Here is a 288,358-nt window from a genome sequence, read left to right on the forward strand (position 1 = left end):
CAGATGAGAATCAGAATATGCATTAATCCATGAGATTTGAACAACGTACTGAAAAGACCTCATCATCCAATGTGTACAGTCAAAGAAGTTGCAACTCTGATGCCAAATGCCACTGTTTTTTCTGTCTTAGATGCAAAGAGTTCATTTTGGCAAATTTTGCTTGACAAGAAATCCTTGTTGCAAACTACATTCGATACTCCTTTTGGTAGGTACAGATTTTTGAGAATGCCATTTGGGATAAATTCTGCCAGTGAAGTCTTTCAATGTGCAATGGAGTAAATTTATTTCTGGGAATCCTTGTGCTATTATAGTAGATGATATTCGGGTAGGAGGTAATGGTGAAGCTGAGCATGACAGAAACCTTGAGAAAGTTCTGGAAAGAGCTCGTCAAGTGAATCTTAAGTTGAATCCTAAGAAGTGAAAGTTCAGGTTGCAAGAGGTCACTTATGTTGGTCATTTATTTACCAGTTCAGGCTTACAACCAGACCCTTACAAGCAAACAGACATTCTTCAGATGCCAGCTCCAGACAATATTCAAGCCCTTCAACACTTTCTTGGCATGATTAACTACCTAGGCAAGTTCATTCCAGATTTAAGCCAACTAGCAACACTGCTTATAGAGCTGACACATAAAGATGTATCTTGGTCATGGTTGGAACAGCACCAAAGAGCATTTGATGTCCTGAAACACAGAATTGAGAGTCCACCAACTATCAGATACTATGTTGTTCACAAACCAGTTACTCTTTCCTGTGATGCTTCGAAATTTGGTCTTGGTGCAGTCATTCTTCAAGAGGGTCAATCTGTTGTCTATGCGTCCAGATCGCTAACCCAAACTAAAATGCAGTATGCTCAGACAGAGAAAAAAACTTTTGGCAATTGTGTTTGCATGTTTAAAGTTTCATGATTATATTTATGGTAGACCTATCCAGATCGAAACAGACCACCAGCCTCTAGTCACTATTCTGAGAAAACCTATGTATTCAGCTCCAGCCAGATTGCAACATATGATGTTGAGATTGCAGAAGTACAGTTTCAATCTTGTTTATACAAAATGCAAACTTCTTTAGCTTGCTGATACATTATTCAGATCACCCAGAAAGGGTTTATATCACCAAATCGAAAAGACCGCTAATTGAACAGCATTTCACATCAAGGTTGAATTGCCATTCATCGAGGTGTTTATTGCAAGACTGTGGTACAGTGAAGATTGGAAAATTTGCCTTTCCTCACTGTAGTGTGATCTCGGAGTTAGTATATAGAATTAGTGGGAGGGTGCAGCCCCCACAAAAGAACGCCTTTGATAAATAACATTTTCGATGTAAATACTGTTTGATTACCAGTCTTTTCAATTTCGTGATATAGACCCCCCAGAAATACCACTGAAGAGAATGAGAAACTTGATTTTGAAGTCATGGAAGTGAGTACTTTTTCTTCCACATGTCTCGATGAGCTTAGAAAACATATAGCTTCATATCCTGTTTTACAGAAGCTCAACCACTTTACCAATTGAGGAAGGCCATCAAAGCAATCTAGTTTACCTCAAGAAGTGTAACCTTATTTTCCTTATAAAGATGAGATTTTGTCAGACAGTGGTATTGTTATGAAAGGTCCAAAAGTAATTGTTCCAAAGTCCTTGCAACAAGAGTATATCGCTATCTTGCATTGTGGCCACCCAGGAACTGATTCTACTAAAAGGAGGGTGAGAGGACTAATGTTTTGGCCTTCTATGTCACAAGACATTGAGAGAGTAGTTTCATCTTGTTCTCTGTGTAATAGTACAAAGCCATATCAACAGAAGGAACCACTGCAGCTAAACCAGATTCCTGAACTACTTTGGTCAACAATAGCCACTGACGTTTTTGAGTGGAATGGTCAACATTACTTGGTGTTAGTAGACTCTTACTCAAAGTGGTTCAAGATTGACCTACTTCCTAACCTAGCATCCAGTACTGTCATTACTAAGATGAAGTGTCATTTTGCAGTTCATGGTCATCCACACAAAGTTATTTCTGGCAACGGTACACAGTTTACTAGCTAGCAATTCAAAAGATTGGCTGAAGAGTGGGACTCTCCTCATGTTACAAGTAGTCCTGAATATCCTCAGTCAAATGGGTTGGCAGAACGTGCAGTTCAAAGTGCAAAACAGTTACTATAGAAGTCATAATGAAATAATAGTGATGTTTTCCTGAATCTCTTGAATCTCAGAAATGTTCCTTGTGATAGACATCTTGATTCACCTGCCTAGAGACTTCTCTCGAGACAAACCAGAACTACATTACCAATCAGCAGTAGATTTTTGGTTCCAAGTGCTAAGAATAACAGATCTGTGAAAGCCCATCTGTTAAAGAAACACCGACCCCAGAAGTCTTATTATGATAAGTCCATCAAACCACTCAATCCATTACGTGCAGGAGATACAGTGAGAATGCAAACATCCAAAGGTTATGATCGGATTGGACTCTTAAAGATTATTTGCCCAGAGCTGAGATCATACATTGTGGAATCACAAGGAGTAGAGCTTAGGCAGAATCAGAAACATGTGATGCTGGTGCCAGAGCCTATACTACAGCACCTAGCCTGTGAGAAAGACTCTATCTCAGAGTGACTTGTCCAGCGTTCCATTTCCTGAGGACATTCCAGTAAATATCCCTGTTCCTGAGATGAATCCCAAAGTTCCTGATACGAGCTGTTCACCGAAGACTGCCCCTGTTGCTAAATCCAATTCTGAATACTATGTTACTAGATCAGGTCGTATTTCCAGACAGTGTTACAGATACATGGCAACTAGGACATGAACATTGTCTTTGTTTATAATGTCTATATTATTGCATGTTTTATTCTAATGTAATTTCACTGAAGAGAATTCATTTAAGAGGGAGAATGTATATCAGTGTGAATGTGCAGTTTTAAGAAGCTTTCTAGAGGCTTACAAAAGTGTATAAATACTGAGCACGTGCGAGACTGATTGCCATTTTGTAGTAAGCTGTTGAGACGTAAGCATGTATGTCTGTGTAGTCTGTCAGTTAATCAGTTTGTTTATATTTTGTAAAACTGCTATCCATCTTGATGTGTTTCTATGTAATAAAGCATATAAACCAACTACTCTGCCTGTTCATCATCTTTACCAGAGAAGGACGAGCAACAATTAGGGACTGTGAGGCAAGCATGATGACACAAGCAAGGCTTGGCAACTTCTGCATACAGCTATGAATAATAGGGACAAGGAGCACAGATACCTGCTGAGATTATTGGATGGCTACTTGACAGCCACTATGAAGTCTGCACACTACGGCTGCCGACATATTCAAGTCCACTGCTCCTCTGTTACCGCTGTGGGTATGTCCCAGAAGGCAAGTCATGTAGTGCTACTTCCTCATCTCCAGCTTCCCTCATGGATCTAGCCTCTGTAGCATTTCTCCACGTGACACAACCTAGCAGTCACAATCCCACAGTTCCATGTCTTCTTTGCCAGTGGGTGCTGTCTCCATAAAGAGGATGCTCCATGGCCAAAGCTGCCCATAATGAGAATCATTCCCACTTGTGGCTCCAACATACCTGTCACATCTACGCCATGTTATACTTTGCTATCTGCTGCAGTTGTGTCCCTGATACCAACACTGTGCAGGCACCGAAGGCATCTGATCATCAGGAAGTTCCACGCCCTTATTGCACAGTGTACGCTGCTCTCCCTGGTCACAAAACCTTGTAACTTTACACCCATGTAGCCATTCCTGATCCATGATATTGTGCCCACCCTAGCTGTGCAAATGACGACAATCATGCCCTGCATACCCATCTGTCTTAAATTAATTAGACAGTATCTGGTACACAGTGTGGTGAGTTGATACACTTTACAGCATAGCCTTGGTACACTACTGCATGCATCAGCTTTAATCTTTCTTGTGTCTATTCTGGCCCATAGCTGTGAACCATACACCATCTCTTTCCAAGTGCCATACTGCACCTTCCTCAGGCTCATGCGGAGTTCCCCTACAGCCAGTTCCTCAATTGACTCCTCACCCAGCACTTTCACCACTGTTGGTTCCAGTCTGTCAAGCCCTCCAGTGGCTAACCCATGGTCTAAATGCTTGCATAGCACCACATTGTGCAGTACTGCACACACAACTACCTTACTGCAGTTCTCTGGAATATACTTCAGTTTACCATGAGAAGAATCTAGACAACTGAAGTGGAGGTACAGACTTTGAATGCATGTGTGATGGTGCTGCAGGTTTGTGACAGTGCAGAGTTGTATGACATCTCAGCCATATTCTGTGGGTTGAGCATTGGTATCTCCAAGAGAGTATTTGTGACATTACATGGACATGGCCAAGTTCTAAGATACCATCCCACATTCTGGGAATATTGATAAGCTAATAAAACCAAATCAATATGAAGCTAGCTTACTGACAAAATCCCATCAATTCGTGTTGGAGGCATGCTGTCATTGAAAAGAGTAGTTACTAGTGGTATCCTGCAGGGATAGGTCCTACAACCACTTCTCTTTGATATTTACTTCTCTGATGTTAGGAGTGACAAAAAGAACCTGTAGCTGTCCAAATCATCAGATAACTATAAACTCGGAGTTGTCATAAACCCAGAAACTCCATCAGACTTTCAGATTCTCCAAGAGAGCCTAATGTGCACCATTGGGTGGTGCCTTTATCAAGACCCTACACTCAATGCCAAGAAATACAGTATTGTGTCCTTTGGCAAATCTGTGTACCCTAAACCTACTATATAAGTGACACTCTTAGAAAATTGCCTCTGTCTTTAGGGACTTGGGCACACTGATTGACAATGCACTATCCTTTGATCACCATGTATACACTGTTGCTCAGAAATACTTTTATCAATCCAGACTGATCATCTGAGGTATATTTTGTGGATCTAAAGAAGCTATCTTCCCTTACCACTCCTTATTAGGCCTAAACAGAGTGTAATGCCCCCCTTTGGTGTGCAATTCTCTAAATATAAGTATATGATCCCAGCTGAGAGGCTGCAATGTTTCCTCACTTAGGCAATAAAGGGCATGCCTTCCTTGGGCTAACCAGACCAGCTTAAATCTCTCTCTCTCTCTCTTTCTCTCTCTCTCCCTGTATTGAGTGGGGACCCATGTCTACCCTGCAGAGCCTCAAGGGATACAGTTCTATGTGTCCTGCTGAACATCCACAAAACAAACAACACCCTAAAAAGCTGCACACTTCCCTTGGATATAAACAAAGTAGCTCCTTGACCATCTTTAAGTGTAACCTGGACAAATGGATGGGTAATTGTAACTCCACTCTGGGTTTAGCTCCTCTGGGTTACAAATGGTCCACCAGATCAATAGTCTAGTATTAACCTATGTACATATGAACCTATAAAATGTAAGAGTGGTTGTGCAGCCTTGTAGTGGAGTTCAGTGTGCATGCCAATTAGATTTCCCTGTAGGAAATCACCCCACACAAATCTTTGCTATAGGTCATATATGTACCAGATGTGCAAATCACAGAAACTGCCTGGATGGTGTACAGACATATTGCACTTAACACCCTATGCATTGTACACCACCTGATAACTGATGGAGTATAAACCCTTCCGGTTGATATACTGGTATCCATGTGCACCAGATAGGGCCTTGATGGTGATGTGGGTGTAGTCCAATATAGTCCTAGAACCTCATGGAAATGGCTTATTTCATAATACTCTTCATACCTCTCAACCTCTTAGAGCAAGAAATCTGGACAAAACCATAAAAATGGGAGGGGAGGGGATGGAGGACAAAAAATAGGCACAATTTTTAAATATTGCTGTTACAAGCTTAGAAAGTAGATAGAATAACAGGTTTTACATTAGCATGAACTTTCTAAAGTGATATCAAGTCTGAAACTCAAATGTCTGTCATTATTTTCTTACTTAAATCATCAATAATTTGCCAATGATTTGCTAGAAAACCACAATTTTATGAAAAATGTACCAAAAATATGAGGCAACAATCTGGACATTCTTCGAAAATCTTTACAGTTGAGAGGTATGAGCATAGTGGTGTTTCACTCCTCTGCAGTCTGTAGGAAAAACATATGCTCCCCCATATGCTACAACATGGCATCAAGGATCTGGTGTCACACTCATCAGGCAGATGTCTGTGAACTGTCCAGAATGTGTCTCCTGATGGCTCCTGGAAGATCCCTTATCAAGGATGGTCAATGTTACACATACCTTAGTTGAGAGAGAGAGGTATTCCATGCAATATATGCAATTTCATGTGATGGCACGTATCTGCTTGCTCCTATATGGTGTCTCTGTCCATGCAATACCTTTTGATTATATTTTTGGAAGGAGATAATGGTAGGTAATGGCAGGTCAGAAGTGGTTGGATCCACCCGTGATGCAGAGGATTATGACGCGCACCATATTAAATACTGGCTACAAGGATAGCTCCTAACAAATGCTGTTGTGCTAATACAGATGCTACTCCTACTATCTTGTTGCAGTCAGTTTTTGTGTTTAACAGGAAATGACAGTGTACAAACTTGGTGCCCAATTTAATTCATCACCATGGTTTTATGTTTCTGAATCATTCCACCTCATTTGCATTCACAGTTATTCTCATTTCCATAGTGTTACTTGTTTGCATATCATTATACTTATTTTCACATGGTGCTCATTTGCATATTAATATAATGTTATTTGCATATGATCCTGATCATGCTATTTTCCTTGATATCATGATACCGCTATGTAAGTCTGCAAATCGGCCCCACCCAGTGCACTGCCATTCATGAAGCTATTTCTCATAAAGTAATACACTAATTGTTACTGAGTTCTGACATATATGTAGACTGACACATTGAATTCACTGGACCTGGATTTAAATTACATCATTAGGTTTAACATAGTCAATTCAGAGGTTATTAAAGTTAGTTATTTGCCATAGAAGGCCATTCTAAAGTGAGCATCTATATTCTTCTTTAGCATCCAATTTACCCATTACACAGATTCATTCCTGCATATTCTACTGTAGTGTAGTCTCTGTCCTCTGCTTTGTTACAACTGACAAATGAATATGGCAAGCCGTTGAACAAAAGCAGGCATTATGAAGCAAATACAAATAATGGCAGTGACTCCACTATGTGATTAGTGCTTGTCCTGAACTGGCTTAAGAAATCACTTTTAAAGAAGAACAAATTATCACTAAGTCCAGTCCATTGTAAGTTTTAAAACACTAATAGCCTTAAATCTCAGTAGTCAATTCTCTGGGGTTAATATATAAAAAAGTACATTCAAAAAGTGCTACTGTGTCTTTCGGCTTTTCCCGGTTAGGGGTCGCCAGATCGGAACTCCGGTCTGCTAATGATTGGCAGTTGCTTTTTACGTACCGGCTTGCCAGGCCTGATGCACAGATGCACAACCTTCAACGAAGGTACGCCCATTCACGCATGTCTCCACACAGAAGACGCTCTAGCTGAGAATCGAACCGGACAGCGTCTTACTGTGAGGCAACAAAGCTACCGCAAAAAGTGCTATAAACAGTTTTAATTTGAGCTCTTTCACATTACCCATTATCTGTCATTTTGTCTTATTATTATACAAATTATACTATTAAATAAAACATGTTTGCTTTCAAACTATCCAAGATGAATAATGAAAAAGTTTTGGGGGAGTACAGAGTGATTCTGATTATCATGTATGAGATTTCAGTCCAGAAAAACACAAGTCCAGCCATACATACACACACACACACACACACACACACACACACACACACACGCACACACACACACACACACACACACACATACATATGCACAAATATGACAAAGAGACCAATCAATTTAACTTTACATATGTTGTGTGGGTATTCTGTATTGGTTCTTTTCCAATGTTTTTGTTAACCATTTAACACCCACTGGGCACATATGCCTGCTTTCAAGCACAACTTACGGGCATTCTTGTGAGGTTGCTTTATTTGTCCAAAGCTACACTGCATTCAGGAAGGGGTTGTAAGAATCATATTCAGGTTAACTGGATATAGTTTGTCTGCAGAATATCCTTTAAGCTATTTAACCCACTGAGGTATACTGTCATTATTTTAATACTCCCAGGGGCTATAAATAAAAGTGAGATATATCCTTTGTACTCATTTCATGCTGTGATAACATGGTACACACTTCCATATAGGTACACAGCACATTGACCTGTGATAGCAAGATGGCAGCTGTCATATCACACTGATGCACTGAAAGCTTATGTCAGACAAGTAAATATGACAAGCAAGCATTATGTGTAGTGTGTGTAGAAGTATGACCGTGATCTAGGAGGAAATGAGCGGTACTAAGGGGATCCCAGTTATATGACATGACTCTGTCAAGGCTACTGTTTGTAGTCACAGAACCAGCAAATCCATGTCATGGCAGCTTTCCCACCATTAATTATTGCATCAAGGCTAAGACTTTGTCATCACTGATATTTCAATGGCATGTTCGACACAGAATGCAACTATACCCCAAACTGTGTGCGATGGTAACAGGTCAGCAGTAAAGGTTTGAAATTTTTGTTATGCATGTTTACTTCAGCTGTCTTGCACATCCAGTTTCCATTTCTTATGCAATCCTGCTTAAAGCTATGCTAAGCCTTAATTTGGAGGAGCAGTGCTAATCAACAGTTTGTAGATGGAGTCCTCTATCATACATTGAAAGACAGCAGACACATGACTAATGACATCTTCAACAGATGTCCTCCAGTATCACACAGAGTGTGACTCCCTAACACATAACCGTTAGTGTCATCAGAGAATGATCCTAATGACAAAGGTGACAAATAACAGATGTTGCGGTACATTGCTGTGGACCATTGGTCTATCGTCACAGATTATTGCTAGCTAGATGAAAGTACATTTACAGTTCCAGCATACCCCAATAGTTTGTTTGTTTGTTTGTTTGTGTCTTTCGGCTTTTCCCGGTTAGGGGTTGCCACAGCGGAACTCCGGTCCGCTAATGATTGGCAGTAGAGTTTTACATGCTGGCTTGCCGGGCCTAACGCACAACCTTCAACAAAGGAACGCCCGTTCACGCATGTCGCCACACAGAAGACACTCTAATTGAGAATCGAACGGGCAACATCTAACTGTGAGGCGACAACGCTACCGCAGCACCACCACCACAATATCCTAAGTAAATGTCTCTTGTGGTCGAACAAGAAAAGACATAGATGGAATGTTTCTTAATTTTGATACAGTTGCATTGCTTGCTAGAGGCAGTACAGAAGCAGTGAATACAGATATGTGTAAAACAAAATTAGTCATTGTTCCAATCAATACTGCCAGTAACTACATGGGCAGGCCATTATGTGCTAAATACAGCAAAGTCTTTTAGTAGTTTAGGAGCATCAGGATAATCAGTACTGGTACATATGCTTCCAATGTGGCATATGCATACACCTGGACAGTACCACTGAATGTTGCTGCATCTTCTAGTTTGTTGTCAGACACACTCAAGGAATGATGCAGTCGGATGACAACACGATCATGAATACCGCTGGCACAGCTATCGGTTCTGGTGATTTTTAGCATCACTAGTGCTATTGGTAATACCAGAATAATATTCATGGCATTGTGGCTTGAGGCATCGTCATCATCATCATATTTTTTTAAATCATCCTAGATACCCATATCCATTTATTTATTTGTGTGTTTTTTATTTTGTTTGGAAACCAGAAGGGAAGGTTGGTCCATGTATTCTTTTCAGGCACTCCCAAGGTAGTTAAATAACCATAGAAAATGATATCCAAATCAAAACATAACCAATCGGGAGCCAGGACATGTGCAAAACACTTCAGTTAATTTATAAGTTGTGCGTTCGTCCAAATCGTTAGACTTCATCAGAACAATTAAATAGAATGCATAACTGCAATCCTTTAAATAAATAAGAAACATTAGCACCAATCAAAATCAATTTCCCACAACTCTTAAAATGCCTGAAACCTGATAGGTTCAGCAATTAAATAAAATAAATAAATAAATAAATAAAAATAGATTAAAAAAAAATTAAAAAAAAATGTGACCTTTGACATAATGATTCTTTGAAAAAACTGAGAAGATAGTTAAATACATAGAATTATAATACATTCATGTTTCATAGAACATTAGTTCATTTCACAGTTCAGACCAAATGATACACTGATAGTTCAGTACTAAACAAGTGTGAAGCATTAAGAGAATTAAAACTGAATTTGTTATATATTATTGACAAAAAAATATTAGTTCACTACATTGTAACAGACTACTGCAACCATACCTCTCAGCATTTATAGTACTGGCCTTCATAAATCAAAGCACAGGGTTAAAAAGTGGGCCACTTTCTTATTCTTCAGAATAGAAGGTCTTCAGTTACTAGACCCCATACAGTCAGTGAAAAGGCTTAATTCCATTATTTAGTGATGTACATATAAACAGATATAACTTTATGAATTTTCTTCTTTTTCTTTCATCTGCTCCCATTAGGGGTCGCTACAGCAGATCATCTGTTTCCATTTCTTCCTGTCCTCTGCATCTTTCTCTGTCACACCAACCACCCACATGTCCTCTCTCACCACATCCATAAACCTTACCTTAGGTCTTCCTCTTTTCCACGTACCTGGCAGCTCCATCCTTAGCATCCTTCTCCCAATATAACCAGCATCCCTCCTTAGCAAATGTCCAAACCAATGCAATCTCGCCACTCTGGCTTTGTCTCCAAGCCGTCCAACCTGAGCTGACCTTCTAATACACTAATTTCTAATCCTGACCATCCTCATCACACCCAATGCAAACCTTAACATTTTTAACTCTGCATCTCCAGCTCTGACTCCTGTCTTTTCATAAGTGCCACCGTCTCCAACCCATATAACATAGCTGGTCTCACTACCATCTTCTAGACCTTCCTTTTCACTCTTACTGGTACCGGTCTGTCGCAAATCATTCCTGACACTCTTCTACACCCACTCCACCCTGCCTGCACTCTCTTCTTCACCTCTCTTCCACTCACCATTACTTTGAACTGTTGATCCCAAGCATTTAAACTCGTCCACCTTTGCCAACGCTACTCCCTGCATCCTTACAATTCCTCTGTCCTCCCCCCTTATTCACACACACATATTCTATCTTAGTTCTGCTGACCTTCATTCTTCTCCTCTGTAGAGCATATCTCCACCTCTCCAGGGTCTCCTCAACCTGTTCCCTTCTCTCACTACAAATCACAATATCATCCGCAAACATCATTGTCCACGGGGACTCATGTCTGATCTCGTCTGTCAACCTGTCCATCAGGATTGCAAATAGGAAAGGGCTCAGAGCTGATCCTTGATGTAAACTTTATGAATAATAAAACTAAATCAAGTAGGGGCACAGTTAAAGCTGAGGACAGCAATCAGGACAGAGTCTTAAATCATAACAGTTGATAGGTATAAATTGTGCATACAATTTAATTTCCAGAAGGCAAGAAAGGTGAATTTGCAGGTATGAGATGTAGTACCTGCAGCTATTTTTTTGAGCAAGATAGAGATGTTCTGCACAGAACAGAGCTATTAACTAACACACAGAATGAAGAGTTATATAAGGTGGATTTGCTGCTGGTATTTTTGTAAGGTATATGTGTAAAATGTCCTACTTAGGGGGATAGTTAAGGGGCTTGTTCAGGCTCAAACCCTGTACCTTATCTAAAGGTAGCAAAAACCTTAATGCTGTGCACCAAATTCCAAACAACAATTAGCTTTTTTTTTTGGTAAATCACTGGAGATTGCAGTCAATGTCAGTCATTAGAATTTTTATACTTTTTGTGTTTCACATTTATGTTCTGTTACCCTATTCTGATAACTTTTTAAAGTGAATTAGACTATTCTGCTTTTATTTGCAGAATATATCTGATTTTGCCTCATATTCATGCCCTGATCTTGAGCATATCATCTAACCAGTCAGTGCTTTGGGGCAACTGGAAATTTAGGCTACATTCTTCAATGGGCCATGGACTGCAAGCCTAGTAACTAGTACTTATGAACAGTTATGGTTTACTCCAGTTATGTTGTTAAGGAAGTAAACTGATTGTTGTAAACAGAAGCATCATTACATGAGCCATGTTCTTTGGCTGTGATCCTTGGTATCCAGGGCCGGTATTAGCATTTTTGGGGCCCCCAGCAAATGTCAAGTTGGAAGACACCCCCAGAGACTTCCAAACTAAGTAACACCCTTTCACTACCACCTACTCTAAGCAACATTTTAGTTCATGCTGCAAACGTTTAGTAGTAGGATATACAGACTTACCTGTAGCTACAATGCTGTTACAGTACATCAGGCCTATGTATCACGCTGTGTTGGCCCATCTACCAAAGGGACATTCACTATTACAAGCATTTAGTTGCAACAATTAATCATTACAACTCTGTGTACAGGGCTGGACTTAGATGAAATGGTGCCCTAGGCACTGCCTACTATTTCAGCCCCCCCAACACAAAGATACACACACACACACACACACACACACACACACACGCACACGCACACACACACGCACACACACGCACACACACACAGACGCACAGACACACACACACACACACACACACATACACACACAAACATCCTCCAGTGCTTTCCCTACCATGCACATTACTTCCTTTTCTCACATTTTGACTTACTCTTCAGCTTTTTCAAGAAGCTATAACTTTCTATAAGCTCTGATGAGAATTTTTAAGTTTTTTTTCTTTTTCCACAGCCTTTTCATCCAATGATGGCTTGAACAGAAATTATGATTAAGAAAAGAAATTCATTTTGTTGTTCAGCCTTTGTTTGTCTTGTATCCTTTCAACATACCTTCCCTGATCAAGACAGTACAGTAATAATCATTAAGGAAATAGCTCAATTAAGCCAGTGCCCCCTGAAGCCATAAGTGTTACAGATTTAGAGCATTTCCCAACCTTTTAATCAAATGGTGGACTAAACAAGGTGGGGAGGTGGTCACTGATAGTGTCAGCCAGCTAGCACTGTTGATTTTAGAGGGGGGGGGTGTGCACAAATCTAGCTTAAGATTGATTGTTTGCTAATATGTTTATCAGTTCTGGTTGGGAAGGTGAACAGTTGGGTGAAACCAAAGAGGTTAATTGATAGGGATGGTGGGTTGAAGTTAATAATGGAGTAGTCTATGCTAAAGTCACTTAGTATGATGGTTTCATTTTGTATATTGTGTGAGGTCAAGTCTAGGATTTCTAAAAAGGACTGGAGCATTACCACCATGAGGAATATAACTGACTATGATGCATATGCTCTTGTGTTCGCTGAGGTCTGATCTTCATCATCCATTAGACAGTCATTGTTGCATATTATTGTGATACAGTCTTCTCTACAAGATCAAATTGTAAATTATTTCTCCATTTAGTTAAAAATTGCTACTTTGCCAGTTAGTGCAGAGAACTAAAACTTCAGCTTGTTAATAAACTACTTGCTGTGGAAAGAGTGCAGGGTTTAAATCTGCTCATTTATCTATTGTGTGACATTGAGCAACCAAGCAGTACCTTGAGGCAATTGGGACTACGGGCCTGGAGTCTCTTAGACTGCATGCCTAGTATCTATGAACCTGTTGTTATTGGTTGTTAACCATCCTCTAATGTATAGCTGATCAAGTTCAGGAAATGTTATGGCAATAACACCAGCACACCATTTTTAATGCAACACAGGAAATTTATTCTTCAAAGGTAGCGGGCACTGCATTTTTAATTGAAGTACTGAAATGCAAAGTTGTTTGCCAGCAGCAGCTTCTACATTAGTAATAGTTATCTTTAATATAGAATTATTCAGATGACTTTTACTTCTGCTGATATTGTGCATATTGACTTAGCATGTGTTATCAGGTGGTTAATATCTTCTGATACTGCCATAAATACTCTTCGATTTGAACTACTACACCTGGCTGGATCTTATGGTATGATGCTTGTTATTTTATACAGTTAGATGTAATTCATCCAAGGCTACAAACTAAAGTGCATGTAATTTATTTCTTCTTCATAATAATAAGGGACGTACACCATCAGCAAAGTGCTGGTGGTGGATAAAAGAATAGTTTACTGTTGTTTATGCTAAGTCTGTTTTCAACATGCAGCCGATTTGCTTTGTTTAGCAAATGGTCATCAGTATTTCTGACATAAAATTTGAAATGAAAGCTTTATATTAAATTCACATCTCTGAATTATTGCAAAATTAAAGAAGAAAACAGTATGCACACTGACAGATTTTAACAGTGTTTGTGATAATTGGGGGCAGAGAGTCAAGTAATGGGACATTGGAATGGCTGTGGGGGGGGTCTGGTCCATTACTCTCCCTAAGACCCGATTTAACCATTATCCATCTCTGGGTGATTGGTAATTATTTTGCTGGCTTTGAACACTTAGCCTTCAGCACAACTTTAATCTTCCATGAAATAAAATTAAAGTGATTTTTTTTTACTTACTGTTAATTTTTGTGGTACTTACGTATTATCACAACCATGTTCTAAGCCACTCAATAATACATAAGCATGGATTTTTTTTGCTGTATATTTTCCTGAGAGAGGAATACGACACCACACTACAGAATAACCCACTTTAACTTGTTCTTTCATTTTTCTAACAAACTTTCTCAAGTACTTACAGGCTGTTTCACAGAGTTAAAAAAAAAAGCCAGAATCGTACATTAAAAATAAAGACCACAGCTACACTCATTTTTGAGGATTCACTTACATAAACAGTAAAAGGATCTGGAATTTTTTAGAAGAAGAAAATAAAAAATGTATCACTTTGCGATCATGTAAAATAGTTAATCACGGTACTGTTATTTTCACAAGTACAACATGCAAAAGATAATGGATGCTCTGACCTTTTTTGCTATCTCAGCAACTGCAAAATTACATAATGTTTTGCGTTATCTTAATCAGACTGCTTACACTATAACAGATTAATTGTGGATGACATATTATTGTTTTAATGTCTCAGTACAGCACAATTTAGGATGCAGAATGTTTAACTCATTAATGTTTCGGCACACCGCTGTAGAAGAATAACTAACGGTACTTACGTATTGTTGGTTTGGAACCTGGTTGCGATAACACGTACGTACCATTTTTACTGATGCCAGTCTTACTGTAATGTTTTACAGCAATATAATTTCTAATCCAGTCACAGAACACATCTAGAATTATTTTACTACTTCTTCTGTTAGTGATAAATGGGTATTACCAAAACACTCTAATTCTTCTACCAGTTTTTCAACCTTCTTTGGCACATGTTCTCTGGTCAACATATCTGCAATGTTTAATTCAGGTTTAATAACAGAGCTGTTGTTTGAGTATTTTAAAGTCAACAATCCCATTACCCCTATGCTATATGGGCTCCCCAAGATACACAAAGATCATTATAGACCACCTATGAGACCTATTGTGTCCAGCAGGGGCTGGCTTACAGAACCGTTGTCTATTTTTGTGGAGAAAAATCTACGTACTGTTTTGAATAATTGTGAAACTGTTTTAAAGGATACAAAAGATTTCCTTGCTCAGCTGTCTAACCAACTTAATAATATTAATGGTACGTGTTTCTTTGTTACACTAGACATTGCTTTACTCTTTACCGTGCTACCCAATGAATGGGGAATAGAGAGTGTTAGGTCTCTATTACACACAATGTATCTAATGACAAGGGCAGACTGATTTGCAGTCTTTTGGAAATCATTCTGGAGAACAATGGGTTCATTTTCAATGAAGTACATTACCTGCAGAAGGTTGGCGTGGCTATGGGCACAGCTTGTGCGAGCAGTTACACCAACCTGGCTCTGGTAGGATGGGAGACACAACACGTACTTACAAATGACAGATACAGCTCCTCAACTGGTTGGTATGTATGGTTTGTGGACGATGCTTTTTTTTACTTTGGAAAGGGACGGAGCATTTATTGTTGGAGTTTATTCAGTACATTAATAGTACGAATGATTTTCTAAAGTTTACTCATAAATATTCAGCTACCAAGATAGACTTTTTAGATGTGCAGATCAACAGGGATATGCTAGACACTGTCACTAAGAGTGTTTACAGGAAAAGTGTTAGAAAAAACAGTATCCTGCACAACAACAGTATGCATCTGAACCATACAAAATCGAATGTCCTTAAGGGGCAAGTTTATCGCACTATGTGTCTTCACAATAAAGAAACTGACTTGAACATTGCCCTAGCTTCATTGAAAGAAGAGTTCGTGAGTAGGGGTTACAAGTGTGACACCATAGACACACAGATTTCTGAAGCCTGGAAGGAGAGGATGGGTAGGTGTAGACCATTCTTTAGCACTGACTCTAGGACAGAGGTTGGTCTGACTTCTAATCTGATGGATGATGGCGGATCCACAAATAATACTGTTGGCACTAAGCTGAGAATGCCTTTGACATTTGCCAGCAATATTAATATGGTATGTGATGTCATTAAGACAAATTGGGACATTTTATTAACAGTACCCGAGTTACGAGATGTTATCAATAATAAACCAGATTTTATGTTTAGAAATAATAGATCTTTGAAGAAACAACTATGTTATAGACCCCTGAAACATAACACTCATTTGCAGTCAGAAAGAGTGGGCACGTTCACATGTAGAAGATGTACAGCTTGTGCGTATATCTATTCAGGAGGTAATTTTGCACACCCACAGCTAGGTTTTGTTATTAATATTGATTTTTATCCTGACTGCCATACCAAGAATCTGGTGTATTTTAGTTTTTGTAAGACATGCTACGCATATTATATTGGCAAAATGAACAGACCCTTCAAAGATAGGATTTTAGAGCATCTTCGTGACATCAGGAACTCTAAAGAGTCTAATGCCCTAGCTATGCATGTGATGAAGGAAGGCTGTGAACATAGGTTTAAGTTTTTTGTTGTAGAAACTTTACATGTCAGTGTTAGAGGGGGAGACCTCTACAATAGAACTGAATCTGCTGAGCAGAAGTGGATACTAAAACTACAAGCTGACAGGTATCCTGGTTTAAACAGCAGTTTTGCTTAAACCATTTTTAAGAGCTAGACCATTGAAGCATTAGTAGGTTTTAAATAAGTTGAATCAGATGTTTTGTAGTCAAACACTTTTTATTAAGGTTTTTTATTAGGATGTTTGAGTTTTTAACCAAATATGTAATCATGCTTTTTTATGAATGAGATGGTTATATTTATTCTCGTCTATCAGTCCAAGCATATCAGTAACTACAAATTTTATATATATATATATATATATATATATATATATATGTTGTTTTGTACATTTGTATTAATTAATGCCAATTATTACATCACTCTCAAACTTGATTTGTATTGGATGTCACAGGTTTAAATGTTGAGTAACTGTTGGCATGCTTTATTATGGTCTGATGAAGCGGAGCTTTGGTCCGTGAAAGCGCTTACCCTGTGTATTATTTGTACCCGTTAAATATTTTGAACTAAGACGTGCTTGGAACCTTTGCTGTTTCTTTGACATTTATTACGTTTTCACAGTTGGTTCCTGTGTGGAAAGTGAGGTTTGTTTGCAGCAATGTTTAATTCTTTGTCTGATCTATATTTTACATTCAGAATATACTTTTGATAATTAAGAAACATTCTCTATGATTGCTCAGGTATCTAATACAAAGACATTGTGAATACACTATGCAAGGATTTGTGTTCTGTTTCCAACTGAGTTTCTTTACCATAGATATATTCATGAAATTCCTTGCATTCACTGGTATTGCCAACAGTCCTGTTTAAGTGAATATACCTATTTGTGTATTTCTAAATGCTTTTAACCCACAAATAACTGGTCTGCACTCTTGTAAAATCACAGCTCCTACTCTGTTCTAATTGGCACCTATTTGCAACACAACTCTGTTCTAATTGGCACCTATTTGCAACATAACTGGCTTATTTGTATCACAGTATTTAACAATGGAGGTCTGGTAACTAGGGTATTATTTAAACTTTTATCATAGCTTAATCCAAGGCTGCATCTTGCTCCAACAGGTTTCTTACAGGCATAGTTATCTCAGACATATTATGAACAAAATTTGCAAGATACTGCATCATTCCCTGAAGACTGTAATGCTTTTGTTTTTCTTCCTTCTGGTATTAGCATTTGGGCAACTGTTCTGATTTTTAATGTACAGACATCAGTCACTATGGTGTTAAAATATGATTTCTACATTTAATTGTTGACGCATTTGTCTACATTTGGTCTTATATAACATGATAGTATGCTGTCTTTTAATCGATTTACCATCTATAACAGTCTCAGGTCTAATGTGAAATAACCAGCAGCAAAATCCCAAGTCTCAGAAAGCCAATAAAATAATATGTAAAACACAGAAAGGAAAAATTAACTTCAACTGTTTTTTGCAGAGGGGCACACCCCCCTGCACCTTCTGATGTGGTGATGAAGCTTCCCAAACCCCAAAACTATATATATCAACTCAATGGTGACATCATGTTGAAAAAAGAACTCTCCTAAAAGGAGTGAAACACTTCCAGTACACACTTAGAAATCACACCAGCAGTGAGTTCCTATGGAAAACAATGATCAGAGTTATGTTCCTTGGCATCTTGTCATTCAGGCACTTAACACTCTGGGAATTTTTCCTTGGCCACTGGTACAAATACCACCAGTCTCTAATTGTGCTTTTCTTGAGTATGAACCCACACTAATACATCATCATTTATGTTTAAACATCTTCCACACCATTAATTACTAGTACATCAACTATTTAAAATACCTCTAGTGCTGGTAAAATACCAAGAAAGTGTAAGGAATCCATGCCTTCCTAATGACATTAAATGTACACAAACTAGAGTTCCATCTGTCAGAATGCTAAGATAATATCTACTACTAAAAAGAACTTAACACTTGATACTACTGTGACTGCTTCTTCAGCTGTAAGAAGTGAATAATGTTCTTGAATAATCATTTTATTCAGATTGTTGTGGATTAATACAAATGTGAATATTGTCTCTCTCTTCAAGACAAATCAGAGCAATTTCTTTAAATTGTCACAGTATATGTAACAAAATCAAACAAATTAATATGTCCATTGGTTACTTCCAATCTGACATATTCACAGATATAGCTGGCTTGGTCAATGTCTGATCTATCAAAGTAATTTCAATTGAGACTAGCTGATTGAAAGAAATTTTATGAAAAGAAGGTACAGTTGCTTTAAAGTGTTTTTTTTTTGGGGGGGGGTTTCAAAGCCTTCACATATCTGCAGTCAGGGTGAGGTCCTCTCTGTAACAAACTCTGAGATAATCATACCTCAGAGCTAAAATAGTCCTTTTTACAGAAAAGCTCCCTTCAGTTTGGTTAGCTCAGCTGAATGGACTTGGAATGATCAATCATTGTTCGATTAATCATATCACCATGTGCAATGATAGAAACCTGTCTGAAGCCTCGCATTTCTGATTCTAATTCTCCACAGTTAAACTGATTTAAAAATATCTTATTATACAAGGGTGTTAGAAGCATTGCATTCTTGGTTAGAATAAACATGTAACACTACATGATACAAAACAGCATTCTGTAGAAAAAGTAACACTGGCAGATAATACTTTGGCAATATCAAACATTTGAAATATGCTCGCATGTATATACAGATGTGCATTGCTCCAAACATCGTCAAGGAATAATTCCAGTTATGACTACAGTAACAGCGGTGGTGGTGCTGCAGTGGTGCTGTGGTAGCGTTGTCGCCTCACAGTTAGACGTTGCCCGTTCGATTCTCAGTTAGAGCATCTTCTGTGTATCGACATGCGTGAATGGGCGTTCCTTCGTTGAAGGTTGTGCGTTAGGCCAGGCAAGCCAGCATGTTGAAATCTACTGCCAATCATTAGCGGACCGGAGTTCCGCTGTGGCGACCCCTAACCGGGAAAAGCCAAAAGAAACAAACAAACTACATCTAAATAAATGTGAAATGGTAGTAATGGGAAATGTAAACATATATTATAGAAACAAGGAAAATCCCTTTATTCACTTCCAACTTTACCTTCATGTTTTTATCTGTGTAATGAGAAACATTGGTAGAACCACACCTTCCACCTGCAAGCAAAGTATTTTCAACTGGATATTCAGTACTGTTCCCAGTAAAATCATAACTGCGGGACCCTTGCTACCATAATATGTGGATACTTGTCCACATCCATTGTCTATAAATAAGTAGTAAAATATATTAAAATAAAGTACAAAAACTTAACAGAGAAACTTCTTAACAGCTCATCTTAAGCAGTGTCTACACTTAGTCTCCTTAGATGAGGACTTTGACTTTTTTATTAGTACCTTTCTCACTTTTTTAATTTCTCCAAATATTTTGGGTTTCTAATACCATGATAGGAATGCACCCATTCCTGAGTCAGGGTATGATTAAAGTTAATGAAATTAGTATTGTTACAGACTTCGGTGTTTGTAAAAAGTGTTTTCTTAGCATCTACAATTTACCCAGAATGGCTTCCTTCTGCAATTTATACGGAAGTACATGTATTGGTAGAATATTTAAGTACATTTGAAAATTATTTTTTGTTAGTCCTGTCAGTCATAATCCTATTGAAACCGTCTGGCTATGTTTCTTCCACATTGCTGTAGTTTCTTCTTGCATATCTTGATATTTCATAACTTTGTGTCTGTCGGTACATAAGGCATTATAATGACTGGGTGTAGCTATTTCAACGATTAAAGCTCATTCACTCTCTTTGCAAATGCTACTTTTGTCTTTTTCCCCCTTGGATCACAATGTCTTATTTTCTTGGTATTTGGCAATTTCCGTGTAATCCAAACTTCAACGTTCCTGATAAAGCTTTGTGGTTCATGTTTCCAGTGCTTCTCAGCTACTTCTATATTGTATGTTTGCACAATCCTCAGTGCAACGGTCTTGCCATATTATTGCCCCTGTCAGTATACAGACCCTCAGCCATGACTGCATTGTAACCACCAATAAAATGTGTCTGTTTCCAGTTCTGTTTTACAGACCCTTCATTTGTCTGTTTCTCCCATTTTTAATAGACTTTTTAAACCATCAGGGATGTAGACCAGTATCTTGGGCTGCCATTATTGGCCTGTCATCTTTTGGCTTAAATTTACCTCTGCTTAACCATTCCTGCATCAAATTTTGCTCAACATGAAGTTGTTCTAGGAGTTTTCTATAGCAGCCACTATATTTGGGAATTTTCTAAAATTCTTTCCTTTTCTTCTGGTGCTTTTCTTTATATTATTTTTTTTTTTGGGGGGGGGCTGTTTCAACTGCTGTCTGATTCTCTTCTGCTTCTGGTTTGAATTCCATTCCCACTCCTTTTTGAAGTGCTTCTGTTAAACTAAGCAAAGATGTCATCTTCGACTTCTTCTCTTCATGCTTTTAAACGTTCATTATGTTTGGATCTGATTAGGTCAGCAAATGTGTATGCAGTCCCACAATTGTATACCTGTATCTGTAGTCAGCGTCACACCAAGGAATATATAATCTCGGTGTACAGTGTTTATATATATATCATTTGATAAGCATGAAGTATTTTTCTCGTTTTCTTGTTCAACTGATTCACTGCAGTTTGGGGGGCAGTCACTGACACATAAGTTAGAAAAGGAAGTGTAAATTGATTTATAGCTCCTAGATGTTGTTTGTACTGAAATGAACTAAGCTGGCTTTTCAGCTTCCCAAAAAACAGAAGTTGCCTGTTTTTTTTTTATTTTTTATTTATTTTTTTTTTTGCTTATTTATAATATTTGCTGCACTTTTTTATTGCCTGCTGCCTACTTTTATACTGTATTTATATACTGTGTACTATACTACACTGTTGTACTGTGATTTTCTGCCTTACTGTGCCTATTAAATAAAATTGTATTGCTGTTTTCACTGTTTACAAAGCTCCTTTTGTTATTTTCACTGTTTGTTTAGTATCTGTTGGTATTTTTTGCTGTTGCAAAGCAATCTGTTCTGCTTGTTCTGGTTTTCCCACCAAGCAGTGTTAAAATAACTGACTTGTTAGCTGTTTAAAATTATAGTCCCCTCGCTGATTTTCTGCTGTTTTAAATGTTTTTTAGTATCTCAGTGCTATTTTTCTGCTGTGTTAAACATTCTAGTGGTTCCCGCCAAAACTAGGGTAGCGAGTAGCTGTAGTATAGTCCAGCTACAGGTTTGCTGCATCTGGGTCTGTTTGTAGTGGCTGTTTGTTCTGAGCATGTTTTTCAGGCCATCTTGGATTGGAAGGGGCCTTTCTGCCCTTTAGTGAGAGGATTTTGCTGATTAGAACCTCTCTGGTGAAGGATGGTTGGTCTAGGACTCGAAGTAAGCATCCTCACTGGTCCTTTTGAAACTTTTTAAAGTTTTTTTCAAGTTTTTAGCTTTGATATTTAAGCCCTGCATTTGAGCAGGTTTCTGTTTATTTGCAATTGCCTCGTGTATATTGACAACCTCACACTGCCCAGCAATTGTGCATTATAGCCAGACAGATTAATGCAACAGTTTTTCTCTTAGATACAGCCGTAGCACATTAGTGTAACCCTTGTCCTTAATACTTTCCCGGTCGAAGAAATACTGCTAGTGAGCTGAAACCTATTAAACTACCAACAAAAGAAGCCCAGGCAGAAATATCCATCCAATGAGCTCCTCCTTGATCAATCCTTAAAAGCCCCCTTAGTGATAACAGTCTTCAACCTAGCATTATGGACAGTTCGACCACCCTTGTTTCTTCTGCCAACCATATTGATTTGGGTCTTTTGAGGCAGTGAAACAATTGCCTCATGTATATCGACAACCGTTTACTAACAACTCACTCTAGTACAGAGTGTGAGAGATGTATCTACACCAAGAATCTTGAATTCATACTCTCTCGCATTCAAAACAGTAACACGGCAGAAGTTGTCAACCCACCCACCACTACACATGCACACAGTACTACTACTACTAATACACATAGTAAGCATCTAACACAAAAATCATCATACGCAGAGGTTCTCTCAAAAAACCCACCAAGACACCAGAAACCTCCAAAATACAAGAGTACTACAACTAACATATTTCCCACAGCACCCAAGACACCTAGCAACTCCAGTGTCTCACCTACCAAGCCCATGAGGTGTACCACTCAAAAAACAAATTTTCTAGTCATTGGAGACTAAGTACTGACACACATGGATGTCCCACTCACCAGGCTGGACAGGAGAAAGTCACAGTCAGCTGCCTGTCTGGTGACACGATTCGTCAGATCATGCATGCACTCAAGTCTCTCAGCAACAACTACCATTATGACTATGTCATAGTTCATGTTGGAGTGAATGACCTGAGACATATCTCACTTGACTATATGAAGAGAGACAAGGTTGAGCTCTCTGAGTATGTGTCCCAGGCAGGTATGGCTCTAGCCTTGAGTAGCATACTACCCTCACCTAGAATGAAGCCACAGTATAAACAAAAAAATTATTGATTTCAATGATTGGCTTAGTTTTTAGTGTCACTCAAAGGCGATCCAGTTCCTATCAGCCTGGGAAGCCATGGTCGACAAACCTTGCTGCTTTGCCAGAGACAGCTTGCACCTGGCACCTCTAGGCTTTCAGCTGCTGGCAATGGCTCTTGCTTTCCCCATAGTGCCTTTTTAGGCAAGGACTTGAAAATAAACTTACCAACGTCAAATTTGCCAGTCATAACAAAATAAGGGTCATGCTGCTAAACACTAGGAGCTTAAACCAAAAATTACACACTCTGCAAGAACTTCTGTCAGTGGAAGATATAGATGTCTGTTTAATCACAGAAACCTGGTTCAAGGCCTCAGAGACTATCCTGGCCTTGCAAGGCTACAATGCGTTCCACACCTTCAGACTGCAAAATGAGCGTGTGAGAACCAAAGGAGGCAGTGTTTCTATCTATATTAGAGATAAATTTACCTCCCGTCTAGTTAGACTGGACAACTCCATGGAGTTACTCCAAGTTCAGATAATGGTGGGTAAGAACCCCATTCATGTCATAGACAGTTATAGATCCCTCCATGAGTCATAACATGCATGAAGCCTACATGACCAAATTGGAGACAATCCAGATATTACCAAACACTCTGGTTATGGGGATTTCAATTATCCCACCAGCAACTGCTAAACCTGTGCTAGCCCTAACTCACTAGCACAAAAGTTCCTTGACTTTGTTAACTCAAATGCCCTGGAACAAATTGTTCATACCCCGACAACTGGAAAAAACTTACTAGAGCTGGTTCTTACTAACATGTCAAACAGATGCACTACCGCAACTGTCAGACCCTCTTAGTTAAATCTGACCACAAATCAGTCATCTTTGAGCTGAGACTAACACCAGAACACACAATGGGTGACTAAAAAACTTCACCAAGGCAAACTATACCCTCCTAGGTGAAGGTATACATACATTCTGAGCCCCACCCCTAGCTAGAACTGGTAACTACATCAAAGCTTACACTACAGCCCTGTACAATCACTTACATAAGTGTATAGACTCAGCTGTACCAGAAAGAATCAAAGCCAGAGCCCCAAGTAAAAGCAAGCCACCATGGTGGACATCCAGCATCAACAAACTTTACAATAAACACAAAATGTTGCTTTCCAAGAAAACAAAGATGAGACCCCAACAATGGAAAAGCACCCACCTCAGCCTCAACAGGCAAATAAGACAATTTGTCAAATCCTCTAAGGGTTTCTCTGAGAAAAACTTAGCAAGCACAGCCAGTGATAACCATATGCCTTTTACAGCTATGTATGTAGCCTAAAAGGTATGGCCCAAGTATGTGCAGAACTAGTGACCAATGGTATCACACACACTGACCCCACAGAGATAGCAAGCTTGCTAGCAGATGGGTTTGGTGAAAATTTCACTTCCTTATCCCCACCAAACCTATCACAAACCTTCCCCCAAACTCTCTTCCACCCCACACATCTGAAAAACAGGTCATTAATGCCTAGTCCAAGGCAAAAAACGCAGCCTCTATGGGAACAGATGGCATCCCAGGCTGTCTTCTAAACATGTTAAAACATGAACTAGCATCACTATTAGGCACTTTTTTCAATCATAGTCTAACTACAGGATTTCTTCCTGTAGAATGGAGAACAGCAACAGTTATTCCCCTCCACATAGGTAGCCTAGCAACAGACCTAGGGAATTACAGGCCCATAAGCCTGACCAGCCTCGTCTGTAAGGCCATGGAATGTATCATTATTGACCTCATAAATAAAGACATAGGTGACCTCTAAACTCTGGATCCTACCCAATTCGGCTTCATCAAGGGCCGATCCTGCCTGTTAAATCTGGTGGATTTTTTTGAAAATGTGACCAGGGCCATTGACGAGGGCAAATCTGTGCACACAGCATAATTCGACCTGGCAAAGGCTTTCACCACAATCCCACAATCAGGCATTACCAATAAACTTAGCAAACTGAATGTAAACCCCTTTATTGTAAGATGGGTTGCCAACTAGCTTACAAACCAGACACACACACTTTCAAAGTGGGTGGCTCCATATTAGCAGCAGGCCTGATACCAGCAGGGTGCCACAGGAGTAAGTACTGGGCACCCTATTGTTTGGCATATACTTCTCACAAGTTCAGGTCATAACTAAGGGGTTGTGGCTGACCAAGGTTGCAGATGACTGCAAACTGGATGCAGTTATTGAATCCCCAAATGATGTCAGTGTACTCCAGGAGGGTCTTACACAGACCAATGACTGGTGTCTTTGTCATGATCTCAAACTGAATGCAAAGAAATGCATCATCAATCCATTCAGCACAAACAATGTCCCTTCACACTATCAAATCAACAACAATACCCTAAGTACCCGCAAAGTGGTAAGTGACTCGGGATCACAAGTTGAATGTGACCTTAACTTCAACCACAATGTGTCTACTATAATAAGGAAGGCTTTCTATGTAGCACATTTGATTAGTAAAGGCAAGAGCAAAAGAGGTTATAACCCCGCTATACTCGGCACTAATCCGGCCCATAATTGAGTATAATGCCTCATTTGGCATGTACAGCACAAAGCACCCGCAGAAATTGGAGAGAACTCAAGAGGTTTCTAACTAGGAAGATCAAGGCACTCCAGCACGTACCATACACAGGTTGACTGAAGTCCCTGTCACTATACTCTGTATCGTATACATTTCTTAAGGGAGACTTATGGCTGGCTTACAGAGCAATCTCAGACACTAACCTAATGAACTTGCTGTATATCCATAAATCAAACTGGACTAGGGCTACCCATTCCAGGGACCTAAATATGGCCTGTGACTTAAATAGGACTATCTGGAGGGACAGATGTATCTCTTAGCGACTGCTGCATCTTTGGAATAGGCTATATTTTCATCTGAAGCAGAACACTTCTATGACACTGTTCAAGATGAACCTTGACGAGTGGATGTGGCACCATAAATTCTTGCCAGAAGCAGTGCCCACAATCCTCCTGGATATGGGCAGCCATTACTAAATACAATCTTGGGTATTAACTAACATATCTATGGTATTACGTTGGGATGAAATGGCTAGGCTTGAAATGACCTCCAGGTCGATAGCCTAGTAATCTCTTAAGATCCTATGATCCTATGTCAAGGCAATTTTCAATATTAGGATGAGTCTTCTGAAGTATTCTTTACTAAACTTTGTTCTCATTTGTTCATGTTTTTTTTTTTTTATTTCTGACCCTTAATCTATTACCAAATGTATATACATATATATATATATATATATATATATATATATATATATATACACTCCCTCCTGTTCAAGGTCTTTTATATTGCATTCCTGTCCCAGGTTGATATTTTCTTAGTGCTGTAGATTTCCTGTTATAAATGTTGCTTTTTATATGATCTAAAAAGTTTTAACCATTCGTAGCTGTGCTTTTCGATCCTCATCTGATGAACGATGCAATTATACAGGTTTAAATCATCCCAAAAAGTAGATATATCTTTGAACAAGGTTGATTTATTGAAGGAAAGCTATAACAATAGCTTAGTCTATTAAATAAAAAACGTAATGGGTTAAAAGACAAACAAAACAGCAGTGGTGACAAAGAATTACCTTGGAATATTTTCCTTTGACTTTTTATCCCTGGGATAATAATTTGCCCTTTGTCATGACTCATCTGCAAAGTAGTTTGCCACTTCTTCATAGTCACTGCAATGTAACTGATCACTTCTGGTTGTATCTTATACATCTGTAAGCATTCCATTATAGAATAATGTGGGATGCTGTTGAGTGCTCTTTTAAAATCTGTCAATACTATACTTAGATGATTTCCCAGTTTACAGCTCTCTAATATGGTTTTACTTATGATAGATGATCCCTTATTCCATATGACTTTATCGTATTACCTCTTTGTTCTAGTAGTGCCATAACTGATTTTTTTCCAAATAGCTATAAACTCTGCATAAGTTCAAGTATATAGTTTATATATTATCAGAAGGCAAGTTATTGATTTATAGTTCTTAAGAAGGTTTGCAGGTTCACTCTTAAGAAGAAGTAATTTTTTTCCTGGCATTAACCAGGCTGTTGTCTGTTTGAGTTGTGCATGTTATTAAGTTTTACTCAGGGCTAAATCTTTGTGTAAAGATGTTAATACTTTTTGACAGAAAAACTTTTCAATAACCTATGGACCCAGGTACTGCATCTGGACCCAGGGTTTTCCAGTTAGGAGTTTTTCCTAATTTTGTCTCATTTTCTAGCTGTTACTTCATCCCATTTCATATCCTCTACTTAAAGCTTCTTAACATTTATTTATTTATTTAATGACATTTGTTCACCAGAAAGTCCACTGGGTCAGTAACCCATTTTCAGTGGAGGCCCAGGAAGAAAAGCTCCACAATTAACAGTAAGATATAGACAGATGACAACAGTTTTTAAATATCAAAATAAGTTACAAGATTATAAAAAAATAAAACATATATAGGCAATATAGAAACGTATCAGCTTGTATCAGAACTTCTATAAACATTGATAACAGTTGGTATAGTACAATACTTTTGAGTTGTTACTTTTGGCATTAGACTGATGCTGTCTGGGTAAAAGCTATTTTGAGATTGTGACAATTGGGGAGAGATGGGCGAAGGCTGCCAGTCTAGTCAAATAGAATTTGATATATAATTCTGGCATTAGTAAATAAATGTAAAATACAAGCATGTTTCTTGAGTGTAAAAGAATATTGTGAAATGTGGAACTGCAAAATATGTGACAACATTGCACTCTACTGGCCCAGTGAAGCATGTTGTGACCCTTTCATGTTAGAATTCGGCTCCAGTGCATCTGGATGAAGGTTTCATGCCCATTGTTTTAAGGCTAAAGTTTATGACCAGAATTTAGCTGTGGAATGTGCTTTATTGCTCTGGTTTCTGTTAGAATATATATATATGTGAAATGCCTTGTATTATTGTAAGTTTTTGAGCAGGTGTTAGATTGCTAAATAATGCAGTTTGTGACCTGAGAACTCAGACCAGGTGTTAAAATGATGCAATATGAATACTGGGAAAACCTAAGTATCAAAAATGATGTAATTGGGGAGGGCCTTAGAGACATATTTGTTAGTAATGTTTAAATACTATTTCTCACAAGAGACTGGGGAGCATTTTGATCTTACTACTGCATTATTTTAAGTTTCCGTGTGACCTCTGAACTCTTAGATATCTCTGTGGTGTAGTAGTTTAGTCTTGTGTTTTAATTATTTATTATTAAATATTTTTAAAACCTTCTACCTGTGGCTGGTTTATGTAGAGATAAATTATGCTTTAGCGTGCATTATATTTATAGAGTTTACTGTCTAAGCCCTTCCAATAAGCCTAGACTGAATAGTCACATTACCATTGGATAATAATATTGCACAGTTATAATCAGACACCATTTTAAGGGCCTTTTAGTAGCTGATATTATTAGCTGGGTGGTGGCAGGGATTACTACTGTATGGTCTGGGTAAAGGGGCACAGCTGGAGAATCTGTGTCAGCCTTTCCCAGGAGTGTCTGTGAAGTTGTATAAAAACTTATCTCAAACTGTGTGTGTGTTGTGTCAGCTACTTGGCAGGGACAAGAAGCACTGGTTGGACAGAGAGGGTACTGGAGGTTTTAGCTTGCCCAGCTAGGCTGAGACCTGGACCCTATAGCTGTGCTAGTGGGGAGTCTTATTGGGGACCTGGTGAGCAAAGGAGCAACCAGCCCCAGACTGACTGTGATCTCTGTGTGCACTTAAGGGAAATTGTACTTTACTGTGTGTATTAGTTATCCTTTTCTCTTCGGGGAGATGACCTCCCTGGTGTTAGTGGTGAGGATTGAGGCTCCTTGATTGCTGGGCCAGGGCACGGTCATCACAGAGAATATGGAACTGGGTTAGTAGTAAGTAGTGCTGATTTTACGGTGGTTTGTTTGATTTACACTGGCATGTGAGGTTGTCAAGGAAGTAGGCTTTTAATGCTACTTTGTATGTCTTTGTGCAGTCTATCAGGGTAATGTGGGAGGGTAAATTGTTCCATTTTTTTAGCAATGCTATGTGAGAACAAGCATTGTCCAGCTATTTTATTGGGCTTGGTTACACTTAGTAGTAATTTATTGGAGGATCTAAGAGTGAGTGAAGGAATATAAGTTTGTATTATTGATGAGAGAGCTGGGCAGTTATTTGGTCTATAAATTAGTTTATGGGCTACCATTAGTTGGGTATAGTAAAGATAGTTTGGGAAATCCAGCCATTTCAGTTCAGTGATTGCTTGGCAGTGGTGTTAGCTGTTAGGCTTTCCTGAGGCAAATTTAGCTATTTTATAGTAACAGGACTGAAGTTTGTTGCTGAGGGAAGAGTGAAAGCTAGTAAAGGTAGGACTACCATAAAGTAAGGCAGGGATGAGTAAGGTACTTTCCAGTTTTGTTTTCATGTTTTTGTCCATGTAAAGTTTATGACGATAAAGTCTGCCAAGTTTAAAATGAGGGATGTGGGTACTGGTTGAATAAAAAATTAGTGCATTGCTGGGAGATTGGAATGTTTGTCTGGGATGAGTGGGGCATTGTCAATTTGTTTGGCATTATTTCTTTTCTGGGAGTATGGGTTTGGGTTTGTTGGGGAGTCTATCCATTCAGCATATTTGTTATGTTCAACAGGTTTTCATAAATTATATAAAACCACTGAAGATAGAAAATAACATTGATACAACAAATAATGGCAATGGTACCCCTCAACAAATTTTATTGAAACACTTTAAGGGTCTTCATAAATGTTTCTCCAAAATGTACAGTACTTGTTTTTTCTTTCTGGTGACATTTCTGTTGTTTTTGCTATCTTTCCCCAATTCTCTGAAAAACCTTTTTTGGGTCATCAATGAATTGATTATTTTTTTTACTTTTCTTTTCTATCTGCTTACCTTCTAAGGTTTTCTGTGCTCATACTTTTAGTCTATAATTGAAAATGGTGTACTATAATTTCTGTTCTCTTTTCTTACTGTGTTGCTAATATCACATCTATCTTTCTAAGATTTTTTGATCAATTGTTCCCTTTCCTTTAATATTCTGACACTGCTACTTCTTGTCTTAATTACTTTATAGTTTTGGTACTTACGTATTATCTCAACCAGATTTTCACGCTAACACTATTCGCTTGTGTTTTCCTAAAAAAACGGAATTAATGGTATTAAAACTAAATAACGTCTTTTCTATAATATTTTTAATTTATAGTACTATTTAAACTTGAAAATACTGAGAAAATAACATTTTAAAATAGCTTGACCCTTTTTTATCGCTATTTACACATGTCAGTAATGCGTCTCTATATGTGTTCCATTTCTTGTGCTATACAAAAGTTATCAAAGCTCTAGTCAACAGATTATTGAAAAGGCATATAGTTATTAACCATCTAAGTAGATTGCTGTAGTCATAGTTTTGTTAAAAAAGCGACTGTGGAATTTACCTAAGACAGATAAGGAGGCAATTCAGTTATTTCAACAGTATGGAATTATACACAGTTTTAAGGAATGCAGTTCAGGACATGAAATTAAATTATACTATGGAAAACAAAATTTTGGAAATGCAACTCTGCTAAATGCTACCAGCATATAGGAGTTCGGGAAGGTAACTTTTTTGAAGGAAGTAGAATTTCTTTTATAACTGCTGTTCGTTTTATATACTGTTGGTGTAAGCAGTTAACTAGCATTAATTTCTGTCGTGAAGAATTGGATATGGCTGACAAAACAGTTATCGACTGGAGTAATTATTTAAGGGATGTATGTACCATGGAGTTGGAAAAACAAGGGAAGAAAAAAATCGGAGGGCCAGGGCATATAGTGGAAATCGACTAAAGTTTATTTACTCGGCAGAAAAATAACAGCGGTCGTATCCTACCTCAACAGTGGATTTTCAGAGGGATCTGTAGGGAAACAAAAGAAATGTTTGTAGTAAAAGTGCCTGATAGAAGTGCCTCTACATTGTTTGACCAAATACAAAAAAGCATCAAAGAAGGCAGCATTATATACTCAGACTCCTGGAAAGCATACCAAACAAAACAACTAGACAAAGCTGGCTTCAGCCATGACAAAATTAATCACAGCTACAATTTTGTTGACCCGGACACTGGACTGCATACACAACATATAGAAAGAATGTGGGGCTCAGTAAAGTGGAGAAACAAGAAACAGCGAGGAACTGCAAGTCACCATCTATATTCTTATCTTGTTGAATATATGTGGCGTGAAACACAACTATCACATTCAAAAGACTGCTTTGAAGAACTATTAAAAGCCATCGCTAACAACTTTCCTCCACAAAAAAACAGAAAATCCATACCAACAAGTACCACAGCAATTAACCAACCAACTACCTCTAAGCTCTCAACAGTAAAAAGCAAAACAACACCCAGTGAACAATCCACATCTTCAGAACTATCTACACTGACAACCAATATAACAGCAACTGAAGAATCCACAATTAACAATATTAAACAGTAGAGCCCTAACAGCTATGAAAATTAATGACATTCGAATATACATTACAACGAAGAAAGAAGCAAAGCGGTACTCTGAATTTACCTATATTACATTGCATATGTATCATTCAATAAATACAGTTTAACCGTTAAATACTTTTCATCAATCACTTACCTTGTCTCCATTTTCTTCTTTTTTTAATGAAAGAATTTAAGTAATCCAAGAATTGAATAAACGAAAATACAGCTGAAAAATAAATCTCCACGTGTAACACATCCAACGATAAATCCCAAACCAAAAGCTCCTTCAATTGCCTCAACGATAGCGCCAAAAGGCCTTTTCAACCAAATGAAGTTCCAATGATAGCTCCCAAAGTCCTTCGATGACTCCAAATTAAAAATTACCATCGATTGCCCCAACGATAAATCCAAAAGTCCTTTTCAACCAAAGTTCCAAAGATAGCTCCCAAAGTCCAAAAACACCACTGATTGCCCCAATGATATATCCAAAACTTCTTTCCAAACAAACGAAGTTCCAACGATAGTTTCCAAACTACTTCGATAGCTCCTAAATGAACACCACCTTCCAATACCTCCAAAATGAAAAGCACCTTTAACGATCCCCAAGTCCTTCAAGAACTCTGTCGATAACTCCCATATGAACACCTTCCAACGATAGCTCTCAAATCTCCAAAATCCTTCGATAACTCCCATACGACCAGTACCTTCCAACAACAGCTCTCAAATGAAAAGCACCTTTGAAAGATCGCGTATAAATACATGTACCAACGTAATGCTCAACGTCTTTTCAGCACACTACGCACCTATCCAAAAATTGTACCCATAAAACATTAAAACATCCCTCACCAATATCCCAGCATACTTTTAAACAGGCCACCCTTACCTAATACACTATATTTTCTAAAATTCAAACAAATGGCGGAATGTACACTACATCGCAAAATCTGGTTGCGATAATACGTAAGTACCATAGTTGTTTTTCCTATTTGATGCGCCCATGCTGACATTTTACTTGTTCCCTTCATTTCCTATGATACTCTACATTTTTGTGGTAACATTTATCTGTTACGAGCTTAGCTGTACAGTAATACATCTTACTTATTTCTGTTATAGCACATGCATTTCTCTTAAAAGTCCTGATTACTGTGCTTTACTCTTTTAGCATTTTGGGTTGCATTTACTTTTTATTATCTATCTCTTTCATCTCTTGCAATATGTCTGCTCATCTCTATTAAATCAAAGAAGTTTTCTCTTAGATGATTTTCTTCTGGACTGAGAGCATCTTCTTTGCTCTCTGTTTCTGGCTCTTTTCCTTGTTGTATACTTCTAATTGGACTTTCATGTGAGTCTTTGACAGAAGGTTCCAGAACATCATCCTGTGACATATCTTCTTCAGATGTACCTTGCTACATCTGCTGCTTATTCAGCTGGGAACTCATTGGCCCATCATGTTGCAATATTATCTAGGAGCCTCTACACCAAATCCTTCATGAAACAAATGGTTTGTCACATCCACTTCTACAGTATTTGTTTAAATTCTGTCTTGCTAGACTTCTGTTTTAAATTTACATTCCACCTTTGTGATCTTATTTTTTGTAACAGAAATTTACCATATACTTGTGTCTTTGCCTGTATTTCCCTTCAAATATCTTTGGAGCTGCATTTTTGTATAGATTAGATGGGGTTTCTTTGCTGCATAAATATTACACCATATTAAATCATTTTTTTTCTTTCCTATGTCTGTGTTTCTTTTTTATACTTTTCAATAACCTCTGTTTTTCTTTATCTTTTCTTCCTTCTCCAGGTGGCCCAGTGTTTTTTATCTAAATATTTTTTTCTGGTCCTTTGCATTAAGGATCGTAAATTATCTGTTGTTTTATCATTTCTTCTTGAGAAAATATTTTCTTTCCTCTAATTTCTCTCTCACTCTTGCTAGAAATCCTCTGTCTGGAAGCTCTAGATTTTTCCATAGTACTCGCAATGCATAATTTCTTCCTTATTCTTAACAGTCTACTTTATTGTCTCTCTGCCTGTTGCTTGGCCTATAATTTTTTGGGTGTTTTTGTAGACTGCTCCCCCCCCCCAAATCTGGCCTAGCCCTGTGATGGAAATACTTCTGTGTTCTTATTTCCAGTCCTGGTACCAGTGCATACACCAGGAGTGGGCACTTTTTTATCCTGTGACCTGTGCACTCAGTCTTCTTTTTATTTTTTGACCTTCCTTTCTCCATGATATATAAAATGCAGTCTATCATTGTCATCTTTTGTAAAAACAGGGCCCACCTTGTAAAGGTACTCACCAAGACTTGAGAAGGAATTTGATACCAGCGAAGCTACTCTTCTTTTCTTGCTGATTCTGTCTCTCTTTGGCCTCCTTTCTCACCATTATAAACATTCTATTGTCCCTTAAAAAACTACAGGATCAAGACTATATTCCAACCCTGTAAGTGAAGAAAAATCATGATAATGATAAAAGAAAGAAGTAAGGCTTGCAAACAACATAATATAAGAAAATCAAGTAAATTGACTAGTACAAAGAATCAAAAATAAATACAAATACAAATCTCACTACTGAACAGTAAATAATACTACTTTTGAAGTCTTCAGTCCAACAACATATCTGCAGACTGATATTGGGAAAGGATAAACAAACCTGTTTCAACAGAAAATACTTCATCTAGAAGCAGTTATGCCATCTTAAAAGACCAAGCTGTAGAAGAATGTTTCACATCAGATTTTAAAAAGGAAATACTTAAATGCAATACTCTTATTCAAAACCAACGTAATATAACAAGCTTTAGCAAACTCGGTAACATGACTCTCTTTCTCCATTTGATTTCCATATGCATTTGCCATCAACACGGTAAGTATGTACAGTAACAACCTAAATAGATACAGTTCTATTGCCTCACATGCCATAGAATTCAAGTTCCTGATACTAAGTGCCAATTTCTCTGCTCACACAATAACTATATTTATAAATCACAGCATCAAATAAAAGTATGTAACTAACAACTGCTAAGACATAATTGCTCTTCCTTTACAAAGTTGTAGAAAATCAACTGGCATCAGAAATGTAAGGTCTATGGTAATCCTATGGTCCTTATTAAAGTACTAGAAACATAACTTCTCAACTTCTTAGCATAAGAAATCTGGACAAAGCCAAAAATAATGGGGTATAAAGGCTCAGAAATAGGGACAGATATTAAATATTGCTCTTATAAACTGAGAAATTTGCTAAAATAAAATGTTCTGTGTTAGCATGCATTTTCTGTAGCATCTGAAGTCTGAAACTCAAATGCCTGCCATTATTGTCAATGATATGCAGGAAAACCACAGATTTTATGAAGAACAAACCACTTATATGGGGCAAAAAACTGAACATTCTGCAAACATCTGCACAATTGAGAGGTATGACTAAGGATAATCCATAGTCAAGGGCTGACATAGTTGGGGTTTAGACAATCACATAGTTAGATTTAACGGCCATCATTTTAGTCTTAGAAATCTGGCACATTGAACTTAAATTAATACAGGGCAGCTGGTGCCCAGATTCTTAATTTTAATCAAGTATTTCACATGTTTTGGCCATTTCTACTTCAGATGATTAACTCTTACATCTTAGAATTAAGGAACCATCCATTGTTTAGACCACCAGCTGTCTTAAAAGCAAAACATTAACTGTCTGGTTGAATCATTGTCTCTTGTCTAAGTCCTTCATTTCTACTTGTTTACCATAAGGATCAGTATCGGGTAAAGTACTGTTTAAGTATATGTACACAACAGTGTGTGTCAATCTTCTCTAATAGGGAATGCACATGACTCTTAACAATTCTGTATAGGTGATATCCTAAAAATCTCAACTTCAAATTTCACCACAGTCTCAACCTGCAACCATACAGGGTGCATTACTGAAGTTTATTGGTAAACAACTAAAAAAACTGCAAGTATTTTTATTCAGATGAATAATTATGACACCTCTCTATCATTCTTAGAATGAATGAATATCTCTTTAACCTGAAAAAGCAAATAAGAGCACTAGTGAAATCCTCCAAACTAACTTCGAGTCCAAACTGCCCACATCTACTAAAGACAGTCATAAGGCCTTCATATATGACTGCAATCTTAAAGGAAGTACTCAGATCTGCTCAGAACTGGTGGTCAAGGACACCGCATACACAAACGCTGAAAATATAGCCAACCTGCTGGCAGACAGGTACAGTGAAAACTTCACCCTTCTGTCCCCCCCATCAGTAAATCAGGACATCCCCAGCACCTGCCCCCCTCCCCTTATCTCTAGGGAGCAATTCATCACTGCCCTCTCAAAAGCAAAAATTACAGCCTCCATGGGACCCAATAACATCCCAGGCTGCATCCTACATGAACTCAGGCAGGAACTTGCAGCACCATTAAGCACCCTATTCAACCAAAGCCTGAGTATCGGCTTCATCCCAGCCAAGTGGAGGACAGCCACAGTCATCCCTTTGCACAAAGGTAGAGTGTCCACCAATCCAGGAAATTACAGACCCATCAGCCTAACTAGCCTGGTCTGCAAGGCCATAGAGTGGATTATCATGGACCTCAATAAGAAGGACATTTACAACTTCCAAACACTTGATCCCACACAGTTTGGTTTCATCAATGGGAGGTCATGCCTGTTAAAGTTGGTTGACTTCTTTGAGACAGTCACCAAAGCCAGGGATGAGGGGAAGGCAGTGCACACTGCCTACCTTGACCTGGCCAAAGCCTTTGATATTATTCCTCACTCGGGTATAATAGATAAACTCTCTCAACTAGTCATCAATTTATATGTTACCAGATGGGTGGCAAACCTGGCTCACTGACAGAACCCATCTAGTCAAAATAAGGGAAGCCACCTCAAGCAGTAGACCCATAATGAGCAGTGTACCCCAGGGATTGGTCTTGGGGCATCTGTTGTTTGGGATATACTTTTCTGAGGTGCACTCCAAAACCACTGGGCTATGGCTGTCCAAGTTTGCAGATAACTGCAAGCCGGGTGCTGTCGTCAATTTCCCTAGTGATGTGGACATCCTCCAAGAGGGTTTCACCCAAACAAATGATTGGTGCCAGAAACATGGCCTCAAACTGAATGCCAAAAAATGCATCATCATCCCCTTTGGGGAGAGTGATGCCCCCACAAAGTATCACATTAATAACAAGGTCCTAAGCACAAATCAGTTGTGAGGGACTTGGGTACCCAGGTTGCCAGCAAACTGACTTTTGACCACCATATTACCTCCATTGTATGGAAAGCTTTCTACATGGCCCACCTCGTTAGTAAGGGTATCTCATCCAGGGACAAGGAGGTGATAACAACCCTGTATTCTTCCCTTATAAGACCCATTATTGAGTACAATGCCCCTTTCAGCATGTACCTCACAAAGCACATGCAGCAGCTGGAGAGACCACAGAGGTTCCTCACCAGGACCAGGGCCTCAAACATCTACCCTACACAGATAGGTTAAAGGCCCTGTCCCTCTACTCAGTCTCATACAGAGTCCTCAGAGGTGACCTCTGTCTGGCATACAAAGCAATCTCAGACCCCACCTTGATGGGACTGCTGCATATCTGCAAGTCAAGCTCCACTCAAGTAACCCACATGTGCAACCTCAGCCTGGTTTGTGACATCAATAGGACTTGTTGGCGGGACAGATTTGTGTCCCAGAGACTCCCCCTTCTGTAGAATAGACTCCCTCTCCACATCAAGCAGAGTACCTCATTAACCCTTTTTAAGAGCAACCTAGATAACTGGATGGGGAACAGAAAATACACCCCTGGGATTCCACCTATGTCCCTGCGGGACAGGGGCATCGGGTGCTGACTTGTCGGAACATGGACTAAATTCTTGGCTAGGCTTGTAAGAGCTTCAGGGCCAATAGCCTAGTAACTTCATATGATCCTGTGATCCTGTGATCCAAAGACTGGCCAGATCTTTCTGGGTATCCACCTTATCTGTAAAATAAATATTTATTTATTTATTTGCTAATAAGGCAGGTGGGCTGATCCAAGCACACTTCTCATCTGCAGGATACATCACAGGCACAGAAATTACAATGTTGCAAGAAAATGTTCATTATACAATTATACAATCAAAAGTAATCTTAACAGGCACATAACTGACAAGATTACAAGCAAATATTCATTTTACAGTCAATCAATCAAAATCAGTCCTAAAAATATTCTAGTTTTTGCAGATGTAAATGTTTGACATTTGGAGAACAAACTGTAGGACACTACAAAAATCCTTCAGAATACATAAATAATTATGCAGACATTTAGTTTACAGCTACTTTCACTACTGATCACTATCTCCTTATCTGCAGCAGAACACTGTTTAAAGTATATTTATTGCAATCCTAATACAGGGGAACATGGCCAACCATTTTCTTTGTAGCAATGAGATTTCCAAGCAATTATTAACTGCTCATTAAGCTTCATTCTTAATAGGGAACATATCTACAGACCCTTTACTTGTGGCAATTTGTTTTTAGTGTAGCAGAAATTATTGTACTAATCGTCGTTTCACCCACAACCAGGCCAAAGACAATCCTTTTCTTATTTGAGGAAAATTGCATAGTAGGATTTCAAGACATAATGTAGTATAGTTATTTAATGAATATTTAACTAATTAACCTTGTATGGCATAAGCCAGAGATTATACCATGGCTTTTACTGGGATATAAATTTACAGATTTTAGTGATTGTGGCTTACAACATGGTGGTGCTGTGAGGTGAATTCAAGGTGACAACAGGTATTGTCAACAGTATAGCATTACTATAACAATGGTTATCAGAAAAACAGAACTTGGAAGACCAAAGGTATTCTGATATCTGAGTTTAGAACTAAACTGACAACATTAAAGTGACAGATACCTTGCCCATGGAGCAGCATGGCATCATAATGTAGTGATTAGCATTGCTGCGTCACAAACTTAGCTCACTAGTCTCTCGTTCTCACTCAGATGCCTTCACTTTGTCCATGTGGGTTTTCACTTGATGCTTTCATTTGTCTCACACCCCAAAGACAGGGTATTTGAAGAGCCTCTAAATTGTCCATTCAGGTGCATGTAGTGTGTGTGTGCGCACGCACATGTGTCTGTGTGTGTGTGTGTGTGTGTGTGTGTGTGTGTGTGTGTGTGTGTGTGTGTGTGTGTACATACACACATATGTCTAAGTGTCCTGTGAATGGGTTAAGATCCTATCTAGTATTAGTTTCTCTGCCTTATTTCCACTGAATAACAGGATAAGCTCCATTTTATCCATGACCCTGACTGACAACACAAAAGATTAAGGCTATGAACGGTTAACGAGTTTTTTTCTGCGTAGTCTAGTGCTTGATTCCCCCATCCTCCACTTAAACATGGTGTAACTCTGAGCATGTCACTTAACCAGACTGTGGTCTGGGGTGAATTGGAAATTCTAATGGGCTCCTCAGTGCTCTCCTAGATGGCATGCCTAGTAACTACCTATGAAGCTTTGAAAATGAGTATTTGAAAATGAATGCATGACTGAATGAAGTATTGCTTATATGTAAACTTAGGTTTACCTAAACATAACCTAAGTAACTTAGGTCTAGTTAAGTTGTAAGTGACTGTAACAGAAATGCTAAATTTGCAGTAGATCGTAGATTTAGAGAACATTATTCTGTTGTACTTAATGACTTCTGCAAGCTTAGAGTAGGTAGCAGTTAGGAGTACATTCACATCTCATATTCCCACAGACCCCTATCTGTCCTTACCCAGACACTAACAATTGTATACCCCCATCAAGTCAGCTCAGGTCACTCAGCCACAAAAGAGTAGATATTCTTCACAATAAACCATGTCTGAAGATGGTATAGTCTGTAACATATTCATAATTTGTGGAATGATCTTCTTTAAACCATCAGTGAAAACCTCAACTTTGGAGAGTTCAGACTTCCTTAAAATTTGCGATATAGATATGAAATTATTAAAAATGTTTTACTAACTCTGCAAATGCTGATATATTAATAGTGACTAGCACAATGAATGATTCCTTACCTGTGCCAGATACTGTATTCAAGAAAGAAAACAGTGGGAGCTAAGTGAAAAAAAGTAATAGATTCTGATTCAGTTTTGATATTACATTCAACTACACTGTATATAGTATAGTCTATGTCAGTTTAGGCACAAGACCAAATATTACAAAACCATAAATGATATTACTACCATGCCAGTGGCTTAGAGGGATAAAGCCCTTACAATGGCCCAGGTGACATGAGCTTGATCCATGGCTCAGGTGCCTGATGAGAAGGTAGGGAGGATGGGAGTGCCTACCTGGAGGGGAGGGAGCAAGACAGACTGTCCATCGTTCAGGTGCCTGATGAGGCGGTAGGGAGGATGGGAGTGCTTGCCTGGAGGGGAGGGAGCATGACAGACTGTCCATTGTTCAGGTGCCTGATGAGGCAGTAGGGAGGATGGGAGTGCTTGCCTGGAGGGGAGGGAGCATGACAGACTGTCCATCGTTCAGGTGCCTGATGAGGCGGTAGGGAGGGTGGGAGTGCTTTCCTGGAGGGGAGGGAGCATGACAGACTGTCCATCGTTCAGGTGCCTGATGAGGTGATAGGGAGGATGGGAGTGCTTGCCTGGAGGGGAGGGAGCACGACAGACTGTCCATCGTTCAGGTGCCTGATGAGGCGGTAGGGAGGATGGGAGTGCTTGCCTGGAGGGGAGGGAGCATGAATGACTGTCCTTCATTAAGCTCTTGCAGGAGTACATTGCTCAGAATGTCCACTCTAAGGTCCCAGGGTGGAGCATATGCTTGAGCAACTCTTCATTGCCTGCCCAGCCAGACATACCCACATCATCATGCTGTGAGACAGTGGTGTTATGGCAAAAGAACAATCTGTGAACTGCTTGGCATGACACAAGCTGCTTTTGATGGTAGCACTGAAGGTGACACTACTGGGGCAAGCCTTCAGTGTCCATCCCAGACCTGGTCTGAGGGGGAGGTAAGTCAGACTGCCTGTTTGTAGAATGTTCCCACCTCCCTCGCAACAAGCATATCAAAGAAAGAGAGGCCTTTGGAACCAAAAAAAATGTCTTGATATGTATTGTAATGTCCATGTTTTCCATTTTTGCATTGTGCCTTTCTGTCTGTGCAACCAGGGTTATACACATCAAACATTCTGCATAACAAAACAAAAATAAATGAAAGAAACAAAAAGAAAATTGACACTAGAATATATAGGAAAAGAAATTAAAAGGCTAATTTAGAGGAAGAAGCAAACTGAGGTATACAGTTGTATATATTTCTTCAATCAGAAAGTCTTAATGCTGACTTTTTTTATTGACAAGGACAAAAATTTCATTCAAACCTAATTTGCAAAGGATCTTCAGTTTTTAGGCATGACAGATGAACTTGTCTTTTTGGGCGTTTTGGGTTGGGTATCATTCCATAACTCAGCTTTTCACAGTTCATTTTTTTAAGCACTGTGAGGAAGTGTTGGCAGTAAATATCATGGCTGACCCACATTCTGAATTCTGATATTATTACTATTGATCTGGTCACTCAGCAGTATGAAAAAGGTTGTGCTTTCGGTTGCTGGCTCCATGCATGGCTTGCTATCAATCACGCTCAAGCTACCCCAGACAGATTTCCAGACCAACTTTGTTCCTTGGTTCCCTACCTGTGAGGACCTTCTCTGGATCGTATGGTACTCGGACTACTGTCCTACCTCCCTGCAAGAACCATATAGTAAATAGTGTATCTTGCTATCAATCACGCTCAAGCTACCCCAGACAGATTTCCAGACCAACTTTGTTCCTTGGTTCCCTACCTGTAAGGACCTTCTCTGGATCGTATGGTACTTGGACTACTGTCCTACCTCCCTGCAAATACCATATAGTAAATAGTGTATGTATGTATCTACTTGTATAACCATTGTCCCTCTGGTTGATGTTAGCGTGTGACCCTGCGTGAGCTAGCCAGCAACCCAGCACTGACCCAATCCTCCCTTGGCCACTTTGACTTTTCCCTTTCTTCCTCACCTAATGGTGCTTTTATCTATCTGTAGTTAGCCATTTGGCCAGTAGATGGCAGCACCACCCCATTAACTAACTTTCACCTCTATCTGATAAGTTCTTTACTTAAAACAACAGAAACAAAAGTAAAAACAAACAAAGCTACATTTCACTAGTAACTTCATCTTTTATCTTGAGTATCCTATATTGTACTTCCACCCTTGACTCACCTCCCTGTCTCTTACCCTAATGTCCACTCACCTTAGGTTTCTTACCTGTGTCTCTCTCTCTCCTATCCTTACTGATTGTTTTCCATAGTCTCATCCTAGTCCTCATCTCCTGGCTCTTCCCGCTCCGTTCGCCCTACGGGCTCACTCCGCTCCCCTACCCTGCCCCCCAATTCCCACCCACTCCCACTATCTCTACATTTATACCTCCACTAACCCCTCCCACTCCAATTACACCCTTCCCCGCCCACCCCTCACTTCCTGTCTCCACCTCTAACCCACCCATCAATTACCTAACCAAACCACTCCCACACAAACTATACTCCATTCATACTAATAACTCCCCTCCACACCAACATAAAACCAACAACTATGTTAAACAAACCTTCCCCACCTATTATCCATCTACTACTACTACTAAGCCTGTCCTATCTTTCCTACATCACCAAACCCTTCCACTAAACTCACTCCCCTCACTATCACATAACTAGCCCATTCCCAGAGCAATACATACACTCTTCCACCCTCATAAGCCCTCACTTATACCCATGCAACCCCTCCCTACTCTTCCACTTCAAACTTATATCCACCTACAAAAATATTAACCCTGGTGCTTCCTGCACTACTCTAGATAAACACACAACCCTAAAACTGTATACCAAACACTCCAACTACCTTTATCTTTGTCTTCACCAGGTCATAACCACCCTATTGTCAGGTGACATACACCCTAATCCAGGTCCATCTCCCTCAAATTCCTCAACAAACACTCCCCCAAATTCCTCAACGAACACACCTTCATCCACAAAAACCATTACCTTCTCAGCATTAAATGCCCAAAGTATATGTAACAAAATCCCAAACCTCCATGCCTGGCTTCTCCACAATAACCCAGACATACTATCAATATCTGAAACATGGCTAAGACCCTCTATAAAAGACTCAGAAATAACCCCCACTAGCTATAATATCATCAGGAAAGATAGAACCCACAAAAAAGGAGGAGGTGTAGCTCTTCTCTATGGCTCTTCCTTCTCAGTTACTTCTTATACTAAACCAGTTCCCCAATTTGCCAATGCCAAACTACTTCTAACACTACTCCATCTTAACAAGCATAAAACAATATGCTTAGCCTCCCTCTACATCCCTCCTGGTGATAACATAGCTATTCTTGAGGACATCCTCTCTTGGCTCTCCACCAACATTACTAATGAAATTATCATTCTAGGCGACGTTAACATTAACTAGTCCTCTGTCTAATGCCCAACGAATCCTCAAAATATAAACCTTTATAACTTTCACCAATTAATTGAGTCAATAACCAGACCTTCTAAAGACCATTCCTGTGGAAGCACCCTGGACTGGATTCTGGTATCACACCCTCACCTATTCTCAAGTAGCGGTACACTCCCTGACCCTCTCAGTGACCACTTTCCTACCTTTGCTCACCGTCACTCTCCCTCTCTACAGCTATCTCATACCACCATCTCTGTGCGCTCCTTAAAGAACTTCAACCAAAACACCTTCTCTGAATTATTGAAACAATTCAATTGGAGTCCCCTACATACACTACCCCTAGATGAAGCTGTCACCTATTTGAATATATCATTTCTAAACCTCCTCGACTCCTTAGCTCCCCTTAGAACAAAAAGAATTAGGAGCAAAACTTTCCAATGGTTAAAAAAAGACACCTTAGCTACCATGCGCCTTCGCAATAAAGCCTTGAAAAGCTACTGTAAAGACAAAACCCCAGCCTCCCTAAACGAATACAAAACACTCCGCAACAGAGTCAAAAAATGTATCAATTCTGACCGCAGATCCTACTATATTACCCTCCAAAATAATCATAAGACTAACCCAAAAAAGTTCTGGAATAGTATCTCCTCCCTCTTCAACCCTGGCAAAAAGGAAAACCCACAACCAGATGAAAATATTAGTGATACCTTCAAATTCAACAGCTTCTTTATTGATTCCATATCTAAATTAACATCTTCATTTTCCAATAACTCTACTCCTCCAGCTACAACTCCTACTTCCACTTCCAATCTAGACTGCTCGTCCTCTGACCACCCTCTCTTCTCCCCCAAACCCATACCCATATGTACTATAAAAAAATTGCTTCTTAAATTAAAACCTTGCTCTAACGCTCCCGACAACATCTCTTCCTTCTTCCTAAAGATAGCTACTGAAGCCATTGCCTACCCAATTTGCATACTTTTTTAAATCGGTCCATCCAAGAAAGTTATGTACCCCAAATCTGGAAAAAAGCTTACATCATTCCCCTCCACAAAGGAGGCAACAACAATGCCATTTCCAATTTCAGACCAATTGCCATCTTATCCCCCATCTCTAAACTACTAGAAAAATGCATACACATACAACTGCTACCTTACCTCACCAATAATCACCTATTAACCACAACACAACATGGATTTCGACCCAGTCATAGCGCTACTACTGCTCTTCTCTCCTTCCTTGAAACTGTAAATAAAGCTAGAGACTCTAACTATATTGTCTCTACTCTGCTCCTAGACCTTTCTAAGGCCTTCGACACCATCTCCCACTCCCTGTTACTCAACAAACTCTCTAACCTACATCTTTCCCCCTCTTGCATCAATTGGTTTTCTAGTTACCTCTCCAATCGGCAGCAATCTGTTAAATGGAAGAAATCCACCTCCTCTTACCTCAACACTGTCACTGATGTACCTCAAGGCTCCATATTAGGTCCATTATTATTCAATATCTTCATTAATGACTTCCACCATAATATCCCAAATGCTAAAATAGTCCAATACGCTGATGACTCATTATCTGCGCTGCAAACTCCATTCCCTCCCTCAAAAAAATAACTCAGGATGCCTTCACAACCACTGAAAAATGGATGCATGATAATCATCTTGCTCTCAATCCATCTAAAACCAAACTGGTACTATTCACCCCATCAAAAAGCATAACTATTGACAAAAACTCTTTCCTCATAACCAGTCAAAATAATACATCCCTAGAAATTGTCTCCAATGCCAAACTGCTAGGAGCTCTCATTGATAATCAGCTCACATTTGATTCCCACATACAAACAAACATTAAAAAAAAACACATCAGAAACTTGGTATGTTCTACCGGCACATACGCTTCCTCTCCCCATCTACCAGATTCCTCCTATCTACCACATACCTCATCCCCTCTCTACTATATGGTGCCCCACTACTAACCAACCTTTAATCCTCTACCAAAACAAAACTTTCTTCCTGCTACAACAAAATCGCTAAATTCGCCTCTGGCCATAGATCCTCCTCCCACCACTGTACTGCCCTCCATAAACTTAATTGGCTAGAGCTCCCAAACTATCTTACCTACACTCAACTAACTCAAGCTCATAAGCTCATCTTTAAGCCCTCACTCTGCCCCTCTCTCTCCTCAGCCTTCACCATGCACCATCCTAATAGACCCCTTAGAACCAACACTCAGAACCTACTTGAACTCCATAAACCTACCCGTCCAGCAGGTAAACTCTTACTTTCCTTTGCCCTGGCCCGCCTCTGGAACTCCCTCCCATCACATATCCGTACTACCAGCAGCCTTCCTATCTTTAAATCTCTCCTCCATTCACACCTATCTTCTCAATGGGAATGCTCCTGTACCCACCCTACATAATTCCTCCAGCTACTACACACTCCTTAATCTATAATCCCTTCCCTTCCATAGGAACACTCCTACTATAGTTAACCACTTATGTAAATACTATCTGTGCACACCTACTAACTAGAATCTTAACTAATACTTTCTCTCTTTACATTTATTAGTGAATATAGAAATTAAAAATTGTAAACTTATTTGTTATTCTTGTATTTGCTGTTCTGTTGCTTTTCCTGTTTTTCTTAATACTATCTTGTGCTTATATGTACTACTATGATACTTATCAAACAGTAGATGTTATGTTCTACCTATTATAATTTACTTTATTCTTATTTGTATTTTTGATATTTTTGATATTGTATCTTTGGAGATTTTCTCCCCAGGACTCCATTGAAAATGGGCTCATTCGGTCCAATGGATTATCCTGGCAAACAAACTTCAAATAAAATAATAAAAATAAAATAAATAAAAAAAGAAAAATAAACAAAAGTTCTTTTCATGTCATAATTTCAAACGTCGTAGGTCTGTTAATTACTACTAAATATGTTTGATGTGATGCTGAAAAGCAGAAAAATAAAACCACAAAAACCTGTAGTAACATGAAGCCAGCTGTTAACAACACATTGTTTCATTCAAAAAGCTACCCTAGCAGCTTGATAGCTTCCATTTAATTTATTCTGTATGTTATACATCTAGAAATAAAAACAAGATAGTGCAAAATGCAGCAGTGGCAACGGAAGCAGAAGTCACAAAAAGATTAGTGCATAATTATGAAATGAGCCATGTAATTTGTTTTTTCACACAGTTTATGAAGGTTAGTAGGAAGGTTGTCATAACTGTAACAAAATATTGGTTACGTCTTACAAATAAGGTGATACACACTAGTGGAGAGGTAACATTCCTCTTAAATTAGACATATTTTACAATTAAAATTATGGGAGTCTTATACTTGCACAGATTGAGTTTGAGTGCTCTAAACGAACCCCAGAATTTTATCGCATCTGTTTTTTACCATGCACCTCTTTTGATGACCCACAGTTTCAACTGATGTATTGTACTTTTAATTTTTTTGGGAAATTTTAATAGTTACATTATCAGCCCACTTCTAGATCCCGGATACTGTAATATGCATATTGTTAGTGCCACTTAATAGCAGCACACTAAAAACATATAATCTCTGATGGTCAGGAACTGTACCGAAACAATAAAAGTTAGTCATTTACCTTTTTATGACGCTATTATTTTTGCAACCCTTGCAGCACACACGTGCGCATGCACACACACATACAGACACATGCGCACACACACACACCCACACACACACACACACACACACACACACACCCACACACACACACACACACACACACACACACACACACACACACACACACATACACACACACATTTCTCTCTTTTTATCTGTGTTTTTATTACTTGTTAAATAAATGCATGATTTTTTTCTAAGAAACAGAGATCCTTTAACATGATACAAAAACAGTTTCACAGCTTTTAGCTTTAAGCAAGAATAACAGCAACTGCTTTCTTTTACAGAGGTGACTGTCCATCTCCTCTTCAGTGATGTATAAACTCAGCTGACTTCAATAAGTCCATTCATGGCTTGATGCCAACCACCTGTTGAAGTTCTCACTATGACGTACTGGGGCATCTGGCCAATTGTCAGGGCTAGTTTTTGATCTTGTAAAAGTCTGCCCTTTGAAGAAAGGTACAAGTCAAAGGTTAATGGAATTCATACTATATTGCTGTTACGTGCACTTTGAAATAAGCATATCCTTTCAGCTGTTTCTGAAACAGTAGATGAACCCAGAAGTTTCTGTATTCTGGGAGGTGATCTAGGAGGAACAAAGATCGAAACAAAATGAAATTAACTCCGGCTAAAAAGAAGAAAGAGACGGCGAAGGAGAAGGAAAGCATTACTAGGTGAAAGTCTTAAATATTATTTTGAAAAGCTCCGCAACTATCTGAGAAGAAAGCCAAGTTCTCAGTTAATACCATGCCAGATTAAAAGTTGCTGCCCCACTTAAAAACAATACAAAGGAAAGAATTTCCTACAGTGGTATGGTGGTGAGGGAGTAAGTGCAGGCGAAAAGCAGGGCAATAAAAGTGCTAGTAGGGCTGTCAGGTAGAGTATACGAAGGAGGAAAGACAACAGTGAAAACAGGAAAAATACAATGGACTGACTTTGGAAGATAAATTATAGAAGAAAATGGGATGCACAGAACTGATGCAGGGAATATTCCTGCTATTGCAGCTTGCACTACATAGGGGCACCTTGGTCCTGTGACCACATACATATATACAAGAACTGGCTGAATCACATAATGAAAAAGGCTGTCTTTGCCATATTAGTTTTCACATACAATGTGTGTTCACTTTATTGGATGGTTATAGTTAGTACTGTGCTGTTTGTTTTATTTTTGTATGCAATAGATAGTGTTCTTGCAAAATTTTAATAAACACTGCTTTCAAAGAGAAAATAGATTGATTAACGGCTCTGTACATCAGTTATTTTATACTAATACTTTTATTGCCATAGCCAGGTATTAATAAAGAAATCCATTTTACTTCAGAAGGTTAAGACTGCAAGCTGCTATCATGTTTTTTTCTATAGTACTGGGTTCAAATCGATTAGCCTCCACTTGCATAGTCTGTGTCTTTGAACAGGTTATTTAAATAGGCAATACTCCAGGGTACCCTCCGAGAATGGGCATTTCTGCATACAGGATTTCAACAGTTAAATGAACAAACAAAATATAAATCTTTCCATGTCAATCATGATTTAAATCAAGAAAAAACTGCATTTTTTTGGATGCTATAAAAAAATAAAAGAAAAATATAATTCATCTTGCATTGCAAAGAGCCATGAGCTGCACATGTGTATCATTTTACTCCTTCCCTGCACTTTGAACTGATTTCCTGTATAATGCACTCTGCAAGTTGCACTGAGGTAAGACTATACAGCTTGATTTATGCTACACAGAGAGTCTTTAAAAACGTTTTCAAAATTCTAGGAACCTCCTGTTTCCTTAGGATGAGAGTATATATTTTCTGTTGCTAGAGTTTGGGTAGATAATTAGGAACAGCTTGCTGTTTGTCTCTCCCCAAGATGACCTCAAGCTGCCTGCATTCTTTCTATTGTCTGTCACCAATTTATTGAAGCAAGAGACACAGGACAGAACACCAGTCACTATTACATGGTCTGGCTGGGAGATTTTTCTTTTGCATCCCATCCCATAATCCTTTCCCAAGTAAAAACCTGCCCTCATGTCCACTTGAATGCATGCATTTCACTGCATATGTTGATCAAAATGAGATCAACTTTACTGCTAAAACCCTAATAATAATTTTCCCAAAGTATTCCTATGAGACATTTCAACTTCAATGCGGCCTCCTGTATCCACACCCACAAAAACTGAGCAGTCCATAAGACACTAATTTCCTTCCTTCCTTGGAGTAGATGGCCTTATGGTACCATGGCTACCAACTGAACTTAGATCAATAGTTGCAGAAGTGGACACTCTAAACTAAACTCAACAAGCAATTTGGATTCTTTGCTGCTGCAATGTCGGTACTATACATGTTGATTCAGTATACATTCTAGAAAAGGAAAAAGCTGTACTCTTTTCCATTTCTTAAGTAAAATCTAGTATTATCCTACTAAAATATTTACCAACTTACGAAAGGGAAGTTAGACTGCAAGCAAAACAATTTTGTTATTAGCTTCATTCCAGACATATTAAAGAACTGAACAGGAGAACAAAGCAGAATAAATCCTCAGCTCTTTCTATATTTTTCAGAGACTGGCCAAATTTTTTAATTTAACCTACAAATCAATATACCATTTGAATGAATTTACAAAGGGATGATTATTATTTAAACAAAAGACTAAAATTATATCTCTTTCTGTCCATATGTCTGCCTGTTTTACACACACACACACACACACACACACACACACACACACACACACACACACACACACACACACACACACACACACAAACACACACACACACATATATATATATGTTTATATTTAAAGAGTGAGAGGAACAATTTAAATCTGATGAAGCCCAACAGATTTTGCACTGCCAGCCCTTCTGCTGCATATGAATTCTTTTCCTTAATCTGTCTCATTATCTTAAATCCAGAAAAACACGCCTGTCACATCTATTTTTTTTTTTTTTGCATCAGTGCTCCCCTTCTTCCACAAAGGATAAAACTGACACTGTAATTTCCTGAATGTATGAACACAAAGGATCTAACTTTCTACTAGTTTCCCTAATGAGGAAGCCATTACTGATACCTTTCGCACATTCCTAACAAATTTCTTAAATAGAGTAAAGCAAAAGTGAGAACACTGTGGAAGCCCTGCTTTCCTCTGCGGTTCCTGAATCATGACAAAATGTTTTTGTTTAAAAGCTTCCAAGACACTGCAGTTCTTCCTCTGGGGCTCCCTGTCCTTGTCATGTTATCGGCAGTGTTGAGTCAGGTGTACAAAATGTACACCATAGACGACTGAACAATATGCATTAATAAGTCAAACATTTCCAGTGTACAAATTACTAGTCATTTTGCTGACACACCTTCCTTTCCATTTCTCAGTTAAGCTAAGAAGAATCCCTGCAATCCTTATTATCTAGACTTAAATGCCTTTCTGAGTATGAATCTATGAACCTAAGTTCCTTTAGTCAACAATATATTGAATTGTGTCTCCAGGAAGTACCAATTCAATTTAAATAAACTCTTTCCCTTAAAAGGCAGTAATTCTGAGGCACTGCAAATTCTTTCATGAGCTTGGATCTTTGATCCAGAGGGAAAGATCTCTGACTGTGGCCCAAATTATAGTGGTTCGATTTAGTGGCCTTGACACTGGAGGAGTCATGCAGGGGGAATTAAAGTGGTATGGCCTGCCCACCTTTCCTGGCAGAGAAGAGGGGTTTACACATACTTGGTGATATACAGAGTGGTGTGATCTCCCTGGTAGAAACTGGAGAGGCCACTGCTCATGCTCTGGGGAAAGGGTAAGGCTGCTTGAAGAAAGCTCCCCTTGCAGAAGTTAGGGGATGTATTTCATGAACAGCCCATTGGAAGCCCCTTCTGAATGCCTTACAAGGTACATGCATAATAATGACAGAAGGAAAACTGAAAAATCACTCAATCCACCCCAAGTGGTTGTCTGGAACACATTCCTCTTGGTTCGCTCTTGCCTAGTGATTGTAATGAATGAGCTGGTAGACCAAGAGACCATCTGAAAGTTGGGGGGGGGGGGCAAAAAGTCTCAAAAAATAATTTGGGTGCAGTTATGTCCTTCACAGAAATGTTGAATTGATTTTCCTTATATTTTAAAACATATCACATTAAAAATATTCCAGAATGCAATTAATTTTATAAAGTTAACATTTCAACCAACTGAAAAAACAATGCTTTGAGTAAATTGTATAAAATATCTAAATCCCTTCTACCTTCAGTAATAAAATCCTCAGTGTGTGCAGTTATCGTAAGCATGTTGTCCTGCTCCTTCTCTGCTGTGCTTCGTGTTTATTTTAATATTGAATCTTAACAAGGCTGTATACTATTTTCCTTGAAACAGAACAGGTTTCAGCCACTCCAGTTTTTCAGTGAGCTATCTGTGCAGACAAGTGCTCCTTGATGGATTCAGGAATAGCTTTGAGGTGCTTCTGTTTATGAAAGTTTGCAAAGGACACAGTGAGATGTCAGAAATGCTTTATGATGCATTAAAGGTAACATCTATACCTTTGATTTCCCTCATAAGGTATATAGCTATATTTACTTATTAGATGTGGCAAACAAAAGCATATCTAAAGAAACATCAGAATTCCACTCTGGTAACATGCTAGGGCCTACGCTATATAAAAAACAATAATCCAGCCTGCTAGCAATTCCATCAGTTCTCAGATTAATTATAACATTGTGTATTTTTAATCAAGCACGGGCTGATTATTTTGTTAAATAGCTTCAGTTATTAGCTTATTACTAACATGTAGTTCTGTATACTTTCCAGTGCATATTGGCTTCCCACATCAAAGTATATCTTGTGTTCCTCTGACACATTTAACGTAGGGATAAAGTAGAAGGTAAAAAGCTAGGAAGTCAGCAGACTGGGAGGTAAGAGTCAAAATGCTAAGGCAAACAGTAGTCACTTAGAGAAGAAAGGAGTGATTATTTTTATCACATAGTGTGAGTGGCACACTCACATTTGGTATCAAAGCCTGTAGGTTCTATTCCCACACGAGGAAGAAGGTTCGCTGATATTGCAGTGTGGCATAAGGAGAGAGGGGTCCTGCATTCTTGAGTCTGTTGTCCTTTGGATGAAAGATTAAACTAAGGTACCATCTGCTTGTATTAATGATAGTTCAAGTGGTCTAAAAGGTCTCACAGCACCTCTCAAAAGAAGTAGAAGTTCCCAGATGTCCTGACCATATTTCCCCAAGAAGTATAAATGTCACCTCAGATCTGTACTGTGTACACATGCTGTCTCAGCTGGGTAAAATTCACAGTTTGCTCTGTTTCTAAGAAAGTGACTACATGAGTTTCAGTGTCAGTGCTGTGCTATCACATGCTGCAGTCATTGATGTTTGGGGGTATTTATAACACCTTTTTGATGTTAGCACCATATTATATCTGAAGTCAAAGAGTAAGCGTCCAAGTCAGATCCATGTCATAGAGGAGTAAAGCCTTGGCTCTAACTCAAATGGCTGGGGAGGATGACAGTGAGTTGCAGGTGACAGCTCACCCATCCTAGGGAGAAGAAGGCAACTCTGGCTCAGCATGTGGGGTCACCTAGCATGAGAACTTAGGGTTCACCTAGTGGCATTCTAAGATGGCTGAGATCATGCTACCATAGTGTATTTATACTAAAGAGCTAAGGGGAAAATAGCATTCAAGGGCACACACACACACACACACACACACACACACACACACACACACACACACACACACACACACACACACACACACACACACACTGCAGGCTCAGAGGAAACATTGGGAGTCCTCTTTGAGGAATAGGGTAGACCACCCTACCAGAACCAACAAGCTGCAACTCTCACTGTGGAACAGAATGCTGATGGGGGTCCTGGGCATAAATGAATGGTTCATCGGGCTCTTATCCAGATCCTGTGTTCCCAGAATGAACGGACCAATTAGGTGAAGGTAGAGGAACCAGAATGTAAAGTACTGGAGGGAGCTGAATGGACCAATTAGGTGACGGTAGAGGAACCAGAATGCAAAGTACTGGAGGGAGCTGAACGGACCAATTTGGTGAAGGTAGAGGAACCAGAATGTAAAGTACTGGAGGGAGCTGAATGGACCAATTAGGTGAAGGTAGAGGAACCAGAATGTAAAGTACTGGAGGGAGCTGAATGGACCAATTAGGTGAAAGTAGAGGAACCAGAATGTAAAGTACTGGAGGGAGCAAAAGAAGAAAAAGTAAACGTCCAGGCAAGCAATTAAAGTTAGTGACTGCAATCTTATTATTGGGATAAAATAATTATCACTATAAAAGGATACAGCTTTGCAAAGAGCTTCAACAAACTAAGCTTGCTGCTGTCATGAAACTGGGATTAGGTTAACAATTTACAAAATTAAACATAACCTCTGGAGTTTAGAATGTCTTAGTATCACAGTAACAGTCATATATGTGATTCTATACCAAATAAATATTAACAGCAGAAGGCAAATTCATAAGTAAAAAGGCATCCTTTTACAAACCACATCTGGCATAGGCTGAACCTGATTATTACAATGTGTGCACATAAACAAACCACATCTGGCATAGGCTGTACATGATTATTACAATGTGTACACATAAACAAACCACATCTGGCATAGGCTGTACATGATTATTACACTGTGTACACATAAACAAATCACTTCTGGCATAGAGTGCACCTGACTATTGCACTGCATATACATAAGCAAGGTAATCATTATGCACCTGTGTGATATAATAAATTAATATCTTCAGTAAAAATCTTTCATTATAGTGACGTGCACATGAGAAAGAGTTTATATATACAATGGGCTTGTCAAAACAATTTTTTTCTAACAGGTCATTGTGTAACAGTAATATACACTGTTTAAACACAAAAAATGTCAAATTAATCATTCTCCAGCAAAACTTACTGATGGAGGTTATGCCCAGTCATGGATAAATCTGGTTTCACTGACAGTAGAGTGGTGATAATAAAACAATGCTTCACCAATGTGAATTAGAAGCCAACAGCTCTTAACCAGCCATAAAAGATGTGATTACAGATTTATTTTCTCACTCAGAAATAAAGCTCAGTGATCCAACAGCATGTAGTTGCAATCAACGCTAACAGGCCATTTTTAGGGCTGGCAAAATGGGATGCAAAAGGCATTGCTAAAAGTATGATATCACCATGGGCATACTCAGATGTATAACAGCTCCATGGGCAATGGCATGTCCAAAGTTTATTTAAAGGGCAAGCTACACCTCATTGATAAAGAAAACTATAATCACACAGTATTTCTGTTCATTAATTCATTTTCAAGCAGGAATTTTAAAATCAGGTACTGGACTCTCAATAAATAAACCAGGACTCAAATCATTAAAAAAAAAAAAAATTTAAAACTTTACCTTCTACATAACAAATCTATACTTGGAAAAAATGTTTCCAGTGTACTGAACACTGTCAGTCATTGTAAAGACCCACACACATTCAGATAATAGTCATCAATTCTGCCTCCCTTGCTCTAGTCAAGTATTTTTTTAGTTCCAAATCAGCAGGTGAAATGGCCAACAAAAGTGCCACGAACACATACATAAATATATGGAACTAGCCATACCCAACAGAACCAAGATGCTCTCCTCCAATAAAAGGAAGCCAATCTGGTGGTGCCCTGCCATTAACAAACTACAACAGAAGGAAGGAACTGTTGCAGAAAAAGGTGAAGTCCCAAGACTGGAAAAATTCTGTTATTAGCCTCAACCAGAAGTTGAGATCCCTTATCAAAACCTCTAAAGCCACCTATGAAGGCAGAATTGTGGCAGACACTAAAAACAACCACAAAACCTTCTACAGCTATATCAAGAATCTAAACAGCAATACTCAGATTTGCTCTGAGTTACTGCACAATGGTACCTCCTATAATGAGCCAACAGATATTGCCAACATACCGGCCGACAGATTCAGTGGCAACTTTACCCCTCTTTCTCCCCCTAAAGGACTAATCATAATACTGGAAGAATGCCAGGCACCCAGCATTAGTGCAGCACAGGTTAAAGCTGCATTGTCCAAGGCCAAGAATACAGCTTCCATGGGACTGACAATATCCCTGGCTGTGTTCTACATGAACTACAAAGTGAACTGGCACCACACCTGTGTGCCCTGTTCAATCACAGCTTCCCCTCAGCATTTGTCCCTACAGAATGGTGCATTGCTACAGTCATCCCTCTCCATAAAGGGGGAGCAACTACAGACCCTGGGAATTATCGCCTCATTAGCCTGATGAGTCTGATATGTAAGGCTTTGGAGCGCATCATCTTGAACCTAATTAACAAGGATATAGGGAATCTCCAAACTCTAGATCCCAAGCAATTTGGTTTTGTGAAAGGTAGATCATGCCTGCTCAACCTGGTTGAATTCTTTGAGTCAGTCACAAGAGCTATGGATGAGGGCAAGGCAGTTCATAGGTTCATATGTTCATAGGTTCATACTAGGCTATCTGCCCTAGGGCATTTATAAGCCTAGCCAGAGTGTGTTTGGCTTTCGCCACCCCTTGGAATGAGTATACTGTGTCCATTTTAAGGTTTAGTTTACTGTACCTCTGTCTAGCAGTGACACAGAAGTGACCCTCGGGGTAAACCTACGATCTCCCATCCACTCGTCAAGATTTCTCTTGAAGAGAGTCAGTGAGGGGCTCTGCCTAACATGGACTGGGATTTTATTCCAGAGTGAAGGGAGCCTCTGGGTTATGAATCTGTCCCTCCAGCATGTCCTATTTATTTCTGTGCTGAGGTTCAAATCTCTCGCTCTTGTAGCTCTGGTGGATTTGGATTTTCTGAGGTAGAGCATGTCCATTAATTCCGGGTTGGACATGGCCTTGTACGTCAGGCATAGATCACCTCTGAGTAGGCGGTATGCTACTGAGTAGAGCTGGAGTTTCTTTAGCCGGGCAGCATATGGCATATGTTTGAGTCCCTTGATCCTCTTGGTGAGGTACTTTTGGGGTCTTTCCAATTGCTGCAGGTGTCGGGTAAGGTACATCACAAATGGGGCATTGTACTCAATTATGGGCCTGATGAGGGAAGAGTAAAGGGGCACAATGACCTCTCCCAATCTAGATGTGAATCCCTTCATGATAAGGTGGGCAATATAGAAGGTCTTTCTAACCACTTTGGCAATGTGAGTGTCAAACGAGAGTTTGCTGTCAACCTGGGTCCCTAGGTCCCTAATTACTTCTTCTGTACTTAATGGATTACCACCTATGTGGTAATTTGTGGGCACTTTGTTTTTCCCAAAGGGTATGACTATATGCTTTTTGGCGTTTAGTTTAAGGCCATGGCTCTGGCACCAGTTTTCTGTTTCTATGAGACCCTTTTGAAGGATGCTTGTGTCCGCTGGAGAATCAATTATGGCACCCAGTTTGCAGTCATCTGCGAACTTGGTCAGCCACAATCCTCCCATGTTAGCCTGTACCTCAGAAAAATAAATACCGAACAAGAGAGGTCCCAGGACCAAGCCCTGTGGGACGCCACTTGTGACTGGTTTAGAGTCTGACATGGCTCCAGCAATTCTGACCTTGTGGGTTCTGTCCTTGAGCCAGTTTGCAACCCATCTTATGACATAGGGGTTTATATTTAAGCTGGAGAGCTTGTATATGATGCCCGAGTGGGGTATCGTGTCGAAGGCTTTTGCAAGATCAAGGTAGGCTGTGTGAACTACCTTACCCTCATCAATGGCCTTGGTGACTGTTTCAAAGAAGTCAACCAGGTTCAAGAGGCAGGATCTGCCCTTAACAAAGCCGAATTGGGTAGGATCCAATGTCTGTAGGTCCCCAATGTCTTTGTTTATGAGTTCCATAATGATTCTCTCCATAGCTTTGCAGACCAGGCTCATCAAGCTTATGGGGCGGTAGTTTCCAGGGTCCATAGAGGCACCTCCTTTGTGGAGTGGGACCACTGTTGCTGTACGCCATTCTTTGGGTACATATCCTGTAGTAAGGCTGAGATTAAACAGCAGCCTTATGTGTGGGTTTAGCTCTTCTTGGAGTTCATGTAGCACGCAACCCAGGACACCGTCCGGTCCCATTGATGCTGTGTTTTTAGCTTTGGAAAGGGCGGCTCTCATCTGGGCATCTGAGATGTCAGGGAGGCAGCACTCTGCTAGAATAGATATTTGTCCTTTTGGGGGGGGGGGGGAATTTGCACTGAACCTGTCTGCTAGTATGTTGGCAATGTCTGTGGGTTCAGTGTATTTTTTGCCATTTTGGACTAACTCTGAGCATATCTGGGAGTTTCCACTCAGGTTTCTAACACAACTAAAGAAAGCCTTGTGATGATCTTTAGTGTCTTGTGCAATCTCTCAAAGTTGGCCTTGGATGATTTTATGAGTGTTCATAGTTTTTTGCTAGTACTGATCAGAGATGCCTTCACTTTTAGGGATTTTGCTCTATCATGTAGTAGCTTCCTCCTTCTGTTGTATAGCTTATTAATGGATGCCTGCCTTTGGGGGAATGGGTCTTGGTTTTATTTGGGATAGCATGATCCATGCATTCCTGTAGGTGTCCATAGAATGCATTTATAAAGGATTCAGCAGAGTGGGCTGTGGTTTCCACTGGCCTGGGGGCCTTGAAGGATTCCACTTCGGTCTTAAGAAGTGTGAAGTCAGCTTTTGAGACGTTCTTCACTGTGGTCTTCTGTGCTGGGGGTGGGGGCTGGATGTGGATTTCCAGGAAGATTAATTTATGGTCCAATCTTACCAATGAGGGGTATATTTCTGGTATGGAACATTGTGTCCCTATGTTTGTGATGATCAGGTCTAATATGTTTTCCCCTCTTGTGGGAGAGGTGACTAGTTGTTCCATAGCATTTGAGTTTATGAATTCTAGGAACCTTTGGGCTAGGGTGTTGGGGCTTGAGTAATGCTCCCAGTCTATGTTTGGGTAGTTGAAGTCCCCCAATATGATGGTGTTTGGAGAGACCTTCATATTCTCCAGTGTCTTTAGGAAGGCCGAGTGGGGTTCCTGAGTTTGAGAGGGTGGTCTGTAGCATGCTACAAACTGGAGGGCAGTTTTGCCCACTGTTAGTTGCACATGGATGGTCTCCGATGCTTCGTGCATTGCCACTAACTTGGAGGTGTGGGTATCCTTGATGAATATGGATACTCCCCCTCCTTTTGTGGTTCAGTCCAAGTTCTAGGGCCAAAAAGCATGATATGAGGTATAACCTGGTAGTGCTGGGGTGTTCTCGGGAGCCTTGAACCAGGTTTCTGTCACTGCACAGACATTGATGTTCTCCATATTGAGGAGGGATTCGAGAGCATGCATCTTGAGGTTTAGACTTCTGGCGTTGAGCAGCATTACCCTTAATTTCTTTCTACTTGTGTTTTTTAGGGAGGTGGGTTTGTCTTTTGAGCCTTCCCTAAAAAAGGCACTATGGGGGTGGCAAGAGCCTTTGCCAATATCCAAAAGCCCAGGGGTGACAAGTGCAAGCTGTCCCTTGTGAAGCAGCGTGGCTTGTCGAGCATGTCATCCCAAGCAGACAGACATTGGATCCCCTTAGAATGACACCAATACTTAAGCCAATTGTTAAAATTGATCATTTTGTCTTTGTACTGTGGCATCATTCTTGGTGAGGGTAAGATGCTGCTTAAGGTCAGGGTCATACCGGCCTGGACTACATAATCAGAGAGCTCCTCTATGTCTCTTTTCATGTAGTCCAGGGAGGTACGTTCAAGTCATTCACACCAGCATGGACAATGACTGAGTCATATTTGTACCTGCTTTGGAGTGACCTGAGTGCTTGTGTTATGTGGCGGATTCTAGCACCCAACAGGCAGCTTACTGTGACCTTTTCCTTGTTCAGCCTGGTGAGCGGGACGTCAGTGTGTCTGACTATGGAGTCACCTATTATAAGTGTATCAGGTATGTTGTTTAACCTTAAGGGCTGTGACTGTTTGGCACACTGACTTTGTGAACTATGTGTTGCATGTGTTTTGTTTTGAGATAGTGGTTGCTTAGATGTCTGCTTTGGAGGTCTCTGTTGCTTTGGCAGATTTTTATTAAGAGCCTCCGAGTATGTTTTTGTGTGTTTATGTGTTTGGTTTGCAGTTGTGGTAGGTCTATGTGAGACTGGAATTGTGGTGTGTGTGGTTACCTTCTCCTCCTGACTGGTTATGCCAGTACTGAGTCGAGAGAGCTCAGCCTCCAGTTTGGCTAGATGGTTGCATCTCTCACATATATTTGTATTTGTTGGGAGGAGGAGAGGGTTGTCTGTGTACATGAGGCAGTTGTAACATTGCTTCAAGATTCCCAGATTCACCAGCTGAACTGGAGAGGAAGCCAGCAACTGTCCCTTCGACATGCCAGAATAGTATAAGGAACTGCTATGTAACTGAATCAGAAAGGACCTATAGGGGATAGGGTACTCAAGGGGATTTTAGGAGGATGTAGTGCTTTTTTAGTTAAAAAGTGCTTACCTTATAGAAAAATGCCTATAAGAGCAAGTGTGGGGTTTTTAGACTGAGAATAGAAAGCTTAGCTTGAGAGTTAGAGCAGTTCCAAGGGAAAAAATGAAGAGCAGACTTTGTGGAGCCGGGAATAGTTTAAACCTGATTAAGCTGTGCTGCCCGATGCTGCGATATGCACAAATTCGCGCAAAAGTGCGCTAAAGCGGGCTTTATAACAGGGGGTTAGAAAGAGCTAGGAAATGGCCCAAAACGGCCAATAAGCTACAAGTTACTGGGCTGGAACCACTCCTTTAGGGACAGATAGGCTGCTCAGAGCTCCCCACTCCCACTGGTGAACAAAGAAGGTTCCTCCTATCCAAACAAGGATATGGGCAACACAGGAACTATGACACAGCCCAGAGATCAGCAATACCTGAAGACTGGACTATTCTAGTTCAGTAAAGGCGGGAAACAAGGATATATATATATATATATTTTTTTTTTCTTACAAAATAGCAGAAAATAGATACAGTAACAACAGTTCCATATACTCCTGATGCTTTGTTTGAAGAACTGTTGGCTATATTAAGCAACTTCAATATAACAAGACTTAAGCAAGCCAGCTATAATAAACCCTTTGTTTGGATTACAATTATCTGCTTTGCCTGTGCTGCCATTTTTTTTTTAATTACATGATTTAAGTATCACAAATGAAAACCACAAAGGTGAAACAAATTCTAAGCACATATACTCCACGACAAAAATTTACTAAAAGAAACACACACATTAATCCTGTAAGAAAAAAAGGGTGTATGATTTGTATTATGGCTTCTAAATTCAAGCTATATGGACTTCACAGAGCTGCTGTCATAATCTAAGTGATTGTTACTGAATGCATAGCAGAATTAGAAATGGCTAAGAGGATTTATACAGACTCTTAGGTTTTAATTTGTCAGCTGGAAGATGGTATTCTGACTTTATTCAAAGTGCAACAAAGCCAGCAGTACCCATAAAAGAAATTAATGCAGCATATCAAATTACATTACAAGAAGTCAGGACATGTAATATAATGCACTTCTCTGCACAAAAGAACTCACACCGCTCTTTCTCCGATACCAATCACCACTGCTTCCACGTACTGTGTACACGCCTCAGTGAACACAAAACTGTCTTTGCTTGATATTTTGAAAACCAAGTCTTTTTATTGGAACTTTAAATGCGATTATTTAAACATACATTTTTCGTCGGGACTCCTGTCCCAACTTCATCAGAAGTACAACCGCCCCTAAGTTACGCTCATCTAATATATCTTCTTGACCCAATTAATAGGTTAATTAGTTAATCACAATTTAAAAAAAACTAGTGCCTTAAAGTGACATCGTACTGAGTGAATTAATAAAAATGAGACTACATGCTGTTGTGTTATATTATGTTCTTCGTTGTGTTGTCATTTTTATTTTTTATTTTTTATTTTTACTCATATACTAAGTCTCGTCATTGACCTGTCTTTTTCTTCATGTTTGAGATTAAAATGTAAATAATTGTGAATATGTATAACAATGAATGTAATTATTTAAAAATTAATGTAATTATTTAAAAATGTATGTGATTGTTTAACCACTGACTCTATTTAATGTTCTACATATTATGAATATTATTTATTTTTGATTAAATTTGATGAATTTACTAACAATATTATTCATATTAGAACTATTTATTATTAATTAATAAATAAATGAATGAATGAATATATATAAATCTATACGAATGAATCTAAATGTTGTATACATATTGTGTTGAGTTATGTTTTTATTATTATAATATTATGTCCTTTCTTCCAAGCTAACCGAGTAGATACCATATGTTAAATTACAAAATGTGTGTTTACTTACTAATTAATAACTTCTGGATACATATCTCATGACGTTAAAACTAATTTAATTAAAATATTAAAAAGATTAAAAATATACCAATGTGTACATATATATGAATATATAAGTATGCATATTTGTTTGTTCAATGTAGTTTAAAACAAATATTGAATACATTAATAAAATTTTAATTTTAAATATGAAATATAAAATTTAAAAATTAGATTTTATCTATCCAGATTTTTCAATCTCAAAATACATTTCAGTGAACACACTTCGTTAATACCTGGGGCCCTGCATGCATTAGTTCTTAATTGCCATAATAGCTCCCTTCTTTCTAAAAGGAGACTGTCATTCCCACCTCTATTATCTGACACTATTTGATCTATAACCCTAAAATTGAATTTGTGGTTTGGGACTTGCTACTTTCACACTGTGGGTTCTATCTGTGAGCCAGTTTGCAACCCACCTAGTGATATGGGGTTGATGCCTAGTTTGGTGAGTCTATAAATAATTCCTGAGTGTGGAATGGTATGAAAGGCTTGGCCAGATCAAGGTCGCCTGCTTTAAGACTTCAGTCTTTGGTTCCATGCAGACACAGTTCTGTCTGCTGCAATCAGTTCTACTTCTCAGTAAAGAAAACCCTTAATTTCAGTTCCAAGGGACACTCAACTCCATTCGTTGCCATAAATGCATTATGCAGTAATACATACCAGCTACAAGAAATGATCTAACAAGTGCATTATATTACATGTCCTGACTTCTTGTAATGTCATTTGATATGCTGCGTTACTTTCTTTTATGGGTACTGCTGGCTTTGTTGCACTTTGAATAAAGTCAGAATACCATCTTCCAGCTGACAAATTAAAACCTAAAAGTCTGTATAAATCCTCTTAGCCATTTCTAATTCTGCTATGCATTCAGTAACAATCACTTAGATTATGACAACAACTCTGTGAAGTCCATATAGCTTGAATTTAGAAGCCATAATACAAATCATACACCCTTTTTTCTTACAGGATTAATGTGTGTGTTTCTTTTAGTACATTTTTGTGGTGGAGTATATGTGCTTAGAATCTGTTTCACCTTTGTGGTTTTCATTTGTGATACTTAAATCATGTAATTAAAAAAAAAATGGCAGCACAGGCAAGGCAGAGAATTGTAATCCAAACAAAGGGTTTATTATAGCTGGCTTGCTTAAGTCTTGTTATATTGAAGTTGCTTAATATAGCCAACAGTTCATCAAACAAAGCATCAGGAGTATATGGAACACAGGTTATTTCTGCAATAGTGTGATGGATATGCAATGCAATAAACCACTGTGTGAAGAATATCACTTTACCATGTTGTTTTAGTCACCATATTTTCAAGCCTATGTTCCATTTTTAAGGAAACCTATTGTTTATTTTCAAGGTACTGCTGTTTGATTTATTTTTCCACTTGCACAGAATCAAACACACAACTATTTATTATTTATTAGTGCTGTTCATAGTCATCATAAAATAATATACAGTTTTATCTTGTATAACAGTCAAAGATATCAAAATGGAGTAAGTAAGAAATTAATATACATAAAAGTAAACAGTTGTAAACTTCTAGCATAAATCATGACTACATTTAATGAATAATAAAACAATAATCCCATCTGCTTGAATCATCTCCAGTAATCTGCTTTGAATTGTGACAAGCTACTTAATTGTTCACACACAAATTTTGCTAAATGTCCTCCACTCCAGCTGTCTGTCCATTTTTATTAAATATTTGTGTTTTAACTTTAAAGCACACCTGGTTAATTGAGCTAGCAATGTGAGTAAAAGTAATGCCTCCAGACTGTGAAAAGCTGACATCATATTATTATCCCTTCCACCACCCCTAAGATCAGGAAAATGGCAAAGTCTATTGTCTGAATCATCAGCAATTGACTCTTTCTCCACTCCCAAACAAGTAAATTCAAAAAAATCAATAAATAATGGAGGTACAGTAGAGATTTGATTATCCGAATATTGATTATCCGAAACGTCAATTATTCGAACGCAGCCTTCCAAAGTTTTCAGGTAAGAAAAATCATAAAGTCTGAATATGTAAACTTTATACATATTCACATGTGCGTGTTTTTTGAGCTTGTACTACAATAATATACTGTACTGTTTTGTAATTACAGTAAATTTGTTTTATTTTTCTTGTTTAATGTTCATCAAAATTTTTCAAAGTTTTTTTTTTATCTGGTTCTGTTATATTTGATTATCCAAACAGCTTGATTAACCAAACTACCCTAGGTCCCAGAAATGACTGTGAATGGCTGCTTGAGTTACCAGTGAAAGCATTCAGAAAATTTAGATGTTTTAAATGCTAACTACAGTGAAACTGAGACATTAAGAATCCCAATGAGACTCTATACCAGAGGTGGAATGGCAGGGCCAAAATCTGGACTGCCCTGTGGGAATTAGGCCAAGTGGTGTCCCCAACCAATTCATCCAATCAAAACTACCCTTAAGAATAGAACAGTGGTCATTAACCTTACAGCCCTATCAGCTTCAGGTACAGTGCAAAAAAAGAAACAAAAAATGCTGATCACATATCAAGACACTGTGGCTACAAAGAATAAATAGTAAAACATGAGACATCGGCGGAGAGCTATGTAAATTACAGCGGAATATGCAGTCATGGCAATAAAACAATAAAAGTGACAGAGCCTGAAACAGAAAGGAACATAACAGTATAATACACAAAATAATATTATTGATAATATGAGGCATAAAACATATAAAGATGGCACTGATGCTGAAGGCATACCAAGATCTGACAAGTCTAAAAATAAGTTTTTGCAAATGGCAAATATGAATTTATTATTCGCTAACTGGGTTTGTAAGTTGGTTCAAAGAACCCTCTTCAGGCATAACCCGACTCTAAAGATAGTACACTAATAACATGTAGCAGTTTAAAATAAATGAAGCCAAACAAGTGGTAAAAACATTAATAAGGAACAGCTTATAAAATGACAACTTGTAACAAAGTAAAATGAGTGAAATTATATGAAAGGCAGAAACATGTGCAGTAGTGATATCTTATAAAAATGTATTTTAAAGAAAAAGGTAAACATGGATATGGTCAGGAAAAATTAATGCAGTGTGTAAAAAATGTTCCCTGCAATGCCTCTTCACATATTCAGTATAGACCCAAAGCATCAACCACATTTGTGAAATATGGCTTTACAAGAAAAAGTAGATGTTTACCTGCAGTTTATTTCAAAGAGTTAAGAGCTCAAGCTGTGAATGTGCTTCATCCTGCAGTTTTCTGTCTGAATTCCTCAATTTCCACTCACAAACTGTCTGAAAAGTGAGAAAGTTGCTTAAACAGACATACAGGGCTTATCCATTTAACAAATAAATATGTATAAAAAAAACACATGAGTAGACACGTTTCTGAGAAGTGTGGAAAAGCATGAAATTGTTTTTGAAGAATAAACAATAATTTTGCTATCTCTAAACTATTTCAATATTTTACTAACATCAAAGTAGAGACTTGACAACATTTAGAACAAATATCATCTACATCAGGTGCAAGTTGTTGCTAAGGAAAGTCTCTGGTAAAAGTTCTTATGAAGATACAGAACTGGACCAAGGATGAGGACACTTTAGAGTGCAAAGTGGCTAAAGGACAGTGAAGGGGGGGACTGGACTAATTAGAGAATGCATTAAAATGTATAGCGAGGAAGGAGACTTGGGTGTCTGAGAAGATGGCTGCAGTAGAAAGATCATTGCCTGTGTTAATGAGTAAGTGGTAACTACCATGGAACAGGACAGTAAATGTGTTATACCTGGACTAAAGCCAACCTGTGAGTTTTTGATTATATATCTATGCTATGTAAAACAGAGGACTGATTTGCAAACAAATGACTTGAGAATTTTAGCTAAGAATTGTAGGTTAATAATCAATCTAAAGTGTTCTGGAAAAGTTGGTTTAATGGCCTTAGAAAGGAGGATGATTCTTGCAAGTTATAATTATCAGGGACAGCTGTGTAATACAAAGATCAGTTAATTATAAGGATGATAATCCTTGCAATAAACCAGGAGTTTTTTCCTTAAAAAAATTGGGATGTAAGCAATCCTTATCATGGTGAGAAGAGAGCAATCTTTTAGTCAAACATTTCTGGACTGTGGAGAAAGAGACCATCCTAAATTTGAATTTCATTAGGACCCCTAAGAAAAGAGATCATGTTAAGAAGAGAATTGATGCCAAAGGAGAAGAAATAAGTTACATGCATATGGATATAAAGAAAGAATGTTTATGTGCTTCTGCACCCTCAATAAATGATAACATGGGAGTTAAGACTAACAAGATGGTTGAATGAAGAATGTTTGATGTGACCTAAAAGTCACTTCAACTCATACCAATAGGATCTTGGTCTGGCAAAGTAGTGCTGCTGTCTGTTTTTGAAGTATGCTGATTTAACACACCCAACTACTTAATGTTTTCCCTGATAATAAACTCCTTTTCAAACACAGCATGGATTTCAGCTGTATTACAGTACTATGTTTCCTTCCTAACTTCATCATCTGTATCAACCAAAGCAGAAATGAAAACAACCTTATGTCTGCAATAGATGTAGACCTGTCTAAAGCCTTTTTCAGTATATTCCACCAATTTCTGCTAACTAGGCTCAATTCATTAGGACTAGGCCCACCAGCTCTCTCCTGGTTTAATATCTATCTCACTGGCAGATAACAGTCTATGAAACGGCAAACAGACATCTCCTCCTTTTTAACTGTAGCAGTGAGTGTCCCCTGAGAATCCATTCTGGGCCCAGTAATTTTCAACATATTTACAAACAACCTCCACACTGCAAAACATGTTACCATCATCCAGTGTGCAGATAACTCAACCATAGTCTGCTCTACCAGGAATCTGGAAAAAACTGCAAGAGATAATCAAAGAACCACTATCTATTGAAAGCTGGCACAAGGACAGACTTGCTGTTAACCCCCCCCCCCAAATGTAAACTAGTCTTATTTACCCCTAAGCAGTTCTCTCACCAGAAGACTCTTTTCAACATAACCTCTTCTAGCTGTAGTAAAATTAAACTAGTAACACAAATAAAACTTGTAGGGATCATAATTGATGAAAAATTTAAATTTGACTATCGTTTAAAACAAGCAGCAAAACCTAAATAAACAAATAAATAAATAAAATAAAAACTTGGTGCCCTCTGTAGGATAAAACCTTACCTTACATATAACACTAGGAAAACAATTGTGCCACAACATATCTTCACTCTACCTTTACTCAAACCGTACTACAATAAAATAGCAAAATTACAAAATACAGAACTCACCACTGCTTAGCTCTAAAACAGCTTTAGTGGACTGAACTACAACATTCCTTGACCTTCTCTCAATTGGCCCCAATACACAACCTAATCGAGAAATCAGAAAAATGTCCATGCATCAGCAACATAATTCACCACTACCCTCCCAAAAGAACCATTTGTTCCACAGACAAACACCTATTACTGGTTACAAAATCTAATAACTGTGCAGGTGACTTCCTCTACTCCTCATACGTATCCAAAATCTGGTCGTCCATCCTACTTACCCTAAAACAAACCCATAACTTCATAACATTTAAACAGCATTTTAATTATCATGTGGTGCAAACATGGTCATGTTCAAGCAATTCACCATGGTAATACCTCATCTCTTGCATACCCACTAAACTGCATCCCCCAAATACCATAAATATCCAACCAAACGTAATAATTCTTATTGCTGTTCTTTAATCTGCCCCTTTTTAGATACCTGTTCTTTTCCTATGAATCCTCTTTGGCACAGAAACAGGACCTGAATGGTTGGGGCAGGAGGGGGGTGTCATGCATCTGGCCACCTGGTTGGTGTGCAGAGATTTAACTGTCAATGTGATCAGCTTATTAGAGTGAAGTGCTTTTTTGTGAGGGTGAGGCACTGGTTCATAGTGCCAGCCTAGAGCACTGATTGAACCAGCTATGCTTCTGTTTATGAATATTGTATACAAGCCTAAACTTAGAAACCAATGTTAATAATGGACCCTGTACTGTAATTGCTCTAATTATTAGCTGCTGATTTTTCACACACATCTCATTCCTTCTCTCTAGTTGCTAATATATTAAGGCCTGTAGCAAAGTCTGGAACATGTATAATGGAAATAACATATTTATGTAATGCAATAACTATACATCACTGTTCTTAATGTTCAAGATATTTTATTTCTTTTCTGTTTTGGTTTAATAGTTAGGACTACCTATTCATTGGTATAATGGGTACTTTCTGTCTTTTAACCATTAACTGACTGTTATTTGCATTGTTTTATTACACATATACTCCTCTTAATGTAACCATTTATAAACAATGTATGTTTTTTGTGTGAAGGATTTCTCCCCAGGCCTCTGCTGAAAGGGGCCTTGTATCCCGTTGGACTATCCCAGTAAACCAATGCTAATAAATAAATGTGAAAATACATACATACCTACACACATAAATAAATAAGTAAATATCAAATGCAAGCTGTTCAGAAGCTGGTGTTCCAAAAAATACATCAACTTCTGATCAACTGAAACAATAACAAAAAAAAAAAAAAGCCACCTGTACCCCCCCCCCCCAGACACACACACATACACATCACTAACCTCCTGATCATATAACTGTGTAGATACGGGAAAACATCCATACCTCACTGTTCAAAAACTGCACTGTCACAAGCTGGAAACATTTCTATCCATAAAAAAACATTTGGTATCTACAGTCCATAGAGCCCCCTCTCTCTTCTACATTCCTCAAAATGTAAAATGTAACACAAAAAAACAATCTAAACTCCATAACAACCCAGCACACACCAACTTTCCACAGCTACACATAGGGGAATATACTCGCACAAGTAACCAGTTTCCATATGCTGTTACTTGATTAAGCTCTCAACAATGTGGGGAGCATATCTACACATATTTAGGCAAATAAATATATATTTATCAAACAGTTTGAAATCTAGTAGATCAACATGACTGGAAAACAGAAACGTGTGTGTGTGTGAGTGTGTGTGTATGTGTGTGTGTGTGTGTGTGTGTGTGTGTGTGTGTGTGTGTGTGTGTGTGTGTGTGTATGTATGTGTGTGTGTCTGTGTCTTTCCATATGTATATATAAGACATCACCACAAGAAACATCTAGTACTCCAAAACTCTTTATATAGTTTATTGTACAAACCCCAGGACAGCAGCCAAACTGGTTTCAGCAGTTATGCCTTCTCCAGTGGATGAACATATTCTCACTGACATGATCTTCCACAATAGTTCCTGTCACATGACTAATACATTAAACTGACCCACTTTACTGCTAACCTTAAAGCAAACATCATCATCATCATCATCAACCCCCATTTTCCCAATTTCTAGATGGGATCAGGGTATTGCATCAACTGTCACCATCACTCTCAATTCAATGCCGCTCTCCTACTTTCTTCACCAGTCATGCCTGACTGTTGCAGGTCTTGTCTCACATATAGTCCACCCATCTCTTTGTTGGACACACTCATTTCCTCTTGCCTTCCTCCTGTCTGTCCCAAATACCTTCTTCACCAGACTGTATCCAACATGCCTGCACATGTGCCTGAACTGTTATCATTTTTTTCTTTGACCTTGTCTACAATTGGAGCTACTTGCGCTTCTGCTCTGATGTTCTCCTTTTTTTGTCTGTCCCACAGTGTGCATCCTACACCCATCTCAGACACTTCATCGCCATTGCCTTTAGCTTCCTCAACTGCCCTGCCTTCACTGCCTAGGTTTCTGGGGTCTATATTATATGCTCGAAGGTTTAAAACTGATGCTCATATGATCGACACCATATAAGTGAACTTTTAAAACATCAAACATATAATAAGCAAAAACAAAAAAAAAAACTACCTAAATGCTCTGAGCAGGGGGGAAAGCCCCCCTGCACTCCCACATCCCTCACTACTTAAATATACCAATTCCAAGATCACACTACAGTGAAGTAAAGGGAAACATTTCCTATGGCGATCTCCCTTGAAACTTGTGAGATTTCAAAAGTTCGCTCATATGATGTCGACCATATGAGACTCGAACTTTTGAAAGTTTATGCTTCTGATATAGACCTGGTTTCTGTACCATATAGTAGTACTGGTTGCACCACTGTTTTGTACACCTTACTTTTCAGCTTCTTTTGCATATTCTTCTGTCATACACTACCCCTGACACTCTGTACCATTTAATTGCGATCCCTCTGATTTTAACTTTGATTTGTTCAGACTTCCCTTCTCCTCCACCACCCCACCCAGATACTTGAAGCTGTTAACTATTTTCCTTTCTATCTTAATTTTCAACTTCTTCTGATTTACCCCATTTGCTGCCATTGCAACTGCCTTATCTGTACTCAGTTTCATCCGTTGTGCATTCAGGTTTGCATTCCATTCCCCTATCATTTGCTGAAGTTCTTGTTAAGAGTCTGCCTCTAATACCACATCATCTGCATACAGCAGTTTTGTTCATCTCTCCCCTCCAACCTGGTTGCTTATGTAGTCCATCACCAGTATGAACAGCAGTGGGCTCAGAGCTGAACTCTAATGCATACCCACTCCCACTGGGGAATGCCTCTGTGAGACTGAATGCTGTTTGTGCTTATGTCACTGGGTCCTTATACATAGCCTAGACTAATTATACAAGTGTTTCTGGGACTTTGAGCCATCACAGGACTGTCCAAATCAGCTTAATTGGGATCTTTTCATATGTTTTCTTCAAGTCTACAACTGCCCAGTTGGACTCTGTCTTCATCTCTAGCATCTTCTCAGCTATCTGTCTCACTGCAAACATTGCAAAACACGAAGATGCCAAACAGGAGCAAAAGGATGAGTCAAGCCACAGTAAAAAATGCACCTATTCAGGCCAAATTCAATAAAACCAGTTCTGGACTTTATTGAAGAAAATAAAACAAATGATAAGCGCTTTCGTCCTGACCACTTCAGAACTTCATCAGATCATCACTGCAAACATTGGGGTTGATTGTGCTGCATCCTGATCTGAATCTGAACTGCTCATCTCCCATCTTACTTTCTACCACTCTGCACATTTGTTTATCAATCACCCTGTCTACAGTTTTCATGCAGTGTGAAAGGAGTTTGCTGCCCATGTACTGCCCGCATTTGAGAATGCCCACTTTCTTCTTAACTTTAAAGCAAACAATAAAGATAAAATTTACAATTTACAATAAATAACATGACTTTCAGTCAAAATTTGCCACTTCCATATGTACATATACCCCTAAAACATGAATAGCTTTAATACAGTAATGATTTGTAACCCGTATTCACTTTCATATCTCAGGAATTCGTTATAAAATATTTTATGTTCAGTATCTGTCTGATTTTTACAATGCATAAATGTTTAATATAAGAGCTTCAGTAATACAAACCTTATAAATCAACAATGCCATCTTGTGGTACAAAGGTATATATGCATTAAGGAAAAATGATAGGTTCTATAACCATTACAAGAAATGCATTAATCAAATATAATCACCCAATTTTAATCTATATTGCTCCAAAATTAATTTAATAAAATTACAATTTATTCAGGCAGAAGCACTAAATCCACCTACAACTGTTTCTGAAACTTTTATGCTAGTTATTCATTAAGTACCCTTCAACTATGTTGTCCATCTCATGTTTCTCTCCATAAAATATCAAAACCAGTAAACTCTCCTACTTATAACTAATATCAGTCAAATGACAACTGCTTTGCTGTTCCCCTAGTATCAAAGTCATTAAAGTCATTCCATTATAAAAATGCTTGACAGCTGCACTCGGTTATGTAAATTTTCAGTTTTAACTAATTTGCCTTTCATATTTTAGATCAGGTCACACACTGGACTGAAGAGATAGCAATATTGATTTATTACTGGAACAATAAAGAGTATCCATGGCAAATCAGGTCTATATTAGAACATCGAAGTTTCACAACTTCGACTGTTCTAATATTGATCCCTATTCAGTGAACACTGACAACATCGAACATGCAGAACAGCAAATTTTTTCCCAGGGAAAAAATTTGCTGTTCCCGAAACACATACACACAACACAAGCACACCAAACAAATAGCAATCCACACACATACACCTAAAATCTTACATCTAACCCTACACTAAACTGTACATACACCACTAACTATCCACTTACCTTAACCCAAACCCTAACCCTAAGGTCCGTCACTATCGCACACTCACCTCACCTGCGCCCTAACCCTAACTCACCTAACCTGCTCTAACCCTCATGTCCACACAATCGCACACTTACCTGACCCGCACCCTAACCCTAACTCACCTAACCCACCCTAACCCTCACGACCACACAATCGCACACTTACCTGAACCCGATCCGTAACTTTCCACCACAGTGCTGAAAATAGCGAAGCGACAGAACAGGACAACCAAATTCTTTCCCTAGGAAAAAATTCAGTTTTCTGCAGCTTTGCTATTTTCAGCGTTCGCTGAATAGGGGTCGATATTAGAACATTCGAAGTTGTGAAACTTTGATGTTCTAATATAGGCCCGGCAAATCCTATTACTTTTATGTAATCCCCAGTGCTTCATGTATTTCTGAATTTTAAAATTGCACTGAAAGTTAAAAAGATAAATTATTAATATTAGTTAGTTAGTTAGTTAGTTATTTACATGGCTTATTTTCATAGTTTTTCAGACAACTAAAACTTCACCTATCAAATGAATAAGTATGCTCCTGTATTTCTCAAAGATAAATGACAATGTTATCTTCAACTTGCCACATAATCAATCTATTTCTCTTCATTCACAATCCTATGCCCCACAACCAGTCTTCAACAATACCTGAATAGTTTTACTAGCATCTCCCAGCCATATAAATAGCTCTGTGGCACTGTTCAACCCCATACTTCTAATATAAACATTACAATAGCCATGTATATAATTATTTATGAAGCTGCTTTGTACCCCACCTCTTAAATATGACATTTCCGCCCTACCTAGTTCCTTCCCTCTCCTCCATTTCTTTGAATTTCTAAACACTAATCACATGATCACCTCTCTATTTGCTAAACCCACTAATACACCTCACTTCAAATGTTCACTGTTGCCATCTACTAAAACCTAAATATCCTTCATGCTGTAATAGATGCCTTTATTTCATATGAATGTAATCTAATTAGCAGATGCATCTGTCATTGTTAATGTGCATTACTTAATGTCTGTTTGTGTATATTAATGAATGTTTGTTTAAAAATGTCTGTAATATGTTCTCTCGTGGCTTCCACTGAAAAGGGTTTTTTGATGAAACCCAGTTGGACATAGCTGGTAAACAAAAAGCAAAATAAAAAAATAATAAATAAATAGTATTTTTATATGATTTTGTCCTATATCTCCCACAGAACATTGTTTGGTATGCTAAATTCAGATGACCATTTGAGTGATCTGAACTGTATGAAAGAATTTTGTCTGAAGAAGTTCTGTAAATATAGATTGAAAGCCCTTAAAAAGTTCTGAGAATATATAATGTTTACCAGTGTACAACAGACCTGTTTTATGGCTGGAAAAGCAATCGGATTTTTGTTATTTTGTTAATTTTATCTATTAAATTTACTAGAGGGATTGTGTATTTGTTAATTGTCTGTGTTTCTCACATAGAGGCCAGATTTAGTATTTGGGCAATACAGAGGTAAGTTAACACATCTCTCCCCTCAGCGATGAACAGTCAGGTATGGCTACTGCTGCTTCAATGGTGATGAACTAATTAATAATCTGCAAGTACTGATACCCATCATTGATTTTACTTAATGTGCTCTGATTGGTGTATTATATTAACCTCAAGCTGCTTATTGATCAGGCTAAGTTTCAGGAAATAGCCTATAAGAATAATTCATAAGCCTAATTTGTCTGCAGCAAGTTACTGATCATTGGTTGATTCTTACTTTTATGCTTCTGACTCAAACTTAGAACAGTAATTGAAAGAAAGTGTTCAATAAAAGTCTAGCTTTTTCACCTAATGAGTTCCACCATTCTCTACTGTACTGGATTTTGCAGAACATTTCACATTTAACAGGGAACAGATGATGTGTTCTACTGTTCCAATAGGATTGTCAGTGGCTGTTGATTCTGCTTTCTCACTGGCAAAGTTTTGTATTGCAAATCTAACCAATGAGAAATCGACATCAGAAGCCATTAGCTAGACTTTGTTCTATTATGGCACCATCTTACTTCTTGTTATAATTACTGGTACACAGCCATTACTTAGACTTTGTTATATTATGGCACCATCTTACTTATTGTTATAATTACTGGTACACAGCCATTAGTTAGACTTTGTTATATTATGACACCATCTTACTTCTTGCTATAATTACTGGTCGACAACCATTAGTTAGACTTTGTTATACTATGGCACCATCTTACTTCTTGTTATAACTACTGGTCGACAGCCATTAGTTAGACTTTGTTATACTATGGCACCATCTTACTTCTTGTTATAACTACTGGTCGACAGCCATTAGTTAGACTTTGTTATATTATGGCACCACCTTACTTCTTGCTATAATTACTGGTCGACAGCCATTAGTTAGACTTTGTTATACTATGGCACCATCTTACTTCTTGTTATAACTACTGGTCGACAGCCATTAGTTAGACTTTGTTATACTATGGCACCATCTTACTTCTTGTTATAACTACTGGTCGACAGCCATTAGTTAGACTTTGTTATATTATGACACCATCGTACTTCTTGCTATAATTACTGGTCGACAGCCATTAGTTAAACTTTGTTATATTATGACACCATCTTACTTCTTGCTATAATTACTGGTCGACAGCCATTAGTTAGACTTTGTTATACTATGGCACCATCTTACTTCTTGTTATAACTACTGGTCGCCAGCCATTAGTTAGACTTTGTTATACTATGGCACCATCTTACTTCTTGTTATAACTACTGGTCGACAGCCATTAGTTAGACTTTGTTATATTATTGCACCACCTTACTTCTTGTTATAATTAATGGTCCACAGCCATTGGTTAGACTTTGTTATATTATGGCACCATCTTATTTCTTGTTATAATTACTGGTCCACAGTTCTTTAACTGAAGTACTTGGCATATGGTTTTGCTGTGTTGCACGGGAATGCAGTAGGGGATCTCTCTTTGCCAGTGATGCAATCATTAGTCTTCACGTGCAATGGTTGGGGTGCACTGAGGTAAGAGGCTACTTCAAGGTAAACAACAGCAAAACATATTTGTGTTAGTTTGGCAAATTATGCAAAGACTGATTTTTAACTTTGCAGTAGTTGCTAGTCTGACACAGAATTGTTACAATTATAGCAAAGTTATGGGCAGAATGAAATTTGCCTACTCTGTTTATAAGGCAGACATGCAAGATTAATATAGCCCAAGAAAAAGTTTAAATTTTGCAATTCCTTAATTACTTCAAAGAAAGTAATTACTTGTGTATCTTCATTGAAAAATGTTTACACTTCAAGGTGACTTCTTCCCACAAGTAGCTTTTATTCTGCTGAAATAACACACCTCTACTTTAATACTCCAGAGATGCAAGTCCCCAGTTTCAAGGTACCATTGTCAGAAGCCCTGGCTATTATGAGAAAAATGGGTTTTCTTCTTTAAGATATTTGTTAAAAAAATTCTTAACAATTTTTAAGGTTAATGTGTAACAGACCCTTTCAATGTAAAACAGTGTCACGGAACACAGAATTTTTAAGACTCAAAAGTCAAAATGAAAAATACTCATCAATGCTCCAGATAAAATTACAGCTAGTGGCTACCTCTGTGACTCCCTTAGCAGCCACTCTCCCACATAAATCATCAGAGATAAGGCCACCATTAACCAAGAACAAATGTATAAGCATGTCTGTAATATTTCAGGCTTGTTAGACACTTTTACTGCTACCTTAAACTCCTAAACTGCAAAACATTACACTCCCTCCCCCTGGATGCCGCTGCTTCACTTTTTAATTCTACTCACCTCAATACCCATGCCTCACCCCATGTAAAAGGAATCAAAACTCTACATGTCCACTATTTAAAGAAACGAAATAACTAATAAGTCAAAGGGACAAAGCACGGAGAACCTGGCAAAAAAAAAAAACAAAACTAGCCCCAATTGACAAACTTATAGACACCTCAAGAGCACTGCTAACTACATACTTAAGCTTGATTACAAAACTACTTCACAAATCTCCAAAATAACATTTAAAAAAACCCACAGCTATTCTGGTACACAGTTAATGGCTTCCTATATTCTGGCCAGTCCATACAAACTAGTCCTACCACTTCACCATATATCCAATCTATAGCCTCTCAGCTTAACACTCACTTCATCAAACAGTTGCCTCTCTTCTTAAGCACTCAAACTCTGCAAATTCTACTTCTATTAATATATACCCCAATACTATCCCTACTTTCAAAACCTGTCCCCACCTGTAACATCAGGAAAAATTATCCAAGTTAATATCTGCCACCATAGCTCCAGGCAATCTGCAATCTGAATACATAATATTTTCCACTGATGCCCTAGTTTACTGTATATTCATCTTCATAAATCCCAATCCCTCCACACCACATGCTCAAGACACCTCAACCTCATTACCACAATTAACAGAACATGCTGGAGGGACAGATTCATAACCCAAAAACTGCCCATGCTATGGAACAGACTTCCCATACATGTCAAGCAGAGCACCTTGCTGACCCTCTTCAAGAGAAATCTTAATGAGTGGATGGGAAACAGAAAATTCACCCTGGGGATAACACCAGTGGCTCTACTCGACAGAAACACTGGGAACTAAGGTCGGGTGGCACTATGCCAGGGTAATCCTATGGCTAAGTTTGTAAAGGCCCCAGGGCCCTAGTACACACCTATGAACCTATAAGCCTATCAATAAATGAAAATGATGTACCTGAACAATGGAAATAAGCCTTCCTTTGCACAAAGGAAGAATCTCCAATGAACTTAATAACTTTAACACCATTGCAATCCTCTCACCACTATCCAAAGTAGTGGAGAAGTGCATTCAAGCTCGGCTCCTCAGATGCATCACTGATAATCACCTTCTTTCACCCTCTCAATATGGATTTTGCCCTCACCACAGTACTACCAGAGGCAGATCATCGTCAAACAGGGCCTAGGCAGGATAATGGACTAGTACCCCCCCACACACAACCATGTCAGTATCCCATTACTTGACTGTCTCTCCCCAATTACCATAAAGCACTGTTCAAACCTGTCAGTACATATACAATTTTCTTTTTTTACTTTTACAATGATCCCAGTGATATGGGTTTAATTTAAAACTGTTATTCAAAATGTTACAGCAAAAACACTGACAGCTATTTGCTAAACAAAACAGTCCAATATTGAAAACAGACTTCAAATGAGCAAAATTAAACTTCTCTTCCTTTGAAACTCATACTTATTGAAAAGACCCTTGGGGGGGGGGGGGCTTATAGTCAAATAGCATACAGTGAAGCACTAATTAGCATATTTAAGAAGGGTGCAGGAATTCAAAAGACAAACTTGTAAAGCATTTGCTATGAAGGCTGAAGGAATAAAACCCTGCACTACACAGGTCTCCCATAGCCTTACTCATCTGCACTAACTACAAGGTATAGGCTTACTCATCTGCACTAACTACAAGGTAGACTGTTGTAGCACAATATAGTGTATTTCTCACCTGTGTGCCTACAAAAAACAAGGTTAATTTTGAGTCTTAAAAAACCCATGTTGCCAATTGTTCCACACTGAAAGAGTCTGTCACACATTCAGTGTTAGGAATTTTGCTTAACTGATATCCATGGTAAATAACACTGAATCATATAAATTAATCAAAAGAACTTAAGTGCTCCACATTTCTCCAGTTTGTTAGAATTATGAATGGTAGTGTTCCACGTTTTGAAGAAGGAAGGTTGAAAGCTACAGACAGTGCTTGGCTAGCAAACATTAGAAAATAAAGAACTTGTATTTTCTAAACAGGAATAAGTGAATAATTTACCTGAAAAGGTGTTTTCTTGGAAAATGAAGATATTTCAAGTGCTTGTGTTTTCTGAAGGATCATCATCCATTTAGATGAAAACACACATGCACACACAATGCTGACCACCATTCTCGCTCAAATGGTGTGAGCTTCCAAATGTACCTTGAAAGGGTCATGCTAGCACAGTTAAATGTATGATCCCTGACCCCCTGTTCTCGTCCAAATGTATGATCTCCCAACTCAAACTTTGAAAAAGAGTGCTTCTCACTTTAGAAGCTATGTGGGTAATCTCACAACCCAAAATCTGAAACAGAGTGCCTATCATTCAGAAGCTATATGGGTAATCTCCCCACACAAACGTTGAAACAGAGTGCTCCTCACAAAAGAAGCTATATGGGAAATCTGAGATTCAAATGGTTAATCAGGAGGCATGGCTCACTCAAATGTATGATCTCCTGACCCAAACATTGACAAAGACTGTGCTTCTCACTCGAAAAGCTATGTGCATAACACAAAAAGTTTGTGGGTAAACAGGATGAAGTGCTGTGAGAAGGTAATTTGGAGGGAGTATTTTTATTTATTTATATATTTTTTTAATTTTTAAGTTTTGGCTGGTTTGGGCCCCCCAAATAGTATCAGGCCCTTGGCAGCTATATTGGTTGCCTTATGCTGGATCTGGCCCTATCTGCTACAACTCTTATAAAATTCATCACCTTCATAAATCAAAACAGAAATGGGGGTAGGCTTGTCTCTGCCGTTTTCTTAGACCTTTCAAAAGCATTCAGTGCTGTCCCCCATTCTATCCTCCTGCAAATATTCACCAGTCTTGTACCTGGTCCAGTTCTGCACTTTTGGTTCGAAAGCTACATCTCTAAGAGATCACAAGCTGTAAAATGGCTAAACATCTACTCTACCTTCTACAGCTGAAAAACATGTAACCCTTGTCCAATATGCTGACAACTCCAAACCACATTAATCTTTAGTGATAATAATTTTCATGTGTTAGAGCAAAAAACACAAGAATAACTTTCTTCTATTGAATCATGACCAGCCAAATTCTTGACTCCTTCTAAATCCCCAAAAATCTGAACTAATCTTCTTCAGTCCCAATCAGTATAACCCAGAGAAAACTACATATCCCAACTTGTCATATTATACAACCTTGTCTACAGTCTGTCTCACTGCCCTAGTCTGTCTAACATCCTCCAATCATACTTCCCCAGTAGAGCTCTTCATCAACTGATAAATTATTTGTCTCAACAACCAAAGCTAATAATCATGCCAGAAGCCCCTTTACTCCTCATATGTTGCTACATTACGGAATTCATTGCAATTAGAAATTAAACAATTTAACAGAAGCAGCATCTCTAAAGATCAGCTTAGACAACATGACAAAATAAAGGGTTATGTCCCTGCTCCAGCCCTGACTAATTTGACTACCTCCTTCTTTCCCCTTCTTCACCTCCTATTCTATTTTGTTATAGCTTCCGCACTGATGCATTCTTCCTTCCACACCATCTGCATCACTCACCTAACTGCAACCTACGTGCACAAATAGGACTATACATTTTACTTCTAAAGTGAGTAACTACCAACACAACAAAGTCTCTTTGTACTCAGGATAGAACAGCTCTCTCAATATTGCTTTGCATCTAACTAACATATTAATGCCTCTATATTAAGACTGTATACATATCATAAGATTCTATGTTGGATATTTGTACTTGCTCTTTTGTGACTATTTAAGTTTTTTTTCCCCTTGTGCTATGAATGTTATATAAGGCTCACTGTTATTTATATTTATATCATATGTTTGTTGGAGCTTTTCTCCCCAGGCCCCTGCTGAAAAGGATTACATTTCAATTACCCAGCTGTACCATCTCAGCAAACAAATACTAATAAATAAATAAATAAATAAATAAATAAATAAATAAATATTCCTCCTAATGAAGTATATTTGAGAGGTATGCTGAGGTTATTTTTTTTTTCATTTGATTGTAATGGAAATTTTGAAGCCAAGCCAGGCATTTAGCAGGATGGGTCAATAACTGGGAAACCATCCTGCACACGTGCAGTACCACACAATTAGTGAGTTAAGTGTCAGTGAGTAGTAGCAGTGCCTTCACATGGACTTCCGGGACACATTAAATCATTAGCTGACACAACAAGGTAAATAAAATATTGTGTAATAAAAAACAAACCATAGGCATTAGTGTACATATTTTTAAATCTAAGATCTTTTGTCTCCCTCATGTATCTTATAAAAAGAGAGAACAGTAATAAAAAGTGTATGTCCAGTATTATGTATGATCAGTGGCACCATGGTCAGTACTGCCTCACAACAGTTGTTTTTAATTTTACTTTTCTGTAGGAACACCTTCTTTGTGAAGTCTCCATGCCCCACTGCATCCAAGTGGGGTTTTTTTTCCAGGTGCGCCAGTTTCCTACTATGTCCCAATGATGTGCTGTATGTTTCTTGGCAATCCTTTAAATTGCTTGTAAATGTTTGTGCATTGTTTGAATGCATGTGTGTGTACCCAGTTAATACAGTATCTAAACATTGAGGACTGATATGTACTTTAAAGAATGCATTTGGTTGAAGCATCATCCCAGGAATTCATGAAGGGGCCTAGTGCAAGCCATATAGTTCATGCTAAAAAGGCCTTGCTCCTACAATATGATATTTTGCGATTCAGAGACATATTAGCAGAAAGACCTCATTATCAGCTAATTTACATGTCTCTGAATGGCAGTTACTACCACAACATGCAGATCATTGATGATCTGCACATCATGATAGTTAACTGCTACTCATGCAGGCACTGGCATTCCCCTGTCAGTTTCACACACACACATCAGTACACATTCAGACACACACACACACACACACACACACACACACACACACACACACACACACACAAAACAGTCACCATACCTGTCCCTGACTTGTTTTCTCACCTCCATCTAGTGTTTCCCCCACCCCTGATCCCTATAATAGATTACATGCCATTATAGCATGAGTGCAGTCTGCCTGGTGGCTAGTGTTTCCCCCCGCCCCTTGATCTTCACAATGGTTTAAGTGCTGTTACAGTACAATTGTAGTTTCCCTAGTGGCCAATGTTTCCCCACACCACCCCCATCCACATACTACTGTAAGTGCTGTTATGGCATAATTGTACTTTCCCTGGTTCGTAGTGGTTCTTCCCATATCTGATCCCTGTAGCAGTGTTGGTGCCATTATGACACTGGAGTTTAGACCAATCCCTTATGGCTAGTGGCTCCTCCCACCCACAATTCCCATATTGATATCGGTGCCATTATTGCACTGGAATTTAGACTAATCTCTGGTACCAATGGGTTCCCCTCACCCCTTCCTCAATGCCTGTATCATTTTGTTTTTGATAGATGAACACAGCCTTTTGGTCATGTTCACTACCACAATGCGGTGGGGTTGGCTGTGTTGATCCACACAGTTGAGTGATTACTTGAGTCACTCAGTGTGTAGATGCCTTCCTGGAGATGTTTCCAAGGGACAGAGCACATGGCTAATAAGCATATGCCTTTCCCCTGGACTGCTCAGCATTCAGCATGGCCACGGAGCCAGCCCTATGGGGTGCTGCACATCTTCATGCTAGAGCACTATGCAGCACAATGTTAGGGCCATTGCTGAACACAAAGAGGCTACAGTAACATGTACATGCAGGTGTACACATTGTGGTACCTTTATGAATGCTCTCCCCCACTTCCCTCATACCCTCAGGAACACTGTAAAAATAGGGGTTCCCAAATTTTGGCTGTTTATCACACATTGCTGTGGTCTGTTTTTCACATTGGCCCCTTAACACTAACAGACCTGTTAAGTAGCCAGTCACACAGTGGTTTGTTTGCTTTAACTGAGTGAATTGCACTCATAAATCTGTTATGGACTCAAGTGATTTATTTACGCTACAGAAAAAGTCTGCCTTTAAAAGTGGCACACCTACTATACTCATCACCTGCTGCATGCTGTTGTATATAGCAGAAGAATTCAGGCCCAACTTGTCAAAGCAAAGTAAAAGTAAATAAAATACAGCTCCAAGCATAACGCCTACCATCTCTTTTACTGCTCATATAATTTGCAGATATAGCACTTATATGTTGCATGATCTGATGGTAAAAAGTTTGACTCACTAAGGAATCTTGTTTGTTTATCCTATAGAACAGAGAGAGTCACAAATTCACATCTCATATACAAGCTAAAAACTTACTAGTACAGCAATGATGTCCCATACTCTTTAACAGTATAAATACTGTGTTTTTATTTTCTGTGCTTTTGGTATCTGCACCACCTTTCTTGACTCATGTTCTTCCACCGTATACTCTATCTTACCTCTGCAGGGCAGGGCCACTAACTGGTTATGACTAGGTAGCCTTTGTTTAAAAGTATCATGAATCAAAGACAGGAATGGCTGGAGAGCTGCATTCAGTAGTTTGCAGGTAGGCTGAGGGAAAAGTGATAGCTTAAACATAAACATCTGCCCGCTTCCAAAGGCAGTATTTGTCACCTGACAGGAACTAACCTGTCCCATTCCCCAAATCTCATAACCCAATAAGAAGAGCATCACAAAATGCTTAACCCTTTCTCACCCTGGCCTACTTTATCATAAGTGAAATATGTTTTCCTGTCTAGTTCACCAGTAATGTAGACATATACCTACCTTCTATGCTAATATGTTAGCACAGCACAAAATGTTTAACTCAAGCTTTTAAATTGTGTCCACTTGCTTGATATTAAGATAGGAATCATCACTTTCAAATCTTTCAATATGAAATGTAAGCATTTGATCTGCTTACATTTTTGATCTAACTTACAAGCAAATGTAAATATGCCAAAATCAGCTCATGGCTGCTTGGGTGAAAAGACATTATTAAGCATGTGATTGAATTTACATTAATGTAGTGGATGTCTATAGCAGCCTGCCATAACAGATAGCAAATGGGAAGTGACTGTTGAGAGGCTGAAGTAATTTAGGATATGTATTGGGATACAGGAGGAAGGAAACCTACAGTGTAGTCACAGGGCCTGTAGGGAAACGGTCATTTTCTGCAAGATTATTTTCTTTTCACTTGTAGTCATATTTTGCTTTTGAATATTTGGTTTGTTTGATTGTTAACTGGATAGGCAAGCAATTTGTTTAATGGGCTACAGTAATGGTATATACTAGTATCCTTAAAATGTTATTAGAGGTGCAAACAACCTGTATTTATCAATTTATATTGCACAGACTCTTAAGGCTATCAGTTGTGTATAAGCCTTATTCTGTAGTTCTTGGGTTTGACATTTGCACACTATGGAGCTTTCCTGGGGACCATCAACAGGCTTCTGGATATCCCTGAGGGAAAAAAAACAAATTGTTTTTGGTATTCGTTGATTTGATCAGTGCCACAGACTAACTTTATGTAAGGAAGTTCTACAATTATTTGTATTTCCTTTAATTTTGCTGACTTAAAATTTCAGGCTCTGGTCATTTGTCACTTCTGCCTCAATTATCCCTACCCAACCAGTACAGATAGCTTCAGTGCTTTGTACACACACACACACACACACACACACACACACACACACACACACACACACACACACACACACACACACACACACACACACACACACAAACACACACACACACACACACACTGGGGATATGTGTTATGTAATTCTAAGGGTTTCATCATTCTACAAAAACTATGATTTAAAAGCTGCAGCAAAGCTTTGCCAATAAACTTCTGAAAACTTTATATCCTTCCAGCGAGTAACTCCTATTTCTGTCTTTAAGGACATAATTTAATAAGAGAAAGTCTGTTTCATTTGCAATACCCAGTAACCTGAATCACACTCCTAGAACATTGTGTTGTTCTCAGTTCATTCATCAAAGCAGTCCCTGACCTAGCAAGTGTACTCAGAATTCAGAACCACAAGAATTTAACGTGGAAAAACAGTCTTTGCTTCTTGTTAAATGAAATGATGAAATGTGCAGAACATAAATAAAGCAAGGCAAGCAATACAAAGAATCTGCATTTCCTCATGAATGCATATGTTCAGGGCATGTTTAAGAGCAGATGGTATTGTTCAAACACCAGCCATGAAAATATCCCCTATGGACAGCAGAACAGTCTTCACAGATTTTCTGCCTACTTCCCTAGTATTTACCCAAAAATGTACCCATTAAAGACAGCATACCACAAAGGGTAGTTATTTGATGACAGGTTGCACATAATTACAGATTGTATCTCAACAGTAGAAGCAACTTTCTCATGCAAGTATAAGTAGCAATAATGTCGCTCCCAACACAAAATAAGATTCATGACTTTCAGTATTGAAGAAGAAGCTTTGTGCTGGTTAGGTAACTTCATCAGTTTTATAAAGTTAACAGTTTGAGGGTATTGAAAGTCAAAATCAGCTCTACACCATGGAGTTTATATAGCGAGTGTTCTCTTTGCCTTGCTGCTATAACATGCTAAGATCTTTAAGGTTTACAATCACCCTTGCTGCTATAACATGCTAAGATCTTTAAGGTTTACAATCACCATTGTGAACTGCATTTGATCGAGAGTGACACTGTGGAAATGCAGTTTTCCAATGGGCAGTTTTGCAAACCCAAATACATCAACTACACCACACCACACTGAATGGGTAGTCTAGTTAGAGTATTTGAGTTCGGAATTTTGAATGAAGATAGCGGTTCAGTGAGGAACAGGGAATTAACCCATTTCCTCACTCTAGTGTGATCTTGGATTTGGTGTATATAATTTGTCGGGGGTGTGGGGGGCACAGCCCCCACAAGGGGGCACAAGTGGGCTTCCCCCCTGAAAAATAGTAAAATACATGTACCGTTGACTATGGAATGTCACGGTACGGTAAGCTCCATAGCATGGGAGACTGACTTCACCTCCTGCTATGTCAAATACATTGAACTACGGATGTCGATGTATTCAGTTTTGACCTGGCTGCAATTTCGCTGTTCCAAATTCAGGATTTCGGGTCAGCCATGTGACCAGTCGACCTATGCAGTTTCAAGGTTTCAATAGTAAACTAATCTTTAATGCTGTCTGTCAGCATAACCATGTGTTTAAGATAAAAACCAGTAAACAAGTTACATTCAGCAGAGCTGGATTTAATTTCAGCAGTCATAGCTACAAGAAAGAGTACTTGTTGCCTGTTATTTTTATCCATTAAATGAGCATCTATTTTGCTAGCAGATAAGACCACTTAACTTTGCTCATTTTCCTACTAACTGAATATGCTGAACATCCAACTTGGTCAACATTTTTCCATTTTATTTACTTTATTAGCGAGAATGGGTTTATATCTGACCCAAGACTTCTTGAGCTCTAGTACTATTTTGACATTACTACTTCTTCAGGAATACCTTTCCACCCACCACTCTTTGAATGATGTTTCCTTATATCTCTCCAGTGATATCAGTGATGTAACAAATTATTTATCCGTTTGGTATATATCTTTTATTGGAAGGGTGATGCCTTGTTGAACCCTACATGAGATACTAAAGCTTCCTGCCAGATCCTTCTTGTGCCTTCGTTCATGCAAACTCTACAAGCTAAGCTCTCTTAATGGCTGTTTATATGGTTTATAATGTAAACAAGGTACCACTTTTATTGCCTTCATTTTTGCCTTTTCCAGGGTCCTTATTGAGATGACATCATTAGATCTGCATTCAATACAGTAGAACTATTACCAACTACCTGTATAATTGGATAATACATTTAAATTTTATTTTACTAATTTTTCTTCTTGTAGAACACGTCCTTGGTTTCTTTATATCTTGTCAACAGCTGCTTTGTCAATACCCATATAACTGCAGCAATGCGATCACTTTCTTATCTTGTCACTATCCTAGGATATTGAAGCCCGTTTTGTGATAGGTGCTATTATGGGTTCTCTGAGGTTGTACAACCCACGGAAAGGGAAGGAGTGAGTGATTTTTCTTAATTCTCCATTTTTCTTGAGTTTGTGTGACCTCAAAGGTAATACATTTGAGAATGGGATGTGGTGAACAATGTCACCCATATTTTATTTCTTTAAGTTTCTTATGATGTTTAGTGACAGAAATGTATGCACTAGCTTTTTTGTGTTTTGGATGTTTTATTTATGCTATACTTCTCAAGTTTATCATTATGTTCTCGGGCTTTGTTTAGCTGTGTCGTCTTACACAGCTTGCTACATTTAGGTATATTGTCGCAAGTATATGAACTCCCTTTCCACACTTATTGCCACTATTTTGCTTATAAATATTTACTGGCTTCTTGGATTTTTGCTTGGATTTTGCATTATTTTACCTTTTTTTACAACTTAAAATACCATGGTTTAATGCTTAAAAGGTCTTTATTTCATATATAGAAAAAGTTGTTTCTTTTCTTATATATTTCCTCAAGGCAGGGTTTTCTAGTCACAGCATATAAAACTAGAAGCACAACCAAATGAGTATTATGTTTTTATCTACAACGACTGTAAACTAAAAAAAAATTTTGAATCCATGTGGTTGATGCAGAGTTTGAAATACTTACTATTCAAAATACAGACTTGAACCTTGTATCCACTTAGGCATGCCTAAATGTCTGTTTGTTTATTCATTTAGTTACATAATCAGAAAATGCACAGAGCTAACATTAGTTTGTGCTGTTTTTAGCGCAGGCATAACATCATGTGATGAGACCTGGGGCTAGCATATGCCTACATTTTTCATAAACATCAACTGTGCTGCACTATACTAGGTATGTACACGTCACAGGCCTCAGTATGTGCCCAGCATGGGTGCTGCTGGAAATGGAAATTGCTTTTCTCAAACATCTGTAACCATTCGGTCCCATTAGGGTAGCAGACACAGAAAAAATGATTTAGCTTCTCATTATGGACTAGCAATGCATAATTATGTACTTGAATTTGTACTCTTACCTCTCCTGTAGTTATATACTTCTTTGCCAAAGAATCAGGAACAAAGCCAAAATGAATGGAGATCAAATTCCCCAAATCAGACAGAGAAATCCATGAAGTACTGATCTGTTATCCCATCCTGCTGCCTCAACAGTCTACAGGACAAAGTAAAATATTAGGAATAAGGACAACTGTTCAGGATGCCAGGTTCTGGCTGCACCTAACAGCAAAACCTAGCAAAAATAACAATAAAAATAAATAAAGTCCTCTTTTAAGAGGAAAATTCAGTCCGGTTAAGTGTTTAAGCAGATCTTTATTCAACAATGGACAACTGTTCTTGTCTGATTCCAGACTGAAAACTGAGCAGCTAAAATAGTACCATTCTAGTGGGAGGTACCTGGTCTGCCTAAGTAAGGGGTTGTACCTGGTGTCTCCATGTTACCCTGGAGTTAAAAAAATTTATATTCTTTTACATTTTATCAGTGTTAGGTATCTGTCATCAACAGTACATAAAAGGAACCACCACCTTACCACAACTTACAGGAGCAAATACTTGAAAAAAATGAATTCATTAAACAGGACAATTAGGTACAGAATTCAGTCAGAAAATAAACATTCAGAAATGATTTCATACTTTGGCTTCCTCGGGTCCATCTCAAAAGTATATTGCAATATTTTATTTGCATAGTTTTAGAATTTGCTATGCCCCTTTTCACAGAGTTCATGTTGCTGAAAGTGTGCAGAGAACAAAAAATCTCATGTTGCTGAAAGAATGTGGATAATCCTAATATAACAATAATCTACAACCAGAAAGACACACAAGTGCAAACATATCTTGGTGGTTCTTTTAGAGAGAGTGAGGTGAAGTCATCATTCTCTTCAGATTTTTTTGTCTTTGGTAGAAATGGCCACTATGTACACTTGAGATTTTTTGCAAACTTCTTTAATTTTGAAATAAGTAATTTTTATGGGGACTATAAGAAAAATCATTTTGAAACACAGCACTGAAATGTAAGGAACAACGGGGCATACAGATCTTGGTGGCTCTTTCCTGAAAGTGGGGTTTGGGTATGATAATTATCACCTTTATTTGAGGTGGAAATGGCCATTTTGTAAACCTAAGAGATTTTGCCGACTTCCTTACATTTGAAAAGATCAGGTTTTATAGTGAGAATGGGGTAGGGGGTTCATACCAAAAAAAGATATATATATATATATATATATATATATATATATATATATATATATATGGTTTCACTTCATATTATGGAAATGCTGAAATATCAAAATTCAGCATTTCGACAGTATAAAGCTGAAACTATCACAACACCAACACTTCACAATCACAAAACCAAAACATCGAACATACACAATACAGCACACAACATGCAAACCATAACACCCACACCACAAAACAATTAAATACAACTAAACACCACACAGACAGACACCTACACTACACAAATGCAGGGGGGCAAGCCCCTCTGCACCCCCACACCCCCCTACTTATATATACTAACTCTGAGATCGCACAAACAGTAAAGAAAACAATAATCACACACAGCCAACACACACAATCACACCTCCACCTGCCTACCTTAACCCACTCGTACAAGTTAGAAAAACACTCATGCACACTCACTCACCCCAGCCAAACACTTCCGCAGCATATCGTACATGCATAAGTGCGAATTTGACATAGTCCTATTCGCGCTTATGCACCTTCGTTATTTTGGAGTTTCGACTTCATGGACACGAATTTCTGAAATTCGATGTTTCAGCAATTCATGTTTATGGAGTGAAACCGTATATATATATATATATATATATATATATATATATATATATACATATATATATATATATATATATATATATATATATATATATATATATACATATATATATATATATATATATATATATATATATATATACACACACATATATATATATATATATATATATATATATATATATACACATATAGGTTCAAAGGTTCATAGGTAGGTACTAGGCTATCGGCCCAAGGGCCTAAGTAAGCCTAGCCAACAAGGTTCCCTGGCTTACACCACCCAAGAAAGTTAATTTCATTTAAAGTTTTACATATATATATATATATATATATATATATATATATATATCTGGGTCTACTTCATTTGCCCTAACTTCCAATTGCCCGACACCCATTTGGCCGAGACCAAATGACCGAAATGTCATTTGACCGAAAATAGGTCAATAGGGTTGGTGTAGGGGGCACAGCCCTCCACAATGGGGGGTGTGGGGGTCGAAGCCCCCCACTTAATTTCATATTATATTGTTTAGTTTTGCTTTAATATTGCTTAGTAAAACAAAAGTAAGTGGGGAGCTTGGCCACCCACACCCCCCATTGTGGGGGGCTGTGCCCCCGACACCCCCCCTAACTATATATTCTACCTCCAGGGTCGAACTACAGTGGGGAAGGGGGCATATCCAATTTTCTTGCCAATAATACTTGTCGGTCAAATGACATTTCGGTCAAATGGGGTCGGGCAAATGGATGTCAGGCAATTGGAAGTTAGGGCAAATGAAGTAGAGCCATATATATATATATATATATATATATATATATATATATATATATATATATATATGTGTGTATATATGTGTATATATATATATATATATATATATATATATATATATATATATATATATATATATATATATATATATATATATATATATATATATATGTAACATTTTAAAACATTATTTATAATGTTTTAAAACAGAAAACAAATTATTCAAATAATTCAGCATTCTATATGGAACACAAGTTAAATCAGACATACAATAATCCATGGAAATGTTGCAGATAAAGTCCATCAACAGATAAACATGCATGGAAAGTATTGCAAAAACAGTCCATGAACCAGAATTGTTACCAAAGTCCACAGAAATATGAGATATGTGGTTTTAAACAATTAGTTTATCTGTAAATATCATCATCCTTGCAAAGTTCTGGTGGAGCTTTCTCCAGACCAAAATGCTTTTAACTGAACAGCTGGAGCTCATTCCCAGTGCCTTGTGTGCACTGAGTTTTATTTTAGCTCCATTTTCTCAAACACAGAATTTTATGTTGCCTTCTACTGGGCCCATCTCTACGATGTCCATACTGTGGAACTTGAAGCCATTATGTAGGCAGGATTAACATCCTGCAGCAACAGCAGTTTTGGCCAGTGATGGTCATCAGAGGCAGCATGAGGTACAGTCAGCAGATGTCCAAGGCAGTCATAGGTGCAATATGTGGCAGGGCTGTGAAGATGGTGAAATAAGAGCATAGAAGCAATACTAGACAGGTAATCACTGGAACTACAACAGAGCCGTAGCTATGCATTGTGGTACCTTGACTGTGGGCCACAAAAAGGGAGAGTGCTCTCTGAGATGAGAACCAAAAAAGGTGGAGGGGCTTCTTTATAAACTGTAGCAAACCAGTTGCACAAATGGTCCAAGTGGCTTAATACAGTCTGAATATCAGACACATTGACCTCAAATGCAATATTGGCATTCATTTATGAATCCCGGTAATGCACTACCACATGACTGATATCTGCCAATCACATCCCCTGCCCCCTTCACACCATCTCATCTACACCTCTAACCTTTAACTAAACACATTTAAACTATCTTTACATGCCTACTTTGTTAGGTGTACCACTCAGTGTAAAAAGTGTATATGCAAACCACAGCAAAACAAGTACATCTACAGCTACAAAAAGGCTCACAGTGGTAATCACAGTGTCACAGAACGCTACCAACCAAAATGGTGACAACAAGCTAAACTCTGTAAATTGAAATCCTCTTTGCAGACTATGTAGACAAATGAAGCTTCCTACTATGAATGACTATGAATTGCTTAATTCTGCTGTTATATGATGATGTCACAACAAGCAGCATGTGACTGGCAGCTGTATTTGGTCTCAGATTCCCAAGGAGTGTACTGGAGGTAGACTCATGAATGCACGATGCAGAACTGAGTGTATATTTACATGAGTTGCTGGCATTTGGTGTTTGGCATTCTGAGAGGTTGGATGGCTGGTAGCAATTACAGAAGCAGGGCTCCGTTATGGTGTGTGAAGGACATGAAGATATTCCTTTATCTCTTTCATATGTATTTTAGGCAGTGGAGTCTAGATCCATATTATGTATCCTTCAAAAAATGAACTCTTGGAATAACCTAGGCCTCATGCTAAACAACACAACAGATATTCAGTGGTCTGGCATGCAAAGCCAGGACTGCTGTGATAACCTGAATTGATGCTGTCCTGAAAAGCTTCAAGAGTGGGAAGTTGAAGTATGGAGAGAGTATCCAGAGAGGTACCATAAGTGGAATTTTTTTTTTTTTTGCTTCAAGGTAAATGCACAGCCTCAAAGGAGGTGCTAATAGTGTGTGCACTTTTATCTATCTCAATATGGCAAAGTGTCACAGTAGGTGGGATTTGGTAAATGCAGTATGAAGTGGGTATCATTACTATCTGCCTTACAGTTCACTGTATCTCCACTCTGCAGGTCCATCTGATGAGGGAGAAGATCAACAGGCCAAATCACCTTCACCGGCATCTCTCTCTCTCTGTTGTGGCTCATGTGAGGTATAAGGATAGGGATGTGAGTGGTTCACTAGAGGGGGCAAAGACCCCTCTCAGGTGGATACCTATGTCCTTCCACCTGTTGACCAACCACATGGTTAAGGGTGCAGTGCAGGATGCAGTCAGGCATCAGGTTGGCCACTGTCTTCACTGTATAGAGACCCTGAGGTGATAAACTACAGATTCAGGGAGCAACAGGCCTAGACCACCCAGAGATCCAGAAACCATCTGACAGAGCCTACATATGATCATAATCTGACAGTGGTTCTGTTTAGGTAGCTCTTCCGTCCACCCTGACACACCCGTATGACCAGCATCCCACCCAGTCGCCTAACTCATGTGATCCCCTTCCTAGTTAATCTGTCCTAGTGTATTTTGCTCCATACATTTTGCATGGCCTAATCTTCCATATCACCATGTTTCCACCCTCTGTAAGTCTGTGTCCAACCATTCTCATTGCATCTGTGTGTTTGCAAAACCAGTGGATTTGTCTGTACTGTTTTATGTTTGTTACTTTGACCCTGCATACTATTCTACAACTTCTTTCCATAGGCAATTTTCTCTTGCAAAGATTACCACTATTCCTTTTCTCTTTATATATAATTAAAGGGGCTATGTCCCAAAAAAGTACCCTATCTTCCTACCAACTCTCCTACTGCTGCTTGTTTGTATGATTCTCACTGCTTTCTCTTACCCGTTTCATACTGTCCCCCTTTCCTCACCACTATAACGACAGTAATTACAGCTGTGTGAATTTGGCTTCCCCGTGTGTAATAAGCATACACTGCAGTTCACCAGACTGCTGTGTTTTATATGGTTTAAAAGCTCAAAATGCCTTGTATTGGCCCAAATAGGCACTTATTTTGTACATAACCTAGACGTACATTACCGAGGCATTTTTGTTACGATGCATGGGTCTACTCTACATGTTCTTGTTGCTCTGCTATGCTACATACTACAGGAACCACACAATTAGACACAGTTCATCTGTTCTATCACTCCTGATTATCACACTGATGCTGAGTAGGGATGAGTGGAGATGAGTGCTCAGAAGCACTCAGTCCTGTATACTCATGTGTAATGTATGTTGTTTGCATGATACAATGTTGCCTTCACGTGCAACTTTTGCAAACTTGTGAGCACATTTTAATTAATATTGCCCATGGTTTTATTTGCTTTCCTTTAACAGGTAAGCTGTTGAGAAAAGTTATTTCCAAATAAACTATTAATGATCATATAGAAAATGTGTTTCCTTTGCTTAGGCCCCATGCAAGGAAGCCAGATAGCATAAAGTGTGGATGATGGTGCACTGATAGGGAAGACAAACCCTTAGCCCATACTTTTACAAAATATTAATGTGACATGGATATCACATAGCATTTTCTAGAAAAAAATCAGCTCAAAAGTTTCTTTTGCATTCACTTGCGGATGACAGAACTGGAAGAGTGTTATAACCACTGATGCATCACCTCTCCTGTGAGGTGAGTTCAGTGACTGCCTTTATTAAGAGTTATGAGTACACATTTAATCTTATCATTTTAGCCTGATAACTTGGAAAGTTTCCCACACTGAATCAAATATTTGCAGACATATGTTCCTTCACAGTATCTGATGAGTTCAACAGCTGTAATTTTACCGAAGTTTTCAAAACCTTTCTTCTATCCTGACAAATCCCCTCCTTCTGCAGAAAAAAACATTCAAAATTTCCAGCAATGTTAATATCTTAATTTCTGATATTTACTAGTTCAGGTTTCTCTGTGTTGTTTGGCAAAAAGTCTCAGTATCTGCTATTAATAGTCCATGTGCAAGCCATTCACATACTCACCATTGGCAAATGTTTGTTTGTCATCTTACATAATACAGGTTTGTATAAGGTTAAGACAGGTCTGGTGAAGCCAGGTTAGCTTTTTTCCTGCATACATAGTCATAGTCTAATTATTGCAGAAACATTGTAACCTAGAATGCCTCTTTCTTTAGATTTATCTAGTCATAAAAAGGGCTGTCATTGCAATCAGCCTTTCTCTACCTTCATAATTCGCTCCTTGTGTACCAACTGCATTTGTTGTATCTTACTAGCAGGACGAGAATGATATGCCATCGAGAACATATGGTTTGATGTACAAGTGACAATACAGTTAAGTCCCCTTAACGTTAAAGATGAATGTCTTGTAAATGATGCGTAATTTTAACTATATTATAAATGTATCAGTACTAAAGATTTTCCAGCAATGAGCACTGAATGATCCCAAAAAGACAACATTTCATAATGTACACTTTTGCAATTATATGTTATGTCCTACAATGATGTTAAATTTAGTATAGCTAATGTTAAGGGGCCACAATAAATTTTCAGATGTGTTGGAAATAAAAGATTATTTGGGAGGTACTGAGGCAAGTCTGACTTTACAATGCTCATAACATATCTTGTGTCAAGAAACTCCAAGTTAAGAACATTAAAAGAAAATTCTTTGTAGCTTGTTGAAATTATAAAACGCCATCTACTGGTACAAGCTGGTACAAGCTGGGGAGCAGGGTGGAAAAAAAGATGCAAAAAGACTGAAAACAGAGAATGAAGACTTAATAGAAAGAGTACATAAAAAGATGTCTGAAAGCAGTTTACCAAGAAAAAGAAGTCTGGCATAGCAATAAATCAATAGCTATATCTGTAAAAGACAATATGACAGTTTGATGAATGGTGAAGCCAGTGTAACAAGAAGATCCTACAACTGCAGCACCAAACCATGAGTAGTAGATTAAGAAGCTGCCCTGCTGAAATTAACATCTCAAGTATTGCTTTCAGTCTAGTTAGTACAAATGTTAAAGTGCAATTGAAGGAACAGACCTTATTGCTGGGCATGGCATATTTAATGCTGATGAAACTGGGACTGATCAGCAAAGTCTCTGGGCACTTAGCTGGGATACCATCTTTTAATAATTTGTCCTCCCTGTGTCTGCATGGGTTCTAGCCAGATACTCCAGTTTCCCCCTATATTCCAAAGGTGTGTTGTAAGTGAACTGGCAATCATTTAACATGCCCATAGGTATGCATGACACATGACAATAAGCTCATGCATGCACGTGCGCGCACGAGTGTGTGTCTGTGTGTGTGTGTGTGTGTGTGTGTGTGTGTGTGTGTGTGTCCTGTGATAGGTAATCTCAGAGTAAGTGAGACTAGCACTACTCCAGTTCTGATGCGTGCCAAGAAAGTTAACTTTTTTCTAATGAGAGTAAGACATTCCTCTTACTTTAATTTCTCCAGATGCTTATTGTCATGGCAGGAATTAACCCCATGCCTATGTAAAAAAAAAGTTCATGAATTCAATATTGCTTCAGTCCTTGATGTTTGCTAAGAACTGCTCTGCTTAACAATATAGCCACAATTGCTTTGCTCCTTCTGGTTAGTATGAGGTTGCCTATTCCAGGCAGTGCATTAAAATATGTTTGTAAGTTATTATATTTATCCATTTGTTTGCAAAACTACAGGAACTATCCCTTGTTGTCCCTCATTGCTCTTAATTCTGCTTTATGTCTTTATAGGTTCATAGGTTCATACTAGGCTATCTGCCCTAGGGCATTTATAAGCCTAGCCAGAATGTGTTTGGCTTTCGCCACCAATTTTAAATTTATTTTGCTATGTCCTTTTTTGAGGTTGGTATACTGTGCCTCTGTCTAACAGTGACACAGAAGTGATACCCGGGGTAAACCTATGATCTCCCATCCACTCATCAAGATTCCTCTTGAAGAGAGTCAATGAGGAACTCTGCCTAACCTGGACTGGGATTTTATTCCAGAGTGAAGGGAGCCTCTGGGTTATGAATCTGTCCCTCCAGCATGTCCTATTTATTTCAGTGCTGAGGTTCAAGTCTCTCGAGCACGTAGCTCGATGGGATTTGGATTTTCTGAGGTGCAGCATGTCCATTAATTCCGGGTTGGACATGGCTTTATATGTCAGGCATAGATCGCCTCTGAACAGGCGGTATGCCACTGAGTAGAGCTGGAGTTTCTTTAACCGGGCAGCATATGGCATCTATTTGAGCCCTTTGATCTTCTTGGTGAGGTACTTTTGGGGTCTTTTCAGTTGCTGCAGGTGTCTGGTAAGGTACATCCCAAAAGAAGCATTGTACTCAATTATGGGCCTGATGAGGGATGAGTAAAGAGGCACGATGACCTCCCCTGATCTAGATGTGAATCCCTTCATGATTAGGTGGGCTATATAAAATGTTTTTCTAACCACTTTGGCCATGTGGTTGTCAAATGAGAGATTGCTATCAACTTGGGTCCCCAGGTCCCTAATTACTTCTTCTGTACTTAATGGATTACCACCTATGTGGTAATTTGTGGGCACTTTGTTTTTGCCAAAGGGGATGACTATACACTTTTTGGCATTTAGCTTGAGGCCATGGCTCTGGCACAAGTTGTCTGTTTCTATGAGGCCCTTTTGGAGGATGCTTGTGTCGGCTGGAGAGTCGATTATGGTGCCCAGTTTACAGTTATCTGTGAACTTGGTCAGCCACAGTCCTTCTGTGTTGGCCTGTACCTCCGAGAAATATATACCGAACAAGAGAGGTCCCAGGACTGAGCCTTGTGGAAAACCACTTGTAACTGGTTTGGAGTCTGACATGGCTCCAGCAATTCTAACCATGTGGGTTCTGTCCTTGAGCCAGTTTGCAATCCATCTAGTGACATAGGGGTTTATATTTAAGCTGGTGAGCTTATCTATAATGCCCGAATGGGGTATTGTATCGAAGGCTTTTGTGAGGTCCAGGTAGGCTGTGTGGACCACCTTCCCCTCGTCAATGGCCTTGGTGACTGTTTCAAAGAAATCAAGCAGGTTTAAGAGGCAGGATCTGCCCTTAACAAAGCCGAACTGGGTAGGATCCAGTGTCTGTAGGTCCCCAATATCTTTATTTATGAGGTCCATGATGATCCATTCCATAGCTTTGCAGACCAAGCTAGTCAGGCTTATGGGGCAATAGTTTCCAGGATCCGTTGAGGCACCACCTTTATGGAGAGGGACCACTGTTGCTGTACGCCACTCTTTGGACACATATCCTGTAGTAAGGCTGAGATTGAACAGTAGTTTTATGTTTGGGTTTAGCTCTTCTTGGAGTTCATGTAGGACACAGCCCGGGACACTGTCTGGTCCCATTGATGCTGTGTTTTTTGCTTTGGAGAGGGCGGCTCTTACCTGAGCATCTGAGATGTCAGGGGTGCAGCACTCTGCTGGGATAGATATTTGCCCTTTTGGTGGGGAGTTTGCACTGAACCTGTCAGCTAGGATGTTGGCAATGTCTGTGGGTTCAGTGTATTTTTTGTCATTTTGGACTAATTCTGAGCATATCTGGGAATTACCACCCAGGTTCCTAACATAACTAAAGAAAGCCTTATGATTATCCTTAGTGTCCTGTGCAATTTTTCTCTCAAAGCTGGCCTTAGACAATTTTATGAGTGCCCGTAGTTTTTTGCTAATACTGATCAGTGATGCCTTCCCTTTTTGGGATTTTGCTCTATCATTTAGTAGCTTCCTCCTTCTATTGTATAGTTTGTTTATGGCTGGGGTCCACCAGACAGGACGTCTGCCTTTGGAGGATTGGGTCTTGGTTTTATTTGGGATCGTATGATCCATGCATTCCTGAAGGTGTACATAGAATGCGTTTATAAAGGATTCTGTGGTCTGGGCCGTATTTTCCACAGGCCCGGGGCTTTGAAGGATTCCACCTCGGTTTTGAGTAGTGTGAAATTTGCTTTAGAGAAGTTTTTCACTGTGGTTTTCTGGGCAGGGGGTGGGGTCGGGATGTGAATACCCAGTGAGATTAGTTTATGGTCTGATCTTACCAGTGAGGGATACACTTCTGGTCTGGAGCATAGAGTCCCCATGTTGGTGATGATCAGGTCCAGTATGTTTTCCCCTCTTGTGGGAGTGGTAACAAGTTGTTCCATAGCATTTGAGTTTATAAATTCTAGGAACCTTTGGGCTAGGGTGTTGGAGCTAGAGTAATGCTCCCAGTCTATGTTTGGGTAGTTGAAGTCGCCCAATATAATGGTGTTTGGAGAGACCTTCATATTTTCCAGTGTTCTCAGGCCGAGTGGGGTTCCTGGGTTTGGGAGGGTGGTCTGTAGCAGGCTATAAACTGGAAAGCAGTTTTACCCACTGTTAGTTGCACATGGATAGTCTCTGATGCTTCGTGCTTTGCCACCAACCTGGAGGTGTGGATATCTTTGATGAATATCGATACTCCCCCTCCTTTTGTGGTTTGGTCCAAGTTTTGGGGCTGAAAAGCATGGTATGAGGTATAACCTGGTAGTGCTGGGGTGCTCTCGGGAGCCCTGAACCAGGTTTCTGTTACTGCACAGATATCGATGTTCTCCATGCTAAGGAGAGTGTCGAGTGCGTGCTTCTTGAGGTTTAGACTTCTGGTGTTGAGTAGCATTACTCTTAGTTTCTTGTCCCTTGTGATACCTATGGAGGTGGGTTTGTCTTTTGAGCCTTGCCTAAAAAAGGCACTATGGGGGTAGCAACAGTCTTTGCCGATATCCGAAAGCCCAGGGATGACAGGTGCAAGCCGTCCCTAGCGAAGCATCGTGGCTTGTTGAGCATATCATCCCAAGCTGACAGGCATTGGATCCCCTTTGAATGACACCAGTACTTAAGCCAGTTGTTGAAATTGATCATCTTGTCTTCATATTGTGGCATCATTCTTGGTGAGGGTAAGATGCTACTCAAGGTCAGGGTCATACCAGCCTGGGCTACATGCTCAGAGAGCTCCTTTATGTCTCTTTTCATGTAGTCCAGGGAGGTACATCTCAGGTCATTCACACCAGCATGGACAATGACTGAGTCATATTTGTACTTGCCTTGGAGTGACCTGAGTGCTTGTGTTAAGTGGCGGATCCTAGCGCCCGACAGGCTGCTCACCGTGACCCTCTCCTTGTTCAGCCTGGTGAGCGGGATGTCAGTGTGCCTGACGATAGAGTCACCTATTACAAGTGTATCAGGTGTGTTGTTTAGTCTTAAGGGCTGTGACTGTTCGGCACACTGGCTTTGTGAGATATGTGTTGCACGTGTTTTGTTTTGGGGTAGCGGTTGCTTGGTTTATAGTTTCTAATTTGATATTTCTGAAGTACAAGATAATTACTAGGAATGACTACATCAACATTTAATATTACTACTGTCTATTTTCTCTTTATCTGTAATATCTATCTTTCACTTTCTCAGTTCTCAACAGCAGGTATTTAAATAAACCCTCCCTTTTCAGTAATGATCTTAACGGCCACATAAGGGAGCCAGTGGGCACTTTGTTATGCAAGAGACTTCCTCCTCGACTTCTAACTTTTTTTATTTCCAAATTAGTTTTATTCCACCTCATCCTCCTGTACTCAAGGTGCATGCTTTACTTGCAAATGATCATCTTTGGTTATGAAAAGGTTAAAATAATACCATTACAAATGTTTCATTCACTCTGTGATATTCAAAAATCACACGAATGAGTCCATAAATAGCAAGAAACAAAAATACTTGAAAAAGGACTGACTATTTAGATATTGAATATTATAATCAGAAAGATAACATCATATTGAAATAATAGTACAAAAATGTGAAATGATGTTGCAGAGAAACAGCAAGTCAGAGCACAGTGTATCACTGGATGAGGCAATGGCGGGAAGGTTTATGGGACTTAAAAATGAAGACGCTCCAAGAGAATAAATGGAATGCAAGATGTCATCTGAACTGCAAGGTATATTCGTGGAACCATCATCTCTACATTAGGGCACAGACAGCATAAAGAATGCAAGACAATTATTTATATATACATATATACACATACGTACATATTTGTCTACCAGGCTGGTGCACTGATTTCAATGGACCTTTTACAGGCATAGCCCAGGTGAATAGGATAACATAAAAATGAATAAAACATATTTATGGATAAAATGATATGTTAAAAAAAATACATGTATCTACAGTTACAAGAACATTTAGTTCAAAAAGCAGTTTACAAAGTCAAAATATGAATGGAAAAAAGGGAATCATGCTTAGCAGAGCATTTTGGATAAGATGTAACCATAATGAATGAGATGGCTTACCCTAGTGATAGCAGCATGCAAGCATTTGTTTTATTTAGTAGATATCTATTTATCTAACTATCCATCTATCTATCTGATGACAAACTGCAAAAGTGGAAAATAAAATAACTTACTGGCTGCTGCTGAGGAAAAAAGAGGGAAAACAGAATATGTTAAAGTGTAAGGAGGACTAATAGAGCCCAAGAGGATAAAGATGTGTGAGAAAAATAAGGCATATTGCAACATATTCTAACGCACGTGTGTGTGTGTGTGTGTGTGTGTGTGTGTGTGTGTGTGTGTGTGTGTGTGTGTGTGTATATACGCACATGTTTGCATGTGACATTGTAATGTTTCAAAAAAGCAATGTTGGTTTCACGTCAGGACTGAATCAGCAAGTATTAACACTTGCATCTTGAATTTGTCGATTGATCAATTGATTGACTGATTAATCTAGATTTTATTAACTTAATCGTTAGGTGTATTTAAGTATCTGTGCATTTGATTATGGTATTGTGGTCTGATGAAGCTCCGAAGTGAAAGCGCTTACCCTGGTTGAATAAAGACAGTTTTCGTATGATTCCAGTCATTGGTTTTATTTGAGAGCAGATTTCCTAATTGGATTTACTTTGGTTTATGTCCTGGCAGCCCTATTACGCTGGTTTGACTGTTTTTATTTTATTGGTTTTGTGTACTGGGGCTCCTACCTTGTGGTTCACCAGCTTGTGCAGCATTTCGTTTCTTTATATCTAGTAGTTCTGATGCTATTTCTTTTACAGATGTGCAAAAAGTTTATTAGAATGGGGTCCAGGGATGTCTTGTATGCCAGGCATAAATTGTCTCCCAATAGTCTGTAGGAGACAGAGTATAGAGATAGGGTTTTGAGCCAGTCAACGTATGACATTGTGTTTATATCCCCTATTATTTTTGTAAGGAACTTTTGTGGACATTCTATTTGCTTCATGTATCTGGTCAGGTACATAGTGAAGGGGGCATTACACTCAATGCTGGGTCTGATGAGACCCGAGTATAGTGGTACAGTGACATACTTGGACATAGATGCCATGCCCTTACTTATAAGTTAAGCAACATAGAAAGATATCCTTACTAACTTCGACCCATATTGGTCGTAGGTCAGGCCACTATCTACATGTGTTCCCAGATCCCTGATTAATGGGTCTACTGTTAGGGGAGTTTTATCGATGACATAGTTTCCTGGGGTGGCTGACTTCCCAAAATATACTATAATTAATTTCTTGGCATTGAGGTTTAAGTCATGATCTTGGCACCAGTCATTTGTCTGTGTTAGACCATCTTGTAAGATGTTTGCATCTTAACAGGGATTCTATGACTACTCCCAGTTTGCAATCATTTGCAAATAAAAGGCAAGTATTTTGGAAGCTCTAGTGGGTGTATGCACTAAATGTTCAAGAGTGTTTGTATTTATGAAGCCCAGGAGTCTCTGTGCCTGCAGATATGAAGCTATGTAGGATTCCAATATAGATGGGTAAATAATGTCCCAAGTGTTAGGTTGGATGTTGAGTGTCTCTATAGGTCTAAGCATGCGCTATGCGTTTTGTGGGACATAGAGGGTGACCTATAGCTTGCTAGGACATGATACGGGATTTTATCTATAGTGACCTGCACATGGAGAAACTCTTGTATATCATTCTGTTTAACCAACCTAAAGGTATGCTTGTTACTGATGCGTAACAAGGCACTTCCACCTTTCCCTGTCTGTGCAGCTACTGATCTACTGGTCTAAAAGTGTGGAAACACTGATACCTTGCACTGCCTGGTACTCTCTGCAGCTTTAAGCCATGTCTCAGTATCTGCAGAGATGTCTATATTCCCCGAGGGTGAGAAGAGGTTGGAGATATTGTAGTTTTTTGTTTAGGTTCCTGGTATTGAGCAGTAAAATCTAGAGGTTCACTTCAGTTTATTGTGCTATATCGGTAGATTTGTCAATTTTGGCATTGCCTAAAAAGGCTCTGTGGGGGACGATAAAGTTTTAAAAAAGTCACAAAGTACAAACTGAAGCAGATAAACACAAAAGCCAGAAGAAGTGGCTGGATTGAACCCATTCAAAGTAATGCAGGCTGCAAATCACCACACAGTTGTAGAATGCAGAATCCACTTTATTAACTTCAGAACATAAAAATAAAGTTCTAGCCAGTATTCCAAAGCCTAGAGGGGGCAGGTGCAAAGTAACATGGTCTGTTAACCATGGTTTCCATGCTGACAAATATCTAGTCCCCTTAGAATGAAACTAGAAACTCTGCCAATTGTTAAAACCAATCATCATTGTTTTTATTGTGGTATCATCCTTGTTGAAGGTAATATGCTGCTCAATGATAGGCCCATACCAGCCTGAGACACGTAGACAGATCTGTAATGTCTCTCTTCATATAGTCTAGGGAGGTACGTCTCAGGTCATTTCTCTAATTTAGTAATGGTAGGTTGCTCCCTTATCATCTGAAATATATGTGATGTATAGGTTTTCATCTGGTGCCTGAAAATAGAAAGGATTTAGTTTCCAGTCCTGTTACTGGAACATTCATGGAAAATACATGAAGATTCCCATTAAGCATTTGTAGCGTACCCATCTTCACAAACAGTGGAAATCAAATCAGCCTTCTCTTTGTGAGTCTTAATGTTCAACAAGTCTGAACTATTTCAAAGGAATCCGCATTTCCTGAAATGACGATGGGGAAGATGGACTAAACTGCCTAAAAAACACAGTGTAGATTATGAAGTTGTAAGTCAGAAGCTTCAGAAACACAATGATCAAAGAAAATAATTTAGAAGGTCATGCTAACAAATTAATTAATATAGTTTAATTGGTTATTTCTATTACAGTTGCCATTCTTTTAATAGATTGTATCTAAAGTGACCACATCTTGAGTTCCCTAGTGACTTAAGCAACCTGCTACAACTGCCACAAACGGACAAGCAGTTGCTGTCCCTACCAAAGAGGAGTCAGTGCTGGTCAGGAGGCCATCATGCTGGTCAGTTAGGGACTATCTGATGCTGTACCCACTATCAGATATTTTGGGCAATATGAAAAACAGATGCATCAATGAACCAAGTGTACAGTCCCACTGACAGCACCAGGATCTCCACTGATGCTGTAGTTCAAAATGCCGAGATGGGTGGAGTCCCTGATTTCTATCCACAGTAAACAGTTATTCATGACGTCCCCAGTGTCCCCCTAGGAAAGCAGAGCCACCTTTTGGTGATCCATTTTTCCATCCTTATTTAGCCTTCTAATAATCTTGTCAATACAGTCATAAGCACAGAAAGTAGTTGCTCTACACTAAAGGGCTAGCACAGAAGTACAATACATTTTAATGAACACGAGAAAGAAAGCAATTCTTGTTAAAAATGTGTGTATATATGTATGTATGTGTATATATATATATATATATATATATATATATATATATATATATATATATATATATATATATAAAAAACCCATTCATCTAAAAATGTGTGTATATATATATATATATATATGTATATATATATATATATATATATATATATATATATATATATATATATGTGTGTGTGTGTGTGTGTGTGTATAAAACCCACTCATCTAAAGTAGCTAAAGAAGAAAACAAAAATTAAAAACAAAATATATACACTAATTTCATATCTGGAGCTGGTACCATCACAGTATTTATTCCCAAAAAGGGGACTGTCTCTGTGACATAACCCCAAAGCCACTATGCTGAAGGGTCATACTTTTTTACAGTCCCTTCCTCCACCAGCATCCAACATGCACAGAACTGAATGTTTCCACATGTGTGTCCACTCTGCGCATCTGCTGACATCATCCACTCAGGTGCCTATCTGCTGCAAGCCCTTCAGCCTCCACCAGATTGGGTTTCAGATCAGAACAAACCATAATGCTTTATATCTCCCTCACAGGAGTGGAAAGCTAGCCACCATAAATCTGAGGTTGTTAGTATCTCTGATGAGAACACTTAGCACTGCCTCTATGCCAGTGGGGCAGCTTTAGTTATTAGGGTTGTTGTGGCTGGGATTAGAAAATTGTGGCAAAATTTCTCTCCGTCAGTGACTCAATGAATTTGTTCCATCTGGAAGTGATACTACAGTGACACAGCAACAGCAACACACACACACACACACACACACACACACACACACACACACACACACACACACACACACATGCAAAAAACAAGTCAAAGAAGCATACCATTTCAGAAATAATGAAAAAGAACATAAAATGATTGTGATCGTTACTTTTGGAATAACCAGATTCAGTGATAACACATGATACCACAATATATCTACAGAAATTCAAATGACAGTGTAATCTGAGTTTAATAAGAAGAAATAGACGAAAAAAAACAATTGAGATGTTAAACAGAGATACACCACAAACTGTTAAAATATGGCTAAAGGAGCCCTAACTTTGTTTGCAGGCACACTATTAAATGAAATTCTTCAGTAAGACTATTTAAACGGAGACAGATGGAAAGAGGAGGGTGCCTCCAAAGTACTAGTTTCTGAGCTTCACACAAAATGGAAAACACTGTGCTGCTAAATTAAGAAGAATTAGCGCTAAATGAATTAAAAAGAAGACAACATGTCACACCTAGACAGAAATAACAGAGGTAGGAGATAGTGCCTGGTCATAGGGATAAAAATGTCTGAGAAATGCTATGTCTGTGGGAATGAGAATTATGTTCTTAACAGAAGAGCAAGCAAGCCTGCAAATCAAGGTTATTCTAGCAATAAGCACATATGTGAGCCTAGTGAGCACAGGTTACAGTCAGTAATGCAGAATGCACCTGCGTAATCAGACAGAAGGACAAATCACATTAAAATGAGCTTGAAGCGGATTAAGAAATCAAAACATAATTTATTTTAGTAGACTATACCAAGGTTAAAAGTCACCATGAAATTAATGCATGTGAGTATTACACAAATAATTTCACATCAGCATCTCATGCCTGTCAGTATGTACAAACATAAACACACACTTACATGTGTATACATATAAACAAAAACACGCACCATCTGTGTAATGTTCATCTACAGTAGTACCAAAATGCATCACAGTTCTAGAACTAATTGTGCAACATATTAATCAGTGCTGTCCTCTTGGGAAAACATCTGTGCTACTTCAAAAGCATTAAGAGCGCATGAAAGCTGACACTAAAGCTAAATGGCTTGGAAGGCTTTAGCCACAGTTAGTACAGCATCACAGCATACATTCCCCTTGCACGTGTTGCTAGTAAATCTTAAAGTACATTGACAGCTGGGCACTTAAGTAGGGAGAATTCGTTTTAAGTAGTTTCATTTCTGAGAAACTTGGGAACAAATCCTTGGGAACATCCTTTTTCATTAATAAACGTAGCTTTTAAACCTTTCCTTTTAGCCACCTTGTGCTTCCCTGTACTGTTACGCTGTACGGTCTGGCCAGATGCCAATAACCAGTTCTTTTGTCAATTACATCTCATTTTATTATGACTTCATCTGTTTGAATTATATCAAATCTTCATGTTGCAGTGATCATTTTGCAATGTTAGATACGATATTTGCAGTGCTGAGCAATACACATCTGCAACAGAGTAAATGCGTTTCCTACAAGAATTTAATAACCATCAAAACGTAGATTTATATGTTGCCAATTGTCATTTTTTATTCACCATCGATTTATTTATAAATATGGCTTCTGATTATGATTTTGATAGCTGCATTATAAGTCCACTTATTTTCTTTTTGTCTCCATTGGAAGCAGCTGTCTATAATCACTGTTTCAGTTCAATGCACCTCCCTGTGTTCTCTTCCAAGCAGTCATATAATACTTCATGCCATTAAATATTCTGTCTTTCAGCCTGGAGCCTGTAAATGGAGCAAGGCCTTCAGAAGACGATAAGGTATGGCAGAGCAGACAGGCTCTGCCCTTTCATCATCATCATTCTAGACAGTAGAACATGTGCCATGGTTTCAATCCTACTTGATGTCCACAGCTGAGTCCAAAGAGTAAACACTATTGCACTTAGTGCAATGCTATTATCCCAAATGCTGTACATAGTTTTATTTACAAACAGTTATTATTTTTCCACAGTCAGCTACTAAGGGAAACTGTTCGATTAGAAAGCAACAATTACCGGTGTAACAAAACATGTCATCTGAGCTTCCATACTAACTGAATAGCCCTGCCGCATCTCTCAATTATTATTTTATTTATTTTTATTTTATTTATTTTTACATTTGTTAACTGGCTTAATCTAACTGGGCCCAGAGAGACCCTTTTCAGCCGAGATCCGAGGAGAAATGCTCCAGGAAAGTAATTAGTAAAAAAAAAAAAAAAAAAAAACTAACAAAGTTGTAAAATATGTAATAGTACAAAAACAGAGAAAGAGAATTATACAATGACCCCCCCAATTAATATTCCAAAATGTGCATGCTGATTGGCCAGCATGCCCTTTTGTAAATCCCACAATATACCAATGGAAAAAGGTCCGGATGCCTGGACTTTTTTACGATGGTATAAAGTGCTAAAAACATTTTTTTTAACAAATAAAAAAGAAAAAATGGAGCACCACACCAACCATGGGTAAATCTTCAATATACCACACCACATTTTCGGTTATTGCTTAAATATACAACAGGAATATTTGCAAGGCAAAAGTACAGTATTTTGAGAATGCAGTAGCAATATGTTTGAGAAATTTGGTTAGCATTAAGTTAGATACAAGGAAATATAGCAATGCTTTAAAATAAAAATATTTTTTAATCTGTAATATACAATTCAAAGTAACATCATGACATAGTACATCAAAAATGCATTTAATAGCATATGTATTAACTGGAGAGAAAGTAATTATGTGTAGACAGTTTAGATATGAAATACCAGGCAGATATGTTAATCGAGTGAAGAAGAAAATTTCATTAGGTTATTTCCATACAAGTACAAGTCCATGCATGCTGGAAATTAATTTTTAGTTGCTTTTTGAATTTGTCACTTTTGGTAGTGGAGCAGGGGGACAATGGAAGTTTCTTCCATGAGTATGCAATTGAATGACTGTAAAGTATTTTTCCAATATTTTTTTTTGGATTGGTCACCTGAAGTAGGTTTTGTTGCGTACTTCTGAGGTCACAATTTGGTGTGTAGGGTGTAAGTATAGATATAAGGGCAGGAGTTGGGGCTATTCAGGATGCAATGTGCAATTTGTAGTTGTGATATTTGAAACGTGGGGGAGCTCAAGCCATCTTAAGCTTTTCAGGGATATACAGTGATGGAGCTTGTAGCTATTACTGGCTGCGAATCTGCTAGCTTGTTATAGGTGGTTTCTAGTTTGGTTAAGAGATTATTTTGGAGGTTAGTAAGTATGGGAGCAGCATATAGCAGGTATGGTAGAATAAATGTTTGAGCTAGTATATGTCTAGATTTGTTAGGTATATATCTGTTGATGCGGTACAGAAGACCTAGTTTTTGATTGAAGTTTTTGATACAGTTTAAGTTATGTAAGTTAAATTTTAAATGGTCGTCTACAGTAACACCAAGCAATTTGGTGTTTGAGTTGGTGGTGATAATTGTATTATCTAAGTATGAGTTGGTGAAGTTTTCTTTAGCTGGATTGAGATTTTTTTGAAAGGAAAGGGAGAAGCTTGGTCTTTCTGGGTTGAGAAGCAGGTTGTTTTCAGTTAGCCATTGTTTTACTAGTTGCAGAGATTGTTGAGTGACAGTGTGGAGATTTTGTAAATTGTCAGAGGTGTCAATAATTGTGGAATCGGCTGTGTACTGTATTAAGGTAGAGTAGGGACAGTAGACATGGAGGTTATTTGTAAATATATTAAAAAGTAAGGGGCCCATGATAGAGCCTTGGGGAACCCCGGTCTTAACAAGATGGAAAGGGGAGAAGGATGTTTGCCATCTAACTGACTGATAGCTGTTTGAGAAGTAACTGTTAAACCAGAGGTAGTGGAGGTAGACAGTTGTAGGTTGGAAAGTTTATTTAGGAGGAGGGGATGGGAAACAGTATTAAATGCTTTGGATAGGTGGAGAAATAGATCTGATACAAGTTTATTATTATCTCTGGCGTGGGCAATGGTGTGTGTGAAAGTTAGGAGGGCAGTGGCAGCATTGTGCGAGGGTCAGAAACCGTGCTATGTGGGTGTAATTAGGTTTGCCTGTTAGAGGTGGTTTAGTATTTGTCTATGTATACATTTTTCTAGTATCTTCGATAAGGGGGATAATATGGAATAGGCTTGTAATTTGAGGGTTCTGTAGAATTTCTTCCCTTGTGGAGGGGTATTATGAAGAAATATTTCCAGATATCTGGTACTGTATTTACTTGGATGGATTTATCAATAAGTATAGACACAGAGTATGCTACAGATCTGGCTGCATGTTTGAGAAATAATGGAGGGAGTTTGTCGTCTGATGGGGAACAGAGTTTGAGTTTGTTAAGAAATGATCTGATGAAGGAGGTTGCTATGGGTGCTAGGGAGAACAAGGGAAGATATGAGGTGGGAGGTGGAGTTAATATCGAGAGTGTCGGGTTTAGTAAGCTTTTCTATTGTTTTGATGAAAAGGTTGTTAAGTAGAGTTGCAGTTTCGTTAGGAGGTTTGTTAGGGAAGGGGTTTGGTGAAGAGGGGTTCTCTAGAGATAGTAATTTGTTTATTAAGTGCCAGAATTTCTTCAGGTTGGAATATGGGTTGCTCAGAAATTTTTGATAGAATAGGACCTGTTTTTTTGTTTGGTTGCAAAGCTGTTTATATAAGTTCTGATGGAAAGTTGAGTTGTGATTTCATAGGGAATGGATATAGAAATCCAACAAAGAAACTGCTCAACTATGGGAATGTTTTTACTTGGGGGTATATAGATTGCTGCAGTGGCAAGTTTTTTGTGTTGATTTAGGTTACAGGTTGCTATAAGTGTTTCAGCAGGGCAGAAATCAGGGATAGCTATTGAGAGGGGGAAGAGAGAGAGAGAGACGGTCAGAGAAGAGTATATCTACTCCTCCACTCTTTTTTTACTTCTATCCAGTTGAAGAATATTATAACCGGGGGGGGGGGGGGGGATTTTGCAGTTTGTAATATGAGGTTTTAGCCATGTTTCAGATAGGATAAGTATATATGGGTTATATTGAGAAATTCAGGTGTGAAGGAGGGTACTTTTATTGACAATGCTTTGTATATTCATTGACAAAAAAGATACATTTTTGAAGGTTTGTGATCATAATGAGTCCTTTGTGAGGCAGTTTGAAGGGGAGGTGCTGTATAAGTATGGATAGAGGGCTGTTGGCAAGGGCCTGGGTTGGGGTGAATATCAACAAATAACAGTAGTAATGTCCTTTGAAATATTTATAGTAAGAAACATTTGCAAGGAACTGATGTTTTGTTTTGATGAGAGGTCAGGCATCCGGTATCTACAATACTTTGAACTAGTGAAATGGTATAGTGGAATGATTACAGAGGGAGGGGACATAGGGGTGGAGTAGTTATTTGTATGGTGGGTAGTGGGATAAGAGAGTGTGGGAGATGGGGTGGTAAGCAGATGAGGACTATGGTAAGTAGTTAGAGCTGAGAAAAGAATTAGAAAAAGGAAAGAGAGAAACAGAGCTTTGAAAGGTATAGCCAGGATTTAGTTTTGGGTCAGAAAGAATTAAAGGGTAAAAAATTTATTTAAGGTTAGTAAAAGAAATCAAGAGTGATTGAAAGAGTTTTATTAAGTGAGTAACTGAAAGAGTTAATAGCAAGTAAGGCTCAGGAGGGGAGGCGAGTGGGAGTTACAGTTAATGGTGGTGTGGAGTATGAGTAGAGGAGTGGGGATGTCTATTGGTCAGTGAGAAGGTGGCACAAAGCAGGTTTAGCTATAAAGAAAATTATGTCAGTGGATGGGAATGGGGGTAGGGTAGAGGAGGGGAGTGAGATGAGCCAGAAAACTGGACCAGGCCAGCTTCCAAGAAAACAATCAGGAAAACCAAGCTTAGTCAATTCCAGGTCAGTGTATCGCGGCATCTTCCCAATAACTAGAAATTTTGTGCTACTAATCTAGTACAGTGTGGTGACAAAGACTACCACTTTTATAGGGAAAACATTACAAGTATGGGCTGCAGGTATAGGTAAATCTTTTCCAAGAGAAAGAAAGTAGTTTTAAGTAATTGACCTAGGAGTACAATAGAAAGAGAAATTTACGGGGGGGGGGGGCACACTTACAGTAAAAGGATATAGCAAAAATGTCTTCAATTTAGAGGACAGATTAAATACAGCTCTAACATATACTGGTTTAGCTGAAAGCACTTTAGCATTCCACCAACGCAGGGTTTCACAGTGCATGGCAACCAGACAGCCTTTGATTTATTGGAGGTTGGCCAGGACACAGAATAAAAGTAGGTCAATCTGTTTTAATGGTTTAAATATGATTCTGTCAGTGGATCTGTGTTCAAAGATTTTCTGAATTTAGTTTTTTTCTAATCACATCTGGAGCATCCAGTTTTAGCAAATAAAATTAGGTTCTGTGATTTCTGTAAAGTAAACAAAAAAAGGTGGATAGGCACCTCTAGAGCAACAGTAAGATACCCATCTGCAGCACTGATGCCCGGGGGGGGGGGGGGTGGGGGGGGGGTTAAAAGGGACAGACAGTGAGGAGAAATACTGAATGTCTTGTAGATTAGCACTCCTCTCCAGCTGGGTGAAAGTATCAACTTTTCAGCAAAGATTTGACACCTTGAGCAGGTTGTCTTCTGACAAATCCTGGTACCTGAGGCATCCATGATTATAGCTTTTACTTCATGACATTGGTTATCGTATGCTATAATCTACAGGGATGTGAAGAAAATCCAAGACTATAGCAGGCCCATCAACCCCATGCTCCATAGGGAGCTAAGCTTTCATCACCATCCAAGATGATACATGTTGCTAAGTGTTATTCTTAATGAGTATTGCGTTACAAGCAACATACGCCAGAGACTATAAGTCCCCATCCCTAGGGCAAGTTAGGGAAAATCCTCACTGAATGGACTAGCATCACTCCTGTCATGCTTAGGAAATCTGAAGTAATGCTAAGGAAACCTTGGCAAAAGGACTCCATTATCTGGCCAACAGCTGATGAGGTGGAACATTGATGAGAATTATTCTGGCAATAAGGAAAATATCTGGACTGACACTGAGACGAAAAGTCAGGAGGTAGCTGTAGTAACCAGGGGGCTGAGAAGAGTACATGTAGCAGGACATGTTGGCACTAATGACCTGTTGGAAGGAACAATGAAGGAAATAGCTTAAATGGCAAGCGAGGCAACAATAACATGCAGACATCTGGGGTACACAGTAGCATTTTCTGAAATGCTACTTATCCCAGCTTTGTAAGGAAAGACAGGATTAGGGAATACAGTGGCTGTCTGAGGGGAAAAGGCTCATGAATATGGAAATGAGCTACAGGTAAATAGGATGAGGCCTGACATAAAGAATGAAGAATTATATGCCAAAAACAGACTCTTCTTCAGCATGGGGGGAGATAAGTCTTGCTGAATTATGTATTGGAAAGGTACATCTAAGAGTACTGTGCTGTTAGATGTATGGGGGGGTCAGACTACAGTTAACACTGCAGAAGAGGGACAGAAGGCTTTAAGACAAAAAAGTTGTGTTTGCGCGCGTGTGTGTGTGTGTGTGTGTGTGTGTGTGTTTATGTGTGTGTGTGTGTGTGTGTGTGTGTGTGTGTGTGTGTGTGTGTGTGTGTGTGTGTGTGTGTGTGTGTGTGTGTGTGTGTGTGTGTGTGTGTGTGTGTGTGTGTGTGTGTGTGTGTGTGTGTGTGTGTGTGTGTGTGTGTGTGTGTGTGCGCGCGTGCATGTGTGTGCACATGTGTATGCGTGTGTGTGCACAGACTGGCATGTGCACAAGCATGTGTGATTGTATATATGTATAAGTCCATGTTTGTTATCGATTGTCTTCTTTACTAAACAGTGACATTTGCTGCCTTTGCTCTAGTTGAGGCTGAAAGAGGAAAGAGATAAGTTTTGGGGTTATGTACAGCAATGGTCGCCATTAGTTGACAAGGAAAGGGTTTGTCTCATGAAGAATGGGACATGTACACACAGGGCAACAGCCCTGTTACAAAATTGTAATACCCAAACATAAAAAGCAGAGTAAAGCCAAGAGACACTTTAATAAATGACCAAACACTTTTGCTAAGTGCTTTCACCCTTACATTAGACTTATTCACAGCATGACTGCAACAAGCTGAAAACAGCCATCATCCAATCAAAATTATCAAGTATCACATCAAAATTAAATCACTAACTATGTAATGAATAAAAAAAAACAATGAATAAAGTACTAAGATTTCTATACATTCTATTAAAAATCACATTTCATAAAAATATACAATTCATAATTTTGCTGACCTCAATTTAAGTAAACTGTTAATAGAAACATTTGTTTACTCCTGGCTTCACAGTGGCGTTCAAACAAAGATACCATACTAACTCTTCATATTCAAAAAGATTGTCCCATTTTCCACCTCTATGACTGATACACACCTTGTCAATAACCCCAAATTTAAACTTATTTAAGGTAGAAAACAAAACTTAGAAAATAGTGTCTGTGGAGGTGGACAGATATTTCCACGGTACTGCTATTCAGTAATTTTCATCTTGCTATAAAGATACCATTACAAGACAACCACTATTTTGTGACTTATTAGCTACAGGCCCCAGCTTTTTCTTCCATATATATCATACGGTTTTGCAGCTCATAATTTTACCTTAATAAGAATGCAAACTCTAAATGTTTGGTATAGATGCACAAGTTCTGTTATCACTGACTATGTAGCAGGGATGTCTGGTATTATAACAGCCATTTGAAACTTTCCTTCTGTTGTTATCAAACCAAAGTCTGACAGCATGCCTCATACTTGTTTTTCATTTTGCAATGCAGACACTGTTCTGGTTTGTGTCTTACAAGAAAAAAGAACACAATAAATAACGGAGCTTTTCAGAATCTGCTGGCTTCCTCTTCACCGTACTTTATTCTGCAACGTATGTATGTAATTGTTATAATACTAACTTATCACATGCGCATTCAGCTAAGTTCATAGCATAAATTGGCTGTTTAAGAATCATGTGGCTGGAAGAATGTCCCAACAGTATCTTTCAAGTCTCAGACTGAGAACACGAAATAACAGCTCTTATGAAACACAGAACCAGTATTATGCTCTAGGTAATTTCTGGCTTTCATGCCTTTCAATGTTCCTATATCAGCAGCAAAAATGTGTTTTACATCAGATAATAAAACGTTAAGCAATGGTCTGTTTTGCACCCTGTACACAATGTGCTTAGCAGCCCTGAACATGTTTACATCATATAAGGTATGCAGTAAAGTTCAGTTTTGACCAGTGTGTTACTAATGACAATGCATCACATAGCACAGTGTCATCAGAACTCACTACTTGTGTACCTTCATTCGAGCACTTAAGGCAAACTGCAACTGATATTTACAGCATTGTTGCCAGTGCCATGCTGGGATATATGCAGAAAGATGGTTCTCTGTTCCCACATTATTTTTGCATCGTTTAGTAAACAGACTTTCACATGGTTGTAATTCCCTGAATCATAAAGTAGCCAAGGCCATTTTTCTGTTTGAATCTAGTATAACAGCTTTCTGGTTTTCTCCGTGTAATGGATAGTTAGAACACATACTGCAAGTAATTAAATTTCTACTCTCAACCTTTTAATTTGTCTCACAGTAGTATTTCACTTCCAGGTTAACAGTATACATAATGCAAAGCATGGTACAGAGGTCAGATTAGCATGCTGTAGCTTGCTGAGGAATATTCCAAAAAACATTTCTGATTGTGATATCGGAAACCAATTTAATCTGACCTGAACTGAATCATTTCTTAACTATATAACTGAAATTGCCCAGTGTGGACCCTTCAGCCATGACCCAGGCCACAAACACAAGGACGAATGCAATATGCAGACAGCTTATAGTTGCTATTTAACTGACAAATTTAACGGGGTGGGAGGAAAGCAGAGTACGCAGAGAAAACACTTGTGGATGCTGAAACAGCACACTAACTCCATACAAAACAATAAGCAGAGATCAGTGCTGACTAAATAAAGATCCCCTTGAATCTCTCCTAAAAGCAGCCAATATGCAAACTGACACCAACCCATTCAACAAAAAGGTAAATAAAAACATAAAGTCTGCAGCTATGAGACAGAAACCATAACTACTGAGTTGCCATACCACCACTGACTAGGCCAGGTCATTCTACAGTAATAGCCTTCAAGGCCATCTAGAATCTTCTTCTTTGTCATTTTTTTAAATGGAAAAAACCTGCCTCTTGTTGCTACCATTGCAACTACATACAATGTCACAACAGGACAGAAAGGACCAAGAAGGACAGAAGCTCACTCAATGTTCAGGCACAGATTTATAATCAGTTGTCTGACTACCTGTCCATATATCTACTGCACCAAGAACCTTTCTACCCCCAGAAACTTGAAGAATTTGAGCCATGCTTTACAACACCATTATTTAAGTCTGGAATGGCAGACAAAGAAAAGAAAATCCAGCTAAGGAATTTTGTAGTTGGCAAAACTATTTCCATTGCTTTCTGTAAAGCCTGAGTTGAACATGCAGGAGAAAGGCAGCAAGTTACTGTCAATCATCTCCACAGTGCCAATGATCTGTCTTCCTTAAGATCATAAGATTTGCATTCCTGTAACCATTAAAAAGCGTTTTCCCGCTACATTTGGTAACTACTGTTGTTATAAAGGCATTTCATATGCTGTTTTCCTAAATCAAGAAGTAGGCACTGCTTTTTTTGTGAGTGTATAACTCCTGGCAGAATATGCTAGTAGCAGTGTGTTTGGAGGGGACAGACGTGTAAATGAAGAATCTTTGTTTTGTTACTATAAAAACATTGTCATCCTTTTGAATGTCAATCAATTACATCATTGCCATGACCTATGTCTTTGTAATCTTCCTCCATCTAGTTCTGAGCAGAGGGCAGAAGCTCCACAAAGTGAGTGACAGGATGCTGTATCTCTTTCTGAAGATATGATAGTTCGTCGTATGCAATGTCATTGTTAAAATGGGGATAATAGGACTCCAATTAAGTTCTAGAATGTCAGTTATTTATTTATTTGTTTATTGAAATGTGTTTACCAGGAAAGTCAGACAAAGCAATGGTACCAGTTTTCAGTGTGAGACATACCTAATGAAATATTGATGTCTGGTGTTAAGGAATACAGCCTGAGAAAAGGTAACTGGTAGAAGTATTAGAATATGTGTTGAATATCTAACCTTTAAAAATTGAATTAAAAGTGTACACCATCCAATTCTAGTAAACTTGCACTAGGTATCAGAGATGTTTGTTTTTGTGGAGTCTAGAGGTACAATCACTTAGCAAGCTCATTACATCATAATACTGAAAATGCTACATGAACCTTATCCTACAATGTCCAAAATGAAAGATTTAACTTTGATCATATGAGTGGTGGTCAGCTGTGCATCCTTGCAGAAAATGAAATGAAGATGTGTAATGAACAGCAAGCAACCATTAAATCACCGGTGAATGCACATTTCCACCTGTGGACATGGCTTTGAAGTCATATTGTTTAAACTGCATGTGCACTATGCTGGTCTGGTCCTTGGATGGATGTCTGGGGCTTAAATTCTGTTGCTTTCCATGGAATCAATGGAAAAAAAAATAAAACAGAGTTTTAATATGCATTATATTAAAGAAATGCTAGAGTCTCACAGTGGCTATTGTTTCACCAGCCTGGAATTTGCAAATCTTATGGAGAAGTGACATTTTCATGAAGTTACTGTACCATCATGGTTCTTTAAAAGACTGGAAGAGAGGACTTTGTAGACTTGCAGGAAGAGATATCTCTACACCATGTTATGTCTCATTTATTTTCCTCGAAGAGAGGGTTGTGAAGACTTTGAAGGAAGAGATGAAAAAAAAAATGAAAGAAATGAAAAATGAAACTATGGAAACAAAACTGCCCTAGTCTTTCATAATCTACAGAACTACTGCTTATATGATTTGTCCTGTTAGTGAATAAATTCAGTTCTATCTTTACACCCCTCTCAAACCCAACCATGCCCCAAAATTACCTTCAAATATCACCCCCTCCAACCGTAACTAGGAAGCATGCATTGGCTGCCTCACTAAAGCCAAGAACACAGCCTCAGAGGGCCCCAATAACAACCCAGAAAGTCTCCTGAACAGTATAAAAATGACTTATCAGGACCCCTGGTGTCATTATTTAACCATAGTCTTAAAACAGGCTTTGTGCTCCATGAATGGAAGACTGCAGCTATCATCTCCCTTCATAAAGGAGGACCTTTAACAGATCCTGGAAGCTACAGACTCATTAGCCTGTCTAGTCTTATTTGCAAAGCCATGGAAAGAATTATCATGGAAAATATCAACAAGGACAAAGGAGACCTCCAGACAAAGGATCCTTCCCAGTTTTCCTTTGTCAAAGGAAGGTTATGCTTACAGAATCTGGTAGACGTATTTCAAAAGGTCAGTAAGGCAATGGAAGAGGAGAAAACTGTGCATACTGCCTTCTTAGATCATTTCTTTCATCATTTATCTAGAAGCCCAAATTGGTAAGGAGTGCAGAAACTCATGTTAAAGACTCCTGCAGCTGCAAAGATTTGTAAGTCATCTAAATAAGAAAAATGTGACTACCTTGCAGTCTGTTTTGGGTTAACTCTGGAGCTAGACTTTTTGTAAATACCCTAGGAGCTGTAACCATCTCAAAGGGTAATGGAGAGAAATGATAAATTGACCCAAGCAAAGAATCTGAGAAACTTTATGAAATCTGTGGCTACAGGAATGTGATAGCAGGCATCTTATAAGTCTAATGTTATCATAAAATTCAGAAAAGAAATGACTGATGACAAACTAGTTGTGGAAAGGAAAGATTGTGAAATGGTCTCCAGGGAAGCTCATTCTTTGAAACCAGAAATATTCTGGAGTAAAAGCCATCCTCCCTTTGTTCTAAAGGCACTAGTAGACTCCTAGGGTAATCATGTGTTGAAAAACCGGAGGGGAAAAACTCTGTTTGATTCGGAGGGTAGGGAAGAATTCCCCTAAAAGGATGTATGTGTATTAAGTGACAGCTGTAACCCTCCAGAACCAGTACCAATACTCACGAATCTGAAACAATCCATTGTCAAAGGGAAAGACTGATAGTCAATCTATGGAACAGACTTACATATATAGATAGAGGATGGGGGATGATGGCATAGTCATTCTGAAGGTGTAGTCTGTCCCCTTTTTTTAAAGGATCCCAATTTTGTATTCTTCTACTCCTGTCATTTCTTTTGTGTTTCCTATTCACCAGAAGATAGCAGGGATTAATTATTTTATCTCTTAAAAAAGCAGAGGATTTGTAAGGTTTATAATGTGGGTCTTGAAAAATCCTAGTCCCTCCCTAAGTTAATATCCCCCTGTCATTGAACTGTTTGAGGACCTGAGTAGCATCAGGGACAGGCAAAACCTCCTTGTTTAAAGTAGTTTAAAATTTCAGATTTTACCTCTTCAGAAAATATTTGTATGTACCCAGACAAATCTTCTCAAAACAGTAGTTGGTCCCTTTATACACACTCTTCAAAGCATGTTTAGACACCCGAGACAGGTTAAAAACAAGATAATTCAGATATTACTTACTTTCTGAAGGAAGTGTGGCAGAACAAGCCCACAAGCTATCAATACCTGACAGAATAAGCTGGAAGAAGGAAATTATTTTATGAAATCTGTCTAATACCTTACCTTCTTGCCTTTTTCAGTGACTGAAGGCTGAGGGTCAGGATTATTGCAGGCAGCTTTTAACCATCCTCCAAGGCTGGCATAATGGGTGGAATGGGTGTAGCGACTGGTAAATCCACTTGCAGTATATCATAATATCAAATCACTTTAGGGGGAGCATCCACTTTTTCCCACAAAAATGCATCATTTGTCCTGGAACTAGCCTTAGAAAAGGAGAACACATCTAATAGAGTTGGAGAGGACAAGCACTCCTCCTCTGAATAGAGTCTTGGGCTTTAAAATCAGACAAATCAAATCCTCTGACATATTCTCCTCATGAATATATTGACCCTCTTCAAGAACAACCTTGCTGAGTGGATGGGCAACCACAAATTTGTCCCAGGGGTTCCACCTGTGTCCTTCATTGACACGGGTGACAGGTGCTGATTGAGGTTTCTTTTTTGGGGGATAAACACTTGGCTAGGCTTGTAAGGGCTCCAGAGTCATTAGCGTAGTAATCTCCTATGATTCTATGATAATCCTATGATGTAGCTAGTCTTCTGGCATGGATTTCTGCATCCCAGGATAGAATGCCTGCAATAAACTCCTAGCTATGGTAAGAAAATCATCCTTATGAGCAGACAAAATGTCTTTTATGAGCAATGTCTAATCTTTTGTTTATTTTTTCTAGGGTCATCCCTGGAAGGAGACAGACTGAGAGATGGCACTTCATTCCGACAAGAGGTCTCTTTTCCTAGACCCTCTGAGAAGAACTTCCCAGAGAAACTCATAGACCCAAAGAAGATGTTTCTTCCATGCCCAGGTTGTATACTGGAACAGAAACAGAGGATGTGGCTAACCTCAAGTCCATACTGGTGGACATGACTACACCAGAGGAACCCCAAAAAATAGTGAATGGTCTGACGAACAACAAGTAGCCACTGCAGAGACACCTACCAGCAGCTGAGGTACTGTCTGAATGTGCAGTGTCAGCAAGGGCTCCTGTTCTTTTGCTTTTTCTCTGTTTGGGTACAGTGGAGGAATAAATGGCAGGACCAGTATAAGAATTCATGTTGTAGCCAAGAAAGAAGCCTGGCTGACAATAATCATTGTTGGGAAGAGCCAGTCATAATGCAAGTTATCAGGTAAGTGTTCACAAGCAGCACACATTAACAGTTCCTCATAGAGTTTCTCAGGATTCAAAAGTAAAATCACAAGCAGTACACCAGATCCCTGTCAGAGCTCTAAGTCCCTTTCACAAAAAGTGCACTGAGAGAAAAGACAAGAAATAAAGATAAGTTGTCATGGTGTGCACAAGCACCAAACATAAAATACATTTCCAGCTCTGAAATACACTTCATAATGCTTAAATATATCAGCTTCAAGCAAAATGCCTCACGTAGTAAAATAATGATTCAAGCACAGCACTTGAAGTACATAAAAAACTCTTCCCAATTTTAAATCACTATGCTTCAGTTAAAATGCCTCAGAAGAAGTACATTTTCTCACAAAACAGTCGCAACATTGAATAATAAGTTCTGATTTAAAAACAGCACTTTGTGGCAAGAAACTTCTGATATTGACAAAATTGCCAATATTCTTCACAAAATAAAAAAAATACATCAGAATATTTAAAAAGGCAAAATTTTCTGTTTGGGAGGGTTCCCTTATTGAGACCTATCTGCTAGAAATTTGGCAAGATGTCAAGAGCTGCTTTACTTTGAGGTGACAAGAAAGTATTGAAGTTGTCTACACTCTGCCCGCTGATGTCCCTCCAAGAGATAACCGATCAGCCATCAGAGTGTACACATGGGAGGGAACCAGAGCTTTTTGAATACTGGCTGATTGTTGTATCCTGGGCAAGATACAACTCAAATAGCCAAAGGCTACTTGCAGCGGTGAGAATGAAGAACACAACATACTGCAGCTTGGAGTAAAGCTGAGTGGCACTTTTACGTGCTGTGGTCAGTATAATGTTATTGGCATATGAGATAATATTTATACTTGGTATATCCCACTATAGGGAGTTAAAGTTGAGAGAAAAGACAAGAGAAAAGAAGAGCCTAGCATGAACCTATGAACCTATGAACCTATAAACCTATGAAGAAGAGTAGAAAAGGGGTGTACAGCTGAGCCATGAGGTATACTATTGTGACGTGCCTAGTCCTGTACATAAAGAATGAGTTTCTGCTAACTATACTGAAAGGTCTAATTATTGAGTGGCTCTTGAACAAATTTATTATATTAGGATAAATCTGTAATCATTGAGCTATAATAATAAATGTCATCACTAACAGTGTCAAATATGTTTTTAGGCCTAAAAAGACAGCACTTGTCAGTAGACTAACGTGATCATATATATTTGTGACATTAATGAAAGAATGGCGGTCTGGATGCTATATTCAGGGGAGAAACAATGTTGTCTGTCAGTTAAAATATTATATTTTGTATATATTCAAGTAATTGTTTGAAATAATTTTTCTAAAAGCTTGACCAAGCATACAACGATAAACTGATCTGTTTGCAATGGATCTGTGATCTGTAATTTGAGGGTACCTTTGCGTGTGGAACATTTAGCAGAGGGGTAATTAGAACATGTTTGAAACTTGAGGGAAGACTTAAACATAAAATGAGAGTTAGGGACTTGGTAAGTGGTCTGCTGTATACCTCAGTATTTTTGCATGCAAGTAGTGAAAAAGAGGATTATATTGGTTAGCAGTTACCTCAAATCATGTTTGTATTGTCATGTGGGATAATGCTTTAAATTAGAATGAAATAGTTTGTAAAGTGTAGCTGAAGGAAGGGGTCCAACAGGATTTGCTTAAAAAGAATTAGCAATGAAGGGCTAGATAGATTATAATTTATGCTCTCCTCTATCTCAGAGGATAGAGTAGAAGTTGTTTTTGATTTCAGACAGATTCTGTTGATGCTAATGGTATTTATGGTGCCCCAGAATTGTTTTGGGTTGCCTAGCTGAATTGCTTGAATATTTCTGTAGCATGTTGCTTTAGGTACATTGATTTTAATACTGGTGTACCTCCTGAGTTCTTTACAGTGACAGTTTAGTAGAGTTTTGAATGTATTTTGTTCCGTCTTTCAAGGTTGTGTTTCTAGACCTGTTCAGAGACCTCAAATTTGGAGTTATCTAGGGTATACAATTGGCCTTGGCTATTCTTTCAGTTAATGAAATACGTAAGAGTAGGTTGTAAAATGTGATAGGAGCTGATATCAGGCCAAGGAGTAATATACCCAACACCAATTTCTGAGTAGCAGTTCATTGTCTAGTAAGTTAATATAGTTGTTGAAATGAGTAGAGAGAGAGTGAGAGAAGGGTTGATAATGGCTCCAGGGCAAAGGACCAGTAAAATAGTACAGGGCAATGGTAACTGAGATCCTTTTGAAGAGCCTTAAGATGAGTGGGAATGGTAGACATTATCATGTCAATGAGTCATCCTTTGTTGGTAGTACAAGTGTCTCTTGTTGAGCCTTGTACTTGCTGGGAAAGGCTGCAGTTATTTAGTAATGAAGTTAATATTCATTTGAATTGAAAATTTGAGGGAAGAGTGGCAGTTACATTTTAGATCTCCACAAGTAGTTTACTTTATTTTTGTTATATTTAGAATCTGTTATAGGACAAGATCTAGACATGAAACAGTGACTGGTGGAGGGATATAAATCATGACAAGGTACAGTTGTGTGACCTCCTAGTGATACTTGAGTAAGTGCACATTCAGGATTGGAATCGTTGATATTGGAAGTGGAACTTTGCTTGGGTGACAGGTTAGAATTATTCTTAACAACAGTTAGTATTCCCTCCTTGCCACATATCTAGGCTGTGATCATAGAATCAGGTGTATTTTTTGCAAGGAATAGACAGCACCATGTGTGAGTATGATTTTAACCAAGATTCACGAGTCGGTAATATTTTAAGGCTGTGCTGTATAGGTGTTGCCACTGTTTCAAGCTGAGCCCATGTGTTGTTAAAACTGTAAATATTTAATAATGCTATCAAAACAAATTTGTCATTAGGAATAGGATCATAGGAAGTTACTAGCTATTGGCTCTGAAGCTCTTACAAGCCTAGCCAAGAATTTAGCCCATGTTCCAACAAGTCAGCACCCTATGCAACTGTCCAGCAGGGACACAGGTGGAATCCCAGGGTATATTTTCTGTTCCCCATCCAGTTATCCAGGTTGAGCTTAAAAAGGGTTAATGAGGTACTATGCTTGACATGGAGAGGGAGTCTATTCCACAAAAGGGGAAGTGTCTGGGACACAAATCTGTCCCACCAGCAAGTCCTATTGATGTCACAGACCAGGTTGAGGTCATGCGTGTGGGTTACTCAAGTGGAGCTTGACTTGCGGATATGCAGCAGTCCCATCAAGGCAGGGTCTGAGATTGCTTTGTATGCCAGACAGAGGTCACCTCTCAGGAGTCTGTAGGAGACTGAGTAGAGGGACAGGGCCTTTAGCCTATCTGTGTAGGATAGATGTTTGAGACCCTGGAGTCTCTTGGTGAGAAACCTCTGTGGTGTCTCCAGCTGCTGCATGTGCTTTGTGAGGTACATACCGAAATGGGCATTGTACTCAATAATGGGTCTTATAAGGGAAGAATACAGGGATGTTATGACCACCTTGTCCCTGGATGAAATACCCTTAGTCATGAGGTGGACCATGTAGAAAGCTTTCCATACAATGGAGGCAATACGGTGGTCAAAAGTCAATTTGCTATCAACCTGGGTGTCTGAGACTCTTACAACTGATTGCATGCTTAGGACCTTATTATCAATGTGATAATTTCTGGGGATGTCAATCTCCCCAAAGGGGATGATGATGCATGTTTTGGCATTCAGTTTGAGGCCATGATTCTGGCACCAGTCATTTGTTTGGGTGAGACTGTCTTGGAGGATGTCCACATCACTAGGGGAATTGATGACAACACCCAGCATGCAGTCATCTGCAAAGTTGTTCAGCCATAGCACATTGGTTTTGGCCTGCACCTCAGAAAAGTGCATCCCAAACAGCAGAGGCCCCAAGACCAATTTCTGGGGTACGCCGCTCATTACAGGTCTACTGCTTGAGGTAGCTTCCCCTATTTTGATTAGGTGGGTTCTATCAGTGAGTCAGTTTGCTACCCATCTGGTAACATATGGATTGATGCCTAGTTTAGAGAGTTTATCTATTATACCTGAGTGGGGAATAGTATCAAAGACTTTAGCCAGGTCAAGGTACACAGTGTGCACCGTCTTCCCCTCGTCCATGGCCTTGGTGACTGTTTTGAAGTTGACCAAATTTAACAAGCATGACCTCCCCTTGATGAAACCAAACTGTGTGGGATCGAGTGTCTGGAGGTTGCTAATGTCCTTGTTAATGAGGTCCATGATAATCCGCTCCATGGCCTTGCAGATCAGGCTAGTTAGGCTGATGGGTCTATAATTTCCTGGATCGGTGGACACTCCACCTTTGTACAAAGATATGATAGTGGCTGTCTTCCACTTGTCTGGGGTGAAGCCAGTACTCAGGCTTTGGTTGAATAGAGTGCCTAATGGTGCTGCAAGTTCCTGCCTGAGTTCATGTAGGATGCAGCCTGGGATGTTATCGGGTCTCATGGAGGCTGTATTTTTTTGTCTTTCAGAATGCAATGATGACTTGCTCACTGTAGAGAAGGGGAGGGGGGCAGGTACTGGGGATGTCCTGTTTTACTGATGGGGGCACATAGGAGTGAAGTTTTCACTGAACCTGTCTGCCAGCATGTTGACTACATCTACAGTGTTTTTGTATGTGGTGTCCTTGATCACCAGTTCTGAGCAGATCTGGGTGCTTCCCTTGAGATTATGGACATATGTGAAGAAGGCCTTATGATTGTCTTTAGTAGATGTGGCAAGTTGGGTCTTGAAGTTTTCTTAGGAGGATTTCACTAGTGTTCTTATTTGCTTGTTTAGGCTAAGGAGAGATTGCTTCCAATTAGGCACCGGTTACTTCTTGGTCCTGGACAGCAATTTTTTCCTTTTATTATAGAGTTTATTTATTGCAGATGTGCACCAGACAGGTTTACTTTTACTTAAGGAGGAGGATTTCATCCTGTCGGGTATTCCTGATTCCATGCAGCTATATAAATGCTTATATAGTACTTTAGTGCAAGTCTGGACATATGTGCCAGTTCCTATGGAGAGGGAGGGGGCTGTGAAGCTGTTTAGGCCTTCCCTCAGGAGGCTATAATTGGCTTTAGAGAATTTTTTTTGTTTGACCCTAGCAAGGGGGTCAGGGGAGATGGTGACTTCAAAAGTGGTCGGATCTTACCAGAGATGATGACACTGTGGGGATGATGCAATGGTTACCCACGTTGGTTAATACCAAGTCCAAGATATTTTCACCACTTGTGGGGGTGTTGACCAATTGGTCACCCAGGATCAGGGTAAAGGGTTGAAACGATATATTTGAAGAGGTCCACATAGGTGGACTGGGCAACTTGAGTCAAAGTTGGAGGCCTATAGCTAGCTATGATTTGAATAGGGGTCAACAATTGACTGCACCTGGAGTGTTTCCTGTGCATCATACTGTTTGACCAGCCTGGAGATGTGTATGTCTTTTATATATATTGGAACTCCACCTCCTTTTACTTTGCTGCCCACAGTATGGAGTCTGAATGTATGATAGATGAGTAACCTTGTATGGCTGGGGTGCTCTCTACAACTTTGAACCAGGTTTCTGTGACTGCACAAATGTCAGCCTCTTCCTGGGCTAAGAATGCTTGCAATGATTGCAGTTTCATGGTTAGACTTCTAGAGTTTAGCAGCATGACCTTTAATTTATGTTTTGATGACATTTTCATGTTTGTAGTTTTGACCTCATGGTATTGCCTAAAAAGGTACCATGGGGGAGGCAAGAGCCTTTGCCAGGTGCCTGAAGCCCAGGGGAGACAGATGCAGGCCATCTCTGACAAAGCATCATGGTTTGTCAATCATGTTATCCCAGGCTGTCAGGTACTGGATCCCCTTGAAATGGCACCAGAAACTAAGCCAGTTGTCAAAGTCAATAATTTTCTGTTTGTATTGAGACATCATTCTGTGTGACGGTAGAATTCTGCTTAAGGCTAGGAACATACCCACCTGGGACACATACTCAGTGAGATCGATCGTGTCTCTCTTCATATAGTCCAGGGAGGTATGTCTCAAGTCATTCACGCCAACATGGACTATGACAGAGTCATAACAGTACCTGTTGAGAGACTTGAGTGCATGGGTAATACGGCTGATTCTGGCACCCAACAAACAACTAACTGTGAGTTTCTCCTTATCCAGCCTGGTGAGGGGCACATCTCTGTGTCTCACATTGGAGTCTTCTATGACTAATATGTTGGGTTTATGTTTAGGCCTTAGTGGCTGTGAGACACAGGTGTGTGAACTATGTATGGTGTGTGGTGTGGTGGGCAGTGGAGTTCACGTGTGTTTTTGCCTCCGAGGTCAATTTTGTTTGGATATGTTTTTGTTGAGGACCTCCGCATATGTGGGGGGGGGGGTGTTGTGCAGGTGTGGGTGGTGCTTGAGGTGTAGTGTTCATGTTGCCAACCTTCTCAGTGCCAGATATACTGGTTTGTGTGGGAGAGAGCAATGACACTAGGTGCTTGATGTAATTGCATCTCTCACAAATTGTGTTCCTAGGTGGTAGTAGTAGAGGGTTGTCCATGTACATGATGCAGCTGCTACACTGTCTCAGGATGCCCATATCAACCAGCCTGGCAGGAGAAAACTTAGGAAATTGTCCATCCATATTTGTCAGAAACTGAGGGAGAGAAGCCTGAAAGAGCTAAGAGGGTAAAGGGAGGAAGGTCTAACAGTAGTACTACTAGGTGATCACACAAGTGTTACTAAGAGAAAATTTGTAGCTGGAATACCTCAGAATGGGTAAGCTCAGGATGTAGGTGTATTTCACTTGAAAGTATAACTGAGATAATTATTATATTCACTATGTGTTTCTGAGAAGTAAATGGTATTTTAGATGAGTAGTGTTTATGCAGGGTTTGGAAAGTGGACGTAAGAGAGCAGAAGTTGTTTATAAGTGGTCCACCCTTCATGAATAGTAACATTTTTTATATGTTATGTGTAAAGTTGTATGTGCAGTGCTGGCAGGGGCGGCCCGTGCTATTGGACTGCTGGACTACAGCCCCATCAACTGATACTAAAAGAAATAAAAATAAAAACAAATAAATAAAAAAGAAAAAAAAAGTTTAAAAATTTGCGGACTTCGTGCATGCACAGTAGTCCGGACTGCTGCTGAGAGTCTCTGCACATGCTCCAGGCAGTCCTGATAGGGAAACATGAGGAACGGAGCTCCCAGAAGTCTATGCAGATTTAAACGGCATAGACTCACTGGGGAAACGCGTCGGGGTCGGACTGCAACACCAGCAGTCTGGAATTGCTGCAGTCTCTCGTCGGGAAGATCTCGCGTGTGGGTCTGGAGTTGCAGGCGGGGTTTGGATCTTGTGGGTCTTTGGATGTATTGCAGGTCACGGGCAGGGTTTGGATGTACTTGCATTGGATTTATGGAGAAAGGACATTGAATTTATGGTGATTTATTTGCAGGTAAGTGTGTTGGATTTATGTATGGTGAGTTTACTTTGTGTGTGTGTTGGATTTATGTATGGTGAGTTTACTTTGTGTGTGTGTGTTGGATTTATGTATGGTGAGTTTACTTTGTGTGTGTGTTGGATTTATGTATGGTGAGTTTACTTTGTGTGTGTGTTGGATTTATGTATGGTGAGTTTACTTTGTGTGTGTGTGTATTTGGGTTTTGTGCACTCTTGTTCTTTACCCATGCAGAAAGCATATATAAAGTGGTGCACTGACACATTTAAAAAACGAAATAAAATCTTAAAATAATTTATGACCAATTAAAAAGCATACATTTCCCTTTAAAAATAATACAAATACACTTCCTTAGTAAGATGGTTAAATTTTCAAAAGCTGCCAATGCGACTTGTGGTTTTCGATCTTCCTGGTTACACCAAGGTGGATTATTTTTATCCTCAGTGTGCAATGACGTCAGAGGAGAGCATATTAACAAGCAAGGTTGCCAAGAATGGAGCCCTCGACAAAGAGAGTTCAAAACTTTCAGTTCCTTTTGGAAGAAAGCACACTTGCACAGCAATACTAGTTACTGATGAACTGCCTAGATTGAACTGCCTAGATCCAGACAGTGAGTGTCAGAACACACAATATATGGACGTTGTGTTCAGACAGACATTCTGAAACAAGCTGAACTATATAACCTTGAAAATTAAGCATCAGAATCACTGGACACAATGGGAAAGGGTGAGACAGGAAGGCCTTTACAATTAACAGACAAATCGACTGTGTGTGTGTGTTCGCTTCCTTATCAGCGCTGCTCACCATAGACAGGAGCACTACTGTTGATTATGTGGGCCTTTTTAACTTGTTGCAAAGTAACTCAGGTGACGTAAATGTTTTACTACATCAGAACTTTTTTTTCTCAAATTTGAGTTGTAAAAACTGGAGAAGAGGGAAGACATGAGCTTAGAATCTGTGCATATTCAAAACATGGTATATAAGACCCTGCATAAGTGGGTGAAGGGAGGCTGGCTTTACTTCAAAAAAATGTTATTTAGTGTACAAATATCTATTTATAGCAATGACAAGGTAACACAATTAAAAAACATATTATTATTAGATGTTTCAGTTAAGACTATTTGCATCTTTACTATACAAGATATAATTAATCACACAAAAAATACCTCACAAATGAATCTAAACTCTCTCTTGCACAAGCTTTACTACTTCCCACCGTATTCTATGCTGCCCCAGTCCTCACTAACATACAGTCTAGTCTTATGCCTATGCTGGAACTCACATATAATAAAAGTTGCTATATTAGCTGTAAAATTAACCCTACTGCTCACACCACTGGCTATCTTTGAAAAGACTACAGTGGCTTGAATTCCAGCAATAACTCCTACCACCTCAGCTTCACCCGATTCACTCGATCCTAAACAAACCCTCCACCTGTCCTGCTCTCTCATCACTCATCTCTCTACACTCCATAGCTCTGACCAACACCTCTTGGAAATTTATAAGCCCAATAAAAGCATAGGCAAACCTAACTACGTAGCAAAAACTTGGAACTCCCTCCCTCCTGCCATAACACTTAAACCCTCTCTAACAAAGTTTAAAATTGCAGTAAAAAATTCTATTCAACCACTGTATGTGTACCTGCACTAGGCCAGGCTCATCTCCCTCAGCTCACTTGCTAAGTGGCTGCCATTTTTCTTCTCCTCATTGCTACTGGCACCTCTACCCAGATAGCATACTGCATTCTAATCCTTTCTGACTAACTTATGTAAACAATCTTTTTCTATTAATTTCTCCTGGAATTTTATATATATATATATATATATATATATATATATATGCATTGTTTATCTGAACTGTTGATATTATACTGTTAATTGTATCTTGTATTTATTAAACACAATTTGTACTCCTGGAACTTTTCTCCCTGGGCCTCCACTGAAAATGGATATGTATGCAGTTGGATTTTCCCAGTTAACAACTGTAAAATAAAATAAAATAAATTAAATTAAATAAATAAATAAACTAACTCCTTTACATTCACTCTGTTGCATATGTATGGAATAAACTGCCCCTATGTTCAAGAACTATCTTTAACACTAACTGCTTCAAGAAATCTCTGAAAGGCAGCCTGCTAAACTCATGGTCCTGCTTATGCTCCAACCCAACTTAAACTACCCTCCCCCCTCCATTTCAGCTAACTTTTCCTTACCCCTAATGTTAATGTTGCACTACATTTTCTTACAGCTTCTACCTCCAAACCCTTCCTCTCTATCTGCTGCCTTCTGCAATTTAAATCCTGCTCTAACTCCTAATATTAGGCTGTACTACAAACATTTTGCCTTGCATAAATGTCACAGTTTACCATGAGTGTAGCTCATTAAATTCTTGCATATAATTTGAAAGTAATTACTTTTATTCTCTGTATTATTATGTCACAGTTTTTATGTATGTATCTTTCTACTTGTATAACTGGAGTGTTTCTCCACAGTCGAACTATCCCAGTCAACAAATGTCACACGAATAAATAAATAATCACAATAAATCTCAATGGACAGGAGTTGGTGCAAAGCATGTACTTTAATGAAGTTTAAACTTTTATGCAACTCCATGGTTAGTGCCAAGACACCTGAAACTTTAGAACAAGTTGACGCATGTAGAACTTGCTCCTGCAGGTTACCCTAGCTAGAATGTGTCCCTGTCTGTCTGAATGAAACGGAATGAAAAGTTGGCTGCATATACCAGTCTGTTTGAGCTCAACTAAATGCAAATACAAATCTTTATTGACATCCCAATATACCAGCGTTTGTAGCCAACCAGTAAAATCTCACGAATATTGTAGCAAAAGTTTGGCTGCAAAATGGTACTCAGTGAAACAAATAGCAACTTAAATGCCATTTATTGCGAAGGAGCAGGAGTTCCCAAATGGGTAGATTAAGTCCTGGGGCAGTAAGAGTCAGGTCACTTTAAGCAGGTGGGTAAATCAATTACAGTTGGCAAGCCAGTTAAGTTAGTGGGCCTCAGCTTGGGAGGGGTGGGAAAATTAAATTTGCTGAGGAGCAGGCTCAGTCCAGTGTTGTCAGAGCTATAGCAGGTAAACCAGGCTGTCTGAAACACAAACTTTAGCAAAACAATAAAGAGAAGGAAGAAAAGCTCAAGTCCATACCTGCCATGTGTCAATGCTGGTATTAATAGGCATATCCAATAGTTTTAAAGTTGACCTGAAGGAAGAGACCATTTCAGGGTGTACTATTTTGGTTTAGACCTGCTAAAATTTAGTAGGTAGCGTTTTTGTGCTTTGCCTGAAAGGAAACTAAACAATGTTTTTTTTATGATTTTTTTGCTCATCTGGTTTGGTTGCAGCAAACATTTCGGGTATCATAAAGGTTAGATTTTAATAGAACAACCCAATGAGTGTTGTTCTTGGTTTTTAAATTATATATATATATATATATATATATATATATATATATATATATATATACACACACACACACACACACACACACACACACACACACACACACACACACACAATCAACGTATTTTCCTTTGTTTTAAATCAATCAACTTCAGTGAGGAAAATATATATCACACATAAGTACATACATACAACATCTTGGCAGTTAACTTATATGTTATACATGGTAACAGTCAATTTAGTTGATAGCTGATTCTCCCAAGTTGTTAACCTGTCAGTCACAATCATTGTTGGCTGAACTGTGATACACTTCACCAATATTATGCCAATTACTGATGGGTTTTGGAAATTTGCTTTTGTTGTAATTGTGGGGCTGCAAAACCCAGTACATAACAAAAGTGCACAACATGCTTTCAGTACAGTTGAGGGTTTGTTTCTGGCTTTGTTGGGAGGTGGTGTGTGTGTGTATGTGTGTGAAAATGCCCCAGGTGCAATATACTGGTGGTTAGACTCATGGTGGTGTGGTAGGGAATACCTCAAGCTTGAACCCTGTACCCTGTATGCAGGTGTAAGACTTGAGTTCCCTACCCACCACCATTTGTAATAAAATTGCAGATTTTTGCCTCATATTTGATCTGATCTGTTCCTCATAATATCTGTGGTTTGTAAATGTTGCAATGCTTGATATTTGATAGTGCAATAGTAGCATTGTTGCCTTACAGCTGCAGGTTCTCAGGTTTGATCCTTGGCTGAGGTTCCTTCTTTGTGTTGTCTGTATCTTCTCCCTGTGTTTGTGTGGGTTTGCTTTTGTGTCCTCCCATGTTACAAAGACATGTCTGCATTATTTCTTCCTGGGCCTCTGCTGAAAATTGTTTTTTTGTTCCAAGTCAGACTGTCCTGATTAACAAATGTTAAATAAAATTGACAGGCATTTGAATTTCAGACTTCAGGTTTCTGAATGTTTAAATCCTTACATATTTGATGGTGCAGTGGCAGTATTGTTGCCTCACAGCTGTAGGATTTGTGGTTTGATTCTTGGCTGGGTTGCCTTCTATGTGGAGTCTGCATCTTATCTCTGTGTTTGTGTGGATTTGCTCTGGTGTCCTGCCATTTTACAAAGACATGTGTCTACAGTATTTCTCCCTGGGCCTCTGCTGAAAATTGTTTTTGTTCCATCAGAAGTAAAATTGACAGGCATTTGAATTTCAGACTTCATAGTCTTCAGAAAATACATAGTAAAACAACTTTTTATTCTAGCAATAAATATATACTAACACAACCTTTTATTATAGCAATTTTTTAAGTTTATAAGATGACTATTTCAAATTTGTCCTTATTTTTGGGACTGTAATACCCTGTTAGTGGCTTTGTCCAGGTTTTTTGTGCTAAGGTTGACAGCTATGGCAAGAACTGAATTCACTGAATATGTTTGAGGGCTGTATTCCCTCATTACTGGGTTTGTCCAGGTGTTTTGTGCTAAGAGGTTGACAGCTATGGTGAGAACTGAATTCATTAAATGATAGCCATTTAAGTTTCAGTCTTCCTCTCTTTCACAAAGCAGCTGATTTGGCGTAGTGGTATGTTGCTCTTGACTGTTTTGCACAGGGACCTTGGCTGTAAAATGTACGGTGGTAACACAGCATTTTTCTTTCACAAAGCAGGTGATTTAGCATAGTGGTATGTTGTACTGACTCTTTTTTGCACAGGGACCTTGGCAGTAAAATGTATGGTGGTAACACTGCATTTTATTCTAGCAGCTTTCCACGATTATACAAGCAATGTTTAATGTGTCCCTGGTTTTTGCCCTTTTGACCCATCCCAATAAATTTGGCTTTTTCCAGACTTCTTATGCTGCGAAGTTGATGCAGTTGAGTATTGAGTAGATTTTACAAGGAGCTGAGAGCTGCAGGGGAAGAGAAGTTTAGTGCTGATTATGCTAAGTCAGCTCACATTGCTAATAGCACAACAGGTTGTGTACTTGCTTTTGATGCAGAAGGTTGTTGGTTCTACTCCCATAAGGGGTGAATGCTGCCGTACTGAAAGTTAAGATACTAGCTATGAGCCTGTTATCAGTTTGCCATCCATTTCCTATTGCAATATTACTAGCTTATTTTTAATGTAATTTAGGCAATTTATTCCTCAGGGGCATCAGACACTTTATTTTTCGATGAAACCATGAAATATAAAGGTGATTGCTAGCAGCAACCTCTTCATTACAGATTTATTTAACGTGGAATTATTTAGATGACTTTTTTACTACTTCAGAGATTGTGCATATTTACTGATAATGGTGGACTGTAGAATTGTGCATATTTACTGATAATAGTGGACTGTAGAAGTTTGAGTAGACTTTTATGATGGAAATGTTCTGAATTGGGCAGTTTTGTTTCATTGTTTACTGGAAAAATGTTCAAAGCAATATGAAGGTGTATCAAAGAGCACATGTATGTTTCATATGCAAGGGACCTATGATTTGAAAACAGCCCAGAATTAATTTTTATCTGCCACGGGTAAAATGTATTTTCTTTGAATGTGGGTTTTAATGTTGTTTCAATGAATGTGAGTTTCAAGGGCAGAGAAGTTTTAATGCCAAGTTTGTTTAGCAGATGTCTTAGTGTTTGTGCTGTAAAGTGCAAAATAAAACTTTCAAATGAAGTTCAAATCATCATAGAAGTAAATCAGTATGCACATTAGTGTTTATGGTAAATGGAGTGAAACAGCAAAGTAATGAATCATTGGAATGGCTGCAGGGGGGGGGCTCCATTCGACCATGGTTTTGTGAGGGGGAAGGGCGGCAAACTTAGACAGCCCCAGCTGAACTATACCTCCCAACTGTCCAGATTTTCAAAGAATGAATAGGTTTTTTGCTTCTTATTTTTGGTTTGTTCCTTATAAAATTTGTGGTTTTCTGGCAAATCATTTAGGAATTAAGTCACTAAATAATGACACACTAGTTTCAGACTTCATAACCTTCAGAAAAATGCATGCTAAAGTAAGACCTGTTCTATCAACTGTCCCAGTTTATACAAGAGCAATTTTAGTACTGTTTATATGTTCCCCCAATATATTTGGCCTTGTCCAGATTTATTGCATTAACAGGTTGAGAGGTACATGCAAATTGCTTTATAGAATTACGCATAGCTAAACCTCTCAACTGTCCCTGAATTTGGCTCAAAATGTTGCTCTTCCCCTAATAATCCCTCTGCAAAATAGCAATTTTGAAAGAAAACATGGAGGGTTTACAATTAAGAAATAACTGTAATAATCAGAGTTATAGATTACTTTTATTTCAGAAATGCATGTAGACTCTTTTATTTTGTCAGCTGCTCAAGTTAGCAGTACTAATATTAAAAAAGTGTCCCTTCTTTGACAGGTTCCCAGCTGTATTGTGTGGCTATTTGATATTGTTGCATCACATTTTTGGTCCATTTTTCATAAAATTGTGTTTTTTTGGCAAATTAGTGGTAAATCATTAAAGACTGAAGTTAGAAAATAATGACAGGCATTTGAGTTTCAGATTTCATATCCTTCAGAAAATTCATACTAATGCAAGACCTACTATTCTCTTTCTAAGTTTATAAGATGAATATTTAAAAATTGTCCTTATTTTTTGGGCCTTTGTCCCACTTCTATGTATGGCTTTGCCCAGATTTCTTGCTCTGAGGGTGAGAGATATGACAAATGTGTTAGGGCCATCACCGTCAGCCAGAGACATTTCAAATTGTGACATATTTGTTGCACCCCACTCCCCCATGTAGTGACTCTAGATGTGTCCAAGCAAAGCAAGGAGCAGTTTTGCAGTCTAAATGTGCAGAGTATCCCCCCCATCCAAGGTAGACACAAGTACTACAGTGGCTTTTCATCTGTTCTTGATTTTGCAGAATGGTCTGGTTTCTGTCATATTTTTGTACTGTTGATTTATGCTTATTACTCAAAGTGCCTGTTGCTCTGTGTTTTAAGTAGCAATGCTTTAATGACCATCAAGTAAGCTTGTCTGAGATCATAACATGCAAGTAAGCTTTAATAAGCATACTGTTAAAGAATTGCCAACATTGAAGCCTTTCTGTTGTTGCCATGCAGAGAATACTTAACTAGATAATGTATAAGCGTTGGATATTGAAATGCATATGACAGTATTTGTAGTAAAGGATAGGATTACATTATTTTAAGAAGCTCATTTCACTTGTTGGAGACTTCTAGTGATCTCAAAGGGCTTTACCCGTAAACTAAACAGAATGCCATTCATGTGTGGTCCGTAACCTGTACAGTAATAATTTAAGCAATGTATCTTGAGCTTGTTTCTTGTTTGCTTTTCATTTTTACTTTGATCGTGTTTTCCCCATGAAACAAGTAGATAGTTGTCAGGCAGCAGGTCTGTTTTGGATAAGAAACATTTTTACAAGTGGGGGCATCACAGAGATTGCTACTTTCAGCATGTTACTTGGTGCTTTAATAAAGCTGAATATAAATTATAATTAGAACTGCAGTGCAAGGAGAAGTAGTTTGAGTTTAGTGCTGCTTGTTTTTCTTATACTTGATTTTGACTGGCATTCCCGTAATGTATTTAAAAAGTAATTTATTTTTTCATGCCTCACAACCTTTTTGTTTCCATCTAGATATTAAGTAAGCTGTCATGCAGCCAATGCATTTAAATATTTTTATTCTTTTACACTTCATTTGTCTTGATTGGACTTTCATAATGAGGGTTTGGCACCCAGGGCAGCATATTTAATTAAAGTTAGTTTTTGTGGTTTTGAGCATACCTCCTCCCCTTTCTAGTTGGCATCACCCCTTCCCATTGACCACACCCATTCAGCTATCCCCTGCAGCCCCCCTTTGATTTGAAGTCACCAGCCGCCACTGAGTGCTGGTGTGGAAGACGTGTTGTTATGCCTGGAAGGAATATTACAGTACAAACAGATGGAAACAAGTAGAGATTTTGTTCAAGAGAGGTACATGATTAATGTTATAAAGAGTGGTTTCCGTTTAGTACAGATATTGTGTGATAAAGGGGTTGTGCATGTTGTGCATCTTGTTGTAGTAGTTAAAACCAGATGGTATGCTTTTAAGTCAGGTGGTAAATGAGTATGTTTGTGGATGTGGATAAGAGGAAATAAAGATAGTGGTAGAGACAGTGGCTGGGGAATTGTGGTGGGAAGGGAGTGAAGCTTATAGCAAACTCCCATACTAGTAAGAGATAAGTCCATGCATGCTCAGAACTGTTTAGCCAGGCAGCAGGAAAGTGAAAAGGGACCAGCTGTTTAATGAATGCAAATAATTCCAGCAATAGCATAGCTAGGGCAGGGTGAGGGGGCAACTGCCCATGGTGCAAAATGTTGGGGGGGGCAACACTTTTAAAAGCCAGTATTGCATTTACAGTCAAATCTGAGTGCTGTAGCACCCCATGTGTGCTCTAAACTGTAGCAACTACTTGCTACATTATAACAAGCAGTTTGCTTGTTTTTTTTAATTAAAACCTGAGCACTGTAGTGCTCTGGGCAGGCAGGGTATAAACTTTAGTAACTGCTTGCTATATTTCTAGCAAGCAGCTTGCTACAGTTAAAAAGGAAGATTTTTTTTTAACTAAAACATGAGTGACATAGCACTCCATTCTGGAAGGGCATAAACTGTATTAAATGCTTGCTATATTCATAGCAAACAGTTTGCTACAGTTTAAAAGAAGAATGTTTTTTTAAATAAAATATGGTGAAGGAGGGTTACGGCAGGGCACAGAAACGGGACTTAAATGGCTGGGGCAGGGGGAGCATGGCTGGTTGGTGTGCCAGTAAAAGCAATGTCAGGGGGTATAGATGTAACTGTTAGAAACACAATGTAGTTTGCTTATTACAGTGAGATGCTTTTTTTCTTTTCTTTTTTTTTTTTGCTCTTCATTTGAATGGGTGGAGCATTGGTTCATGATATGCTTCTAAACAAAAGAAAGTTAACAGTCATACTTTTAAAAAATATATGGGAAGCAAAATGTAAAAGGAAAGCTTTTGGAATTGTAGTTCGGTGTGTCTCTGCAGAAAACCCTCAAGATTTGCTGGTTAATTTAAAGACACCACTGCACCACGAGAAAATGTAAGAGAGAGACATTTGAGGTAAAATGTTTGAGGAGAGCACTGCACTGAAGAGTGTATTATGTCTGATCTAAAGGGTGAGCCCTTACATTGGTGACCTCAGTCACAAGATACCTAGGCAGGATGTATATTAATGGGTGTATGAGCTAAGTGAAACAGAAGTACTGTACCTTGTAATGGTCATCAAGTGTCCAGGTTAGGAGAGTTTAAGCAATCTATGATGTAATGGGTACAGCATCACAGAGTCACATGGAAGAAGGCAGAGAAGGAAAATTATCCCAGTATCACTTACAAAATGTCTCAGATGGAAGATTTTAACCAGTCTGTGATATAATAGGTCTAACTTCACAGGGTCATGGGGGGGGGCGGAGATTGCCCCATTATACAGTGCTTCAAGGAGTGCTATACTTCACTATATTCTAATACCTCAGATTATACTAATGCCTGGAACCTTTTCTACTGATTTTCATTCACTTTTACCATTGGAAAATCGTCATCAGTTTCCTCACTACCATGCACATCTCTTATTTCTCAGAATGTTCAAATGTTTGCCTCATTTTCTTTTCTCTGCAACATAAACATTGTGTTTTTGCAAATCATTGAGGATTACATTCATTAAATAATGGCAAACATTTGAGTTTCAGATTTCATATCCTTCATTAAACATGTGTTAATGCAAAACATTCTATTAACTTTCCAAATTTATAAGAAAAATAGTAAAAATCTGTAACTGATTTTGGACCTTTATCCTTCATTATTTTTTTGCTTTGTCCACAATGATTGTACAAAGAGATTGAGAAGAATGCTACAATGCATCTGTGATGACCGTGCCCTGGCCCAGCAATCAAGGAGCTTCAATCCTCATCACTAACACCAGGGAGGTTGTCTCATAGAAGAGGAAAGGATAACTAATACACACAGTAAAGTACAATTTCCCTTAAGTGCACAGAGAGATCACAGTCAGTCTGGGGCTGGTTGCTCCCTTGCTCACCAGGCCCCAATAAGACTCCCCACTGGCACAGCTATAGGGTCCAGGTCTCAGCCTAACTGGGCAAGCTAAAACCCCCAGTACCCTCTCTGTCCAACCAGTGCTTCATGTCCCTGCCAGGTAGCTGACACAACACACACACACACTTTGAGATAAGTATTTATACAACTTCACAGACATTCCTCGGAAAGGCTGACACAGATTCTCCAGCTGTGCCCCTTTACCCAGACTATATGGTAGTAATTTCTGCCACCACCCAGTCAATAATATCAGCTACTAAAAGGCCCTTAAAAGGGTGTCCAATTATTACTGTGCAATATTAATATCCAATGGTAGTATGACTAACAGTCAAGGCTTACTTTAGAGTGGCCTATTACAATAACCTCTGTAAATATGCAATGTACTCTAGAGCTTATCTCTACACAAATTGGCCACATGTAGAAGGTTTTAAAAATATTTAATAATAAATAATTAAAACACAGGACAAAACTACTACACCACAGAGATATCTAAGAGTTCAGAGATCACACAGAAACTTAAAATAATACAGTAGGACAGGTCTGATTTCAAAGAAAAATACCTAATTAATCTTTACTAGCTTTAACTGTTCCTACAAGAAATCACAGTGATAAAAACTTATGTGAGTACAAGGCAGAGTGCTGATAAGTTGGATATCCAGATCAAAATGCTCTCAGTCTCTTGTGAGAAATAGTATTTAAACATTACTAACAAACATATTTGCTGGGTCCCTCCCCAAATTACATCATTTTTGACACTTAGGTTTCCCCAGGCAAACAAACTGCATTATTTAGCAATCTAACACCTGCACAGAAACTTACAACAATAGAAGACATTTCACATGTATATGCTAGCTGAAACCAGAGCAATAAAGCACCTTCCACATCTAAATTCTAGTCATAAACTTTAGCCTTAAAACAATGGGCATGAAATCTTCATCCAGCCACCCTGGAGCTGAATTCTAACATTAAAGAGATTCATAAGATCTTTTCAACTTAAAAATACACATTTGGAATACTTGGCTTGGTTTTCCTTACAACAGATGGCAATGTTGCAACAATCTTGAAGTTCACATTTTACAGTGTTTTCTTACATTTAAAAACACAAGCCTGTATTTTACATTTATTTATACAGTTGATAGAATTATGTATCAAATTCTATTTGACTAGGCTGGCAGCCTTTGCCCATCTCTCCCCAATCATCACATCTCCCCCCCCCCCCGGGGAACTCAAGCAAGTTTTTCAAGTGCCCCTTGAGAAACATCGCTTGAGAGTATCAGGTCTATCTGGGTGTACCTCACCCCATTCCCTGTCTTGAGAGCCCATCTACATTGGCATTGCTACTCCCAATGTGGTTCTGCACTGACATATCATATGCTTGCAACCCCAGACTCCATCTTAGCAACTTGTCATTTCACTGACTGGCTCTGTTTAACCATGTTAGAGGGTTGTGATCTGTCATCACAGTAAATTTTCTTCCATACAGATAAGGCTGAAGTGCCCACACTATGGTTAGAGATTCATTTTCTACTGCTGCATAGCATTCCTCCCTGGATTGGAGCCTATGACTGAGATAAACCACTGGGTGCTCTTTTCCCTCTGAAGAAATCTGGCTAAGTACAGCCCTCAGCCCATAGTTTGAAGCATCCACCTGCAAAACACAGTCTTTGTTGTAGTCTGAACTGGCTAACACAGGGGGTCCTCCCAAAGCTTCCTTAAGCTTCTGAAATGCCTGCTCACACGCTGGGGTCCACACTACCTTATCTGGCCTGTTCTTCCTTGTCAGGTCTGTGAGGGGAGCAGCTATGGTACTATAATTGGGAATGAACTTCTGTAGTACCCTGCTGTCCCCAACAATGCCCTCACTTGCTTTTTGGTAACAGGTGCAGGCCATGCCTGAATAGCTTCCACTTTGTCAGGTTCTGGCTTTATCTTACCACTCCCCACTCTATGTCCTAGGTAGGAGACCTCTGCCATACCCACCTGACATTTGCTCGGCTTAATGGTCAACCCTGCCATCTGTAATCGGTCCAGCAACTCCCTGACATGCTGAAGGTGCTCATGCCAGGAATGGCTGTCGATAGCAATATCATCCATATAAGCAAGGGCAAACCCTCCTGCTCCTGCTAAGATATGATCTATCAGCCTCTGGAAAGTTGCTGGGGCATTCTTCATCCCAAAGAACATCTTTGTGAACTCATACAAGCCAAAAGGAGTCACAAAGGGTGACTTCTCTCTAGCACTGGGAGTCAAGGGCACCTGCCAGTAACCCTTGGTAAGATCAATGGTTGTAAGATACTTAGCCCCACCCAGCTGCTCTAGGGCCTCATTTGGCCTAGGCATGGGATAAGCATCTGACTCTGTGTGACTATTTAATTTCCTGTAATCCACACAGAACCTGTTGCTCCCATCCTTCTTTGGCACCAACACCTTGGGTGAGGCCCAGGGACTGTTGGACTATTGAATCACCCCTAGTTCCAACATCACCTGTACCTCCTCCCTAAGAGTCTGTTTGACTCTCTCAGGCATCCTATAAGGGGCCTGCCTGATAGGCCTTTGGGGTCCTGTATCCACCTGATGCTGTACCATGTGGGTGCTCCCTGGTTTCCCGGTGAACATGCCCCCAAACTCCTGCAACACTGCTCGGATTTCTCGAACCTGGGTAGGAGATAGCTGCTGGGACATTGCTACCCCTTCCACCGAGGTGTCAGCCCGAGCCTCACTGAGGGGATCAGTCCCCAGATCTCCCTCAGACTCCTCCTGCAATCCACTGCAAATGCTCAGCACAAGGGCCTCCCTATCATGGTAAGGTTTCATCATGTTAACATGGTACAATTTGTGCTCCTGCCATCTGCCTAGCACTTCCACCATGTAGTTAACATCACTTACCTTTCTTACCACCTTGTAGGGTCCCTCCCAAGCTGCTTGAAACTTGTTGTGTCTGACAGGAATGAGAACCATCACCTGCTGCCCTACAGCATACTCTCTAGGTCAAGCATTCCTGTCATACCACACCTTTTTCTGTTGTTGGGCTTCTGCCAGGTTCTCTTGGGCCAGGCCCATGAGTTCCCTGAGCCTTGTCCTGAGGTTCAGGACATATGCCACAACAGACTCCTTGTGAGACTCACACTCACCTTCCCATTCATCTTAAATTAAATTTGGAGGTCCCCTCATCCTATGCCCATACAGCAACTCAAAGGGTGAAAAACCTGTGGATTCCTGGAGAATCTCTCTGTAAGCAAACAACAGATGGGGCAAATATTTGTCCCACTCCCTCTTAAACTGATCTGGAAATGCCCGTAGCATGGGCTTGATTGTAGAGTTTAACCTCTCAACAAGACTATTAGTCTGGGGATGGTATGGGGTGGTCTTCATGTGCTTCACCCCACAGGACATCCACAGACAAGCCAGCAAGTTCTGACATAAAATTGGCACCTCTGTCAGACAGTATTTCCTTTGGTAAACCTACCCTGATGAAAATCTCTAGGAAGGCATTTGCCACCTTCTCGGCCTCAATGGAGGACAAAGCCACTGCTTCAGGGTATCGTGTAGCATAATCTACAATCACTAGGATATACTTTTTCCCTGTGGAACTTGAGGTACTCAGAGGACCCACAATATCCAAAGCTACCCTCTGAAATGGCTCCTCAATCACAGGCAAAGGCATCAAAGGAGCTCTCACCTTGTCTCCTGCCTTGTGTATCTTTTGGCACTGCTCACAGCTCCTGCAGTACCCTGTTACATCTCTGGAAATTCCAGGCCAATAGACATTTTGCATAACACACCTCTTTGTACATTTTATGCCCATATGACCTGCAAAGGGAATATCATGGGCTATGGCTAGAAGCACCAGACAGTAAGCTCTAGGCACTACCAACTGCTGTACTCTCTCACCTTCTAGCCCTCCCTCAGGGGTCCACTCTCTGTACAGTAACCCTTTGTTCCAGTATACAGATTCCCCCTTCCCTTGAGAATCAGGTGCCTCCCTAGCTACCTGCCTCAGGCCTTGCAATGTAGTGTCTGAGAGCTGAGCCTGTCTCAAGTCTCTCCTTGTAACCCTTCCCAGCTCCCCTTCCACAGGAAGTCTGGCATCATCTGACAGTGGTGCCTCACTGTCAGCCTAGGTACTACTACTCACCTCTACCTTTGCAGTCACTGTGTCCAAGGGAACATCAGTACTCACAAGCAGCTGTGGCTCACATTCAGTCTCACTGCTACAGCGTAGCTCACTCCCTGAAGTAACCACCTCACCAGTCCTGGCTGCAAGTATGCAGTCTGTCTGGGTCTCCCCCAGGCTACCAGACCCACATGCTTGTCTCCTAGCCTCACTGCATGTAACTACATAAGTACATAGTACTGCCTCATCCAAATCCTTCCCTCTCAGGACATCTGCAGGATGGTAGTTCCATACCCCTGTTGTCTCAAGACAACACACTGTTGGCATTTTGTCTTTCCCACTTACTGGCTCTTTCACCTTTGGTTCCCCACCTTGCCTCCACGGACATCTGTATGCCACCTATAACTTATAAAGCTATGTCAAACCCAGAGCTGTTGGACATGCTACACCTAAAGAAATCCCAATCCCTCCGAGCTACACTCTCTAGGGACCTAAACCTTGTCACCACAATAAACAGGACATGCTGGAGGGATAGATTCCTGTCCCATAGACTTCCCATATTCTGGAACAGGCTACCCATCTATGTCAAGCAAAGTTCTTCATTAGCACTCTTCAAGAAAAATCTTGATGAGTGGATGGGAAATAGGAAATACACCCCGGGATTACTTCTGTGTCTCTGCTCGACAGTGGCACAGGAAAATAACTTTCTTGGGTGCTGTAAGCCAGGGAACCTTGTTGGCTAGGCTTACGTAGGCCCTTGGGCCGATAGCCTAGTACCTACCTATGAACCTATGAACCACATGGTCCCACTGGTTGCATTCAAAACATTTAACCCTAGCTCCTGGACATGTACCTGGACTAATGGTTTCCCCTGCTACTGGTGGATCCATGAGCAGTACTGGGGGTCCCTTTCCTGTGCAGGGCTGCCCTGCTTGCTAGGTGTAGGTCTCCCTTCTTCTCCAACTCCTCTGAAGTAGCACACTGTTTATCAGCTAACCAGATCCTCATGTCCTCAGGCAAAGTGCTAAGGGCTTGTTCCCTTACCAAAAGGTCTGCCAGCCCTTCAAAAGTGGTGACCTGACATCCACTCACCCAGCTATATGAAAATAAGTGCTCAGTTCAGCAACATATTCACATACATTTTCATATGCCTTGCGTCTATGCTCACGAAACTTTTTCCTATACATTTCAGGTGTTAGATTAAAACATTCTAATAAATGTATTTTTACAGCAGTATAATCAAAACAGTCAGTGTCATGCATTTTTGCTAAAGAAGTTACAGCTTTACCATGGAGTAAGGGGGTCAGGAACCGTACCTAGACCCTTTGGTCAACTTCATACTGTTTACATACCTGCTCAAACATATGAATGAAGCTGTCAAAATTATCCCATTCCTTAAACTGTGGAAGAAATGTATTGGCCTTTTGTGCTTCTGTGGTCCAGTTACTCCCTTCCCCATTACCTCCATGACTCTCACGAAGAGTCAGCATTTCCCTCTCATGCCTCCTCTGCTGTTCATTTTCCTCAGCTTGTAGACTCCATATTTTATCGGCTGCTTCTAGTTCCATACGCCTGGCCTCCAACTCAAGTCTCCTTAGCTACAGCTGGATTTTTAAGTCCACTGCAGAAAGGTTGAGCTGTCCATTCTCCGAGGATATTGTATCTCCACTGTCAGTCTGACTGTCCTCCAGGCTGCTGTTTTCTGATGCAGCTGTAACCAAGTCTGCAATCAGGTCTGCTTTAGTCAGGTTTCCATGCACCAGTCCCCTAGCCTGGCACATCTCCACCAGCTGGCTCCTTGTCAGTTTTCCATACTCTTCTGCTGACATGCTGCCTGCTCACCCTAACTAACACTAAGCTAACAAAAGAAATAAAACAATTGTGATCTGAACTCTGAGTATACACTGCGTGGCTGTTTTAGAGTACAAAACATTTTTACAGATCACTGTAAATAAGCTACAGGAATTTGCTCTACCCACACCACTACAAGCCAATTAGTATACTAAGTAGATCCCACCACTGCCAAATACTTGGGATGACCATGCCTTGGCCCTGCAATCAAGGAGCCTCAATCCTCATCATTAACACCAGGGAGGTTGTTTCATAGAAGAGGAAAGGATAACTAATACACACAGTAAAGTACAATTTCCCTTAAGTGCACACAGAGATCATAGTCAGTCTGGGGCTGGTTGCTCCCTTGCTCACCAGGTCCCCAATAAGACTAACCACTGACACAGCTATAGGATCCAGGTCTCAGCCTAACTGGGCAAGCTAAAACCTCCAGTACCTTCTCTGTCCAACCAGTGCTTCATGTCCCTGCCAAGTAGCTGACACAACACACTCACACTTTGAGATAAGTATTTATAAAACTTCACAGACACTCCTGTGAAAGGCTGACACAGATTCTCCAGCTGTGCCCCTTTACCCAGACTATATGGCAGTAATTACTGCCACCATCCAGTTAATAATATCAGCTACTAAAAGGCCCTTAAAAGGGTGTCCAATTATTACTGTGCAATATTAATATCCAATGGTAGTATGACTAACAGTCAAGGCTTACTTTAGAGTGGCCTATTACAATATTGTAATATTACAATATTGCACGATGCATCGGAGACCATCCATGTGCAATTAACCATAGGCAAGACTGCTCTGCAAATTGTAGCATGTTACAGGCCACCCTCACAAACTCCGGAACCTCACATGGCCTTCCTGAAAACACTAGAGGGGATAAATGTATCACCAAACACCATCATACTAGGTGACTTCAATTACCCTAATATAGACTGGGAACACTACTCAAGCCCAAACACCCTAGCCCAAAAGTTCCTGGAATTCATAAACTCAAATGCCATGGAACAACTAGTCACCATCCCCACAAGAGGAGAAAACATACTTGATCTCATCATCACGAACATGGGAGCACAATGTTCAACACCGGAAGTATACCCTCACTGGTGAGATCAGATCACAAACTAATCTCGCTGGAGGTCCTCATCCCACCCCACCTGAAATAAAAAGACCACAGTAAAGAACTTCTCGAAAGCCGACTTCACACTTCTAAAGACTAGTGTGGTCTCCTTTAAGGCCCCGAGCCGACGGAAAACAGTACTCAAGCCGCTGAATCACTTACAAATGCCTTCTACCAGCACCTGCAGGACTGCATGGATAAGGCAATCCCAAGCAAAACAAAGACTCTTTGTACCAAAGGCAAGCGTCCACTCTGGTGGACCCCAGCCATAAACAAACTCTACAACAAAAGGAGGAAGCTACTACAAGATAGAGCAAAATCCTTAAAAGGTAAGACACCCTTGATCACTATAAGTAAAAACTAAGAGCTCTCATAAAATCATCCAAAGCAAATTTTGAGAGAAAAATAGCTAAAGACTCAAAAGACAATCATAAGGCCTTCTTTAGCTATGTTAGAAACCTGGGAGGAAACTCCCAGATATGCTCAGAACTAGTTCAAAATGATGTGAAGATTACTGATCCTACAGACATTGCCAACATACTGGCTGACAGGTTCAGTGCAAACTTCTCCCCTCCCCAAAGGAGAGATATCTATACCAAGCGATTGCAGCCCCAAACATCTCCAACGCCCAAGTGAGAACTGCTCTCTCCAAAGCAAAAAACACAGCATCCATGGGACCTGATGGTGTTCCCGGCTGTGTGCTCCACGAACTCAACGAGGAATTAAACCCACAGCTAGGACAGCTGTTTAATCATAGTCTTACCTCTGGATACGTACCCAGGGAGTGGCGCACTGCAACTGTGGTCCCACTTCACAAAGGCGGTGCCTCCACCGACCCTGGAAATTACCGGCCCATTAGCTTGACAAGCCTTATCTGCAAAGCCATGGAGAGGATCATAATGGACCTCATAAATAAAGACATAGGAATTTGCAGACTTTGGATCCATCCCAGTTTGGCTTTGTCAAAGGCAGATCATGCCTTCTAAACTTGGTTGACTTTTGAAACAGTCACCAAAGCCATTGATGAGGAAAGGCAGTCCATACAGCCTACCTCGATCTGGCGAAGGCCTTTGATACAATACCCCACTCGGGTATCATTGAAAAACTCATCAGCTTAAATGTTAACCCATACATCACAAGATGGGTTGCAAACTGGCTGAGTGACAGAACCCACAGGGTCAGAGTTGCTGGCGCCATGTCAGACTCAAAGCCTGTCACAAGTGGTGTACCACAGGGCTCAGTCCTGGGCCCACTCTTGTTTGGCATCTACTTTTCCGAAGTACAAGCAAACACAGGAGGGTTATGGCTGACAAAGTTTGCAGATGACTGCAAACTGGGCGCCATACTAGAAAACACATCTGACACAGATATCCTTCAGAAGGGTCTCACAGAAACGGATAACTGGTGCCAGAGCCATGGCCTAAAGTTAAATGCCAAAAAATGCATAGTCATACCCTTCGGGAAAAACAAGGTTACCCCTAGCTACCAAATAGGTGGCAATCCACTGAGTACAGAAGAAGTTATCAGGGACCTGGGGACCCAGGTTGATAGTAGTCTGTCATTCGACACCCATGTAGCTAAAGTAGTTAGGAAGACCTTCTACATTGCCCACCTTATCATGAAGGGATTCTCATCTAGATCAAGGGAGGTCATAGTCTCCCTATACTCATCACTCATCAGACCAATGATTGAGTAGAATGCCCCATTCGGAATGTATCTGACCCGACACTTGCAGCAGCTGGAAAGGCCACAAAAGTTCCTCACCAAAAGGATAAAGGGTCTCAAACATCTGTCCTATGCTGCCTGACTGAAAGAACTCCAGCTCTATTCAGTCGCTTACCGCTTGCTCAGAGGTGACCTTTGCCTAACATACAAGGCCATGTCAAACCCAGATTTGATGAATATGCTTCACCTCAAAAAATCTAGATCTGTCAGAGCCACAAGGGCGGGAGACTTAAACCTCGACACGGCTATTAATAGGACGTGCTGGAGGGATAGATTCATCACCCAAAGACTCCCTATGCTGTGGAATAAAATCCCGGTATATGTGAGGCAGAGCACCTCACTGGCCTTGTTCAAGAGAAATCTTGACCAATGGATGGGAGATCGCAGATATACCCCAGGGATTACCTCAGTGTCACTGCTCAACAGAGGCACAGCAAAATAATGGGTATAGTTCCCCATACTAAAGGGGTGGCGTAAGCCACAAAACTATGGGCTAGGCTTGTAAATGCCCTCGGGCAGATAGCCTAGTATGAACCTATGAACCTATGAACCTATAACCTCTATAAATATGCAATGTACTCTAGAGCTTATCTCTACACAAATCAGCCACAGGTAGAAGGTTTTAAAAATATTTAATAATAAATAATTAAAACACAAGACAAAACTACTACACCACAGCGATATCTAAGAGTTCAGAGATCACACAGAAACTTAAAATAATACAGTAGGACAGGTCCGATTTCAAAGAAAAATACCTAATTAATCTTTACTAGCTTTAACTATTCCTACAAGAAATCACAGTGCTAAAAACTTACATGTGAGCACAAGGCAGAGTGCTGATAAGTTGGATATCCAGTCAAAATGCTCTCAGTCTCTTGTGAGAAATAGTATTTAAACATTACTAACAAACATGTTTGCTGGGTCCCTCCCCAAATTACATCATTTTTGACACTTAGGTTTTCCCAGGCAAACAAACTGCATTATTTAGCAATCTAACACCTGCACAGAAACTTACAACCATAGAAGACATTTCACATGTATATACTAGCAGAAACCAGAGCAATAAAGCACCTTCCACATCTACATTCTAGTCATAAACTTTAACCTTAAAACAATGGGCAATGAAATCTTCATCCAGCCGCCCTGGAGCCGAATTCTAACATTAAAGAGATTCATAAGATCTTTTCAACTTAAAAAGACACATTTGGAATACTTGGCTTGGTTTTCCTTACAGCAGATGGCAATGTTGCAACAATCTTGAAGTTCACATTTTTTCAGTGTTTTCTTACATTTAAAAACACAAGACTGTATTTTACATTTATTTATACAGTTGATAGAATTATGTATCAAATTCTATTTGACTAAGCTGGCAGCCTTCTCCCATCTCTCCCCAATCGTCTCAGCATCCATGCATCTCTGACTACTTACAGTTTCCTCTATGTGATTATTTTTTGAGTTGCTCACCCAGAAATGCCCCGAGCTTCTACATCATAAGTATATGATGCATCATGCCCCAGCAAAAATGGTGCTGGTTCCTGTTAGTATTTATTGGGCTTCAGTTAAAACCTCCAGTGCTAAACCTATTTCCAAAAATAGCAGCTAAATCACTGTGACTTGCAGCAGTGTTATCTGTTACCAGTAATTATTTTGCAATGATTTATTGTGGCTACCAAAGCCTTATCACATGTAGCAGTCAGGGATTCAATAATCATATCCAGTGGACAGTCCTCCCAGTTCAGTCTCTGTAACCATAATCAGAGCTATGAGTGCTCATGACCTTCTCCCATGATATACCACTACAGTGGCTTCAACTGTAGAGGATGTTCTGCACCGTCCTACCGTACGTTCCTTATTTAGTATGAAGGCTATGGTACATGTTATAAAGGCCTACTTCATCAAGAACCACTAAAGAAAGCATAACTCAGAAAATAGGCTTAAAACTGCATAACCATTTTCTCTTAGAGGCTAGCACCTCCAAACGCACAAGGGGTTTCACCCTTGTATCCTTACTTAATAACCAAATCTAATGACCCACACCCTCAAGGTAGTTTATAAATTGTGTATTTTCAACAGCTGCCATGGTATGGGGCTCACATTATCAAGATCCTGTGTTACAAATAGTAACCAAGTATTAATATCACCACAACTATTATTTGAAAATAGGTCATAGGACATTAGGCCTCATGGGACTGACCCAAGAAAAAATAAGTAAATAAATAAATGATTGATTAATTGAATGATTAATTGATTAAATTGATAACACAGAATCAATTTCATTCATTTCATCCAAGCAACAAAAATAAATAAATAAATACATAAATCTCTTTCAGTGATGTCTTTTCTTGTTCTTCGTTTGACTTTATCATCAACCATCTGTCTAATATCTGGTTACCTTGCTATATTTCACATTGTGTTCCTTCTCTGTGCATCACAACAGATTATGCCTGCAAGTGATTTTTCCCTGTTGAAGTCATTCTTGGCTACAGGCCTAAGACGTGCTTTGCTGAAGTTTATTTTACAGCATATTAAATTTTGAAAAAAGTAACCCGAGTGGCCCTTCCTGCTTTGTACTTGTGATATGATGCCAGTGATCACAGCTGTGTAATACACTGAAACAGGATGAACCCTGCTGCATTGCACCTGCAACATGAACAAAGAAAACTTACTTATAATTACAACACTGGAATAGTACAGGGCTGTTCACCATCAAACTTATGACATGATGTTAAGTCTCTTTGCCTACAACACACTATAGAACAAAGCTATATAAAACACATTGTGTCAGTTACCTCTCTACAAATACACAGAAATAGAAACAACTTTCTTTAATTTACATTTGAGAAATGTCATCATTGATCCCGTTTGTTATAGCTACCAAAAGCAGTGGGAACAGTGCATACTGCTAGTTTATGACATAACATGAGTGACTGCACCTATAAAACTGTTGGAGAAGGTGGACATTATGCACTCATACAACTGACCCTGTGTATTAGCTAGTAATGTTATCACATACACCTAAAACAAGAGGGATCATACCTACTGAATGTCCTCAAAAGGAACATGAATCTTAAGCATTAGATTTAACATTTTAATTAGCAAACATTTAATCTAGCTAATAGGTGAGGGCAGAATCATCATCAGGAAAATTGCGGCCTCTCCACTATAACATGAGATTAGCTGGAGATACGCACATCAATACTAATAGAATACGAGATCAATAGTAAAAATGGGGAAAAGCAAATGAAAGAAATGTGTAGCAACACATGGTTCGGTAAACAACAAGGGCAAAATATGATGCATTTCCTAATTTATGAACAATGACAGTAAGACAAAGAATCATAAACAGTACAAGAAAAATAAACAGAAATGAATCAAAAACGTAATGTTTCAATTGTGTATTGGCACCTTACCAACAACAATTAGGATCTCTTCTTTTATTATGAGAAAAAAAGTCTCCATGGGATACCAGCACTCTATTGTATAACTGCATATCTGATCAAGCGTACAAAGCTCTTGTTAATTACATTAACATGGTCTGCATTGAAGGCAGCTCTGGACAATCTAATGGCTTTAGACACCACTGGAAACAACTCCAGCAGAATCAGACAATCAAGATGGCAAGAAATGACAAGCAATTTTTTTTTCAGTCCACAAGATCAGCCCAGTGGCATCACTTCCTGCATCCAACTGACCTGTTTTTGCCTCAAAAGTTGACCACCCCATTCATTCTCCAGTAAAGGTGAGAGTCAGGTGTTTGGGAGTGGGACAGTGTACTGATCCTGTAGACTGTTTTATCCTCATCCCCTTAAGCAGTTTGCATACAGCATAGCTCCTCCTGGAACTGTATACATGCCACTAAGCATGTTTAATCTCCCAGATAAGCAGCATATCCCTATGCAACCATGCACAGACAAGGCTCCTTACAGTGTGTGATACACCCCTGCTCCTGCTGGTGGCACCTGTGCATGAACTCAAGCTGCCTCAATCTCCCCAAGACAGCCAGATTGGCAAAGGTTACTGAGTCCCGTCTGTCCCTACCCTGTCACTCCAGATCCTGTGTTGCTAGTCAGTCATGGGTAGTATGAGAATTAGAGCTTAAGTTAATTCCAATGTGTGAAAAGCTTTATCACACACTAGAAAAAAAATGAGCTCCACCCTTCCTGTCTCCCTGAGCCAGCAAAACAGCAGACAGTGAGATTTTGTGTCACTATCTTCACTGCTTGACAGGGTAGGATGGTCATGTGATATTTTTGGGAATGGCTGCACAAAAAAGTTTTAACCTATTCTGGAATTTTTATACCCACACACCATTCTCTATGGCTTCTGAATATTTTCTTTTATCATCATTTAGGTGTACTTAGTATAATCAACAGTAAGAAAAAAAATGTAGTATTGAAGCAAGGCTGTCTGTTCCAAAGTGCAAACTGTACTGAAGGTGCAGATCTGTAATCACAACTTATGGAGTTCTTTATGCTGATTTTTTTTCTCTTATGTGTGACGTGACTCTCTGCTAGCCACAAACTGCTTGATAAACAGGGACAGTACGAAGGGTACAAATTATAATTCATTATTTGCAACTGCTAACCATTTCAATTATCAAGAATCACAATGCAGAGTCCTGGAATGTGGAGACTGAATAACCAAAGATCCATATTTATATATACAAAGTCTGATATTGCCATTACTTGGAAATTCCCTTTTCTCCAAGGTATGGCAATTTCGGAGGTAGTAAAGGAAAAAGGTAATGCTTGATATTTGCTCTTCTCTTGTATTTTCACTATTTTTCCTTTGATCATTTCAGGATTCAGTAAGGAATCTTTGCAATTATTACTTAAGTATATATCACTGCAATCAGAGCATATAGCCCAAGCAAAAAATGAGCAGAGCAAAAGAAAAATAATGAGGGAAAAAGGGCATTGAAGCTTGCAATCTAGGTGTAAATCTGTTTAAATTAAAAGATATGATGGCATTGTGGTAGTCAAGGAAATATGGTACACAGAGAACCATGAGTAAGATGTAAACATGTCTGGCATGCTGTTTATAAGTGGGGCAAGGAAACATGGTGCCCAGAGAGTCATGATTAAGATGTCAACATATTTGGTGTGCTGTTTATAACTGGGGCAAGGAGGGCAGAATGAGAGGAGATGTAGGTCTATGAAGAGGGTAAAGGATGAAGACGACTGAATTAAGCAGAAAATAAAAGAAACTGAGGTGTTATGGGGCACACAAATGACTTAAAACCTCATTACAATCCACATCATATTTGTGTACAGACATAATGACACTTTCCTTCGGAAGTAAAAGGATAGCGTGACATGGAATATCCTTAGGACTGTAAGGCAATAGCTTGACTTGACAATGAGGACATTAAGATGCCAGACAATAACCGAAGCCCCTTGACTGCAGTCACATCTATGGGCAGGACAATTATTGATGCCTTGCAGGCAGAATGCTTCAAAAGTTACTGCTAGAACACAGTAGGATGATAGCAGTCTTGAATCTTATATTTTCAAATTAAGATTTGCAGAGAGCATGAAAAAAGAAAGATTTTAGATATAGCCAGTTGGGAGCAAATGATCACCAGATTGCTTTGCAATGAACTCGAGCTGAGCCAGTCAAAAAGGAAGAGTTGTGTACTTCAGGAAAAAAGATTTTGACTAAAATAAACAGTGTTGCTGAGGAATACAGGGGTTACATAAAACTGTCACCACAGAATCAACATGCATTAGTGTGAAACAAATATACAAATGAAATATAAGAAAAAGAAAAAAAGACTATCAAAGAGGTAAATCAAAGGCTAGAGAGAAACAAACTATTTAGGAAATATATGGAAACACAATGAGAAAGTGCAAGCTAAAACATAAGGAAAAAAGAAAGGGAGTGAGAAAAGCAAAGGCCACAACTACAAAAAAGTCATTTTAAACAAGAGCAGACATAAAAGCTTTTTATAAAGACATAATTGAGAAATGGAAATAGAAGAGGGGATATTAAAGTTAAATAAAAACGAGAGTGGTGAATAAAGTCAAAAAAGAAGAAATGATAAATATTAAGTTTGCTAAATGAAAACATCTGCTTAGTACTTGTGAAGGAAATAGATTTACTAGAGACTTTCAGTAGAATAGTCCATGATAAGGAGTTCAGGGTAATGAGACCTAATGTAATTCATTCAGAATTTGTACAGAATTGAGTAGACACCAGTAACTATACTTTTTTAGCAAATCATAAAAGAAGAATTCAGTTTCTGTGGTTGGAAGAGGGCAGATCATAGAAGCATAGGAAGTTCAAGGTTGCTGAGTCTTGTGACTATTACACCTTGCCAGTTCCCACTCCAGACAGTATCTTCTCTCTCATGGAGGGCTAAGGCAGTCAAGCCTGAGGTAAATTTATGAACCTCTTTCCAATTTGTTCAAAGGAAAATAGTGAGAGGAACATGCTAGCTGATCTGCAGAGAGAGGCTATACTTGAGGGGGGGGGGGGAGACACCGACTAATAAAACTGTCTCTTCTCCTTGTTTTATTTATCTAAGGAAGCAGATTTAGATCAGTGATTCTGGTAATTATGGGTTTGCTTGACATGTAAAGTTACAAGAGATCCTGAACCACTGGGTCCCTGATTGCACATAAGGGAAGGCAAAAGTATCACCTGACGAGTCTTTAAGACATGGAGAAGATGGACAGTGCTTCTAGAATTTTCTGAAAGCTTAGGGGCTTTAAACCTGTGATTTTGTTTGTTAGGAATCCATGTTTTTTTTTTTTCAATTGTTTGATATGTCTGCTGAGATACAGCCCAAAGTGTCACTGTATTCTGGCCTGATCAGCACAGAATATAGGGGACAATAACATTCTTTTGGCAATTAACTTTGCCAAGTAAAAGGATTCCCTGACAACTATTGCTACATGGTAATTAAAGGACTGACCCTTTTTGGAGGAACACTTCTATTTTCAAGTCTAATTTAGGATGTCTCTATTTTTAGAGGCATGTCCCTATTTTCAGTCTTGATATACCGCTTCACACAATTTTCTAAATACCATCATCACATGATTTTTGAAGCTTACTAGTGTTTATAGGTTCATAGGATCATAGTTGTTTACTAGGCTAATGGCCCTGGGGCCTTTACAAGCCTAGACATAGGATTACCATGGCATTGTGCCATCCAACCTTAGTTCCCAGTGCCTTTGTCGAGAAGAGCCACTGGAGTCATCCCTGGGGTAAATTTTCTATTTCCCATCCACTCATCAAGATTTCTCTTGAAGAGGGTCAGCGAGGTGCTCTGTTTGACATGTATGGAAAGTCTATTCCATAGCATGGGCAGTCTCTGGGTTATGAACCTGTCCCTCCAGTATGTTCTGTTGATTGTAGTAATGAGGTTGAGGTCTCTGGAGCATGTGGTGTAGTGGGATTGGGATTTCTTTAGATGTAGCATTTCTAACAGGGCTGGGTATAGAGCACAGAAAACCACACTATATGACCAATATATTCACGGCTACAATAATTTAAAGAAAGAGGACACAGCTCTTACAATTCCCTTTTTTGAAGCAAAAATAAATGACCGTGTGTGGTAGAATTTTGTGAAATAGTTCATTAATTTTTACAGGTTTTATGCTATATCTTTGATAATGTGATTATATTTTCATATTGTTTTTGTTACTCTGTTTTTTAAGTGTTTTTGATCAGTATCTCACGTTCCTCCTGAAAGCGGGAAGAGTTATGTGCTATTTAATATTCAACTTTTATGGTAATTAGATATCCAGATTTTTGGCAAAATGCTTGCATTTTTCAAGTGCCTTTGTTCCTGTTTTCAGTGCCTGCGGGTTGGGAGATATGTTAAAAGACAAGGAAATTATCAACCCAGTTTCTTTTTTTTTTTTTTTTTCAATAATAATTCTTTATTATTTTTCAACTTGTTCGTACACACATTTGACCAGGAAATACACAGGTAATTTCCAAACAATACTTCTAACAACAATCCTACAACATATGTACACTATATACATGAATGCTTCCATTTTTAACAAAAAAGAATATATGAAGAGTCTTATCAATAGGTATAGTATCTTATAATAATTTGATTTCTGATAAAATTTGACTTTATAGTATTTATATCCAAGGGTTATCCTGGGCTCAGTACATTAAGCCAGTATAATATTGAAAATTAGTTCCCAGAACTTCAGATTATTTATATGTTTGGTATGATCCTTAATTAGTAATTTGTGGGCTAATATGTGTTTTATCGCTAAAATCTTGAAGTTGTCCCATGAAGTTTGAGATGGATGTTCTCTAACTACAGTTTCATTTTGAAGCAGGGTATTGTCTATATTGAATGCAGGGTGAGGAGCTGTCTACCAAATGCAACAATGTTGTACTTTGTAACATTTAATTTATACTCATTTTGGTACACCTGGTGTTTATGAGTATGACTCCCTTTTTGCAGTTATCCATAAGCTTGGTTAGTCAGAGGTCTTGTTTTTTTTTTTATTCTGGAGGTCAGAAGATTAAATGCTGAATAAAAGCATTGTGGAACACCAGCAGTTACCGTCATGATTTTTGACAATACCTCTTCAATCCATACTGTGTGGTTTCTGTCTTTTAGCCAGCTATATATCCAACTTGCCACATAGGAATCTATATCACCCGTAGTTCTCAACCTCTTAGCACAAAAAATCTGTACAAAACAAAAATAACGGGGAGACAAAGCCCTAAAAACAGGGACCAATTTTAAACATTGCTCTTATAAATTTAGAAAGTTGCTAGAATAAAAGGTCTTGTGTTACCATGCATTTTCTGAAGGATATGAAGCCTGAAATGATTTCAGCCCTTACTAATTTGCCACAAAAATCCAGAAAACTACAAATTTTATGAGGAACAAACTAAAAATAATAGGCAAAAATCTGGACATTCCGAGAAACTTTGGACAGGTGAGAGGTATGATATGACCAGACATTCGCTACAGCATTTATGTGATTGTATTATAAGAACTATGTACTTCATTGCGCAATTATATCACAAAGTTGATTTTACTCATTAACAGTGAAAACACAATCTGAACATTTCAACAACTACAGTGTAGTTTCACGAGGTCCTAAGGTCACTATGGGGAATTATCGGAAAAAAAACTTCCTGATGTTTATAAGACTATTGATCCTTTCGATCTACTTCAAAATAAAATAACCACTAAAGTAAAACATTATTGTGTAACATACTTGGCTCTGTCGCACATAGGGATGGACACCTGACTGTGAGCCAGGTGACCTGGGATCAATCAGCAGCCCCAGTATTGGAGACGCCAAGCAAGGAGGTGGAGGAGTGAAGCAGCATAGCCCACCCACCAATTTCATGGGCGATAGGGGTTTGCTTGCACCTGGGCTCACAAGGAGCAATGCAATTTCCCTGGTGGAGACCGGAGAAACCACAACTCATACAATGCAGGGAGGGACAGGGATTCTTGGAGAGAAAACTCTTTGCATAAGTGAGGAAATTGCTTCTGCATATATATATATATATATATATATATATATATATATATATATATATATATATACAGAGAGAGAGAGAGAGAGGTGTAACTTTTCAGAAGAATAATAGTAACTATAAATAATAGAAAATATAATGCCCATAAATTGCAAGGTCTATACTATCAAGACTCCACAAGGTAGAATTCTCAATGTATTTATGCATTTATTTATTTATTTATTTACTTATTATTTCATAACTAGGTAGTAGGACTGGTCCAAAACCCCATTTCAGCCATGACCTGAGCACAAAGAAATGCAAAAATAAGTATTAAATAGTAGTAAATAATTACAAAGAATAAAATGAGAGTGTCACAGATAATATTTACAAAATGATAGTAGTACACAGCATATTTACAATAATTGTAGAATAATTATTACACATTTAAGTCAATACAGAGAATTATTCAATGGCACTCAGAAATTAATCATAATTTCTCTCAACAATAATGTTTAAGAGAGAGAGAGAAGAGCTGCAAGGCTGGTTAAAGGCTATGGAGCATTTGCTGTTACTATTAATCATTATCCATAAAGAACTTTCATTCAGCCTTAATGTGAAGACGTTCTTATAGAGCTATTTTGAAACCCTGAAAAGTATTCCATGTACCTTACTTCAAAAGGGAATTTATTCCATAATGCACGACCCAGTCTGGAGAAAGACCATTCACTAATGGTAGTTTTAAATGGTAAGCCCTGTAAAAGTGATGACATCTTGTTAGGAGTTTGAAAGTGGGTGATTGTTCCCTAAAAGGAAGTGCTTTTTAAAGGTGGACAATATCCATCATTTAGTGTCTTGAACAACAAGACACCCATTAGGTAGGTTGGTCTTTCAGTAACTGGTAGCAACTTAAGTTTATGTAGAATAGAACACTAGTGAGAGTGAGTCAGTCAGCAAGTGCAAATCAACAAATCTTATTTTCAGTAATTTGTAGTCTGTGTGTATTATGGGTGGAGTGAAATGTCAGACTGGGTAGACCATATTCTGGCTCAGAAAGTAATGCATTTGTGGCTCAGGATATTGCAGCTATTGAGGAGAGCAGGTGTGAAATCTTGCAGCAGAGTTTTATCTGGCATAGAACTTTGTCAATGATTTTGTCAGTGTGATTTGAGAATGTAGTAGAGGGATCAAGGGTAAGACCTGCATATTTATAGTCAGTGACAAAGGGGGTGATATAATTTTTAATGTCTGAAACAGTAATAGGTGGTAGCAGGTGACACTTGTAGGGGGAGAAGAAAAGCGTATAACATTGGTTTTACTGCAGTTGATCACAAATTTTTTTCTGATATGAAAACATGTAAATTATTCAAATAACTATTTTATGGAAATCTTTTTCAATAAGTTTTATTTTGGCCAACCCATTTTAAACCCTGCTACTATTTACTATCCACAATGTTATTTTGAAATTTCACTTTGAAGAAGTCCTGCATTGTGGCAGGCCGAAAGCACTTGTGTTATTGTGGATTAAAGATTTTACTTCTTTTTGTGCTGCCTCCTTGGTTACTGTGTGCCCTAACTGCTTTTTTGGCTATTGGTACTGTTGTTGTGGTAGTTTTCCTGATTTTCTTGGTTTATTTTGAAATTTATATAGTTATCCAAAGTTTATCCACATTTCCAACCATAAACTTTCTACTTCAAAATTTCAAGGAGGGCTAAACTTATTGAATTTTTATTGGCATTACTTGATATTGAAACCTGCTAAACTTTTTGGCTATTGGTACTGTTGTTGTGGTAATTTTCCTGATTTTCCTGGTTTATTTTGAAATTTATATAGTTATCCAAAGTTTATCCACATTTCCTACCATAAACTTTGTACTTCAAAATTTCAAGGAGGGCTAAACTTATTGAATTTTTATTAGGATTACTTGATATTGAGAGCCACTAAACTTGTTCAGATTATTGCACCCATAAATGATATCCTAATCTAGCATACTACATGGCATAAACTTTAGACTAAATGCTTGTGTGTATGCAGCTTTAAAATTCTGCCCCTGCATTTTCTATTCCCTACTTTATCTAAACTGAATATTCATCTCTTATTATGAAATTTAATTTAACACCTTCAAGGACTCCTGAAAAAACATGACATGGCAGACATTTTACAATATGCTCAGCAACTAACTGAAAGACCCAACATCTTAGTGAGACGAGCAGAATGAAATCCTCCCAGAACTTTTCTCCTCTCTGTCCTTCTATTATACCAGATTTCTTTGTCAATAAGTTATCATCAGCAAACAAAATATCTGAATACCACTGCTTACCCAAAGGTTATACAGAATTTCTAATATCATTGTTATCTGGTCATCCTTTCTTATGAATGCTCATTAAACTCTCTTTCAATGCATTCTTTTTTTTTTCTAATTGCACTATGTACAAAACAACCTGCTTTGAAATAAAGGCTTGTAATAAAATTCATCTGACAACCAGGTGTTTTCTTTTCATATAATAAAACATTCAGACACAAATCTGAAAAATTAACCTATGGAAAAATGATCTATCATGCAGACATTTTTAAAATGTTATCTGTATTGCATGATCTACTACTAGTCTCACTTATCGCTTCCAAAGAACGTCCAGCTTCCCAGACTTATCCTTATTGTGCTTTACATGCTTGTCGCTGATGCTGATATCATACATGCAGGCTGGTACTTCCCAAATGTACAAACGTTTTGGCAACATATCTTTATGAAACTACATACAGATAGTATTATAAGTCAAACTTCATCTTGAAAAAAGCTGTTCTAAATTATGGCACTAAAACAATGAATATAGATACTCGAATGTTGACTGTTGTATTAACTGTATTAATTACATGTTATATCATAATGCAATGGAGTTTCCTCATTGAAATAATGATCTCTAAATTCATTCTTGTAGCTATGAAATTATCTGAATGCATGCAAGCCTCCACTTAATGTCACGTGACAAAAACTAATGGCCGGAGAGTGGTCTAGACTGTTCTTTTCTGAATACTTCTGAATAATTTTACTTGGTTTAGCTTAATTTCTCTCTTAATTTTCTCAAATACAAAAAGATTTAATACTCAGGCTACAGATGTTATATGCCGTGCATTGCCTGTATTGTATATACAACTTTTTGAAATGTTGGTAATTGTTTAATTTGCTGTAATAATGTCATTTAACAGCCTGCTAACCTCAGTTATATTTTTACTTTTATTTTTGATACCTACTTTAGATACAAATAAAAAAATCACTCAAAAGAATTTTGACAAAATTACTGAAAAATAATAACATTTTTTTGTATTTATTTACTTAAGCAAGAATTTCCTATAATTTTACCATTTAATAATATCTGACCTGTAACTTAATATCAATAATGTGGCCTCATCTCACTAGCTCTGCCACTGACATTGTGTAGTTTTATGAAAAACTGGAGATTCTATATGGCAATCATGAAAATGTACTTTGTGATCTAAATGCCCAAACAAAATAGTAAAATTAATGACAGATGCTATAATATGAGATTGCAAAAAATTTGCCCCAGGCTACTCACACCTTTTAAAATTATGAGCCATCATTGACCTTAGTGCACATCTACTTGCAACTTTGTCAGTTAAAGCTACTTTAAACCATAAACTATATCAAATCCATTACTTCAAAGCATTTTATGATTACAATAACTATCACTTTTATTTTACAGCTAAAATGCCTTTAACACACCATAGTATGTCAACAGCAAGAAAGGCGACTGCAAAAGATCAGCATCAGAAACTCTGACACTAAGCTATATATGCGCCAGTAAAATCCTCGCCACATACATGCAACCAACAAAAAAAAAAAAAAAAAACAAATTCCCTCCCACACTCCCCTACACCCACTGCTAATTAAATGTATTAACTCTTGAGATCACACAATCCTCAGAAAATGGAATATTCCCTTATGCAGGGATTGTCAATCTCACACAGCTATCAACCTTTTGCATGAGTCAACCTTTTGCTGTAGGCTTTCTTGCTGTCCACATTGTGGTGTGTCACCCTATTGAGGTGTTACTATATATATATATATATATATATATATATATATATATATATATATATATATATATGTGTGTGTGTGTGTGTGTGTGTGTGTGTGTGGGTGTGTGTGTGTGTGTGTTTACATGTCATTCAAGTATTTGCTGTTATGGTAGGTTTACTTACACAGCTATGCTATGTTCATCATCATTATCTCTGCTACAGTAGCATTACCTATAAAGATAAATTACCATAGGTTAGACCACCTGGGAGGAGGAAGAATGAGAGTCCAGTACCCCCTGGAGAATGGTCTTAGCAAACCCTGCCATAAAGTTGGAAAAGGAACTTAGCTTATAAAGCTAAGCACAGTGGGCCAAGTTGCCGCTTCTAGAAAACCTCAAAACTCTAACACTTTTCAAAAAGCCACAGAGTCACAGATGAAGCCAGGGCTCTCTTAGAATGAGCCTTAATTCTGTCTGAAAATGTCTTGTTGTAGTGGGTATAACAAAAGGTAAGTACATGAGACAACTGTGACAAAAGGGAAATACTGCTAGCCCAGTTAGCTGGAATTTTGCAAATAATTATACATCATTTGTGAATACCAGCATGATACAATTGCTTGTGTTGCCACTATATTGGAACTGTGTGTTGTGTGTATATTAAACTGCTGATACAGAAGTCTGTGTTGAACAGGTTGGTAAAGTACTGAGCTAAAATGTAACCACAGCATGCCCTGCTGGCTTAGAATAGAAATGTATATAAACTATTTTAATTGTTTAAATGTATATGTTTTAACAGTAAAAACTAGAACACAGAGGGTTAACTTGCAAAACTTCAAGAAAATAAGTTGAAATTAAATTGTTTTACCATTGTGGTATAAAAGTTATCTCTCAGTTTCAGTTCAGTAGCAGACACAATGTCTAGAGTTAGACGTTTTTGTATTGTCTTGGAAGAGAAGTAATTACTAGGTATGAGACGCAGAAGTGTTTCATTGTTTTATGACTTCCTAGCAGCTGCAGAGCTCTGAGCAAACATCTGAAGGCTATATATTTTTCACACAGAGAAGTTAAATTCCGTTGGTTTCTGACAAAGGAGATTTAGCTTGGAAACTAAAAGTCAGGTGACAAAAAGTGATGTCATCAGAGATAACCCAGCCGTAATATTTGATATTAATTAAGAACTTTCTCAGAGAGAGACGGTGCATTTTGTATCTTGTCTTTGACCTAGAAACATCCACTCATCACCACATCTGCACTTGCCTTGCTGTATGTAAGTTTCTAGGGCATAGTAACTCTTTTAGGTTCAGATAGGAATATAGCAAAGTGTAGCTTAGATGTTTTCTTTATTTATTTGAGACTGTCTTGCAATGTTGTTTTAAATATTTCCAGTGATTTTGAACTCTAATGTAACTGATTATTTCCTGAGTAATGTCTTGTTCTTTTATTATTTATTATTGAATATAATTAAACCTATCTTTTTGGCTGATATTTGTGAGACATATTAAGCTCTTAGCGTACTTGCATATATATTTGGTGACACTGTACAGGCCACTACTAAGTAGGCTTGCTCTTGGTCAGACTACTATTTGGATAATAGTAACATTACAAAGTAGGATTGGACACTCTTTGTTAAGGGCCTTAGGTAGCTGATAAAGAGTTGGCTGGTGGCAGTCACAACTACCTTATAGTCTGAGCAGAAGGGGGAATAGTTAGTAAACCTGTGCCAGCCTTTCCCAGGTGTGTATGTGTGTTTGCATTTAAATCAAATCTAAAAGTGTGTGTGTCAGCTACTTGGGCAAGGACACGAAGCAGTAGTTGGACGGAGAGGGTGCTTGAGGTTTTGGCTTGGCCACTCAGCTGAGATCTCAACCCTATAGCTGTACCGGTGGGGAGCCTTATTGGGGATCTGGAGAAAGAGGGAGAAACTAGCCCCAGACTGACTGTGATCTATGTGTGCTCTTAAGGGAAATTGCACTTTACTGTGTATGTACTTGTCATCCTCCCAGTGTGTACATTCCCCACTGTTGCCAGTGGTGACAGTTGAGGCTCCTTGATTATTGGGCCAGTCCAATGGCATGACATATAAATTGGTTGACAGGGGTGGGATAACCACATCACGTATTAGTTGGCTTGTAGTGATGTGGATATTGAATTCATGTAGCCTGTAAACAGTGGTCACTGAAGGTGTTTGTACTCTGTCAGCCACAAAGTGAACATTCAGAGTTTCATATCACAATTGTTTTATTTTTTGTTAGTTTAGTTAGTCAGGGAGAAAAGAAAGCACGTCAGCAGAGTAGAATGGCAAGCTGACAAGGAGCCAGTTGGCTGAGCTGTGCCAGGCTAAAGGACTGGTGCATACCCTCCTGACTAAGGCAGAAATGACTGTAGCATTGGGTGCAGCTGCATTGCAGACCAGCAATCAGTAGGACAACTGGGCTGGCCTTGGAGAAGTACAACTCTCAGAAAATGGACAGTTCAACCTTTCCTCAGAGGACTTAAAATCCATCTGGAGTTAAAGAGACTTGAACTGGAGGTCAAACATTTGGAAATAGAAGCAGCAGATAGACTGAGATGTCTGGAGGCTGAGGAAAATGAGAAACTGCAACGTATGGAGGCTAAGGAAAAGGAGAGACAGAGGAAACATGAGAAGGAGATGCTGACTCTTCACCAGTGTCATAGAGGTAATGGGGAATAGAGTAACCAAACCCCAGAAGCAACAAAGGTCAGTAAAGTTCTTCCAAAATTTACAGACGGGGGTAATATTGATAGTTTCATTCATATGTTTGAATGGGTATGTAAACAGTATAATGTTGACCAAGGGCTCTGGGTATGGTTCCTCACCCCCTTACTCCATGATAAAGCTGTAACTGCTATTTCTAAATTGTCTGATACTGATTGCTTATAGTACTATAAAGAATTGTCTTTTAGAATGTTTTAAGTTAACATCTAAAACTTATAAGAAAAAAATTTGTGAGCATAGATGCAAGGCAGAAAGTATTTGTGAATATATTGCTAAAATATGCACTTATTTTCATAGGTGGGTGAGTGGATGTCAGGTCACCACTTTTGAAGGGCTGTCAGATGTTTTGGTGATGGAACAAGCCCCTTAGCAATAGAACGCATGGTGGGCAGCCCAGAATACCCCAACAGAGTCTGGCAGTAGCAGGGAAAGCTACTAGTCCAGGTACTCATCCAGGACCAAAGGTTAAATGCTTTAATACAACCAGTGGGGCCATGTAGCATATAGATGTCCATGCAGGCAAGGTGGGGAACAAAAGGTGGGAGAGCCAGTAAGTAGAAATGAAAAAATGCCAGAAGTAAATTGTCTTGAGACAACAAGGGTACCAAACTACCACAAGAGGTTATATTCTACCTTAGTAAATGGGAAAGAGGCCATTGCTAAGAGAGACACAGCCTCTGACCTAACCATTGTGAAGCCTGCAATGGTTAAAGAGGAGCACTACTTGCTTGGGCAGCCTACTCCAGTCAGAAGTTTAGAAGGGACCGTATTCCAAATACCTTTGGCTAGGCTTCACCTTGACTGTGAGGGTGGAAAAGGAAGCCAGCAAGTACGTGTGTTTGAGGATATCCCTGCAGATGTCCTAATTGGGAATGATTTTGATAATGCAGCACTGTGTGTGCATGCGGTTACATGCAGTCAGGCTTAGAAACAAGCATGTGGGTCTGATAGCCTGGGGGAGACCCAGACAGACCACACACTTGCAGCCAAGACTGGTGAGGCAGTTACTTCAGGGAGGGAGCTATCCAGTAGCAGTGAGACTGAAGGTGAGCCACAGCTGCTTGTGGGTACTGATGTTCCCTTGAACAGAGTGACTGCAAGGGCAGAGGTGAGTAGTAGTACACAGGCTGACAGTGAGGCACCGCTGTCAGAGGATACCAGACTTCCTGTGGAAGGAGAGCTGGAAAGGGTTACCAAGAGAGAGTTGAGACAGACTCAGCTCTCAGACCCTACATTACAAGGCCTGCGGAAGGTAGCTAGTGAGGCACATGATTGTCAAGGAAAAGGGGAATATGTATACTGGGACAAAGGGTTACTGTATACAGAGTGGACTCCTGAGGGAGGGCTAGAGGGTGAGAGAATATAGCAGTTGGTAGTGCCTAGAGCCTACCATCTGGAACTTCTAGCCATAGCCCAAGATATTCCCTTTGCAGGTCATATGGGCATAAAACATACAAAGAGACATATTATGCAGAACTTTTATTGGCCTGGGATTTCCAGAGATATAACAGGGTACTGCAGGGCTTGTGACCAGTGCCAAAAGGTAGGCAAGGCAGAAGACAAGGTGAAAGCTCCTTTGATGCCTTTGCCTGTGAATGAGGAGCCATTTCAGAGAGCAGCTATGGATATTGTGGGGCTTCTGAGTGCCCCAAGTTCCACAGGGAAAAAGTATTTCCTAGTGGTAGCTCATAGGTGTTAACTGGACTAACACCCACAAGGGCCTTTTTAAGCCTAGCTATGCATCTCATATCTCTGACAAGTTCTGATACCCTTGATAAGTGTAATCATGGGTGTGGGAGATGAACCATTTACAGGTTACCCATTTGCATTAGAGACATAGGAACCAAACAAGAGATGAATTTCTGGTTTCCCATCCAATTGTCCAAGTTGCACTTGAATTGGATTAGGGAGGAACTCTGCTTCACATGGATGGGGAGCCTGTTCCATAGACAGGGTAGTCTCTGGGATACATACCTATCTCTCCAGCAGGTCCTATTTATATCACAGGCAAGGTTTAAGTCTTTATAACAGGTAATTCTGGTACTGTTTGTTTTGTGGATATGCAGGAGGTCCATCAGAGTGGAGTCTGACAATGCCCTGTATGCCAGGCATAGATCTCCCCTCAAAAGTCTCTAGGAGACAGAATACAGGGATAGGGCCTTAAGGTGGTCTGCATAGGACATATTACTTACTCCCTGTATTCTTTTAGTGAGGAACTTCTGTGGACATTCCAGTTGCTGGATATGCCTGGTTAGGTACATACCAAAGGGGGCATTGTATTCAGTGATAGGTCTGATGAATGCCAAATACAGTGGAGCAATGACTTCCTTGGACTGATGCCATACCTTTGTTTATGAGTTGCACAACAGAGAATGATTTCCTCACCACTGTAGACACATGATGATCAAAGGCTAGATTACTATCTATGTGTGTCCCTAAGTCCCTGACTACTGGGTCACCTCTAAGGGGTGTGTTGTCAATATGATAGTTACCACGGATGGATGACTTCATGACTTCCCAAAGGATACCATTATGCATTTCTTGGCATTTAGTTTTAGTCCATGACTCTGACACCAGTTGTTTGTCTGTGTCAGCCCCTCCTGGAGAACATATGTGTCAGTGTGAGATTCAATGACAGTTCCTAATTTGCAATCATCTGCAAATTTAGTCAGCCAGAGACCACTGACATTGGCCTTGACTTCTGAGAAGTAAATGCCAAAAAGGAACGGTCCAAGGACTGATCCCTGAGGGACTGCACTTGTGACTTGCCTCTTTGTAGAGGTAGACTCCCCGATTCTAACTTCCTGGGTCCTGTCTGTGAGCCACTTGGCTATCCACCAGGTGACATATGGGTTTGTACCTAACCTCCTGAGTTTGTCAACAATGCCAGAGTGGGGTATTGTGTCAAATGCCTTGACCAGGTCAAGGTAGGCAGTGTGAATGATTTTGTCCTCATCCATTACTTTAGTGACCTTCTCAAAGAAGTCCACCAACTTGAGTAGGCATGATCTGCCCTTTACGAAACCAAACTGGGTTGGGTCCTGTGTCTGGAGGTTTACTATATCTCTGTTGATCATTTCCTTGATAATTCTTTCCATGGTTTTACATATAAGACTAGTGAGACTTATGGGTCTGTAGATTCCAGGGTCTGTAGATGGCCCACCTTTGTGCAGAGGGATGGCTGTTGCCTTTCTCTATTCATGAGGCATGAAGCCTGTTTGTAAACTACAGTTAAATAGTAATTCCAGGGGCCCTGATAGGTCATGTTTCATGCTATTTAGAAGGCATCCTGGGATATTGTTTTCTAGTCCTGAAGAGCTTTTCTCCCCAGGTCTCTGCTGAAAATGAGCCAAAAGCTCAGCCAGACTAACCCGGTTAACAAATGTAAAATAAATAAATAAATAATAAATAAATAAATATTGTGGGTCCATTGATGCAGTATTCTTGGTCTTAGCGAGACTATTAAGGACCTGCTCCCTAGTGATAGTAGGGGGAGTTATATTTGATGATGTTTCCTGAGGGAAGGTTGAGGGGGGGGGGAGTAACAATTCAGCTGAATTTATAAGCCAGAAGGTTTGCTATATCTTCTGGCTCAGTGTAGGTGGCTCCATTTACAATGAGCTCTGCACACAATTGTGTATTGCCTTTGAGGTTGTGGACATAGCTAAAAGCTTTGTGGTTGTCCTTGGCCTGGGAAGCTAAACTTACCTCTAATTTGGCTTTGGTAAACTTTATTTGTTGTTTGTTTAGTTTAATGAGAGTGCTTTTATCCTGCTGGGTACTGCACCTCATAATTTTTCCAATGATTTTCTTCCTCCTTTTATATGTCGAATTGATTTTGTGATTCCACCAGGGTGACTTGTTTTTTGAGTTAGTTCTGTACTTCTTCCTGGTGGGTACAGCTGCCTCTATTCAGCTATTAACATGCTTGTAAAGGGTTTCTGTGAACAGTTCTGCATAGGCAGAAGTGTTCTCAAGGTTTATAGGGGCTTGAAATTTTTCCAGGTTCTCACTTAATAACAGGAGCTTAGCCTTAGAATATAGTTCCTGAATATTCCTGGTTTAGCTGGGGGTCCAGGTTTTATTTTTACTTCAAATGAGACCATTTTGTGGTCTGACCTTACCAGGGAAGGCATTACAGTAAGGGGTGCACAGTACTCTCCCATATTAGTGAGGACCGGATCCAGTATGGTTGCACCCCTAGTTGGTGTACTGACTATCTGTTCCAGGGAGTTTCTGTTTACAAAATCCAGGAATCTCTGTGCATGTACAATTGATGCTGTATAGGATTCCCTCACACATGAATATGGTATTGGGTTGGATGGTTAGTGTTTCTGATAAGTTTAAACACATGGTATGGGTTTCCTGGGTCATACAGAGGGACCTATAGCTTGCAAAGAAGTGGTACTGGATTTTACCTATGGTGATTTGAACATGGAGCAGCTCAAGTGCATTGTCCTGTTTGTCCAGCCTTGAAGTATATTTATTTCTGATGTAAATAGAGACACATCCACCTTTAGTCCCTGCCTGTGAAGTAGCTGGTCTAAATGTGTGGAAGGCATTATAACTCTGTACTGTTGGTGTGCTGTCTGCGGCTATAAACCATGTCTCAGAGACCATACAGATATCAGCATTCTCTAGGGTAAAGAGACCTTCCAGAGAGTGTAGTTTTTTGTTTAGGCTCCTAGCTCTGAGCAGTAATACCTTTAGATTTTCTTGGTTTTGATTTGCTATGTCAGAAATACTTTCAGTTTGACATTGCCTTAAAAAGGTACTATGGGGGAAGACAATGTTTTAGCTAATATTCGAAAGTCTAGAGGGGAGAGGTGCAGACCATCCCTGGCCAAGCAGCATGGTCTGTTGACCATCTCCTTCATGCTGACAAATATTGCACCCTCTTAGAATGACACCAGAAACTAAGCCAATTATTAAATTCAATCAGCTTTTGTTCATATTGTGGCATCATCCTTGGAGAAGGTAAAATACTGCTCAGTGCTAGGCTCATACCAGTCTGAGACACATATTCCGAGAGCTTTATGATGTCTCTCTTCATATTGTCTAGAGAGGTACGTCTCAGGTCATTTACCCCCACATGGACTATGTCTGAGTCATATTGGTAATTATGATCCAATGACCTGATTGTATGCATAATGCGGTGAATCCTAGCTCCTGATAAGCAACTGACTGTAACTTTCTCCTTACTCAGCCTGGTGAGAGGGACATCAGTGTGTCTCACAATGGAGTCTCCAATGACTAGAATGTTGGATTGTGAGGTGACTTACCTTATGGGCTTAGAGAGGTAGAGGTTCCATGAGATTTAGCTCTATGTGTTGATGTGGGTGTTGTTTTGAAATAGTGCATTTGGGGCTGCTGAGGGTATTTCTTATTATTTTTTTTTTGTTAGCTTAGTTAGTCAGGGAGAGCAGGCAAGCATGTCAGCAGTAGAGTATGGCAAGCTGACAAGGAGCCAGTTGGCTGAGATGTGCCAGGCTAAAGGACTGGTGCATGCCAACCTGACTAAAGCAGAAATGACTGTAGCATTGGGCACAGCTGCATCACAGACCAGCAATCAGGACAGCAACCAGGCTGGCCTTGGAGAAGTACAACTCTCAGAAAATGGACAGTTCAACCTTTTCACAGAGGATTTAAAAATCCATCTGGAGTTAGAGACTTGAACTGGAGGCCAAACATTTGGAAATAGAAGCAGCAAAGAGCCTGAGATGTCTGGAGGCTGAGGGAAATGAGAAAATGCAACGTCTGGAGGCTGAGGAGAAGCAGAGGCAGAGGCAACATGAGAAGGAGATGCTGACTTCATCAGGGTCATGGAGGTAATGGGGAAGGGAGTAACCAAACCTCAGAAGCAACAAAGGTCAGTAAATTTCTTCCAAAATTTACAGAGAGGGATAATTTTGATAGCTTCATTCATATGTTTGAAACAGTATGTAAACAGTATAATGTTGACCAAGGGCTCTAGGTACGGTTCCTGACCCCCTTACTCCATGGTAAAGCTGTAACTGCTATTTCTAAATTGTCTGATACTGATTTCTTAAATTATAATACCGTAAAGAATTGTCTTTTTGAATGTTTTAATTTAACACGTAATGCTTACAGGAAAAAGATTTGTGAGTATAGATGCAAGGCAGATGAAAGTATGTGTGAATATATTGCTTTACTAAGCACTTATTTTCATAGGTGGGTGAGTGAATGTCAGGTCACCACTTTTGAAGGGCTGGCAGACCTTTTGGTTAGGGAACAAGCCCTTAGCACTTTGCTTGAGAACATCAGAATTTGGTTAGCTGATAGGCAATGCAATACTGCAGATGAGTTGGGGAAAACGGGAGATCTATACTTTGCGAGTAGGGCATTTCTGCACAGGAAAGGGATACCCAGTGCTGCTCATGGGTCTGAGGGAACACATAGTGGGAAACCCAGACTGCCCCAACAGAGTCCGCCAGTGGCAGGGAAAGTCACTAGTCCAGGTACACATCCAGGACTAAGGGTTAAATGCCTTAAATGCAACCAGTTGGGCCATGTAACATATAGATGTCCACAGAGGCAAGGTGGGGAACAAAAGGTGGGACAGCCAGTAAGTGGGAATGACAAAATGCCAGAAGTAAATTGCCTCGAGACAACAAGGGTTAAAGAGAAGCATCACTTGCTTGGACAGACTACTCCAGTCAGAGCTTTAGGAGGGACCCCATTCCAAATACCTTTGGCTAGGGTTCACCTTTACAAGAAAGTAACAAATGATCAGTGTTCCTACAATATTTTGTTATGTCAAGATAGACCTGAGTTGTATGTGGGCAGAAGTAACCTTTCTCCATCACTTTTAGATTGTGAAAAGAAGACATAAAGATGGCTTAATGTAAACTCAGATACCACTTTAGACATAAAAGTGGTATGCTATTAAGACTCTATAATGAAACCCTATCTTTGTTTAAAAATGAGATAAGGTTGACCCACATTAAGAACTTAAAGTTAAAATACTCTTCTTGCAGAAGTCAGAGAAATCAGTGGCAGCGTTTTCCATTTTATGAACCTTAATATAGCTTAATGAGCTGGTTCAGATCGAGCAAGAGTACGTTTCTGCAAGACAAATGTAAGATCAAATGAAGAAGCCACCTGTTTTCTTGGGGCCTTGGTATGTAACACCCCTTTCAAAAGCATTTTCACATGAGATTGCATTGTAAGAGCGGATCCAAGGGCAGACATGCTGAAGTAGCTGACAAATGAACCTTGATGGCAAAGTAAGACAGGCCAGAGGATAGTAACTTACACAAACAATGCAGAACCAGAGAAACATTAGCATGAAAGGGTGCTGGATCCTGTCTTAGCACCAACTAGAAAATCGTTTCCATTTACTATATATGATTTTTCTAATAGCAGATTTTCTTACCTCCTCTAATAATTACTGCACATCCTGCACGTCCTCACAAAATATATACCTAAAAGACATTAAGATTCTATTATCCAGGCAGTTAGTTACAGTTGTTTGGGGATGGGAAGTATCAAACATCCATTGTCCTGTGTGAGTAGGTTCTAGTCTGTGGAGAAGCAAAATAAAGGATAACCACTGTTACCTAACCCAAAGGGGGGGGGGGGTCGCAATAATAATATTTGGAAGATCCTTCTAAATCTTCCGAATAACCTTGGATATTAGTGGAAAGGGTGGAAAAGCATACAGAAACATTCCTGTCCAAGAAAAAGCATCTGTCTTCCAGACCTTCTTACAATGGAGGCAAAAATCTCTCCCTGAGGTGATGTTTCCCCACAGGTGGCGCAGTTCATGGAAGACCTCTTAATTACATTTCCATTTATAAGGGCCTGTCTAGGTCCATGAGCAGCTTTTCTGGCACACAAACATTGCTATGATGCTATGTAAAGTCCGTAGAGTGAGATTGTGCTGAAAATCTAGATCCCAGGCTACCATGGCTAGTCTGAGAGGTAAGATGTGCCCCCGCCCCCCATTATGCACCACATCACTGCAGAGCCGTCTGTAAATACTTGTAATGGTCCTGGGAAACAGAGATTTTTGAGAGAGTTGACAGCATTTATGAGTGACAACATCTTTGTGTTTATGTCTTTTGGTGCCTTTGAAGGATTATATGTTTTCAGAACCTATTTCTAAAGACCCTGCACTTTTATCCCCACTGACACTGTCCCCAAGCAAAGTCTGAGATGTCTGTAGTGACATCCTGTGCTGGAGCTGGAAGGGAAATGGGAGACCTGGATTCTGATAAAAATTGGTCTCTTCACTAAAATATCTCCCTTTTTACAACGCCCAAAACTGGAATCTGGAATGTCAGGAATGTTGATGTTGGGACCATACAGATTTTAGATACCATTGAATTTTTCCCATGTGGAGTCCATTCACAAGAATCATGAGAATAATAGATGACACTTTACCCAGAATCCTGAGAAATTCTTAGGCTTAGACAGTCTGAGTGGAAAAATGCAGGGAAAAGGCCTAGATACAGATCTACTTTTTCGTGTAGAAAAAAAACCCTATTTGAACTGAGGTATCTAGGAGACACCCCAGGGAAAATAATCCTGTCAGAAGGAGTCAAATAAAACTTTTATATGTTCTCCTGGAACCCCAGTCTGAATATGAGATACCTAACCCATGTGAAAAATTCCTGACACTTCGATAAAAACTCTGGCAATATAAGAAAGCAATCTAAATTAGAAAAAATGTGGATACCTTTCAGTTTGCTGTTGGTTATCACAGAAATTAGATACTTTGTGAGCAGTGGATAGACCAAAGGGGTAATGCAGAGAACTAATAATATGATCCAGAGCCAGAAAACCTTAGAAATGTCTAAAATCTGGAACTACAGGAATGTGATGATTCGCATGTTTTAAATATAATCTCACCAGAAAATGGAGAATGTGAGATATCAAGTTGTGCAAGTATAGCTTTTTGAACTTGGGTACTATCACAAACAGGTTTAGAAAGGAAAGATACACAACTGGTCTCCATGAATTTTCTTTCTTTGGTATCAGAAGCATTTTTAAATAAAACCCTTCTTACTGCTGAGGAGGAGGAACCACTTCTATTACCTCCAATACAACAGTTAAGAAGAGGGGAAAAAGATTTTGGTGTGGTGGATGACAGGGAATCCCTTGAAAAGGTGGGAGAGATTCCAGTTGCCATCTGTAACCATGATGAATTACTTTCAGTATCCATCTGTCTGAAATTATCTGTTGCTAAAGAGAGAAATGGAGGCTCAGACCTTCTGAAAGAATTAAAGGTTTGCCAAGGTAGGGAGAAGAAGTGTAGTCTTGCAGACAGTTATTTAGACTTAGAAAATGGACATTTCTGACATTAAAACTGTATTGGAAAATGATTGTTCTCAGGCAGGGTATTAATGAACAAGTAATGCCCACTCAAAAACAAGAGCAACGCTTCACGGCAGTGTATTATACCACTGTGAAACTCTCACTGAAAAAAAAATAAACTATCACCATTTTTTTTTGCTCGCTGAAAGCTCTTTCCTACTTAGCGAGTGTAAATAAACATTTCCTGTTAAAGTGTTATATTAAAGTCTTCAATATAAACATAAGCGGTGGTGGTGCTGTGGTAGTGTTGTCGCCTCACAGTAAGATGCTCTCTGGTTCGATTTTCAGCTAGAGCGTCTTCTACGTGGAGACGTGTGAATGGGCGTACCTTTGTTGAAGGTTGTGCGTCAGGGCTGGCAACTCGGCACGTAAAAATCAACTGCCAATCATTAGCGGGCCGGAGTTCCGCTGTGGCGACCCCTAACCAGGAAAAAGCCAAAAGACACAACAACAAAATATAAACATAAAGTCCAACATCAACAACCACTGCTATACTTAAGCAGCGATATACAGCTTCAAACCTAAACAGCAAAAACATAAATATACCAACAAAATAATAACAAGAACCATATTACTAAACCAATTGCATTTTAAAAGAGTCTCCCATAAAAAAAATAGCTGCTCCCCATATAATTTACTAGTTTTAGCAAATCATCGAGCATTGAATTCATGATCACCAGTTTGTACCTCTCATGACAAGGAAGCTAATTCTAACAACTTTCTAACTCTATAACAGAAATATTTAAAGTTTATCCCTATTTCAGAATCTATGTCTCTCATTAATATAATGAAAACTAACCTTAAAAAAACAACACCACATAAGTATCCACACTAATCTTTCTCAGTGAGTAGTACGCAGGTTAACACAGACCAAAACCAGTTCAATCTAAAGAAATATAGACAGTGACACCTAGTGGCCGAAACTTACAACAACAAATACCTTTGAAAATACATTAATACCACACAAAAAATCACCATTAATCTCTATGTACATATACTTATATATCTATATATATATATATCTATATATATATATATATATATATATATATCTATATATATATATATATATATATATATATATCTATATATATATATATATATATATATATATATATATATATATAAAATATTAAACAGCCAAACAAAAGAGTTGGTCACATGACCTCATAAACTATCAACACAAATCAGACCAGCACACTACAGAACAGCTATAACAGTATAAAAAGCCTAATAGAAAAAATAAATGAACCCAGAAGAAGAAAAAAATATATCAAACCCATTTGGTATATCATTTCAACTATTTGATTCAACTGACTTAAACAATCTCCTAGTAAATTTTAATAAGAAAGGAAATAAAAGAATATATACAGCCTACACAAAAGAAAGCCAAGAAGGAAAAATCTATACTACAGTCAATGGAGATTATAAAGAAGCACAGGAAGAAGCAACTATGGAAAATATAAACAATACCACTGTCTCCGAATCAAACAGAAAAATACAAAAAAATGACAGAAAACACCAAAAAAACATCAGAAGCAGTACTAATCAATGAAACAGAGGTAACAAGTAAGCCACAACCCCAAATACTGACAACTCAGGAACATGAAAATGAAGACAATCAACAGTCCACTTTATCAATTTCTTCTAACACTACATCTAATAAGAGATTCCGAACAGTATCAGGTGAAGAAGAAAAACAAATAGAACACTATAGTAAAGAAGAAAATACTCACAAAAGCACAAAATAAGAAGCATCTACATTATACGAATGGGCTCAACACAAAAACATAGAAATAAAGTTAAAAACTGACAGCATACAAAACATTGTTGAGCTCATAAAACTGTTTTATGCTGAAGTAAGAGCAACCAATGGCAAACAATATTCAGTGCAGAGCTATATATCATTAGGAGCTGGATTAAACAGAGCCTTAAACAATGCAAACAATAACAGAAAGATAAACATTTTAACAGAGCCATTATGCAAAACAACAAACAATATACTACACTCAGTGATAAAAAGACTAAGAAAAGAAATCCAAGATAATGCAAGCCATCATCCTGCAATTTTAAAACAAAACATGAACAAAATAAGCGACTGCAAAGCACTATCACCAAACACACCTCAAGGTCTTGTTACAAAGGTCTGGTTTGATTTACAGCTCTACATGTCATGAAGAGGGAGAGAAGGACAAAGACAGCTGAAACCAGAATGCTTCACAATGCTATCAGATTCCACAGGAACAAAATAGTTGACACTGACAATGAATGAAGAAACTGAAAACCACAAAAAGCCAACTGAAAGTAATAAACAATGATACAAAGGTCAAATCTATGAACAAATAGACAATCTATCATGTCCAGTAGCATCATATCAGAAATACATTGCAACATTACCAGAAATCCACCAGCATTATTCTTACATCCAAAGAAAATACCAGAGCATCATCCTGATCTTCATACATGCTGGTACACAAGAGGACCTATGAGAAAAATTACATGGGAAACATGATGCCACGGATAAGAGACTTAGCAAATGTTTCCATAATACCAACCATAGTATAAGAGCGACTGCTGTACAAATCCTCGCAGAAGTAGGACTATGCCCAAGAGAAATAACATCAATAACTGGACACAAGTCAGAAGCAAGCCTTATAAACTACTGAACACCAACAAATGAAAACAGAAAACAATGGAGCGACATAGTGTCATCAACAGAAGAAACAACACTACAGGAACAAAAAACAATCATCAAAATAACCTATAATGAAGAAAAATCAGAAAATCTGAAAGCAGAAACAAATTATTTTAAAATAACATCATGCATATTCAATGCATCTATAACATTTTATGTTACAGAAAACAAAGACAAACGAACATTGCATTACTAAATATATAAATTTAATTGTTCTCATTAAAATATTATAATTTTTATCATTTAGAATGTTCCAATAAAACATTATTAATAGAAAAGAAATACATTGCAACAATACAGTTCTATAAATACATAATTAAATAAGGGACTATTTTATGTCAAAACTATTATAAAAATTAATTAAAAGAATTTTAAAAAGTAATTGACATCCATTTTTCTTAAATATAGCCACTGGTAGTCCATTTTCTAAGTGCAATAATGCCCTCCAGAGTGTGTGTGTTATGTAATTAATGTCTTTCCAGGGGTGTAGAGGCCCTCTGCCTGTGGTGTTGGGTCTCATAACACCTCTGGGCAGGTGTTAATTACACATTAACATACACCCTGTTGGGCATTATTGCTTACTTATTAGACTGTCCTTGGTTCTGAGGGTTCAGTCCTTCTTTCTGGCAACTGCTTGCCATTGCTTTTTAAATATTTGCTTAGCAGCAGTTTGCTGTGATTGTCTGTTTTTGTTTTTTGAAAAAGATGGAAGAGGTAGTATTAAACCCCTTGACAAACTTGGAGAAAGAAGGCTGAAAAATCTCAGGGATTCCTTGAATCAGCCTACTACTCTTGTACATTTTAAGGACCTCTGTAGCAGACATTTCAAAAACTAATGTGCTGTCTAAAGAAAAATTCAAACAGTCAGCTTTGACATCATCAGGAAGGTTTTGAGCATGCAACCAAGCAAACCTCCTCATAACAGCTCTAATGCAGCACTGGACATGGCATCTGCACAAACATAAGCATGTTTCAAACAGTGGTAGCCACCTGAGACACAGAAGCAATTAGGATGCACAAAGATGCTGTTTCCTCCAAAGAGGGAACAGATGTCATTATATTCCTCATATTCTCAAAAGAGAAGAGCATAAATTTTACCACATGGGCTTGACAGTTGAGAATTCTAAAAGTAAGTGTTGCAGAAGAGTACACTTTTCCCAAATCTATCAAAAGCTTTCTCTTCGTGATTGGTATTAATATTATGTTTAACAGCAGCCATGTTCACAAGAAAAATAACTTCTGTCTCTGATCTAAGATTAGAAGTACAATCTATCTGCTATACTGGGGGCAATAGGCTGGCTGTCAGGTAAGTTAAAGGCTGTCACAAACATCCTTCAATGATAAAAGAACAAGACGGAGTAATGTAGGTTCAAATATATCAGTCTGCAACAAACCATAATGCTTCTTCAGAGACAGTGGAATGTAATTATATTCCCACTGAAGCAACTGATTTATTCTGGAAATAGTTTCCAAGAAATATAATCTTTCAAAGGGACTGGCAGAAGCCACAGTCACCTCAGAATATGAATCAGAACTGGAGGAGAAAAACAAAAGTTGAAGAAGTTGTCTCTTCACAATCATTTTGTGGTTAACAATCCTGAATCTCTTCAGAAATTGAAGAATCCCTTTTTCTCTTGCCAGTAATGGCTATACTAGAACAGCCAAGAGCCTAAACGATAGTCTGAAGCCCAATAACAAGAGCCTGAACTATACCCTGAGTTAAGCCAGATAACAAGAGCATGAACTACACCCTGAGCTGAGCCCAATAAATCATTCCTTTTCAGCAGAAAATGTGAAAAGTCTGAGTTTTTGCTTCTTTTAACAGGAATTTCTAAATAAGCAGACTAATTTTTGGCAGGCAAAACCTATCAGGGACAGGTAGTCCATTCTGGCTAAGCAGAAGGAATTCCCTGATTTTATTCCCAGGACCGACAAGAGTGGTTTTCCTTTGCCCACCAGGGGCCCTTCAACAGCCACAGAGGAAGTGTCTAACCCCTGTGGTCCATGGTGGCTGCAGAGACTAAATCAGAGGGAACCATGAAAAAAGATGAATGGGACCTCTCCTGTTTAGCATTTACTTGTCTGAAGTAAAAACCAACACCAAAGGGCTCTTGCTGACTAAGTTTGCAAATGACTGAAAACTAGAAACAGTCATTGAATCCCCGTATGACTTACCCATCCTGCAGGAAGGTTTGCCTCAAATAAATAACTAGTGTCAAAATCATGGTCTGAAACTAAATACCCAAAAATGCATTATCCAACCCAGGGAAATACCACATTGACAATTCGCTCCTAAGAGTTGACCCACTTGTTCAGGATTTAGTAACTTAAGTGGACAGTGACCTAACTTTTGAATAACATGTGTCTACTGTTGTAAGAAAGTCCTTCTATGTAGCATAGCTTACAAACAAAGGGAATGTTTCTAGATCTAGAGATGTCATTGCTCCCCTTTACTCAACTCGCACTATATTGCTCAGACACAGCTCCACGTGGTCCTGTTGAGTTTTCCTGGCTACAGAGTACTGAAAAAAGTGACTGCTTTCCTGATTAAGTATCCTGCTGTTTTTTATATTTGTTTTACCTTCTACTGCTTACCTAGAGCAAGCTTTAACTGTTTTCATAGTTATTTACTGCATTTTTTATTATCTGCACTTAAAAGTACATTTTAGTCGAAATTAGTCTAATTCAAGTCGAAAAGTGTTTGTTTGCTGTTTAATTTAATTGTTTGGCTGCCCACTAAAGTGTGCTAGCCTGTACTACTGACTTATTGCCTTTTCTGCATTTCTGTGTGTTTCTATTTAAAAACAAAAAAACAAAAAATATTCCTTGTTTTCCTGCCTCTCCTAAACTAGTTAGACCAGTTTACAGGCCTTGCTGTATCCTGGGCTGTGTTGTAGTTCCTGTGTTGTCCATTGCCTTACTTGGATAGAAGGAAGTTTCTTAGCTCACCAGTGGGAGTGGGGAGCCTTGAATAGCCTACCTGTCCTTGAGGGAAGTGACCTCAGCACAAGAAGCTGTAGTAATTGGTCATTTTGGACCATTTCTAGCTCTTTTGAAGTTCCCTGGTTAAAATCTGCCTCTGGCATTTTTTTGAAGCCATATTGCTCAGACACAGCTCCACGTGGTCCTGTTGAGTCTTCCTGGCTACAGAGAACTGAAAAAAGTGACTGCTTTCCTGATTAAGTATCCTGCTGTTTTTATATTTGTTTTACCTTCTACTGCTTACCTAGAGCAAGCTTTAACTGTTTTCATAGTTATTTACTGCATTTTTTATTATCTGCACTTAAAAGTACATTTTAGTCGAAATTAGTCTAATTCAAGTCGAAAAGTGTTTGTTTGCTGTTTAATTTAATTGTTTGGCTGCCCACTAAAGTGTGCTAGCCTGTACTACTGACTTATTGCCTTTTCTGCATTTCTGTGTGTTTCTATTTAAAACAAAAAACAAAAAATATTCCTTGTTTTCCTGCCTCTCCTAAACTAGTTAGACCAGTTTACAGGCCTTGCTGTATCCTGGGCTGTGTTGTAGTTCCTGTGTTGTCCATTGCCTTACTTGGATAGAAGGAAGTTTCTTAGCTCACCAGTGGGAGTGGGGAGCCTTGAATAGCCTACCTGTCCTTGAGGGAAGTGACCTCAGCACAAGAAGCTGTAGTAATTGGTCATTTTGGACCATTTCTAGCTCTTTTGAAGTTCCCTGGTTAAAATCTGCCTCTGGCATTTTTTTGAAGCCATATTGCTCAGACACAGCTCCACGTGGTCCTGTTGAGTCTTCCTGGCTACAGAGAACTGAAAAAAGTGACTGCTTTCCTGATTAAGTATCCTGCTGTTTTTATATTTGTTTTACCTTCTACTGCTTACCTAGAGCAAGCTTTAACTGTTTTCATAGTTATTTACTGCATTTTTTATTATCTGCACTTAAAAGTACATTTTAGTCGAAATTAGTCTAATTCAAGTCGAAAAGTGTTTGTTTGCTGTTTAATTTAATTGTTTGGCTGCCCACTAAAGTGTGCTAGCCTGTACTACTGACTTATTGCCTTTTCTGCATTTCTGTGTGTTTCTATTTAAAAACAAAAAAAAAAAATATTCCTTGTTTTCCTGCCTCTCCTAAACTAGTTAGACCAGTTTACAGGCCTTGCTGTATCCTGGGCTGTGTTGTAGTTCCTGTGTTGTCCATTGCCTTACTTGGATAGAAGGAAGTTTCTTAGCTCACCAGTGGGAGTGGGGAGCCTTGAATAGCCTACCTGTCCTTGAGGGAAGTGACCTCAGCACAAGAAGCTGTAGTAATTGGTCATTTTGGACCATTTCTAGCTCTTTTGAAGTTCCCTGGTTAAAATCTGCCTCTGGCATTTTTTTGAAGCCATATTGCTCAGACACAGCTCCACGTGGTCCTGTTGAGTCTTCCTGGCTACAGAGAACTGAAAAAAGCGACTGCTTTCCTGATTAAGTATCCTGCTGTTTTTATATTTGTTTTACCTTCTACTGCTTACCTAGAGCAAGCTTTAACTGTTTTCATAGTTATTTACTGCATTTTTTATTATCTGCACTTAAAAGTACATTTTAGTCGAAATTAGTCTAATTCAAGTCGAAAAGTGTTTGTTTGCTGTTTAATTTAATTGTTTGGCTGCCCACTAAAGTGTGCTAGCCTGTACTACTGACTTATTGCCTTTTCTGCATTTCTGTGTGTTTCTATTTAAAATAAAAAAAAAAAAATATTCCTTGTTTTCCTGCCTCTCCTAAACTAGTTAGACCAGTTTACAGGCCTTGCTGTATCCTGGGCTGTGTTGTAGTTCCTGTGTTGTCCATTGCCTTACTTGGATAGAAGGAAGTTTCTTAGCTCACCAGTGGGAGTGGGGAGCCTTGAATAGCCTACCTGTCCTTGAGGGAAGTGACCTCAGCACAAGAAGCTGTAGTAATTGGTCATTTTGGACCATTTCTAGCTCTTTTGAAGTTCCCTGGTTAAAATCTGCCTCTGGCATTTTTTTGAAGCCATATTGCTCAGACACAGCTCCACGTGGTCCTGTTGAGTCTTCCTGGCTACAGAGAACTGAAAAAAGTGACTGCTTTCCTGATTAAGTATCCTGCTGTTTTTTATATTTGTTTTACCTTCTACTGCTTACCTAGAGCAAGCTTTAACTGTTTTCATAGTTATTTACTGCATTTTTTATTATCTGCACTTAAAAGTACATTTTAGTCGAAATTAGTCTAATTCAAGTCGAAAAGTGTTTGTTTGCTGTTTAATTTAATTGTTTGGCTGCCCACTAAAGTGTGCTAGCCTGTACTACTGACTTATTGCCTTTTCTGCATTTCTGTGTGTTTCTATTTAAAACAAAAAAACAAAAAATATTCCTTGTTTTCCTGCCTCTCCTAAACTAGTTAGACCAGTTTACAGGCCTTGCTGTATCCTGGGCTGTGTTGTAGTTCCTGTGTTGTCCATTGCCTTACTTGGATAGAAGGAAGTTTCTTAGCTCACCAGTGGGAGTGGGGAGCCTTGAATAGCCTACCTGTCCTTGAGGGAAGTGACCTCAGCACAAGAAGCTGTAGTAATTGGTCATTTTGGACCATTTCTAGCTCTTTTGAAGTTCCCTGGTTAAAATCTGCCTCTGGCATTTTTTTGAAGCCATATTGCTCAGACACAGCTCCACGTGGTCCTGTTGAGTCTTCCTGGCTACAGAGAACTGAAAAAAGTGACTGCTTTCCTGATTAAGTATCCTGCTGTTTTTTATATTTGTTTTACCTTCTACTGCTTACCTAGAGCAAGCTTTAACTGTTTTCATAGTTATTTACTGCATTTTTTATTATCTGCACTTAAAAGTACATTTTAGTCGAAATTAGTCTAATTCAAGTCGAAAAGTGTTTGTTTGCTGTTTAATTTAATTGTTTGGCTGCCCACTAAAGTGTGCTAGCCTGTACTACTGACTTATTGCCTTTTCTGCATTTCTGTGTGTTTCTATTTAAAAACAAAAAAAAAAAATATTCCTTGTTTTCCTGCCTCTCCTAAACTAGTTAGACCAGTTTACAGGCCTTGCTGTATCCTGGGCTGTGTTGTAGTTCCTGTGTTGTCCATTGCCTTACTTGGATAGAAGGAAGTTTCTTAGCTCACCAGTGGGAGTGGGGAGCCTTGAATAGCCTACCTGTCCTTGAGGGAAGTGACCTCAGCACAAGAAGCTGTAGTAATTGGTCATTTTGGACCATTTCTAGCTCTTTTGAAGTTCCCTGGTTAAAATCTGCCTCTGGCATTTTTTTGAAGCCATATTGCTCAGACACAGCTCCACGTGGTCCTGTTGAGTCTTCCTGGCTACAGAGAACTGAAAAAAGCGACTGCTTTCCTGATTAAGTATCCTGCTGTTTTTTATATATTTGTTTTACCTTCTACTGCTTACCTAGAGCAAGCTTTAACTGTTTTCATAGTTATTTACTGCATTTTTTATTATCTGCACTTAAAAGTACATTTTAGTCGAAATTAGTCTAATTCAAGTCGAAAAGTGTTTGTTTGCTGTTTAATTTAATTGTTTGGCTGCCCACTAAAGTGTGCTAGCCTGTACTACTGACTTATTGCCTTTTCTGCATTTCTGTGTGTTTCTATTTAAAAACAAAAAAAAAACAAAAAATATTCCTTGTTTTCCTGCCTCTCCTAAACTAGTTAGACCAGTTTACAGGCCTTGCTGTATCCTGGGCTGTGTTGTAGTTCCTGTGTTGTCCATTGCCTTACTTGGATAGAAGGAAGTTTCTTAGCTCACCAGTGGGAGTGGGGAGCCTTGAATAGCCTACCTGTCCTTGAGGGAAGTGACCTCAGCACAAGAAGCTGTAGTAATTGGTCATTTTGGACCATTTCTAGCTCTTTTGAAGTTCCCTGGTTAAAATCTGCCTCTGGCATTTTTTTGAAGCCATATTGCTCAGACACAGCTCCACGTGGTCCTGTTGAGTCTTCCTGGCTACAGAGAACTGAAAAAAGCGACTGCTTTCCTGATTAAGTATCCTGCTGTTTTTATATTTGTTTTACCTTCTACTGCTTACCTAGAGCAAGCTTTAACTGTTTTCATAGTTATTTACTGCATTTTTTATTATCTGCACTTAAAAGTACATTTTAGTCGAAATTAGTCTAATTCAAGTCGAAAAGTGTTTGTTTGCTGTTTAATTTAATTGTTTGGCTGCCCACTAAAGTGTGCTAGCCTGTACTACTGACTTATTGCCTTTTCTGCATTTCTGTGTGTTTCTATTTAAAAACAAAAAAAAAAAATATTCCTTGTTTTCCTGCCTCTCCTAAACTAGTTAGACCAGTTTACAGGCCTTGCTGTATCCTGGGCTGTGTTGTAGTTCCTGTGTTGTCCATTGCCTTACTTGGATAGAAGGAAGTTTCTTAGCTCACCAGTGGGAGTGGGGAGCCTTGAATAGCCTACCTGTCCTTGAGGGAAGTGACCTCAGCACAAGAAGCTGTAGTAATTGGTCATTTTGGACCATTTCTAGCTCTTTTGAAGTTCCCTGGTTAAAATCTGCCTCTGGCATTTTTTTGAAGCCATATTGCTCAGACACAGCTCCACGTGGTCCTGTTGAGTCTTCCTGGCTACAGAGAACTGAAAAAAGCGACTGCTTTCCTGATTAAGTATCCTGCTGTTTTTATATTTGTTTTACCTTCTACTGCTTACCTAGAGCAAGCTTTAACTGTTTTCATAGTTATTTACTGCATTTTTTATTATCTGCACTTAAAAGTACATTTTAGTCGAAATTAGTCTAATTCAAGTCGAAAAGTGTTTGTTTGCTGTTTAATTTAATTGTTTGGCTGCCCACTAAAGTGTGCTAGCCTGTACTACTGACTTATTGCCTTTTCTGCATTTCTGTGTGTTTCTATTTATAAACTAAAAAACAAAAAATATTCCTTGTTTTCCTGCCTCTCCTAAACTAGTTAGACCAGTTTACAGGCCTTGCTGTATCCTGGGCTGTGTTGTAGTTCCTGTGTTGTCCATTGCCTTACTTGGATAGAAGGAAGTTTCTTAGCTCACCAGTGGGAGTGGGGAGCCTTGAATAGCCTACCTGTCCTTGAGGGAAGTGACCTCAGCACAAGAAGCTGTAGTAATTGGTCATTTTGGACCATTTCTAGCTCTTTTGAAGTTCCCTGGTTAAAATCTGCCTCTGGCATTTTTTTGAAGCCATATTGCTCAGACACAGCTCCACGTGGTCCTGTTGAGTCTTCCTGGCTACAGAGAACTGAAAAAAGTGACTGCTTTCCTGATTAAGTATCCTGCTGTTTTTATATTTGTTTTACCTTCTACTGCTTACCTAGAGCAAGCTTTAACTGTTTTCATAGTTATTTACTGCATTTTTTATTATCTGCACTTAAAAGTACATTTTAGTCGAAATTAGTCTAATTCAAGTCGAAAAGTGTTTGTTTGCTGTTTAATTTAATTGTTTGGCTGCCCACTAAAGTGTGCTAGCCTGTACTACTGACTTATTGCCTTTTCTGCATTTCTGTGTGTTTCTATTTAAAATAAAAAACAAAAAATATTCCTTGTTTTCCTGCCTCTCCTAAACTAGTTAGACCAGTTTACAGGCCTTGCTGTATCCTGGGCTGTGTTGTAGTTCCTGTGTTGTCCATTGCCTTACTTGGATAGAAGGAAGTTTCTTAGCTCACCAGTGGGAGTGGGGAGCCTTGAATAGCCTACCTGTCCTTGAGGGAAGTGACCTCAGCACAAGAAGCTGTAGTAATTGGTCATTTTGGACCATTTCTAGCTCTTTTGAAGTTCCCTGGTTAAAATCTGCCTCTGGCATTTTTTTGAAGCCATATTGCTCAGACACAGCTCCACGTGGTCCTGTTGAGTCTTCCTGGCTACAGAGAACTGAAAAAAGCGACTGCTTTCCTGATTAAGTATCCTGCTGTTTTTATATTTGTTTTACCTTCTACTGCTTACCTAGAGCAAGCTTTAACTGTTTTCATAGTTATTTACTGCATTTTTTATTATCTGCACTTAAAAGTACATTTTAGTCGAAATTAGTCTAATTCAAGTCGAAAAGTGTTTGTTTGCTGTTTAATTTAATTGTTTGGCTGCCCACTAAAGTGTGCTAGCCTGTACTACTGACTTATTGCCTTTTCTGCATTTCTGTGTGTTTCTATTTAAAACAAAAAACAAAAAATATTCCTTGTTTTCCTGCCTCTCCTAAACTAGTTAGACCAGTTTACAGGCCTTGCTGTATCCTGGGCTGTGTTGTAGTTCCTGTGTTGTCCATTGCCTTACTTGGATAGAAGGAAGTTTCTTAGCTCACCAGTGGGAGTGGGGAGCCTTGAATAGCCTACCTGTCCTTGAGGGAAGTGACCTCAGCACAAGAAGCTGTAGTAATTGGTCATTTTGGACCATTTCTAGCTCTTTTGAAGTTCCCTGGTTAAAATCTGCCTCTGGCATTTTTTTGAAGCCATATTGCTCAGACACAGCTCCACGTGGTCCTGTTGAGTCTTCCTGGCTACAGAGAACTGAAAAAAGCGACTGCTTTCCTGATTAAGTATCCTGCTGTTTTTATATTTGTTTTACCTTCTACTGCTTACCTAGAGCAAGCTTTAACTGTTTTCATAGTTATTTACTGCATTTTTTATTATCTGCACTTAAAAGTACATTTTAGTCGAAATTAGTCTAATTCAAGTCGAAAAGTGTTTGTTTGCTGTTTAATTTAATTGTTTGGCTGCCCACTAAAGTGTGCTAGCCTGTACTACTGACTTATTGCCTTTTCTGCATTTCTGTGTGTTTCTATTTAAAAACAAAAAAAAAAAATATTCCTTGTTTTCCTGCCTCTCCTAAACTAGTTAGACCAGTTTACAGGCCTTGCTGTATCCTGGGCTGTGTTGTAGTTCCTGTGTTGTCCATTGCCTTACTTGGATAGAAGGAAGTTTCTTAGCTCACCAGTGGGAGTGGGGAGCCTTGAATAGCCTACCTGTCCTTGAGGGAAGTGACCTCAGCACAAGAAGCTGTAGTAATTGGTCATTTTGGACCATTTCTAGCTCTTTTGAAGTTCCCTGGTTAAAATCTGCCTCTGGCATTTTTTTGAAGCCATATTGCTCAGACACAGCTCCACGTGGTCCTGTTGAGTCTTCCTGGCTACAGAGAACTGAAAAAAGCGACTGCTTTCCTGATTAAGTATCCTGCTGTTTTTATATTTGTTTTACCTTCTACTGCTTACCTAGAGCAAGCTTTAACTGTTTTCATAGTTATTTACTGCATTTTTTATTATCTGCACTTAAAAGTACATTTTAGTCGAAATTAGTCTAATTCAAGTCGAAAAGTGTTTGTTTGCTGTTTAATTTAATTGTTTGGCTGCCCACTAAAGTGTGCTAGCCTGTACTACTGACTTATTGCCTTTTCTGCATTTCTGTGTGTTTCTATTTAAAACAAAAAAACAAAAAATATTCCTTGTTTTCCTGCCTCTCCTAAACTAGTTAGACCAGTTTACAGGCCTTGCTGTATCCTGGGCTGTGTTGTAGTTCCTGTGTTGTCCATTGCCTTACTTGGATAGAAGGAAGTTTCTTAGCTCACCAGTGGGAGTGGGGAGCCTTGAATAGCCTACCTGTCCTTGAGGGAAGTGACCTCAGCACAAGAAGCTGTAGTAATTGGTCATTTTGGACCATTTCTAGCTCTTTTGAAGTTCCCTGGTTAAAATCTGCCTCTGGCATTTTTTTGAAGCCATATTGCTCAGACACAGCTCCACGTGGTCCTGTTGAGTCTTCCTGGCTACAGAGAACTGAAAAAAGCGACTGCTTTCCTGATTAAGTATCCTGCTGTTTTTATATTTGTTTTACCTTCTACTGCTTACCTAGAGCAAGCTTTAACTGTTTTCATAGTTATTTACTGCATTTTTTATTATCTGCACTTAAAAGTACATTTTAGTCGAAATTAGTCTAATTCAAGTCGAAAAGTGTTTGTTTGCTGTTTAATTTAATTGTTTGGCTGCCCACTAAAGTGTGCTAGCCTGTACTACTGACTTATTGCCTTTTCTGCATTTCTGTGTGTTTCTATTTAAAAACAAAAAAAAAAAATATTCCTTGTTTTCCTGCCTCTCCTAAACTAGTTAGACCAGTTTACAGGCCTTGCTGTATCCTGGGCTGTGTTGTAGTTCCTGTGTTGTCCATTGCCTTACTTGGATAGAAGGAAGTTTCTTAGCTCACCAGTGGGAGTGGGGAGCCTTGAATAGCCTACCTGTCCTTGAGGGAAGTGACCTCAGCACAAGAAGCTGTAGTAATTGGTCATTTTGGACCATTTCTAGCTCTTTTGAAGTTCCCTGGTTAAAATCTGCCTCTGGCATTTTTTTGAAGCCATATTGCTCAGACACAGCTCCACGTGGTCCTGTTGAGTCTTCCTGGCTACAGAGAACTGAAAAAAGCGACTGCTTTCCTGATTAAGTATCCTGCTGTTTTTATATTTGTTTTACCTTCTACTGCTTACCTAGAGCAAGCTTTAACTGTTTTCATAGTTATTTACTGCATTTTTTATTATCTGCACTTAAAAGTACATTTTAGTCGAAATTAGTCTAATTCAAGTCGAAAAGTGTTTGTTTGCTGTTTAATTTAATTGTTTGGCTGCCCACTAAAGTGTGCTAGCCTGTACTACTGACTTATTGCCTTTTCTGCATTTCTGTGTGTTTCTATTTAAAACAAAAAAACAAAAAATATTCCTTGTTTTCCTGCCTCTCCTAAACTAGTTAGACCAGTTTACAGGCCTTGCTGTATCCTGGGCTGTGTTGTAGTTCCTGTGTTGTCCATTGCCTTACTTGGATAGAAGGAAGTTTCTTAGCTCACCAGTGGGAGTGGGGAGCCTTGAATAGCCTACCTGTCCTTGAGGGAAGTGACCTCAGCACAAGAAGCTGTAGTAATTGGTCATTTTGGACCATTTCTAGCTCTTTTGAAGTTCCCTGGTTAAAATCTGCCTCTGGCATTTTTTTGAAGCCATATTGCTCAGACACAGCTCCACGTGGTCCTGTTGAGTCTTCCTGGCTACAGAGAACTGAAAAAAGCGACTGCTTTCCTGATTAAGTATCCTGCTGTTTTTTATATTTGTTTTACCTTCTACTGCTTACCTAGAGCAAGCTTTAACTGTTTTCATAGTTATTTACTGCATTTTTTATTATCTGCACTTAAAAGTACATTTTAGTCGAAATTAGTCTAATTCAAGTCGAAAAGTGTTTGTTTGCTGTTTAATTTAATTGTTTGGCTGCCCACTAAAGTGTGCTAGCCTGTACTACTGACTTATTGCCTTTTCTGCATTTCTGTGTGTTTCTATTTAAAAACAAAAAAACAAAAAAATATTCCTTGTTTTCCTGCCTCTCCTAAACTAGTTAGACCAGTTTACAGGCCTTGCTGTATCCTGGGCTGTGTTGTAGTTCCTGTGTTGTCCATTGCCTTACTTGGATAGAAGGAAGTTTCTTAGCTCACCAGTGGGAGTGGGGAGCCTTGAATAGCCTACCTGTCCTTGAGGGAAGTGACCTCAGCACAAGAAGCTGTAGTAATTGGTCATTTTGGACCATTTCTAGCTCTTTTGAAGTTCCCTGGTTAAAATCTGCCTCTGGCATTTTTTTGAAGCCATATTGCTCAGACACAGCTCCACGTGGTCCTGTTGAGTCTTCCTGGCTACAGAGAACTGAAAAAAGCGACTGCTTTCCTGATTAAGTATCCTGCTGTTTTTATATTTGTTTTACCTTCTACTGCTTACCTAGAGCAAGCTTTAACTGTTTTCATAGTTATTTACTGCATTTTTTATTATCTGCACTTAAAAGTACATTTTAGTCGAAATTAGTCTAATTCAAGTCGAAAAGTGTTTGTTTGCTGTTTAATTTAATTGTTTGGCTGCCCACTAAAGTGTGCTAGCCTGTACTACTGACTTATTGCCTTTTCTGCATTTCTGTGTGTTTCTATTTAAAAACAAAAAACAAAAAATATTCCTTGTTTTCCTGCCTCTCCTAAACTAGTTAGACCAGTTTACAGGCCTTGCTGTATCCTGGGCTGTGTTGTAGTTCCTGTGTTGTCCATTGCCTTACTTGGATAGAAGGAAGTTTCTTAGCTCACCAGTGGGAGTGGGGAGCCTTGAATAGCCTACCTGTCCTTGAGGGAAGTGACCTCAGCACAAGAAGCTGTAGTAATTGGTCATTTTGGACCATTTCTAGCTCTTTTGAAGTTCCCTGGTTAAAATCTGCCTCTGGCATTTTTTTGAAGCCATATTGCTCAGACACAGCTCCACGTGGTCCTGTTGAGTCTTCCTGGCTACAGAGAACTGAAAAAAGCGACTGCTTTCCTGATTAAGTATCCTGCTGTTTTTATATTTGTTTTACCTTCTACTGCTTACCTAGAGCAAGCTTTAACTGTTTTCATAGTTATTTACTGCATTTTTTATTATCTGCACTTAAAAGTACATTTTAGTCGAAATTAGTCTAATTCAAGTCGAAAAGTGTTTGTTTGCTGTTTAATTTAATTGTTTGGCTGCCCACTAAAGTGTGCTAGCCTGTACTACTGACTTATTGCCTTTTCTGCATTTCTGTGTGTTTCTATTTAAAAACAAAAACAAAAAAATATTCCTTGTTTTCCTGCCTCTCCTAAACTAGTTAGACCAGTTTACAGGCCTTGCTGTATCCTGGGCTGTGTTGTAGTTCCTGTGTTGTCCATTGCCTTACTTGGATAGAAGGAAGTTTCTTAGCTCACCAGTGGGAGTGGGGAGCCTTGAATAGCCTACCTGTCCTTGAGGGAAGTGACCTCAGCACAAGAAGCTGTAGTAATTGGTCATTTTGGACCATTTCTAGCTCTTTTGAAGTTCCCTGGTTAAAATCTGCCTCTGGCATTTTTTTGAAGCCATATTGCTCAGACACAGCTCCACGTGGTCCTGTTGAGTCTTCCTGGCTACAGAGAACTGAAAAAAGCGACTGCTTTCCTGATTAAGTATCCTGCTGTTTTTTATATTTGTTTTACCTTCTACTGCTTACCTAGAGCAAGCTTTAACTGTTTTCATAGTTATTTACTGCATTTTTTATTATCTGCACTTAAAAGTACATTTTAGTCGAAATTAGTCTAATTCAAGTCGAAAAGTGTTTGTTTGCTGTTTAATTTAATTGTTTGGCTGCCCACTAAAGTGTGCTAGCCTGTACTACTGACTTATTGCCTTTTCTGCATTTCTGTGTGTTTCTATTTAAAAACAAAAACAAAAAACAAAAAAATATTCCTTGTTTTCCTGCCTCTCCTAAACTAGTTAGACCAGTTTACAGGCCTTGCTGTATCCTGGGCTGTGTTGTAGTTCCTGTGTTGTCCATTGCCTTACTTGGATAGAAGGAAGTTTCTTAGCTCACCAGTGGGAGTGGGGAGCCTTGGATAGCCTACCTGTCCTTGAGGGAAGTGACCTCAGCACAAGAAGCTGTAGTAATTGGTCATTTTGGACCATTTCTAGCTCTTTTGAAGTTCCCTGGTTAAAATCTGCCTCTGGCATTTTTTTGAAGCCATATTGCTCAGACACAGCTCCACGTGGTCCTGTTGAGTCTTCCTGGCTACAGAGAACTGAAAAAAGCGACTGCTTTCCTGATTAAGTATCCTGCTGTTTTTATATTTGTTTTACCTTCTACTGCTTACCTAGAGCAAGCTTTAACTGTTTTCATAGTTATTTACTGCATTTTTTATTATCTGCACTTAAAAGTACATTTTAGTCGAAATTAGTCTAATTCAAGTCGAAAAGTGTTTGTTTGCTGTTTAATTTAATTGTTTGGCTGCCCACTAAAGTGTGCTAGCCTGTACTACTGACTTATTGCCTTTTCTGCATTTCTGTGTGTTTCTATTTAAAACAAAAAAACAAAAATATTCCTTGTTTTCCTGCCTCTCCTAAACTAGTTAGACCAGTTTACAGGCCTTGCTGTATCCTGGGCTGTGTTGTAGTTCCTGTGTTGTCCATTGCCTTACTTGGATAGAAGGAAGTTTCTTAGCTCACCAGTGGGAGTGGGGAGCCTTGAATAGCCTACCTGTCCTTGAGGGAAGTGACCTCAGCACAAGAAGCTGTAGTAATTGGTCATTTTGGACCATTTCTAGCTCTTTTGAAGTTCCCTGGTTAAAATCTGCCTCTGGCATTTTTTTGAAGCCATATTGCTCAGACACAGCTCCACGTGGTCCTGTTGAGTCTTCCTGGCTACAGAGAACTGAAAAAAGCGACTGCTTTCCTGATTAAGTATCCTGCTGTTTTTATATTTGTTTTACCTTCTACTGCTTACCTAGAGCAAGCTTTAACTGTTTTCATAGTTATTTACTGCATTTTTTATTATCTGCACTTAAAAGTACATTTTAGTCGAAATTAGTCTAATTCAAGTCGAAAAGTGTTTGTTTGCTGTTTAATTTAATTGTTTGGCTGCCCACTAAAGTGTGCTAGCCTGTACTACTGACTTATTGCCTTTTCTGCATTTCTGTGTGTTTCTATTTAAAACAAAAAAACAAAAAATATTCCTTGTTTTCCTGCCTCTCCTAAACTAGTTAGACCAGTTTACAGGCCTTGCTGTATCCTGGGCTGTGTTGTAGTTCCTGTGTTGTCCATTGCCTTACTTGGATAGAAGGAAGTTTCTTAGCTCACCAGTGGGAGTGGGGAGCCTTGAATAGCCTACCTGTCCTTGAGGGAAGTGACCTCAGCACAAGAAGCTGTAGTAATTGGTCATTTTGGACCATTTCTAGCTCTTTTGAAGTTCCCTGGTTAAAATCTGCCTCTGGCATTTTTTTGAAGCCATATTGCTCAGACACAGCTCCACGTGGTCCTGTTGAGTCTTCCTGGCTACAGAGAACTGAAAAAAGCGACTGCTTTCCTGATTAAGTATCCTGCTGTTTTTATATTTGTTTTACCTTCTACTGCTTACCTAGAGCAAGCTTTAACTGTTTTCATAGTTATTTACTGCATTTTTTATTATCTGCACTTAAAAGTACATTTTAGTCGAAATTAGTCTAATTCAAGTCGAAAAGTGTTTGTTTGCTGTTTAATTTAATTGTTTGGCTGCCCACTAAAGTGTGCTAGCCTGTACTACTGACTTATTGCCTTTTCTGCATTTCTGTGTGTTTCTATTTAAAAACAAAAACAAAAAAAATATTCCTTGTTTTCCTGCCTCTCCTAAACTAGTTAGACCAGTTTACAGGCCTTGCTGTATCCTGGGCTGTGTTGTAGTTCCTGTGTTGTCCATTGCCTTACTTGGATAGAAGGAAGTTTCTTAGCTCACCAGTGGGAGTGGGGAGCCTTGAATAGCCTACCTGTCCTTGAGGGAAGTGACCTCAGCACAAGAAGCTGTAGTAATTGGTCATTTTGGACCATTTCTAGCTCTTTTGAAGTTCCCTGGTTAAAATCTGCCTCTGGCATTTTTTTGAAGCCATATTGCTCAGACACAGCTCCACGTGGTCCTGTTGAGTCTTCCTGGCTACAGAGAACTGAAAAAAGCGACTGCTTTCCTGATTAAGTATCCTGCTGTTTTTATATTTGTTTTACCTTCTACTGCTTACCTAGAGCAAGCTTTAACTGTTTTCATAGTTATTTACTGCATTTTTTATTATCTGCACTTAAAAGTACATTTTAGTCGAAATTAGTCTAATTCAAGTCGAAAAGTGTTTGTTTGCTGTTTAATTTAATTGTTTGGCTGCCCACTAAAGTGTGCTAGCCTGTACTACTGACTTATTGCCTTTTCTGCATTTCTGTGTGTTTCTATTTAAAATAAAAAAAAAAAAATATTCCTTGTTTTCCTGCCTCTCCTAAACTAGTTAGACCAGTTTACAGGCCTTGCTGTATCCTGGGCTGTGTTGTAGTTCCTGTGTTGTCCATTGCCTTACTTGGATAGAAGGAAGTTTCTTAGCTCACCAGTGGGAGTGGGGAGCCTTGAATAGCCTACCTGTCCTTGAGGGAAGTGACCTCAGCACAAGAAGCTGTAGTAATTGGTCATTTTGGACCATTTCTAGCTCTTTTGAAGTTCCCTGGTTAAAATCTGCCTCTGGCATTTTTTTGAAGCCATATTGCTCAGACACAGCTCCACGTGGTCCTGTTGAGTCTTCCTGGCTACAGAGAACTGAAAAAAGCGACTGCTTTCCTGATTAAGTATCCTGCTGTTTTTATATTTGTTTTACCTTCTACTGCTTACCTAGAGCAAGCTTTAACTGTTTTCATAGTTATTTACTGCATTTTTTATTATCTGCACTTAAAAGTACATTTTAGTCGAAATTAGTCTAATTCAAGTCGAAAAGTGTTTGTTTGCTGTTTAATTTAATTGTTTGGCTGCCCACTAAAGTGTGCTAGCCTGTACTACTGACTTATTGCCTTTTCTGCATTTCTGTGTGTTTCTATTTAAAACAAAAAAAACAAAAAAATATTCCTTGTTTTCCTGCCTCTCCTAAACTAGTTAGACCAGTTTACAGGCCTTGCTGTATCCTGGGCTGTGTTGTAGTTCCTGTGTTGTCCATTGCCTTACTTGGATAGAAGGAAGTTTCTTAGCTCACCAGTGGGAGTGGGGAGCCTTGAATAGCCTACCTGTCCTTGAGGGAAGTGACCTCAGCACAAGAAGCTGTAGTAATTGGTCATTTTGGACCATTTCTAGCTCTTTTGAAGTTCCCTGGTTAAAATCTGCCTCTGGCATTTTTTTGAAGCCATATTGCTCAGACACAGCTCCACGTGGTCCTGTTGAGTCTTCCTGGCTACAGAGAACTGAAAAAAGCGACTGCTTTCCTGATTAAGTATCCTGCTGTTTTTATATTTGTTTTACCTTCTACTGCTTACCTAGAGCAAGCTTTAACTGTTTTCATAGTTATTTACTGCATTTTTTATTATCTGCACTTAAAAGTACATTTTAGTCGAAATTAGTCTAATTCAAGTCGAAAAGTGTTTGTTTGCTGTTTAATTTAATTGTTTGGCTGCCCACTAAAGTGTGCTAGCCTGTACTACTGACTTATTGCCTTTTCTGCATTTCTGTGTGTTTCTATTTAAAAACAAAAAACAAAAAATATTCCTTGTTTTCCTGCCTCTCCTAAACTAGTTAGACCAGTTTACAGGCCTTGCTGTATCCTGGGCTGTGTTGTAGTTCCTGTGTTGTCCATTGCCTTACTTGGATAGAAGGAAGTTTCTTAGCTCACCAGTGGGAGTGGGGAGCCTTGAATAGCCTACCTGTCCTTGAGGGAAGTGACCTCAGCACAAGAAGCTGTAGTAATTGGTCATTTTGGACCATTTCTAGCTCTTTTGAAGTTCCCTGGTTAAAATCTGCCTCTGGCATTTTTTTGAAGCCATATTGCTCAGACACAGCTCCACGTGGTCCTGTTGAGTCTTCCTGGCTACAGAGAACTGAAAAAAGCGACTGCTTTCCTGATTAAGTATCCTGCTGTTTTTATATTTGTTTTACCTTCTACTGCTTACCTAGAGCAAGCTTTAACTGTTTTCATAGTTATTTACTGCATTTTTTATTATCTGCACTTAAAAGTACATTTTAGTCGAAATTAGTCTAATTCAAGTCGAAAAGTGTTTGTTTGCTGTTTAATTTAATTGTTTGGCTGCCCACTAAAGTGTGCTAGCCTGTACTACTGACTTATTGCCTTTTCTGCATTTCTGTGTGTTTCTATTTATAACAAAAAAACCAAAATATTCCTTGTTTTCCTGCCTCTCCTAAACTAGTTAGACCAGTTTACAGGCCTTGCTGTATCCTGGGCTGTGTTGTAGTTCCTGTGTTGTCCATTGCCTTACTTGGATAGAAGGAAGTTTCTTAGCTCACCAGTGGGAGTGGGGAGCCTTGAATAGCCTACCTGTCCTTGAGGGAAGTGACCTCAGCACAAGAAGCTGTAGTAATTGGTCATTTTGGACCATTTCTAGCTCTTTTGAAGTTCCCTGGTTAAAATCTGCCTCTGGCATTTTTTTGAAGCCATATTGCTCAGACACAGCTCCACGTGGTCCTGTTGAGTCTTCCTGGCTACAGAGAACTGAAAAAAGCGACTGCTTTCCTGATTAAGTATCCTGCTGTTTTTATATTTGTTTTACCTTCTACTGCTTACCTAGAGCAAGCTTTAACTGTTTTCATAGTTATTTACTGCATTTTTTATTATCTGCACTTAAAAGTACATTTTAGTCGAAATTAGTCTAATTCAAGTCGAAAAGTGTTTGTTTGCTGTTTAATTTAATTGTTTGGCTGCCCACTAAAGTGTGCTAGCCTGTACTACTGACTTATTGCCTTTTCTGCATTTCTGTGTGTTTCTATTTAAAAACAAAAAAAAAAATATTCCTTGTTTTCCTGCCTCTCCTAAACTAGTTAGACCAGTTTACAGGCCTTGCTGTATCCTGGGCTGTGTTGTAGTTCCTGTGTTGTCCATTGCCTTACTTGGATAGAAGGAAGTTTCTTAGCTCACCAGTGGGAGTGGGGAGCCTTGAATAGCCTACCTGTCCTTGAGGGAAGTGACCTCAGCACAAGAAGCTGTAGTAATTGGTCATTTTGGACCATTTCTAGCTCTTTTGAAGTTCCCTGGTTAAAATCTGCCTCTGGCATTTTTTTGAAGCCATATTGCTCAGACACAGCTCCACGTGGTCCTGTTGAGTCTTCCTGGCTACAGAGAACTGAAAAAAGCGACTGCTTTCCTGATTAAGTATCCTGCTGTTTTTTATATTTGTTTTACCTTCTACTGCTTACCTAGAGCAAGCTTTAACTGTTTTCATAGTTATTTACTGCATTTTTTATTATCTGCACTTAAAAGTACATTTTAGTCGAAATTAGTCTAATTCAAGTCGAAAAGTGTTTGTTTGCTGTTTAATTTAATTGTTTGGCTGCCCACTAAAGTGTGCTAGCCTGTACTACTGACTTATTGCCTTTTCTGCATTTCTGTGTGTTTCTATTTAAAAACAAAAAAACAAAAAAAATATTCCTTGTTTTCCTGCCTCTCCTAAACTAGTTAGACCAGTTTACAGGCCTTGCTGTATCCTGGGCTGTGTTGTAGTTCCTGTGTTGTCCATTGCCTTACTTGGATAGAAGGAAGTTTCTTAGCTCACCAGTGGGAGTGGGGAGCCTTGAATAGCCTACCTGTCCTTGAGGGAAGTGACCTCAGCACAAGAAGCTGTAGTAATTGGTCATTTTGGACCATTTCTAGCTCTTTTGAAGTTCCCTGGTTAAAATCTGCCTCTGGCATTTTTTTGAAGCCATATTGCTCAGACACAGCTCCACGTGGTCCTGTTGAGTCTTCCTGGCTACAGAGAACTGAAAAAAGCGACTGCTTTCCTGATTAAGTATCCTGCTGTTTTTATATTTGTTTTACCTTCTACTGCTTACCTAGAGCAAGCTTTAACTGTTTTCATAGTTATTTACTGCATTTTTTATTATCTGCACTTAAAAGTACATTTTAGTCGAAATTAGTCTAATTCAAGTCGAAAAGTGTTTGTTTGCTGTTTAATTTAATTGTTTGGCTGCCCACTAAAGTGTGCTAGCCTGTACTACTGACTTATTGCCTTTTCTGCATTTCTGTGTGTTTCTATTTAAAACAAAAAACAAAAAATATTCCTTGTTTTCCTGCCTCTCCTAAACTAGTTAGACCAGTTTACAGGCCTTGCTGTATCCTGGGCTGTGTTGTAGTTCCTGTGTTGTCCATTGCCTTACTTGGATAGAAGGAAGTTTCTTAGCTCACCAGTGGGAGTGGGGAGCCTTGAATAGCCTACCTGTCCTTGAGGGAAGTGACCTCAGCACAAGAAGCTGTAGTAATTGGTCATTTTGGACCATTTCTAGCTCTTTTGAAGTTCCCTGGTTAAAATCTGCCTCTGGCATTTTTTTGAAGCCATATTGCTCAGACACAGCTCCACGTGGTCCTGTTGAGTCTTCCTGGCTACAGAGAACTGAAAAAAGCGACTGCTTTCCTGATTAAGTATCCTGCTGTTTTTATATTTGTTTTACCTTCTACTGCTTACCTAGAGCAAGCTTTAACTGTTTTCATAGTTATTTACTGCATTTTTTATTATCTGCACTTAAAAGTACATTTTAGTCGAAATTAGTCTAATTCAAGTCGAAAAGTGTTTGTTTGCTGTTTAATTTAATTGTTTGGCTGCCCACTAAAGTGTGCTAGCCTGTACTACTGACTTATTGCCTTTTCTGCATTTCTGTGTGTTTCTATTTAAAAACAAAAACAAAAAATATTCCTTGTTTTCCTGCCTCTCCTAAACTAGTTAGACCAGTTTACAGGCCTTGCTGTATCCTGGGCTGTGTTGTAGTTCCTGTGTTGTCCATTGCCTTACTTGGATAGAAGGAAGTTTCTTAGCTCACCAGTGGGAGTGGGGAGCCTTGAATAGCCTACCTGTCCTTGAGGGAAGTGACCTCAGCACAAGAAGCTGTAGTAATTGGTCATTTTGGACCATTTCTAGCTCTTTTGAAGTTCCCTGGTTAAAATCTGCCTCTGGCATTTTTTTGAAGCCATATTGCTCAGACACAGCTCCACGTGGTCCTGTTGAGTCTTCCTGGCTACAGAGAACTGAAAAAAGTGACTGCTTTCCTGATTAAGTATCCTGCTGTTTTTTTATATTTGTTTTACCTTCTACTGCTTACCTAGAGCAAGCTTTAACTGTTTTCATAGTTATTTACTGCATTTTTTATTATCTGCACTTAAAAGTACATTTTAGTCGAAATTAGTCTAATTCAAGTCGAAAAGTGTTTGTTTGCTGTTTAATTTAATTGTTTGGCTGCCCACTAAAGTGTGCTAGCCTGTACTACTGACTTATTGCCTTTTCTGCATTTCTGTGTGTTTCTATTTAAAATAAAAAAAACAAAAAATATTCCTTGTTTTCCTGCCTCTCCTAAACTAGTTAGACCAGTTTACAGGCCTTGCTGTATCCTGGGCTGTGTTGTAGTTCCTGTGTTGTCCATTGCCTTACTTGGATAGAAGGAAGTTTCTTAGCTCACCAGTGGGAGTGGGGAGCCTTGAATAGCCTACCTGTCCTTGAGGGAAGTGACCTCAGCACAAGAAGCTGTAGTAATTGGTCATTTTGGACCATTTCTAGCTCTTTTGAAGTTCCCTGGTTAAAATCTGCCTCTGGCATTTTTTTGAAGCCATATTGCTCAGACACAGCTCCACGTGGTCCTGTTGAGTCTTCCTGGCTACAGAGAACTGAAAAAAGCGACTGCTTTCCTGATTAAGTATCCTGCTGTTTTTATATTTGTTTTACCTTCTACTGCTTACCTAGAGCAAGCTTTAACTGTTTTCATAGTTATTTACTGCATTTTTTATTATCTGCACTTAAAAGTACATTTTAGTCGAAATTAGTCTAATTCAAGTCGAAAAGTGTTTGTTTGCTGTTTAATTTAATTGTTTGGCTGCCCACTAAAGTGTGCTAGCCTGTACTACTGACTTATTGCCTTTTCTGCATTTCTGTGTGTTTCTATTTATAACAAAAAAAACAAAAAAATATTCCTTGTTTTCCTGCCTCTCCTAAACTAGTTAGACCAGTTTACAGGCCTTGCTGTATCCTGGGCTGTGTTGTAGTTCCTGTGTTGTCCATTGCCTTACTTGGATAGAAGGAAGTTTCTTAGCTCACCAGTGGGAGTGGGGAGCCTTGAATAGCCTACCTGTCCTTGAGGGAAGTGACCTCAGCACAAGAAGCTGTAGTAATTGGTCATTTTGGACCATTTCTAGCTCTTTTGAAGTTCCCTGGTTAAAATCTGCCTCTGGCATTTTTTTGAAGCCATATTGCTCAGACACAGCTCCACGTGGTCCTGTTGAGTCTTCCTGGCTACAGAGAACTGAAAAAAGCGACTGCTTTCCTGATTAAGTATCCTGCTGTTTTTTATATTTGTTTTACCTTCTACTGCTTACCTAGAGCAAGCTTTAACTGTTTTCATAGTTATTTACTGCATTTTTTATTATCTGCACTTAAAAGTACATTTTAGTCGAAATTAGTCTAATTCAAGTCGAAAAGTGTTTGTTTGCTGTTTAATTTAATTGTTTGGCTGCCCACTAAAGTGTGCTAGCCTGTACTACTGACTTATTGCCTTTTCTGCATTTCTGTGTGTTTCTATTTAAAAACAAAAAAACAAAAAATATTCCTTGTTTTCCTGCCTCTCCTAAACTAGTTAGACCAGTTTACAGGCCTTGCTGTATCCTGGGCTGTGTTGTAGTTCCTGTGTTGTCCATTGCCTTACTTGGATAGAAGGAAGTTTCTTAGCTCACCAGTGGGAGTGGGGAGCCTTGAATAGCCTACCTGTCCTTGAGGGAAGTGACCTCAGCACAAGAAGCTGTAGTAATTGGTCATTTTGGACCATTTCTAGCTCTTTTGAAGTTCCCTGGTTAAAATCTGCCTCTGGCATTTTTTTGAAGCCATATTGCTCAGACACAGCTCCACGTGGTCCTGTTGAGTCTTCCTGGCTACAGAGAACTGAAAAAAGCGACTGCTTTCCTGATTAAGTATCCTGCTGTTTTTATATTTGTTTTACCTTCTACTGCTTACCTAGAGCAAGCTTTAACTGTTTTCATAGTTATTTACTGCATTTTTTATTATCTGCACTTAAAAGTACATTTTAGTCGAAATTAGTCTAATTCAAGTCGAAAAGTGTTTGTTTGCTGTTTAATTTAATTGTTTGGCTGCCCACTAAAGTGTGCTAGCCTGTACTACTGACTTATTGCCTTTTCTGCATTTCTGTGTGTTTCTATTTAAAAACAAAAAACAAAAAATATTCCTTGTTTTCCTGCCTCTCCTAAACTAGTTAGACCAGTTTACAGGCCTTGCTGTATCCTGGGCTGTGTTGTAGTTCCTGTGTTGTCCATTGCCTTACTTGGATAGAAGGAAGTTTCTTAGCTCACCAGTGGGAGTGGGGAGCCTTGAATAGCCTACCTGTCCTTGAGGGAAGTGACCTCAGCACAAGAAGCTGTAGTAATTGGTCATTTTGGACCATTTCTAGCTCTTTTGAAGTTCCCTGGTTAAAATCTGCCTCTGGCATTTTTTTGAAGCCATATTGCTCAGACACAGCTCCACGTGGTCCTGTTGAGTCTTCCTGGCTACAGAGAACTGAAAAAAGCGACTGCTTTCCTGATTAAGTATCCTGCTGTTTTTATATTTGTTTTACCTTCTACTGCTTACCTAGAGCAAGCTTTAACTGTTTTCATAGTTATTTACTGCATTTTTTATTATCTGCACTTAAAAGTACATTTTAGTCGAAATTAGTCTAATTCAAGTCGAAAAGTGTTTGTTTGCTGTTTAATTTAATTGTTTGGCTGCCCACTAAAGTGTGCTAGCCTGTACTACTGACTTATTGCCTTTTCTGCATTTCTGTGTGTTTCTATTTAAAAACAAAAAACAAAAAATATTCCTTGTTTTCCTGCCTCTCCTAAACTAGTTAGACCAGTTTACAGGCCTTGCTGTATCCTGGGCTGTGTTGTAGTTCCTGTGTTGTCCATTGCCTTACTTGGATAGAAGGAAGTTTCTTAGCTCACCAGTGGGAGTGGGGAGCCTTGAATAGCCTACCTGTCCTTGAGGGAAGTGACCTCAGCACAAGAAGCTGTAGTAATTGGTCATTTTGGACCATTTCTAGCTCTTTTGAAGTTCCCTGGTTAAAATCTGCCTCTGGCATTTTTTTGAAGCCATATTGCTCAGACACAGCTCCACGTGGTCCTGTTGAGTCTTCCTGGCTACAGAGAACTGAAAAAAGCGACTGCTTTCCTGATTAAGTATCCTGCTGTTTTTATATTTGTTTTACCTTCTACTGCTTACCTAGAGCAAGCTTTAACTGTTTTCATAGTTATTTACTGCATTTTTTATTATCTGCACTTAAAAGTACATTTTAGTCGAAATTAGTCTAATTCAAGTCGAAAAGTGTTTGTTTGCTGTTTAATTTAATTGTTTGGCTGCCCACTAAAGTGTGCTAGCCTGTACTACTGACTTATTGCCTTTTCTGCATTTCTGTGTGTTTCTATTTAAAACAAAAAAACAAAAAATATTCCTTGTTTTCCTGCCTCTCCTAAACTAGTTAGACCAGTTTACAGGCCTTGCTGTATCCTGGGCTGTGTTGTAGTTCCTGTGTTGTCCATTGCCTTACTTGGATAGAAGGAAGTTTCTTAGCTCACCAGTGGGAGTGGGGAGCCTTGAATAGCCTACCTGTCCTTGAGGGAAGTGACCTCAGCACAAGAAGCTGTAGTAATTGGTCATTTTGGACCATTTCTAGCTCTTTTGAAGTTCCCTGGTTAAAATCTGCCTCTGGCATTTTTTTGAAGCCATATTGCTCAGACACAGCTCCACGTGGTCCTGTTGAGTCTTCCTGGCTACAGAGAACTGAAAAAAGCGACTGCTTTCCTGATTAAGTATCCTGCTGTTTTTATATTTGTTTTACCTTCTACTGCTTACCTAGAGCAAGCTTTAACTGTTTTCATAGTTATTTACTGCATTTTTTATTATCTGCACTTAAAAGTACATTTTAGTCGAAATTAGTCTAATTCAAGTCGAAAAGTGTTTGTTTGCTGTTTAATTTAATTGTTTGGCTGCCCACTAAAGTGTGCTAGCCTGTACTACTGACTTATTGCCTTTTCTGCATTTCTGTGTGTTTCTATTTAAAACAAAAAACAAAAAATATTCCTTGTTTTCCTGCCTCTCCTAAACTAGTTAGACCAGTTTACAGGCCTTGCTGTATCCTGGGCTGTGTTGTAGTTCCTGTGTTGTCCATTGCCTTACTTGGATAGAAGGAAGTTTCTTAGCTCACCAGTGGGAGTGGGGAGCCTTGAATAGCCTACCTGTCCTTGAGGGAAGTGACCTCAGCACAAGAAGCTGTAGTAATTGGTCATTTTGGACCATTTCTAGCTCTTTTGAAGTTCCCTGGTTAAAATCTGCCTCTGGCATTTTTTTGAAGCCATATTGCTCAGACACAGCTCCACGTGGTCCTGTTGAGTCTTCCTGGCTACAGAGAACTGAAAAAAGCGACTGCTTTCCTGATTAAGTATCCTGCTGTTTTTATATTTGTTTTACCTTCTACTGCTTACCTAGAGCAAGCTTTAACTGTTTTCATAGTTATTTACTGCATTTTTTATTATCTGCACTTAAAAGTACATTTTAGTCGAAATTAGTCTAATTCAAGTCGAAAAGTGTTTGTTTGCTGTTTAATTTAATTGTTTGGCTGCCCACTAAAGTGTGCTAGCCTGTACTACTGACTTATTGCCTTTTCTGCATTTCTGTGTGTTTCTATTTCAAACCCAAAAACAAAAAATATTCCTTGTTTTCCTGCCTCTCCTAAACTAGTTAGACCAGTTTACAGGCCTTGCTGTATCCTGGGCTGTGTTGTAGTTCCTGTGTTGTCCATTGCCTTACTTGGATAGAAGGAAGTTTCTTAGCTCACCAGTGGGAGTGGGGAGCCTTGAATAGCCTACCTGTCCTTGAGGGAAGTGACCTCAGCACAAGAAGCTGTAGTAATTGGTCATTTTGGACCATTTCTAGCTCTTTTGAAGTTCCCTGGTTAAAATCTGCCTCTGGCATTTTTTTGAAGCCATATTGCTCAGACACAGCTCCACGTGGTCCTGTTGAGTCTTCCTGGCTACAGAGAACTGAAAAAAGCGACTGCTTTCCTGATTAAGTATCCTGCTGTTTTTATATTTGTTTTACCTTCTACTGCTTACCTAGAGCAAGCTTTAACTGTTTTCATAGTTATTTACTGCATTTTTTATTATCTGCACTTAAAAGTACATTTTAGTCGAAATTAGTCTAATTCAAGTCGAAAAGTGTTTGTTTGCTGTTTAATTTAATTGTTTGGCTGCCCACTAAAGTGTGCTAGCCTGTACTACTGACTTATTGCCTTTTCTGCATTTCTGTGTGTTTCTATTTAAAAACAAAAACAAAAAAATATTCCTTGTTTTCCTGCCTCTCCTAAACTAGTTAGACCAGTTTACAGGCCTTGCTGTATCCTGGGCTGTGTTGTAGTTCCTGTGTTGTCCATTGCCTTACTTGGATAGAAGGAAGTTTCTTAGCTCACCAGTGGGAGTGGGGAGCCTTGAATAGCCTACCTGTCCTTGAGGGAAGTGACCTCAGCACAAGAAGCTGTAGTAATTGGTCATTTTGGACCATTTCTAGCTCTTTTGAAGTTCCCTGGTTAAAATCTGCCTCTGGCATTTTTTTGAAGCCATATTGCTCAGACACAGCTCCACGTGGTCCTGTTGAGTCTTCCTGGCTACAGAGAACTGAAAAAAGCGACTGCTTTCCTGATTAAGTATCCTGCTGTTTTTATATTTGTTTTACCTTCTACTGCTTACCTAGAGCAAGCTTTAACTGTTTTCATAGTTATTTACTGCATTTTTTATTATCTGCACTTAAAAGTACATTTTAGTCGAAATTAGTCTAATTCAAGTCGAAAAGTGTTTGTTTGCTGTTTAATTTAATTGTTTGGCTGCCCACTAAAGTGTGCTAGCCTGTACTACTGACTTATTGCCTTTTCTGCATTTCTGTGTGTTTCTATTTAAAAACAAAAAACAAAAAATATTCCTTGTTTTCCTGCCTCTCCTAAACTAGTTAGACCAGTTTACAGGCCTTGCTGTATCCTGGGCTGTGTTGTAGTTCCTGTGTTGTCCATTGCCTTACTTGGATAGAAGGAAGTTTCTTAGCTCACCAGTGGGAGTGGGGAGCCTTGAATAGCCTACCTGTCCTTGAGGGAAGTGACCTCAGCACAAGAAGCTGTAGTAATTGGTCATTTTGGACCATTTCTAGCTCTTTTGAAGTTCCCTGGTTAAAATCTGCCTCTGGCATTTTTTTGAAGCCATATTGCTCAGACACAGCTCCACGTGGTCCTGTTGAGTCTTCCTGGCTACAGAGAACTGAAAAAAGCGACTGCTTTCCTGATTAAGTATCCTGCTGTTTTTATATTTGTTTTACCTTCTACTGCTTACCTAGAGCAAGCTTTAACTGTTTTCATAGTTATTTACTGCATTTTTTATTATCTGCACTTAAAAGTACATTTTAGTCGAAATTAGTCTAATTCAAGTCGAAAAGTGTTTGTTTGCTGTTTAATTTAATTGTTTGGCTGCCCACTAAAGTGTGCTAGCCTGTACTACTGACTTATTGCCTTTTCTGCATTTCTGTGTGTTTCTATTTAAAAACAAAAAACAAAAAATATTCCTTGTTTTCCTGCCTCTCCTAAACTAGTTAGACCAGTTTACAGGCCTTGCTGTATCCTGGGCTGTGTTGTAGTTCCTGTGTTGTCCATTGCCTTACTTGGATAGAAGGAAGTTTCTTAGCTCACCAGTGGGAGTGGGGAGCCTTGAATAGCCTACCTGTCCTTGAGGGAAGTGACCTCAGCACAAGAAGCTGTAGTAATTGGTCATTTTGGACCATTTCTAGCTCTTTTGAAGTTCCCTGGTTAAAATCTGCCTCTGGCATTTTTTTGAAGCCATATTGCTCAGACACAGCTCCACGTGGTCCTGTTGAGTCTTCCTGGCTACAGAGAACTGAAAAAAGCGACTGCTTTCCTGATTAAGTATCCTGCTGTTTTTATATTTGTTTTACCTTCTACTGCTTACCTAGAGCAAGCTTTAACTGTTTTCATAGTTATTTACTGCATTTTTTATTATCTGCACTTAAAAGTACATTTTAGTCGAAATTAGTCTAATTCAAGTCGAAAAGTGTTTGTTTGCTGTTTAATTTAATTGTTTGGCTGCCCACTAAAGTGTGCTAGCCTGTACTACTGACTTATTGCCTTTTCTGCATTTCTGTGTGTTTCTATTTAAAAACAAAAAACAAAAAATATTCCTTGTTTTCCTGCCTCTCCTAAACTAGTTAGACCAGTTTACAGGCCTTGCTGTATCCTGGGCTGTGTTGTAGTTCCTGTGTTGTCCATTGCCTTACTTGGATAGAAGGAAGTTTCTTAGCTCACCAGTGGGAGTGGGGAGCCTTGAATAGCCTACCTGTCCTTGAGGGAAGTGACCTCAGCACAAGAAGCTGTAGTAATTGGTCATTTTGGACCATTTCTAGCTCTTTTGAAGTTCCCTGGTTAAAATCTGCCTCTGGCATTTTTTTGAAGCCATATTGCTCAGACACAGCTCCACGTGGTCCTGTTGAGTCTTCCTGGCTACAGAGAACTGAAAAAAGCGACTGCTTTCCTGATTAAGTATCCTGCTGTTTTTATATTTGTTTTACCTTCTACTGCTTACCTAGAGCAAGCTTTAACTGTTTTCATAGTTATTTACTGCATTTTTTATTATCTGCACTTAAAAGTACATTTTAGTCGAAATTAGTCTAATTCAAGTCGAAAAGTGTTTGTTTGCTGTTTAATTTAATTGTTTGGCTGCCCACTAAAGTGTGCTAGCCTGTACTACTGACTTATTGCCTTTTCTGCATTTCTGTGTGTTTCTATTTAAAAACAAAAAAACAAAAAATATTCCTTGTTTTCCTGCCTCTCCTAAACTAGTTAGACCAGTTTACAGGCCTTGCTGTATCCTGGGCTGTGTTGTAGTTCCTGTGTTGTCCATTGCCTTACTTGGATAGAAGGAAGTTTCTTAGCTCACCAGTGGGAGTGGGGAGCCTTGAATAGCCTACCTGTCCTTGAGGGAAGTGACCTCAGCACAAGAAGCTGTAGTAATTGGTCATTTTGGACCATTTCTAGCTCTTTTGAAGTTCCCTGGTTAAAATCTGCCTCTGGCATTTTTTTGAAGCCATATTGCTCAGACACAGCTCCACGTGGTCCTGTTGAGTCTTCCTGGCTACAGAGAACTGAAAAAAGCGACTGCTTTCCTGATTAAGTATCCTGCTGTTTTTATATTTGTTTTACCTTCTACTGCTTACCTAGAGCAAGCTTTAACTGTTTTCATAGTTATTTACTGCATTTTTTATTATCTGCACTTAAAAGTACATTTTAGTCGAAATTAGTCTAATTCAAGTCGAAAAGTGTTTGTTTGCTGTTTAATTTAATTGTTTGGCTGCCCACTAAAGTGTGCTAGCCTGTACTACTGACTTATTGCCTTTTCTGCATTTCTGTGTGTTTCTATTTAAAACAAAAAAACAAAAAATATTCCTTGTTTTCCTGCCTCTCCTAAACTAGTTAGACCAGTTTACAGGCCTTGCTGTATCCTGGGCTGTGTTGTAGTTCCTGTGTTGTCCATTGCCTTACTTGGATAGAAGGAAGTTTCTTAGCTCACCAGTGGGAGTGGGGAGCCTTGAATAGCCTACCTGTCCTTGAGGGAAGTGACCTCAGCACAAGAAGCTGTAGTAATTGGTCATTTTGGACCATTTCTAGCTCTTTTGAAGTTCCCTGGTTAAAATCTGCCTCTGGCATTTTTTTGAAGCCATATTGCTCAGACACAGCTCCACGTGGTCCTGTTGAGTCTTCCTGGCTACAGAGAACTGAAAAAAGCGACTGCTTTCCTGATTAAGTATCCTGCTGTTTTTATATTTGTTTTACCTTCTACTGCTTACCTAGAGCAAGCTTTAACTGTTTTCATAGTTATTTACTGCATTTTTTATTATCTGCACTTAAAAGTACATTTTAGTCGAAATTAGTCTAATTCAAGTCGAAAAGTGTTTGTTTGCTGTTTAATTTAATTGTTTGGCTGCCCACTAAAGTGTGCTAGCCTGTACTACTGACTTATTGCCTTTTCTGCATTTCTGTGTGTTTCTATTTAAAACAAAAAACAAAAAATATTCCTTGTTTTCCTGCCTCTCCTAAACTAGTTAGACCAGTTTACAGGCCTTGCTGTATCCTGGGCTGTGTTGTAGTTCCTGTGTTGTCCATTGCCTTACTTGGATAGAAGGAAGTTTCTTAGCTCACCAGTGGGAGTGGGGAGCCTTGAATAGCCTACCTGTCCTTGAGGGAAGTGACCTCAGCACAAGAAGCTGTAGTAATTGGTCATTTTGGACCATTTCTAGCTCTTTTGAAGTTCCCTGGTTAAAATCTGCCTCTGGCATTTTTTTGAAGCCATATTGCTCAGACACAGCTCCACGTGGTCCTGTTGAGTCTTCCTGGCTACAGAGAACTGAAAAAAGCGACTGCTTTCCTGATTAAGTATCCTGCTGTTTTTATATTTGTTTTACCTTCTACTGCTTACCTAGAGCAAGCTTTAACTGTTTTCATAGTTATTTACTGCATTTTTTATTATCTGCACTTAAAAGTACATTTTAGTCGAAATTAGTCTAATTCAAGTCGAAAAGTGTTTGTTTGCTGTTTAATTTAATTGTTTGGCTGCCCACTAAAGTGTGCTAGCCTGTACTACTGACTTATTGCCTTTTCTGCATTTCTGTGTGTTTCTATTTAAAAACAAAAAAACAAAAAATATTCCTTGTTTTCCTGCCTCTCCTAAACTAGTTAGACCAGTTTACAGGCCTTGCTGTATCCTGGGCTGTGTTGTAGTTCCTGTGTTGTCCATTGCCTTACTTGGATAGAAGGAAGTTTCTTAGCTCACCAGTGGGAGTGGGGAGCCTTGAATAGCCTACCTGTCCTTGAGGGAAGTGACCTCAGCACAAGAAGCTGTAGTAATTGGTCATTTTGGACCATTTCTAGCTCTTTTGAAGTTCCCTGGTTAAAATCTGCCTCTGGCATTTTTTTGAAGCCATATTGCTCAGACACAGCTCCACGTGGTCCTGTTGAGTCTTCCTGGCTACAGAGAACTGAAAAAAGCGACTGCTTTCCTGATTAAGTATCCTGCTGTTTTTATATTTGTTTTACCTTCTACTGCTTACCTAGAGCAAGCTTTAACTGTTTTCATAGTTATTTACTGCATTTTTTATTATCTGCACTTAAAAGTACATTTTAGTCGAAATTAGTCTAATTCAAGTCGAAAAGTGTTTGTTTGCTGTTTAATTTAATTGTTTGGCTGCCCACTAAAGTGTGCTAGCCTGTACTACTGACTTATTGCCTTTTCTGCATTTCTGTGTGTTTCTATTTAAAAACAAAAAAAAAAAAATATTCCTTGTTTTCCTGCCTCTCCTAAACTAGTTAGACCAGTTTACAGGCCTTGCTGTATCCTGGGCTGTGTTGTAGTTCCTGTGTTGTCCATTGCCTTACTTGGATAGAAGGAAGTTTCTTAGCTCACCAGTGGGAGTGGGGAGCCTTGAATAGCCTACCTGTCCTTGAGGGAAGTGACCTCAGCACAAGAAGCTGTAGTAATTGGTCATTTTGGACCATTTCTAGCTCTTTTGAAGTTCCCTGGTTAAAATCTGCCTCTGGCATTTTTTTGAAGCCATATTGCTCAGACACAGCTCCACGTGGTCCTGTTGAGTCTTCCTGGCTACAGAGAACTGAAAAAAGCGACTGCTTTCCTGATTAAGTATCCTGCTGTTTTTATATTTGTTTTACCTTCTACTGCTTACCTAGAGCAAGCTTTAACTGTTTTCATAGTTATTTACTGCATTTTTTATTATCTGCACTTAAAAGTACATTTTAGTCGAAATTAGTCTAATTCAAGTCGAAAAGTGTTTGTTTGCTGTTTAATTTAATTGTTTGGCTGCCCACTAAAGTGTGCTAGCCTGTACTACTGACTTATTGCCTTTTCTGCATTTCTGTGTGTTTCTATTTAAAAACAAAAAAACAAAAAATATTCCTTGTTTTCCTGCCTCTCCTAAACTAGTTAGACCAGTTTACAGGCCTTGCTGTATCCTGGGCTGTGTTGTAGTTCCTGTGTTGTCCATTGCCTTACTTGGATAGAAGGAAGTTTCTTAGCTCACCAGTGGGAGTGGGGAGCCTTGAATAGCCTACCTGTCCTTGAGGGAAGTGACCTCAGCACAAGAAGCTGTAGTAATTGGTCATTTTGGACCATTTCTAGCTCTTTTGAAGTTCCCTGGTTAAAATCTGCCTCTGGCATTTTTTTGAAGCCATATTGCTCAGACACAGCTCCACGTGGTCCTGTTGAGTCTTCCTGGCTACAGAGAACTGAAAAAAGCGACTGCTTTCCTGATTAAGTATCCTGCTGTTTTTATATTTGTTTTACCTTCTACTGCTTACCTAGAGCAAGCTTTAACTGTTTTCATAGTTATTTACTGCATTTTTTATTATCTGCACTTAAAAGTACATTTTAGTCGAAATTAGTCTAATTCAAGTCGAAAAGTGTTTGTTTGCTGTTTAATTTAATTGTTTGGCTGCCCACTAAAGTGTGCTAGCCTGTACTACTGACTTATTGCCTTTTCTGCATTTCTGTGTGTTTCTATTTAAAAACAAAAAACAAAAAATATTCCTTGTTTTCCTGCCTCTCCTAAACTAGTTAGACCAGTTTACAGGCCTTGCTGTATCCTGGGCTGTGTTGTAGTTCCTGTGTTGTCCATTGCCTTACTTGGATAGAAGGAAGTTTCTTAGCTCACCAGTGGGAGTGGGGAGCCTTGAATAGCCTACCTGTCCTTGAGGGAAGTGACCTCAGCACAAGAAGCTGTAGTAATTGGTCATTTTGGACCATTTCTAGCTCTTTTGAAGTTCCCTGGTTAAAATCTGCCTCTGGCATTTTTTTGAAGCCATATTGCTCAGACACAGCTCCACGTGGTCCTGTTGAGTCTTCCTGGCTACAGAGAACTGAAAAAAGCGACTGCTTTCCTGATTAAGTATCCTGCTGTTTTTATATTTGTTTTACCTTCTACTGCTTACCTAGAGCAAGCTTTAACTGTTTTCATAGTTATTTACTGCATTTTTTATTATCTGCACTTAAAAGTACATTTTAGTCGAAATTAGTCTAATTCAAGTCGAAAAGTGTTTGTTTGCTGTTTAATTTAATTGTTTGGCTGCCCACTAAAGTGTGCTAGCCTGTACTACTGACTTATTGCCTTTTCTGCATTTCTGTGTGTTTCTATTTAAAAACAAAAAAACAAAAAAATATTCCTTGTTTTCCTGCCTCTCCTAAACTAGTTAGACCAGTTTACAGGCCTTGCTGTATCCTGGGCTGTGTTGTAGTTCCTGTGTTGTCCATTGCCTTACTTGGATAGAAGGAAGTTTCTTAGCTCACCAGTGGGAGTGGGGAGCCTTGAATAGCCTACCTGTCCTTGAGGGAAGTGACCTCAGCACAAGAAGCTGTAGTAATTGGTCATTTTGGACCATTTCTAGCTCTTTTGAAGTTCCCTGGTTAAAATCTGCCTCTGGCATTTTTTTGAAGCCATATTGCTCAGACACAGCTCCACGTGGTCCTGTTGAGTCTTCCTGGCTACAGAGAACTGAAAAAAGCGACTGCTTTCCTGATTAAGTATCCTGCTGATTTTATATTTGTTTTACCTTCTACTGCTTACCTAGAGCAAGCTTTAACTGTTTTCATAGTTATTTACTGCATTTTTTATTATCTGCACTTAAAAGTACATTTTAGTCGAAATTAGTCTAATTCAAGTCGAAAAGTGTTTGTTTGCTGTTTAATTTAATTGTTTGGCTGCCCACTAAAGTGTGCTAGCCTGTACTACTGACTTATTGCCTTTTCTGCATTTCTGTGTGTTTCTATTTAAAAACAAAAAACAAAAAATATTCCTTGTTTTCCTGCCTCTCCTAAACTAGTTAGACCAGTTTACAGGCCTTGCTGTATCCTGGGCTGTGTTGTAGTTCCTGTGTTGTCCATTGCCTTACTTGGATAGAAGGAAGTTTCTTAGCTCACCAGTGGGAGTGGGGAGCCTTGAATAGCCTACCTGTCCTTGAGGGAAGTGACCTCAGCACAAGAAGCTGTAGTAATTGGTCATTTTGGACCATTTCTAGCTCTTTTGAAGTTCCCTGGTTAAAATCTGCCTCTGGCATTTTTTTGAAGCCATATTGCTCAGACACAGCTCCACGTGGTCCTGTTGAGTCTTCCTGGCTACAGAGAACTGAAAAAAGCGACTGCTTTCCTGATTAAGTATCCTGCTGTTTTTATATTTGTTTTACCTTCTACTGCTTACCTAGAGCAAGCTTTAACTGTTTTCATAGTTATTTACTGCATTTTTTATTATCTGCACTTAAAAGTACATTTTAGTCGAAATTAGTCTAATTCAAGTCGAAAAGTGTTTGTTTGCTGTTTAATTTAATTGTTTGGCTGCCCACTAAAGTGTGCTAGCCTGTACTACTGACTTATTGCCTTTTCTGCATTTCTGTGTGTTTCTATTTAAAATAAAAAAAAAAAATATTCCTTGTTTTCCTGCCTCTCCTAAACTAGTTAGACCAGTTTACAGGCCTTGCTGTATCCTGGGCTGTGTTGTAGTTCCTGTGTTGTCCATTGCCTTACTTGGATAGAAGGAAGTTTCTTAGCTCACCAGTGGGAGTGGGGAGCCTTGAATAGCCTACCTGTCCTTGAGGGAAGTGACCTCAGCACAAGAAGCTGTAGTAATTGGTCATTTTGGACCATTTCTAGCTCTTTTGAAGTTCCCTGGTTAAAATCTGCCTCTGGCATTTTTTTGAAGCCATATTGCTCAGACACAGCTCCACGTGGTCCTGTTGAGTCTTCCTGGCTACAGAGAACTGAAAAAAAGTGACTGCTTTCCTGATTAAGTATCCTGCTGTTTTTATATTTGTTTTACCTTCTACTGCTTACCTAGAGCAAGCTTTAACTGTTTTCATAGTTATTTACTGCATTTTTTATTATCTGCACTTAAAAGTACATTTTAGTCGAAATTAGTCTAATTCAAGTCGAAAAGTGTTTGTTTGCTGTTTAATTTAATTGTTTGGCTGCCCACTAAAGTGTGCTAGCCTGTACTACTGACTTATTGCCTTTTCTGCATTTCTGTGTGTTTCTATTTAAAAACAAAAAAAAAAAATATTCCTTGTTTTCCTGCCTCTCCTAAACTAGTTAGACCAGTTTACAGGCCTTGCTGTATCCTGGGCTGTGTTGTAGTTCCTGTGTTGTCCATTGCCTTACTTGGATAGAAGGAAGTTTCTTAGCTCACCAGTGGGAGTGGGGAGCCTTGAATAGCCTACCTGTCCTTGAGGGAAGTGACCTCAGCACAAGAAGCTGTAGTAATTGGTCATTTTGGACCATTTCTAGCTCTTTTGAAGTTCCCTGGTTAAAATCTGCCTCTGGCATTTTTTTGAAGCCATATTGCTCAGACACAGCTCCACGTGGTCCTGTTGAGTCTTCCTGGCTACAGAGAACTGAAAAAAGCGACTGCTTTCCTGATTAAGTATCCTGCTGTTTTTATATTTGTTTTACCTTCTACTGCTTACCTAGAGCAAGCTTTAACTGTTTTCATAGTTATTTACTGCATTTTTTATTATCTGCACTTAAAAGTACATTTTAGTCGAAATTAGTCTAATTCAAGTCGAAAAGTGTTTGTTTGCTGTTTAATTTAATTGTTTGGCTGCCCACTAAAGTGTGCTAGCCTGTACTACTGACTTATTGCCTTTTCTGCATTTCTGTGTGTTTCTATTTAAAACAAAAAAAACAAAAAATATTCCTTGTTTTCCTGCCTCTCCTAAACTAGTTAGACCAGTTTACAGGCCTTGCTGTATCCTGGGCTGTGTTGTAGTTCCTGTGTTGTCCATTGCCTTACTTGGATAGAAGGAAGTTTCTTAGCTCACCAGTGGGAGTGGGGAGCCTTGAATAGCCTACCTGTCCTTGAGGGAAGTGACCTCAGCACAAGAAGCTGTAGTAATTGGTCATTTTGGACCATTTCTAGCTCTTTTGAAGTTCCCTGGTTAAAATCTGCCTCTGGCATTTTTTTGAAGCCATATTGCTCAGACACAGCTCCACGTGGTCCTGTTGAGTCTTCCTGGCTACAGAGAACTGAAAAAAGCGACTGCTTTCCTGATTAAGTATCCTGCTGTTTTTATATTTGTTTTACCTTCTACTGCTTACCTAGAGCAAGCTTTAACTGTTTTCATAGTTATTTACTGCATTTTTTATTATCTGCACTTAAAAGTACATTTTAGTCGAAATTAGTCTAATTCAAGTCGAAAAGTGTTTGTTTGCTGTTTAATTTAATTGTTTGGCTGCCCACTAAAGTGTGCTAGCCTGTACTACTGACTTATTGCCTTTTCTGCATTTCTGTGTGTTTCTATTTAAAAACAAAAAAACAAAAAAATATTCCTTGTTTTCCTGCCTCTCCTAAACTAGTTAGACCAGTTTACAGGCCTTGCTGTATCCTGGGCTGTGTTGTAGTTCCTGTGTTGTCCATTGCCTTACTTGGATAGAAGGAAGTTTCTTAGCTCACCAGTGGGAGTGGGGAGCCTTGAATAGCCTACCTGTCCTTGAGGGAAGTGACCTCAGCACAAGAAGCTGTAGTAATTGGTCATTTTGGACCATTTCTAGCTCTTTTGAAGTTCCCTGGTTAAAATCTGCCTCTGGCATTTTTTTGAAGCCATATTGCTCAGACACAGCTCCACGTGGTCCTGTTGAGTCTTCCTGGCTACAGAGAACTGAAAAAAGTGACTGCTTTCCTGATTAAGTATCCTGCTGTTTTTATATTTGTTTTACCTTCTACTGCTTACCTAGAGCAAGCTTTAACTGTTTTCATAGTTATTTACTGCATTTTTATTATCTGCACTTAAAAGTACATTTTAGTCGAAATTAGTCTAATTCAAGTCGAAAAGTGTTTGTTTGCTGTTTAATTTAATTGTTTGGCTGCCCACTAAAGTGTGCTAGCCTGTACTACTGACTTATTGCCTTTTCTGCATTTCTGTGTGTTGCCACTAGAGCACCATCGGGCAGCGCCGGTTAAACAAGGTTAAACTATTTCTGGCTCCGTAAAGTCTGCTCTTCATTTTTCCCTTAGAACTGCTCTACTTGTAATCTAAACAGTCTATTCTCTATCTGTAAAGCTCAGCACTTGTTCCTAAAGCATTTTTTAGTCAGGTAAAGCACTTCTATATTATACAAAGTACTTCACTAGCTTAAAACCCCCTTGAGTACCCACTTCCCTATAGGTCCTTTCTGACTCAGTTACACAGCAAACTTTTTCATTTCTTCTAGCATGTCAAAGGGTCAGTTGCTAGCGTCCTCTCCTGCTCAGCTGGTGAATCTGGGAATATTGAGGCAATGTTACAATTGCCTCATGTACACAGACAACCCTCTCCTCCTCCCACAAAACACAAATACATGCGAGAGATGCAACTATATAGCCAAACTGGAGGCTGAGCTCTCTCAACTCAGGACTGGCAAAACCAGACAGGAGGAGAAGGTAACCACACACACCATAAACCCAGTCTCACATAGAACTATCACAACTACAAATCAAACACATAAACACACAAAGACATACTCGGAGGCACTGATCAAAAATCTACCAAAACAGCAGAGGCCTCCAAAGCAGACACCCAAACAACTGCCACCTCATGACATAACACAAGCAACACATAGATCACAAAGTCAGTGTGCAAATCAGTCACAGCCCTTAAGGCCAAACACAATGCCAGACACACTTGTCATAGGTGACTCCATAGTCAGACACACTGACGTCCCACTCACCAGACTGAACAAGGAGAGGGTCACAGTAAGCTGCCTGTCGGGCGCTAGAATCCGCCACATAACACAAGCACTCAGGTCACTCCACAGCAAGTACAAGTATGACTCAGTCATTGTCCATGCCGGTGTGAATGACCTGAGACGTACCTCCCTGGACTACATGAAAAGAGACATAAAGGAGCTCTCAGATTATGTAGCCCAGGCTGGTATGACCCTGACCCTGAGCAGTATCCTACCTTCACCAAGAATGATGCCACAATACAGAGACAAAATGATCAGTTTTAATAATTGGCTTAATTTCTGGTGTCATTCTAAGGGGATCCAATGTCTGTCTGCCTGGAATGACATGCTTGACAAGCCACGCTGCTTCAAGGGACGGCTTGCACCTGTCACCCTGGGTTTCGGATATTGGCAAAGGCTCTTGCCACCCCATAGTGCCTTTTTAGACAAGGCTCAAATTCTAAACCCACCGCCCTAGAAAACAATAATGGAAAAAACTAAGGGTAATGCTGCTCAATGCCAGAAGTCTAAATCTCAAGATGCATGCCCTCGAAGCCCTCCTCAGTATGGAGAACATCGATGTCTGTGCTGTGACTGAAACCTGGTTCAAGGCTCCTGAGAGCACCCGGCACTATCAGGTTTTACCTCATATCATGCGTTCCGGCCCCAAAACCCGGACCGTACCACAAAAGGAGGGGGTGTATCCATATTCATCAAGGATACCCACACCTCCAGGCTGGTGGCAACTCACGAAGCATCAGAGACCATTCAGGTGCAATTAACCATAGGCAAAACTGCTCTACAGTTTGTAGCATGTTACAGGCCACCCTCTCAAACTCAGGAACCCCACACAGCCTTCCTGAAGACACTGGAGAGTATAAATGTCTCTCCAAACACCATCATATTGGGTGACTTCAACTACCCAAACATAGACTGGGAACATTACTCAAGCCCCAATACCCTAGCCCAAAGGTTCCTGGAGTTCATAAACTCAAATGCTATGGAACAACTTGTCACCATTCCCACAAGAGGTGAAAATATACTAGACCTGATCATCACAAACATGGGGACAAAATGCTCCACACCGATAGTATATCCCTCATTGGTGAGATCAGACCATAAACTAATCTCACTGGAGATCCACATCCGCCCCCACCCCCAACAAAAAAGACCACAGTGAAGAACTTCTCAAAAGCCAACTTCACACTTCTTAAGACTGGTGTGGTATCCTTCAAGGCCCCTGAGCCATTGGAAACCACAACCCACGCTGCTGAATCCCTTACAAATGCTTTCTACGAGCACCTCCAGGATTGCATGGATCAAGCAATCCCAAATAAAATCAAGACCCTTTCCACCAAAGGCAAGCGCCCGATCTGGTGGACCCCAGCCATAAACAAACTTTACAACAAGAGGAGAAAGCTACTACAAGATAGAGCAAAATCCCTAAAAGGGAAGACATCTCTGATCAATACTAGTAAAAACTACGATCACTCATAAAATCATCCAAGGCCAACTTTGAGAGAAAAATCGCCAAGGACTCAAAAGACAATCATAAGGCCTTCTTTAGCTATGTTAGAAATCTGGGTGGAAACTCCCAGATATGCTCAGAATTAGTCCAAAATGATACAAAAATCACTGAACCCACAGACATTGCAAACATACTGGCAGACAGGTTCAGTGAAAATTTCTCCCCCCCCCCCCAAAGGAGAAATATCTATCCCAGCAGAGTGTAGCCTCCCAATCATCTCAAATGCCCAGGTGAGAGCTGCTCTCTCTAAAGCTAAAAACACAGCATCAATGGGACCGGATGGTGTCCCCGGCTGTGTGCTACATGAACTCAATGAGGAACTAAACCCACACATAAGGCTGCTGTTTAATCTTAGCCTTACCACAGGATACGTACCCAAAGAGTGGCGACGGCAACTGTGGTCCCACTCCACAAAGGCGGTGCTTCTACGGACCCTGGTAATTACCGCCCCATAAGCTTAACAAGCCTGGTCTGCAAAGCTATGGAGAGGATCATAATGGAACTCATAAATAAAGACATAGGGGACCTACAGACATTGGATCCTACCCAATTCGGCTTTGTCAAGGGCAGATCATGCCTCTTGAACTTGGTCGACTTTTTGAAACAGTCACCAAGGCCATTGATGAGGGTAAGGCAGTTCACACAGCCTACCTTGACCTTGCAAAAGCTTTCGACACAATACCCCACTCGGGTATCATAGAAAAGCTCACCAGCTTAAATGTAAACCCATATGTCACAAGATGGGTTGCAAACTGGCTCAAGGACAGAACCCACAGGGTTAGAGTTGCTGGTGCCATGTCAGACTCCAAGCCGGTCACAAGCGGTGTCCCACAGGGCTCAGTCCTGGGCCCCTCTTGTTCGGCATCTACTTTTCAGAAGTGCAGGCAAACATAGGAGGATTGTGGCTGACAAAGTTTGCAGATGACTGCAAACTGGGGGCCATAGTTGAAAATCCATCAGACACAGATATCCTTCAGAGAGGTCTCATAGAAATGGATAACTGGTGCCAGAGCCATGGCCTTAAGCTAAACGCCAAAAATGTATAGTCATACCCTTTGGTAAAAACAAGGTAACCCCAAGTTACCACATAGGTGGCAATCCATTAAGCACAGAAGAGGTTATCAGGGACCTGGGGACCCAAGTTGACAGTAACCTTTCTTTTGACACTCACATTGCCAAAGTGGTTAGGAGGACCTTCTACATTGCCCACCTGATTATGAAGGGATTCACATCCAGATCAAGGGAGGTCATTGTTCCCCTGTACTCTTCACTTATCAGACCAATGATTGAGTACAATGCCCCATTCGAATGTATCTTACCCGACACCTGCAGCAATTGGAAAGACCCCAAAAGTTCCTCACCAAAAGGATAAAGGGGCTCAAAAATATGCCATATGCTGCCCGACTGAAGAAACTCCAGCTCTATTCAGTCGCATACCGTCTGCTCAGAGGTGACCTGTGCCTGACATACAAGGCCATGTCCAACCCGAATTAATGGACATGCTCCACCTCAAAAATCCAAATCCACCAGAGCCACAAGAGCAAGAGACTTAAACCTCAACACGGATATAAATAGGACGTGCTGGAGGGACAGATTCATCACCCAGAGACTCCCTATGCTGTGGAACAGAATCCCGGTCCATGTGAGACAGAGCACCTCGCTGGCTCTGTTCAAGAGGAATCTTGACCAGTGGATGGGAGATCGTAGGTTTACCCTGGGGATCATCTCTGTATCACTGCTGGACAGAGGCACGGCAAACTAATGGGTATAGTATTCTTCAACCTAAGGGGTGGTGAAAGCCACACAACTTTGGCTCGGCTTATAAATGCCCTAGGGCAGATAGCCTAGTATGAACCTATGAACCTATGAATATAATGGCCTCTTTGCCATGTATCTGTCCAAACACATGAAACGACTAGTATGTCCACAGAGGGGTTCCCTTCAGAAGCTCTAAATACTGAAATCTTGAATTTCAGTATCTCGAGGCCAAGAAGCCGAATTCACAGAACAATGAAAGTTTAAAAGCGTGCAATTCAAAACCTTGAATACCGGAGGTTTTGAATTTCACGCTTCTAAACTTCTGCTGTAGTGATGTATTCAGGTAATAGTGTGTGTGTGTTAAGGGGTTTGGGTAGGGGCTGTGGTGTGTGTCAGTCTGTTTTGTTGCTGTGATATGTGTGTGCGAGGAGAATGTATCTTGTTTGGTGTTGTTTTGTGTGTGTTTGTATGTAGTGCGACCTCGGACTGAGAATATTTAAGTAGGGGTGTGGAGGGGGTGCAGACCACCACATGGGGGGGTGCAGGGGGGCTTGCCCCCCTGCTTTCATGTAGTAGACTGATTGTGTGTGTTTATGTGGAGGATGGTGTGTGTGTGTGCGTGTGTGTGTGTGTGTGTGTGTGTGTGTGTGTGTGTGTGTGTGTGTGTGTGTGTGTGTGTGTGTGTAGTAGTAGTAGTAGTAGTACCGCGAAATTCAAAACCTCTGGTATTCGAGGTTTTGAATTTCACGGTTTTCGTTGTTGTGTGGATTCAGCTTCTTGGGCTCAAGATACTGAAATTCGAGATTTCAGTATTTTGAGCTTCTGAAGTGAATCCCACAGAGATATCTTATTGAAAGAATACAAGGTCTACACAACATGTCCTACATGGACCACTCAAAGCCCTGTGACTATACTCAGTATCCTACAAACTGCTAAGAAGTGACTTGCGTCCGGCATACAAGGCATCCTATGACCCATTACTGATGCATTTACCTCACATCAGCAAGACAAATGGCATTAGAAATATTCTGTCTAGGGATGTAACTCTGTTCTGCAAAATCAATAGAATGGTTTAGAAGGACAGGTATATTTCTCAGAGGATACCACTGCAATGGAACAGAATCTACAACCACATAAAGCAAAATTCATTCCTTTCCATTTTCAAGCACAACTTAGATCAATGGATGGGAAATAGAAAAGTTACCTTAGAACTGCCACCTGTACTACTAATAGACAGATGCAGCTCCTAAATGCTTTATCCCCTGCATGGGTCTCCTCAAATCACCTATGGTATGACCACAGTTATTCTCATTAGGGTAATATATAATTATCGATCATGGGATGGGTAAGGCCAATCTATAACCAAATGGGATTGGTTATTTTGTGCACAAAAAGATAAATTGTCTAGGCTTGAAATGGCCTACAAGGACAGCTATTCTAGTACTTACCTATGAACCTATGAACTTATAATGGGCTGAGGAACCAGAAACAGCCATAGCAGAGTCACCCTTCTGTGGTTGAGTTACTTTAGCAGCCTGCTGTAGAGGCAGAACATAGGAGGAAGAACCAAGGAACTCATAGGTTGTTCCATGGTAAAGGCAAAAAAGGTGCCTGACTGGTAAAACAGGTAAACAGTAAAAAAGTCACTTCACTTTTTCAACCAAAAAAAAAAAACACAGTAAAAACCACTTTAAACACTCATTTCCAAAAATAAAATAAACAAAATTTATGCACTAACCATAATGCTAGATCCATGTTGTCTTTTTCTGTCCATCTCAACCTGTGGGTATATCAGATCCAATTGGATCTAAAACCAGCCTCTTAGAATCTGCAGCTCCAAAGCTCTACCTCCTCTCACATAATGCCCTGCAACTCTAGGTCTCCTCAGTCCATGTTTGCCTTATAATAACAGATTTGTACCAAAAGGACCCCCCTAAAGGAACAAATAACAACCAGATGATGTAATAAAAAGCATCAGACCAGCCTGCAAGGTCTGCTAGGAGCCACAACTAACAATGACAATTTTGGTCGGAGGATGAAAGGAGTGATGGGCTAATACAGATGGAAGAAGACAACATAGATCTAGCATGATGGTAAGTATATAACTTTCATATCTGATGTTGTCTTTTCCATCTGTCTCAATCTCTGGGACAGAGTCAAACTCAAGTGAAAATAATCCTCACTGCAGTATAAAGAAAACGACCAACAACCACAAATAAAAACACATCATGTTTAATGAATAATCTACAACTAAGCACTTTCATCCCTACACATAAACAGGACTTCCTCAGAGTTAAAACATGAATGTATGCAGCAAGTTTAAATAACATCAATGCAACTCCAACCCTCCAGATGCTTAAATCACCTACAAGTTAGTATTTAATTGACAACTTAAGTGTCCATAATGAATGTTAGTATAATACATTGATGTTATTGTAAAACATAATATTTAAACCTCCTTTAACCACATATAAATACAACAACAAAAGATGTACGCTATGTGCAAAGTTTTAAATATAAAAGGTGGAAAATGCAAATTGTCTAAAAAGAAAAAGATACAGAATATTGCAGGAAATACATACATATATTCCTAGCAAGTAAGTGCTTTTAATTTCAGAAGACTACTAATAGAAATATAATCATTTAGCTCCTTTGGACCTATGGCATTAGTTTTCAATTGTCATTCAACCTCTTTAACTTTAATTTTAACCTTTAAAGAGCTCCCTCTCAAATCTTTGTCAAGGACGTCTACAATAAAAAAATATTATGCCCTTCATTTGTTTAAATGTCTCCATAGTGCGTTCTTTTGTTCTTGTTTTTTTATTTCTCTGAAGTGTTTATTTAATCTGTCTTTGATGGCTCTTTCAGTTTTGCCTATATAAAATGACCTATACAGCAAGCATAAGACAACATACAGGACAATTTTTATTTCAAAATTACAATTCCTAGGGCACTTAATATTGCCAAACCCACTTATCCAAATATGTTCACCTTCCAAAATAGAGGGACACTGGGAACAACGCCCAACTTTGGACATACCTCTAATATGTGTTGTAGACTTAGTATGTACATTACTCAGTTCTAAAAATGTAATATTCCAATCCCTTCTGAAAATCACTATGGGAGTCTTTCCAGTCTTATCCAAATCCATACCCCCTATGTCAAAATGTTCCAGTTATTAGATAAAATGTGGCTTATATTCTACGCATCATTACTATACGTAAGGATGCATCCTCTCCTAAATTGATTGTTGCATTTGTCAGTCGACAAAGTATTGTGTCCTGTCCCTAACAGTGGCCTGTACAGCCTTTTGTCCTTTTTTCATAAAGCTCAGTGGATAGCTGTTTCAAAAAGTCAATAGGGTATTCTCTATCTAATAGCGTAGTCTCAATTTTTCACCTTCTCCAAAGAACGTCTCCAAAGAGGAGATCATTCTCACAATCTAATCTGTTGTCCCTTAACAAGAGACTTTTCTGGTGCAAAGGGTGACAACTATCAAAATGGAGCAATGAGTTTGAGTAAGTAGGCTTCCTATATAAATTTGAGACAAAACCCTTATTTGCTTGGTCAGTTGTAATTTCCATGTCCAAGTAAGAAAATTTTCATAAAATTTGTTTAAAGTGAATTTGAGAAAACTGGTGGAGGTGCTTATATATTGAAAAAAAATGTATAACCTTATTTCTGAGTCGTTCCAAAACAGGACAGTTTTGTCCAACAAATGCCCAATAAACTGTTTTTCCCAATATGCTAAAACTGTATTGGTGAAAGTAGCAAGTGGCCCATATTGCAACCCCCATTGTTTGTTTAAAAATAGTTCCCTCAAACCAGATGAAATTATTTTCTAAAATCATCTCCATCAAATTTCTAAGGACTTCAATCGTATTATTTCTCAGTCTGTCCTTCTGAATTGAAAACTCATAAAACCGATCTATCCCAACTTGCTGAGGTATAACTGAGAACAAATCCATCACATATATTCTTACAAGTAACAGTTATTTATTGACTGTAAAGAGAATTGTGCACTTTGGTCAAAAAGTCCTAAAAATCCCAGAGATATGAGGGTTAGTTTATTTTCCAGAAAGAATACTCAATTTCATATATCTGCCCCTGCATTAACAAATCATATAGGGAAATGCCACTTTTGGAATATGCTATATTTAATTGATTCATTGACATTTCCTCATATTTATCTGACAAAAATATGCTTTCCATTCTAAAATTATAATCAGTAGCATCCATCACAATAGACTACTCTCGTATTCCTGGGAATTTTTGGATACCAAAAATACATAAGGATATCTTTGATCCACCTTTGCGGCCTATAGTTGATGCCAAGGGATCAAAGACTTATGGTATGTCTTTGATCCCTTGGCATCAACTATAGGCCAAGGGATCAAAGACTTATGGTATGTCTAAAGTCTTAGACTTAGAGCTCAAGGAGACACTACAGGTGGAATTGTACATATTTAAGGACGTGTGGGACTTTTTGACCAAAGTGCTCAATTCTCTTTACAGTGAACAGTCATCTAGGTCTCATAGGGGGCCCTAGTCAGAGTCTGAGAAGGGGAAAATCCCATGGAGGAATGGGATCGTGGACTGGAGGTTTGAGTAAAAAGGTACCCTTCAAAAAAACTTTGGAAGTCTCAAAGAGGAAATTGGAAGCTGCCCCTGACTGATATGGGCATTTGAAATAATTGCCAGTTCAACCTTAATGGTGGAATAGCTTGAACCAGAATGGAAAAGATCAACTGAAATTCTAAAATAGTATCTAACTGGACAAAGAAGGGATCAAGCCCTTTGGAAGCAGCCCAGATAGAAAGTATTCTTGACTTACCATAATACACCTTTCTGGAAGAGAGCTTCTAGGAAGAGGAAAGGTTATGTATAGCTCTTTTAGAAAGCTTAGGATCTCTGGCCATCATTGAAATTGGAAGATCCAAGAGGTTAACCTGAGGGATTTCAGACAGGTGGGATATTAGATCGGGAATCATGTCTAGAATCCAAGGAGGATGTTTCAGATGAGGCCACAGGAAGGGGACCCAAACTTGTCTGGGCCAGAAGGGGGCAATGAGGATAACTGTTCCTCTGCAGTGAGCAGCTTTATGCAAAAACGTAATTATCAAACATGTCACAGGATAAGCATACAGAAGACTAGGGGTTCAAGCACTCAGCAGAGCATCCCTCAGTAACTGTCCCATTGGAGGGACCAAGGCAAAGAAGCTGCCGCATTTGGTTTTGAAAGGTGTCACAAATAGATCACAATCTGAAAATTAGAGCTGCCACTTACAGATTGATAGCCCACTCAAGAGGCATCAATATTCTCCTGCTGAGATTGTTCACTAAAATGCTGGCCTTTGCCAGTATGTGCATTGCTATCAAAAAACAATGAAAGGATATCACCCGCTGCCAAACACTCATAGCTTCTCGACATAGGAGGTAGGATCTATTTCCCCCTAGCTTGTTTATTGCCTGTTGGATTGCTATGACACCCTTGGGAAGGCAGTCCTGAAAGGCTATCAATGCTAGGAAGACTGCTCTCATCTCCTAAACATTGATGTGCAGATGGACCTCTGACTGGGAACAACTCTGGGCCATCATCCCTTCAAAATGCCTGCCCCATCCCTGGAGGGAAGCATCCATGGTTACCATGGTTGTGGGTTGAGAGATAAGGAAGGGGCAACCTAAAGTGACTTCACTGGATTCAACCATCAACTAATGTACTAGCAGTAGATCTTGGTGACACACATGAGAAAGATCTTTGGATGACAAGGTCCACCAAGGAACTATCACGATGACTCTGATCAAGGGAACTAGAACAATTGCAGCAGCCATCAGATCAAGCATGTGAAGGAGCAAGAAAGCTAGTGGCTTCTGAAGAGATAGTGACTGACTGGCTTGAAGATGAATGGAACGCAGTCTTGAAAGAGGAAGTCCGTCAGTTTAGTTGGTGATGTCCAGATGGCATACAATAAATTCCAGGCCTTAAACAGTCTCCAGGATGGATTTCTTGAAGTTGACAATGATACTTATGGATAGGCACAGTTGGAAAAAAATTCCCTCGCTTGAACTAGCGAAACCCTTGAAGTCACAGTAAGAAGCCAGTTGTCCAGGTATGGAAATACCCAGAATCCATGCAGCCTAAGCCAATCTCCAACCACTGCCATACACTTGGTGAACATCCAATGAGCTGTGGAGAGGCAAAAGGCAGGGCTCAAAAACTGGTACTAATTGGCTCCCAGCCTGAAGCACAGAAACTTCCTGGAATGCCTTGCTACATTTATATGATAATAGGTATCCTTCAGGTTCACCAATTACATCCAATTGTCCATTCTCAGAAGAGGAAGGAAGGACTGCACATTCACCACACAGAACTTGGTCTGTTTACTAAGAGTTTTAATTTGCTGAGATCCAGAATGGGCCTGATATCCTTGTTTTTCTTTGGTACTAAAAAGAACCTTCAGTAGACCCCAGATTCTCTTTGGTCTGGTGGGACCTCCTGGATGACTCAGTTTAAGAACAGCTTGTGGATCTGCACTGCTGCTTCCCTTCACTGATGGGGTGAAACATCTAGAAGGGATCTTTGTATCAAATTCAAAGAAAATTGAAATTAAATAGAATGGTATAACCTCTGGAAATTACTGTCAGTACCAAAGTGTCTGATGTGACGGCTACCAAAGCTTTTGGGTGAGGAGCAAAGCATTCCCTGAATGCCTCCATAATGCAGGAGTTTGGCAAAATTTCAGGAGTGCCAGAAAGGCTTAATAGATAAATGGCATTTGAAGCCTTGATTCTGTGGATCACCTCTGCCCAAAGGCCAGTGTTCATTGGAGTTCCACCCTCTGTCCCAGGAGGTACCCTAACCTATATTGTCCTGGGGAATGTTGAAATTTTTGGCAGAACAATTTCTTCTCTGTTTCCTGGAGAAAGTCCTGTGAGGGGGTAGAAAAATAAATTCCAAGCCAGACAATTTGTCCCTTCTTTTTCACTCCTAGTCAAAGTTTCCTTAACCTTAGAACCAAATGAAGTGGATACATCAACAGGGGCATTAAGGAAGGATGCCTTAAAGCAATACATGAAATGGCACTAACACATCCAGGCATGGCAGTGAAATCCAATGTCAGTGTCTGCTGTGAGAGCTGTACCATCAGCTGCACTGGAAATCAGTCTCATGGATACATTAGAAATCCAAAGCATGGTGGACAACTGAGTCTTCAACATCATACAGACCTCCAGAGGCTGTTAAGATGCCACTAACTTAGACAATTCAGTTATGAAGTCCCTTTGAAGTCTAATCACGTATGCTATAATTCAGCACATGAAGGGTGAATGTGACAGATGCATAAGTACTTTGCCCAAATTGGTCCAATGCCCATGATTCTGTATTAGGGAGATGGATCGATGCTACTCCTAATTAATAAACGCAATGCTCATGGGAGTCTTGGACAGTAACTTGTGCCCTCTTCCCAAATTGATCCAATCTCCATGACTCCATATTTGGGAGATGGATCAATGCTCTCACCTCACAAATCTCCTTTTTTGTGGCTGCAGTGAGACAATGGTATTGGCCATGGGACCCTTGCTTCAAAAAGACCTATCCTTAATCGTGACTACAACCTTGTCAGGTGTACAGACAATAGGCTCCATAGTGCCTGGTTCTCTCCAACCCTCTATGAAATCAGGTCAACAAGGGCATCTGGAGGTGGCACCACCCCCAAGACATGGATGGGCCTGCACCAAAGGCTTCAAGTAAAAAATGACTCCTTTAAAAAAAGGGGCTTTGGCAGTCATTCCCACTCAGTTTTCCATCATTTCTAAGAGATGTGAAAAAGCATAATTTCTGGGGGACTTTCAGGACTGTCAAGGTTGGAGTCTTCAGTGAGAGACTTTTCAGGGGGATTTAAGTGCTTCCTCTTGCACTGGTTCTTCTTGTGAACCTTGCAGGGGAATGTCAGAGGAGACAAGGAAGCCATGGAGGAGACATGGAAGCATTAGGGGAGCCCTTGTCTGGGGCTGCTCAAAGATTTTCAGTGAAGGCTGTCCCAAAAACTGGTCATGAGACAATTAGACTCTAGGTGGACATGAGTATTGGGATAGATCTGATACCAAATCTAGAAGTCTCAGTTTCAGAATGCAACAGAATCCTTTCTATGATTTCAAACACAGATGCCAAAGCTGTCCAGCTGGAAAGGGGGTGTCTTTGATCTGCAGATCTAGGAGACACCTCTTCCCCAGCCACTAACCAGGCCAGGTCTAAAGCTGAGACCTGGACCAAGCTGCCCAGAGCTGAAGCACCAAGGGGTAGAAATGAATTTAATAATCTCAGAGTCAAACCCAAAACTAGGCTCTTGGTTCCACCTGACCCCCCCAGCTCCAGGATATGCTTGGCTCTGAGGAAAACAGAGTTGAGTACATTAAGGAAGAGATTGGTGCTGAAAGTAGCCAAGCTGTCAACACTAATGAAATGGAAATATGGGTTTGTGGTAGAGCAAATGTTACTGGCACAGAGACATGAGCTGAAGGAGGAACAACAAATGTTGGAGCCAAAGGGGGAACCCTCAACTCTCTGGACCGAGTGAGACAAAATGATCTCCAAATCCATCTGAGTCTTCAGAAAGGTTTGCATAGGCTGCTCCAAATCAAACTCTCTGTAACTACTGATAGACCTCACAGACTACAAGGAAGCCATGGAAGTCGATTTACTGGGTCAAGGCACAGGTTGCTAAAAGTCTTGAGTCCAGAAGGGGGAAGCCTGAACCCAATGAAGGGACAGCTTTGGAGAAAACTCTGAATCCAGTATAATGGAAGTGAAGGGTTATTGGAGCCAACTAGATACTGGAGCTGCTGTAAGCCATGGGCTGGGAATATTTTGGGCTGAGGAAACAGTCAGATCCATGGCCAGAGCTATAGTGGAAGGAAATCTGTGCCAGCAGGCTACCAACTCCAGAGGCAAAGTCAGAGCTGGAAGATCCTGGGACTGGAGGCCTTTGGATTCAGCAAACATCCAAGGGAGAGTCCACAGATTGTTTGTGGGCATACTTTCCTTGTTGTCTTGTTATGTTTTTTTCTTTACTTTGTTCTTCTTATCTTTCTTTCTTTCTGTTTTTTCTGCCCTTGTCTGAGTTCCTGTCCTTCTCCTTCTTCTTTTCCAATGTCTTCTTAGAGGGAGAAGGAGATGTAGCTGACTGGGTAGGAGCTGAAAAGGTAAGTAACATGCTCCTTAGCATAAGTTTGGCTCCCTAGTCAGCTAGAACACTGGCACCCAATGCTACACAGACCTGACAATTGGTAGCAAGGTGGGATATGCCTAAGCAATAAATACAATGCTCATGGGAGTCTTGGAGGGCAACCTGTGCCCTCACCCCAGGCAATTTTTGAAACATGAAGCCTTGTCTACTGTTACAGCAGTCCAACAAAAGAAGAACAGGAATCCTTCACCAAAGGTGCTGCCCAAGCAAAGCAAAACTGTAGCAAGTAGATAAGAGACAGACAATCAACCAGGCTGAGTACATAAAAAACACTTTAATAAAAGCACATATAAAAGCAAAATAACTGAAGGGCTTAGACCCAAAAGCGCTCATGACACTGTTGTTTTGTTTTTATATGTGATTTTATTAAAGTGTTTTTTTACGTACTCACCCTGGTGGATTGTCTGCGTCTTATCTACTTACCACTACAGCAGTAGCCAAAACTATAAATCAGCAATCAGAAAAACACAGGATAACAACAAATTGTGAGTGCTACAAAAGGTAGCACAATTATCTGTGGTGCAGAAGGCTATCCACATTGGGTAGATCGATTGCTGACAATGCAGTGCAGTAGAAGGGGGTTGCTGCACTCCTGAGTGTGCCATCCTTCAGATGAAATATTAAACTGAGGCTCCATATACCTGAGTTTGTTGTAGCTCAGGTGAATGTAAAACAGCCCATTGCACCTACTGAAAAAAGTAGGCAAAGTTCCCAAATACTATGGCCAAAATTCTCTCAATAGTATAAATACCACCTCAAGTCTTTGTTGAAAAGAAGCTACTAGATTTGTGGGAGTAACCTGATTAACAAAGGATAAATAAAAAATCAAAATCCAATGACAATGGGCTACCAATGCTATTAACTATAATCCTAATAACAGACTACTTTAGAAAGTTTCCTTTTTTTCTGAAGACAAAAAGCTCACAAATAGAAAATGGCAGCAGCATGGAATAACCCACACAGTCGCACACAGACACACATACACACACACACACACACACACACACACACACACACACACACACACACACACACATTACTCAAGAAAGAGTTGAAATATGTCTCAAGAACTGGAGGATAACAAATTCCTACACTTGCAAAGACTTTCCCTTGAAACTATACTTACAGGAGAGGAGTAAAATGGAAAAATACTGAAGAAAAATAACATTGCTGTGGATTTTTATATGACACACCTGACACTGGAAACAGCAAATGAGATTTTAGGAGACTTGGGGATGCAGGGCATTATGGAAGAGGAGGTGGAGCTTCAGAGCTGAAGATTTTGAGAGACTGGTTTAAGACTGATCATATCCAATGTATCCACAGATTGATTTGTTTGGATGAAAAAGACAACATAAGATTACAACTTTTTCCTCAGAAAAAGTAGCTTTAAATTAGTGTTAACTTTTTTCCACAAAGATTAAAAATGAAGACTTCTGTTTAAAAGTTACTAAAAGTCACATGACAGTCAATAAAAACATTTTCCTAGCTTAAAATTGATATGAAAAGTTCAGTTTCTGTCATAAAACATTGTGTGGAAGTTTTTTATTTCACCAAAAGGAACTTATCTAGCCAGCAATGGAAAGCATTAGCTGATTGTCGATCCTCAAAAAGCCCAAAACAGGAGCACTCTTTAATGGCAGGAACGCTCCGAAGAGCGTGGCATACAAATCACTCATTTTCTTCAACTCATCTCAAGTTGATTTAATGCTTTAGGTGCTTTGGAAGCTCAATGGCTGTTATATCCTTAGCAGGATATTACCCATACAGAGGGAGACATCACATGAAATAGTCAATCATATCATTGACTACAACAGTAGTCATGATTTTAAGGTCTTTAATTATAGTGATTCTGCTGTTGATCATAATTGGACTCAATTATTTGAGAAAGGTCTTACTTTTGTACCTTCTAGGATACTCTGGGTTGGTGATGTATTGGTTGATTTACAACTTTTTACTCATAAGCTAAATTTAAGTCTGTATTTTACACACAAGGAACAGATGAGCCAAAGCATTTTTAATTAATGTTCTAAACCTAGCATTTTTATCTCCCCGTTGCACCTTATCATCACCCTGTTTGAAAAAAATATGTGAGTCCGATATCAAACAGATTTTGCATAGTAAAAGGACCCACTGTAGATACAATTTAACAATGGAAAAGCAGACCCTATTGAAGCAGATTATAGACAGCAGACAGGTCACACTAATGAAGCCTGACAAAGGGGGTGGCCTGGTAGTTATGAATAGCAATGACTACATAAACAAACTGCTGAATATGCTTTATGGTGATACCTATGAGGAGGTGTTAATTAACCAAAGGAACATTGCTTATTATAGAATTGATATTATGTTAAATGATTTCTTTACACAAGGTCTTATCTCCCAGGGTGATTTTAAATTCTTAAAGGTCATAGATCCAAATAAACCCACTAATTTTGGGATCCCTAAAGACATTGTTGATCCACCTTTGTGCCCTATTGTCAATGCTAAATTTTCAAAAACTTTTGCCATAGCTCGATTTATTGATTACCAACTCAAAGAAATGGATGCCAACATTGCACACCTATAAAAGGATTCATGGGATTTTTTTAAAAAGAGTTTCTAAAGATTTTTATATCGAGGGTATCATATTTGTCACCATTGATGTCAAGGAACTCTCTGTTATTCCATATGACTTAGGTTTGGAGTGTTTTATGACCTCTTGTGTGGAAAGAGTGAACTTGACCCTGGCAAGATTAAGTAATTGAGGGACTTTATGGAATCGGTCCTGGAGACTAACTTTATATTTTTGGGGGGGGGGCAACTATTCAGACAATGTACTGGAGTGGCTAGAGTAGCCCCATCTACCCCAATCTTTGCTAACCTTCTAATGGCTTAATGGGAGGCCAATTTTGTTTTTCAGTCTTCTTACAGTGAGCTATGGTCTCTTTATGGCCACTGCCTGGATGACATTATAATTTTCTGGACTGGCAGCCTTGAGAAGCTTAAGGAAATTTTTATCTTATGTTATCTTAATGGCACCACTGAGTTCCTTAGGTTCACCATGAATTATTCTTTTGGCTATATCAACTTTTTAGGTTTAACAATTTTTTGAAAATAGAGTTGGCCAGTGCTTTGAATCTAATACTTATATCTAAAACTTATAAGAAGCCAACCTATTCAAACTCATTGTTGCATTACACTAGTTGACATCCATTACATCAGAAGAAAGCATTAGTCAAGGGCTAAATGGTGAAACTTGCATGCATGATTTCACAGCAGGAGACTTTTTTGAGAGTGTCAAACCTAAGACAATGTTTGAAGCACAAGGCTACCCTCCCAATTTCATTAATGTGATCAAAATGTGAATATTCTATTTTCTTTCCTTTAATATGGAAAGAGAACCACACTCTTGGTGGTAATGCACAATCAAAGGCTGCAGGTGTTATGGGAAGGCCCTGGTTCCCAATTACAAATATGACTATTTTGATATCAAATCAGTGATATGTAAAAATTGGAACATACTTCAACTGGCTGGTAAATAGTTTTGGGTCCCTCCCCATCCTTTGTTTATAAAATGGATGTTTCTTTTAAATCCCTTATAGAGAAAGTGGGACCAACATCAGCTAGCCATTGTATGAAGAAATGTGGACATTGAAATCAGTGCAGTTACATTTTAGAAGGCTCCACATTTCATATAGCCAGTTATGGTGAGGTTTTCTTGAAATAAAGATTTTATTGTTCCAGTGCAGGAGTTGTTTTTGTGGCACAGTGTCAGGTTTGCCCTGCCTTTTATATTGGAAAACCGAGAAATCTTTGAGAACAAGACTTTACCAACATATATATGATATCAATAGGAATGATTAGCGTAACTCACCTTTTAAACATATCAAGTCTAACAATACCCATAGATTTAAAATGTTATGTTTTAGATAGCATAGGGTGTGTTGGTCGGGGGGGGGGAAGGATCCTGGATGGATTTCCTAGAATTCAAAGAGTTAAGATGGCAACTTAAACTCAATTACAACCATTGTTGTGCTGTAAATGATATTAATAAAATGTTGTGACTAAAAGCATCTTTATGTGAGTTATTATATTTTATTCTATATGTATTGTTTACTACTCCATTTTTACTCAGCAATTGTTCTTGGCTGTCAGCTGAGATTTATGGTTTAGGTTGGCACTGCCGTCTTAAAACTTTTAATTTTTTTTAAAACAACTACATTTAATTCCTACCTCTCAACTTTATATTTCATTTGATGGTTTAATTGTTTTTTTAGCTCTATTTTGTGTGCACAGACACACAAACACACACACACACACACACACACACACACACACACACACACACATATATATTATATATATTGCTTCCTTATCATGTTTTCTATTTACGTTCAGCATCATTATTCTTTGTGTATGATAAATGTGCATGGTTTCATTGCACAATTGTATAGTACACAGAATGTTTTTTTACACTTGCTCAGTTTCCCTTCCCAAGCTCTGGGGTTATTATTCAATTATTTAATTGTATTCGACTAACTCCATTATCAATTTAGCTTTGTGGAAGGGTTTTTGTCTGTATATGTAAGGCATATTTGGATTTTACTTATTTTATTCTGATGAAGTCTTTTCTAGGACTAAAGTGCTCAATGTAATTTAAACAAAGTGAATAGTCCGCGATATAGTTCACCTAGCTCTGTTTTGGTTTTCTAGTTGTTATTTGTGGCTTGAATCATAACTTTATGACTTTCGGTAAGTATTCTGGAGTATGAATACACTTGTAGTTCGACAAAAGCATTTTGATTAGATATTTTTTATTTAAAAATAATTTTATGGATGAAACTAGAATACCTAATAGGACACTATACAACTTGGCTTCATCCGAACCTTAGGTGTTACAATACTGCATTAAACATTTTACTGATAATGCCAGTATGCTGCATGCTTGTAAAGGCTAGTGGAAAATTGGTTTCCCATTTCCCATTCTAGGTTATGGCTGAAGATATCCCCATTTGGGTGAGTTTGATAACCCAAGCCTGACTCTAGATATTATGGTCTGAAATATTTTCACTAATTTAATTAAAAATAATAATAAAAATATAAATCAGAAGGTGAGGTGGCATTCTTATAAAAATCACAAGGTACCAGCAAAGAATCTGAATCTGGGAACATGAGCAAAAGTTTTGATTTTATTCTCAGCATCCTTACAAAACAACCAGACGTTGATGAATCGTTTACATACATAAACAATCTTTTGTTAATATAGTGTATCACTTTTGCTTGTTACAACCGTATATTGTTCACTCTAGCAATCATACCTGCATTTAAAAAATGTACAGCTCTCCAGATATTTGTCCTGACTACTGAAGAAATTAGGCCTCATTTCACCCCCTATCCTCTATGAAAAACAATAATACATTTAAAAGTTTCAGGAACAAGAAATTCACTGCTATCCAACCAAGTGAATGCTCCGTAGCTATACTTCTATAAAACTTAACGTGATAAAAAATGGTAAGAACTGAGCAAAAGCGGAGGTATATAATATTCAATGATGGTTTATCCTTCAAAACAGAAAAAAACGGATAAGCGCGCTTTCGCTTATAGCTTCATCAGATCCATGAATAAATATCATTCATTCAAAACATTTTATACAAAAATTCAAAGAAGTAAATGACCAATCAAGCTTCTGCATCAATTAATACCTTAAAGGTGCAACATATGCTAAAGGCATATACTAGATGATTCATATGTATATAGTTCATGTATATCCTAATTCCCAAATAATATATCATTCAAAAATGTAAAATAAGAAACATATGTAAAAAAACGATGAAAAAATATATATATAAATATATATACATATAAAAATAAATATAAAAAAATGTATATATAGAATATATATGAGGTGAAAAGTAAAAAAGATGTATGCATCTATATGTGTATATATCCTATTATAATAACAACTTAAATGTAAAATATATACAAACACATATTTATCCTTTTGAAGTTAATAGTTGGTGTAATTTCATGACTCAATGACTCAGTGCATATAGAAATAGCATCTAAATAAAAACATTATTCTCTTATTATATAGTGTCCAGATACTCACATGCACATAATCAACATAGTAAATATACCATAATAAATCATTTATAATTTCTAATATGAAACAATTGATATATACATAATACGAAAAGTAAGAAACAGTATATTAAAAGCAATCTATAAATTATTTATCCAATAAATAAAGTAAATAGAATAAAATAAAATATATCAAAGAGTATCCCCGGGATTCATGAAGCTCGGCGTAAGGCCGGTGTAAGGCCTGCGCCGGCGGTGCAGTGAATAGTCGGCGTAGTAGCGCCATATGCATAGTAATGAGTGTGCGCCGCAACCACAGACACGTGCGTAGTGTACGTGAGCGAGCCCAAGTAGGATGCGTCCGGAGGCGTGGCTAAGCGGCAGCCGATGAGCAACCTAAAGTGCTGACTGCCACAGTCCACCCATAATAGTAATGTCACCAGCCAGGGCCCGTGCAGAATGAAACGCACGCAGAGTATGCAACATAGTACCCGGCCCAACAAAAGGAGAAGCAAACACAACCCACAAAGCCCTAAGTGTACCCGTCCAAGGAACAAAGGATACGCGTAACACCGTGTTCGTCCCGAAATGCACCGTCAGTGGGCATACCCAGAGAAGGTGTACCGCAGCATGTCAGCGTGCCGCACCGACATAGGAGTAGCGACTAAGGTTACCACCTGTCCCACTTTGCGAGGGGCAGTCCCTCTATGGGCAGTTGTGTCCCGATAAAAAATATTAAAAACGGCAAATGTGCTAAGATTGTAGGACATAATTATATCCCGTATTTTATGTAATGGTCGCATAAAATAGTTATTTCCGTAACTAAAATACCTAAATGTCACAAGAAACAGAATAAGCAACCAAACTGCTACAAGAATAAGCTTTTATTTAGGCAAACAAGTTAAGTTCTATGCTATGTACTGACCGTGGGTATGTGTCGGCCTGTAGAATCTGATGTGAGGTCCCAAAATGTCCCACCTTGGCTATTGGAAAAGGTGGCAACCCTAGTAGCGACATGGGCATGGTCACCAGGGTTACCAACTGTCCCACATTGCTATGGACAGTCCCTCATTTGACAGTTGTGTCCGCCAAATATCGAAAAATGGCAAATGACCTGAGATTTCGGGCAAAAATATTCCCTCAATATACCTGTAATAGTAGCATAAAACATATATTTTGTATATGAAACACATACATGGCATAAGAAACCGAATAAGGAACCCAAATGCTACGAGAATAAGCATATATTATGGCAAAAATGTGAAGTTCTGTCATCTCTACTTGCTGTGGGTATGTGTTGTCCTGCAAAATCCGATGTTTCCACAAAAGATGTCCCACTATGGGCATTGGAAAAGGTGGCAACCATAATGGTCACAAGCAGTAGTGAGAGTACACAGCCAGGTAGCCGTGTCGACATAACAACAGGAATGAACCAAGATACCCTAAACACAGGCAAACATGTGCATAGCAACATGTACCACACCCAGCAACGTGTTTGTCGCATACACAGGACGGTGTATGTCTAAGCGTAATATCCAGAAGCAGAACCCATGCATGCAAATGTAATACACAATAGCCCCATTGTAGCATGTAAGTCCCACCCATGTACGACCGTGCACCCAACCCAGCTAGCAGCCTTGTGCAGCTACACACCTACACACAATGGGCATACCTGAAATGTGGTAAGAAGTATTGTTTTAGGCAGTGCCACGGGCAAATATGTACCCCACATGTCACAAACCCACCTCAGGTACAGATATGCAAATGGCTGCATGTGAATGTGTCTGCAGAATGTGTACATCCCGCATGTGGTATGCACTCGTCCAAACCCTATAGGCTTGCACACGCCACGGTGCACATAACTGTACACATGTGGACAAGTCGGGATGTTGAACCACCGCACTGATGATTAGCTATGCAGACAAGTCAAACACATATAGCGGAACATGTGCCTACCAAACAGGACGTCCTAACAGGGTGCCACAGGCTCAGAAGGGGAAGGTGGGACATCACATGTGGAGTGTAGCGTTGCCGGACGGCCAAACACCCACGGCCAAGGTAAAGGACGGAACAACATGCATATGGCGGATGGATGTTGTTAGAAAAATATATATAGAAACACATATGAAGTGCCAGTTTAGAAGCAAAATACTATATAATGCATTGAATTGTACTGTACAATATGGCAGTAGAAATGATCATGCATGTAATTGGTGAAGCTTAGCTGCAGTGTGATCGAACTCTGACCCTGGCAGTAACCAGTTCAGCAGGCTTATGTCTCTCAGCATCAATTATCTGCTGGGTTACAGAAAAATAAATGTATGTACATGTATATCATCCTCCCTTCCACTGAGGAGGATGGCCTTGTGAGCTCTATCGAAGATAGAGTACAACTCCTTACCAGAGAGACAAAGGAACGTATTAAGAAATGAACTGACTATTGTATCGGAACAGTCCAGGGTCCTTGAAACAGCAACAATTACAGAAGGACACTGTAATTGACCAGGTGCCTTGCAAGGCTGTGTTATTCTCATGGGAAAACATTTTAAAAGCATTACCTCAGCACCCTCGTATGAATAGAATATTGCGGACCATAGTGATGGAAATGCCCTGTGACTGACCACGTCAGTAAGGTGGGCAAAAGCTGATTGTAAACACTATATAAACAAATTGCTTCCTGTATAGAGTCAGACAAAACTCTCATACTTGGACTGTAAAGTTTATGCCTGCCGGTGTACACCACCAGATAGTCGTGAACCTGAGCTTCCTGTGTTATTGACTGTCACTTAGAAAAGCCTACTGATTTCTACAGTCTGGTTTTAACAACTTATTTGACATTGTGGTCCTTCTTAGCCGGAATTCCCTTGGTAAGCTACAGGTCAGAGTGCATGGGTGGTTAGACATCTGCGCAGGAGAAGTTGCCTAAATGGTTCTTCTTGAGTGAAAAGACCTCCGACTGAATTGTTGTGTGTAAAGAGGCTGTCCACTGTCTGATCTGTGGCTGAAAAGCGGAAAACTGGATCCCAAGAAGAAAACGTGCAGTCATAAACGGGAGGCTCAGGTAAGGAGAGTTTGCCTCTTTGTCTCTGTTGTAGATCAGGGACCAGGCTACATTGTGTTTCTGTTAACAGTTGTGATAGCAGGTCAAAGACCAATCCAAGTAGTTTTACATTTGGACATAGATCAGGGGAACACAGAGTAGAGTAAATAGTCATTGTAGACACTACAGTGGATACAGGGAAGGAGATACCACGTGGTGCGAGAGAAGGGTTACGTAACAGTCATTTAGAAGACATGGGAGATTAGTGCACTAAGAGATCGTGAGATCCGCGTTTGACGGGTGATGTGAAGTATATGCAATTGCAGAGAGCACATAATGTGAGATATTCTGCAAAATGGGGTAATAAATATGACATTGATGGTATATTAGACAAAATATCGTTAGTGAAACATTGGAATCACTTAAAATGTGACGCAGATGTTCTAGGGTTACCACCTGTCCCACTTTGAGGGACAGTCCCTCTTGGCCAGTTGTGTCCTGCAAACAAACTGAACAAATGGCAAATGTCCTGATATCTTAGGACAAATATATTTCCTATATCTTCTTTAATAGTAGCATAAAACAGTTATTTTGTATCTGAAACACCAAAATATTATAATAAACAGAATAAGCAACGCAAATGCTACAAGAATAAGTTGCTATTCGGGCAAAAAGTAGATTGCTGTCCTCTGTACTGGCAGTGGGTATGTTTTGCCCTGCAAAATCCGACGTTCCTAACACAAATGTCCCACTTTGTGCATTTGAAAAGGTGGCAACCCTAAGATGTGCAGGCTAAAAAACAGCGACAATTGGGTATCCCTCAAGCACATAGGTGGATTGAGGTAGTGAACCGAAGGGAACAGAAGACTAAAAATGCGAAAGCATCATATGTAGACAAAGAAGATAATAATACAGTAGTAGCGACGGCCCCCCCCTCCACCACCTCCGATACCACATCCAGGATATGAAGCGGGAGGGCAGGCTAGTCCCCCCCACGTTATCCTGTGGCAACAGAGGTATCACAACGACCAATTGTAAGAGAAGCTATTGAAACCACATCACAAACACGTAAAATACCTAGGGACACTCAAGTAAGAAGAGAGTCACTAGAACAGAGTGAGGATATCTGTCAATTAATTGAAGTACCGAACCCTCAGGCAGGACAGGAAGGCCAGGACCCAACTCCCTTAGTGTATAGACCGTGGACACCAGAAGATATCCGGAATGTCACAGAGGGAATTCCCCATCCACAAAGTAATCACTATTCACCATGCAATACCCTGTATCTCCTGATAGAAAAGCAAAGGGGGAATGGCGGATGGTACAGGATTTACAAGCTGTAAATCATGTAATAATACCTAGGGTACCGAAGGTGCCAGACCCACACACTATATTGAATGCTATGAACCCGCAACAGAAGTATCTTACCGTGGTACATATAAGCTATGCTTCCTTTTCAATACCTATACATCCAGATAGTCCGTATTGTTTTGCATTTACATTCAGGGTAACAGATACAGCCATACCCGGCTATCGCAGGATACTGTGAAAGTCCAACGATATTCGCACAGGAGATGGCTAGCAACATGCCGGTGTTTACTCCACCCGGGGGCAGTCAAGTTCTACTTTATGTGGATGATATCCTGCTTGCGGCCCCTACCCAGCAGCAATGTAGGGAAGATACAATAGCATTATTGAAATATTCAGCAGAACAGGGACATAAATTAAGCAAGCAGAAATTGCAACAACGGAGAATACAGGTCAAGTACCTGGGATATGTGGTATCCAAGGAGGGTAGAACATTAGATGATGATAGGAAGGCAGCAATTTCACAAGCACCCAAGCCAACTACCAAGAAGGGAATGATGTCCTTCCTGGGCCGACTAACTGTTGTCGAAGCTGGTTACCAAACTATGCTTTGGAATCTGCTCTATTGTCTGCTTTAATCTGTAATACACCTATGGCAGCACAAGATATACTACACTGGATTCCAGTAGCAGAAACAGCTTTCTGCAGACTAAAACGATTGATAGCTTCAACATCTGTTTTAGGTCTCCCGAATAAGCATAACAGATGTTTCCAGACTGTAGATTGTAAGCAGGGATATATGACGTCAGTCTTGACGCAACAGCATGGAAGTAAGCAACGCCCCATAGCTTACTACTCATCGCAGTTGGACCCAGTGGCATGGTCATTGCCACATTGTGTACAGGCAGTTGTTGCAGCAGCCATGGCAGTACAGGCCTCGGCATCAATGGTATTATCCCCCCCTCTCACTGTGAGAGTGCCTCATGCAGTTGCGATCATATTGCTGCAAGAGAAAATAGCATTCCTGACCCGTGCTAGACATCTTTCTTGTTTGACCATACTCCTGAGTCAACCTCATATGGTGATTGAACGTTGTACAACATTAAACCCATCAACGTCACGTCCGACACCTGTGTATGGCACACCACACAGTTGCCTACAGGAAATGGAGCAAATAACTTTACACAGACAGGATATCACTGATATACCCTTAGATGATGCAGAGGTGACAGTTTATGTGTACGGATCATGTAGAAAGAGTCCTACAGGAAAGAAGCAAGTAGGTTATGCAGTAGTTATTGATAATGAGATTGTAGAAGCCCAACCCCTGCAGCATAACGTGTCTGCTCAAGCAGCAGAATTGATAGCTTTAACACGTGCTTGCACTCTAGCGAAAAACAGATGTGTGGACATTTATACCGATAGTCAGTATGCTGTCTCTACAGTGCATGTTTATGCGCAGCAGTGGAAGAATATGGAATGATAACATCCACTGGTAAACTGATTAAACATGCGCAATTGATCTTGAATTCATTAGATCCCATTCAGTTACCCACTAAAGTAGCTAATTGTAAATGTGCAGCTCATACAAAGCAACAGGATAAGATTAGGAAAGGTAAGGCACGAGCTGATGCAGCTGCAAAACAAGCAGCCTCACAGTCAGAAAGTGTCATTTTGAATGAGGAATGACAATCCTCAGAGATTCTAGATATAGAAATGTTAGAAACAATGTAAACATCAACTACGAAAGCAGAAAAGCAGACGTGGGTAAGACGAGGAGCAATCCTTGAAGACGGACTGTACATATCCACAGTGAGAAAGCCAATATTAACGTCTAAGTCATTCAGATATGCGGCTTTGGTGAGCCATGGGTAGAGCCATGTCTCAACAGGGGGGATGGTACAGTTGGTTAACAGAATATTCCTAACATACGGAATTAGGAACCACATACAAACATTTTGAGCAGCGTGTCATATTTGCAGTAAACATCATGCACAGGGAGCATTTCAACAGAAGCGAGTGAGTTTTCCTACACCGCCATATCCGTTCCATACTATTTGTATGGAGTTTATACAGCTGAATAAATGTGAAGGGAAGAAATACTGTTTAGTGATTGTAGATATATTATCAAAATGGGTAGAAGCATTACCAACCAGGAATCCGGATGCAGCAACAGTGGCAAAGGTCCCAGTAAAATAAAGTATCCCTAGATCTGGCATACCGGAGAGAAGCTACAGTGACAATAGAACACATTTTGTGAACCAGACAATCCAGCAACCTGGGGGATTATTTGGGATTTCCTTGAATAATCATTGCATGTACAACCCACAGTCAGCATGACTGGTGGCGAGGTACAATGGGATCCCGAGAAATAAGTTGAGGAGGTTGATGAGTGACACCCAGACGAATTGGATTTGCTGTCTACCTCTAGCATTGCTGAGCATGACAACAGTTCCAAATGTAAAGGGTTTGACCCCTTTGAAGTAGTATTTGGAATGGCATATTATGTGCCACAGTGGAAAGCTGTCATGCCTGCAGAGCTGGAGGTCGATGGCTCATTAGCAAGTTACATGAGAGGATTGTTAACCAATAACACTGTTTTGCAGTTAAACTCTTTTCAGAAAAAGAGCAAGCGAAGCCGGACGCAGAGCTGACTCCAGTATCCTGGGTGTGTTTGTCTGTTATCCAAACAAGTAACTGCCCGAGTCCAACGTGGGAATGTCCGTACCAGGTACTGTTGGCAACGCCTACTGCAGTAAAGTTTGCGGAAAGGTCGTCCTGGGTTCACCTCACCCTTTTCAAACCTGTAAAGGATATCCAGTCTGATTTACATGTTGTAGCCGATATACCATAGAGACAGAATCACCCGGGGCAGAGTGTATAACAATACAAAGCAACCCCAAAGACATTGGTTTACTGTCCTACTGATCATACACCTATTAACCATGTTTGTGGTGACTTTACTTTTGCTGTGATCTTTCCTGCATATAACTACATAGATACAAATAGTGATACGTGATGAACTGGCCACAGATTGGCATCCAAACCTCAACACATACCTAGGCATGACGCGTGTGCATGTACAGACTATGAACATTTCAAATTGCTGTGTTTGTACTGCCATACCTACATCATATGGAGGACTTCCGATGTATGTTGTCCCCTTGGGGATAGATGGAGACTTGTGAATATTTACCTTTTGATACAGGTTCTGTGAGATCACAGGACAAAGTGGCACTGTACTTACCTGTTACACAAAAAGGAATTGTTTGTTTTCATAAACATGATACAGTCCAAGTTGGTGGGAGTAATTGTAACATAACTGTGTCTTACAATTGTCATATAACAGCCAAAGATTACAGTACTAGTTGTAGCACCATTCATGATTTGTATTTAAGCTTAATGAGAACAACGTGGAAAGATGTGCAGAAACATCCTGAATTGTATAAACAGTCGTCTGTTATAGACAGGAAAATGTTACATGCAGAGTTAACCCGCATCAGTAGTAAAGTAGAATATTGTTATTTTGTTTGTGGGAAAAAGCATATCAATGGTTACCTGAGAATTGGTCCGGCAGTTGTTTTTTGGGTTACCTGGCTCCAGCCATATGACATACTGCAGAATTGCCTCTGGGTGCAGAAACGAACTGTAAGAGATATAGCTCAAAGAACTGGGAACTCAGTCGAGAAACCTACTAATGCAGTGGGTGAAATGGAAGCTGTTTGGAAAAATCATTCTTCTGCAAGAGATAAATGAAAATTGACTCATATGGACTCGAGTGACAGTGTTATATCGTGGCCTGGAACAATCCCAGCTTATGGAGCAGTGAAATCAATCAGGGAACTGAGGAAGTTGTCAAAACCTCTCGGAGGAATGAGCAATGCGACTTTTCGCTCTCGAACTTGTGACTGATGAACTGAATGCAATGAGAACTGTTGTGTCACAAAATGTAATGGCTCACGACTGCACCCTGGCGGCGAGAAGTGGTACGTGCGCTTATCAAAGAAGACTGCTGTGTCTAAGTACCACATAATAAGCACGATATCAACCACCACCTAGAGGTAATACAGCAGGTATCAGCCATGGCGGAACCAGGCCCAAACCCACTGACGAACTATTTCCAGAAACCATTTGGTGGATGGGGTTCACTCATAACTGAAAATCTTGATTGCCATTTGTGTTGTTCTGCTCATATTGTGAGCATGTGTCTGTTGCGGGATACTTTGTATGAAAGTATTAGTCAGGGACTCTGTTGACGTATCTGTAACCGAGACTATGTATCAAGACCTGTAGTGGGATTTGTTAATACCAAATGAAATCCTTTCTGAAATGTACAACAAATGACTTGCCTAGTTAAACGTTCCAGAGAGGAAGAGGCTAGGGAATGAAATAATGTTGTATATGTTTCTGGATAGAATAGAAGCAATCAAAGGAGGGAGAATGTTAGAAAAATATATATTTAAACATATATGACGTGCTAGTTTAGAAGCAAATAGTGTATAATGCATATTATTCTATTTTACAATATGGCAGTAGAACTTATCATGCATGTAATTGCCTGTAGTGTAGCTGCAGTGTGATCGAACCCTGACCCTGGCAGTAACCAGTGCAGCAGGCGTATGTCATTCAGCATTAGTTATCTGCTGGGTTAGAGAATAATAAATGTATGTACAGGTATATCTTTCATCCTTCCACTGAGGAGGATGGCCTTGTGAGCTCTATCTAAGATAGAGTACAGCTGCTCACCAGAGAGACGAAGGAACCTAGTAGGCGATGAACTGACTATTGTACCCGAACAGGCTTGGAACCTTGACAGAGCAGTATTTACAGAAGGACAATCTAATTGACTATGTGCCTCGCAAGGCTGTGCTATTCTCATGGGAAAACATTTAATAAGCATTACCTTAGCACCGTTGTAGGAATACAATATTGTGGACTATAGTGATGTAAATGCCCTGTGACTGACCACATCATTAAGGTGGGCAAAAGCTGATTGTAAACACAATACTCATACAGCTGTTTCTTGTATAGAGTCAGACAAAACTCTATACTTGTACTGCATAGTTATTTGCCTCCTGGTGCACACTATTAAAACGTTGTGAAACTGAGTTTCCTGTGTTATTGACTGTCATCTTGAAAAGAGTAATGAGTGTTACAGTTTGATTTAAACAACGTAATTGACAGATGTGTATGTTCTAGCATGGGAATAGGTCAAGCCAACCACCACAATCACCATGTGTACCACATACAAACAGCCAGTAACACGCAGTAGTAATGCATGAAGGCATACACGACTGTGGGAATAGCACAGGACATATGGCACGTGCCAAGTGCAGATGCGTGACACAAAACCCCAGGATGGGGCTCCCTGCAAAGAGGAACATGTGCCAACCACACCTCCCACAGATGTACTGGCAATGACAACACATGCCAAACACACAGAAACACTACCGTCCAACCCACGACTGCAACGGAGGCTGGTCAAACACCACTATGAAGCATGCACAAACAGGGACATGTGTAACCGTTGCCTTAACACCCCCCCATAGGCCAAAGAAGAATAGAATGGACATATGCATGTAATGTTGTGAAGGATGTGTGGTAGTCCTCAGTATCACAGTGGTAGGGACACAGATACACTGTAATCAACCGTGACGTATGTGCACTGTAGACAGCATACCTGCAGGTAATACAGAGGACAATCACGTGCCACAGAAATATACACATGAGAAAGAGGATAGGGGATAGACAAGTGTAAATGGGACAAACTATGAATATAGGTTCATAGGTCCATAGGTACAGGGTAGGCCATCTACCCAAGTTCAGCCATAACCCTACACCATAGTTAGGATTCCTTTGCCAACCTTCCTGTCCGGAGATAAAATGCTTATGATATTGCTGTACCTCTGTCAAGCAGTGATACTGATGTAATCCCTGGCCTATATCTGCAATCCCCCATCCAACGGACAACATACCCCCGAACAAGGCTAGCAAGGATCTCTGCCTCACATGTACTGTGATGTAGATCCACAGCATTGTGAGTGTCCGGGTGACGTATGTGTCACTCCAACACATCCTATGAATGACCCCGTCAAGGTTCATGTCACCTGCCCTCGTGGTTCCGAGGGATGCACATACAGTAGTTGAAGCATAGACATGACATATGGGTCGACATGGCCTCGTATGTCAGGCACAGGTCAACACTGAACAACAGGTATGTGACTGAATGGGGCAGGGGTCGTACAAGTGGGGCAGCATTACACAAATCCATGACAGCCTGCATCTGTATGACAATTAACCTATGAGGCCTTCCCAGCTGCTGTAGGTGTCGGGTCAGATACCCTCCGAATGGGGCAATGTAGTCAATCATAGGTGTAACACGTAATGAGTACAAGGAGACAATGACCTACCCTGATCTAGATGTGAATCCCTGCACAAACAGGTGGGCAATGTAGAAGTCCCACCGAACCATGATAGCAACGTGTGTGTTGAGCGAATGTTGACCGACAACCTCTGTCCCCTGATCCCTGGTAATCACCCCTGCGCTCAGTGGACTGCCACCCATATGCTGGACAGGGGTGACCTAGTACTCCTCGACAGGTATGATGTTGCATTACCTTGCATTTAGCTGTAGGCCATGTCCCTGACAGCAGATATGCATATCTGGGAGGCCCCTTTGAAGGATATCCGTGTCAGATGTCCGTCCCACTATGGCACCCGTTTCGCAGTCATCTACAAACAATGTCGCCCATAACACCCGTGTGTGTGCCTGTACTGTGGAAATGTAGATGTATAAGAGGAGTGGACCCAGGGAAGAGCCCGTGGGACACCGCCTGCGACAGGCAGTAGGTCTGACATGCTGCCAGCAACTATGACCGTGGGCCGTGTCACATAGCCAGTTTACAACCCATCCTGTGATGTGCGTGTTCACATCCAAGCCGATGGGTTTATCAATGATACCTGAGGGGGGTAATGTGTTGAAGGCCTTTGCCAGGTCGAGGTAGGCTGTATGGACTGCAAGACCCCCATCAATGGCCTCGGTGACTGTCCTGAAAACGTCAACCATGCTTTAAACGCATGAACCGCCCCTGACCAAGCCAAACCGTGTTGGATGCAAAGTATGCAGGTCCCCTATGCCTTCATCTACGAGCCGCAGTATGATCCCTTCCCATGTCTTTGCAGATAGGTCTCCTCATGGTAATGGGACAGTAATAACCAGGGTCAGTGGAGGCATTGGCCCTGTGACGTGGGACTACAGTCGCCGTGCGACACAACCCGGCTACGTTACCCGAGGTGAGGCTACAAAGAAACAGCTGTCCTAACTGTGGGTCTAATTCCTCAATGAGATCGTGGAGTACACAGTCGGGTCACCAGCTGGTCTCATGGATGCTATGTTCACTACCCTGGAGAGAGCATGTCCCACCCGTGCGTCACAGAACATTTGGGGACCACAAACCGCTGGGACAGACATCTCTTCATGTGGGGGGGAGGGTGTGGAGATGTCCTCACCGAACTTGTCAGCCCGTATTTTGGCAATGTGTGTATGTTGAGTAAACTCCACATCATCGTGAACCCAGTCAGAGCATATGTGGGAGTGACCTCCCAGGTGTCCAGCATAGCAAATGAAGGCTGTATGATTGTCAGCCAGGTCCATGTAGATATATCTGTGGAACGTGCCCCGGACCATGTCATGACAGCCTGTAGCTGTACACATATAATGACCAAGGGTGTCATACCTCACAAGGTGTCTGCTCCGCCTTGTAGTAGCCACCTCCTCTCGTTGTACAGCTTGTGTATGGCTGGGGTACACCACACTGGATGCTTGGCATTGGTACAATGAACCACAGTTGGGTAAGGGAATGCCTGATCTATGCAGTCCTGTAGGTACCGGTAGACGGCATATGTAAGTGATGCAGTGGCTGCAGTACTGTTGACCACTGGCTCAGGGTCCTTAAAGGAGACCACAGTAGTGTTCAGAATTGTGAATTCTGCCTTTGAGCAAGCCATGTGTATGGTAACCGGCAACACCCACAGCAACGGATGTCAATAGCAGAAGCCATTGTACAAATAACATAGATTCACCCGGCATGACAATATGTATTATCATACATGTATTGACACGTGTCTGCTAATTACACTTGCAAATGGCGGTAAGACCGGGCTAAAGTTCCGTGATTTACCTAGTCTGGAGGTGTTGTTCCGACAATAAAGTGGCGATACTTCCCAACCGGGACCTCTGGGGATTAATTAAAGCGGTTGTTAACCTGCAACATTGGATGTACACCATTTGGTTCCGGTCTCGGAAAACATGGTTTCCGTAGCACTACACACTATGGGTAGTCAAGCAGACATCCGCGTTTGGTGAACACACAGCAGCAGTCAAACCCACTGGCCACACGGACACAGTCCGACAAGCTCTACACTTTACATATGCACATTGGTGTCCATTGTAGGACCCAAAAATTTCCTGTACGGATTGCGTGCCAGCCTCCGTCATCACCCACGTGAACTGATTGTCGTGACCACGTCACAGCTACACATATGCACCGCAAGCGTGTTCAATGTTGATGATAGCTGTCCATGAAATGCAGCACATATGCACAGAAATCCCCAGGGTACCGAGTCCATAGAAGTGCGTCCACATCACAGTCCCGCACATGAAGGATGTGTAATGGGTAGTGTCGACTGTTGCAGTCAAGGGATCCTGGGTATGTAGAAACAGGGCTCGGCGTTGTTTTGCAGGTAAGCCTTTGTCCCGCCCCGTGGGAGGGATGTGTGCGTAGCACCTGCCTTACTCCCCACTAATAATGCAAAGCATCCACCGGAGAATGCTACATGCAGGTGTGAAATGTGTAGAGCCCTATACCAGTGTCCAGTAGGCAATTCTCATGGATGGACAAGCGTACGACCAAGATGGCACCCACAACTGCAAACCCGGGGGAATTACACAGCCGCGTTAAGGCATAACACAGGGAATATACATAGGGACTACAGTTGACATTCCCCATACAAAGTTGGACCGCCGTGCAAACACCGGCATACACAGCACTCAATCTGCCAGCAACAAAATGGGGAGCACTCGCTACCATACAGCGGAACAGATGGGCGACCTGTGGAACACATACTAATGGCACACCCACAACGTCAACTAGGATATGTAAACTATGGCGTTCCCACCTATGAAGAAAACATGCTTCAATGAATACATAGGGGATCAACATGTTCTGGTGGTGTTATGTTGAAAATACAGTGACGGATATGTCCTATTGGGACGTCTGAGGTTTATTTGAAGCAGTTGCTAACCTGCATCTTTGGATATACACCAGTTATTCACAGTTCTAAAACACCTGGTTTACGTAGCACCACGTAGAATGGGTAGTCAAACAGACATCCGCGATTGGGGAACATACAGCAGCAGTCAAAAGCACTGGCCAGTTGGACACAGTCCAGCAACATCTAACTTTACATATGCACATTGGTGTCCATTGAAGGACCCAAAAATACCTTCTCACAGAACCCACTCCATCCGTCTCCGAACAACAGGCGATGCTATAGCCGTGACTACGGCACAGTTAGACATATGCACCACCAGCGTGTTTAAGGTTGATGACAGGTGTCCATGAAATGCAGGACATATGAACAGAAATACCCAGATCGACGTGTCCATACATGTGCGTCCACATCCCAGTCCCGCACGCATGAAGGATGTGTAATGGGTACTGTCGAGGGTTGCAGCCATGGGATTTTGGGTATGCAGAAATGGGGCTCTGTGTTGTCTGTCAGATAATCCGTTGTCCCGCCCCGTGGGAGGGATGTGGGCGTAGTACCTGCCTTACTCCCTACCAATAATGCAAAGCATCCACCGGAGAATGCTATATGCAGGTGTGAAATGTGTACAGCCCTATACCAGTGTCCAGTAGGCAATTCACATGGATGGACAAGGGTACGAACAAGATGGCACCCATAACTGCAAACCCGGTGGAATTACACTGCCGCAGTAAGGCATTACACAGGTAATACACATAGGGACTACACTTGACATTCCCCATACAAAAAAACAGAGAACCAGCTGAGAAAGTCCAAAGCAAAAATGAGGTACTGTAGAAACGGTCAGTGACCACTCAGAGCCCACCAGGAATTAAATGCAGTCACCATAGTTTATTGAAGCGCTTTTCGTCTGTTTCATAAGCAGACTCCTTCAGAATACATACAATGCAGTTCAACTTACTACATTTAAAACCCTTAATTGGTCAGTAAATTAGATGTGCTAAGTATTAATTAAATGCCTTAAAGGCGAACAAGCTAACACTTTACTCGGGTTACAGATTCCACACAGTGAGTAAATCAGACATTGCTTCAAAATGTATATTCTTCATAGAAAATTTATAATATATGTATAAATATGAAAGAAGAACCAACATAATGTTTTCCAAATGTCTGAGTGTATAAGCTACATATATATGTTCTAGGGATTGTGCCAATATATTAAAAGAACTAGAGACACCTAGTAATATAAATGAACCATAATATATAGAGATAAACCTTATGATTATGACTAATGTAAAATATATCAATGAAATGTAAAGATTCAAAATGTGGTGAAGTAAATATTTATTTAGACGGTTAGTTAAATAAATCAATTCAGACATCCTTGTCAAAATACTAAAACAAGGCCAGCGAGGTGCTCTGCCTCACATGTACTGGGATGTTGTTCCACAGCATAGTGAGTGTCTGGGTGATGAATCTGTCCCACCAGCACGTTCTATTAATGACAGTGTCAAGGTGTACGTCACCTGCCCTTGTGGTTCTGAGGGATCTAGATTCTTTAGGTGAAGCATAGTCATCAAATCCGGGTTCGACATGGCCTTGTATGCCAGGCACAGGTCACCTCTGGGCAAGTGGTATGCGACTGAATAGAGCTGGAATCCTTTCAGTCGGTCAGCATAACACATATTCCTGATACCCTGCATCCGTTTGTCTATGAACTGTCGGGGCCTTTCCAGCTGCTGCAGGTGTCGGGTCAGATACATTCTGAACGGGGCATTGTACTCAATCATAGGTCTAATGAGTGATGAGTACAAGGGGACAATGACCTCCCTGATCTAGATGTGAATCCCTTCATGATCAGGTGGGCAATGTAGAAGGTCTACCTAACTACGTTAGCAACGTGTGTGTCGAACGAACGGTTATCGACAACCCGGGTCCCCAGATCCCTGGTAACTCCCTCTGTGCTCAGTGGATTGCCACCTATATGGTAGCTAGGGGTAACCTTGTTCTTCCCGAAGGGTATGACTATGCATTTCCCGGCATTTAGCTGTAGGCCATGTCTCTGGCACCAGTTATCCATATCTGTGAGGCCCTTCTGAAGGATATCTGTGTCAGATGTGTGTCCGACTATGGCACCCAGTTTGCAGTCATCTGCAAACATTGTCAGCCATAACCCCTGTGTTTGCTTGTACTTTGGAAATGTAGATGCTGAAAAATAGTGGACCGAGGACTGAGCACCGTGGGACAACACCTGTGACCGGCTGTGAGTATGACATGGCGCCAGCAACTATGACCGTGTGGGTTCTGTCACTTAGCCAGTTTGCAACCCATCTGGCGATGTATGTATTTACATTCAAGCTGACGGGTGTATCAATGATACCTGAGGGGGGTATTGTTGAAGGCCTTTGCCAGGTCGAGGTAGGCTGTATGGACTGCTTTACCCTCATCAATGGCCTTGGTGACTGATCCTAACAAGTCAGACACGTTTAAAAGGCAGGATCTGCATTTGACCAAGCCAAACTGGGTTGGATCCAAAGTATGCAAGTCCCCTATGTCTTTATGTATAAGTTCCATTATGATCCTTCTCCATGGCTTTGCAGATAAGGCTTGTCAAGGTAATGGGATGGTAATTACCAGGGTCAGTGGAGGCACCATCCTTGTGAAGTGGGACTACAGTCGCCTTGTGCCACTACTTGGAATGCGTATCCTGAGGTGAGGCTAAGATTAAACAGCTGTCCTAACCGTGGGTTTAATTCCCCATTGAGTTCATGGAGTACACAGCTGGGACACCATCTGGTCCCATGGATGCTGTGTTTACTGCCTTGGAGAGAGCATTTCCCACCTGTGCGTTACAGATGTTCCAGGATCTACAATCCTCTGGTATAGATATCTCTCCATGTGGGGGGAGAAGTTAGCACCGAACCTGTCAGCCAGTATGTTGGCAATGTGTGTAGGTTCAGTCATCCTCACATCATTCTGAACCCACTCTGAGCATATCTGGGAGTGTCCTCCCAGGTGTCCAACATAGCTAAAGAAGGCCTCATGATTGTCTGTCGACTCCTTGTTGATTTCTCTGTTAGATTTCCCCTGGATGATTTCATGACAGCTTGTAGTTCTTCACATACAATGAGCAAGGGTGTCTTACCTTACAAGGATTCCGCTCTATCTTGTAGTAGCTACCTCCTGTCATTGTAGAGCATGTTCATGGCTGGGGTCCACCACACTGGATGCTTGGCTTTGGTACAAAGAGTCTCAGTTTTGTATGGGATTGCCTGATCCATGCAGTCCTGTAGGTGCTGGTGGAAGGCATATGTACGTGATTCAGCGGTTTGAGTAATGTTTACCACTGGCTCAGGGGCCTTAAAGGAGACCACAGTAGTGTTCAGAAGTGTGAATTCGGCTTTTGAGAAAGGCATATGTATGGTAACCGGCACCACCCACAGCATTGTATGCCAATAGCAGAAGCTATTGTAGGTTGTCCAAACACACGTGTCCGTACACATGGAACATCATAGCAATAAACCACGCCCGGATGTGGGTAATGCTAGATATACTCACGGCAGACGTGGTGCGTTCCCGAGTCCGACGCCCGAGGGACCACACACATAGCCGGCCTTAGGCATAGGCCAACTAGGCAGCCGCCCGCCCAAACGCAGACATACGGCACCCGCGGTGCGGACGTACTGCGCGAGATGTCCGTTACCAATGTCGACACTGTCTCGCTCTGTGAAACAAAGTCAACATAGCGATTCAATACTAAACAGCGACGGAGAGCCCGATGTCCCTGTTGCTGAGCTGTTCAACCTGTTCCGCCATGTTAAATGTGTGTAGCAGAGCGGGACTGGGCCAAACTAAGCAACGGACATGTCCGTGGCTCAGTGAAAGCCATCACGCAATGTTAAACCCATGTAATATAGCGAGACAGGTTATGAATACCGAGGGTTAGTAATGGAAATAGGTCCGTTCGACCAGACCGTGTGCAATTACTATAACAAGATCTACAACGGGTACGCCGGCCAATCAGCGGATACGGTTAGGAATAATGGGGGGGGAGACATGGTATCATAGACACGGACAAACCGTGCCCATGTGACTCATCTAACATTCGTACACGGTCAGGGCAGTTCCGTACACTGGGCGGACAAGACCAAACCCAAAGCACCACAGGAACACCCTGACAATCGAAGGCCTGTATGCGTAGGGGATATAAGCCCCTGTGATCTGAACATCCCTGCGGTCACGACATATGCATCCTGGGCCATGAGCGGGAGGGAATAAGGAATGTTTAACATGTAGTACCGCACCTTTCCCAGCAGGAGAATGGATGCCAGTGACGTGCGTGAGTGCGGGGGGGGGGGATATGTAAATGTAGCTAAGTACCATGGGTATGCATATTAATGACACCGAACAGCTAACGTGTAGTGGTCACAGTAACCGGCAAACGTGAATGCAGTCCCGTTTGAATTACGACTATAGAACATATAAATGTGAACGTGTACGTAATGCGTCCATGCTGCAAAGACTGTTACATGTATAAAGGTGTACGTGCGTTCCGCACACGTCCGTCAACCGGATCAGAGATATGTTACCGGAATAGTCACAACTAACACAGACCACGTAACCACACAGACCCAGTAAACATATGTAGACAGAATACGGATATGCATGTGCGCCTGCGCGTAACCCACAATTAGGGAATGCAAGTGCGCGTGTGCGTGTGTGATCCCCTCGAAGCAGGGCAGGTTAAGGATGTGTCCTCCACGTCAACCAGACATGTCTCACAAATGTCAGCCTCTGAAAGTATGGAATCGGGCAATGCCATGTAAAGTACCGTTAGAGATAGTGAGAAACACACGCTATGTGATGAGACAAACATAGAATGTGGATAGAAGAACGTATGTGTTAGTAGTATGGATTGATGACGGTTATGCATCAGTAACCCGAACCACTTGTCAGAAGGTGCCCCCGTACGAATTGCGTTCAGTTGGCTCACACTTGTTGACCGGGCTAGGCTAGCTGGATATATGTCCAGTGTCAGCAGAGGCCCGTGGAGAAATGCTCCACACACAATAATAGCACAACATACCAAAGTACTCATATATGTAAACAAAAAATGAACAACAATAGAAAGTGTCCTGAAAGGACTGCTCACACACAGATCCCAGACGACAGACAGATATATGGCCGGTGGAAGCACGTCACATTTATGGGATCAGGTCCCTAAAGAAGCAAGAAGGTCACACATGACACGCCAGACAATTGCCAGATAGACACTGGTCAATGTAACACACAGCAAGATTAAGGGCCAACCAGCCGTACAACATGCCAGAACCTGTACAGTGGAAAGGTATGGCATGGTAATTGATGTGTGTACACAGGTAATCCACACACAGTAACAAAGAAAGGTATGAAACGAGGGGTTCACATGTATATATCTACACACATCAGTCCGACGGCCCGTATATATGACGCATGGACATAGATTTGTCACTTGAAACAAGATGTAAACAACTACAGTTTATTCCATTTCATATTGATATAGTTATAATACAGTCATATTCACATGTAACATTGTGACTCTTATTTACATTCATATTTATACAAAATATGCTTTAATTGTACTTATTGATTCCATGCTTTGGAATCGTAATGCAACAGTTATACACATTGATATACAATATCATGATCAACACACTACATTCTAAGGTTTACTCACAACAATTATCAACTATGTTTCAATATACTGAGTGTATTGACCAATATTGTAGTTATATGAACACATTGTTGTTGTATCATTGTTTCCATTAAGTAATGTATGCAACACTGATTTGTATATGTCGCGTTATCATCAAGACTTGGAGCACTGTCCACTTAACTATGAGCAGGTGTATTGATTAATTGACTTTAAACTGACTCTGAAGGAAGTGTATAAGGGACGACTATGTAATGTATTTCGTACTCTGACGATGCCCCATGTTAGTGGGTGAAAGAGCTCAGTATCTTTTCACTGTGGAGTGTATCGTTTTGTCATTGTCTGTTTTGGCCTGATATATGTTCAATGATGTCTTTTATGAAGATGACCAGGACTCAAGGTTTGCTGTATTTCCGCTTACTGGCACGTGGATATAGATAGGCCAAGTAATACATAATATGGGTAGTCAAACAGACATCCGCGATTGGGGAACATACAGCAGCAGTCAAAACCACTGGCCAGATGGTGACAGTCCAACACGTTCTACACTTTACATATGCACATCGGTGTCCATTGTAGGACTCCAAAAATTTACCCATTCGTATTATCAACCAGCTGCGATCGATCCAGTCGGTGTGACAGCCGTGACTACGGCACAGATAGACATATGCACCACCAGCGTGTTTAAGGTTGATGACAACTGTCCATGAAATGCAGGAAATATGAACAGAAATCCCCAGATTGTCGTGTCCATAGAAGTGCGTCCACATCCCAGTCCCGCACACATGAAGGATGTGTAATGGGTACCGTGGAGGGTCGCAGCCATGGGATCCTGGGTATGCAAAATTGGGGCTCGGTGTTGTTTGGCAGATAATCCGTTGTCCCGCCCCGTGGGAGGGATGTGGGTATAGCACGTGCCTTACTCCCCACTAATGATGCAAAGCATCCACCGGATAATGCTAAAAGCAGGTGTGAAATGTGTACAGCCCTATATCTGTGTCCAGTAGGCAATTCCCATGGATGGACAAGTGTACGACCAAGATGGCACCTATAACTGGAAACCTGGTGGAATTACACAGCTGCAGTGAGGCATAACACAGGAAATACAGATAGGGAGTACAGTAGACACTCCCCATACAAAGTCAGACCGCCGTGCGAATACCGGCGTACACAGCACTCGATCTGCCAGCAACATAATGGGGAGCACTCGCTACCATACAGCGGAACAGATGGGCGACCTGTGGAACACATACTAATGGCACACCAACAACGTCAACTAGGATATGTAAGCTATGGCGTTCCCACCTATAAAGAAGACATGCTTCAATGAATACATAGGGGATCAACATGTTCCGGTGGTGTTATGTTGACAGTACAGTGACGGATATGTCCTATTGGGACGTCTGAGATTTATGTAAAGCAGTTGCTAACCTGCATCTTTGGATATACACCAGTTATTCACAGTTCTAAAACACCTGGTTTACGTAGCACCACGTAGAATGGGTGGTCAAACAGACATCCGCGATTGGCGAACATACAGCAGCGGTCGAAACCACTGGCCATTTGGACACAGTCCAGCAACATCTACCTTTACATATGCACATTTGTGTCCATTGTAGGACCCAAAAATACCTTCTAACAGAACTCCATCCAGCCGTTTCCGACCACCAGATGATGCGATAGCCGTGACTACGGCACAGTTAGACATATGCACCGCCAGCGTGTTTAAGGTTGATGACAGGTATCCATGAAATGTAGGACATATGAACAGAAATCCCCAGATCGGCGTGTCCATACATGTGCGTCCACATCCCAGTCCCGCACACATGATGGATGTGTAATGGGTACTATCGATGGTTGCAGCAATGGGAGCTTGGGTATGCAGAAATGGGGCTCGGTGTTGTTTGGCAGATAATCCGTTGTCCCGCCCCGTGGGAGGGTGTGGGTGTAGCACATGACCTACTCCCCACTAATGATGCAAAGCATCCACCGGATAATGCTAAATGCAGGTGTGGAATGTGTACAGGCCATAACAGTGTCCAGTAGGCAATCCCCATGGATGGCCAGGCCTACGACCAGGATGGCACCCATACCTGCAAGCCCGGTGGAACCACACAGCTGCAGTAAGGCATAACACAGGAAATGCAGATGGAAAGTACAGTACACACCCCCCACAGAAATCCAGACGGCCGTGCGAATACCGGCGTACACAGCACTCGATCTGCCAGCAACAACATGGGGATCACTCGCTGCCATACTGCGGAACACATGGGCGACCAGTGGAACACATACCAATGGCACACCAACAACGTCAACTCGGACGGTCAGAGGATGTTGAAACACTGGCGTTCCCGCTTATAAAGAACATCCGTCAATGAATCAATAGGGTCCACATGTTCTGGCTGTGTCATATTGACAATACAGTGGCGTATATGTCCTACTGGGCTGTCTGAGGATTACGTGAAGCAGTTGCCAACCTGCAGCAGTACATCAATACTATTTGGGTTAATCGTAGTAGAACATGGGTTTCGTAGCACAACATAATATGTGTAGTCAAACACACATCCGCGAATGGGGAATATACAGCAGCGGTAACAATCACTGGCCACATGGACTCAGTCCAACATGTTCTACATTTTACATATGCACATTTGTGTCCATTGTAGGACCCAAAAATTTATCCGTTTGCAATGCCAACCGGCTGCGATCGGGAGACCCAGATGATGTGACAGCCGCGACTACGGCACGGCTACATATATGCACCACCAGCGTGTTCAAGGTTGATGACAACTGTCCATGAAATGCAGGACATATGCACAGGATAGTCCAGTCCATAGATGTGTGTCCACATCCCATTCCCGCACACATGGAGGATGTGCAATGGGTACTGTCGGGGGTTGCAGCCATGGGCTCGTGGGTATGCAGAAATGGGTGTCGGACGTGATTGGCAGAAGATCCGTTGTCCCGCCCCGTGTGCGGGATGTGGGTATGGCATATGCGTTACTCCGCACTGATAATGCAAATCATCTACCGGAGAATGCTAAATGCATCTGTGAAATGTGTACGGCCCTACACCAGTGTCCATGAGGCAGTTCCCATGGATGGACAAACGTACGGCCAAGATGGCACCCATAACTGCACACCTGGCGGAATCCCACAGCTGTAGTCAGGCAGAAGACAGGGAATAGATTTAGGGAGTACAGCAGACACTCCACATAGAATGTCAGGCCGCCGTGCGAATACCGGCGTACACAGCTGTCAACCTGCCAGCATGTGAATGGGGATCACTCGCTTGCATAGCGCGGAACAAATGTGCGACCTGCGGAACACATACTGATGGCACACCCACAACGTCAACTAGGAAGGTTATAGGATGGTGAAGCTATGGCGTACCCACATATAAAGAACATCCTTCAATGAATTAATAGGATCTACATGTTTCGTTCGTGTAAAGTTGACAATACAGAGGCGGGAATGTCCCAATGGGATATCTGCGGATTGGTGAAAGCAATTGTTAGCTTGCAACATTGGAATCACACCATTTGGGTACAGTGGCGGATAACACGGTTTACGTAGTACTACATAATATGGGTACACAAACAGAAATCCGTGATTGCTGAACATACGGCAGCAGTCAGACCCACTGGCCAGATGGACACAGTACAATACGTTCTACACTTGATATATGCACATTGGTGTCCATTGTAGGACCCAAAAATTATCGTATGCAATGTGAACAGGCGATCTAGAGACCCAGAAGACCTGATAGCCGTGACTACGGCACAGCTACATATATGCACCACCAGCGTTTTCAAGGTTGGTTGCCAGTGGCCATGGAATGCAGGACCTATGGATCGGACTCCCCAGGTTGCCGAGTCCATAGACGTGCGTCCACATCCCATTCACGCACACATGAAGGATGTGCAATGGGTACCGTCGAGGGTGCAGACATGGGATCTTGGGTATGCAGAAATGGGGCTCGGTGTCGATTGGCAGATAATCCGTTGTCCCGCCCCGTGTGAGGGATGTGGGTATGGCACATGCGTTACTCCCCACTAATTATGCAAATCATCCACCGGAGAATGCTAAATGCAGCTGTGACATGTGTACAGCCCTCTACCAGTGTCCAGTAGGCAGTTCCCATGGACGGACAATCGTACGGCCAAGATGGCACCCATAACAGCAAACCTGGTGGGATCACACAGCTGTAGTAAGGCAAAACACAGGGAATACAGATAGGGACTACAGTAGAGACTCCACATACGATGTCAGACCGCCGTGCGAATACCGGCGTACACAGCACTCAATCTGCCAGCAAGTGAATGGTGATCACTCGCTGCCATACCGCGGAACAAATGGGCGACCTGCGGAACACATACTAATGGCACACCAACAACGTCACCTAGAAAGGGTATAGGATGTTTAAGCTATGGCACACACATATAAAGAACATCCTGCAATGAATCAATAGGATCTACATCTCTTGGTTGTTAATGTGACAATACAGTGGCGGAATGTCCCAATGGGATATCTGAGGATTAGTTAAAGCAATTGTTAGCCTGCATCATTGGAACTACACCATTTGGTTTCAGTTAAGAATACCCTGGTCAACGTAGCTCAACATAATATGGGTAGCAAACACACATCCGTGATTGCTGGAACATACAGCAGCGGTCAAACCCACTAGCCAGATGGACACAGTCCAACAAGTTCTACACTGTACATATGCACAATGGTGTTCATAGTAGGACCCAGAGATTCATCCCTACGCAATGTCAACCAGCCACGATCGGAGACCCAGATGAACTGACAGCCGTGTCTACGGTACAGCCAGACATATGCACCACCAGCGTGTTCAGGGTTGATGACAGCTGTCCATGAACTGCAGGACATATGTACAGATATTCCCATATTGTAGAGTCCATAGAGGTGCGTCCACATCCCATTCCGCACATGCCGGATGTGTAATGGGTACCGTCGAGGGCTGCAGCCATGTGATCCTGGGTATGCAGTAATGGCTCGGTGTTGATTGGCAGATGATCCGTTGTCCGCACCGTGGGAGGGATGTGGGTAGCACGTGCCTTACTCCCCACCGATAGTGCAAAGCATCCACTGGAGAATGCGAAATGCAGGTGTGAAATGTGTACTGCTCCATACCAGTGTCCAGTAGACAATTCCCATGGATGGACAAGCGTAGGACCAAGATGGCACCCATAACTGCAAACCTGGTGTAACCACACAGCTGCAGTGAGGCATAACACAGGTAATACAGATGGGGAAACCAGTAGACACTCCCCATACAAAGCCAGACCGCTGTGCGAATACCGGCGTACACAGCTGTCAATCTGCCAGCACCGGAATGGGTATCACACGCTGCCGTACCGCGGAAATAATGGGTGACCTGTGGAACACATACAAATGGCACAATATCAACGTCAGATAGGAAAGCCATACGATGGTCAAACTATGGCGTCCCCACCAATGAAGAACATCCTTCGGTGAAGTAATAGTGTTAATGTCAATTGACCATGGAATACACATACTCCACATCAAAGACCCGGTGGCACCTTATGGCACACAAAGCACGACACACATAGGTAGATGTAACAGTCAACGTAGACGTTTCGTCCACGACAGGTCACATGTGGTATCCAAAGGTTACTCCATAGACATGTAAGCGCTATCACCCGTAGGCTCCGTGAGACGTACACATAACATAGACGCGTCCAGGCTTTATATATCCCCCCGTACACTTCCATGTGTTACTTTCTGTGCAAACAATGAACATGTAACCACAGCATAGAAAGCACAGACGCAATGTTAACCACACACACATATGTTAACACCTCAGAAGGCATCCTATTAACACATGTATCATATGTTATTGTACTATGCCGAATACTCATCATTCAATGATTTAACAATGTATATGGCAGATATGCATAGCATATCACTGTAATACAGCGGTACATAACTGAAAGAGTGGACAAATGTGTGCTAACCGTACAGCTGTACCTAAACTACATTCCCGTTACGGGGGCTTGCTCCACCTGCCTCGCAAAAGAGGCCTCATCTGTGTTCCATCAGTCAGGCCTGGTGTGTGGCCAACCCTCCACCTACTAATCCAAATAGATCCGCATTCTATAGCATAGCTGATGAGGTCCCCCCTCTGGTATTACAACCTGGACGTCGTAAAACACCGACTGTAGACGAATGCCTTGTGATGTGCCCACATCCGGCCGTAGGCATACGGCAATCCTGCGGCTGGCCAGGGCACCGCACTAGTAGGGCCACCTGTCCAGTAGGTGTGTCATGTAGGTATACCAAGATGGGGTCACCATGTGCTGTGGTGGTGTATGCCAAGGAGCCCTACAGCCTAGGGCAGCAGTCGATCTAAGTCCGCAGCCGTAAGACGGGTAGTACGGTCTGCAGGTATGTGCAGGCGTGCACATGAAACAGCGGTCCACAAGGATTACCCATGGTGGCGACACATGCACAGATGGCTGTAGCGGGACACACACACGGCCATGCATACAGCACAGGTAGACATACACACACCATAACTAGCCAAGTACACACAAGGTGTATGGCGTGTACGGGTACACTGTCAGGACAGCAAGGATAGCTGTCTGTCACGATATCCAGCAGATGTCAATACGGTGTTCTGGAATACGGACAGTGCATGGACAATGAGTGGATACGCAACGTACCACAGTCATATGTGTCAGCCGTGCAAATATGCGATACATGGGAAAGACAGCCGTCCATGCTAGAGCAGCATTACGGCCACAACACAGGTACGTAGATATACAATGACAGAGATACAGACGGACACATGTGGCAGGCCCGGGTGTGTAATGTACACAGCATCACCCCACCACACCATAGCATGGTGCATGTGGAGATCACGCTACGGCGGTCGCCGACCACAACAGACACACAAGCAGTACACGAACTGCGTACCACCATCCAGAAACACAGGGATGGCGGCAGGATAGGTGTGTTCTGCGTAAACCACAAGGCAATACCGTATGAACCCATGCAGCTGGGAGCATGGACACACACACACATGTGGCAGGCATGGTGTTTGACCACACCCCCACATACCCAAATGCACAAACGTACGACACAGGTATGGAATGCGCTACGTGGACCACCGAGCACACCACCAGCAGAGGCACATGTACAGGTGGGTGGCAACATCCGTAAAGGAATGGCCGCTGATAGCCAAGGTTTGTGTTGCGAAGCGTCTAAAAGCATGTTCATCTGCAGAGGCAGCTGGAAACACACACACACACGGAAGGGCCGGGAGTCGAACCTACGCCTATCTACATGAACTCACTACAGTATGAAGCATTTACAGAACGCTACCGAGTTTACTGAGCACAGCGCTGTCAGAGGCATACTTCTAGGCGGGTGACATCACTCGTAAGACAATAGCTGGCAATAGCCAAGGTATGTGTTGCGAAGCGTCTAAAAGCATGTTCATCTGCAGAGGCAGCTGGAAACACACACACACACACGGAAGGGCCGGGAGTCGAACCTACGCCTATCTACATGAACTCACTACAGTATGAAGCATTTACGCTACCGAGTTTACTGAGCACAGCGCTGTCAGAGGCATACTTCTAGGCGGGTGACATCACTCGTAAGACAATAGCTGGCAATAGCCAAGGTATGTGTTGCGAAGCGTCTAAAAGCATGTTCATCTGCAGAGGCAGCTGGAAACACACACACACACACACGGAAGGGCCGGGAGTCGAACCTACGCCTATCTACATGAACTCACTACAGTATGAAGCATTTACAGAGCGCTACCGAGTTTACTGAGCACAGTTCTGTCAGAGGCATACTTCTAGGCGGGTGACATCACTCGTAAGACAATAGCTGGCAATAGCCAAGGTATGTGTTGCGAAGCGTCTAAAAGCATGTTCATCTGCAGAGGCAGCTGGAAACACACACACACACACGGAAGGGCCGGGAGTCGAACCTACGCCTATCTACATGAACTCACTACAGTATGAAGCATTTACAGAATGCGCTACCGAGTTTACTGAGCACAGCGCTGTCAGAGGCATACTTCTAGGCGGGTGACATCACTCGTAAGACAATAGCTGGCAATAGCCAAGGTATGTGTTGCGAAGCGTCTAAAAGCATGTTCATCTGCAGAGGCAGCTGGAAACACACACACACACACGGAAGGGCCGGGAGTCGAACCTACGCCTATCTACATGAACTCACTACAGTATGAAGCATTTACAGAACGCGCTACCGAGTTTACTGAGCACAGTGTCAGAGGCATACTTCTAGGCGGGTGACATCACTCGTAAGACAATAGCTGGCAATAGCCAAGGTATGTGTTGCGAAGCGTCTAAAAGCATGTTCATCTGCAGAGGCAGCTGGAAACACACACACACACACACGGAAGGGCCGGGAGTCGAACCTACGCCTATCTACATGAACTCACTACAGTATGAAGCATTTACAGAACGCGCTACCGAGTTTACTGAGCACAGCGCTGTCAGAGGCATACTTCTAGGCGGGTGACATCACTCGTAAGACAATAGCTGGCAATAGCCAAGGTATGTGTTGCGAAGCGTCTAAAAGCATGTTCATCTGCAGAGGCAGCTGGAAACACACACACACACACACACGGAAGGGCCGGGAGTCGAACCTACGCCTATCTACATGAACTCACTACAGTATGAAGCATTTACAGAAAGCTACCGAGTTTACTGAGCACAGCGCTGTCAGAGGCATACTTCTAGGCGGGTGACATCACTCGTAAGACAATAGCTGGCAATAGCCAAGGTATGTGTTGCGAAGCGTCTAAAAGCATGTTCATCTGCAGAGGCAGCTGGAAACACACACACACACGGAAGGGCCGGGAGTCGAACCTACGCCTATCTACATGAACTCACTACAGTATGAAGCATTTACAGAACGCTACCGAGTTTACTGAGCACAGCGCTGTCAGAGGCATACTTCTAGGCGGGTGACATCACTCGTAAGACAATAGCTGGCAATAGCCAAGGTATGTGTTGCGAAGCGTCTAAAAGCATGTTCATCTGCAGAGGCAGCTGGAAACACACACACACACACACACGGAAGGGCCGGGAGTCGAACCTACGCCTATCTACATGAACTCACTACAGTATGAAGCATTTACAGAACGCGCTACCGAGTTTACTGAGCACAGCACTGTCAGAGGCATACTTCTAGGTGGGTGACATCACTCGTAAGACAATAGCTGGCAATAGCCAAGGTATGTGTTGCGAAGCGTCTAAAAGCATGTTCATCTGCAGAGGCAGCTGGAAACACACACACACACACGGAAGGGCCGGGAGTCGAACCTACGCCTATCTACATGAACTCACTACAGTATGAAGCATTTACAGAATGCGCTACCGAGTTTACTGAGCACAGCGCTGTCAGAGGCATACTTCTAGGTGGGTGACATCACTCGTAAGACAATAGCTGGCAATAGCCAAGGTATGTGTTGCGAAGCATCTAAAAGCTAGTTCATCTGCAGAGGGAGCTGGAAACACACACACACACACACACACACACAAGGGCCGAGAGTCGAACCTACGCCTACCTACATGAACTCACTACAGCATGAAGCATTTACAGAACGCGCTACCGGGATTACTGAGCACAGCACTGTCAGGAGGCATACCCCTAGGTGGGTGGTATCATCTGCAGAGACAATGCGTCCGATAGGGAATGAAGACAGAGTGCGCAGTCACGCAGCCTGTTACCATCCCAAGGTGGCCGTACAGTAACACGTTATTGCTGCAGTCGGGAATACCAAATAACTACTGATCAGTACATCACGACAGGGATACGGGATGCACCACATGACAGTTTACCCTATGAGAGGGCATCCGGCGTGCAGGATGTAGGCAGCCAATGTGGCATGACAGCCACATATGTGTCACCTGGATGGTCACCATGGCTATGCAGGATGCCATTGGCCATGGCTACACGCCTAGTAGCAGACATCGGTGACGACTGTCGTGTGTACCCCCGGCAGGTGTACTGGCCATGCCTCCCACACCTAGCGGTTGCAAAGGGGAGACAGACATGCTCACGGGGTATCAACGCAGTCGGGCGCGGTGTGCACTGTACTGTGTGTCTATCTACACAGCTGCTTACTGGGCATGCTCAGACACTTAGACTCGGCACAGAGCAGACATGCATACACATGGTGCGACGGCATGGGTGGCAGAATGTGGACCGTCGTGTGTCCAGCCACACAACAGCAACCGGCCATGCCACAGGCGTGGCCGTTGCGAAGGGATACAGGCATGCACCCGGGTATTACTGCAGTCGGGCGGTGTGCACTGTACTGTGTGTCCATCTACACAACTGCTTACTGGGCATGCTCAGACACTTAGACTCGGCACAGAGCGGACATGCATACACATGGTGCGACAGCATGGGTGGCAGAATGTGGACCGTCGTGTGTGTCCAGCCACACAACAGCAACCCGGCCATGCCACAGACGTGGCCGTTGCAGCGGGAATATCCAGGTGCAATTAACCATGGGTAGGACTGCCCTACAGTTTGTTGCATGCTACAGACCACCCTCCCAAACCCAGGATACCTGCACAGCCGTCCTGAGGACACTGGTGAGTGTGCATGCTCTCACAACAGCACCGTATTGGGTGACATCAACCACCCATACATAGACCGGAAACATTACCCATGACACAACACCCTACGCCACAGGTCCCGGTGTTCATACACGTGACTGCTGTGAAACAGCCATGAACCATACCCACTAGGGGGGGACGTATACCAGTTCTGCCCATCACACATGGGGAGGATATGCTCCACACAGGATGTACATCCCTCAATGGTGATATCAGACCATATAGTGGATCCACTGGTAATCCACATCCTGCACCCAACACCGGCATGGGAGACCTAAGTGGCGACCTCTCCACAGCAAACCACACACATCATATGACCGGTGTGGTACCCTACAACTCCTCCATGCCAGTGGTGAACACAGGCCGCACTGCCAACTCCCTTACGAATGCCTTCTCTGAGCACCCCAGGGATGTCTGCACCAAGCGATCATGATAACATCAGGACCTTGTCCACCAAAGGTAGGCACATGGTCTGGTGGACCCCAGCCACTGACAAACTGTACATCAACAGTTGGAGCTAATACATGACAGAGCAATATCAGTACCAGGAAGCCATCACCCATTCATACCGGCGTCAACATACGGCCACACATACAATCATCCAAGGCCGCTTGTGGGAGTGGTACTGCAGAGGGCACATGAGACAACCATAGGGCCTTCCTTAACTGTGGTAAGGACATGGGTGGGAGCGCACAGTCATGGCCGGAAATGATCCAGAATGGTACAACGGTCACTGCACCCACAGACATTGTCAACAAACCAGCGGACATGTTCCATGCATACATCCACCCCCCCCCCAAGAGGGGACATATCCATCCCACTGGAGTCTAGCCTCCGAAACATCTCATATTCCCTGGAGTGATCTGATATCTGTTAGGCGGTGAACACAGCACCAATGGGCCCCGATGGTGTCCCTGGCTGTGTGCTACCCAACCTCATTGAGGCCCTCGACCCACACATAAGGCTGCTGTGTCATGTTAGCCTTACTACGGGCTAGGTCTCCGCTGGATGGCATACAGCAGCTGTGGCCCCACTATGCCAGGGTAGTGCTCTTATGGACTGTAGACATTCCCGCCCTATCAGCCTGACAAGCCTTGTCTGCAAAGCTGCGGGAGGTCCATACAGGTGCCCATGAATACAGACAGTGGTGTACAGCCAATACCGGAACATACCCACAACGACTTAGTCAAGGGCAGATCCTGCCTCCCAAACCTGCTCGTCCTGTCTGGAGCGGTCATCAAGGCCATTGATGGGGGTACGTCGGTTTGCACACACTACCATGACCTGGTGGGAGCGTTCAGAACACACTCCACGTGGTACTCATGGAAAGGCTCGCCAGCGTACATGTGGGGACATATGTCACACGATGGTTCTCAGAATGGTTGGAGGTCACACCACACAGGGTTTGTGTTCCTGGTGCCGTGTCAGACTCTAAGCTGGTCTCCAGTGGAGGCCCACAGGGCTCAGTCCTGGGCCCCTGCCGTTCGGCATTCGACCATCCAATGTGCATGCAAACATAGGGGGATTGTGGCAGACAAGGTATGCAGATGACTGCACACCGGCCACCATACCCAACACCCCATCTGACCCGGACATCCACCTAGGTCGTCATAGACATGGATAACTGGTGCCAGAGCCATGGCCTGCTGCTACATGCCACAGAAGGTGCAGACCTACCCAGTGGGAAGGACATGTTTGCCCCGACGTAACATGTACGTGGTAATCCATTCAACATGGTGGGCGTGTTCATGGAAATGGGTACCACACCTGTCAGTAACCTCTGTCAACACACACTATGCCAATGTGGGTGGGAAGACATTCCACTGTGGCCACCTGGTCTGGAAGGAATCACATACACATCAGGGGTGTTCATTGTACCCCTGTACACATCACACACCAGAGCAATGATTGCGTACAATGGCACATCTGGGCTGTACCTAACCTGACACCTGCAGCACTCGGAAGGACCACAAACGTTCCACGACGCGGGGATAAAGGTGCTGGGACATGTGTCACACGCTGCCCGACCAAAGGGACTCCGGCTGTATACCTTCCCAGCACGTCTGCTCTGTGGTGATCTGTGCCTGACATACACGGCCATGTCCAACCTGGGTGACATGGACATGTTCCACCTCCTAGGCTCCGGGCAAACACGGCCACAGAAGCGACTGTCAGACACCTCACCACAAAGATGACTAGGACGTGCTGGGGGAACAGGGTCAATGCCCAGAGACCCCGTACAACACGGAGAGGATTGGCAGCCCATGTGAAGCAGAGGCCATGACTGCCTTTGTCCAGGGGTAATCATGGCGTGTGGATGTGTGATCATAGGTATGCGCCAGGCATCATCTCTGTTTCAGTGCTGGACAGGGGACAGGAGACTGATGGATGTGGTATCCTCATCCTAAGGGGTGTTAGCAGCCACACACAGTCTTGCTAGGTTTACACATGCCGTAGGGCACATAGCCTGGTATGTACATGTGCGCCTATGTACCTATGTAGGGGTCCATGCCGGTTGCGGGTACCTGTGCTATGCTGATATTGCCAGATGTGCCTGTGGGTACCCCACGAATACACATGGGGAACTGATAACAGTGCTCCCAGTAGGCACATGCAAGTACACCATAATTGGCATACGGGTTAACTGAACCAACATGGTGCTACACATGTAACCACCACGCATACTGTGTACACAGAGCAATGACTGCTGCACCTGCACTACATGGTATGTCTGCTGCATGATGTCAGTGCACGACACACATCACATACGCACCTGTCACCTGCCATACACAACCACCACAACATACACATCGCGTACTATGCAGACACAGGTATCACATACACCTCTCACTATCTTGTCCACCCTGTGCATCAGATTATGTTTGCATAACCGTGCACCGATGGTGTAGCTCACGGTTCTGCGGCAGAGACTTCATCATATGCACAGGGTGATATGTGTGCCACAGGCATAGGCTGTACCAATGGATGACATCATGTGTGTGTGTAAGGGCCTGTGCATTTACTGGGCATGACTGTGCAGAATGCATGTGGATGTGGTGGAGCCCTACAGTTGTGTTTGCTGTGTGTGGGTATGTGTGTACACAGTTCAGTCATCTGTGATGCCTACACGGGGTATACTTGGCAGCCCCAGACTGTACAGTGCAGGTGGTACGGCTCACTGTGTCCGCCTGCGGCGACCTGACCCGTGCCTGCCTGGGGTCGCACGGGCACTACCGGGTGGAGGTATAGAGTGGCCACTCTCCGATGACACATGTCCGCTGGAAACGTGTCCACGCCGGGGCCGTCCAGGGCCACGTCCACGTGGCCTGCTGTGTCCTGGTGTGGTTGGTGTAGTAGCAGCTGCACTGCTGCTGCTACCAGCACTGTGTGGGTGGGCATGGGAGGTGGCACGCACACGTCGACCTGCACTTGGTGGTGTTACTGGGCCATGCCCACGTGCCCTATGCCTCACCCCTACCAGGTGTTCCAGCACGGACAGCTCACGCTCACGGATGGCCATGCCTCGGTCGAGGATCCCAGCCATCTCACCCAATCTCCTATCCAGAACATCGGCAAGATGCTGTTGGGCATTCGCCAATGACTGGATGTTCTCATTTAAGGAACGGATTGCGGACCTCTGCAGCCTCTGCCCTTCCTGGTTCTGCCGTTCGGCACGTGCCTGCGCCGCCATTACAGTCTGGAACATGCGTCTGGTTATACCAGCTGCTGCACCCTGTATGGCAGGTGTATGTCTAGCAGTGCTCCTCCTACGAGAAGCACCTGCCACATGCCTGTGTGGCACTCCACCAGTCATTACACTGGCATCATCGTGTGTACCCGCACCTTCTGCAGCCACCACACATTCCTGCTCGGTGCCAACAGACGCTGACTGTCCGTCATCTATGGGCAACGGTGTTGGGGTATGTGTCGGCATCTGAACCGTGTGCGGGGATGAAGGGGACGTAAGTGTGATGTTCTCCAATGGCACAGTGTCTGCCTGTGACGACCCTGCCTGTGCCTCATGCACATGGTCATCACCACTAGTATCTGTGGGGACACTAGCATCAGATGGACCGCAGGAGGGGAACGCACCTACAGCACCTGTCAATACAAAGACATACCGTAGGTTACATTACACACACGCAGACACACACACACACACACACACACACACACACACACACACACACACATGCGGACACACACACGCTGACACACACACGGACACACACACATGCAGACACATCATGCATGTGATATTGCAGGTGGCATGCAGCATTCCCACACCACAGGCCAGTGAATGCAGCCCAGACATTAATAGTGGCAGTATGCATACTGCCCTGGAGTGCACACTACAACAGGCAGGTGTCTTTTAGTGGGCATGCAGTACACACATTCATGGTAGTTTGCATGCATCACCGTGATACACCGTGTGGCCACGGGCGGGTTAACAGTACACATGGCTGCCGTCACTATGTCATGTACACCGCAAACATGTGCGGTATCATGTGGACATGTGACGATGGTGTCCCACCACATGCACCACATCACAACGGATGTCACAGTGCAGTGTTATGTGTACAGTCTACAGATACAATGCATGTGTAACACGGATGTCTGTGCAGGTGTGGTTGGTGTGAGCTGTGTACATAGCTGTACAGTGGGGAGTACGGGCACTGTGCCACTGCACGGTAGCAGGACACAGGTATGTTTCTGTGCGATGCGTGACCTGGGCGCATTACATTGCCATGTCTGAAAGTCAGTTCAGCTGCTCAGCAGCACGTATATGGTGGACATTGGTGGCACCTCTAGTGGCTGCAGACAGGCATTCCATTTCACTGGTGTACCACATCGGATGTCCAGGGGGTCCACTACAGTGATGAGCCCACTATGTGTGGACAGGGTGCAACGGTGACTACCCACTGCGGATGTACTGTGTGGCAACATGCCTGTAGGTATCACCCATGGCCTTGTTTGTCTGGGTCATCGACAATTGTGTGTGATGGACATCGTGCACACGGCCCTGTGGTGGCCCATGTGACATACAACCGTACTAGTCTGAGGTGTCACATTCCCTAAGGCTATGCAGACATTGTGGATGTCTGCTATGTCGTGCATAGGTCATGTCATGGTGTGACACTGTTGCAGACAGACATCCACGTGCATGGGACATGTCATGTGCCATGTCACAACGTGTGCACCCAATGCAGGGGCATAGGTCACAGTGGTAACACCTGTGCTCTGGCCAGATCACAGCTCACTATGTGGTACTGTGTGCATACCGCAGAGGCATACCAATGCATACTACACATGCAGCCATTGTGGAACACCTACACCATTGTATGCATAGCTGACTGCACATATCACACCAATGGGTTATGTGGTGTCATGCCACTCTATACTAACGGTTGTATCTACTGTACATGGGTGGTGTGTGTGTCGGGTGGTGCAACCTGTATACCGTGACTGGGGCACACCCAGGAGTGCATGTCATACCTGGACACATGGGGAATATCAATACACCGTATCATGCCTTTTACTAGCAACAGACTTACCTGCGACAGACCCTTGTCTGTGCGACACGCCAGACGTACCTGTATAGGGATGACACAAAGGTATACACATTATCCATTACTATCGCCACGGTAAGCACTGTGCATGTCACATCATGCACCTGTGTGTTAGCATGTGCTATGCACATGTCTGCAAACACAACATAGCATACTGTAGTATGCATCTTGTGTGGCCATATACCTGGCATGTGTTGCTATATTATGTGTTGTACTATGACACCCACTCCTATCGCTTATCATACAAACATGCAACACTGACTTACCAGGCAGCTCCAAGCTCGTTGGTTGGGAGACACCCACCTCCACGATGGACGCGAGGGTTTCAGCGTGTTGTTCCATGGGTGTCCCCAGACTGGCCAGGAGCTCCTCCGTGGCTGTGAGTGGGGGCTGGGTTTGTGGACCACCACCTGTCCCACCTTGTTGTCTGGCGATTGCAGCGGCACGCTGTCTCGCATGCCGGATTAGGTCTGTGCAGTGCCTGCGGATCTGTTGATATGTGCGGTTGTGAACACCCAGGGTGTTCACCCTCCTGCGCATATCCTGCCACATCTCCTCCCGTTGTTGTGCCTGCAGTGGCACATGGCTAAACAAGATGTCGTAATTGTCATGTAGCAATGGTATTATGACCTCGTCTTCCTGTCGGCTAAAGGCAGGCAGCCGGGAACGTGGCATTATCTGTAAGACATAATGATGGTGACAGGTCACATTTACACTGCTGTGCTGGCATACTGCTGGAAATACATTGCTATGACATGTACAACATCTGCACAGTAATCTCTGCAAGGCATCATGGCAGTGACACAGCCGATTTGTTGCCGTCACACCATTGAGCAGTGGGTGTCATATCATATCTGTGTGTCACCTCATCACACTGTACACGCACCATGTTGATGTTAGCCTGCTGTGGACATGTGTACCTGGCTGCACCTGTGTCCATATCAGTTGGCACGGGTCCCCATGTGACAACGGTTCTACTGTTCACCTGGATGCTGTGTATATGTCACTAGACATCACGTAAGTGGCCATTATGAACGTCAGCGGTGGCACTGTACACATACACATGGACACCTGCACATGCATGTGTTGTGCCATGTACATCCACACAGCACTGTACGGGTGTTGGACAACTTGCCACGGCTCACCTGTGTTGCACATGTGATACACATGGGACAATGTGTAACCATGCCACATTAGCAGGAAAGGTCATGCATAGCATGTACACACGCACATTGTCCACAGCAACACACAGCACCTGTAACACCACAGGGTGCATCACTGCTGTGGATGGTTGATAGTGACAGTGCCTTTTGTCCATCGCACCATGTAGGACTGTGATAGCACATGCAGCCTTGCTGGGCAGGGCTGCATGGTATGGCAGGGTATGCCACATACATGGCACTGGGATGTGATCCACCTGGGGGGTGATGATATTGGCAGGGTGGCTGTCCATTCCATATGTCATTGCTATGTGTATATGGACATTACACATGTCTATCACCATGGTGTGGACACTGGCCTTATGCAAGGTAGGCTGCACGCTGCTTGGTGGGGGTGTGTCTGGTGCATGCAGGTATCGCACATCCATGCATACACTGTAACCCTGACAGGTGCTATGTGCTGCGATATTGATTAACACAGTGCTGTATGTGGCCACACACTGCTATCCCATGCACATGGATGGTTGCCTGTACTGACGTGGGTACCACATATGTCTACATCCAGTGCCTGCTGCCACACCCATGTCTGCTGGTGCACTGCACACCGCCATCCCTCCCTCTGGAAACGTGGTGTTGGGCACAGCATAGGTATCCATGTATGGGGACAGGGATGTTCACATAGCAGGGGCACTGATGGTATCGTCGATCTGACCATACGTTATGACACCCCTCACACATACAACCCATTCATTATGTTGTTCACAACAGTGACACAGCTATACTGCTACGGAGACATTCACAGATGTACATACACAGATGCATGCACATCCGTCTGTGGCATGGCCTGGACTATTGGTGTGGTTCGGCACATAACGTGTTTGAGTGCGGCTGGCGCAGACCTACTGTGCACATGTCTACACAGTAAGCCTGTTCTACAGTAGGCATCGGTGATGTGCTGTGCACATATCATATCTGCACATTTTGTTGGTGTCTGTCTATCCACGGGCCAGTGGTGGGACACACAGGGATATTGTTGAACATATCTGCATGCAACCCTGTACTGCTGTACCGCTAGCTTCTCAGGTGCTAATGTGTCATAGACATGCACACCATACCCGCACATGTGGTAGTGGGTTGCCACCCGTACCCATCTCCTCTTGTGGGTTGCTATCATCCCACACCCTCTTTGTATTGTATGTTCAGGCTATGCACCTGTGTGGGGCTTGTGGGCATGCAATGCAGTACTATGTGCCTTTGCACCCATCGCAGAACAAGTCACACAGGTACACTGGCGGCCGTACACTGCACAGCTTGATGTCGGCACATCACATGTTGTACACACGTAACACATCTCCTGTGGGACATGGTCAAATGTACAGGCATGTCCATCAGTCACATGCCACTGCTACCCCTACATGACGGCTATGCGGGACATGTGGCGGTACAGCAACTGTCACATGTACATGAGCAATGCCCCCCTACCTGCATCACGTGGTACTGCCTGTGGGGCATGTGCGTCTGCATCCATGCTATGGCCATAGATGACAGTTGTACATCGATATGTGCAACATACCTCATTGGGAGTTCTCATGTGCACATGTTCAACATGTCAACGCATTGTTTGTGTCTGTCAGACAGTCATTGTTGTGCATGGTTTACATGGCAGCCATGGCGTACTGTGTGTGATTCCAAGTACTTCATTGGGCTACCAGCATTGTACATTATCACAGCACATTCCAGCCATCACGTAGCCATCCTAGATGACAGTGTGAGGTGTTCTGCCATGTGCACATATGTCACACTGTACGAGGGTGACTGACACACATTCTCAGGACAGGGTTCTGACTGCTGTGGATGTGTGTGATGCTGTCGACGACCATGACTGCGCCAGATGGTGTCATCTGGATGTGTAACATTCACAACACACACCTACCTTCACGTAGCAACACATCATCCACAACAATGGACATCCCTGCATGAACACTGTGTGCAGTATGTCTGTATGACCACTGCATGCACCACTGGTAGCCACCAGCATGGCTGCCAACAGCAGCAGTGTGTATCCTGTGTGAACATGGGTTACACCATTCACAACACACCTGTGTCAGATGGCCCTGTTGTGGGTCACAGTGCAGTTCCACACATCATGTAACAGTATGCATCATGCACCGGTATGTTGCGAACATGTGAACGTCTGTGCAAGTCAACATATGCACACATGACACATCACCTGGTACAACATGTCTGTCTTACCACATGCTATTGTGACCACCCTGTGATGACATTGTACAGGCTACGTGGACTGGGACATCTGATGGCTCAATGGTGTATTCACCCTCTGGGTGTGTGTCTAGCCGGGTGTACAGTAGGCAGTGGTCTGCACACGGGGATACTGTACATTGGCCTACTCTGTCACTGCGACTGTTGACTATGGTCATACTGTACTTATGCAGGCATGTGGTATTTGTCCAGTATGACAGTCGTGGTCAACCACAGTACTGTGGCACACATGACCTGCGGACATCTGCCTAGGGTGTGGGGCCCACATGTACATCTTCACATGCTATGCTGCCTCTGCAGCGGTGTCACATGTCTGTCGCCAGCAGGGCTCTCACAGGCAGGCACGGCATGCAGTGATGTGTGACAATGCTTGCACCCTCCACTGTGCTGTACACAAGCACTGCACACACAGTACGGCATGCCTGACATTTATCTGCGGTGCCTGGGACCTGCCTCCATGCTCTACAGAGCACACCTGCCAGTCCAGATTGTACACAGATCATACCTCCCAGGCACATACCTGGACTGCAACACACACAGGTGAGTGGATCCCACATCACACAGTGATTTACACACATACTATAGTTTTTTCAACAACAAATGCATCATAGGTACTCCATGTTCAGATACCCATGTTTGTGACCGCTAGACACATTGTGACACGTGACGGTGAGTACACTGTACACCACAGGTTACATGCTGGCTGTGTTATCATACTGTACATTGCACCTCGGACAGTTGCTACTGCCATGTGCTGACAGCGACACGCACTTCCCTAGTATGGACTCCCATGTACCCACACATGCTTGGCCATGCACTACACATAGCTGGGTGACACATTACACAAGACATACCATACCTACACTACCCTCGGCATGCACCATACCTCCATGTGTCTGTGTGCTATACCTACGGACATCCCCCCTCTGGTTGATGAACATATATGCTTCCCGCCCTGCTAGCCACGCCCTGGACACACACCCATCGCAGCATACATGGTACATGTGCTCAACGGCGGTACTACCGACATCTGCTGACGGGGTAGTTAATGGCATGGCACCCCGTCAGCCGGACAGTATACATGACTATGCTGACACATATCACAGTGCACTTCCGCTACATGTACGCAGTGGTAGGGACCATGCTATTCCACACAGAGACATGGTGGTACTGGCCTTTTCACTGACACCACGGTGGTATTCATGTTCCATGCACATGTGCTGTATGGGCGCATGTGCAGGCTGTTCCACGGTGGGTATGTTCAAATGTGTGTGGTGCATCACTTGACAGTCATAGTGGGTCCTCGTGGTCCATCACATACTCCACAGCTAGCTACCTACACATGACCGCCATACATTGCAGTGTGGGCACTCACGCAGTGTGGTGGTATGTCTGTGTTGTTTGGCTACATCCACATTCAATGTAGCATACAACAGTCACCCAGGCATTGCCAACAGAGATGTTGTTGGCAACATGCCAGCCAATGGGATACCTACCGATAATACACACTCTCACTCACTACAGGGTTCCATTCCATAGATGGACATCGCATTGTCCCTGTGGACACATACATGGTACTGCCATGCACACGTTATGTCCTAGGACACTGTCCCAATGTCACCTCCAATCTCCCTAGCTGTTATATCCTGCCAACCTGGTTGTTATGTGTCTCTGCAGCAGCCCACTGAATTAACTGCTAGCCCATTCATGGGCGTTGTGTACCTTGACCACCACACCACCGCATCTATCACACTACACATGGGTGGTAGTGCATTGCACGTGTGGGACTGCATTCGTACACCCATGACTGGACCATTCGGTATGGCACTGGGGCACATCCTCACATCCATGCTTCACACACTCATTGACGACCTCCATGCCTTTACTGGCACCCTTGTTGGGCCTCTGTGTGCCACAGCACACCACATCCACATGCTGCCCACCTGTCATACCATTGCATGGGTGGTTGGTGTGGTACAGAGGGTAACAGATCAGACATTATCCCCACATTGCCCTTCAGCACCATTCCACATTCTGGTAGTGGCAATGTACACATCCACCATCACATCATACCCTGTGTCTCAGGATGTTAGGCTATGTGACTGCTGGACAGGTCACACAGTGGTGCAAGCATATCATGCTACCTACGACATGTAAGGTACATGTGGCATTACACAGTCCTCAGTCATGTGGCCCCTCATGTTCACTATTTGCTTACATACACAACATGCTGTCACGGAGTAATGTCCATGCCTACATATCCCACATCTACATACCTGGCAGCATTCTAGCTCCACCAGATCATACTGCTAACAACCATACAGGTGTCGGTGTGGCAGATATATCGTGTAGATGTCATTGCGTCAGATACATCACACATGGTGCATACACATCACCTTTGCATAGCGACAGTCATCCACTGGGTATCACATGGATACTGTCCCTATACATGCATATCACATTGTACATGGTTGCTGTACACACACATGCCCCACATGGTGCTGTGGTTGCCATATTCCACTGTGGCGTGGGTACACATCTGCAGGGCCACACATATCTGGACTATGTGTGTTGCTGGGACATTGGTAGCCTTTGTACTTGTGCCATACACACATCTACACATGGGCAGGGTTACAATAACACATTCGTGGTGTACCTTCCACAATGGCTACAACTTTACATGTCATGGTATAGTCATGCCGTGATGTATACCAGGCTCAGACAGTTTACATATGCAGATGACAGACGGGGAACACATCTGTACTCATCTGCATACCACTTACACAGGGGTGTCCTCTACTCTGCCGTGGGCCATGTCCTCCGCATTACTGATGCATGTAGTACTCCTACATGGCGTTTGCAGTGGGCGGGGTGAATGAAGCACTCCTGCATATGTGCACACATGCCACATTGCTTAGCCTGGGCTTCTGTGTTACCTCCGCAGACTAGACACACACCATGCTGTAGAACATAGGTCCTGTGCACATACCACAGGGACACACTGTGGCACTGGTCATGTGATAGCTCCCTTGCTGATAGGGTGACACATACACATGGGACCACCACAGCGGCAGTACTGTGTAGACATGCAGTTGACATCCACCTTTGCTGTTCAGTGGACACTACCATGGGGGGGTGACACTACTGTGTACATTGCACATGTGTTTACACATGGACCTGCCAGACGTCATTGTTGCACACATTGCACCTGCTACAGATCGTTTGGACATGGTTACTTGCTGTTCCTTCCATTTCGGGTGGCTATTCTGCTACTACTCTGTCCCATATGTGCAGGCCATACATATCCTGTTAATGTACATAACACTAGGCCATACCTCCATCATGCATGCTATGCCTGTGATACTGTGTATAATGTCTGAACATATCCATCATGATAGCTTTACATTACACATACTTGACATAGTCACCCCTACTGCGAGGCATACGTGCACGTCGTGCACACATTACGTATGACATCGACGATATATGCCCATACACATGTGTGTTGTGACACTATACATACATGTCCTATCCCCTGCTGTGGCACTTCATTGTCGGACATCCACTGCCAGCATCAGCGTGGGTGGTGGCATTGTTCTGTGTTTTAAATCCCTATGCCAGCCCTTGGGTTATCCCGGCTGTGTACATGATGTCCCACTGCTGTGCACACGGTGTCCACAGTAGTTGGTATGCTCATCGGGTTACCACTACATAACCACCTTTCACCACTCTCTGCTTTATGGACAGGTATCTTTACTTACAAACACCGTTCACATACAGTGCAGATTCGTCATACATATCGTGCGTTACACACCAGTACATCTCGTGGGTTCTACATACCTTTCCTGTGTTGCTTTCCCTATTCCGTTAGAATCTCGCTAGTAACAAGTGAACGGCTCGTGTGGGAATATAGTCTTTGTTCGGTATGAACATACAGTTTGAATATCCTGGGAGTCTTCCTTATATCCGTCGTCACCTGCGGCATGTGGGTTCATCACACCAATAGCTGTTCCTCGGTGTGTACTTATGCGCATATCACCTATGCATCTCCTCCATTAAATGCGGTGCAGCGTCGGAACTAGGGCATGGTTCATTCCTCGTCTGGGCGTTGGTTATTTGCACTACCTTCGTGGGGATGGTATGTATTGTGTTATGTTATGTGTGGCTGCGACCGCTATGTGTGGCGTCAGGTACATTTCGCTGTGGTGTTAGCCGTGGATTGTGTGTGTTGGGTATGGTATTATGTTCGACATGTGGGTGTCCGTGTCCTGGCGGCGTCTGTCGATGGCGTTTTGCATTCTGATGTGTAACATAGCTCTTGTGTTCCTGTACACAACGGATGCAGGTATGCATCCGCTGCTGATAGTGTTTCCCACGCGAGATGTTGCGGGTATGCCGCTGTCATTGACTGCCTGGATGTTTTTGCTGCTATTTCGGCTTGTATCCCTTTGATATGTGCGATGGGGTATATCGGCGGCTGTGGGTGACGGGTACGGGTTGTGGGCCTTGCATTTGTACATACACGGTATGCTTGTGTGTGTGCTCCATCCCTGCCTGGGGAGCTGCAAGTTACCTGTCTGTTGTTCTAGGAGTGTAGGTTTTGTTGATGTCGTCTGGTGTCGGTACCGCCTGCTTGTGTGCTTCCTGCATGTATTCCTCCGTCACATCGGTAGTATATCTGCGGCTGTTTGTACGTGCCGACTATCCCTTGGCATTTTGTCACGGATATTTACGGTCATTGTGGTCCTGTACTTGGGACGGCCTGTATGCTACCGGTTGCCACCTATTCGGGTGGCGATTGCTTGTTTAACACTCGTAGAACACACAGCGGTGTTTACGGGATGATACGTGTCCACGATCGGTGCCGGGGTAGCACATGCGTATTTCCGCGGTACATAACTATTGCTGCGTAACGTTGCCGATGTATGGTGTTGAAATTAACATGTCGGCGCCATACATACGGTCATGGTTTGCACATGCGTCCTTTGCATCTCATGTTGGCTATACTCCTGTGGTACATTCTGGGACATTTTCGCTTTGCATCGTTTTACGTCGCCAGGCGCCTAGCCAGTGAGGAGCTGTCAGTACTACTTTGTGGGTACTGCTGTACATACGCCTGTGGTTCCTATACTGTATGCCTACACATGTAATTCCACTCCGCCTGTCACATGTCACCTACATACACATTTTACAGTGGCACACACATTACACTCGCACAGCGGAACACACGACACCCTCACCTCACACATACTGCCGCTTTCGCAGGGACGGTTGCACACAGTACCTACGTTGACCACATCGCCGGCGGTGTCTACCTCCGCCCTCATATCCTAAGAATATTACCCGCACATGTCCTGTTACTGTATCGTGGCCTGGCGATCATCCCGACTCGCGAATATGCATTTAGGAGGGTTGACCTTTCCATGGGTGGCGTTCCTGCTCTGTCCACCCTCCCGGATAGTCGGGTTGTCGTTCACTATGTTTACTATGTAGAGATTTCGCGTCTTACTTCTCTGTAACCTTGCATCCCTGTGATTCCCTGTTGAACCTGTTGTACATTATATCTGTGTATGTGTACATATATTTCTACGTGTGTAATGATATCTATCTCCATATCTGTGTATGCACATATGTACATATGTAGACACCTTGCGCCCGTGGCAGCATACGGCTCGCCGTCTGCTGTCGGACCAGCGTGCGGTTGAGGTGTTGGCGTTCCATGCTCCGCTGGCTGTTGGGTGTGCAGTGTTTGGGTGCTACCTATGTTGGAGTCACACATGGGACCGCACATACAGTACACATTACGGCGGCCATGTTTGTGTGCCGGCCATTTGACTCTGTGTGCAGGTAGGGAGGTGTCAGTCCATGGGGCCTACGCTGTCAGAGTATGTGCTATCGTTCCCTCTTTGCCAAGGCATAGGCATATTGGGTGCGCCTCCGTCTGCCTACTGGGGCTGGCACAGTGTGTTCATGGCGCTGAACGCCCTGTGCCTGTGCTTGCCTTGGCAGTTGTGGCGGGCTTGGTGGCCCTACACCATTATGTCCCTGCAGCAGCTGTTTCCGCAGGATCATATTATGTAGCATAGCACATACTATGAATATGTGGGCACATGTGCCTGGAGAGTACTGCAAGGCTCCAAAGGATGTATCCAAGCACCGGAACCGTGATTTCAACATCCCAAACACACGCTCTATGATTATTCTGGTTTGTGCGTGTGCCTCATTATGGCGTTCTTGCATGTGTGTGTGTGCATTTCTGATGGGTGTCATCATCCACGGCTCCAGTGCGTAGCCACCATCCCCACAAGGTGACCTTGTGTGATGTCCCCTGGCGAATACCTGATACAGCTGTGAGGCATGCCAGATATGGGAGTCGTGGTAGCTTCCAGGGCTGCCAGCACACACATCCATGATAATGCCCTGCGCATTGCACACGACCTGGCAATTGATGGAGGGGAATCCCTTGCGGTTTATGTAGCGTCTACCCTGCTCCCCGGGTGGTGACTTGATTTCTATGTGCGTACAGTCTATCGCACCCAGTACCTCCAGGTATTGTGCCACACGGTGGAAGTGGCGCATATTGCTAGCCAACTCCTCCTGAGATCTGGGGAAGGATATATACTCATGGGCATGTCGTAACATGGCATCCAGAAACTGGTGTAGTACCCTGGATGCTGATGCCTGTGAGATGCTCATTATATCCAGTTGGCCTTTGCAAGGTACCTGTTGCCAGTATTCGCAAGCTTACACATACCTTTGTGTCCACTGGGATGGGCTCCCCTCTGTTGTCTCTTGTTCTCAGGCGTGGTGGCACAGCTCCACTATTTGCTGTAACGTGTCCCTGTCCACCCTGTAATGCTCTACTATTTCCAGGTCTTGCAGCCCCTGGTAGGTCGCCCTTGGTCTGAACACTCTCCTTCTCCTCTGAGGCCTACGGTAGTTGTCGGCACCCTCCTCCGCAACTCCGTCTGTCTCTAACACATACCGATGCATCACGGCCACGGCAGCACCCAACATATACATTTTAAAAGTTCCCCGTGTGTTTACACCCTAAAGTGCAGCGTTTGGGAATACGCGCTGTGTTGTGTGCATTCACACTTTATAGTGTTGTGCTCTACACCCGGTGATGTCATTGGGTGTGTCTGTGCTGCCGTATCTGTGTGTTATCTTCCGTGTTTTACCGTTGGCACTGCAACGCTGTTGCCTTTGGTGTTACATTACACTTGCCTGCATTGGTTTAGCTTTACACCTTAATTTACTGTTTCTGCAGGTTGCACCTACTATTTCCTGGAGTGCATCCTGCAGGCACATGGCATCTCATGCATTTTGTCTGCCGCCGCCGTTATGCTACCTCTCTACTTGGCTGTGCTGTATCGGTTCTTCGCTCTTTGCAATTCTGCTACATCCCTACTTTCTTTGCATTCATATGCCTCCCTTTCCTGTTTTCGGGATTCTGCATGCAGAGTTGTCAGCTGCCGCCGATTGCCCTTCGTGGGTTGATTGGTGTTGATTGCTCATTACGACTCCAATTACACTGCTTCCGCATTTCCTCATATTCTCCGCATCACCTTCCTGTATCCGTGGTTGTTGACGGGGCGGCCGTCACATGACTGGGTTGGGGAACGTAGTCATCCTCGTACACATGCATCTGTGCGCGCATTCTGTACTCTCAGCGCATCTATTTCCTCACACGCCGGTGCTGATGCTGTGATGTGCATTGTACAGCCCCTGTTTGCTGGGCTCCAATGTGCTTCCTCCTACAGTGGCACACCCCTCTGCGATTGACATGTATTCCCTCTAGGCCACTCCTCGGTGTATTACCGCTGCGCCGTTTGGTGCAGCCTTACGCCAGCGGGGGTTTTGCGATTCAGTATTATCTGCCTCATTTGCATGGCATTGACTACTAATACATGGTTACGGCGCGGACACCGCCACTCCTTGGCAACCCTTGCGCTGTGGTTGTGGCTTTCCATGCATACTATGGTGTATTGTGGCTGTGATGCTGATGTGTCTTATACTGCTCTTTTATGACATTGTCATATTATTTCATTGTTCCGCACCTTCCGCGGACATGTCCTGGGGTTCTGCTGTGGTTTTTGCGTACATACCATTTATGTCGTTATTTACGTTTTCTGCATGTTTTCCTTTGACATTCTCGGTGTCTTTCCCCATTGGCATGTTGCACCAGTATGACACCTGATGTTGGCAGCCTTCCGTTACTCCTATGTCATGTTTGGATGACTGTAAACCCTTTTTTTTTTGGTTTACATTACCGTGCCGTTATGCTACGCCTGCGCCACTTCGTGAATCGCTATTTGCCTTCATTTGCATGGTGCAACACCGCACATGGGGTGTTTAACATACCTATGCCGGAGGCGGCGCAACTCAGGCGTACGCCGGTGGTGCACGTGGGATTGGATCGTACCTGAATTGCTCGGCGGCCATGTCTGGCATTGGGGCGCCTACGCCATGCGTGCACCTGGCGCAAGGTTCATGAATCCCGGGGTATATGTGTAATATATGTATGGATATATCCTTAGGAGTATCTAGTATTATCTGATGTTATGGCATTTCCTCAATGAGGGCTTTATAGATGCCCTTTCATTAAGTCCTGCTCCTCTATCAGCCCTTAACATAATAATCCATTTATTCTCCCTAAACTCAGTATGGTTCCTGATGTCCCCTTCTCGTATACTTGGTGGAATAACTTCCAGGGCTCTAAAAAGGAAAGTATGGCTTTCATCATGTTGCATAGTATGCTTAGCTAAAGCATTATGTACCAGATGTTTCCTAATATGATAGATGTGCTCGCGTATTCTATCCTTGAAGGGTCTGTTGGTTTTACCAACATAAAAAGAGGAGCATTTCTGACATACAGCTAGGTAAACAAGGTGAGATGTTATACAATCAGCTATAGCTGAAGTTCTAAACTCTCTATGTAGGTCAGGATGAAAAAAACTCTTACTCTGATCTATATATAAACAGAAGTTACAGTGCCCACAAGATTTGGTGTATCCATCATCAGAGGATACATATTTATCCCTAGGGTAACAGAGCATCCTTTTAAGGTTCATTTTATTACGATATAAAAAATGTGGATGTTCACCTACAATTTCACTTATTTCCCCATCTTCCTGTAAAATAGACCAATTCTTGGAAATACTATTATACAATTCTGCTCTATCACTGCTGTAAAAAGAGGGAACCTTCACAATAGGGTTTCTGTAAATATGCTCCTCTCTATTTAGATTCAAACTAGGTCCAAAATATGGTGCAGCTACATTTTGTCTAAGACTAGCTGCTGCTGTTAAATGCTCATCAATCTCATGTTGGTTATATCCCCTATCCAACAATTTCTGTCTTAAACTATCCAGTTCTTCCAGGAATCCATCATCAGAGGTATTTAGCCTGGAGGCTCTCATCCCCTGGCCTTTAATAATGTTCTTAAATATATGGGGCGGATGCATGCTGAATCTCATTCATAAGCTATTTCGATAGCATGACTTACGGTACACACCAGTATTAAATAATCCATTAGATAACCTCTCTATATACAAATCAAGGTAGTCTATTCTAGAGCGGGAGCTCTTCATAGTGAACGTAAGGTACTCCGTTAAGTCATTCATTTTTCCAAAGAGCGTATCCAGCTCATCACCTCTCCCTTTCCATAGAATGAAAAGGTCATCGACAAAACGTCGATAAAAGACTACATGTGCCTTAAATTCCTCAACCATGAATAGGGTAGTCTCTTCCCACTGTACCAAAAACATGTTGGCATAAGTATTGGCACATGGGGTCCCCATGGCTACACCATCTTGCTGCCTATAGATAGTATCGTGGAATATAAATGAATTATTTTCTAAAACTAATTCTAAGAAATGTGCTAGTAGATCTATTTGTATTAAGGTGAAATCACTATTTTTCTTCAGATGATCTGAAATATATTGGATGCCTACATTATTAGGAATAATGGTAAAAAGTGACTGTATGTCCAACGTTACCAAAATAAATTCATCCATAGTAGTAGCATCTTTAAGGCATTCATAAAGATCCAAGAGAAAGGTTTTAGTGTCTTTCAAAACATGCTTACTCTTATCTAATATAGGATGTAAATGTTTCTCAACATAGACCAAAAGATGTTCAGTCACCCATCCACCCCCAGCAACTATGGGTCTCATCGGTGGTTCACACATATTTTTATGAATTTTAGGAAGGCCTTGAATCTGTGGTATAAGCGGATTCTTGACTATAAGATAATCAAGAACCTCCTTCATTATCAGACCAGATTGGTATATGTCTGATATTGTGTTTGTAACATATCTAAAAATAGAATGTACTTCTTCTTTAGAGATGACTATGTAAAATTTATCACTTAGTAATTTATTCATAGAGATTGTGTATTTATCAGAATCCATAATTACTATTCTGCCTCCCTTGTCAGCAGGTCTGATTGTGATCAAAGTTTCTGACTGTAAACGTTTCAAACATGGTCTTTCATGTCTATTCAAATTATTTGCACCATAATACTTCTTATGTGAAGCCCTATCATCATAATATTTGAATAGTTCTTCCTCTGTCAGCTTTAAATATGCATCTACTAATGGATGTATATATATTTTTTATATGTATATATATTTATATATATATATTTTTTCATCGTTTTTTACATATGTTTCTTATTTTACATTTCTGAATGATATATTATTTGGGAATTAGGATATACATGAACTATATACATATGAATCATCTAGTGTATGAATCATCTAGTATACGCCTTTAGCATATGTTGTACCTTTAAGGTATTAATTGATGCAGAAGCTTGATTGGTCATTTACTTCTTTGAATTTTTGTATAAAATGTTTTGAGTGAATGATATTTATTCATGGATCTGATGAAGCTATAAGCGAAAGCACGCTTACCCGTTTTTTTCTGTTTTGAAGAATAAACCATCATTGAATATTACATACCTCCGCTTTTGCTCCGTTCTTACCATTTTTTATCACTTTAAGTTTTATAGAAGTATAGCTACGGAGCATTCACTTGGTTGGATAGCAGTGAATTTCTTGTTCCTGATTATTTTATTTCTTTTTATTGCTGCTGTCACCTGGAGCGGGAATATGCAGGTACCTGCATGTGTTGAACTGGACTATAACCCTGAAAAAAGGGATAGAACAACTAACGTTCTACAACGGAGATTTTCTCAATATTTGGATTGTGCCAAAACTGCTTTTTGGCAATATGACTTGCCTTCCAATGCTGACGACATAGGCAATGCGTCAGTTGACCTGGATAGGATGCAGAAAGGGTTCGACGAACTGGAGAGAGACTTCCTACATCTCAAACAGCTCCAAATGCAGAGATTACACTTTCAATTCTGCCTCGATAAGAAAATTATACCAAGGGGACTGCGCGTTTTCAATATGCCTAGCCAGGGAGCTTATTACCCGGAACTTCTCACACGCTGGCAGCAAATTAATTTAGAGGTGAGTCGCAAGTACTGGCAGCTCCTTATTGATTTCTTCAGGCCTGAAGAGGCGAGACTCATAGATGCCGTTAGAACTAAAAAACAGTTTATCTTTGATAACTATATGCATGCAGCAGTACAACCACTTTTTGAAAGCCTGCTCGATGGTGTAGCGGCTTATGAACGCAAAATGTTACATCAGAAAAGGAACAAGATTCAGAGAGACATTAATGATTTTAAATTGGGTCACGTGTTCACGTGGCCCAGACATGGACAAAATATAACTACAGAAAATTTTATGAACACTTCTAAACAACAAAATATAACTACAGAAAATTCTATGAATACTTCTAAACAACGTAATAATGTGACTAGTTCTATGGGAAATGTTGAACTGAATGCAGATAATGCTGCTAATATAGAACTTGCTAGCAATATTACCAATGTTACTAGTGGAAGTATGTGTCTACTGTACCTTTAGAGGAGCATGTATTTTTGACAACAGCAGATAATCCTGTAATTGAACAGAATAGATCTATAGTATCTAATGATATGGCTTTAGTACTTGACACAAATGTAGATCATGCCTAGGAAGTAAGCAACTTATATCCTGAGGTTCAGATAGTTAAGAAACAACCTATTTCTATGATAGATAATACACAAGCAGTAGTGAGACCCAAATGTTTAAGTGGTAGTAGATCCAACAACCATCCACCTGAAATAAGTGAGGACTTTTCTTTTCCTTTACCTGTCCGTATGGACAGGGGTCCACGACGAACATGTTCAATGAGTTGCGGAAGACAGAAAAGGAAACATTCAGGAGAGCTCACTTCACACCAGACCCTCAAGAAAATGTGGGGCAAGGGGAACAGTCGCTAGTATGTAATATTTCCTCATACATACTTTCTGTGGTTGAAGAAAGTTTGTTAAATAAAGGGTTGAACTTTATACCAAAGAGCTATAGAAGTCTTATGGACACCATCATTGATTTGAAAATCTTTTGTAGAAATGTTATGTTAAAATTGATTTATAAGCACATACCAAGTGATAGGAGTGCACGATTGGCTAATTTTAGGAATCTAAGCTGTTATGTCCCACAGAATCATCCATTAGTAGATGCATATTTAAAGCTGACAGAGGAAGAACTATTCAAATATTATGATGATAGGGCCTCACATAAGAAGTATTATGGTGCAGATAATTTGAATAGACATGAAAGACAATGTTTGAGACGTTTACAGTCAGAAACTTCAATCACAATCAGACCTGCTGACAAGGGAAGCAGAATAGTAATTATAGATTCTGATAAATACACAATCTCTATGAATAAATTACTAAGTGATAAATTTTACATACTCATCTCTAAAGAAGAAGTACATTCTATTATTAGATATGTTACAAACAAAATATCAGACATATACCAATCTGGTCTGATAACGAAGGAGGTTCTTGATTATCTTATATTCAAGAATCCGCTTATACCACAGATTCAAGGCCTTCCTAAAATTCATAAAAATATGTGTGAACCACCGATGAGACCCATAGTTGCTGGGGGTGGATGGGTGACTGAACATCTTTCAGTCTATGTTGAGAAACATTATGGATCTTTATGAATGCCTTAAAGATGCTACTACTATGGATGAATTTATTTTGGTAACGTTGGACATACAGTCACTTTTTACCATTATTCCTAATAATGTAGGCATCCAATATATTTCAGATTATCTGAAGAAGAATAGTGATTTTACCTTAATACAGATAGATCTACTAACACATTTCTTAGAATTAGTTTTAGAAAATAATTTATTTATATTCCACGATACTATCTATAGGCAGCAAGTTCAGCAAGTTGGTGTAGCCATGGAGACCCCATGTGCCAATACTTATGCCAACATGTTTTTGGCACAGTGGGAAGAGACTACCCTATTCATGGTTGAGGAATTTAAGGCACATGTAGTCTTTTATCGACGTTTTGTCGATGACCTTTTCATTCTATGGAACGGGAGAGGTGATGAGCTGGATACTCTCTTTGGGAAAATGAATGACTTAACGGAACCTTAAGTTCACTATGAAGAGCTCCCGCTCTAGAATAGACTACCTTGATTTGTATATAGAGAGGTTATCTAATGGATCATTCAATACTGGTGTGTACCGTAAGTCATGCTATCGAAATAGCTTACTAATGAGATCCAGCATGCATCCGCCCCATATATTTAAGAACATTATTAAAGGCCAGGGGATGAGAGCCTCCAGGCTAAATACCTCTGATGATGGATTCCTGGAAGAACTGCATAGTTTAAGACAGAAATTGTTGGATAGGGGATATAACCAACATGAGATTGATGAGCATTTAGCAGCAGCAGCTAGTCTTAGAGAAAATGCAGCTGCACCATATTTCGGACCTAGTTTGAATCTAAATAGAGAGGAGCATATTTACAGAAACCCTATTGTGAAGGTTCCCTCTTTTTACACCAGTGATAGAGCAGAATTGTATAATATTATTTCCAAGAATTGGTCTATTTTACAGGTAGATGGGGAAATAAGTGAAATTGTAGGTGAACATTCCCATTTTTTATATTGTAATAAAATGAACCTTAAAAGGATGCTCTGTTACCCTAGGGATAAATATGTATCCTCTGATGATGGATACACCAAATCTTGTGGACACTGTAACTTCTGTATATATATAGATCAGAGTAAGAGTTTTCTTCATCCTGACCTACATAGAGAGTTTAGAACTTCAGCTATAGCTGATTGTATGACATCTCACCTTGTTTACCTAGCTGTATGTCAGAAATGCTCCTCTTTTTATGTTGGTAAAACCAACAGACCCTTCAAGGATAGAATACGCGAGCACATATATCGTATTAGGAAACATCTGGTACATAATGCTTTAGCTAAGCATACCATGCAACATGATGAAAGCCATACTTTCCTTTTTAGAGCCCTGGAAGGTATTCCACCAAGTATACGAGAAGGGGACATCAGGAACCATACTGAGTTTAGGGAGAATAAATGGATTATTATGTTAAGGGCTGATAGAGGAGCAGGGCTTAATGAAAGGGCATCTATAAAGCCCTCATTGAGTAAACGCCGTAACATCAGATAATACTAGATACTCCTAAGGATATATCCATAGATATATTACACATATACTCTTTGATATATTTTATTTTATTCTATTTACTTTATTTATTGCATAAATAATTTATAGATTGCTTTTAATATACTGTTTCTTACTTTCGTATTATGTATATATCAATTGTTTCATACTAGAAATTATAAATGATTTATTATGGTATATTTACTATGTTGATTATGTGCATGTGAGTATCTGGACACTACATAATAAGAGAATAATGTTTTTATTTAGATGCTATTTCTATATGCACTGAGTCATTGAGTCATGAAATTACACCAACTATTAACTTCAAAAGGATAAATATGTGTTTGTATATATTTTACATTTAAGTTGTTATTATAATAGGATATATACACATATAGATGCATACATCTTTTTTACTTTTCACCTCATATATATTCTATATATACATTTTTTTATATTTATTTTTATATGTATATATATTTATATATATTTTTTTTCATCGTTTTTTACATATGTTTCTTATTTTACATTTCTGAATGATATATTATTTGGGAATTAGGATATACATGAACTATATACATATGAATCATCTAGTGTATGAATCATCTAGTATACGCCTTTAGCATATGTTGTACCTTTAAGGTATTAATTGATGCAGAAGCTTGATTGGTCATTTACTTCTTTGAATTTTTGTATAAAATGTTTTGAGTGAATGATATTTATTCATGGATCTGATGAAGCTATAAGCAAAAGCGAGCTTATCCATTTTTTTCTGTTTTGAAGAATAAACCATCATTGAATATTATATACCTCCGCTTTTGCTCTGTCCTTACCATTTTTTATCACATTTAAAAGTTTGTTTTTCTTTTCATAAAAGGAGTGAGCCTATTTCTAAAATGGGTAGGTACAGATGTTTTAGACATTATTTTAGATAGTTATGGGCATTTTTTTTGTTATCTGCAAGCCATACTGTTTCTGAAAAGATATCTAGCAAAAAAATGTACTCATCTTAATTAACCAGGTATGCCTGGTTACCCATCATTGAGGATTCTTGTCTGGATCAGGACAGGATTAAAAAAACAAATGTCATGCAGACAGCTGCTTCCACATTTTCCCTGAAAATAATTTCACACATGAAAGTTTAAAATCTCCTTCTGTCTGCCAAAATGTAAAGAAAAAAGAAATTCAATGAAACAAGATCCAAGTAATAAATGTTTCAGTTTCTATAATCCCTAAAGCTATGCATTACTTGTAACAATAAAGAAAGGCTATAAAGCATTTTCTCCAAAAATACACACGTTTATTCACTTAAATCAGGTTCAGAAGCTTCCTTGTGTTTTCTCTTTCCTAAACATATTCATATGATTATAGCACATGTACTTGTTTTTAATATTCTTAAGTAAGCTTCTTTTATTAATCATTATACTGGTAGGTGGGTGGCCATAGTATTGTCTGTATTTGTATTTTTAAAAGATTAAAGCATATCACCTCCAAGGCACATATTTATGGCAGGAATGTTGTCTGATAAGAAAAGGTGATATGTTTCAAGTCAACAGGGGTGCTTTGAATGAAAAGTCACAGAAGAAAAGGATTAAAACTCATGCGCAAACCTTTCATTATTGACGTTTGGAATGTGTAATATTTAAACCTTTAAACTTTAAAGCAAAAATATAGAACTTAAAATACACATATGTGAGAATCTGTTTTTCACCTCTATTTTTAGTGATTGTGTGTGTGTTTGTGTGTGTGTATATATATATATATATATATATATATATATATATATATATATATATATATATATATATTTTGCACATGGGTTTGGGGTGTCACTTCAACAGTGGCAATCATCTAGAGGCAATGTTCACATCACAGGGTGCTAGCCCTGCTACAGTTCTTCGTCCATACACAAACACACTCCCACTAATAGATGGATATATATATATATATATATATATAGAGAGAGAGAGAGAGAGAGATCAGTCTATGTAAAAGGCTGACTGAATTGTTAATGATATGGTTGCGATATAACCAATGATAAGGTCATGGAAGAGACAAAGGGAGATCCACATCTCTGAAGTACCATATACCATGCAAGCCATGCTGAAAAAATATTATTGTATGTTAACAGTTCTTTGAAAGCGTATTGTGTCTATGCCTTTGGTGTATGCTTACTGTAAAAGTCCATCTTGCCAAAGGAAAAAAAAAGTCCAGTGACATTATTTTCTACTCCCAAAGATTCTCTAAGTCAAACCTGGTTATATGGTGTCAAAGAAGAAAGAAAGAAACTCTGCTAGCCAAGTTTCAATTCTCAACTTTGGCACTGAAGGAGCCAGGCATGAGAAGAGATTAGTGAAGGAGCATGACCTACTTGTCACTCCCCGGGGGTAAGGCACACACAGAGCAAGTCAGAGTTCTCTTTTGGGGACAGGACAAAACACTTACCATACTTACAATTGCTTTGTGGGTTGGGGTTACTCAGTGATGAGTGCCCATTGTGCTCCCAAAGCATGCACAACCCTCCCTTCCTTCTCCCCGGAAGAGATGAGAGGTTCCTGCCCCTTCACCATCAATCCATTATATGGCCTCACCTTCTCAGTGTACTGTAGTGTGTACAGGGATGTAGGGTATAACAAGAAAATACATAAAGCACCCTGATGACTGAATTAATGATGACCCCTCCTAGTCATCCCTCACCCCATTGATGGGAAACAAATGGGCTGATTATAGGTTGATCAGCAGCAGACAGTGGGGCAAAATGTAACAAAAATAGCTAGAAATTATACATTATATCATGAAATACTGAAAGGAAGTGGGATTATATGACAAAAAGTAAGAAAATTCTCCACACTGACTGAAACTATTACTCTAACAACTGCTTAGAGTCAGGTTAAGATACAAAAGCTTATTTAAAATTATTGATTTTCAATCAGTTTCCTGCATACAGTTTCCTAAAATAAAATCAGATTGCACTGCAAGGTATAGAATATCTACAATGATAAAGTAGATACATGCGCCCCAATACACACACACACACACACACACACACACACACACACACACACACACACACACACACACACACACACACACATACTGACATACAAACAGATACACACATACAAATTCATGACTCTTTACATTGGGAGCTTTGGTAGGGTAACTTTATTTTATTTTTTAAAGCAGAAGTTAGATTATTTCAGGACACATAACAATGCATTTGTGCAAACCTCATGGACGGTGCACTTTATTCTCCCACTTGGCGATAAGCCTATTTTACCTTTGTCTTTACCTTCATCTTCCCTTTCTCTTACGGGTCTATATTAGATGCTTGAACATTTAAAAGTTTGAGTGTCATATGGTCGACACCATATGATCAAACTTTTAAAAGTTCGAACATCCAAAAAAAATAAATAAATAAACAAAACAAATAACCTACCTGAGCATTTTAAGCAGGGAGGTAAGCCCCCCTACACCCCCCATGTGAGGGGCTGCAACCCCCACATCCCCCGGTCTTTAAATATACCAACTCCGAGATCGCACTACAGTGCAGAAAAAGGAACTCATCTCATTCTGCACTGTACGGAGATCTCCGTTAAAACATTCGAACTTTCAAAAGTTTGATCATATGGTGTCGACCATATGACACTCAAACTTTTGAAAGATCGAGCATCCAATATAGACCCTTCTCTTACATCAGGTCTTACCCAAAGCCAAAAGTTACAATTTATTCCCAGTCACTTTGTACAATTCACTGTCAAATGTTATCCTGTTCTCTCCTAATTTCATCAAGCTGTGTATTTCTCCCCAACAGCTGCAATTACTTTCCTCAACTTTCCTTATTATTAAGTGCCGCTCTACTTTTTTCTTCTGTTTCCATTAGCATTCTCCTTTGCCTACTCCATCCCAAAAGTCCAACTTTCTTTTGTGAAATTTACCTATCCTTCTATTCTCCTCTGCCAGTTCTTCCCTTTTCATTTCTATCATTTTGTTTATCACCTATTGTAATACAGGTATGTGTTTTCTTTTCCACCATTTTGTTATGCCCTTCTTAGTTGCTAGCAATAATAAAGTAATTATTGCCCACATATGTCCTTCAACTTCCCTTCCTTCTGTCCAACTTAAACTAAACTCTTTTTCTGTTAATTGCCTTTCCTGCCCCAGTATTTCCTTATTAATTTATTTAATTAATTCATCTTTAAAGGAGTCCAATGCGTCACATTTCCAAAAGATATGGCCCCACCACATTGGTGTTTTGTCTACAATCTCACCAGAGTATAAAATATTTATGTAGACACTTCCACGTGAAAATTTGCCATTTGTGGGATTTAGTTGTAAATCTAGGGGCTTCACAAATTTCCTTCCATATCTCTCGTTATCTCCCCCAAATCCCCTTACCACCCCTCTCTTTGACTCCATCGCTGTATCCATCTGTCCAGTATTAACAATCTATATGCCCTCCCTCTAAATTCCTTATTTACAATGTTAGAGCATCTTGTTTCAATAAACAAAGTTGTCAATTCCACTTGAATTATCTCCTTTTTAGTTATTTTGCTTGTTTTTCATTTAGGAATTTCCCATATTGTTCTGTCCTCCAACATCTTCCTCCTATCTATTCAAAATCTTTCACATATTTCATGCCATCCTAGTCTTTTTTCTCTCTCCCCCGGAGTTGTTCCCAATAATGCAGCTCTTCTTTTTCTCTTTCCCCATTCCTTTATTTCCTGAATATTTATCCTGCCCTCGTATTGCACTTTTACAGTAGACCAGACTATCTTATATTCCCTATACTCTTTCACTTTAAATAAATTCTCAGAGTTTATTTGAATTGCCCTTAAATAATTAATATCTCTCAACTGTACATATTTTTGCAGAATGTCCAGATTTTTACCTTATATTTTTGTTCTTTTTCTTATACAATTGGGGTTTTCTATCAAATCATTGAGAGTTGAAGTCAGAAAATATTGACAGATATTTGAGTTCCAGACTTTATACCCTTCAAAAAAAATGAATGCATATGCAAA

Source organism: Protopterus annectens, chromosome 5.part0, assembly GCF_019279795.1.
Source record: "Protopterus annectens isolate FY-2018-M chromosome 5.part0, PAN1.0, whole genome shotgun sequence".
NCBI lineage: Eukaryota > Metazoa > Chordata > Ceratodontiformes > Protopteridae > Protopterus > Protopterus annectens.